General features: G+C 47.2%; 2 protein-coding genes and 3 long non-coding RNA genes across 7 annotated transcripts; 3 read left to right on the top strand and 2 right to left on the bottom strand.

Moving 5' to 3' along the window:
* The first annotated feature begins 84,100 nt into the window (after positions 1–84,100).
* On the top strand, positions 84,101–106,938 carry Slc34a2 (solute carrier family 34 member 2). Its single transcript, XM_046423852.2, has 13 exons — positions 84,101–84,254; positions 93,292–93,403; positions 93,494–93,628; positions 94,703–94,831; positions 96,075–96,218; positions 97,449–97,560; positions 99,748–99,943; positions 100,575–100,670; positions 101,254–101,374; positions 102,318–102,485; positions 103,479–103,595; positions 103,683–103,807; positions 104,548–106,938. The coding sequence occupies exons 2-13, from the start codon at positions 93,295–93,297 to the stop codon at positions 105,178–105,180; spliced, it is 2,085 nt and encodes a 694-aa protein (XP_046279808.1). The 5' UTR covers positions 84,101–84,254; positions 93,292–93,294; the 3' UTR covers positions 105,181–106,938.
* Positions 106,939–159,227: 52,289 nt separating this feature from the next.
* Positions 159,228–257,183, bottom strand: Sel1l3 (SEL1L family member 3). Of its 3 annotated transcripts, none has more exons than XM_046423662.2 (24): positions 256,998–257,183; positions 244,424–244,994; positions 232,950–233,076; positions 231,219–231,340; positions 230,460–230,575; positions 227,581–227,639; positions 220,766–220,898; positions 218,892–219,024; positions 217,247–217,387; positions 205,674–205,885; positions 203,752–203,931; positions 195,712–195,831; positions 193,855–193,995; positions 189,736–189,798; positions 186,475–186,651; positions 184,131–184,258; positions 181,394–181,477; positions 174,072–174,162; positions 173,855–173,939; positions 172,594–172,703; positions 168,683–168,810; positions 168,011–168,113; positions 167,860–167,932; positions 159,228–160,366 (listed from the first exon to the last, which is right to left on the bottom strand). In XM_046423662.2, exons 1-24 carry the CDS (start codon positions 257,166–257,168, stop codon positions 160,227–160,229), a joined length of 3,408 nt encoding a protein of 1,135 aa, XP_046279618.1. In that variant the 5' UTR covers positions 257,169–257,183; the 3' UTR covers positions 159,228–160,226. The 3 variants fall into 3 exon arrangements, with proteins under 3 accessions (XP_046279618.1, XP_046279620.1, XP_046279619.1); XM_046423664.2 differs by lacking the exon at positions 159,228–160,366 and adding an exon at positions 165,886–166,968; XM_046423663.2 differs by lacking the exon at positions 159,228–160,366 and adding an exon at positions 165,886–166,902.
* On the top strand, positions 217,737–230,802 carry LOC124078679 (uncharacterized). Its single transcript, XR_006847009.2, has 3 exons — positions 217,737–218,328; positions 229,663–229,801; positions 230,374–230,802. It is a non-coding gene; the product is annotated as an uncharacterized LOC124078679 (long non-coding RNA).
* LOC131423363 (uncharacterized) lies at positions 256,177–281,318 on the top strand. The gene is made up of 3 exons (XR_009224804.1): positions 256,177–256,492; positions 278,607–278,662; positions 279,814–281,318. It is a non-coding gene; the product is annotated as an uncharacterized LOC131423363 (long non-coding RNA).
* On the bottom strand, positions 273,414–280,222 carry LOC124078773 (uncharacterized). The gene is made up of 2 exons (XR_006847045.2): positions 279,928–280,222; positions 273,414–275,327 (listed from the first exon to the last, which is right to left on the bottom strand). It is a non-coding gene; the product is annotated as an uncharacterized LOC124078773 (long non-coding RNA).
* Positions 281,319–288,358: the final 7,040 nt, after the last annotated feature.

Below are 288,358 nucleotides of genomic sequence, written 5' to 3'. Positions count from 1 at the left end.
GACAGCCGGCGGGACATTCTGAGCCTTGCTGTCCTCCTGTGTGAAATGGGCGAGTTGGAATAGATCCTTCCTTCTTCCTTTCCTTTTTGCAATAGAATCCTTTCCTCAAACAAACTCGTGCACTTTGGCCCAGAATGGAAAACGGTGGAAGGGTTTCCTTCCTGGACGGGGAGGGGAATCCAGAGCGGCTCCTCCCACCTCTGTCACCCCGCCCCCTCCCCCCGACGCCTTTCCAGGAATCTCCAGGGATCCGCAGGGCACAGGTGAAAAACAGCTGCAATCTGATCGCCCCTTAGCCTCCTTCCAGCGGGAGGGAGCTGGCCTCCTCGGGCTTACCCACCTCCCACCAGCCCCAAAGTTTCCCCTGGTCCTTCTGTGCCACCTCTTCCTCTAGGCAAAGTCACTCGCGGGCAGCAGAACCTCTCACAGCCCTGTTTTGGCTTCCAGGGTTTCCGCACCTGGCGATGGGGTGCAATGCTGCAGGGTGGTCGCCCCTCGGGGGTACAGTCAGCGAAGGCACCACAAAGGAGAGACTGTCATGGGTCTGTGCCTGACGGCTTCCGAGTACCATGACATGACCCGAGGTGCTTGGAAGAAGGGGGAGGAGGCTGGATCAGAGATGGGCTGAGCTTCACCTGTTCTAGTGACTGGAAAGTGGAAGGGAAGGTGGTTCCAGGCTGCGGACCATCTTATGTGAAGACCTTGAACATTCCAAAGTCGCTCAGTGGGACCCAGAGGCAGAATTCCGGAGTTGGAAGCCGGATCTCTCTTGCTGGCTAGGGGAGGAGCAGATGGAGGAGGAGTTTTTATTATGGTTACCATTACTTTTCTTGATGAGCCCATCACACTCTAGTAGTCGGGTGTGTGTTTAGCTCTTTGCCTGCAGGCAGCCTCTCCCAGGCCTGGGTAGCACTGGACGCACCTGTTCTATCATCAGGTTCTCTAAGCAGACCAGGGAGGCCGCTGGCCAGGTCTCAGGCCGGTGCCTGTAAATCCAGGTCACTCCTTGGATCCCGCCTCGTTCTGTTCTCTGGGGAGGAGGGAAGGAAATGGGGGAAACCAGGAGAGAGGAGGCAGATCCAGGAGGATGGGTGGATGCCTGAGAGCTGGTGGAGGCTGAGTGGAGAGGGACCCACAGGGCGCCCCGCTCTGTCAAGCTCGGGACAAGCTCCCGCTGTGGGATCCATGGGGTCTCCCCAGAGGTGCCCAACTTGGCTCTGCTGGGCTTTCCCAGATGTTGCTGGCGCTGGACAAACGTCATCACTGAGAATGAGTGCGGGGCTCACTGGCCTTATCACGAAGGGCAGGCTCTCTGTCTTGGGGAGGCCCCTCTGGGCACCAAATGCTGCAAGGTGCAGTGGGCCCCAGGTGTGGCCGGGAGACCAAGACCTCTCGCCTATTCACAGGTCCCTTGAGAAAACCCCCCTCTGGACGTGAGTCTTCTCCCGAGTCAAAGCAGGGACAAGGTGCCTGCAGGTGTGGCTGGCTGTCTCCATGATGGCTTGGGGACTAATTCAGAGGAGAGTGAGTTTCCCAACACTGCTTGTGCTGCAGGTCTATTTGGGTTCGAGGAATGTCACATGCTCAGACAGGGTGGGTCAAGGTGATTATTTTCTGGGAACTGCACTTCAGGACTTCAATATCTCTCTTGCCAAGGCTGATCCAAAACTGGTGAGTTGGGGGATGCTGTGTTCACCTGGGACTCCCATGTCCCTGGTGGCACAGGTGACCAGGTTTCACTCCTGCAACCCCTGGAAAGCCTCCCATCTGGAATCCTCTGCAGTCAGTTATGTTTATTGCCCTTCAGGGTGACTTCACATTGGCCAGGTCCCATACAGGCCTGCCACGTCGGAAAGGGTGGACACGCAGGTCACCAAGGCCATACGTTTGGACTTTACCTATCTGTCCCTTTTCACAGGTACAGGTAATTGAGACACAGAAGAGGGGACACTTTGTGTTATCTGGTGCTAATTTTATGACCACTTAATAGCCCCTGTTGGTTATTTATTGTCAGGTGAGTGTAGCAATGAACACAGGCCCTGGAGTTGGGTCACTGGGTTCAGATCCTGATTCTGCCTCCTGCTCGCTGTGTGGTCTGTGGTCAGTCACGTGCTTTGCCTCAAGTTTGCCTCATCTGAAAAATGGGGATCATAAAATCCTGTTGGGTTTTGAGGGGTTTAAATGCATCAAGCCACGGGAAGCCCTTAGAACAGTGCTCAGTAAACATTAGCTATTATTCTGGCTGTCTGCACCGAGTGGGGACTATCGGCCAATAATAAAATTTAATTCAATGCCAGTCTTGTCCTCCAAGCTCATGTGCTAGTTATAGGAAATCGTTACCGACACGCGTCTTCCGGGATCTCTGCTAGCTAAGGTTGCCCTGCAAAGATGGGATAACTTTTGTGGTACGCCAGACCTCCCACCTTCCTGCAGAGAGAGCTCCCTTCAGAGTAACTGTTTTAGAAAAACTTTTGAAAATTTATTCTGAAAAGTGCGGTATCCGAGGTAGGCCTGGTGGCGCAGACCTGTAATCCTAGCTACTGGGAAACTGAGGCAGGAAGGTCACAAGGTCAAGGTCAGTCTCAGCGATTTAGGGAGACCCTGCCTCAAAATAAAAATGTAAAGGACTAGGAGTGTAGCTTAGTGCTTGGTACAGCACTTGCCTGTTACATGCAAGACCCCGGGTTCAATCCCTAGTACTGCAATAAATAAAGAAATTAAATCAAGGTGTTACCTGCATAAAGTCAAGCACATCCATCTGTTGACATCATGGAACTACAGTCACGGTCAGAATTTAAAACACTGCCCTCACCCAGTAAAGGTCCTGCATTCCTCCCCTCAGGCAGAAGCCCCTCAACACCCACCCAGGCAATCTCATTCCTGACTCCTGACCCCCACATGAGCTTTCCTTCATACAAATGGAACCACATCAGCGGGGAGCTAGTAAATGTTTGACAACTGGCTTTTTTTTCCTCCCAAAATGCCCTGATCTGAGTCACGTGCAGTAGCATATACCTGTGACCCCAGCTATTGGGGAGGCTGAGGCTGAGGCAGAAGGATTGCAAGTTCTAGGCCGGCCTGGGTAACTAACTTAGTGAGGCCCTGTCTTAAATAAACAAATAAAACAACAACAATTAAAAAAAAAAAAAGATAAAAAGCCCTGATTGCAATCAATATATGAAAAAATGTTCAACATCTCTAGAAATTAGAGAAATGCAAATCAAAACTACTCTAAGATATCATCTCACTCCAGTCAGAATGACAGCTATTATGAAGACAAACAACAATAAGTGTTGGCGAGGATGTGGGGGAAAAAGGTACACTCATACATTGCTGGTGGGACTGCAAATTGGTGTAACCAATATGGAAAGCAGTATGGAGATTCCTTGGAAAACTTGGAATGGAACCACCATTTGACCCAGCTATCCCACTCCTCGGTCTATACCCAATTATTCAATTGTGTTATCTGGTGCTAATTTTATAACTACTTAATAGCCCCTGTTGGTTATTTATTGTCAGGTGAGTGTAGCAGGAGTTAAAAATAGCATATTACACTGACACATTCACATCAATGTTTATGGCACCACAATTCACAATAGCTAAAGTGTGGAAGCAACTTAGATGCCTTTCAGAAAATGAATAGATAAAGAAAATGTGGCATATATACACAATGGAATATTACTCAGCATTAAAAGAGAATAAAATCATGGCATTTGCAGATAAATGGATGGAGTTGGAGAAGATAATGCTAAGTGAAGTTAGCCAATACCCAAAAACAAAATGCAGAATGTTTTCTCTGAAATAATGAGGCTGATTCATAGTGGGGTAGAGAAGGGGAGCATGGGAGGAATAGATGAACTCTAGATAGGGCAGAAGGGTAGGGGGGAAGGAGGGATATAGGGTTAAAAATGATGGTAGAATGAGATGGACATCATTACCCTAAGTACATGTATGAAGACATGAATTGGTGTGACTCTACTTTGTGTACAACCAGAGATATGAAGAATTGTGCTCTATATGAATAATATGAATTGTAATGCATTCTGCTGTCATCTATATCAAACTAGAATAAATTTTTAAAAATGTAAAAAAAAAAAAAAAAGCCCTGATTTGCACCTTGGTCAATTTCCCTGGCAATCGCCTCCGCTGACGTGAGCTTCAAGTGGAATTGTTGAACGTGGAGTTGGAAATGGATGTGCATTCCAACCCAGTCCTGTAGTTGTCCCACCAAACAGATTCAATAGGTGTAAATCACCTCAATTGCAAAGATAATATTCAAATGTCATAATAACTAAACAGAAGAGTTCCCAGTGCTGACTGCACTGCCTTTGTTTTATATGTACCTTATTTAGTTGTAAGTTTATCAGATTTTATTTTTAAGAAAGCCTATATTTAGCAATTGGTTTAGAAGATTCTTAAAAACATACTGGTTTGTTCTCAGGTGAATATGTGCTGTCTCCAGCACACTAGTGAGTCACATATACCATGTATTTCTCTTTTGTGTGGGCTTCTTTCACTCAACAAACTGTCTGGAGGATCTATGCTTGTTCTTCTACATAGTAGACATTTGTTCTTTTTTATTGCAGTGTAGTATTCCATGGTATGGGTACTACAATTCATTCATCTTCTTGTTGATAGCCATTAGATTATTCCTTATTTTGGACTGCTAATTAACTTTCATTTTAAAGCTGTTATAATCATTCATACACATATATTTGAGTGGCTATATGAACTCATTTCTCTTGATTTATACCTAGAAGTAGATTTTCCAGGTTTCAGATAGGCATATTTGTCTTAGTAAATAATGGCAACTAATTTCCTCAAGTGGTGAAACCAGTTTTCTCTTCCACCTGTAGTGTCTAAATGTTCTGTTGCCCCATATCCTTTATCAACACTTGGAACTGTCAGTTTTTAATGTAGCCATTCTGGTCATTATCTCAGAATGATTTTAATTTGCGTTTTCCTGACAAGTGATGGTGTTGAGTTGCTACCCGGTTAGGACTAGGCTGCCATTTTTCCCTGAGGCATAAACATTTTTAGAAATTATTACTGGGTTTCTTGGGCATCTTATTCCGTTCTGCCTGGTACTGGTTGCTCACTTGGGATTCAGGTTCCCTCCAGGAAGAGTGAGCATTGGACACTTGTTAGCACCTTGTCTGTCACCAAAGGAGTCATTTGTGACCATTGTGATGATCCTTAAGGCCAGCATAGGGTGACCCTTGATGGCCCATGAAGCCCTGGAGGAGGTGTCTCTGGCACTGTGGGTTCAGAGCCAGAAGACGTGAGGTTCAAGTTCCACTTCTCCCCTTTATGGCCATGGGACATTGAAAAGTCACAGGGCCTCTGGGTCCTCAGTGTGCTCACATCAGACAGGGTAAGAGCTGCTGGGGGCACCAAAGAGCGCTATGAAATGAAGGGCAGACCCCCAGGTCAGTTCTGTGGGGAGTGGGGAGGTGGCCGTGCTTTCCCTGGGGATGCTGGAGCTGGTCCCCAGGGTATTGGCACCTGCACCCTGGCTGTGAGCTCTGACTATGGAGAATACCAAGGCAGGAAGAAAGCTCTGTGGTCAGAGGGCTCCTCCCCTCCCAAACTCCTGCTGAAACTTCACCGCCTTCGAAACAGCATCAAGAGATGGACCGCTAAGAGGTGATCATCTGCGAGGCATCTGCCCTCGTGGGGGGTTCCTGCCATACCTGTGGGAGGGGGACCCTCAGGTAAGGTCAGGATGGCCCCCGCATCTCTGTCTCACCCTCTCTTTGCCTTTCCGCCATGGGACGTTGCAGCAAGAAGGCCCTGCCCGGGGCAGCCCCTTGATCCTGGGTTCCCGGGGAGTTTCTGTTCAGGATGAATCATTCCCACCACGCTGTGTTCCAGAGGCACCCAGACAACAGCGGCTTTCACTGGTGCTGCCTGGAGACAGGAACCTCTGGCTGGGAGCATGCAAGAGACAGGCCAAAGGGTGTGATGCTGAGTGACATGAGACCACAACCCAGAGAGCCAGCGAGTCCCTGGTAGAGGCACCCGGGCTTCTGAATGCCCTGCACCTACAGAGAGGAGAGCTCCTGGGGATGGCTTTGGTAAGTGCTCAAGGGCAACCGAAAATTCCACACATTTAAAAATTTTGTTCATCGAAGGGAATTTTGGAAACACAAGAAAGTATCAAAAAGGAATAAAAGATCCACAATCTCATTTTTCCTGAAGTCAATGACTGTTTTTTTTTAAATCTTTTATAGTTGTAGAAGGACAGCATGCCTTTATTTTATTTGTTTCTTTTTATGTGGTGCTGAGGATCAAAGGCAGCGCCTCTCGCAGGCTAGACAAGTGCCTACCGCTGAGCCCCAGCCCCAGCCCCAGGCCCAGCCCCAGCCCCAGCCCCAGCCCCAGGCCCAGCCCTCAACTATTGTTCCTAATGTCCACATGCAATTTTCCCCTCTTAGCACTCTAAAATGCCATTCACGGCTCTTCACATCACGTTCTTTAACAGGTGCATTTATCCCATTTGGTGGATATACAAAAATGTATTTAACCACAAAATGGTGTTCTTAACTTCTTCTCTGTTTTGTGGATATTTTACGATTTACAAAGCACGTGGATTATTGTGCCCTAGGAATGAGGGGCCTGACCTTGCTGCTCGTCACTTTTGGGGCCCTGGATCGCCAACCACTGGAGGGACGGTCTGGCTAACTGTTGTTCAGGGACCAAGAAGTGACTCCGTGAGCAGGGGAGGTGACCGTCCCCATGGGACTCACATTTCCCAAGACATGCAGCCTTGGTTGACTGCTCCTTCCTGTGCCTCGACCATCGAGTCCTTTTTCAGTACGGGGTGTTTTTTAGGTCCTCACTTGCTGGCTGGGAGACCTCATGTGAGTCACCTGTTTCCTCCTGGCCTCTGTTTTCCCCGCCTGTGGAATGGGTGAGGATGGCTCCCTGGGTGGCTATGGGGACCACACCTGGATAAGTGCACAGAGCGCCTCTCCTGCCCGCGAGCTCTCCTCTCGTCTGCTGCATGCAGCAGGCAGTGAAAGCTACCTGGCTGGGGAGCAGAGGGGGAGAGAATGGAAGCAGGGTGCTCTGGAGATGAGCCGGAGCCCGAAGGGCCCAGGTCCACGCGTCTAAGCGCCTCCAGGGTCTTGTCCCACAGAGTTCTTGGAATTGCTTTCCAATTCCTCCAGGGACTTTTCTCTGGGTCTCAGAAGGAAGGAAGAAGCTGTTTTGAGGCCTCTAGAACTAATGATGTCATCTCAGTGACTTCCCGGGTCATTGGGCAGCAGCACCCATGTCCTTGTCACCACCAGGATGTGGTATGTGGGAGAGGAGGAGTCGTTTCTCTCCTGCTGACCCCACAGTCACTAAAGCATCAGGGACAGAGAGGCCCTTGTTAGCCGCAGCTGCCGTCTGACACATGGTGATCCCGGGAAGATTCATGTTCGTTTCCATGTGGGAAAAACATGAGCACACCCAGATGCCCAGCCCGTCAGGGACGAAACCGAGGGCTGGCCACCGTGCTCCTCCACCTGTCTCTGCCTCTCTGTTTGCAGAAGGATTTCTCGGTTTCTGCCACAAATAATACTCAATTGTCTAGTGAGCTGCAGCAACTGGTCCTCCATTGTGCGCGACCCACAGTCTCTGGGGAAACGGCACGGCCAGTCCTCAACTGCCCGCTTCACCCTCAAGTTGGATAGTCTCATCCCCCTCCCTCCCTCCCTCTCTCTGCATTATTGGAGATTTAACCCAGGAGCACTCTGACACTAAGCTACATCCCATCCTTTATTTTATTTCTTATTTTGAGACAGGGTTTGGCTCCTCCTGCCTCCGCCTCCGGAGTTGCTGGGATTACAGGCATGTACCACCACATCCAGGCTCCCTGTCTTCTCTACTGACCCCTGCGTCCACTGCCACTTGGGGCTGGCCCTTGGTACTGCCTGGAGCCTGTTCCTGCCAACAGGATGATGTCCACAGAAGCAGGGGTCTCTCTTCTGCCTCCTGTCACCTGACCTCCTCTAGCGACTGCTGCCCCTAGCCACTCCTTCCCTCTTGAAAGCCCCCCTCCTTCGACTGCTGGCCCACAGATATTTCTGCTCCTCTTGTGTTTTTGGTACATCTTCATCACTCTCCCTTGTGAGCTGCTCTCTGCCCATTCTTTAGATCAGATGTTTTAGAATTTTTTTTTAAACAAATGAAATGTTGTATGCCCCCCAAACACAGCTCTATAAAATCCCACAGTTGAAATAGCAGGTGGCATTGTTGGGGACTACACTGCCCTTTCCCAGAATTCCCAAGATTACCTTTCCAGAGTCTCAGGACTCAGACGTGCAGCCTGCAAACCAATCTCAAGTGCCGGGTGCCACAGGTGCTCTGCGCCCTACTCGGCCCACTCCTCCTCCTCTCTCTCCAGATGTGCTGGGGGTGGGGGGAGTGAACAAGGCCCTTTTCTTCCCCTAACGCTCTGTCAAGCAGTGGAGAATGAGAGTGAGGAGACAGACCAACGGTGAGCTCAGAAATTCGGCTCTGTCATTGACAAGGGCGCACACGTGGCTTTCAATCTTGAGGCAAACGGGCTTGCCGTGCTTCCTAGAGTTGGCCCCCACCAGTTCTGGCCAGGACCAGAGGCTTGAAAGCATTTCTGCCCTGATGGGAGCAGTCAAGAGTGCAAGCACCTTCCAACACACCTCAGGAGAGAAGGGGCGGTGACCTCCCCAACATGCTAATGGAAAAGTCACTGCTCCTCCCATGGGAAGAGGCAGGAGAGGGTGGGCACAGGGACCAGGATCACCAACCTCCACCAACAGGGAGTTCTACTCCCTGGGGGTGCTTTGTAATTTGGGGTGTTCTGTGCTTGAGAGACAGTGACAGGAGGCATCCTCCATACCTGGAACAGTTCTGTACATTAAAGAATTGTCCCACCGGGCACGGTGGCACACACCTGTAATCCCAAAGACTCGGGAGGCTGAGGCAAGAGGAGTTCAAAGCCAGCCTTAGCAACTTAGAAAGACCCTATTCAAAATAAAACATAAAAAGGCTGGGGATGTGGCTCAGTGGCTAAGCACTCCTGGGTTCAATTCCTCGTACTAAAGGAAAAAGAAAAAAAAAAAAAGAATTGTCCCTATACCTGCATGACTTCTGAATGTCCCATTAGACATTCCATGTAGGTGAATAATGGTTGTAATCATCTGCATCTAGAACATACCCTGTTTTTATATAATGAGAGTACTTTTTGTACCGTTTTATTATACACAATAAACTGAACGTTCTGGAAAAGCCAAGGCTAAAGAAATTGAGTGCTGAGCACATTTTGTTGGATTGAAAACTCACCCAAGATTTTCAATGTTGCAGAAAAGTGGGACGTTTTTGATGACAGTGGCTCTTGTAGTAATGTCAACACCAACACAATCAGCATACCTGAGTGGCATCTGTGACTGTTGTTTTCACTGTTTCCATGGATACTAGACACCGACTGCTCCTTCTGGCCTCTAGCCAACTTGTGCCCACATGCTGCTTGGGAGGCCACAGCTCCTGAGGTGCCTGGCCACCTCTCTCCTGCACTCTGTGCTGTCTGCTCTTACTTTACCTCTCTGAGAAGTGCCCCTGACACCCCAGTGTGGAGTTGCCATCCCTTCTCCAGGTGACACTCCTCACCCTCCATCTGCTGATCCTAAGTTCTGCCAAGTAAGGACCATGCCCTACTGACCTCGGCCTCCCTGGCTCTGGGCCCAGGCGTGGGCACCTGCTGAGCCTCCCTTCCCTGTCGACCCTGGCTTGGGATTGAGATGTGTATCTCCACGTCCAAATAAATAGCATTTATCAGAAAAGCTATAGATCTCAGTTCCATCAGGAGCCAATGGGGACAAAAGGGTCTCCCCATGACACCAGTCATAGCCAACCTCAGGTGAAACAAAATCTCAGAGAGAAGGAAAATGGGTTCCTCCTGAGATTGCCTTGGGAGACCACGTCTTTCGTTCTTTAGTGTCCCCATCAGATAATCAATTGTTAAATTATTCATTGAGTTGGATCAGGTCATTTGGAAAGCAATCTTCATAGCAAGCAAGATTTATCAGAGGTGACATGATTGCTGATGTGTGCACAGACTAGCTTTACAATTTAATACCCAAAACACGAGGATGAAGAAGACCTCCCTGCCACCTGGGTACTGAGGAATCCGATGCCTTCCTGATTGTGAAGAAAGCTTGCAAGGAATGAAGAGAGGCGTATAAAATGATGAGTCCTTCACTCTGGTTTCCAGTTTCCATGTCTTAGTTACCAGCGGCTCAGCTGCCTTCTTGATGCCCCCTTGACCTCTCCGGGGGAGTTAGACAGAGATGCATGCATTGATTCAGAGAGGTTGGAAAATCCTTATCCTTCCCCCCAACTCAGACCACTGGACTCAAGGTCAGATCTCAGACTGGAAGGCTCTGATCTCAGCTCCTTAGTGCGTGGGCTTGGAGAGGTTCCCCTCTCTGGACCCCGTTCTCTTCAGTGGAAAAATGGGGGTGAGACTGGCCCCTGTGCAGGGTTGTTGGAGAATTGAAGGAGCCGTGGATGAATGGTCCCTGGAACCCAGGAGATGCTCAGTGACGATGGGCCCTCTCTCTAGGGAGACACACCCGCCACGCCCCCTTCTCTGCAGAATCACCTTCATCCTGACACCCTGGTGGGACATTTAGTTTCTTCTTCTATTTGGATTCCTTGGTTAGAATTTAGGTCTTTCTCAGAAAGTCTCTAAGATAGTAACTGTGTATCTATTCTAGCAGGATTAAAAGTTTTGGGGTGTTTAATGAAGACCTGGGTAGGACTCAAAGGTGGCAGAGCAGGGTGGATTTTCTTTATTGAGACTTCCAATGATTTTGGAATTTTGGAATAAATTCAACTTCACCTTTTACAAAGATCCCCAATTCCATTTAAAAAATACAAGATGACCTCACGATTTAGCAGTCTATTAGGAACTTGGGTGGCCTAAAACTCTCTCAAAAACTATGCTGCAGGACGGCTCTTCCCTGTGGACCATCAGCAACAGGGCTCACAGATCTGTGTCTCTATCTCCTACCCCAGGGCCTGACACCTCAAAATACAACCATGGAATGAGTGGGTGAATTCATCCCACCCATCCACAGAACTGGTACAGCACTGAACTTGACCAGCTGCTTAGGAGGACATGACCAGTGGTTTTGTATTCCCCCAAACCTTCTGTAGCCCTGTGTTAACCAGACCGTGGCTGGAGCACTGCTGCATGTTGGTCACCATCTATGTGTGGAGCCAGTTCACCTCTGCTCTGGTATGTTTTACAGCTCACCCTTGGTTAGACAGTTAGAGGAGAGGCAGGAAAATTTGTGCCAGGGAGAGAGGCAATTAAAGCCCAAATGGAAAGAATGTAATGACCTGCAGTAATTCTGTGGTCTGAGGGCAAAGGCCCAAGCCTCACCCCCCTTCCGGAAGCCAGATCTTGTTTTTCTAACCTTCTGGATGCTGGGGTAATGGGTTTTATTGTTGTTTTAGTGCTGAAATTCAGATAACTGTTTATAGCACTTACTTTAGTAAATGAGAAAATCTGAGAAATGTCTCTCTTTGTGTTAATTTTTACCAGATTTATGCCTTGGGAAGGTGCTGAGTGGAATTGGAATAGTCGGGGAATCAAATATCCAGTGGCTGGCTGGGCCTCTCCTTACTGCCCACCCTGACTTACTGTGGCTGCTGTCAGTTGAAATATTACAGGAAAATCTCAATTAACTGGACATCAATCTCCCAGAACTTCAAGTAATTCACAAAACGCCACTAAACCAAGTTCCCATGAGGCCTTCCAGCTGTGTTCTGGGGTCAGTCTGCATTGCCCACCCCCGCCGTGAGAACCTGGAGCTGGGGTGTGGTTCGGAGGCGGAGCTTGCGCTTAGAGTGCACGCAGCCTCAGTTCCATCCCAGCACCTCGCACAGAAGGTAGACTCAGCTGAAGTTTCTCTTTTCAGACGCACCCTTCTGCTCTGACCTCTTTCCAGAAGCACCTGTGTCCTTTCCGTCCAGGTTTCTATAGTTTAATTATTTATAAACTTTATGAAGCCTTTTTGTTTAAACAGTTTAAACAAATATCATTGTGCCATATACATCTTTCTACAACTTGTTTTGTCTATTTATTATCATATGAATATATGTATTATATAAAATGTATAATATGTATTGTATCGTATATCAGTTACATATGTATATCAGTATATTAATTAAACCATAATGTAATATATGCATTATGCTATATATGTAATATTATATAATGATATATAATATGTAATATGTCAATTATGTTATGCAACATAATACATTTATATATTATGTATAATACATATATAATATATATTATATGCAATACGTATATAATATATTGAATTATATTTCATATATGATACATATCATTGTATTATATTTTACATATTTTATATATGATATATATCATAAAATATAATTCAATGTATTATATATGTATTACATATAATATATTACATATATAATATGTATTACACATGGTATGTGTGTGTATGTGTATTGCATGTTACATAATATATATTATACACAATGTGATGCATATGTCATAGACGAAATGAAATACAATATATTATATATGGATGTATTATATAATGAATTTTTAAAAATCAATTTCATTTATTTTAACCCTCTATAAGGAGTTCCAAATTATAAATAAGCACAATATTATTTATCTAGACCCCCATGGATGATCAATTTGAATTTCGTCTAATTTTTTTCTATCAAAAATAATGCTGTGATGAGCGTGCTGGTTATTTTTTTCCCGCGTCTGAGAATTTCTGCATGGCCCTTCATATTTCTCACGGCTGCTGATACCCCTGGATTGTTTTACTTCTTGGCGTCTTTCATGTTCTGTTTTCTATTTACTGTGCTGCTTCTTTGCTTCTCCTCCCACCTCTCTCTCCTTCCCCTGCTTAGCAGTTAAACATTCAATTTCTATTCTTTTGGTGGTTAATGATCAGCATGCATGAATAAAGGTTTAGATCTAATCAATATCCCTATTATTTTCTTAAACAATACAGGAACTTGGGAGGTTTTAACTCCTAACACCCTCTTCCAGGTCTACATTATTGTTGGGTGAGATTGTATTTCACCTTTAAAAAATCAAAGCTCCCGGGGGATCATCAGGTATGGCCACAGTTTTGAGGTCAGAGTCGTGTGGAGCGTTTGGGCTCCTCATCAGGAGCTTGCTGGCTCCCTGAGCTCCTGCCTTCCTGGCGTTGTTTCTGGGTGTGCTTTGGCTCTGGCTGAGGTCACCTGTGGGATTTCTCTTAGTAAGGGAATGTCAGCAGCAAGATTTCTTAGACTTCTTTGTGTGAAGTATCTTCTTCTCACTCCCTATCACTGGGCCTGGCTGTGACTAGTGCCCCATCCTGTGGTCTCTGTCCCTCCCAAGGGACTCTCACGAGATACTTGCTGTTACTGTGTCTCTAAATTCCTTTTATACTTTCCACATGAGCCGAATTCTGGATGATTTCCTCAGATCTACAATTTATTAAATTGGTTCTCTCTTCTGGTCAGTGTTTTATGTAAGGCACCCCAAGAATTTTCCATTTTAATGACAATTATTTCTAGAAGTTCACTTGAATTCTTTTCCTGGTCTCCCTCTTAACATAGTCTCTCATTTTCTTTTCTTTCTTCCTTTCATGCCTTTTACTCCTGCATGGTATTGCGTGTTAGAATGGTAGGATCTTAAGGTGTCTGATTTTGCTTTCTTTTTTTTTTTCCTTTTGGGGTGGGTGGTGGGTACAGGGATTAAACTCAGGGGCACTCGACCACTGAGCCACATCCCAGCCCTATTTTGTATTTTATTTAGAGACAGGTTCTCACTGAGTTGCTGAGCACCTTGCTGTTGCTGAGGCAGGATTTGAACTCACGATCCTCCCGTCTCAGCCTTCCGAGCCACTGGGATTACAGGCGTGCTCCATCACGCCGGGCCTGATTTTGCTTTCTATTCACAGTTCTCGGTTCTGAGTTTTGCTACATTGTGTGTGTTTACTAATTCTCTTACAGCAGTTATTTACTTCCCAAGGTGAGCGATGCTTTTGTCCTGGACTTATCTTTGCTGGGGTGGTTTCTGTGAAGTGCAGGTGCTTGTTTGGGACCCTTCAGATTCCGGACCAGTTGTGTGCCAGCTTCTCACACTGGGTTCTTGAGCCTCTGGGGTGGTCTGAATTGAGACCATGCTGCTGGGCGGGGACATTCTGCTTTCCCTGGAGGGGACCTTTGACTTTCCACAGCCCTGGAAGATGCTCGACTTCTTGTTGCACCCCTGGCCAACAAAAGAACAGATACCTGTCCCCTGTTTCATGGCCCCCAGCCCTGTGACTGGGGAGAGGAAGAGCCGAGTACCGGCTGCTGCCTCTCGGGAGTCAGGACCCTGATATTTATCTACCTGCAGTCCCTGCTGCATCTCCCTGTTCCTGCCATCCTCACGCGCTGACTCCTTGTCCTTCTTGCTCTCTGCTCTGCAACCTGAGGAGGCGCTCTCCTTGTTTGCAAGCTTGGCTGTGTATTTACTAATGGGGGGATGGGGTCGAATCTTATCTGGCATGTCATGGAAGTGGGAGGGTCTCCCAGTCTGAAAACCGAATTAGAAATCAGTAATGAGGAGGCCATTTGTACTGAGGGTGTTATTGCCTTTTTGAGCCTTGCTATATTTGCCTTGTGAGGTTGGGAATGACGTTGGTGCCTCCCCAGCAGGAAGGAGGGGAGATGGAAGTGTTAAGTTCTCAGGCTCCCCCCTCCTGCGGCTTCTGAGTTATGCGATGTGATACACTTGTTCTGTTTAAGAATTACTTGTCTGGGGGTACAGTTGAGGGCAGAGCCCTTGCCTGGCATGTTGGTGCCATCCCTGACTTTGACAAAAAAAAAAGAAAGAACTGCCTCTGAGTCTTGAACCTGGGGCTCCTCCACATTGTGTTTTCCCACGTGCAAAATTGTTCCAAAAAAACCCAGACACACAAGCCGCCCTCTGAAGGTGCTGAGCCCTGTGCAACCGACACTGTTGGACTGAAATCAGAGACTCGCTGGGTCATGTCAGCAGCCTGGGAACTGGCCACCATCCTATTGACTGGCCGCTCTGTCCTCTCCAGATAAGAGACTCTCTCTCCTTACAGCGAGTTTTCCATGCGTTTGGCTACGCGAAGCACAGTGACCAGCGCACAGTGAAGAGCGAGACAGGGATAGTGGCTGCGGCTCTCAATCAGATCTGACGACTGACCAGGCAGGATTGACTTAAACAGGGACGTGTGACAAAAACAGCGATCATTCCTGAGTTGAACTGGGATTATCGACAGGCTTCCTCTTGGCTGATTCCTGTGGCTGCTGGCACCAGAGAAAGCTGCAAGGAGACTGTCCTCTCAGTCCAGTTAGAATGGCTGTCGTCGAAAACAAAACCACAAACACGATAGCTGGCCCAGCCGCACGAGCTGTGATCTCCAATACTCAGGAGGCTGAGGCGAGTAGATTCCAAGTTCAAGGTCAGACCCTGTCTCAAAATAAAAAGGACTGGGCATGTAGCTCAGAGGTACGGTGCCCCTGGGTTTAATCCCCTGTGCCATAAACATCATCAACAACAACAACAAAATAAAACAAACAGAATGCTGGTGAGGATGTGGAGGAAAAGGAGAGCTCATTCACTGTTAGTGGGAATATAAATTAAGACAGCCATTAGGAGAACAGTGTGGAGGGTCCTCAGAACACTAAAAGTAGATCTGCTATAAGATCATTGATCCCACTTCCGGATACACGTAAAGGAAATGAAATCAGTGTACCAAAGGAATACCTGCATGGCCACACTTACTGCAGCTCTGTTATGGAGCTAAGATCCGGAATGGCTGTGTGAGTGTGTCTATGTATATGCACACAGGTGTGTGGTGAAAGACTGTTCAGCCATGAAGAAGAATTTGCAGCTAAATGGATGGAACTAAAGGACATTATGTTAGGGGAAATAAGCCAGACACAGACAGAAAGGTTCTGCATGTTCTCTCCCAAGTGTGGAAGCCCAAATATGTCGCGACCAGGATAGAACACCATAAAAATTAGTGATTAGAGGCTGGGAAGGGGTGGGAGAGGGTGGATAAGGGAGCTGGGTTTTATCAATGCATGCTGTATGCAAGGGCTGGAATACCACTCTGAAGCAGGGTGCACTGGTGCATGCCTGTAATCTCACTGACTTGGGAGGCTGAGGGAGGAGGATCACAAGTTGAAGGAGAACCTCAACTACTTAGGGAGACCCTGTCTCAAGATAAAATAATAATAATAAAAAAAAAATTAGAAGGGCTGAGGATGAACTCAGTGGTAAAGTACCCCTGGTTTTTCAATCCCCAGGACCAAATCATCATCATCATCATACTAAAGCCCATTAATATGTACAACATATTCGTGTTCATCAAAAATAAAACAAAATATTTAAAAATATTTTAAAAAGAACATACAGATGGCTGAGTACAAGAAAGGCTTGGTCATGGAATAAATAAAAAAGAAGTCAAAAGCTACAAACGCATCTTAGAATGAGACTGCCAACCTTGTTCATAATCTGGGGATTTAAAAATAAAACCACAGGAAGATACCACCTTATTCTTACCAGAAGAGCAAAAAGAAAGAGTCTGATGACACCAAGTGTTGGGGAAGAGGAGGGTGTTACAGCGATTCCAACCTGGGCTGGTGGCCTTGTTAATTAGTTCAACCGTGTTGGGATCAGTTTGGCATTACAGGGCATCGTGGGAAAAGTGCCTATCTCTCTGGAGAAATTCTTAACACGCCTAGAACTTGAGACAGTGGAGACTCCAGTGTGGATCATAACAACCCCAGTAGGAATCAACCTAAACACCCACAAATATCAGAATGGATAAATAAATTTTATATTATTTCTGCAACAGCTTTTCACACTGCTATAGAAACGACATGATTTAACAGCTGCTCACACAAGATAGAGAAACCCTGCGATCAGAATTCGAATAAGTCCCATGGTATGAGTCCTAAGAGGACATCAAAAGAATGAATCACAGAAAGTGCAAGGGCATGGGGGGGGGAGGGGAGGGGAGGGGAAGGTGGGAAGGGAAGAGCAGCAGAATAAAATAGACACTATTACTGCTGTGGGTATCTACGTGACTGCATGACCAATGTGATTCTCAACCCGTACACGCAGAAAAATGAGAAATTAGACCCCATCTGATTCAAATGTATGATATGTCAAGATCATTGTGCTGTCATGTGTAACTATTTAAAACAAATAAAAAAATATAGTACAATAAAAAAAAAAGAAAGTGCAAAAGCAGATAGAACTAAACCATGTCTCTCCTGTCCCTCTTTTGTGACCTTGGGATGACCTTGGAATCCAGTTCTTAATTTGCTAGTAGCACTGTGTTCTAGTTTCATTTGTTCGCTCATTTATTCACTCAACAAGCACCGAGTACCAGGACTGGGGACGTAGCTCAGTGGTGAGTGCTTGCCTCCCGGGAGCAAGGCTCTGGGTTCAATCCTGTATCACCAAAATATAAAAAAGCCCCCAGTACCGCACTACAAGGCACTGTTCCTGCCGGACACCGAGGCACATGCCTATAAATGCAGAATTGAGGCCAGCTGGGCACCTTAGGGAGTTCCTGTGTCAAAAGATAAAAAGGGCTGGGGAGGTAGCTCAGTGGTAAAATGCCCCTGAGATCCATCCCCAGTACCCCCCAAATAAATAAATAAACCAAGGCCCTATTCTCAATGCTGATGACGAAACAGAAGAAATTCTGCTTCCATCCTGAAGCTTCCACTCTTGAGGGGCTAGAGTGGGAAATGGGGAGAAGACACTAAACATGTAAATGACACAGTCTAGTAGAGAGGGACAGTATCGGGGGTAACTAAAGGAGAGACTGCAAGTTGAAATGGAGTGATCAGGAAGGGAATTTTTTTTCGTTTTTTTAATGGCACTGGGGAATGGAACCCAGGGCCTCACACAGTAGGCAAGCACTCTATCACTGAGCAACATCTCAGGACCTTTTCATTTTATTTTGAGATAAGGTATCACTAAATTACCGAGGATGGCCTTAAACTTGATATCCTTGTGCCTTGGTCTCTCAAATTGCTGGGATTACAGGTATGTACCGCCATGTCTTGCTAAGAACTCTGTTTTGATGGTAATATCTAAACAAAGACTAGCAGGAGTGAGGAAGCTAGTTAGCTCAGTATATAGGGGAAGAGCTTTAGAGGCAGAGAGAAAAGCAGGCGCAAAGGCCCTGAGGTACATCTTCATCAGTTATTTATTTTAAAATCTGATGAATATTTACTCCAAAACTCCTTTCACTGTTAGATGGTTCTTGATACACATAAAAAATATATGCTTAGTTTTTATAACCAACTAGAAATTTACCATAATTGTGAGCCAGAACTTGCATGAAAGAGTAATCTTGGGGTATAGAAATATTCAAGGTCACTTTTTGCTGTTTCATTAATGTGTGTCAGCTCGTTTGACTCGAAGAATTGCCAGTCAGCACAAACACAGGAATCTAGTTGGAATTCAGCTGTGGATTTGGGCAATTTCTCTAATCCTTCTATTTTTCTTTTTATATTTTGTATTTTATTTTGAGACAGGTCTTGCTAAGTTGCTGAGGCTGGCCTTGAACTTGCCATCCTCCTGCCTCAGCCTCCTTAGTTGCTGGGATTACAGGAGTGCACCACTGTGCCAGGCTTAATCTCTGTAACATTAGTGGGTGTAAAAAATAAATTAATAAGTCCTGTGAAGTGTTGTCATGAGGACTGGGTGAAAATACAAGTTCAAGTCTTCCGTGACTTTTCATAAGATTTTCAAAAGTTCTTTACATACATCTTATATGTTTCTTAAGTTATTCACATCCTCAATATTAAATTATAAATGAATTATAAAAATTAAATATTTATATAAATAGGTGTGTTTGATTGTTCGTGTGTGTGTGTGTGTGTGTGCGCGTGATTTTGAGAAAAAGAAATTTCTAAGAGCTTCCGGGGAGAACAAGCGAATTGCTAAGCAGACTGGAGCTGGAGCCCGGGGGTACAAGGGATCCCCCAAGTTGCCGGCACTCCTGCTCCTCGCTCCTTCCTCCTGGCCTCCCTCAGCATGTGGCTTTGTCCCCACGATGTCCCACCTTCTGGTTGCAGGAGCCCTGCTTCACCTTCAGCCTCGGGTCCCTGTCCCACGAGGAGGGAGGAAGGCCCTCAGCGCACACCTCTGTGTCTTGGCATATTCTTCTAGCAACCTTTAAAATGCTGCCTTTGAATATGCAGGACTTACCTCCCTCGCTTGCAGTGTGAACACATGGATGTATGTAAATGGACAGGCATGCTGTCTGTATATAATATGTACCATATACACACATCTTATTATTAATCTTGTATAATCCCATTCAATGTTATATGTTATTACATATATTACCATACAGTTAGCCCTGCCTGTGGGTCCCAACAACCATGGGCCAAAAATAGTACAAAAGCCAGGGGCAGTGGCTCATGCCTGTAATCCCAGAAACTCAGGAGGCTGAGGAGTATTACAAGTTCAAGGCCAGCCTCAGCAACTCATTTGAGACCAGGTCTCAAAATATAAAAAGGACTGGGAATGTGGTTCAGTGGCAAAGTACCCCTGAGTGCAATCCCCAGTACCAAAAAGGAAAAGAAAGAAAGAAAAAAAAGAAAGAAAAAAACTACCCTAGGGAAAAAAAATTCCAAAAACTCCAAAAAGCAAAAATTGAATTTGCCCCTTACTTAGTACCATTCTGAATTCATGCAAATGAGGCATTATAATCAATAGTACCATTGATTATAGTACCATTCTGAATTCATGCATCAGGCATTATAATCAATCTAGAGATGATCTAAAGTATGTAAGAGGGGGCTGGGGCTGTAGTTCAGTGGTAGGGTGCTTACCTAGCTGCATGAAGTCCTGGGTTCAGTCCCTAGAGGTGAGGACGTATGTAGGTCACATAGAAATACGACACCATTTTATACAAGTGAATTGAGCATCTGAAGACCTGCGCACCTGCAGAGGTCCTGGAACCAGTCCCCAGCCCTGGTGGGAAGGGAGGGCTGCCTGGTGACCACATCTTTGGTGCCATCTTGGCGAATGCCAAGTATGTTCATAGGAGACACTCTTAGGAACAGTATCTGTGAGTCAAAGATATTCTGATGTATTTGCCAGACTGCTCCTGAGAAGGCGGAGCTTCCTTCTGGTGTGGAGAGTGAGCTCCACCCACCTCCACCCACCCAGCACCCACAGCTGGGCAGCTCCAGTTATTACACTGATTCAGTTTATTTATTCATTTTACAAATGAAAAGTAACATTTTACTCTTTTAATTTGTTAGGTTGAACACTTTTTACACCTTTCTGTTTCAGTTTTGATATTTATGAAAGACTCACAAGATGGCTTCAAGAGCTTACTTTTATCTTTCCAGTTCCAGTAAATTACAAAAGATAAAGAAAGAAGAGATACTACAGCCCACATTGATTCTTAGTGCTATGCTATACAATAATCTACCTGAGACATAGTTAACATCTCACACTCTATGTTTTGGTTAACACCCATATCATTTAGTCTATTAAGATTAGGTCAATCTCAACAATAAAAATAAAATAATAGCAGTCTATTAAAATCAATGTTTTATGCTTAGATAGTTTGTTCCTTAGGAAATCAACGAACCAGGATAACATAATTTTAGTGAATCATCTTTACTCACCTGTCAATTATGTCTTTGGAAGGAGATATATTTATGCTAGAAAGTGATTGCTTGTGTTTCTGAAATCCAAACATAACTGGGAGCCCTCACCTGGCTCCTGATCACTGGTCCAATTCTTCCCTAGATTTGGGCTCCCAGGAGGTACCTGGGAGGGTCTTGCTGGTGTCCCAGGGCTGAGCAGGCACATCCCTGTCTCTCCACTCCATGTACAGAGGTTCCAAGTAGCCTGGCAGGAAGGGTTTGGGGACATAGTCTCAGGTTCAGATACCAACCCTTTTAACCTGCTTTGTGATTGATGGTTAGTTGCTAAGCTGTGGGATTCTGTTCTCTCTTTTGTGACGCAGGATAAAATCCCACACCCAGGCTCAGGGTCCATGAGGCTACTGGAAAGGGTGGCTAAGTGAGGAGTCAGGATTCAAGACCTCACTGAGCTACTAAAGAGTGGGCTACTTGTAGAGGGGTGTGGTGGTGCACGCCCATAATCCCAGGGGCTTTGGAGGCTGAGGCAGGAGGATTGCAAATTCAAAGCCAGCCTCAGCCACAGAGAGGCCCTAAGCAACTCAGTGAGACCCTGTTTCTAAATAAAATACAAAGGAAGGGTGGGGATGTGGCTCAGTGGTTAATTGCCCATGGGGTCAATTCCCAGTAGGCCCCACTCTCCAAAAACAGTTAGCTGGTCATAAATATGTTGAGGGCTGGTGTATCCCCAGCTAACACCCTTCCCCTTCCAGAGAGCTCAAAGTCTTCCCCATCTCCTGGGGAAGGAGCTCGTGAATGTGAAGTGAGGAGGGCCATCAAAGGGCCCAAGCAGCAGCAAGAGGAGATCAGGGACAGTGGTGTCCCCTCCCTTGGTTCCTTGCCCAGGCAGTTATCACCAGTCTGGGAGGCGCTCCCTTCTCCCATCTCTAGATTAGGGTGTGGGAAAGGCACCCAGCGTCTTATCTGAAGAGCATGGCCTTGACCTATGAACCACGGGGGCTGAACAGGACAGGCTGGTTTCCGGGAGGGAAAGGGTCGTGTGTTGTCTAACCCCTTCCCACCCGCTGGACAGACAGAGGTGGGCGTCCCTAAGGGAGGAGAAGGGAGAAGATGCCCCTAAAATCAGGTACCACTGATGCCCAAAGTTGGGGCATTTGAGTTCAATCTTTGTGGGTTTTGCCAAAGCTTAATACCTGTGTCATTGTGAACTTGATCTCTCTCTCTCTCTCTTTTTTTTTTTTTTAAAGAAGGCTCTTTTTTTGAACTGAAATGTCACCCTTATCCTCAACTCAGGCAATACCATCCAGCAGTGGAATCATGGGTACACTATAGTCATGTGACACATAGCAACTTTCTATCAACAGCAGTCAGCATGTGACATGATCCCCAGGTTACAGTGGGATTGAAAGATTCCTCATGCCTGGTGGCATGGTGGCTGTGGTAGGTCCTGGCACAGCGTGGCTCAGGGGGAGGGCACGTACCATCTCAGGCGATGCACCGTACTCGGTAATGATTAACAAAGCACCTGCCACTGTGTCTACGTTAACTGCACTGTTTTGTGTGTGCTGCGGATGAACCTGGGGCTCCCGCTTGCTGAATGTGCCCTCTACCACCCTCCGTCCTTTTATCGTTATTTTAGAGTAAATTCCTACTTACATAAAAAAAAAATTATTCTAAAACAGTGCATCATGCTGCCTGCAGCGACCTTGTGTGTCTCGCATCTCTTGTGTTGATACCTCTCATGTTGTCGTGCTGATGGCCATGGGATGGCCTCGGTCACTCTGTGGTTGGTTTAATCCAGTGCTTTGTTCGTCAGGGCCCAGGAGCCAAAGGCTGCACCACATGCACACCTAGTCACGTGGTAGGCGAGGCCCACCAGGTGTGTGTGCGGATACCCTGTGATGTTCACACGGTGAAATCGCCTAGTGATCCTTCCCACAGAATGATGCAGCCAGCAGGTACCCCCACCCAGAAGACCTCAGCACAACCCAGCTTCTCCAGAGACACCGCCCCCTCCTCGCCCACCATAATGGTGACATAGCTTCTCTCCTGGTCACCAAAAACTTTACAGAGAATGTCAGCAGACTTCTGCAGGGAGCTCATTGTAGTGTGAGGCTTCCTCATTGTTGGGAAGACCAGGCTTCTCTTTCTGGTAAAGCTGGGTCTGCAATCAAGCCTGTTGCTGTGCAAAAGTTAACTATTCTGTCTTCTTAGTAAAAACCTATGACACCTCTGTCTGGCCCAAGAATAGGGGACAAAGAGTAACTGTTACGTACCCACCCACTGATGTGTGAACACCCCACTGAGTACAAATCGAAAAGAATTTCCAGACTGGGGGTCTAGAGATTTGTAGCCATTAGCCCCTTTGCACCACTGCATCTCAAATAAACCTGCTTCCAGAAAATTCCCTGGGTGTCCAGCCTACATGAAGAACATGGCCCCTTGTTAAATGGCACTGGACTACATGCTTTTCTTTTTTCATATGTATTCATGTCAATGAATGCACCTCGGGGACTTGAAACTGCTTATCTGTGTGACCCTTTAAATCCTCTCATGTGACACCAAGACTCACTGAGGGTTGTGGGCAAAGCATTAACCCAAGCCCTTCTTAGTTTCAAATTTATTGAATCTTCTCCTGGAAGCAGGGAGGAGACTCATCATGGTGGCGTCAGTCACGGTGTGAGGAGCAGTGGGTTGACGGGTGTGAAGTGTCCAGAAGCTGCCCACTGGGACAAGCGCGTGTTCCCCACTCCGCGCACGTTGTTTCCATCTTACAGATGTCAAAATGGAGGCAGGCGGGGCATGTCAACTTTCCTAAAGGTCTGTGATGGTGGAATCTAACTCAGACACCGAGTCCCTGCCCTGGCTCTGACCACGGTGCTGTTTGCCTCCCTGAGCGGGTCCCACCCAACCAGAAGAGACCCTGGCTATTTGCCACCTGGGTGCACAGGTGGGGCCAGGTGTGCACAGAGGCCTGGAGGACGGAGGAACCAGCTCTCCCCTGGAGTCTGTGAGGGACGGCAAGGACAAGGCTGCCATCTGTCCATTCTGGTCACACTCTCCAGAGGAAGGAGCGCCGTCTCCCTTCACATTCCTGCAGCATTGGGCAGGGACGGTTCTAGCTTTCAGCAAAGGCGCTGAGTTATTTGCTCAAGTGATGGGACAGGCCTGGCCCTGAGGGAAATCTGATGGGACTCAGTAATTTCAATTTCTCCCAAAAGTATGCAAGCAGAATAGTCCCAAAGAGGTTGCAAATGAAGTTTCTGATTTGCGAATGACCATCCAGAGGCCCTCATTGAAATGTAGCTTGGCATCCCTAATCTGAAAGTCTGAATTGGGCAGTGCTCTAAAATCGGGAAACCAAGACACTGAGTGCCAACGTGACACAAGTGGAAGATGAGGCACCTGGCCTTGTGTAACAGGTCACAGAACACAGGGGCACAGCTGGGCACGGTGGCACATGCCTATAAGTCCAGTGACTCGGGAGGCTGAAGCAGGAGGATTGCAAATTCAAAGCCAGCCTCAGCAACTTACTGAGGCCCTAAGCAACTCTGCGACCCTGTCACAAAATAAGAAATAAAAAAGAACACAGGTGCACTAAAAATATCTTATAAAGTCACACACAGTCTATGTGTATAAGGTAGATAGGAAACGTAAGTGGGTTTGCCAAAAATTTGAAAAAACAAATCCCAAATCTAAACTCCCTCTGGGCCCAAGCATTTCAGATAAGGGGATCTCAACCTGCACCACATGCTGGTTTGGAGATAAAATAGTCCCACCACTTCCTCACAGAGGTCCTTAAGGGATCTCAACCTGACAAGTGGAACCCAGTTGGAGTCACAATGGCTCAGGTGGTCAGGATTAGAGCTGTACCCTCATTTAGAGCTCCTGATAAAGTCAGCCTGGGCTGAGTGTATTTTTTAAAAATTTAGAAAATGCTTTTACTATGAAACACCTCTGTTTTCTTTTTCTTTTCCACTTTTTTTTTTTTAATTGCTGAGCTGGGGATCAAACCAGGGCCTTGTGCATATTAGGCAAACACTCTACCACTGAGCTAAAGCCCAGCCCCCTTCTTTCCTGTTGTTCAGAGAGAGCATTGGTTGTAAAACCTCATTTAGAATAGGTTTTATTCTACTTCAGTTGCTTATTTATTTATTTGGTGCTAGAGATGGAATTCAGGGCCTGCTGCCAGCTAGAGCCTACCACTGAGCCCTGGAACACCCACCCACCTACCTACCTACCTTCCTTTCTTCCTTCCTCTCTCTCTCTCTCTCTCTCTTTTAATTGGAGATTGAACCCAGGGGTGCTCTATCACTGAGCTACACCCCCAGTCCTTTTAAAGTTTTGAGACAAGGCCTGGCTAAGTTGCTGAGGCCGGCCTCAAACTTGCCATCCTCCTGCCTCAGCCTCCGGCGGAGTCTCTGGAACGACAGGTGTGCCGGTGTCGCTGTTTGAACGCATATCTAACAGAGGTTCGCTCATCTCCACCTATTGAAGGGATCCTCTCTTAGGTTTGTTCTAAGCAGAGTTGTGACTTGGTGGAGTTTGTCAGTGACCTCTGTTCCTCTTTGTCACACCACCTTCTTCCTGAGGACCGTTGCTCCTTGGTGGGTCCCTCTGTGACTAACTCTATGTGAGGAACTGGCCTCAAGTATTTCAGGTTCTTACTGGAGACACTGCAAGGGGAGCACTGTCACCCCTTTTCCACAGAGGGCGCTGAGCCTCCCCCCTCCAGGAAATAGGAGAGCGTCCAGCTCAAAACCCTCCCCTGGCCTTTCGCCCATGACCTTGAGCGAGTCCTTGCATCTCTCTAGACCTCGGTTTCCCCACGTACAACCCCAGGTCCCTTGGCACCCCACCGCTGTGATTCTGGGACTCTGTGGCTGGGATCTGGGATTCCTCTGCAGGGGCAGGTGCCGGGCCTGGCGCCCACTGGGTGGTGGAGATGGGGACGGGTCTGTGGGCAGCCGCTCTCTTCAGTGGGCACAGACACCCCTCGGCCCACGGGCAGCCCCACAGTGGGCCCTCTCTGGGTGTCTAGCTGAGGACAGATCCCCTGTTGGGACCTGGGCCCCTGAGCGAGGGCAGGATGGCCCCAAGGAAGGTTGGGCAAGAAGTGCGCAGCAAGCGGCCTTTGAGGCTCGGGTCTCACTGCCCGCAGGTGGGTGAGGCTGTGGGGGCCTGCTTTCTGGATGCCCAGAAGCCAGTGTCCCTGCCAGCGTCTCCACTTAGGGGGTGGCACAGACCTGGAGCCCTCTGCAGTCGCCAGCCTGGGGGAAGCGGCGCCCCCTCCAGCTCTGGAGCCCTCGACTCCTGCCTGCTGACCACCTCTGCCTTCCCCTTTTGCATCTGTATTTCTCACCTTCTTCCTGCTCGGGCAAGCGAACCTCGGGCGGCGGAAGGAGCCCCTCAAGCCAGTGGGAAGAAGTAAGTGTGGCGCTGGAAGCAGAGCTGGTTTAAGTCAGTTTTGCTGAGGGGAGATTCTCCTGTGTGAGGTTTACATTTACAAGTGCTCATTTCTCAGGCAAATGCAGACGGCGACCACTATCCCCACAACTCAGAGTTTATTCCCAGGGCGTGATGGTGAGGCCTGTATTCCCAGTGACTCAGAAGGCTGAGGCAGGAGGATTGCAAACTCGAGGTCAGCCTCAATAATTTAGCAAGGCCCTAAGCAACTTAGTGAGACCCTGTCTCAAAGTAAAAAGGACTGGGGATGTGGCTCAGTGCCTAAGCACCCTGGGTTCAATCCCTTGGTACCAAAAAAAAAAAATAGAGTATCTATCTTTTTTCTTTTCTTTCTTTCTTTTTCTTTTCTTCTTCTTCTTTTTTTTTTTCAACAAACATTAATTTCTCACAGTTCTAGAGGCTGAAGTCTGAGTTCAGGATACCAAGAGGCCTCTTCCAGGTTGCAGATCAGGACTCACTAAGTTGCTGAGGCTGGCTTTAAATTTGCAATCCTCCTCCTTCAGCCTCCAGAGTCACTGGGATTGTAGGCATGCACCACCGCGCCCAGCTGTGCACCTGTGTTCTAGCTGACCTGTTACACAAGGCCAGGTGCGTAATCTTCCACTTGTGTCATGTTGGCACTCAGTATTTCCGTTCTCCTGATTTTGGAGCACTGCCCATTTCATCACCCCCAACATTCCCCTGATCCTGATCCTCCTCTCTCTATCCTCAATCCCTGAGGATCCTGAGTTTGACCTCTACAGCTGTTGTTTGTTTTATATATTTATGTAATTTATTATTAATTTATTTGCTTTGTGGTACTGGGATTGAATCCTGAGCTACATCCCCCGATCCATCCTGCTTCCACCTCCCACGTCACTGGTTTCACTTTATTTAAACCTTATTTTATTTTGAAGGACAGGGGATTCAACCCAGGATCTGGTGCATGCTAGGAGAGTGCTGTACCCCTGAGCTACATCCCCAGTCCTTTTTTAATAGTTTACTTTGGGACAGGGTCTTGCTAAGTTGCTGAGGCTGGCCTCAAACTCATGATCCTCCTGCCTCAGCCTCCTGAGCAGCTGGGATCATAGGCTGTGGCACTATGCCCTACAGTGGCACCCTTTGTAGAGAAGGTATTTTTACTTTCAAATGACAAGGCAGCTATGATTTTTGTGTTTAGTTTATTTTTTAACTTGTGCTGCCTCTACTAAAAATGTCTGGAAAGAAGCTGCTATTTTAAAATTATTTACACTCCATGCTCCTTACTCCAAAAGGAGCCCACTACAAGGCATTAGGGGCAGAAGGGAGACTGTCCAGGTCTCCCTCGGCACCTTAACAAATGCTGATGTCTTCAAATCAATTATAAGACTAGACAGCGAACCCCGACCCGGATCCACCACCGGTCATCGTTCTCTCACATTCGCGCCCTCTGCACACGGACACGTGCTTGCTATTTATTTTGGTTTGCTATTGCTAAACCATTGCAGGGTCCTGGTGGATGCCCTGAGATCCTCAGGGTGGAGATGACGAGTTCCAGTGCCAGCCGCTGTTCAGAGCCCCTGCCCGGAAGGCCACCTGCCCCCGGGCTGGGAAACGGGTGGGAGGTCAGCGCCTCGGTGGCTAAGGGAAAGCCGCTCAGAGAGAGGGATTCTGATTTTGATTCAAAAATATAAGCCAAAGAAAACTTGCTGCATCGAAACTGGAAAAAATTCCAAGGATGGTGATTAAAGTCCATGTTGCATCAGCGCCATGGAGACCCCACCCACAACTGAGGCTCCAGAATCCTAGAAACCTCACCTCCCGGGGGGACCCTGAGTTCTGGTGCTTCCTGCAGCATCCCACCCCCCTAAAGGGCCATGTCACCTCCCCAGAGTGCCTCCAGGGTGGCCAGGTCACTGTCCCATGAGGTGGGTCCTTTTGCTTTGGTTTGTTCTGCTCTTTCTCAGTTGGGTCCACTCTCTTCCTGTGACCGCTTTCCCCAGGCTCTGGACAGAGCGCACTTCCCCATTGTCTCTGTGACTCGCTGGGGATGGGGCTGTAATGCTGATCGACAGAGCAGAGTTCTGTACCCTTCTGATAACAGGTGAGTCAACACAAGGAGCAGTTTAAATTTAAAAAATAAAAAAAAAAAGAAAGAAATCCACCAAACACCCACCTTCAGGTGTTGAATGGCACCTAAGGGTGTTTGTAATTCCAGCCACAGCCTGCGAGCAGGACGGTTGGGCCAGTGCTGACCGCCAGAATAGCCATGGTACATTCTCTAGTTAGAAGATGCTCCTCACGGGGCAGGTGTCCCCTGTAGTCCCACAACCCGGACGGAGGGTGGTAAGTTTGAGGCCAGCCTCGGCAACTTAGGGAGACTGTCTCAAAATAAAAAGGGCTGGGGTGTAGCTCAGTGGCAGAGATCATTCATGCTGTATGACACTCGGATCTCAGGACTGTGCTTCCTCACAGTGACAAGAGGAGTGGAGAGGGAGGGCAGCCTGCAGGCTGTGCTGGATTCTGGGCCTTTAAAAAAAATTTTTTTTTTTTTTGGTACTGGGGGGTTGAACCCAGGGGCAGTCTACCCACGTGGTACGTCCTCAGTCCTTGTTTGTGTCCCTAGGACTCAAAGTCTGAGAAGGTTCTCACTTTGGGGGGGCCTGTCATCCCAGTCCCTGCCCAGTCCCCACAGGTTCCTCTAGGACTTGTGTTTTGGTGCAAAAAAAGATGAGGTCTACGTGGTCTTTGAAGCTCGGAAAGTTTCCCTTTTACAAATGCTTCTACTGGTCACTATTTTGGGGGAGGAGGGTGGTTACTGGGGGGTTGAACCCAGAAACACTTAACCCCAGAGCCACATCACCAGCCCTTTTTATTTTTTTATTTAAGGACAGGGTCTCCATGAGTTGCTCAAAGCCTCACTAAGTTGCTGAGGCTGGCTTTGAACTTGCAATCCTCCTGTCTCAGCCTCCTGAGCTGCTGGGATTACAGGGGTGTGCCATGGTACCCAGCTCTACTGGTTACATTTTTTGCAATTATTCTTGAGAACTACCTACAGAGCCTGCAGTGCATTTTTTTTTTTTTGGTACATGTTTGGGAATGGCAAATTTGAATCTTTTGAAGGTAAGTTCCATTTTTAGAAATAGACAAACATAAGTTGGCTATGGTGGTGCCTGCCTGCGATTCTAGCAATTAAGGAGGCTGAGGCAGGAGGATCCCCAAGTTCCAGGATAGCTTCTGCAACTTAGAGAGACCTTTTCTCAAAATAAGCTGGGCATGGTAGCGCAACTTGGGAGGCTGAGACAGGAAGACTGCAAGTTCCAGGTCAGCCTGGGCAGTTTAGTGAGGCCCTCATCAACTTACGAGACCCTGTCTCAAAATTATCTCAGTGGTAGAGTATCCCTGGGTTCAATCCCCAGTATGGAAGGCCGGCAAAGGACACACACTACTACTTGTGGTCAAATCTGGGTACTGATGTGGAGTAGACAAGCCATGTAGCTCTGTTGGGGTGAAAGGTAGATTTTCACACGTGTTTTCTAAATTGGCCTTGAAGGCAATCTTCAAAGAGGAACTGCAGAACACTTTGAGCTGTATCAACACTTTCCACCTTGGGACGGATTCTCGGAAGGTGGGCCACTCTGAAGCCAACACGCATTCTATTGTGAAAGTTCTGGAGTGTTGATCCTAAAGTCTCCCTGATAATTTTCTAGTTAAACTTTGTATTATTGAGTTATAGTAAATAGAAACCATTTAACTTATCTCCACCTCTTTTTTTCTTAAAGATTGGGAGTCTGGGAAGGTTACACAAGAATAATGTATTACAAAGTACAAATATATTTGCTTTATGAGTCCAAGAGCTGACCCTTTGTGAGAGATCAAGTAGAACCAAGGCATCTTAAGGGTCCTCGTAACTGCTCAAGCAGTTCAATTTTTCTTCAGGTTTGATTCAAATATTGAATCTTGGAAATATCCAAAGGAAAGAGTCCTTCATGATAAATCATCCAACCAAAGCATTAGCTGAAGTAGCCTGAAGGATCCTAGGAACAGCCGGGAGAGGGTCCTTCCAGTATCCCCACTGCTGATCTAAAGAGTATTTATTTACTGGTACTAGGATTGAACTCAGGGATCCTCTACTATTTTTTTTAGTTGTTTTTCAGATGGGTGGGGGGCATCTCACTAAGTTGCTGAGGCTGGCCTTGAACTGCCATCCTCTTGCCCCAGCCTTTTGAGTGGCTGGTTCACAGGTGTGCACCACAGTGCCTGGCCTAAAAAGTCTCAGTTTATAGAGGAATAATAATAATAATAATAAAAAAAAGAACTGAAAGTCTTATAGTCCAACAGTAATGTCCTCAGACGGTTCCAGGAATTCAGACCTGCTGGCCTTTATTGTGGTCCTGCAGCTCAGGATAAAGGGTAAAGAGAGGAACTGCAAAGCTCTGGTCCTCAAGACCGTCCAGGTGCTGCCCAGGGCTCCTACTTCCCCCAGAGCCCACTGCCCCTTTGGCAAGCCCCTGCCCCTCCACCTTGCCAGGAGCTCTTATCCCTGGTGAGAAACCTGCCACCTCAGATGTCAGTGTCTGGTTCGGGCCCAAGTCCTGTTGGGACTTCCTGATGTCACTGCCTCCAGGTGGACCTGGCCTCCAGCTGGGCTCTCTGCCACTTGGGTTTCCAAGAACTGCAGGCCTCTACCCCCTCTTATTGTGTGTAAATTGCTTATTTACACTCCCTGCTGCTTGTTGATAGCAGGGTTATTGCTGATTGTTTTATGATTCTTGCAACTGTGTCAGGTGGTTCAGAATTGGTTCTCAACTCAGATCAAAGGATGGTGGGCCTTCAGGATCTGGAGACAAGCAATTAGCCTTGAAGTGGGGGAGGGTATAGGAAGGGTCCAAAGGTTTGTGCCAGACAGGGGAGGAGGAGGGCAGGATGCTTTGGCACCTTCTGTGGGCCACGAGGTCATTCTGTCCAGGGATTTTCTTGGTTATCCGATTTGATCCCCTGCTCTAAGGGGTTAGGAAGTGCAGGAGGTGAGGACAGTCACAGAATGAGCCAGGGGCACTAGCACAGCTACGCTGGGGGTTGAGGGCAGCAGGAGGGGCTGGACGGTGAGAGTGGACACAGAGTGGACATGAGGAATTTCCACTGGGTAACAACGGCCAGGAGAGATGATTCTCTAGACAGCAGCCACAGGGAGAAGGTAGAGAGTGAAGGGAGGCCCCCCCAAAACCCTCATCCTTACTGCATTCCACAGGGATTTGTAACCCAAGCCGGTTTTTATTTTTATTTTTATTTATTTTTTTTAGTTTCAGCTGCACAAAAGATAAAGTTGTGTGAGTAGAAGAGTTATTTAACATGCAGATCATTCTTAAAAGCCATTTACCAGGTGTGCATGAGCCCAGCTGTGCTGAGACACAGGCCTCACAGAGGGACTCACCGGACCTCTAATCCTTGACCTCTAGTAGCAGATTAACAGAATCCGTACCCTCACTTCCTAGCTGGGTGACTTGGGGCAAGTTACTTGACCTCTCTGGGTTTATTGTATCCTCATCTATAAAAGATGACATGATAGTCCTCATACATCCCTGGATCCTTGTGAGCACTTACTTATTGTGCATAATCGAATTCTGTGGCCTGTAGCCTGGGGCAGCTGTCTTCTCTCAATAACCCAAAATACAAATTTGTGACACTTATAACAGACTCAGCCACCTCGACAGGAAAGCACGGAGTCTGTGTGCCGGCCACCCGAGGCAATGCCAAGGGGACGCTGGACTCCCCTGCCCCATGTACCCCTTGACACACCAAGTCCATCTGGGCAACCCTGGACCCGGGGTCGTGCCTGGCCTTTATCTGCTGGGTCAGGAGGCCTGGCCTTCTGCCCTTGGTTGGCTCCTCCACTGGCCTCTGCGGCCCCATGCTCCTGCCTCCCCTGAGTAGCTGACTCCCTTCAGGCCTGTGTCCCCCTTCACTTTCTCCAGGAAGCCTCCCGGCCTCTCCAGGATGGGAAGTGGCTGCCTGCTCCCTGGCCCGGCTCACTTTCCTCCTTACGCCCCAGGGCACCCGGATGTGCTCCATTTTGTCGGTTTCTCCTGCCAGACGGTAGCCCTGGGGGGGAGGGGGGGAATGTCACTCTCCCCTGGACCCCTGCCTTGGGAGTCCCTTCCTCCTGCCAGTGAGCTTAATGAATAGATCAGCAATGATAAGCAGGGCCAGGTGGCCTTGGCCTCAGCAATGGCTTAGAAGAGCACAGAACTTCCGGTGGAGGGGAGAGGCAAACCACAGGCTGGCTGTCACCAGATAGCCTCTGTTGGGACACTCTCCTCTGCACTCCAATGGTGGTTGGTTGGTTTGTGTGTTTTTCTTTTTAGGACTGAGTATTGAACCCAGGGGCACTCCACCACTGAACTACATCCCCAGTCTTTTTGATTTTGAGATGGGGTCTCGCCAAATTGCTTAGGGTCTGCTAAATTGATGAGGCTGGCCTCCTCCTTGTGATCCTCCTGCCTCAGCCTCCCTGGTTGCTGGGATGATGGGCGTGTACCACCGTGTCTGGCTTGGTGGGTGATTGTTAGCAGACAATTTCAAGGGAAATGAGCTGCTGGAGTGGTTTGCTACTGGGGGCTCCCAAGCCTTGGCACCTTGGGTCAGCTTCCTCAGGGTTTGAGTTGGACATGTTTGGTTACTTTGGAACAAGAATCCCCTGGAGCTCCCCCAGAAAAGGAAGAGATTACGTTGTGTCCCACATAGTCCCCAGGACCTCTTGCTCCCCCCAAATTCATAGATCTTCACTCGATGTGCCACCATGGAGATGGGGGCTCTCCTGGTGTGTGTGACCTGCCCATCTCCTGGTGTCTGATGGGGACTCTTTCCCAAGGGAGGCATAGGCTTGGCCCTACTCCTCCCGTTGTGTCAGCCGTTGCCAACATGTCTCAGGGCAGCGACACACTGACTGTCCTGACGGCAGAGTCCACGCCCAGCCCAATTAGTTGGGGTTATTGAGGGAGGGTGAATAAGGCGAGAGTATGGGGTGCAAAATGGTCCCCCAAGCGGGCAGAGCTGAGGATGGGTAGGCCCAGGACACAGGTCCCCAGCCAGGGCTCTTTCCAGAGGCAAAGGCTGCACTATGAGGTTCCCCGGCATGATCCTCCTCCCCATCAGGAACACCAGAGCAGTGTTTACCACCTTGCTAGGCCCAGGGGTCAAGATGAAAAAGAAGTAATTCTCAGTCTCACACAGGGGCTTTGGGGATCAGGAGATCCACGGGGTGATTTCTATGAGACGGTTTGGGCTCCCCAGGAAACAAAGCGGGGCGTCAATGTAGGCCTGCTCTCTGGCTGGACCCTCACGCCAATAACTCACCGAGGTTAATGCAAAACTTTCTTGGCCGTGTAGACGGCAGGACTGTGCAGACTGCTGAGTTCAGAAAAGAAGATTCGACCCAGTGTGAGCCTGGCCCAGCCACCATGCGGACACCTGCCTCGGCCATCTGGTCACAAGGGGTGGGGGGTTGGGATTGCAGTAGCCAATTTACCCACCTAGTGAATGGGCAGCCCACTTGAGGGACACCTGGGGACCCTGCCATGGCATCTGGAGCTCAATTCCACGATGCTCTTTCTTATGAATCTGAAGGACGAGAGTTGCTTGAAACAGTGTGAAATCCAGCCACCCTCCCAAACCCTACTGTTCTCCATGTGGAGCAACTGCTGTGTCATCAGACTGTCCCGCTGTTCTGTGTCGGTGGCCCTGAGACCTGCTGTCTTTGTCCATCAACACAAAGGAATGACCCTTTCCCAAGGACCTTCTTGCAGCTAGCAACAGAATCACTTCCAGCCGGCGGCGCAGGCTCACGCTGTGGACCCCTCCCACCAGGCTGCGCCCCTCCCCACTCAGTGAACTGCCTGGTCCCGGCTGTCAGCGACCTCTGGGTTCCTCCCGCCAATGTCTGGTTGTCTTTCTTCATCCATCTCATCGTCAGCTGCGCTTGGTGCCACCTGTCACTGTCCCCTGGGGGGCTCTGCCAACTTGGCCTCCCCACCCCCACGCCTGTGTGGGAGATGCACCCCGCTGGGAGCCTTTTGCATGCACCAGGGTTTGTAGATAAAGCTTTATTGGAACTCAGCCATGTCCCTCTGCTGATGTGTCCTCTGTGGATGCTTTTGTGCTGGAGGGGCAGGGTCGAGTAGGGGACCAGGAGAAAAAACTGTTGATCCCTCCCAGACTCCATGGGGACCTGGTTTTCCCTCCCACCCCACCGGCCGCCCCGTCTGACCTCCTTTGCCTTTAACTCTTCCCTCCTCCTCTACACCTTGTCCCAGGGGGGCACGCCCACACTCACGGGTTTCAGAGCTTCTCCCCAAAACTCCAGGTACCTGAGGCCAGCTATTAACTCAGCATCTCCCCTAATCTCTAGCAGACTTCTCCAGCTTAACATGCCCCCCAATTCCTGATTTCCCCTCTGCAAACCTGTTCTTCCTGAAGTTTTTGTCATTTCAGTCACTGGACATGTCTTTTTCTTTTTTTTTTTTTTTTTTGGTGAGGGGCACTGGAAGTTGAACACAGGGGTGCTTTACCACTGAGCTACAACCCTATCCTTTTTTTTAATTTTTATTTTGAGACAGGGTCTCACTAAGTTGCTTAGGGCCTCTCAAAGTTGCTGAGGCTGGCCTTGAACTTTTTATCCTCTAGCCTCAGTCTCCCCCCCACCCCAGTCCCTGGAATTACAGGCATGCACCATTGCACCTGACGCCAACCATATCTTGTCCTTGCCTTTCCAGCTCACTCAGGGTGAAATCTGGATCCTTTCTGCCGCCTCCTATTTGAATACCTCTCTGATTTTATCTCCTCCAACCCACCTGGCTTGGTCAGTTCCAGCCAGATGGGTCTCCCTGGGTCTCTTGTTCCTTGCTAGCACAGCAGATTCCTGCCTAGGACCTTTGTTCTTGATCTTCCTTCTGCCAGAACCCCCTGCCCCCAGATATTTGCCTACCTCCTCCTCATGAGCTCTTCCCTGACCACCCTAAGTGAAGTGGCTGCCTCCCGCCCCCAGCACCGCCACCCTGTCCCCAGCCTGTGTCTGTGTCCGAGTTTATTGACCATCTTGCCTTCTCCTTATCAGCTGCACGAAAGCGGACCTTTGTGTTTTCCATTCATTCTCCCGTCACCTGTGACAGGGCTTGGCACAGAGTGGTGCTCAGTGAATACCTGCCTCTTCCTCCTTAGATTTCTATGAACCCCATCTCGCAGGCGAGGACCTAAGTGGGGTGGGAATGCCCAGATCTGGAATTGTGCCCGGGGCTGCGTGACTCCATGTGCAGTGCTCACTGCAGCTGTGTGCTGCTCTCCGTCCCTGAGAGTGGCTGTGAGGACGGTGGGACCGGCACCTGTCCCCAGGGTGTGGAAGATTCTCGATGCCCTGAGAAATCATCGTGGGTCTTTGTTTTCCTCTCATCCTGGGTTTTTGCCCAGCCACCCTCAGGGTTGAGAGTGGGGTGTCCTCTAGGTTGTCTTGAGTGGGTTAGGAGGACTTTCTTGGATTTGTCCTGTAACAGCATTCCCATTGGTCTCTAAGCCGCCTTTACCTGCTTCCCCCCCCCCACCGCCCCAGGGACCCGCGCCATCTTCATGCTGCCTCGGGATTCAGCATCTTTGGGGCCACATGCCTTGAGTGTAGGACTCTATGCCCTTTGACCCCTCTCGAGTGTGGGTCACTGAGCTCTAAACAGAGGCTTCAGAGTAGCCGGAGTTGGAGAGAAATCAGCGCCTCCTTGTAGAAAGTGACTGTGGATTGATTTTACTCTCCGCCTCCTGCCTTCTGGCCTCCGCTGGTTTCCGGAGCTGTGGCACTCCCCTCCCAGGTCCTGGTGAATTCTAGAAATCTTTTTCAGCGTAGCCTGAGTGTGGGACAGGGAGGACAGGAGGACAGCACGTGCCAGGCCTCAGCCATCAGGGGAGGCTCGGTCCTGGGCACCCCCTCCACCTGCGACTCCTGAGGTCCTCTGCGCAGAGTCCAGCCAGGCCTCCTCGAGTCTTGGGACTCCTCCTTCCTTCCAGGCTCTCCCTCTGGGGCTCACCCCAGATGGATGCTGTTGCCCTTTGGGGCCAGGGTCACTGTCAGCCTCTTCGTCCCTCACATCCTCCTACTCAGGAGGCCCCTGGCAGTAAGAGTAACTCCTGGGACAAGGGCCCACGAAGGTGCCCTGCCCTCCTGCCCTCGTCTCCCCAGGCCACATACCAGCTGCCCAGTGCAAACAGACTGTCACAGTCAAAGTTTGCCCAGGATCTGAGTTTAATCCCGGCCTCTCCAGCTCCGCCCTCTCCGGGACTGCAGGGCTGGGTTTAGTTTTCAGTGTGCTTGCAAAGTGCTAGGCTTTGTTTTGAGAGTCACAGGCATCTCAAAGGTCATGCGACAAAACAGGATGTCACCCACTACAGCTGCTCCGGCTCTCTCAAGGTGTCCCTGGGTCTGCACACTCCTCCTGCCTCTGCTTTCTCCCTTTCCCCAGGCTCCACCGTCCTTGGAGGCTCCTGGGCACATGGGTGTGTTTGCATGATGAGCGCTCTTGGGCCTGGCCTCCGGTCAGCTCGGGGTGCGGGTCCCCATGGTGCCACACGCCTGCTGTGACCTTGAGCATGGAGCTCTCCAAACGTCAGGTGTGGAGGTGGATATGGTGGTGACAACACCCACTTCAGAGGGTAGTGAGGGGGTTACATGAGTCCAGGGTCACCTGTCCCTTAGCTGGGGCCTGGTGTCACTGCTGCTGATGAGGCTGATGCTGTGGATGAGGTCACCATGGAGGTGTCCTGTGAGGGTGGGTTTGAACTACTGAGCAGAACGGAAGCTGCTGTTTTGTTTTGTTTGTCTGGTACTGGGGGTGGAACCCGGGGATGCTTTACCACTGAGCCACGTCCCCAGTCCTTTTAAGTTTTATTTTGAGGCAGAGTCTCCCTAAGTCTCTGCTGAGGTTCTTGCTAAGTTGTCGAGGCCAGCCTCGAACTTACTTACGATCCTCCTGCCTCAGACTCCTGAGTCACTGGGATGACATGTGCCACCACACCCGGCAAAGCTCCTGTTTATTAAGGAAATGCCTGGGCCCAGGCTGTTTTACAGGGTATTTAATGCATCATCACCGTTCAGTCACATATCTTTGTACTTGGAGGTCACAACTGTCTTTCAGTCAAGGACTAAAAGTCCTACCCCCCACTGCAGTTCATCAAGACAGGGACCTGGTGTCTGTGGGATTTGCAATGGGACACGCAGGCGTGTTAAGCGTGCACCATACAGGATCCCACGTGGTCTTCCCCACAAGCCCCAGGTGTGGCTGTGATCGGGACTATCTTACAGATGGAGCCTGGGGGCTCAGAGAGGTTGAGCAGCTTGCCCAACACCACACAGATGTGTGGGGCCTGCACTGATCCCAGGTGACAAAGGCCAGGCCCTCTAGGCTCCCTTGCACCAGAAGCCCCTTGGATCACCTTGGCATTGGGTTGGTTCTGGGATGTGTGCAATGAATGACTGGGTGGAGAACACCTTTGTAGCTTTTCTTTTTCTTTTTTTTCCCTTTGTTACTGGGGATTGAACTAAGCCACTAAGCCACATCCCTAGCCCTTTTTAATTTTTTAAAAATAGAAAGAATTATTTTATAATTTTTAAAAATTTCAGACAGGGTCTCACTAAGTTGCCAAGTGGGGTGGAGTCACTAAATTGCAGAAGCCGGCTTTGAATTTGTGATCCTCCTGTCTCAGCCTCCCCGGTCACTGGGATCACAGGCTGCACCAGGGTGCTGGACTTGTAGTTTTTATTTTTATACAACACCTCCCAACAGATTTCCCTCGGATGGTGTGTTCTTCACACTTTCTTTGGAGTGGCCTTGTCCTCTGGCTCCCCTCAACACTTCTCTCGGTGGGTGGAAGAGAGCCGCAATCTAGTTCCAGGGAATTCTCGCTGATTTTGCCCAGACATGGACTCCAATGTGGGTCCATGCCCACCCCCTCCAGTACCCACCCAAGTGGAGACTACCCCTAATCACTTCACGCAAGAGGAGGTGGGGTTTGTCCCACCTAGAAAGGGGCCGGCAGTATTGACCACCAGCCCGTTCAGGGTTTCACAGGAAAGGATCTTAAGCAAATATGAGAGCAACTCCGACATTTCACAGATGAGAAAAGGGCAGTTCTGTGATGCGGGGGGGGGGGGGGGGGGGGGGGGGGGGGAAGGAGGGGCCGGAGAGGAGGGTCTGGTAAAAGGGAGAAGGGAGGGGGAGTCACCTGCAAGAGGACCCGGAGGCAAAAGCCAGCCCAGCAGTTGGCTCAGTGATTGCTCCCTCAGGCCGTTTTGCAAAGTGAGTGGTTTTGAGCCAGGCCAGTGGCTCAGCCTGCAATCCCAGAGACTTGGGAGGCTGAGGCAGGAGGACTGTGAGCTCAAAGCCGGCCTCACCAACTTATTGAGGCCCTAAGCAACTCAGTGAGACCTGTCTCTAAATAAAATACAAAAAGGGCTGGAGATGGGGCTCAGTGGGTAAGGGCCCCTGGATTCAATCCCTGGTACCAAAGAGGGGGATAAAAGTGAGATGGTTTTGGGTGCCAGGAAGGGAAGTTTCCACTGCTCCGAGCCAGGGTTCTAGGGGCAGGAGGTGCACAAGCAGCTCAGGTGAGCAAGCACACCCTTGCCCAGGGCCTGCCCAGGGGCCTTACTCTTGGAACATCATTCCCTGGGCCAACCTGAACCCCTGGGCCTCTTCCCTAGACACTGGGATTCGATTCTGTGGGAGCCAAGAAATCTGCATTTTCCCCCGCCCCCCACTTTTCAGTGCTGGGGATCAGACCCAGGGCCTCTGCACAGGCCGGCAAGTTCTCTAGCAGCCAGCTCCACGCCCCGCCCAAGAAACCTACCCTGGAGTGACAGCCCTGGAAGCTCTGACCACCTGCCCTCTTCATCCAGGGACACACAGGGACCTGGAGCCAGCAGCCCAGCTCGAAGAAATGCTAAGCCCGTCTGGGCTACCAGGGCCCCTCTACACTGAGCCTGCCACCACCCGCTTCCCTGGGCCACACTGGGCCACCTGCTCCTGGTGTTTGGAAGACGGATGAGCTGGCCCTTGAGATGGCCACTGGTCCCGTGGGAGGAGAAGCGCGGTGCTGAAGTGGCCGAACCACCTGAGACCAGCCCTCTGCCTGGCCCCGGAGATCTGAGCTGGGGCTCCCAGCTCCCACCCTGCCTCCTCTTCCTCTGGGCCTCTGTCCACATCTGCACCATGAATCACTATGTGTCTTTAGCTTGAAGTATCCTCGAGAAGATTCCATAAGGAAACATCTGTGGGGTGTCAGGCGTTGTGCCCAACGAGGCTGGCCAGGGGGAAGCAGGGCTTCTCATAATAACGGGGGTCGGAGGGGCCCCTTCAGAGCTTATCTACCGCCTCAGCCCTGCGTAAACACAAACGCCCCCTGTGGCCCAGGCCTGACCTCTGCTTGCCCCCGCCCGCTCCCTTCCTCCTGATGGCCCTTTGTGGGGTCAGTACCCCTCTTCTTTCATCCCTAGCCCCACTTCCCCCTCTCCAGGCTCTCCCCTGCTCTGTCCAGCTCAGGCCCCTCCATCCTCCTCTTTGGCCACTCAGGGGCACAGGAGCCCAGGGAGCAGCCGAGGGAGGGCAGGGCGGAGGCCACCTGCACAGGGCTGGTTCCGGCCGGCCACATCCTGGCCCTTTCATCTCCGGAGCTCTGTGAACAAGCTGCTCATTACAGTCCATTTTACAGATGGAGAAACTCTGATCGTGGTGATGACATGGCATAGCAAGGCCTTTCATCTGTGGATCACAAAGAACTCTTTCTGCACACTAATTACAAGTCCCAGAGGAGGAGTCACCTGGCTGTTGCCAAGCTGAAGCCCTGGGAGGAGACTCGGGATTAGGACTTCAGATGGGTCTGGCTCAGCCGGGCGCAGGGGTGCACCAGGCACTCAGGAGGCTGCGGCAGGAGGGTCAGAAGTTCGAGGCTAGCCTCGGCAACTTAGGGAGACCCTGTCTCAAAATAAGAAGTGAAAAAGGCTGGGGGAGTGGCTCTGGTGAAGTGCCCCTGGTTCAGTCCCCAGTGTGGCCGATACCTCCAGATACCATCCACGTTAGGACTCGGCTGTAACCACGGGAAGGAAGGAGGCTGTGAGTCACTCCAAAGCAGCAACGGATGGGCTCCACAGTGACTGGACACAGGGGACATGGACCAGAAAGGGGTCTAGTCCATCTGTGAGGTTTCCAGGCAGGTCTCCAGGGGTCTGGAACTCAGGCCAGCTCCGTTTTGAGCCTGTTTTCTGTGTGCTATGTGGCCCTGGGGAATTTTTAAAAATGCTTGTGCCTCAGATTCTGCCTTGATTGCCCTGGAGTTCAGTCGCTGTGGCCTCTCCTGTGCTGGGCAGCAGAGCTGAGCATCACCATCCTACACCCTCAGCGTTCAAGGTGTGGCCTGCACCGCAGCCTGCGGCATCGGCAGCACCTGAAACCTTACGGGAAATGCAGATTCTCAGGCCCCTCTCAAGGTCCGCAGAAGCCACATTTGCCCCCAAGTGCTCTCAGACCTCAGTGTGCCAACACGCCGCCTGGGCATCTTGTCAAAATGCAGACTGTTTTAGGTCTGAGATCTGCCCCGGGGCCACTAGGCTGTCAGCAGGCTGGTGACTTTTTCTTTGGTACCAGGGATGGAACACAGGGTCACTTTACCACTGAGCCACATCCCAGACCTTTTTTATTTTTTATTCAGAGACAGAGTCCCACGGAGTTGTTTAGGGTCTCACTAACTTGCTGAGGCTGGCTTTGAACTCATGATCTCCTGCCTCAGCCTCCCGAGTCACTGGGATTACACGCAGTGTGCCACTGCGTGTGGCAGTAAGTGACATTTTTAAAGTAGGGATTGAACCCAGGGGTACTTTACCTTTGAGCCCCATCCCCAACCCTTCTTATTTTATTTTGAGACAGGGACTTGCTATGATGCTCAGGCTGACCTGTAACTTCAATCCTCCTGCCTCAGCCTCCCAAGTAGCTGGGGTCATAAGCGTGTGCCACCACGCCCTGCCTGTAGTTGGCCTTTCAACTCCGGATCTCATCCTGCCTGTCACTGCAGGCTGGCCAGGCCTCCTTACCCCGCTTGAGTAAGCCTTACAAACTAGAGACTAAGGTGGGGAATCCTGAAGCCCCCTCTCACCCAGAGCTGCAAGGCCAGCCAGCATGCAGCCCGGCTGGACTGGTGACCTCAGCCCTTTGGACTGGTGACCTCAGCCCTCTGGCATCAGATTCCAGGCTGTGGGGATTAGAAGCCCCCATACCCACTTGCTAGCTGAATGACAGTTCTCCAGGCTGCGGAGGGGGAGGCTGGGGAGCAGGTGCCTTGTGGGAGGAGAGGAGAGCCGTGGTTGACCAGTAGTCCCCTCCACTGGCTCCGAGGAACCTTCTAGGGAACTTTAAAAACATCAAGCCTGGGTCTAAGCCCTGGATTCTGTTCTAACTTATCTGTAGATGGCCTGGGCTCTGAACTTTCTAGAAGCTATCCAAGTGATTCCACGTATAGCTGAGGCTGTCCTCCTCTATCTCCCTCCTGGACCAAAGGACAGTCTTGTTCTGTATGAATAAAGGCCTAGTGACTGCTCAAGTCCCTCCTCCCAGGACCAGAAATCAGTCCAGTTTCCCTGGGCAGCTGGCAGCGGGGACGCTGGCTCAGAATCCCAACGCACATCGTTTATTTAGGATTGCCAGATGGGGGTGTGAGGTGGGGGGAGAAGATGCCCAGTTAAATTCCAATTCCAGATCCATAACAAGTAATTTTTAGTATCTCCATGTCCCAGTGCAATATATAGAGCATATCCATACTAAAAACAAATATTTGTTGTTTATCTGAAATTCAAGCTTAACTGGGTGTCCTACATTTTAATCTGGCAACCTAAATTCTTCCCAGGAATCAGGACATCCAGAATGAGGCCACCCCAGGTAAGGGCGTCTGGACCTGATGTGGGGCATTCAGCTTTGTTGAGGGAGGCAGCCAGGGGAGTCTGGGTTTCAGGTTCCTTGGTCAAGACGCCCCAGAGGGGCAGACACAGCGCCTTCCTTGTGTTCTTGGCCACCGAGTCGGTTTTCCATGAACACATCTCACGTGAACAGGCAAACCGGTCTCTCCTCTTGCTGGCACCAGGCGGTGTACACCAAGGACAGAGCCCAGCCAAGTGGGGAACCCAGATGGGAATGTGGAAAGGTTGTTTTTTCCTTTCTCCCTGAAACCAAGGAAGACGAACCAAATGGCTGTACATAAAATTCGGTAGAAATGAGTGGATTGCACATTCTGAGAAGGTTAGAGGTGGCGGTCTTCACTGAGAGTGGAGTGGTCCGCGCCCAGCTCAGGGGAACCGATGAACACTTGTTGCTGAGAGGAGGCAGGAGGAGGCGTTCTAAATTGCAGGGGTAGACAGCAGTGGGTTCGTTGCCTGTTCATTCATTCAGAATGATCTCTTTCCCACCTACTGTGTGCGGGCACTGGGTGGGCGAAGTCTCCCTCCTGCACAGGCTGCTCCCTTCCATGTGGGGACCAGGCCTGCAGGCACCCACAGCACACCATGCCCAGCGCTCCGGTGAGGGTGAGCGCCAGGGGCCCTGGGACCCTGCAGGGGTATTCCCAGAGGCAAGGGTCGGGAAGGGTGCCCCAGAAGACCTGAAGCCCAGCGTGGGAGGAACAGAGAGGTCTCCAGGCAGAAGACGCAGCTTGTGCCAAAGCTGGGAGGAGGCAGAGAACATGGACCCTCAGGAGTTGAAGCTGAGGGGTACAGCGCGGAGGGGGTGAGACAGGGGAGCTGAGCAGGGGCCAAGAAGACATTGGCGGAGTGGAGTCAGGGAGGCCCAAGTTGGGGCAGATGTCCAAAAACAGGGGGACAGTGGAACTGCCAAGGTGGCAAAGGGTGGAGAGGAGGAGACATGGACATGCTATCGAAGCAATGAGGATGTAGGACTTGGAGAGTCCATAGGATGTAATTAGGGAGGGTTGGGGTCCAGAGGGCTCCCGGGATAGGAGATGCCTCTCCAAACCGAGCTGACCCCTGAGCTCCAAGCTTGAGGACCCACGTTCCTTCCTGACCGTCCAACCAACAGGCTTTTCCAACTAGTGTGGCTGTAGGGGAGGAAACCTGGGTTCTCTGCCTGGGGCCCTGCAAATTAAGTGGACAAAAGACAGATTAACAGGAATTTAATTATTTTTTTCCTGGTACTAGGGATTGAACCCGGGATGCTCTACCACTGAGCTATATCCCTAGCCCTTTTTATTTTTTCATTTGGAGACAGGGTCTTACTAAGTTGTTGAAGCTGGCCTCCAATTTGGCAATCTTCATCTCAGCCTCCCATGTGACTAGGATTACAGGCCGACACCACCATATTGGCTATTTGATATTAATATATATATATATATATATATATATATATATATATTTTTTTTTTTTTTTTGCTTGGATTGGTTTTATTTTGTTAAGCCAGGGTCTCTCTATGATGCCCAGGCTTGTCTCAAACTCATGGGCTCAAGTGGTCCTCCCACCTCAGCCTCTGAAGTTGCTGCCATGCCCAGTGTATTTTAGTTTTTTAGGCATACATGAGAATCTCATAGAAAAGGAAGTGAAAGGCCCCAAAGCAGTTAGGTCAGAGAGATCAGGTACCATTTTAACAAAGAGTGATGAATCTGTAGAGAAATGAAAAGACAAAGGAAAAGGTTTTGAGATTCTCAGAGAGGCAGATTCTGGAGAGGAAAATAAGTGAGGGGACCAAACGGGAGAGGGGGACTTGAGCAGAGTTTATTCTGCAGACAGCCCTGCGTGGTCACTTGTCTCCTCTTCCTGGGGCTGGAGAGGGGTCGGGGACACCTTCCCAAAGGGAAGTCTATGCCCTGCACACTCCCGAAACCAGCTCCTCAGGAGGCTGAGGCAAGAGGACAGGCAAGTTCAAGGCCAGCCCCAGCAACTTGGTGAGATCCGGCCTCAAAGAATAAAAAGGGGCGGGGTGTAGTTAATAGTAGTAGAGCACCCCTGGAGTCAGGCTCAGTTCTTAGAAAAAAAAATTTTTTAAAGTTTTTATTGAAGAATCTGAAGCACAGCAGAGTTAAGTCACTTCACCAAGACTGTTAAGAAATGGCCCAGGGGCTGGGGTCGGCTCGGTGGTAGAGCGCTTGCATAGCATGCATGAGGGACTGGGTTCGATTCTCAGTAGCACATACAAATAATTAAAATAAAGGTCCATCAACAACTAAAATAAGAAAAAGAAATGGCACAGCCTTGCCTCAGAACCCAGGAAGTCGGGCTCTGCGGGCCACACATGTGGTGCATGAGGCTACCAGAATACACCCCTCGGCATCTCTCAATCCCTGAGCCTTGCCTACAACCCCTGAGGCCTCTGCTCCTCCAGAAAAAATGTTGACATCCATGCAGCTTAGAGTGATAGATTTTTTTTTTTTCCACCAACAGCTCCAAAACAGCGCACTCAAGCTGTGTTCTCTGGTCCACACTTCAGTAGCAGTAACATGTGGATAGAGGCTGTGCTCTCAAAAGGGACCCATAGCCCAGTGCGCTTGGGAAGTGCCCAACTGAGCAAAGCCCACTTGCTTAGTAAGCTGCAGGACTTGACAGGGACATCACACTGGGAATCTCTGTGTGGGAAAGAAAAGGCAGTGAGTATTTCTCAATCCCACTGAGCCATGGCGTCCTTCCTGACTGTTTTCAAGAGCATCTCACAGGACTTGTGTTCCTTGGAATACAGTTTGGGAAATCGACCTGAGTCCCAGCGTCGAAGCAGGATGACAGAGAGGCCGAGGAGACGGTAGGACACGGCAATCTGAAGCCATAGTTTGGAGTAAAAGCCAGAAGTTTGAAAAACAGTTCAGCAAGAACAGTTCATGCACCACACGTGTGGCCCGCAGAGCCCGACTTCCTGGGTTCTGAGGCAAGGCTGTGCCATTTCTTTTTCTTATTTTAGGGAACTTACCTAACCTTGAGGTCACAGAGGAGGGCAAACTGGAGCATGGATTTTGTTTGGCTCTCACTGGAAAAAAGAAAAAGGAGCTAAGAGGGAGAAATTTACATAAATGCTCCGAATCAACGCGTTGGCTAACCCTGGGCTCGCGTTATTCCATGACAGTAACTGGCTCTCCTGTTTGGGGCAGACAGATGTGCTCAATTTGTTGCAATCCTGGCTGCTCCCTATTGTAGTATAATTAGCCCATTTCTGTCATTATATTACATGGAAGTGTTTGAGTTTGTGACCCTGATGATCTTCTCCACCAAGCATGCCAAGTCACCTAAACCTAATGACATCTTGGAAACGTCTTAGAAGCTGCAACAGTGGCTTGTATTCAATAACTACCACTCAGGCCCTTTTAAAAATAACTTGTTCTTTTTTTACCCTGGTTGTAAAAAAATTACTCATGCTGATTGTAGAAAACTTGGAAACAGCCGAGCTTGGTGGCACACAATAGTAATTCCAGTGACTCAGGAGGCTAAGGCAGGAGGATTGCAAGTTTGAGGTCAGCCTCGGCAGTTTAGCAAGACTTTGTCCCAATAAAATTAAAATAAAAAGGGTTGGGGATGTGATTCAGTGGTAGAGCCCACCTGGGTTCCATCACCAGTACAGCAAAAAAAAAAAAAAAAAAAGATAAAGAAAAATAAAAAAAATCCTTGGAAATATAGGAAAGTATGAAATATGAATTAATAATATGTATAATAACTAATTCAGAGATAACAATAATAAATCTTCTGGTATATTCCTTTCATCTTTTTCTTTGCATCTGGACAACTAAGTTTTTAATCATATTTTGGATCCAAACCTATTTTTTTGCATCTTGCTTTATTCTTGGAACTCCCCCCACCGCCCCAATTTGGTACCAGAGATTGAACCCAGAGACACTGAGTCACATTCCTGGACCCTTTTTATTTCTTCTTATTATTATTTTTGTTTTTTATTTATTTTGTGTTGTTGTACCAAGGATTGAACCCTGGGTTGCTTAACCACCGAGCCACATCCTCAGCCCTTTTTTATATTTTTTATTTAGAGACAGGGTCTCACTGAGTTGCTTAGGGCCTCACTAAGTTGCTGAGGCTGCCTTTGAACTTGGAATCCTCCTGCCTCAGCCTCCCAAATTGCTGAGATTACAGGTGTGTTCCACTGTGCCAGGCTTTCATGGGACATTCTATCAGTCTCAGTGGTTTGCTCTGTGGCATTGCAGTAATTCCATTTCTAAGAAAAGTCATTTCATAAAAAATGAGTTTAGAGTCTAGAAATAGTCTTAGACTCTCAATAAGAAAGACTTTTTTTTTTTTACTGCTGAAATGTCTTAAAGTTGATGTTCTTTTTTTTTTTTTGGTGGTGGGGATTCTGGGGATTGAGCCCAGAGGTACTTTACCACTGAGCACCATCCCTAGCCCTTTTAAGTTTTAATTTTGAGAAACAGGCTCCTCTATTGCCCAGGCTGGCCTTGAACTTGTGATCCTCCTGCCTTAACCTCTGTAGCAGCTTGGACTTCAGGTGCCACCACACCTGGCTCATAGAGTTTTTATGGTCATAAAGGCAAACCTTTAAAGTCAAACAAATTCAATAAAGAAAATTATGCTGAAGTGTGTGTCAAGTGCTCGGATAATGCTAAGTCACGAAGTGTGACAATGGCTTGCTACATTCACATGTTCCCAGTGGATGTTCAGATTTGTGTGACATATGTAAATTAAATACATAACTGGACATTGACTATTTCATCTACAGTCCTAAAAGTTAATGTGTTCAAATCGTTCAAAACCTTTTTCATTAGAAAAATATTAGAGATTCCCCTTATGTTAGGTGCATAAATAGTAACTATACTTGGCATTTTACTGAGCATCCCAGCATCCTGTAAGTGAGAGCGCTTTTTGCAGACATCCTTGTAACCTGATCCTAGAAACAGGAATCCCCTCTACAGGTCATGGTAAAGCAAGTGTCCATTTTCAACATGAAGGTCACCTGAGATAGGAAACCTGCTACCGCCAGGCATGGTGGTGCACACCTGTAATCCCAGCAGTTTAGGCGGCTGAGGCAGGAAGATCACATATTCAAGGCCAGCCTGGGCAACTTAGGAGGCCCCGTCTCAAAATGAAAAGGTCTGGGGATGTGGCTCAGTGATAGAGCACCTCTGGGTTAGACCCCCAGTTAAAAAAAAAAAAAAAAAAAAAAAGCCAGTTGCAGCAGTGCACAGCTGTAATCCCAGCAGCCAGGGAGGCTGAGGCAGGAGGATCACAAGGCCTTAAGCAACTTAATGAGACCCTGTCTCTAAAAAAAAAAGGCAGAAGTGGGTTACTGTGAAGTTCTTCTTTACCCTGAAGCAAAGTGTCTGCTGCTGACCCCCCAGTTGCCCAGTTCTGCTACGTCTAGTTCTTTTCCATATGACAAACTTCAAAGTATTTCAAGAAAACTATTATGTTACCAAGCAATCTTTTCTTTTCCAAGATAAGCATTTCTAATTTTTTCGTGTTTCTGATATAGCATGGCTTCCAGATGTTTCTGGAAACTCAGAATGGTTTTAGGATTACATAATAAAAGCAGAGTTAAATAAAAATAGCTTTGGATCAGACAAGAACAAGGAAGAAAAAGGGGACTGAGATCATAGTAGGTCTCATTCATGTCCTCTGATTAATCCTTTCCTCTGACTAATGAACAGAGCATTCGTTCAGATTTATTGTCCTGCAAATGCCAAAAAGCTAACCTCAAACTGGCTTATGCAAAGCAAATAAGCAAATACTTTAAAGAGGAACTGAACAGCCCAGGAGTTATCTTGGCTTCAGTATAAACTTGATACAGGAACTCAAATAATGCCTCTGGGTCTTAGTTTCTTTTCACTTCTCAGCAGTGCTATCTCTGGATGCCCATCATTCTTCATTAAATTTTTGGTGACTCCAGTAACTCCAAGTTCACCTCTTCCCAAGTTCGAGTTCCTCAGGAAGGAGTGCCTGATATTCAAATAAAAGTCTCATTATATCTCATGGCCCTGATGCTCTCACCTGCCTATCTCCGAACCCAGGGTTGGGTCAGGGGGACAGGAGTGGTCTTGTTGGCCAAGCTGACGTCCCATATCGCCTCTGAAGCTAAGGGTGGCGACACTCCCACCCCAAATATGTGGGCCATAGTGGGGGAGAGGTGATTCCCAGAAGGAATGTGGACGCTGCTGCCCAAGGGGGCGGGCATGGGGCACCAAATCAGCCATGCCTGCTGATTTATTTATTTATTTTTAACTCCCCATTTAGAGACAATGGAACCAAAGCACAGCTGAAGGAAGCCCTTCGTCCAAGGTCATGCACTTAGAGGGTGGCCGAGCTGGGACGCCTGTGTGCTTGACCGAAAAGCCCTTCTTTTTGCTCCCCCAGAGTGGTGTCTGCAGAGTCCAGGAAAGTTCTGTTGACCGCCACTGAACCATAGCCGCAGCTTCTCCACTTGCAATGATTCAGTGACTTTGAGTGACAGAGTACCTAATGCTAAGCCCTAGTGATTGATCAACTCTCCCAGATTGTTTGAGCTCAGTTACCCGTTTCACCTGGAATTTCTGGTAAAGGTGTTGGACCGGATCCATGAAGGGTCACTGAGCTCATCAGCATCTTCCCAGAACTCAGGGTGCGCTGCCTGACCAGAAGCCAGTCACCCCCTTTGTCTTGATTTTCGTTTCCTGGTGGTGACCTGGCCCTGTCCATCATGGGTCTTTGTCTGCAGCAACCGCAGCAGTATGTGTCTAGTGAAGGGACAGCAGAGTACAGCCTGAGATGTACCAGGGGCAGGTGAGGCAGGTGCTGCCAGGCCTGTTTGAAAATGGAGACATGAATGCCCCTGTTGTCAAAGGCCTAGTCCTATGGATCATTCTGCAGAGCATTTCAAGCTTTTCTTATCTGTTTGTCCCAAACACATTTGAAATGCTATCCTCAATAGAGCTCAGAAGTTAAACTATGTCCCTCATAAGCAGCACATGTTCACATGTGGAATACTATATATTCAAGAGAATTAACTGAGGTGATCACCTGTCAGTGTGAGAAAATCCCCAAAAATGTAATGTTGAGCAAAAGAAGCAAGTTGTAGGAGGATGCAAGTAAAATCACAGCACATTTGGTGTAGGGTTATGTCACATGTATAGGCATTTCAAGATGGTAGGAGTAAGAAGAAAGGGTTCAAATGGTAAAGAGGAAATGAAGCCATCGATTTTATTTGTGATGTCTTCTTTCTTATTTGCAGTGCTGAGAATAGAACTCAAGACCTTGTGCATGCTAGGTAAAGTTTAATCAGACTTTTTTTTTTTTTAAGAGGGTCTTGCTAAATTGCTGAGTCTGGCCTTGAACTTGTGATCCTCCTGTCTCACCCTTCACCATTCATGGCTGTACTGTATTGTCTCTTAAGCTGAGCGGTAAAGAGATTATAACATTATTTTCTGTAGCTTTTTAAAGAGAAAATATTCGTGGCATATGTCTGTAATCTCATTGACTGGGGAGGCTGAGGCAGGAGGATCACAAGGTCAAGGCCAACCTCAGCAATTTGGCGAGGGCCTAAGTAACTTAGGAGACCCTGTCTCAAAATAAAATAAAATAAAAGACTGGGGAAGTAGCTCAGTGGCAAAGCACTTGCCTTGCATGTGTGGGGCCCTGGGTTTAATCCTCAGAAAACTGCCGCCCCCCAAAAAAAATGATAAAAAGAAAAAACTTGACAATGAAACTTGTCTCTCCTCCAGTCACAATCAGGCTTCCACTTCTCAGATGCTATAGAGGCCCAAAGTCATGGCAGCTTCTGACTCCTGAGCTAGTTCAGGCTGAAGGAGAGTGAACACTGTCTACAGAGACGATCAGGAGGCTGCAGGCGCCACTCTGAGCTCTCAGAATGTAAGGCCAGATTCGTGGGACCCCAGTAGACCTCCAGGAGCCAAATCCGATGCAATCACATAAGAGTCTTTAGTGCAAGCTCAAGCCTGGACTCACAACCGTTTCCGACACAGCGGTCCCAGGGAGTGAGTCCTGGCTCTTAATTCAGTGAGGATTTATAGGTTTTGGGGGATACTCTATGCATCACAACATCACACAGCAAATCATTTCACACCAAGGGAAAATCAAACAACAACTCTTAACATTGATTATTAGCACATTCACTGGCAGGAACAAGTTGGGTAGGGGTGATTGGTGAGTTCAAGAGGTGGATACATTTGAACTGATTGTTTTAGGCCACGGGAAATTGCAAGAGCGTATACGCTAAACTGCAGGGTTGCCCAATCATGTTATCAATCACTGAAACGACTGAGAGGGTCACCTGGCATTTCAGATATTTCCCTGTCTCATGCTGATTGGTGGTTGCTAGGGGGTTGCTATGGGTCCTCGCCTATTGTAACTGAGTCAGGGACACCTGGCACTGCAGATCCCTCCTGTTATTTACAAACAACTCAGCAGGGTGGCTATGTGCCTAGGAGCACTCTGTGGGTTTTTCCAAGGACAAGGATTACGCCCCCTCCCTCTGGACAGGCCTTGAGGTAGAAGCTGGTTTCTCAAAAATGGAGTCACATCAGTTTCTCAAGAAGAGCTTGAAGATCCTGGTAGATCGGGCACCACAGGACCCACTGACTTAGACAGTCAGGACGCCACCACTGACCTGGGAGCCATCATGGAAAAGAGGGGTGCCTGCCACGAGGACAGTGGCCGTAGCGGCCACAGCCTGCCTGGTGGGCTCCTGTGTCCTGGAAGCCTAGAGCCTGGCAACCGCGATCTTCCTTTCGCCTCTGCAGGGAGGAGGACATGAGGGAGAAGGGGGCCGTGTTGACCCTCCGTATTGCCCCCAGGAGCCATGTGGCTTCACCACCCAATCCCCTCCCGTCCCTAGACCACCTGGTTCTCCACCCTTGCCCCCAGACTTTGATTTCCACCCTTGGTCTCCGTAGTGGCCTGTGGTGGCAGTCAGAGGAGCTCTAGTGGAAAGCAAGGTGCAATTCAGCAGGCACGGGGATGTCACATCTGCGCATGCGGGACGCAGGTATAGGGCTGGGACAAATGCACCAGAAAGACCCTTGGCTCCGAACTCAGGCTGCCTCAGACCATGTTTCGATGGTCTCCTCACTTACTAAGTGACAACCTAGTAAGGTGCCTCGACCTCCCTGTCCCTTGGTTTTCTTATCTGCGTGGTGGGGTGGGAAGACGGTCATAGGCCCTCTAACTGGGCTGTTGCAAAGATGATCAGAGACAGTGGCAGAGGCAGAGCAGCCCCGCTGCGGCATGGCCCCTGGAGTAGTGGTAGGGACTCATTTACTGCCACCACAGTGCTGGGGACGGTCCTTTCATTGTTCCCGTCTTACAGATGAGGAAACTGATTCTCAACCCCGTGGAGCTGGCTGCAGACCCTGTGCTCATGATCAGTGCATGACGCTCCGCTGAGGACAGACAGAGGGAGGGCTCAGGATGGACCGAGCGCAGGTAACCTCAGTCATTTCTAGCTGTTAACTCCAGGAGAGAGCAAGAGAGAGAGGGTGAGGGAGAGGGGCCGGGCAACACCCATCCGCTGACCGGCAACCGTGAACTGCCGCGGCCAGGGCTGGGCCTGGCTGGAGCAGGGTTACCTGTGGGAGGGGCAGGTGAAAGGAAAAAGCCCTACAGCATATCAGGGCGCATCTGAGCTCTTGGAGGAGTAGGACTCCAGGTCTCCAGCTGCATCCACTCCACCCTGTCAGATAGAATCCACTCCCAACCCCTGGGCGCCCACAGGTGCAGGCTGGGAGGGAGCTGGGAGACAAAGGCAGGATCCCTTTCTTTGGTTGGAATCCACTGCCATGGCCTCCCAGAGAGCTCCTGGCCCTCCATCTCCTGAGCAGAAAAATTCATCTGACTGTGCTTAGGTGTGTCTGCTCTGCTGGGTTCCTGTGGGTAGGAAGTACCAGGGGTGTTCGACTCAAGCCAGAGGTTGAGCCTGGAGAAGGTTCTGAGACTGTGACCTCCTTTCTCCTGTTCACAAAGGGAATCAAGCAGGTATTAGAAGCCAGGTGCGGTGGCTCATGCCTGTAATCCCAGCAACTGTAGTAGGCCGAGGCAGGAGGATCACACGTTTGAGGCCAGCCTCAGCAATCTTGCAAGACCCTGCCTTAAAATAAAATTAAAAAAAAAAAAATAGAAAGAGCTAAGGGCAAAGCTCAGTGGTAATGTGTCCCTGGGATCAACTCCCCGTACAATAAATAAATAGATAGATAGATGAATATATAAATAAATAAATACAAACAAAAAGAAAGAAGAGAGTGTAATGCCAGATTCGTGGGACCCCAGTAGACCTCCAGGAGCCGAATCCGAATCCGAATCCAATGCAAGCACATAAGAGTCTTTATTGCAAGCTCAAGCGGTCCCAGGGAGTGAGTCCTGGCCCTTAATTCAGTGAGGATCTATAGGTTTTGGGGGATACTCTATGCATCACAACATCACACAGCAAATCATTTCACACTGCGGGGAAAATCAATCAACTCTTAACATTGATTAGCACATCCACTGGCGGGAACAAGTTGGGTAGGGGTGATTAGTGAGTTCAAGAGGTGGATACATTTGAACTGATTGGTTTAAGCCTCTAGGGATGTATGAGCTAAACTACACGGTTTCCTAACATGTTATCAATCACTGAAACTACTGGGAGGGTCACCTGGCATTTCAGATATGTTCCCTGTCTCACTCTGATTGGCTGTTGCTATGGTCCGAAATTAGGTCTCGAGCATTCATTGGTCTTGCATTGCTGAGTCGAGGCTATCTGGTGACTTCAGTTAGGGGTATCTGGCTCCGCAGGCCTTTCCTGTTATTTATGGACAAATGACTCTCAGTAGGGTGGCTATGTGCCTAGGAACGGTGGGTCATCCCCCTCCCCCTTTGGTAGGCCTTGGTCTGCGGTAGAGGCTGGTTTTTTAAAAAAAAATGGAGTCACATCAGTTTCTCAAGAGAAAACTGTTAGAGACATGCTTGTACCCAACTGAGACTTTCACACAAAGTATATGCAATGACTACAATTTCACTTAAAATCCAGAAACTCTTTCAAATAAATGTGTATCTTACTAAATCAAATGACTGAGGAAAGAAATCTACTGAGTTTTGCCATGACCATGTACAAATATACCACAATGAATCTCACTTATATACATAATTATAATGGACCAGTTAAGCCAGGCACAGTGCTGCAGGCCTGAAATCTCAGGGACTTGAGAGACTGAGACAGGAGGACCCCAAGTTCAAGGTCAGCCTGGGCAATTTAGTGAGACCCTGTCTCAAAATGAAAGATAAAACATAGGGCCAGAGATGTAACTCGGTGGTAAAGGATTTCTGGATTCAATCTCCAGTACTTAAAAACAAAAATGCACTAATTAAAACAATAACATCTGGGCAAGGTGGTGCACACCTGTAATCCCAGCAGCTCAGGAAGCTGAGGCAGGAGGTCCGCCAGCACAAAGCCAGCCTCAGCAACCTGGGGAGGCCCTGAGCAACTTGGTGTCACAAAATAATAAAAACTGGCTGGAGATGTGGCCCAGTGGAAAACTCTTGGGGTCAATCCGTGGAGTACCAAATAAATAAGTAGATAGTAATAGAACCATAAGAAGGGAGATCATTAGAGCAATCAGGGAAGTGGGAGGGAGGAGCGAAGGGAAAGGGAAGGTCCTGGGAAGTGAGATTGATTAAATTATGTTATGTGCATGTAAGAATATGGCATAATGAACTCCACCATTATGAATAATTACAATCTACCAACACAAAAAAATTCAGGTTGACTATATACCTTTGAAAAATAGCAGCCAGGGCTGGGGATGTGGCTCAAGTGGTAGTGCACTCGCCTGGCATGCGTGCGGCCTGGATTCGATCCTCAGCACCACATACAAACATACAAACAAAGATGTTGTGTCCACCGAAAACTTAAAAAAAAAAATTAAAAAATTCTGTCTCTCTCTCTCTCAAAAAAAAAAAAAAATAGCAGTAAGCAGAATGCAGAAAGTACTCAGCCTTCAAATAATGAGTGCTTGCACAGGAGGACAGGCCTGGGTCTTTGTCTTGTTCCCAGGGCAGGAGAAGGAAGAGCTGAGCTCCTAGCCCCCAAGACTGCCACACCTACCAGGCAGGACCTGCTACATAATATGCAGGGCTCTGGGCAAAAGGAAAATGTGGACCCCTCATAAAGGTTTTATCATGAATCTTGAAATAGGGACAGCAGAGCATTAAACAAAGGACGAGGGTTTTCTAAATGTGGGATCCTGGGTTACACATACCTGAAGCCAGCCCTGCCATGAGGGCACCCACCTGGACAGGAGAGAACTTTGGATGCTGGACTCCCCCTTCTTCATTCCGAGAAGTTAGCTGAGCAGGTGGTAGGTGGAGAATCACGGTCCAGGCCCCTCAGAGGGCGCCTGGTGCCTGTCTTCTGTTCTTCCTTCCTGTAAACATTTACTGAGCATTTTCTCAACGTGGGCCCCTGGGAAAGAGATGGTTCCAGGCTTCAAGGTGCTCATGATCAAGAGAGCCATCAGTTCCAATGCAATGAGATCTGGATGCAAAGAAGGTTTGCAGAGGGTGCATCTGGATAGTGGACCCGAGTTGGCCTGAGGGACAGGAAGGTTCCTCCAGTGGCCCAAGGCGCAGACCTTGTGTACAGTGGGGAGACAGGGTCCCATCGATATTTTAGAAAGTGCACAGGCTCAGGGAGGAGGGAGCCAGGCTGGGGCCAGGGAACCCGGTTGTGGGAGTGCGTCCTGCCCTGGCCACTCAGAGCTGGTCCCCCACTACAGCCGCCATACCTGGAAAGGAGTGGACACAGGTCGAGTTCAGAGCTGGAATCATGGACGGCTGCTCACTGGGGGGACTGGGTGGGGATAGGGGTGTATGTGAAGTAGATTCTAAGATGACTAATTGGCTCCGACTTTGGGGTTTTTTTGGAGCTGTATGGTTGCAGGTAGTGGGTGGTTCATCCCGACAAACTCATAGATGCATGGAAACCAATTTCAGTCTTCTCCCCTCCATCCCCCACTGCTGCTCTGAGTTTTGACAATTAATCAGCAGATCAATGGCAGAAGAAAGCCAGTTTGGAGGGAAGGTTATGCTTGTTATTAATAATGTATTTCATCTTTCCCGGCCACCTTTCTCTCTCCCCACCTGCCCCACCCCAATCAGCACACACAAAGAAGACACAAAAGAATCACCCACTCTCGGTGGAAATAAGGCAGCAAAGTTAGAAAACTCAGAGGAGACTGTATCAGTTACTCCAGCTCTGAAGCAATCAGGTGCTGCAACTGAGGAAAAGGAAATGAAGGGCTTAAAGTTCCTTCAAGGTCTCATCAAGGGTAATCAGCCAAATACAATTATGATTTTAAAATAACAATAATGCCTGGTGGACATCTGTCAAGTCTCAGCTACTCAGGAGGTTGAGGCAGGAGATTCACAAGTTTAAAGTCAGTCTCAGCAACTTAGTAAGAGCCTGTCTCAAAATAAAAAAATAAAGAAGGAGATGTATCTCGGTCACAGAGGGCCCCTATGTTCAATCTCTAGTACCAAAATAAAAATATGATAATTAAAAAAAAATAATGTCCCTAACTCTTCCTACCAGACATTTGTTTGTCCCTTTTAGGACTGTGATAGATAGATAAATGCAGGCATGTCAATTAAAATGGGCAGGAGATGGTGGGGAAGGGGGATCCCTCTACAGTTTAGCTAAATGATTTTTTGTTTTTGGTACTGAGGATTGAACCCAGGGGCACTCAACCACTGAGCAACATCCCCAGCCCTATTTTATATTTTATTTAGAGACAGGGTCTCACTGAGTTGCTAAGTGCCTTGATAAGTTGCTGAGGCTGGCTTTGAATTCGTGATCCTCCTGCCTCAGCCTCCCGAGCTGCTGGGACTACCAGGAGTGTGCCACCACACCTGACTTCGGCTAAATTTTTAAATAAATAATTAAAAAATACCCTTACTAGTTTAATTGCTTAAAAATCCCCCTGTGCACACCACACAAGTCCTTGCCATGATCAGCAGGAGGAAAAGATCAGTGGGGCCCATGACGCTCTCCTTATTGAGAAAGCCTTTGGACAGACTTCATAACGCGGTCTTAAAGGAGTCGCTCATCAGATTCCCACCTGGGAGCTGTCAGGGCTTGAAGCCGAGGCCACTCACCTGGGCAGTCATTGGCATCAGCAGCACCAAGGCCGTCTCCCCTGCCACACTTTTGGACCCTGAGTTCCACTTCGGCAGCAATGCAGGAACGATTTAGGTATTCACATGTGCCAGAGCGCACTGGTGCTCTGGGGAGGCGGGGATGGCCTCCAAGGACCTCAGCAAGTGAATTCCTGTCTGTTGAAGCTCCCACTGGGCTTCAAGCTACCCAGCACTGGTTTCCTTCCACTCAGAGAGCCCCGACTTCCTGTGAGAGGGTGCTGCTGCAGGCCTTGGTGAGAGACGACAAGATAAATTCCACCCCCTTCCCTACCTGCACCCTAGAGATGGGACCCCCGAGCATGCTGGGCAAGCCTCTGCCACTGAGCCACACCCCAGCCCCCTAAAAGAGACTTTCCTGCTAATGACGTGGTAGCACAGAATTTATATAGATAACTGCTCAGTAAATTTGGGTTTTGAGTCCGGCTACCCACAAGGGAGGGCCTAGACGGTGAGTTACACAAGGAGTCCTGAGGCATCCTTCTTCTCTCTGGCTTGGGGGCATGGGCTTTTGTCAGAGGCCAGCTGTCTCCTGGAGTGTGTGTTCCCAGAAGGCTGAGGGGGCTGAGCTGCCCTGAGGGACCCCATGCCTGGGAGCTGCTGTTGTGACTCCAGGTGGGAACCCCCCTCTGTGTTTCAGCTTCTCTCCGGGATCGTAGCTGGTGTAGAAATGCTTCCACCTCAGGATGCCTGGCTCTAGGGATTGAAGAATGACCAGATGGATTTGGGTTCTAAAAAGTTAATCAAGCATCTTTGTAAAAGGGATTATCCACATTCCTGCGGCATGTGAGGCGAAACGAGAGTCTGTTCCGGGATTTTGGCTGGAAGCAGGTGGAAGTTTTATAACCAACATTTGGGGGTAGATGCCAAATGTTCAGATGCACAAAATGACATCTTGCAGAGAAGGAGTTCAGGGGGCCTGGGTGGGGCTACGGGTTGACTTTGGAGCTAGGGTGGGTTAGTTGCTGTCCCTGGAGGGGTCATTTGAGAGGCTTCTTGTCACATGGCTTTGTGTCAGTGTCAGCCCGTGAAGTCTCCATTGTAGTGACTGCAGGTGGCTGCGTATGGGTGCAGAGAACATCAGGGCTAAAACATCTCCACACTTTCTGCCCACTGAGTGGCGATCCTTGTCGGGTTGTCCACTCTTGAATGCAGGGAAGAGCCCTTGATAGCTAACCCAGGGGAAAGAAGCGCTGCTCCATGGGACCCCTACCCCTACCCCTACCCCTACCCCTACCCCAGTGTGACTGGGAAAAAAGAACTTCATGGACTCAGGAGGACTGGGCAGCCCAGGAAGGTGCTGACGTCGTCTCCGGGTCCTGCTTGGACAGGCTGCAGATTGGCTTTCTTGAGAACTTTCTTCTAGGAACCAGGACTCTGAGTTCACTCAAGCATCTCTCTTTGGCAAAGGAATGTGTTTGTTTTGTGTTTTTATCTCCAGCTCAGGGAAGCTCTCTGAGGTAAGGAGTCTTCCGGAGGAAGAGGCACCTGTGGAATCCAGGAGGGAGGAAGGAAAACACAGGTCATGGGATAAGGAATGATCTCTATTATCTCCTCCTCAGTCCATTTATTCCCCCACCAAGTACCGCCTGCCACGCATTCTGATGCACTCCCCGTTGGCTCTGACTTATTGTCATCTAAAATTATCTCCTTTATTTATGTCTTTCCTTGCTGAGGGTCTCTTCCCCATCTAGAATGTGACCTCCAGAGGTCTCCTCGGCCTTGTCCCTCCTTTCTCACACCCTGCACAGGGCCTGTCTGTAGTAGGCACTCAATAAACATGTGTTGAATAAAAAATGAAAGCAGGTGTGGAAGGCCTGGGTGTGAGTACATTCTAGAGTCCCGCACTTTTTATGAAAGTTAGACATTTGAGTTCGAAATTTACTAAAATGAATTATTTAGTTGTGTGCCATCTGTAGCTGGAGGATACCAGAAAATCGAACCTCGTTTGAATGACTCGGGCATCGCCATGAACATCAGTTATCATCCTGGGCTGTCGTCCAGTCTGAGTGAGTGCGTGAAGTTCTTTTTTCCCAGTACACAAACCCCTGTGAGTATTGAATTTGGGGCTCTCTCTGCCTTTCATATTTTCTCTCTCTTTATGTTGGCCAGGCTCTCAGCTCAGTTCTTTCATCAAATCACACACAGCACCTGTCCTCCTACTATTTGTGCATAACTTTGATGGGAACTGCACATTTGAACTTATGAAAAACCTGACCTTCTCTGTGTCCTAGTTCATAGGGTAGAGAAGTCCTGTCCACAGGTCTCAGGATTTCTCTTTTTCCTTTTCTAGCACTGGAAATTGAACCCAGGATTCTCTACCACTGCTACATCCCAGCCCTTTTATTCTTTTATTTTGAGATAGGGTCTTATAAATTGCTCTAATCGGCCTCCAACTTGTGATCCTCCTGCCTAAGCCTCCCAAGTCACTGGAATTACCAGTGTGAGTCCTCGTGCATGGCTTCTCAGCACATGTTCAAAGTTCCAGGCAAGGGAGTCTGGTCCCCTGAGATCTGATGTCCCCTTCCCATCCTATCAGCTGAGGTCAGGAGGACAGAGACCATCTGATCACTCTGTGGTGTGGATTGGGGGAGGCAAGCACTTTGCACCACAGAGTTAAGAACTTCCTGGGGGACTGGAGCCCCAGGCTGCAGGGTGGGCACATCCGGATCTCTGTGCTAAACTGCCTGTCCACAGTGGCTCAAGGCTCTGAGATCTCCAGGCCAATCTCAAGGGAGAGCACAAACCCAGGGTCCCCCCTACTATGGAGGGTCTCAGAGACTCAGCAGCTCAGCTGAGCAGAGATGGCCATAAGAAGCTTGTCACTGTGAGGTGAGAGGCAGGAGCTAACACTACTGTCCAGGTGACAACCCCAGAGGCACTGACTGAAGAAGGAGGCTGGGGTGGGAGGGGACACAGCACATGCAGAGCTGGGCACATTGTGTCCTGAGGGAAGACCTACAAAGGGAATGAAAGCCAGCCCTCTGCCATCAGGGAGAGTGACATCACCCTGGAACCACGGCTTTTGGGGTCTGAGGTGTGCGTCCTGGGAAGGGAGAAAGAGTGGGAAGACAAGCCTGGAACCGGGATGCTGGCGCGCAGGAACCTCAGTTCTGCTGCCCCATGTCTCAGATTCCGAAGCTCAGAAATGAGAAGCCCTATTCCATGCACCCCCCTGGTGACAGACCTGGAGTCGCTCTTAGGCTCTGGACTCATGTCTGGGGCACTCTCCACCCCATGCACTGTCCGCCCCCACCCCCATACATCATATTTAGGAAAATGCTTTATTCTGAGTTTTGTGACCCAAATAGGAGGGAAGCAGCGAGTTCCTTTCTGAATAACTGTGAGTTTGGTGTCTCCTTGGATTCCACAGTTAATCTCAAATATGAACTGCTGGCTGTGACAGCCGTTTTATCCCCTCCAGTGGACCGAGAGAGGATTAAGGGCCGATTGGTGGGGCCAGTTAGACCTCTCAGCACATTCTCCAGAGCTGCTTGTGAAGCTTGTTCCCAAGAACAACCATTAGAGGCCCCGAGGAAACCCTTCAGGCCCAGTGATATTCTGTTCCTCTCGGGATTGTGGAAAGCTACCTGTGGGGGGCCCCTGCGGTGAGCGCCCACAGGAATCAGCCTGGCCAGGAAGGGTATTCTGTGGGCCCCAGACACTGCGGGAACTAAATGCACCAGGTCACTCCAGGGGGCCCTTGATGAGGATCTATAAGTCTGTCTTCTTTCAATTTTGAACTTTGATGCTAGCAGATTTTTTTTTTTTTTTTTGGAACCGGGGTCTGGCTATGTTGTCCAGGTTGGTCTCCAACCCCTGAGTTCAAGCAATCCTCCTGCCTCAGCTGCCCGAGTAGCTGGGACCACAGGTGTGCACCACCATACCCATCTATTTAGCATTTGCTTTCAAATAGGTAATAAAGACATTCAGAGGCCTCTAAGTTTAAAAGTGCAAGAGTTTATGCAGTAGAGTCTCCCTCCTGGCTTACTCCACCTGGGCAGCCAGTGGCAATGGGTGGTGTTGGCCCGGCTTCCTCTTGGGAAGGACCTGCCCAAAGGACACACGTTGGTGGTGGTGGGAGACATGAGATGAGATCAACCGCCAGCTGGAGTTTAGTCCTCCTCAACCCTCCTCATGCTGGGCACCTTCCAGAGCCGCCAGGAGGCCAAGGGCAGAGGGCCAGCAATGAGGGTAGGGCTTGGATCCCAAATTAGTGTGTTCCTACTGGGACTCTGGGCCGGTCCCAGCCTCTCTCTGATCTCATCTACAGAACAGAAGGGAGGGGCGGGAGAACTTCCTCACCAGTTTTCTTGAGTGGATCCCATAAGCCACACATGTTCCTGGCCTGTGATGAGACTCATGTTGCTCACATAATTCTTGCTATTACCTATTCACACTCTTCCTTTTCTACAAGAATATGAGCTACTAAAGGTCAAGGTTGTGTCCATCACAAGCACCTGTGTGCCCACTCCCTAGAACACAGCAGAGACTCATCTCAACATGAGGACTCGGGTTTGGAAGCACTTGCTGAGCCGGGACATGGCAAACACTCGATTAACTCAGCCCTTGGGGAAGCTGCTGGCCCCATCCCCACTGTGTGGACAGGGAACAAGCACAGAGGTTGTCCCCTGGCTTGAAAGCAGCAGGGACAGGATTTGATTCCGGGTTACCTGGCTTTAATCCCTGTTTCTCCCACTGTGACCAGCCCTTTCCGGCCTTCCCCAAGCTGGGCACGGGAGCACATGCTTGTCACGCCAGGCTGAGGCGGGAGGATTGCAGGTTCAAGGCCAGCTTCAGCAAAGTAAAAAAAAAAATTAAAAGGCCTGGGGATGTAGCTCAGTGGTCAAGTGCTTCTGTATTCGATCCCCAGCACCTCAGTCAATCAATCAATCCACATGAAAGCCCCACCTCCCAGGGAGGGAAACCAAAGGTCCCAGCCAAGGGTAAAATGAGTTTGTCACAAAATTTAATGTGGTGCCAAAAAACTCAGTAATCCAGAGAAATAATATTTTAACACAATATTTTTAAACATAATTAAAATTAATGCAAAAAAGTCTATAACGAGCAATATAACAAAATGTCGCCACTTCCCCAACACATTTGGATGGAGGAAGTGGGAGAAGGAGACATAAAGAAGGAAAGGCCTGTGTGGCCTCAGGAAGCTCAGGAAGACAGGGAGGCCTGGGGCCCACCCCCCTCAGCTGGGCCCCAATGAAATTTCTGGTCTTCTTTACTTTGGGTGGGGGCAGAGGGTCCCTAGAGCAGCAGGGGTGGTCCCTGCAAGGAGAAGAAGGGGAGTCCCGGGGCGTTGGTCGCAGTGCAGGAGGACAGATGGCCTCCAAGGGAAGGTGCGGCTCACAGTGGAGACGGTGGGAGAGCGGGGCGGGAGGGACGGAGGCTTCTCTCTTAGCATCTGTGGGAGCCAGGACCATGCCCTGGGGAAATGCCTCCAGGAGCCCCATTTGCTGCAGGGGCTGCAGATCCAGAACTTTGTTGGTCAGGGGAAGGAGAAAAGAGAACTGGTGGGAGCTGGGGTGAAGAATCTTGGAGGGAAGGGGAAAGGTGCCCCTGTGATAACTTCTGCGACTTCATCTCTGCCCTCATCCTAAATTACATCCGGGACCATCACCAATTGCTAGGGTATGTCTGTAAGGAGCCTGCAGAGCCAGGGCCCACTTCTGAATTTCAGTAACACCAGACGTGCAGGAAATGGATGTACCCTGTAGTTCTGGGAAGGGCGGCTCATTTGTGACTGTCAGGCAGCAATTGCAGATCCCAGGATGATTTTGCTATTGATCAGAAGCCTATTTTTGTAACCACTTTTGATCTCCGTTGATCTGAGAGAGCTGGCCTTCTCTCCTAGAGTTACAACAGTGGCTTTGCCGTTTGGAAGAGGTTCATGGAGCTCACCGTGGGATCTGAGAAAGCTGAACTCTTGCTTTTCTCCCTGAGCCTGTTTCCAATCCCGCATCCCTGCAGAGGGGCACCTCCACCCAGTCAGGTGCTCAAGCTGTGGTCCTGTTGGTCCCCGTCCATTTCTTTCTTTACCTTCTATCTCGTCCATCAGTGAGTAAGGCGGACTTGACTTCACCCTTGGTGGCCTGGGAGGGCCAGCTGTCATGTGCCAGGGGCTTTCTTGTTTAAGCACTGAAGGTCCCATGTCCAGGGAAAAGCCTCCATCCCAGGCAAACTGGGGTCATTGGACATTGTAATATGTGGCCATGCAGGTCCAATGTCCACTACCCCACACACTCTTGGCTGACCTCTCTGCTCCTTTCGGGACCTCCACACATTCTGCACACAGCAGCAGCTTTCAGACAGCTGCATCCAGAGGACCCCCTCTGCATGAGACCCTTCAGAGCACTTGAGTCCACAGGGCGTCCTCCCTGGCCCTGTGCTCTGCTCCGACCTGGCTCTTGTCTCTTCACAAGGCTTCCTCCGTCCCCACAGTGTGGCCACTCCTTAGGACGAGCCAAGGTCTCTCACCCCACTCCTGCCCTTGCTGTCCCCTGGCACACTGTCTTTGGGTCTCCATATGGGCCCCACTTCTCATCATTCAGATCTTAGTAAATGACTCCATCTCAGAAAGGACCACTCAGATCTCAAAAACAAAAACAAAAACAAAACATTTTTTTTTATTGGTTGTTCAAAACATTACAAAGCTCTTGACATATCATATTTCATACATTAGATTCAAGTTGGTTATGAACTCCCAATCATTTTTTTTTTTTAAACTGAGGATTGAACCCAGGGGTGCATTATCTCTGAGCTACACTTTCCTATGTATTTTGAGACAATCTTACCAAGTTTCTGAGGCTGGGACTTGAACTTTCAATCCTCCTACCTCATCTCCGTGTAGTTGGAGTTATAGGTGCGCACCCCTGCACCCAGTGACTGCCGGGACCTTAACGAGCCTCCCTCACCCTGACTTGGTGGCTGAAGTTGATCAGCAGCTTATCAGTTATTAGATGGAAATCGGCTTCTTTATCCCATAGCTCTGCTTTGTCTCTGAGGCTAAATGTACTCAGATTGTGCATTTTGTTTACTTGTCCTTCCCTTCCAGATTTGTGGAAGAAGACAAATAGAATCCAATTGGCCTCTTGCTGAATCCTACACCCCACCAATCACCTCTAGGGGCAGATCAAGCCCATAAACCCCCCTGGACAACAGACACCCATTGGCAGCCCCCTGGGGGTCCCTCCCTCTTCGGAGCTCGGCTTTCTTTCTTTGTACCATGATAATAAATCCTGTTACCTTGTTCTCACCCTTGGATCTGTGGATTTCATTCTTCAAATCACCAAAGAACCCATATTACAGAGCCACACATTTTGGGGAGAGTCACGCAGGGTGCAGGGGACAGCAGAGAAACCACAGGAACCCTGATATGCTGATGCTGGAGGGTCCTAGGATTGGGAGAAAGGAAACAGGGAATAGGAAGGGAGGAGACGCTAGGGCTTCGTGGCAGTTAGGACCTGTGATGGGTGGGAATGAAATCTCCAGCCAAATACCTGAGGCAATTGATTTCCAGTGGAATCAACAGAATTGATCAATAGAATTAGACAATTTCAAAAATCAACAGAACTCAGGTGTCAATAGAGAGACCAATAGAAGAGGTATTTTTGGCAACGGGGAGAGAACATGGAAGATGGTAGAATCCGGGTTGCTGGGTACTGCCCTCTCCGTGGGAGCAACTTGTTTAGGATGATTATTCTGATAAAATGTTTTTTCAGGCTTCTGCCTTGGGGGTGCCCGTGGAACATCCAGGTGACATTCCACAGCAGCAGTTGGGTCCCTCAGGGGTAAAGAGAGAGATGCACAAAAGAACAGAAATAAAACAAAACAAAAATATGGAAAATTTCAAAACAACAAACATCACTCCACCACCACCCACAACAGAACAAACAAAAGACTTAAAAAAAAAAAAAAGAAGAAGAAGAAGAAGAAGAAGAAGAAGAAGAAGAAGAAGAAGAAGAAGAAGAAAAGACACAAGTCATTTTTTGGGGGAAGTGGATACTGGGGATTGAATTGGTGGCACTCAACCACTGAGCCACATCCCCAGCCCTTTTTTGTATTTTATGTAGAGATAGGGTTTCGAGTTGCTCAGGGCCTCACTAAGTTGCTGAGGCTTGTTCTGAACTCAAGATCCTCCTACCTCAGCCTCCCAAGCCACTAGGTTGATGCAGTCTCAGAAAAACATGCACTTAGAATTCAACCCAGTTTTCAAATAAGCTTCTGTTTGTTTTCTTTCTTGCAGTGCTAGGGGCTGAACCTCCTGCATGCTGCCATTGAACTACATCTTGAACTCTTTTTACTTTTGAGACTGGGTTTCACTGAATTGCCCAGGTGATACTTAAACTTGTTTTTCTCCGGAGTAGCTGGGATTGTAGGCATGTGCCATTGCACTGTGCTTAATTTCTTCTTCTTTTTTCTTTCTTCTTCCCCACCGCAATTGTTTTAATTTCTTATTTTGAGACAGCGTCTCACAATGTTGCTGAAGGTCTTTCTAAAATACTGAGGCTGGTCTTGAACCTGCAATCCTCCTGCCTCAGGCTCCAGAATTGCTGGGATTAGATATATGGGCCACCTTGTCCTGCTTGGTTTCTTTTAAGTTACTACAATTGCCTAAAATAACAAACCTTTCAAGATGTCTAAATAATTTTCATAAATCTAAAAAATTAAACTGAAATATTGCTAGCTTTTAAGTTCCTCTAAGTGTTTATCAAGGTTTATAAATAAGACCTTTATTTATTTATTTATTTTTGGTGCACTGGGAATTGAACCCAGGCCACTCTACCACCGGGCTGTACTTCCAGCCCTTTCCATTTTTTATTTTGAGACAGGGTCTCACTGAATCACCATGGCTGGTTTTGAACTTGCAACCCTCCTTCCTCAGTCTCTGAAGTTGCTGGGATTACAGGTATGCGCTATGGTTCCTGGCTCCCTTGAGGTGAATTTTGTTTCTCTATCAAAAGATAAAATCATATTACCCTAAAGCTGAGCCCTTTCTCATGGTCATGTCAAGGGTATCAGAACTCTGAAGAAGATAATACCTAATTTACTCACAAAAACTCTCTGCATCTCCACCCTGGAGATATAATCACACTTTCTCTCTCTTTTTTTTTTTTTATATATTGGATTTGATTTTGTGGGCTTTTTGTTTGTTTTTTATTTTATATTTTTTGTTCTTAGGGTATTTTTAAATGTCTTTTCTGCCTAACCCCAAAGACCTTGAACTTGATGGAACTTCCTTCTTCCATGGTGTTCCTATCTAGGGGGACCCCACAGCTCAGGCAATACCACCATGTCTGATGGGATTGCTCCAGGCTTGGCTTTCATCCCTGGTCACATAAATCTCAGCCATGAAAGGGACAGAAGCCAGGTTGTACGGGGTCCACCAACCCCAAGGCATGACCTGAGTTGCCCTGACAGTTGAATTTAGAGGAAGCAGAGAAAAGAGCTTGTTCTGAGGGGCCGGGAAGTCACGGGGGCATCAAGTAGTTGGTGGAAACACAAATTGAGCCAAGAGCTGGGGAGGAGAATCAGAATGGCACAGTGCCACCGAGCCGAGGGTGGAAGGGTTTCAAGAAGGGATATTTATCACAGATGTCAAAATTCAGGGAGGCCGAGATGCACGAGAGCTTTGAAAGAGCAGAAGCCACTTGGACAGCAGAGGCTTGCTTTCTGAAGCAGAACAGTAGCTGAAGCTTCTCTGACAGCAGGCGCAGAGGCCAGCGTCCCTGAGCTGAGATTTCCCTTCTCATAGAAGATACCGGACTTTCTTTGTCCCCAGTATTATCTTGTCACACAGCCTCCATATTGTCACATGAGGTATTTCAAACTTCTTCCACTGCCAGGCGTGGTGGCACATGCCTGTGATCCCAGTGACGAGGGAGGATGAGGCAGGAGGATAGCAAGTTCGAGGCCAGCCCAGGCAATTTAGCCAGGCCCTCTGCCACTTAGTGAGACCCTGTCTCAAAACGAAAAAGAAAGACCCTGTCTCAGAATTTAATCCTGTCTGGAGGATTAAATTTCACAAGTGTTGCTCAGTGGCAAAGCACCCCTGCAGTCAATCCCCAGTGCCCCAAACAAAAACCAAACACCAAACTTCTGCCAAACTCGTTTCAGCTGCTGTTGTGAAGACTAGAAGAGGAGATCCATCATTTGACCTTTTCTGAGGTCACCTCCATGTCTCCTTGGAGAGAGGAATTACTATTCTTTTTCTAGTGGGCTTCCCTAGCAGGAGTACGGAGCAGTAACGCATGGGAACCCAGACTTTGTAGAGAAATTGCAAAGGGGCAGCCTCTGTCCATTTTCAAGCAAACAAATAAGAGTTCTGGATTTCTAAACCACGGCCCTAGTGACGCTGGGTGGGACCATTCTTGGCTGTGGGTCTGTCCTGTCACAGCATCCCTGGCTCCTACCTGCCAGGTGCCAGCAACACCCAGCCCACTGTTGTGACGACCCAAGATGCCTCCAAACTTTGCCCAATTTCCCGGAGGGCAGAAAGGTCTGGAAGAGACCCCTTGCTGTAACTACTTTCACTGAGAGGGGTTTTATCCAAGAATGAGCTGCTTTGCAACCACACTGGCAGAGTAGGGCCTTGTGGACTTCAGAACATACTAGAACGGGCTCTTCCCTGGTCCTGCCACCTGGGCCACGTCACTGGGCATCTTTATTGCTTCCCTGTCCTGAAAGGGCTCACTCACTCATTCCCTGTCCCCCCTCCCACACCTCCCAAGGGCTTTGATTTTGTCTGATCCAGTTGTAAATTCTTGCTTAAGCCCCTTCCAGCTCAGGGCTGTTGGGCGTCTTCTAATTTCTTTGAGCTCTGTTTTCCCTGTCTCTGAAATGGCAAGGGATACCTGCTTGGACCAGTCCTTATCTCTCCCAATAGAGACACTAACAGTGGACTTGGTAGGGCTGTCGGGAGGATTGAATTTCAAACTCACTTCCAGTGCTTGCAGTGGTGCTAACTCGACAGGGATCAACCCGTGCTGACTACTTGTTCATAATCATCATTATTTTTTAAAAATAAAAATATACATTGTCCAGAAATATATATTTTTAAAACCCCTCATGAAAGGTGCTGTTCCTTCATTGCCCATCTTTTTCCTTTTCTTCAACACCTCTGATATAAAGGACATTTTTACACCTTATTGAAATGTCACCGGATGTCCAGACGACGTTTCTCTCCCCTGCACTCCTTCCCCTACTGGAGCTCCACCTCACTGGCTTTCCTGTAAATCCACTGAGGAAGGGTTTGGGCTGGAGAAGCAAACTCAGGCTGAAAGCTACTTACTGCCCACCCAGCTGCAGCCCGTCCCTCGGGACTAGAGCAGCTACCAAAGGGTGACTGTTTTTATTAATTTCAAGATTAAATGAGAGCATGTGCAAAGAACAAGTACCACGAGGGACACTGTAGAGGAACAATGAATGAAGCTTGGTGCCTTGTCATGGTGTGTCTAATCTCCAAGAGCAAGGGCCATTTATTTATTTATTCTTTCATTTATGATCTTTATCACTGAGCTACATGTCCGGTCCTTTTTATTTTTTTAATTTTGAAGAGGGATTGAAGTCAGGGGCACTCCACCACTGAGCCATATCCCCAGCCCTATTTTGTATTTTATTTAGAGACAGGGTCTCACTGAGTGGCTTAGTGCTTCACTTTTGCTGTGGCTGGCTTTGAACTCAGAATCCATCTCGAATTTGTTGCCGAAAGCTTGGTTCTTATCTCTGAGGCCGATCCAATAAAGAGGACAGGTTTTGAGGAAAAGGAAAACCAAGGTTGATTGCTTTACAATAAACACAGGGGACTCCTGCAGGATCAGGAGGCTCTTATAGAGGTGATTCAGAGAAAATGAGATTAGGGAGAAGAGATCAGGAAGAAGATCAGGATGGAGAAGTTTGGGGAAAAGAATATCAGAAGAGATCAGGGAAAAGAAGATCAGGAAGGAGAAGATTAGGGAAAAGAAGATTGGGGGGGGGGGGAAGAAAAAAACATGTAAGTTTCAAAGCCACAAGGGATACAGTCAGAGCATAGAGGGAACCCCATGCATTCCCTTTGGCGATTACCACACTGTTTGGCATCTGCATTCTTTTAGTGCGCTTCAGTGTCTTATAGAGCTCGTCCCGCACATCTTTTTTTCTTCCATTTTCCTATTCTGGATGAGTTTGAGAATTATCTTGGCCATGCCATGCCTTCTTCCCTAGTTGGGGTTGTCGGGATGCACTAGCCCAAGTGTTCTGATCTCTAAAGCCCCTCTAGGAGTCTGGTCAGACAGGTCATTGGAACAAGAGGCCTCAGGTGAGTGCTCTGCAGAACCAGAGAAGAGGGGATTAAACCAGCCCAGGAGGATCAGGGATGAGCAGGTTTAGGAGGCTTCTGGCCTGGGTAGGGCTGTTCAGGCCTAAGGTGGAAGTTAAATTGAACAGATTAGGGAGGCTGGAGACCTGGGTGGGGCCTAAGTAGATCTTGGCTTCCTGTATAAAGCCTCACCTCTCCTCTCCCTCTGGCAACAGTCTTCTCCAGCTGTTCAGATGGTGTCTTGCTCCTGAGACATCTTGCTCTTGAGAAGTCTTGCTCCTGACGACTGCGTCTTGCTCCACAACTGCGTCTTGCTCCTGACGATTCCTTCTTCCCAGGTATGAAGACTCCTGAGGGACCTAGGGACCAAGAACCTCCATGCACAGTGTACTTTGGTTTCCCCAAGTCCTGAGCACACAGAGGCGGTCCCTGCAGAGGGGGAGGTGGCAAGGTGAGGTGGCAAGGTGAGGTGACGAGGGTGATCCTGATGTGAAATGATGAAGGAAGCTGGTGAAACGGTGAAGGGGTAGGTTTTCCAACCCAAAGGTTCTGAATATGTTGAGGAAGAACAGAGGGTGAGTTCCTGGGCCCAGGGCAATGGGGTGCTCTCCTGTCACTGAACCGCCCCTGAGGGGACGCCTGCTGGAGAGCTTGCACTCTGTGAAGAGATGGCTCTGTGGTTTCCTGCGTAGGCCCGAGAGGTTGGTTGATTTGTGACAGTCCTGATTGAGCTGGAAACTAATGTGTCAGTTGGGTAAGATGCGGAGCTGCAAAATGGAATGGAATGGAGCTAAGTGACCGGATACTTGAGTAGTTGTGGGCATGAAAGAGTCTGGCTTGCAAAGAGGAAGAGAGGCTTTGGCCTCTGGGGCCTATTGTCTGATAAAGACAATCTGCACCCTGCAGGTGATGGTACCAATCTTAGGAGTGATTGTGAGGATTAACAGGGGACTCTGGCTTTTCCTCCAGGTTCTGATGTGTCACTGTGTTCTTGGCAAATACAGATTTTCAGAACCAAGGGGTTTTTCCTTTGTGTGGCAGGGGCGCCCATTCCACTGCTCCCAGACAGAGTCGGGGGGGTGGGTATAGTGAGTGGGTAACAGGCCTGCGGATGCCTAGGACATGGCCCATGGCTGAAGCAGATGGTGCTGCTTTTTCTTTTTGCTTCTGGGGATTTTAGATAAACAGTCCCCTCAGGGTAGGACAGTTCTCCCTCATCTCAGGGAGGCCTCTACAAGGCCCTGTTAATGCAGGAGGAAGTCACCTAATTGAGGTCTTCCTAACGTACTCTCTTTGAAGATGCAGGACAGTGTGGGAGAGGGGTGAGGGTGTCTGCCCATTTCTCTGGCAGGAACTCAGGATTGGGAAGCATTTTAAATTGGACTGCAACTTCAAAGAATATTTAGTGACAAAGAAAAAGCTCTGGGTAATATGGGAACTGGAGAAGTCCATTTATGTAAGGAATGCCAGCAATTCTGTTAACATCTCCAAGGAAATCTCATGGCCACCCTGGGGGTAGTCCAAGGTCCCCAGTCCCATGCTAATACTAGATTATTTCAGTTCAGGTCTCCCATCCTGGAGGGGCAACATGAGAGCAGGAGTTCCACTGAATCTGGAGTTAAAATGTTGACTGCACACCTGTAATCCCAGCAGCTTAGGAGGCTGAGGCAGGAGGAGCACAAGTTTAAGGCCAGCCTCACCAATTTAGGGAAGTCCTAAGCTATTTAGTGAGATCCTATCTCAAAATAAAAAATAAAAATGGCTGGGGATGTAACTCGTGGTGAAGTGCCCCTAGGTTCAATCCCCAGTACCACATGCTTCTTGCTTTAATGTACATACATTTTAGCAAAAGCCAGCCTTGGTTCCAAGTTGGAAACTCATGCTAATGTACCACCTGGTTGGAGGTGGGGTGAGCATCTAACAGTGACTCCTGAGGGAAGTTTTTTCCAGATCTGCCCATATATATCCACAGGTACCCCCAGCTAGGCCAGTGCACAGAGTAGATCGCCAAATGCTTTTCTATAGTTAAACAATTCAAGTAATCCACACGGCTTCTATAAGGCGTCATAAAAGCTCCTGCCTCAATAAGATTAGGGTCAGAAGACCAATTACCTTTCTGGCCCACATTCCAGAGTTGACTCAGATAAGCCGCCTAGGTGCCCAACCTCAGGTTTCCGAAGTGTCTTAGATGAAGAAAGTCTCAGACTTCAGCCCCTCCGACTCTGACATCTGGGCTTAAGTCAGCACCCCGCCCCCCCCCACACACACACACTACCTAGGAGACTTGGGGGATTCTGGTTATGTGAGTGCAGCGGTGTATGGGGGGGCAGATGAGGTTTGTTTTGCAGGTGAACTTGAATGCTTTCTGCAGGGCACGCCCTCTACTGTCTCAAGGTCCATGTTGGCCTGTCATTGTCCTCTGGTCATTCAAAGTTTAACCTGCTTGGAATGGAAGGCATGTGAAGTCCATTTTTTAAGTCAAAAGTAATTTTAGAGTCCCTATTGTGAATAAGGCACTCCAGCTAACAAGAAAAGCCCGAAAGAGCTATGGTCCGTAGACAGTTGGAGAAGGTAAAGGCTAGGTGTTATGGTGATTAACTTTGAAGAAAGGAGTATAAGGTGAAGTAAAGGCTGAGGAGCTTCCAGGTGGTCAGGGAAGTCCTTCCCCAGAGGCCACATCAGAGCAGAGACCTGAGTCAGGGAAGCAACTTGTGAAGACCTATGCCATCTGGGCAAGGGGATCAAGGGAAGGGACGCTCTTGTCCCTCTAAGGAGCAGCAGGAAGGCTATGGCCAGAGAGCAAGGACATGCACTTGGGTCGAACTTGGTTGGTCTCCTAGAGACTTGCAGTTGTGTTGGAAGGGGCTGGGTCACTTGAAGTTTGGAGGAGGAAAGTACGCGATGCGATTTATGTCGCCAGGAGCATTATCTTCCACAGGACATAGGAAAGATGCTCAGACGTGCCCTGGAACACAGCTCCAGGGAAATACAATAGAACTTGTATGTGTGGAGAGATTTAAAAAAACAGGACAGGGCATAGTTGTGATTGACTGCCTATAATCTCAGACTCTAGAGGTTGAGGCAGGAGGATCACAAGTTCAAGGTCAGCCTTTGCAATTTAGCAAGACCTAGTCTCAAACAAATAAGTAAATAGGGCTGAGGCTGTAATTTAGTGTGTGGGTTTAGAGTGCTCCTGGGTTTAATCCCCAGTACCAAAAACAAAGACAAAAAAGGAAATGCACCTAATACAATAGTGGCTATTTGTCAATAGCTTACCCTCCTTTTATGGAATTTTTCACAATTTCCACAGTGACTAAGTTGCAGGTAGAAATCTTATGCAAATGCTTTCCCTCCAAATATAGGGATTGGATCAGATTTTCATCTGCATCTCTGGAATTTGCAAATTTACAGCTCCACCTTCTTCACATGCCCCATCCCCCAAGGCTCTCTCTGAAAGGGAGATTGGGAGGAGGTCAGGCCAAAAGACTCTGGCTTTTATTCGTTTTTTTTTTTTATTTTTTATTTTTTTTATTTGTTTGCACGGGGAGAAAAAACAACAGGAAAACCGTTGGGCCAGATTCCTAAGGCTTGTTCCAAGTTAAACATTCTGTGCTTTTGTGTTCCCCATAAATCCTGGAGATGACTGCAGCACCGAGATTGCACCTGGCCGAAGGTTTCCCCAGAATGATACTCAGGACAGTACCTTAAAAGCCAGGGAGAGGGGGAAGTTTTGCCAGCTTCCACAAGAGAAGCGGGAAGGGGTCTGTGGGTGCTGATGTGCCTGGGTAAGAGGGGCCACACTGAGATTTTCTGGAACAAAGTAAAATTTCATCCGAATTTACAATTGAAGAGGAGACACTGAGACTTGTCCAGTGGCCCTAAATTGGGAGGTCCACTTCCTGAAACAAGGTGAGGTAGGCTGCCTGTTGGCAGGAGTCACTTTCAGGAATCCTAGGCCTGCAGCTCAGAATGAAGTCAGCAGGAGCCCTGCCACTTTCTCAGGCCAAGCCTCCAGCAAGGTGGGGAAAAGACGTCAATTTTATTGAGTTTCTTTGTTCTGTTCCTTGGCAGCTGGTCTGGCTGCCCTGCCCTCTGGACACTTCCCACCCAGTACCTCCTGGGATGGGGTAGATGATGGAGGGCGGGAGGGGGGTGGGGGTAATCTGAATGGTTGGGGTAGAAATTGTGCTGCTGCGACCTGGCAGGGCTGGGGGCTGTTCTGCTGAGAAGTGTTCTGATGAAGGGGGACTTGCCAAGAAGACAGGCTGAGCAGTCGAGGGCCACCGGAGTCATTCATTTCTCAGTTGTTAACTGAGCCCTGCTGAGTTCCACATCCTTCTGGATTTGGGGAATCTCTGCTCTGGAGATGTGGTGATCCCCGACTTGTAATGTTTGGACTTAACGATCTTTCAACTTTACAGTGGTTGAGAAATCAATACGCACTCAGTAGAAGCTGCACTTTGAGATTTTGAATTTTGATCTTTTCCTGGGTCAATGATACATGGATGATAGTCTCTGAGGCTGCAGGGCAGCTGAGGAGAGCTGCAGGTCTGGGTCTCACATGTGATCAGGAGGGAATGCAGCTGCTGTCACCAGGCTGTGATGCTCAGTAGATTAGGGACATGAGATGTGTTTTTCACTTCAAGTATCTTTTTTTTCCTTTGAGGGGCTGGGGATGGGACCCAGGACATCATGCAGGCTAAAGGCAAGGCTCTGCCACTGAGCAATTTGTTCCCCACCCCCAGCTTATCATTTCCAATACTTTTAAATTGTGATAGGATTATTCAGATAGCCCTCCTGCAGGTTGAGGGCCCTCTGTATTCTCATCAAGAAGTTGAACTCTAGCTGGGTTTGGTGCACTAAGGATTACTTTTCTGTAATCCCACTAGGAAACCTGAGGTAGGAAGATGGCAAGGTCAAGGCTAGCCTGGGCAACTTACTAAGACTCTGTCTCAAACTAAAAAATCTTTAAAAAAAAAAGGGCTGGGTGTGGCTTAGCCACAGAGTGGCTGAGTATTGGGGGTGGGGATTTAACCCCACCTTTCTAAAATTTTACCTAAATGTCTTAATTTCTGGCACTTGAAATGTGAGACAAATAGTGACACTGGCCTCATCCCCAGCAGCAATCAGCTGAAGTTTGCAGGGGCTGCCCCTTAAAGGAAATCAGAGGGTAGTTTCCCTCCTCAGAGTCTTTAGTCTTACACCGTCTCCATGGAAACAAAGACTCTGGCCCCGCCTCCCCACTTCCTCTTTGCTTCCATTATTATTCCTTAGATATTTTCTTAGCAGCTGTGGTTGGAGGCACAGGGCAGGAAGACCCAAAGGCAGAGGGGGGCTTCCTGGGGCAGGTGATGCAGAGGGAGGCGAGGGCAAGGTGTGTGTGGGGGTGGGGAGGGGACTAGCTAGGTTCTGCTAGGGCAGAGTTTGGGTTCCACCTCAGATTAGGAGTGCTCCACTTAGGCACACACCCGGAAGGCCTGAGACAGCTGCTGGGCCACTTGCAGGCCTTCCTGATCAAAGAAGTGGTGCCTGGAAAAGCGAGGCCAACGTCGTTGGCCATAGGCACTGTGTCCACTACCCCAGTGATTGACACTCAAGTTAGCCAGTCATCAAGCCAGCACACAGAGCTTGCTCTCCTTGGAGACCACACACAGGCCCAGTGCAACTTGCCCTGTCAGAACTCCAGGGATGATGAGCCATTGAGTGACAGCCTTGGAGCTGGCTAGAGGCCAGCACTGAGCTGGGGCAAGGCAGGAAAAAATGTGGAGAAAGCAGTCTACCGTAGAGAAAGAAGGTATTTCCATAGAAAACCTTCAGATTTCACACCAGGTGGGAGATGATCACATCAGTAGACTTCCAGGTGATGCTGGGCATGGAAACAGGGGCACTTGCATGGACCTCGATCACCATGATTTGTGGTTAGGTGCTTCTCTTGCTTCACTCCGCACATGGCCTTGGGCAGAGGCAGAAGCAGAAGCTCTGGAGTGAGGCAGGCTTGAGTGTGAATCCAGCTGTTTGGGAAAGTAGCTGGCATATGATCTGGATTTCCCACTGCTGGAATGGAAGCAGATAATCAGTCACTGAAGACAAATGGGATGATACAAGGAGCCAGAGTTATGGCAGGATGGAGGCTCCCCACACAGGACCGTGTGCAGCACTGAACAGTCTTCAGCTCATGGTCACCCTAGAGGGGTTGGAAGACGATATACTAGTTGCAGTGGAAGTAGGGAGGTCAGCAGAGGATGTCAAAGGAATATTTGAAACTTCTAGAAAGATCCACTCATGACTGAAGCTCTGATTCATTCAATGGGTAATTGTATCCATTTCACTTACTATGTGTTGAGGACATGCAGATGGTGTTGCAGGAAGGGTTTGAGACCCAGAGGCCAGGGTCTGAGATCTTGGCTCTGCCTACAGTTTTAACAGACCCATAACAAGGAAAATGGAATGATGGTCTTTACTGAGCCCCTCCTGTGTGCCAGGTATTATGGCAATGCTTGACTTCTTTGTTAAGAATGCAGGACTTCTCTGTTAAGATGCAGGCAAAGCAATTTATATTCTCTTACTGGTACTAATAACCATCACAGTGATTGATCTGTTAGACTCCTGCAAGGCACTTTATCATCAGCATTACCACCTGCCAATTTCATAATGTGATTGTGTTCTATCTGTGGCTGTAACTCTCTAGGGTGTATTTATTACTTGGCACCAGTTCAGTACCTGGCTATTACACCATTGAAGAATGGCACCATAACTATTTCTATGGTTTCTTTACTTTTATTTTTGGGCCAGGGTATTAATATATTGCCTCAGCTTGCTTTGAATTTGTAGGCTTGAATGATTCTCTCAGCCTCCACAAGTAGCTGGGACCACAGGCTTGCACCACTGCCTGGCTCTAAAGTTCTTGATTAAATTAATGTAATTTAATCTTACTTGAGTGCTCAAAACCACCACTGGAGGTGGATTGACAGGATATCCTCTTGTTGTGAAGTAACTCGGGGTGGAAACCTGGATCAGTACCACTTTAAAAAATATTTACTTATCCTGTAATTCCAGCGACTTAGGATGCTGAGGCAGGAGGACTGCAGGTTTGAAACCAGCCTCAGAAACTTAGCAAGGCCCTAAGCAACATAGTGAGATCTTGTTGCAAAGAATAAAAAGGACAGGGGTTATAGCTCAGTGGTAAGGTGCCCCTGTACCCCAAAACAAACATTTACTTAAAAAAAACTGATAGAAGTATAGAAGTAAAGTTTTAAGTATTTAATTTGTGAGCATTTAAATTGGTCTTTCCCTGATGGAAACCATTAGCATTTAGCTGATGGTTTCTCTAGTTGACTTAAACTAAGAGTCAACGTTGCATTGTATTAAGTTGAAGCATAAAATTTACAATGGCAGTTACCTAAGGTTCCAATTACTATAGACCCTGACTCTTTTCTGCCTCCATGTTTTCTGAACTTTTAGCATTTCTTCTTACATTTATTTGCCTTTTCTATTTTTTCTATCAACTCTATTTGTAAGCTCCTGTAAATCCTTGTTGGAGCAGCATACAGTAGGAAATAGACACCAACTTCCCGCTGTCAGAGACTACCACGAGGAGCCCTTTTATGTATTTCTGTTGACTCTATACACATCTAAGCAAGACTGAAAACAGCCCATAATTATGTCAGTTCCATGTTCTGTCCCTTTTGAATTTCTTCATTTAAATCTGATCCCTTGAAGTCGCACGTTCATGACTGTGCCATGCATTAATTGACATAGCTTGAGTTCTGGCTGGATCTAGGGGGACAGATTCAGTGGCAGGAGGCCTGATGGAGCGATTCTAAGATTATCATCCCTGGGGTCCTGAGGAGAGGTCCCCACAGAGTGGTTTTGTCTAGGTGTTTGAGCTGCAGTCTCGGTAGGTCAGTTAGGACCTGACCACTCTGCCCCTTTGTGACAGTGGTTGAGGGCAGGAAAGGAAGCAGTGGGAGGCCATGTGCCCAGTGGCCTCAGGGCTGGGAACCTGAGCACACAGGCCTGGAATGCAGCTGCCCCCTCCAGCCCAGCCCAGACGGCCAGGTGGCAAGCTGGCTGCAGTCCTCATGGAGGGGGTTTGAAAGAAACTCCCAGGGAGGCTGGGGCTTTTCCTATTCCTCTGAACTCTGGGTTTTCCCGGGCATGGTGACTCAGAGGGTGTGGCACAGAGGCCAGAAGAGAAATGAGACCCAGGGCTGCTGGGTGTCTCTCTCACTGCACAACCATCTCCCAGGAAGAGAACTGTCCCTCGTTCCCTGGGGGAAGCACCGAGCACCCCAGAACAAAGCACACGTGCCAGGCGCCCCAGGGTCTGTGCACTGAGAGTCCAAAGATCTGGTGGCATCACACGTGTGTGTCAGGCAGCGTCTGCAGCTGGGCAGCAGCACCCTGCATGGTGGGCCTCCTTGCCGGTCCTCCCCCTCTAGCCTTCCTCCCCTGCGGGTTGGGGGGGGTGCTTGCTGCCCTTGGCTCAGGCTGCTCATGTTTCCCCATCTGCTAAGCAGGACTTAGCTGAGGCTCAGAAGCCAGAAGCACCATTGACCAATCTCCCTCTCCTGTCCTCTGCTGGGTCCCACTGAAGGCAGGGACAGTGGAGGAGAGGGCAAGTGGGAAGGCAGGGATGTTTGGGAAGGCCAGCTCCAGGATTGCTGGACTTTCAGGAAGTAGTAGATCCTAAGAAAGAAGCACAAGAAGGGCAGGGCCTGGTTTGAGCCCAGGATTGCAAAAGACAAACAATCAAACCAAACAAATACTGCAAGAGGGTTCTGTTTTCATAAGATGTTTGAAAAGTTGCAGCAGGATGTGGTGGCTCACACCTGTAACCCCAATGGCTCAAGAGGCTGAGGCAGGAGGATCACAAGTTCAAGGCCAGCCTCAGCAACTTATGAGGCCCCAAGGAACTCAGTGAGACCCTGTCTCTAAAAAATAAGAGGTTGGGGATGTGGCTCCGTTGTTAGGTGAAAGTGTTAGGCAAAAAGCCTGAAGAAGCTCCTGTTAGCTGTGAAGGTGGCTAAGGGGGGGTCGGGTTGAGAGGGGAGCAGGGAGGCACTCCAGAAGGACCAGTGTCGTTGCCACAGGCCACACTCTCCATGACCAGGTGCCTCACCCCCAATCGTGTGGGCTTCCGTGCACTCAGGCATATTCCTCCTAGAAGCTTTGAGGATGTGGACTCCCCGGTGTTCTACAAATAGACAATGGTTTATGGATAGTGTATCTTTGGTTCTTGGAACTCTAGTCACCAAGCCTTTTCCATACGATATCTTCCCAAATTTTCATTGCCTATGAGTTAAGCAAGGTGGATTTGAGTACTGCACCCATTTAACTGAGAAAACTGAGGCTCAAAGTAGCTGGTTTTTCTGTGCTAATAAGGACTAAATGAATGAATACATTACTGTTTTTTTTTTTTTTTTGGAACTGGGGATTGATCCAGGACTGCTTTACCACTGAGCTACATCCCCAGACCTTTTTTAATTTTTATTTTGAGACAAGTTCTTGCTAGTTTGCTTAAAGCCTTGCTAAGTTGCCCAGGCTGGCCTCTCACTTGCAATCCTCCTGCCTCAGCCTCCCAAGTTGCTGGGATTGCAGGTGTGCACCACCATGCTTGGCTTACATAATTTAAAATCTCCATTTCTGATTTCAACGTTGCCATGTGTGGATAAAATAGTGAGTCTTCACCCTCCATTATCCTTATTCAGGTTGGCATGTATCTTCTAATCTATTCCACTAGCTCATGGTTGGCTTGATATAGACATCATTTCTGAAATGGGAAATGTATTGTCAGTCTTCTGTCTTTGTCTGTTTTCTATTGCTAATATAATGCCACAGATGGGGCCAGTTATGAAGAAGGGGTTTGTTTTGATTCAGGGTTCTGCTTATTGCTGGCAAGATTTCAGGGGTGACACAGGCATCATGTAACACTGAATGATGAGAGACAGGAAGTTCAAGAGATCTGGCAAGCTGGCTTTTATTGAGACCTGGAGATAAGCCATTAACCATTAATCCGTCAACTGCATGAATGGATTAATTCATCCGTGAGGTCAGCCCTGGGTACCTCTTAAAGGTCCCCCCTTTTTAAACTAGGGATTTAACCCAGGGGTATTTAACCACTAAACCATGTCTTCAGCCCTTTGTTTTTTATTTTGAGACAGGATCTAAGTTGCTTAGGGCCTTGCTATGGTGCAGAATCTGGCCTTGAACTTGTGATCCTCCTCCTCAGCCTCCAGGATAGCTGGGATTAAAAGGAGTGAGCCATGGTGCTTGTGGTCCTATCTATTAATATCTAATGATGGGGATTAAATTTCAACTTAAATGAGTTTTGAAGGGGACAAGCCGTATTCCAACTAAACATTCACATTATAGCATTATAGCTCAGTATGAATAAGGTTGTGAAATTTGAAAATTATTGTGCCTTCAGATTGTTTTCTAATTGCCACCAAAAGCATTACCTTTGGCAACATCTAAATACAAAATAGTCTTGGAAAGTAAGTAAGTAAGGCAGAGGTAAGATCATTTGAACCACTGGTAAATGGTCCAACAGGTCCAGCATTCTGTGCTTGGATATTATACACACAAACAACTTTTACAATTTTTTCATAGCTTCAGTCCCACTGAGTTAACTTTTTGTTATTTTCACTTAGTAGATAACAGGAGTCTGTGGTAGGAAAATGTTCAGTGAAGCTCTGGCAGCAAGAGAAGTATTCAAGTGAAGTCTAGGAGGAAATGTTCCAGGAAGACAGGATGGCTGGGGCAAAGGCCCTGGGGTGGCCCTGAGTGTTGGAAGCAGAAAGTCGGCTGGACTGGCAGGTGAAGCCCCCTCTTTCTCTGCACCAGATCCTGGCCACCAGGCTGTGGGGCTTGGAGTAAGACTGGTCCATGCCCACTATCCAGGGCCTCTGCTGGGGCACTAGCTTTTCTGTCTTGTGCCTAACATGTCTGTCCTGCTAACCTGGGAGTTCAGCCATTGGTCTCACCTATTTAGAGCCTGTCGCAGTGCTATATAGTAAAGAGGTTCTGGTTATTTAAAGCAGAGGCTATTGAGTAACGGCAGTAAAAGATCCACATAATTTGATCCGCCACACCTCTCAGACTTATTTTTCCATTACACACAATTTTAATGACTTAGTTGAATAGATAAAGGAGATGAGCTATTTTATTAATTTACAACAGATGAGAAAGAGCAAAGTACAAATGATGGGGTATGTGGTGGCAGCTACTGTCCCTAAATGGCTTGCTCACCTGGGTCTATTGAATAGAAAAACAGATCTATGACACTTAAGGAATTATGTGGCTTTAATGGGATTTGTTAAATGATTATAAATCATTATGAGTCAGCAAAACAGTCTGCTTCTAGCAGAAAGTGTGCATCTTTTATTTAGAGACAGAGTCTTGCTATGTTGTCCGGGGCAGGGTCGGGTGGGCAGGGAGATCTCAAATTCCTGAGCTGAAGGAATTGGTCCCAGCCTCCCTAGTGGCTGGAACCACAGGTGTGCGACCAAGCCTGGCTTTTTAAAAATTTCTTCAGGCCTGGTAGAGTACATGCTTAGCATGTACAAGGCCCTGGGCTCCATCTCTGGGATTGCAAAATAAATAAATAATTATTTATTTATCACAAAATATTTAGCCAATTAAGAATCTCAGTCTAAAGTGTTAGATTTACCCAGAGGAAACTAAGTTGTAAAAGATGGTAACAGAAAAATGGAATGGGTTTTAGGTGAGGTACAGATGCTGGGTTTAAATTCTGGCTGTGTCACTCACTCACTGTGACCTTGGGTAGGATACTTAATCTTTCTGTATCAGTTTGTTCATCAATAAAGTGGAGATGATAAACTTATCTCAGGAATATGAGTCAATCTGTGAGAGGCAGCCAGAATCGTATCTGGCACAGTGAGCAACGTGTGTTAACTTGTTGGTGGTCATGGTGATCATTTATGGATTAGCCAGTGAGTTCAAATCTGGCTATAGATTTCAAATCCAGAGCCCACTTTCACTATTCCTCCCTCCCACCAAACCATTCAGTTTCAAAAAAAACCTTCGCATAGTGAAATATTCACTTAAAAAGGACATAGAACTTGTGGATTTACCATCAAGCAAAGGATCATACCAAGAAGCTGGGTCAGGGGTCAGGTCTCAGGCTCCCATGATTGCCTCCCTCCTCCCCCAAGAGTCTTGGGTAGTGAGCCCTCCTTTCCCTCAGGATATTACCACTTAGATTTCGATTCCTGGTTGTGAAAATTTAGTTTGAGCTGATTTTGGAATTTTATCTAAATGGAATCAGTGTGAACTCTTGTGGTTTCTTTGACTTTGGAGATATCCATTTAGTTCTGTGTAGTAAATATTCTTTCATTTTCATATATATTATCTAGCCACTTTTCAACTACAAAAAATGGTTCCATAACAGTACTTCATGCACTGAGAGTTTTCAGTTAGTGACACCCGAGCTCTTGAAGGCCGTGTTCTCCCAGGTGTTCTCTTGGTGAACCTAAATACATATGGCCAGGAGTGGATGCTTGTCTCTCACTCTGGTTTCTCCTTACTCTCTTTAAAGTGTCATTCTTTTATGGTCAATACACGGTTTATCTTGTATACGAAGCCTTTTCCTACCCTAGTTCATGAATATTTGCCTATACTGTGCTGTCTTTTAGAAGTTCAATTGTTTTGCCTTTTACCTTTAGATACATTTGTGTTTGTGGTGTGAGATTAGAGGTTCAAGTTTCATTCATTACCTCGTGCGTGGATTACTTCAATACTTCTGCAGGGTTACTGTTGTAAATCAAGTGCCCATATATGTTCTGGGTTCTCTATTTTGAACCCAGGAGATCAGAAAGGGATCTTGACACAGTATGAGCATTACAGGGTTATGTGGCTATCCTTATAGTTAGGTAGTCTTGGACAAGGCTCTCAGTTTTCATTTTAGTGATATCACTTCATCTATTAAGTTATACTTTGTAACACAGCAATAGGTACCGAAAAAAGTACGCTGAGCTGGGGGTGGTGGTGGTGCATGCCTGTAATTCCAGTGACTCAGGTGGCTGAGGCAGAAGGATCACAAGTTTGGGGCCATCCTCAGCAATTTAGCAAGCCTCTAAGCAGCTTAATGAGACCCCCATCTCAAAAACAAAAAAGCAACAAAAACCTGAAACGAATTGAAAAAATGGTCTACATTTTTGATTTTAGAAGGTTGCATAGAAACAGACTTCTTAAAGCAATAAATATGCTGGGCCCAGTGGCACTGCCTGTAATCCCAGCAACCTGGACATTGAGATGGGAAGATCTCAACATTTGAGAACAGTCTGGGCAATATAGTGAGACCATCTCAAATAAAAGCATTGGAGCTACAGAATAGCTCAGATACAGTGCCCATGACTTCAACCTTGTACAAGGGAGAGAGAGCAACCTTGTACAAGGGGGGGGGGTGTGGAGAAACAGTATTCTGTAGCTGAGAAGAAGATGAAAATATTCTTTGCACACTATATTCTACTAAAGGGAGAGATTTTATTTTTTTGGTAATGGGGATTTAACCTAGGGGTGCTATGCCTCAGAGTCAGATCCACAGCTCTTTTATGTTTTATTTTGAGACAAGATATCACTAAGTTGCTTAGGGCTTTACTAAGTTGTTGAGGCTGGCTTTGAACCTGTGATCCTCTTTCAGCCTTCAAGTCTCTGGGATTACAGGCATGAGCCACTAGGCCATGCTCTAAAGGGACAGATTTCAGATGTGCACAGTAACACATGTGCATACTATTTCCTTTCCTCCACACTGTTCCAGAAGTAAATACAAAGATTACATCTAAAACTAGAATCATATACTATCCCTGATTTTATAACTTGAGATCCACATGAATTTAGAAAAAATCCTGGATCAAACTTGTGTTTTGCCTTTTTGATTGAAATGTAGAAGGAAGACCTCTTTGCAAATGTTTTGAAAATGTTTTCTGCACATTAACTAGTTCCTTGTTTAGTGATGGAGAAGTAATGGTCCCACAAAGACCATAGTCACCAGGGGAGGTTCATGGAATGAAGGTCTAGTCAACACCTGCTCCCTTGAACCTGGGTTGGTGTGTCTGCAGTCTGTCTTGCCCATGGTTAGAAGTAAAGCTGAACTCAAGAAACACACCTGGGCACATTGAATGCTGCTTTAGAAGGGGCTAGTTGACCCGAGTCCACCTACTGCCATCCCTTTCAGAGTCACCCAGGCTGATTAGCTTCCTCCAATGCCCACTCCCCATGCAACATCAGTACTCATGGACAGTACCTCAGGCTGTGTGACCTGTCCCAAACTTCCAGATGAGTGAGGCTTCCCACCTATCTTGTCCCAACACCAGAGATTCCTATGGAAACCAGCATGGCTGTCACACAGAGTCCTAACAGCCAAGCACGGTTCTGTATGTAGAAATACTCTTAACTGGGACCAACATTCTCATTTAACTCAAGCAAATGGAAGCAGCAGAAGGGGGAATTTATTTCAGGGAGTTTGGCCCAGAAGTCATGCTTAACCCCTGGCTTCTCAGCCCCAGGGAGCCCAGCACTGCAGGTTCCTGGAAGGGGCACTTCTAAGAGCTCTTGGTTTTGGAATGAAACCAGCTTGTTCCAAATGGGGTGCTTTGACTACTAGTTATGGACAACTAGCAAACTGGCTGGTTAAGTCTCACTTCCCCATCTATAAAACCAGGATAGCAAGGCAGATGAAGGGGCAGGAATTTCGGAATAAGACCCAGGTCTCGCACCCCACCCCCCACCCCTGGGTCATGCCCCTAACTGCTATCCTTAGCTAGGAAGGGAGCTTCTCATAGCCCCAGGAACAGTCAGTGTGTGTACATTGGAGACTTGTCTGCCCAAGTAACTGGGAAGCTGTTATGATAAGGACCAGAATGGGTTTCCCGGGACAGGTCTTTCTCAGCTGAGTGTGGAGATATGTAAGCACACGGGACACCACACCGGGCAGAGCAGGACAAAGCCAGGCAAACCCAGGGCAAGCTCCCAGAAGGGGCGTTGGGAGCAGCCTCTTGCCCTCCCGCGGGCTGGCCAGCCCACCTGGGTGCAGACCCAGGGCCGCGTGGGCAGGCGCTAGGCTATGTTGAGGCTGCCCAGGGCCACCTCCAACAATCCGGGCTTTGTTGTCGAATTTGCCCCTGAGTTTCCAGTTGGCTTTTATCTGTGTCTCCGAGTCTCTGACCCCTCCAGCCTCAGGAGCGAGACTGGGAGAGTCAGGCTGCTGGGGAGGGAAGGCGGGCTGCAGGGAGCGGAGCTGGCGGCTCTCAGGACCTCGTGCGGCCAGCGCCCCAGCGCCGGGCGGGGCTCGGCACGCGGGGCGCAGACGGGGCGCAGACGGGGCGCGGGCCGTTCGGGCCGTTCACGGGCCGGACCGTCTGAGGTTTCTCCGCAGTCCGCAGCCCGCAGCCTGGCCGGCCGCCTGTCCTCCCTCTGCGCAGCGGGCGAGGTCACGATGGGCTCATTAAGCCGGCGGCAGGTAGGCAGTGCCCCGGCGGCTGCAGGCGGTCCTGGAATGTGCGAGGGGCGTGATGACAGCGACTGCCGCCGGCCTCTTTGCGTAACACCTTCGCTATATATACCCGGCGCGCCGCTGCGCTCCACCTGGCTGCCTCCTTCTGTGCCTTACCTGCAAAGGGAGCGCTGGTGAGTACCGCTGCCGGGCCAGGGCGCTGCCTCCCCACCTCTCTGGCTTGCAAAGCCATTCTCAATTCCTTTAGAGCCCTGGATGCTGACTTCAAGGAACTTGGTTGGCTTTGGGCTACGGAAGAGAAAATAACCTTTTAGACATTTTAAAGATTTTTCTTAAGTGTATGGCTCTTACCACAACTCTGATTGCTACACCAGGGAATTCAAAAAGGTGTCCCAACTCTCGGGGGAAGCACCAGGTAACCCCTTAGGAGTCCAGATGGCTGTGCTCACTTTTTGGCTGGTCTGTAACTAGCTGTGTGACTCAACAGATTCCTGTGAGCCCTTGGGGTGAAGTTTCCTTCTCTTCACAAGAAAATGGGACCATCTCAGATTGCAGTGTTTACAGATTGAGCCCTCTTATCTCCCCATCTCAGGGTCTTTCCTGCCCTGAAAATGCTAGGTTTGTGGTGGCTCCGGTGATGGGGTGTCTCCCCCGCGTGACTGCCTCACACTTGTTTGCAGAGTTAACTTATCTAAGGTGACTGAAGTCAGACCTAGTTTGCTGTCTCCCGTAGGACAGGTGTCCATTATCATAGGGCCTGTCCTTCAATTGTCTTGGGAGAACAGGGTCCACAATTTGTTTTAAAGGCAAGAGGATGGTGGCCGAGGGGTGGTTGATGACTAACTGATGTGTACAGAGGTGTTTGGGTTGGAGGAAATGAGCATCTTCAAATCAGAAAGAAGGCACCAGTTATGGAGTTAACCCAGGTTGCCTGGCACAGATGCCTGTACAGGTAGCTGGCACTGACTGAGGAGAGTTGGAATCCTCCTTTCCCTTTGTGAGGTGTAAATGTCCCAAACATGTTTTTCTTGGCAGTTTGTGGTTGGTTGGTTGGTTGGCCCCGACTGCTTTCCCCTCCCATTCTGGCCATTCTTTAACTTGTTCTGTGTTGGGTTTTTTAAAAGATGTGCCTCATAGCGATAGTCATTGTTTCAGATGGTTAAGTGACTGTTGGAATCTTTTGTCTCATGTCAGCTGATTTTTTTTCAGCTTTTTTTTTCCTCTAGTTTTTTTAGTCTTGTAAAATGGGTAGCAAGAAGGGTACCTTTGTAAAAGATTTGGATGATAAACAATTTGGCTTCCCCTAAGCCCTTCCTAAATCATTCAGCCATCTCGCTGAAACTGGGGTTTCCGGATTACTAGATACAAAATGGACGGAGGAGACTGAGTTCAGTTAGTGAAGAAAACAGTCTTTCAGAAACAGTGACTTGGAATAAACTGGATTTTAATATTGCTTTCAGCCATCTTCCACTCTCACCCCTATCCCCATATTCATTCTGGGGACAGGATATGAACAGCAACAGAAATAGGCAGGACATCCCAAGGAATATTTCATCTCAGTGAATTAAATTTTCAAAAGTGCAAAATTTTTGTTATGTTTACAATTTCAGCCCTTTTAATCCTCCTAATACAATGCAAAGTAATTGTTACAGTAATGGGTTAATTATGATTTTATGATTTATGATTTTATTAAACTGTAAATATAAGCAGGAAGTGAACTATGATGGGATGGTGTGGCAATTGGGCCCCAGTTTAAAGTAAGAGGATAAATGTCTTAAAGAATCTTAGTGCTTTTCAACACATCTAAAACCATTCATGACCTGAGGCCCTGAACCCACATTGCTTCTTGTTGCTGTGTCAAACATAACCCTCCATTGCGTGATCAGCATGTCCTTGAGGGTGTATTTTACCTTGTGATAGCTGAAGGAAAGTAACCATCACCCTCTTAGGAATTTTTAAAGTCTTGGGTCATTCTTTCAAAGTAAGAATTTCTGGGGGGTGCTGAGAACATGAACTGCATGAATTTGAATTGTCTCTTGAGTGTAGTGTGTGTTACTTTAAGCAACGAATTTCCCTGTGCCTCAGTTTCCCCCTCTATAGGTAGTGAGGAAGACTAAAGAGTAAATATTTATGTCAAGTGCTTGCGAGGGTGAATGAGACCCTTCACGCACAGAACCTCCAGAGCTACTCTAACCCTTTGGCAACGTCCTACAGGTCATCTTCCCTGTGCTGTGGAGACCATTGCCTAGAGGGAGATGTGACTCTGTCCTGGTCTCTGCAGGACCACTGTCCTTGGCTCTGCTCCCCCCATTCAGGTTGCCTTGGCTGCTGCTACTCTGAAAACAGGTGGCCCCAGAACAGGTCCTGGTTGGAAGGCCACAGACAATGCAAACTTGTAGGGGTTGGATGACTGCCAGGTGCCCTACATATCTCTGCTTCCCAAGTCCCAGAAGAGCCCAGAAGCTGACTCTCTTTGGTCAGTGTTGTTGGCATTGGTTGCATGTGTGCACCCCGGAAGTGGAGCCAAGAGGGTTAGACAGTGTGGGTGGCGTGGGGCAGGGAAGCACATGTGTGATCACGAGGCCTCATCTGCCGGCTCTTTCCTGGGCATTACTAGCACCACGCTGCCTAAATGGAGGGTTTTCCCTACCTGTTCCACCGCTCTGGCTGGTGGCAGGAATGTTCTGGAGTATGGCCTTGGGCACGCAGGAAGGTGGCAGCTGCATGGGGGATGGGGATAGGAGAAAGACTTTGGAGGGGGCCAAGGGCTACAGGAACCCCTGGTGGTTCTAAAGTCTTCTCACTCGGCCAACAGGGTCAGTGTGTGCCATGTCCCTGGGAAGAGTGACTTCAGCTTCCTGCTGCAGCCTGTCTGCCCCATCCACTACCACCTCCTGGTTGTCCAAGTCTCCCAAAGGACTTGGGAGTTGCTGAGTCCAGGTCTCCGGTGTGCCTGAGGCCTTGTGGGACTTGGCAGCCTGTCATTAGAGCATTCTTGGCCCGCATGTCTGGTGTCTGCATGACTGTGCAGGAGTGACCCCTGCAGACTCAGCCAGCTCTCCCAGAAATACCAAGTCCTGGCCGAGCTGCCCTGGCACTTGGTTGGGGTCCCTGGTTATAGGGTCTATGGATAGGCTGGCTTTGAATCAAACAGTCCTTGGTTCATATCCTGACATACCCCCAGGTGGCTTTGAGACACATTGCTTAATTCTTCTCTGTCCCCCAATTTCATGTCCTACCCCCCCTTTCCTTGTTATAAGATTTCATGAGGTCACAAACCACATAGGGACTCCCCAATCACAAGACCCCTTTCTCACAAGCTTTGGTTCATTCTTAGCAAATATTTACTGTGAGTCCGGTGCTGAGCTGGGAGATGGTGTAGGGCTCAGCAGAACTGAGATGATTCTGTGCATTTCATGATTCTGTGCATTTCATTCATGATTCTGTGCATTTCAAGAGTTCCAGGTGGTCACTGCCAGGATCTGCTTGGGCCTCACACTTTTTATCAATTGGTTGTTGCCATATCTCTGAGGGAGATAACCATCCCATCATTGAGATGAAGAAACTGGTGCCTAGAAAGACTCAGGGTCCCAGTGAGGGGCAGCCTCTGCAGAGCCAGTCCTCTCTCCTCCAGGTGCTTGTCTTTGATCACTGCATGCCAAACACAAGGGTCTCTACAGAGGTGGCAAGTCCAGGGACCCAGAGGATCCCTGGAATGATTGCCTGGTCCAGGGGCTGATTGCTCCAGGCCCTCCCTCTACTCCAGAGCCCTAGCTGTAGTCTGCACTGGCTGACCTGCTGCAGACAGACTGGGGCTCTGCAGACTGGGAGGGCCAGGTGATTGGGGCCTGTGTGGCTGAGCTGCAGCCTGGGTTGTCTGATGGGGTTTTAGGAACCCTTTATTTCCCCACTTCCCTGGGTGCAGCTTGAGCTGTGGGGGTGGAGAGGACTGGGAGGGAGGGGTCAGCAGTCTTGAGAACTGGGCTGGGGTCAGATGGCTTCCTGAACATCTGTCCGAGGGGTCAGTATAAGGTGCGTGGACCTGCAGTTGCTCGGGGAGTATCAGCATCCAGCACCGTGAGCACCCAGGAAGTGATGGTGGGGGAGGATGAGGGTTCAGAAGCTGAAGTACTGAGGGAGGGCGCCTCTGCTCATGAAACCTGTAACACAGTTGGGCTCAAAATAGGGAAGATGGCTTCCAAGAAGGAATGGAGACTTTCAGTAGAAATAGTCTTTGCTTTTTGGCAGCACAAACAGTAAATGAAGCTTTGGAGGTGAATGGAGCCATCATGAGCCTCATGCAGGGACACTGAAGCCGCCTGGGTCACAGGCCACCCTATCTTGTTGCTTTCTGCAGTCAGATTCCTATGGGTGGCTGTCCAATTCCTTGTAGTATGAATAGAGTAAGTTACCTGGATGTTGAACCCTGGGCATGTCTTTCTGTATTCACTAGAAACCTTTCTGTTCAGTCCTTCAAAGAGCAATATTCTGACCAGTCATAGAAATCCAGCAAATAGATAGCCTTCCCATGCTGGCGTGACTGCTGGGAAGAACTGCCCAGCAGGGTAGCTGTGACATCCGGGTTGCAGTCCTTGATAGAGTTGCTGGATGAGCAACTCTTGGCCAATGCAACTTGCACATGGTGATGAGGGACAACCATCTGTCAGTAGGATCCAGGCTCCAGTTGACTTTGTAGGCCTGGTCACCATGGGTCAAGTGCAATTTTTCAGTGACCCTTGTAGGCTGACTCTTCCATGCAAAATCAAGTGTCTGCCATGTCTCTCGACTTTGGCCTGGATCATAAAGCATAAAAGATGGTTCCTGTCCTCTGAGGACTTTAATTCTTTCTGGGAAGTCAGAAAAGTGAATAAGATGAGAAAAACAATTCTAGATTGTTAGAGAGGTGGAAGCCAGATGCGGTGGTGCACACCTAGAATCCCAGCAGGAGCATGGTGGTTTGAGCCTAGCATGGGCAATTTTATTATTTTCCTGCATTTTTAAATTGGCATAGGGATGGGATTAGTTTGCATATCACAGATGCACACAATATAACAATATACTTCTATTTCTTGGTCCCTTTTCTTTACTTATCTCCCTTTGATTTTCATGAGATCCCTCACCTCTTTTTCCTCTCTATCTTCCACACTTGAGAGAAAACATAAGGCTCTGGACCTTTGACTTTTTTGCTTAGCATAATAGTCTCTAGTTCCATACATTTTCCTGAAAATGACATAATTTTCTTTGACTGAATAAAACCCATTGTGTGTATATACCACATTTTCTTTATCCATTCATCTGTTGATGGACACCTACAGGGTTCCATAGTTTGGCTATTGTGAATTGTGCTGCTATAAACACAGGATGCACAGCCTGTGCCATTTAGCAAGACTCTTCACAACTTAGCAGAGACCCTGTCTTAAATTAACAAAATGAAAATGAAATAAAAATGACCAGGAATGTAGCTCTGTGGTGAAGCACCCCTGAGCTCAGTCCCCAATATTAGAGAGAGAAGGTTACAATAATGTTCAAATTTTGTTCTTCAAAGTGCCTTCAGGAGCAAGAGCTAGACTTGTGGTAGCCCTGAATAGCTTATTACAACTTCAAGCATTAATTTTTGTGTCCTGTTAAGATTTTAATTTATGTAAATCTTTCTATACCATATTTACAATATATCCATATTTAAGATTGCTGATAACCACACGAGGTTTACAAAGTCCCCTGTTCTGGGGACTTTAAAATGTACTTTATCATCACAGCAATCCTCTACTTATCTTCCTCAGTTAACAGGCAGAAGCAGAGGAAGGTGCTGACAGTCAATCCAGAGAATTGATCTAAAAGCCCAGTTTCTGAACCTCTGCAGCAGTAGTTCTCAGCCCCTCAGGAATATTTGGCAATGTCTGGGGACATTTTGCATTGTTAAAGTTGGGGGTGGGAGGTCCTCCTGGCATCTTGTTAGTGAACGGCCCAGATAAATACCCCTCAGTTCCCTGGACAATACCCTCATAACAAGAACTCTCTGGCCCCAAACGTCAGCCGTGTCAAGGTTATGCAATAGCTTGCACCATACAGACATCTCGTGCAAATCACCTACCAGTCCAACCACTTACCATTCCCTTTCCCCAATTCCATGAGTAGAATTAGTGCTGCAGGAAGACGAGTCATGCCAATGTCATGGCCCAGGGTGTTGTGGACAGGGCCTAGCCTTGCTGACAGAGCTGTGTTAAAGAACTGGCTCTCTCTCACCTGCTGGACAACTTTGTGAGTTGCTTCTCCTGGGCTCCTTTTGCAATGTGTGATCTAGATCTCTGTTTCTCATCAAGGCATTAGTACGGCACCTGGCAACTTTTGGAGCTCATTAAATGTTGTTAAAAATCAATTAAAAGATGTCACATTGGTATATGATCGAGTACAGGTGAGTCACTTGGTAGCACGTGCCAGGAGCATGGAGCAGGTCAGAGCTGGCTGGAGACTAAAGCAGAGAGGAGGGAGGAGCTGGCCTGAGCCCCAAAAGGTTGGGGGGCTTGAATGGTCCATCATGGGCACCAGGGCAGGGATGGGACTCTTGGAATGTTCAGATCCCACTTTTAGGGGGAAATATGACTGGAGAAGAGGGATTATTTGGAAAGTGGTAAGCAACAGAAGATGGGAAGCCAGATTGGCCCACATCACAGCTGTGTTAGGGAAGCTCACCTGTGGAGAGATCTGGGGCCCAAACCAGGACAGCATGTGGGACTCCTTAGGCCCTGACCAGGGATATAGTAACAAACAATATGGTACCGAATCTGAGTGCTGTGAGGCGCTCCAGTTAGACTCTGTAGGTCCTGGTGCTGGTGGGAATCAGGGTGGTCAGAGGTGACTTTGAAAATGTGGGAGGATGAAGGCAGGAATCACAGGAAAGTTCTGCATGGGGCATGTGTGTGGATTGCCTGGGGCCAGCTAGATTCAAAGTGAATTTGAAGTGACTGGGGCTGTAAATGACCCTTGAAGACTGGAGGCCTGGGGTAGAATGCAGGCAGAGTGCATCTGCACAAGCATCCAGGGTGGAGGTGTTGCCTGGAGACCTTGATCATGGATTCCTTCTCCTGCCTTCCAGCTTCAGTCACAGGAAGTGGGACATGGACTCCTGCAGCAGAAGCATCTCCCCACCTGCCTAGTGCTGGGCCTTTGATCAGAACCTCTCACTCTGTGTATCAGGAGGCCCCCTTGCCTGTCATTCATCCATTTGGGTGTTTCCACATGATACGTGTCAGGCTGGGTCTTTGAGGGCTCAAGTCACATAGTAATTAGAGGTAAACATAGACCTTGGAGTCAGAAAAACTCTAAATCACGGCCATGACCTTGAGCCAAGTGGCTTCACCCTTGATTCTCAGTTTTCTCATCTATACAAAGGAAATAATCCTAACCCCTTACAAGGTTGCTAAGGGGAGTGGCAAACCAATTCATTAATCAGATAACAAATACTTCTCTAAACCCCGAATAGAATTACTAGCAGCTTCCTAATGGCCCAGTGTGGTAGGCCTCTTTCCAAACCTCATTTGCTTGTGGGAAACTGAGTCACAGAATGGTCAAGTGACTTGCCCCAGGTGATGGTGTCAAGGGAAGAACTGGAATTTGGTTCTAAAACCCTGTGGCATATCAAGTGCCCAGCTTAGCACCTGTCTGAAATAGGGAGTTTCAAAATTGCTAGTTTCTTTCCCTAAGCATCCAATTTTTTTTTAATGGTGCTGGGGATTGAACCCAGGGCCTCAGAGTCAGCTCTTTCTGAAAAACAAGTGATAGGTGATGTAGAGCCATCTTAACCCTTGTACATTGAGCTGTGCCTTTTAAAAGACTTTGGAAAATTAAAATCACCCACAATTCTACCCACTCTGAACCCTATGGAACATTTTTAGGATCCTGTTTACCTTGTGGAGATCATGCTGAAAATTGGACAAAAAGTGCCTTTTTCCCACAATTTGAAGTCTTTTTCATTGTAACATTTTTTAATGTCATGCTGTCACACTCTTGGATATACCATAATTAGTGCAATAATCTCCCTGTTTTATTTACAAATCCATAAAGCAACTGTCTTTTGGTCTATGTTGCATTCATTCTTTAATAAATATTTTGGGCATTGTCAACATGCCAGGTGGACTTCAGGCCCTTAGGACATAGTGATGAACAAGACAAAGCCCCTTTTGGGTAGTGCTTGGCATTCTGGTAGGCAGGAAATGGCCTGATTTAAGAAGAGGAAAGAGACAGACCCAGGTTCTTGGAAGCCCTCTTGCAAGAAGTGATCAGAACAAGGCAGTTAGTTCTGATTTTCCTGAGAGCAACTATTCCTAGGTTCCCAATTCCTAGAAGTAAAATGACTGAGTCAAAGATGCACAATGAATGTAAAGCACTATAGACACTTTACCAACTCATAGAAAATGAGTTTCCAGCAGTGCATATCTCACAACACCTTCTCCAGCATAGTGTATCATGCCTTTCAAAGATCCTTTTGCCACTTTGATAGTTGTTGTTAATTTTGATTTGTTTATCTTGAGATAACTAGTGAGGCTGCACTCCCTGTTTTTTAACAAGAATTTTTGCCATTTGTACTTCCTTTTCTTTGAATTTCCCATTTTAGTTCTTGGAATTGCTTTGTCTAATGTATTTCAAAGGACAAGGACTCTGGTCTGGGGCACAAGTGGTCTTACCTAAAAGCACACTCACTAGTGAGTGGCATTGCTGGAGTTTAAGCCAGGTCCATGTGTCACTCGTGACAGAAGACCCAGGTGGTAGGAGAGCAGGTGGTGTGAGGAGTGTGCCCAGTACACACATGTGTTTGCTAAGTCCACCGAAGAGGTCATGTGCAGATTTGTGGTCCCGCTTGCCATGATGCACGTGGCAGAAGGGAGCCCATCAGAGGGTCACAAGAATTTGGCCTTCCTCGATGGTGGATGGGTTGGTATTCCAGTTCAGATCAGTGCAAGAAGCTGTACAGGTGGAGACAAAGGAATTCAAAGCACAACTAAGGGTCTAAATGTGAGGCTAGAATGGACAAAATCTAAGAGGCTTGATGCAGTGGCAGCCTGGAGCATGGTGGAGGGAGGACTCGGGGTAGAACAAGCAGACCCCTTTCCCTTCCCAGTAGACGCTTCACCATGGATGGTTGCCCTTTCTCTGCCAGCCACATGCAGCCTCTGTTCAATGGCTGCTCTTAACGCTCTGTCTTCTGATCCACAGACCATGGCTCCTTGGCCTGAGTTGGAAAATGCCCAGCCCAACCCCAATAAATACATCGAAGGGGCCATGAGTCATCAGTCCACACCAGCCAAAGGCAAGGAGACTGGCAAAAGTAAGTGACGTCATCTGCCATGGGTGGGTCCCCTGCCAGGACCTGAGGAGTTATGGGTCTGATTCTCATGGCTGCTGCTTCTCTGGGCAGATGACAGCAGTGGTCCTGCAGCCAAAATTGAACTTTTGCCCTCGTACTCCACTGCGACTCTGATAGAGGAGCCCACTGATGTGGAAGACCCCTGGGACCTGCCCGCACTCCAGGATACTGGGATCAAGTGGTCAGGTAAACAGGAAGCAGCAGAGGCTGTTGTTCAATGTTACCTCCTTCTAGTCCCTCTTCCTCCTTCATTGGTCTGATGCTCTTAGAACCAGGGTCCTAAAGGTTGGGGACGTAGCTCAGGGGTAGAGCACTTGCCCAACACGTGCAAGTCCCTGGGTTTCCTTCCCAGTACTGGAAAATAAGAAAGAAAATTTCCCTTGGCTGGGAAAGCCACCCTCATTCTTGAGGATTAATATCAAAGCATAATAGGTGATGATCTCGTCTTTCTTTCACCCAGTGTAACTGGCACTGGGGTTATAACTGAGACAGACTGTTTGTGCTCCTTATAGTCAATGGTGTGCTCCCCCAGTTCTGGGTGTTATTGGAGGTGCTATGGACACAGGTGCTGTGGGTGGAGCTCCTCAGGGGTCCCTCAGCTAAGCATGGGCATCAGGGAAAGCTTCCAGAAGACGGGGAAGGCTCAGCTAGGACAGCTGGGGTGCAAGCAAACACCTCACTTCCAAGGGTAGGGTGTGAGGTCATACAGCCAGGTGGGGTGGAGAGGGAGGAATGGGGTTGGAGGGAAGAGGCAAGAACCACTCTAAAGTGAATCAAGGAAATAGCAGTCATGGGTGCAGCATCCCTGGATATAGAGGGGCCCAAGCCCTCCAAATTTAGGCTGTGATTGCTCCTGAGCAGCCTCATTCTAGAAAATCTTCTGGTGTTCTGAAGGTACTTTGGAGAGCCATTATCTCTGACCCTGCACTTAGCAGGTGACAGGTGCTCTTCACCGGTGACCTGCCCTGGGACCCTGTGGTTCAGCTGAGTGTGGAGCCTGCTCTGCCTGGTTGTGCTCTAGGCCACAATGAACCCCTCCACCCAGATGCAAATCCTCTATGACATAGCAATGTGGGGAGGGTGTCAAGGACATGGACCCAAGTGGTAACTGTTCAGGAAATCAGCAGCGTGTGTACCTCGTATCCCCAGGCCTCACAGAAGAGCTTCCTGCGGCCTGGCCAGGAAGGAGGTGGGGGCTGTGGGCTTCCCAGTGCTGTGGACACTGAAAGCTTTGTGCCTTCTTCCCCCCTCGCCCCACAGAGAGAGACACCAAAGGGAAGATCTTATGTGTCTTCCAAGGGATTGGAAAATTCATTCTGCTCCTGGGGTTCCTCTACTTGTTCGTGTGCTCCTTGGATGTCCTCAGCAGCGCCTTCCAGCTGGTTGGAGGTATGGGTGAAAGGCGTGGGGGTGGGGAGGCACTGCAGCGGAATTGGGTTCAGACAGTCCCCATTGAAGCCTTCTCTAGCTGTAGCCTTCCAGATGGCAAGGACTTGAACTGTCTCAGATCATCTTGGGAAGTCCACGTTCCCCTTTGTATAGAGGAGAAAACTGAGGCCCACACAGCTGTGACCCGGCCCAGGTGGCATGCCAGGAGCCAGGGCTGGAGCCACCGCAAGCTATCGCCCTCACCTTTGTTCACTAACCTCAGGCAGGAAGCTGTTTGACCCGAGGACTTATCTGAGGGATCCCTGCTGTCTCTCAGCCTCTCTGCCCAGAGATTACAGCATAAGAAAGAATGCTCTTAGCCCAGAGCAAGTCAAAAAAAAAAAAAAAAATCAAAGCTAGGGAAGGTCAGAGGTCCCAGGCTGGGGGAATCTGTATCCACAGCACATGGCCACACATCTCAGGCCTGAGTGGAACCCGGAAATAGGTCACCTGGAGCTTGGTTACCTTTGTAAAGAAGGCCTGGTCTCCACATTCCTTCTCAAAGCCCCTCCCATCTCCAGAGGGGAGGATTGAGGCTCAGATCATTCACCAGCCCCAAGAGTCAGCCTGTAGTTAGCAAGATTCAGTCTCAGGTTATCATGAGACACTATGGGATCCTGCACCTCTCAGTGTCTCTCTTGAGAGTCCATTTGTGCTTGGGAGACCATAGGGGGTAGGCTCTCATGGGGAAGCTTGAGGTGCAAAGTGCCTACTTGTCACTTCCAGTCCTCCCAATCCGTGGCAGCATCAGTGAGGGGCTCTGCTTCATCGCTTTCTGATAATCTCCAAGTAACATCCACTCTCTGACCTGGGTCTTCATTATAAAATGGATCAGGGAAGGGATGGAGGGGGTCAGAGGCATGCCCTCAAAATGACTCCGCCCGCATTCAATCATCCCCTGGGGCTGAGGATGGGGCTGGGGCTGGGTAGAGAAGAATGGGGAGGCCCTTGGGCTGCCACACAGTGAGGCCAGGTTCCTGATCAGAAGGTGAGCAAGAGGCCTGCTCATGGAGCCGTAAGGGTAAGAGGCTGCAGGGCAGGGGACCCGGAACACGGAGCTGAGGCTGACGGGGAACTAGGTCAGAGAGGTGGGCTGGGAGGCACTGGCAGCCAGATTTCCCCACTGACCAGGGGGGTGCAGGGAAGAAGCAAGAAGTGTTGGAGACTGTTTCCACTTCACGTGACCATTGAATCTGTCTTTCAGGAAAAATGGCCGGGCAGTTCTTCAGCAACAACTCCATCATGTCCAACCCCGTGGCGGGACTGGTGATCGGGGTGCTGGTGACCGTCATGGTGCAGAGCTCCAGCACCTCCTCATCCATCATCGTCAGCATGGTGGCCTCCTCATGTGAGTCCCTGGCGCCCTGTCCATCTGGGGAACCTGGAATTTACTCTGGGCCCTGTCACCATTATCTTCACATCTTGTCTTTAACTGTGATATGTCTCACCTTTGATCCCAGCAGTTTCCTGTTTGCATTGGATGGCTAGGTCCAAAAATAGACAGATGCTTGAGGTCTCTGAATTTTCTAGAAATATGGTATCTACTCCAACTGCCATTATGTGGCTGATTCCATTTAACCTTAATGGATTTAAAATATGAAATTCAATTCTTTTGTTCTGGCTGCAGCTTGAGTGCTCGGTGCCCCACGTGCCCAGCACCTGCCATATCAAACATTTCCATCAATTAAAGTTCCCTAGTGAGGCCCTAAGCAACTCAGCAAGGCCCCTGTCTCTAAATAAAAAGGGGATGTGGCTCAGGGTTTAAATGCCAATGAGTTCAATCCCTGGGTGCAGTGGCACATGACTGTAATCCCAGTAGCTTGGGAGGCTGAGGCAGGAGGATCGTGAGTTCAAAGTCAGTTCCTTGGGCTGGACAACTCAGTGCTAACCATAAAGGCACTTAATCATACCATACATTGGCTTTGGAACAACTGAGTTTGCAGACATTGTTCCAGACCTGCCCTGCTTGATATGTGCTCTGAGGTTGGGATGGACTTTGTGATGGCGATCACTTGTAACTGATTTTCAGCTCAAACCAGCATTTTAACCAATATGAACCAGAATTTTTTTGTGGGATAATTAAGAGAAAGATGATTAGTTTCCCATGTCAGAGAATGGTCATATGCTGATTTTGTTAGCAAAGGAAATGATCCTTTCAGGATTTGCCTGGGAAATACAGAGGACTTTGATGTCCACTGTGGGTCTGACTCCTCCTTAAGTGGAAGCCTTACTGCTCTGGGAAATGGAGTCCATCCCCTTGAGCCCTGGACTTATCCACTGTTCCTCAAACAGTAGCTGTCTGTATGCTTCTGGCCTCATTGGTAATATTGAGGAGAAAAAATTTAGAAGGCCATTTTTAAACTTGGATCCACAGGAGGGTTTCACCAGCTCTGTGGATGCCCCACAATTATGTACAGGAATTTTGGACAGTGGTTTAGCACAGCCACATGCATTCCTGTCCTAGAGGCTGAACAGGTGCTTTAAGGGACACCAGCCTTAGGGAGTCCAGCCCGCCCTGGGTCATGCAAGAGCAGCCCGGCTGTTTCTGAAATGTGCTAACCACTCTTCCAACCCCCAGTGCTGACCGTGCGGGCAGCCATCCCCATCATCATGGGGGCCAACATCGGGACCTCCATCACCAACACCATCGTGGCGCTCATGCAGGCCGGAGACCGCAGCGAGTTCAGGAGGTAAGAACCTCAACCAGCCTTTGCTGCCATCAGGCCTGTTGCACATTACGCTGAAGGACCCACCTGGTGCCACCAGCGCATGCTTGTCAGGCTCTTGAAGGCAGTAGGCAGGGAGTCCAGCTGGGGCTGGGGTCACACACTGCCCAGACTCTGCTCCCTAGTCTGCAAACTGGGACAATCATAGCATCTCTCCCCAACGGCTTATCCCAAGGATCCAACAGTCATGCCGGCGAGTGTTGGGCAGGGTGCCTGGAGCAAGGTCAGGGCTCAGTGCAGGCTTTCGCTGGAAGCTTGCTGCTAGTGGGGGAGTTAACACAGCCAGTCAGGGTAGGAGTTTCTGTCGCACTTAGTCATAAGTAATTACAACTTCCTAAAACTTCCATATTTGGCCAGCTCAGCTGGTGCCACTTTTTCTCCATTGTTCACAAGCATGCCAATAAAAGGCAAAAGGTCATTTTTGTGGATGTGTCAGGTCTGAAAATAGAGCAGGTTGAATATATAGGCAGAGGAAACCTTTTCTTTCAAAAAATGAATGTAAAAATTAAACCCATTTCCCGGCTTCTCTTCCCAGCGATGGGCTTTACCAGAGCTTATTAAAACAGAGACATGGTTGCCTGCATGCCTCTGTGATTACCTTGTGGTCAACCAGCTGACATTACTGCAGGATAATGGGGGAGAAAGCAAACGTCATCCCTTGTCTGTTGGTGAACTGGCAGCCAGTGGACGTCATTGGGGTCCTTCATTTTCCCTGAGCCACCTCATCTGGTCCATGATGAAATGTCCTGATGGTCACAGTAATAATACACACCAAGCTGGACGTATTCTAATTTGATCTTCTCATGGAGAAGCAGGGTTTTCTACAGCCCGTTTTATTCATGTTGAAGCTCAAGGAGGTGAAATGACTTCATTGCGGGGCACAGCTCGGAGTCCATCTGGGTTTCCCCATTTGAGATTTTGGATTCTTTTCATTGTTACAAGTGGAAGAATATCGATGTGGCTACATATAGGATACCATTGACTTAGCTTGCCTCCTGGATATTTCAATATATTTTCAACATCTTTCTTCCTTGTGGTTTGGGTTCCTTTATTAGATTCCTTGAATAATGATTTCTGCATTGAACATAAGGCTTGTAAAACATTTTGGCAAAACTACTAGAAAATATGTGAATCACTTCATTCTATCTTAACAGTGTATAATCCGTTTTTTTTTCTAGCGATGGGGATTGAACCCAGGGTCTCATGCATGCTAGGCAAATGTTCTACCGCTGAGCCACACTTCAGCCCCTGAAACTGTCTTGACTCACTGAGAAGAGTAAGACTTCATTAGAAAATAATAGCTAATAGGACAGATGAAAAATTACACTTGCCAATTTTATATTTACTAGTAAAGTGACCTCCCCATTTTATTAGCCACTTCTAAATATTCATGTTCCACATTCCATTTGGCTTAATGATTTCTTTTCCAGATGATTTTTAAAGGAATCATTTTTGCTTGAGGGAAAGCATAGTTTCTCAATCTGGAGGTGGGATGGAGTTCAGGGGGAACCAAGGACCTCCTTGGGTAGAGGCAAAGGGTGGCATATATAAGCTGGGCTTCCAATGGAGACTGTTCATGTTTCATCAGCCTCTCAAGATTCTTAAATGGTTAAGAAGGGATGTGATTCAAGCGGTAGCCTGGAATGTGTGTGGCCCGGGTTCAATCCTCAGCACTACATACAAAAACAAAGATGTTGTGTCCGCCGAAAAACTAAAAAATATTAAAATTCTCTCTCTTAAAATTCACGTGGGTAGAGAACTTTGTTACCTGCTGCTGGACTGATCAGGGAGGTTGCATTTGTGTGTGATTCAAAGAGGTCTTGGGCTGGGATGGTGGCTCAGTGGTTCAGCATTTTCTTAGCACGTGTGAGGCACTGGGTTTAATCCCCAGCACCACATAAAAAACTAAAAAAAAATGGTCTTGATGCTACTCCTCCAAATGGTATTTGCTGAGAGAATTATTCCAGACATACCTACTAGCTGGCCCTCCAGTGCAAGGGGAATGGTAATACCACCCACTTTGGGAATTGCAATAAGAACAGAACTGAGATTCTACATCCGTGCACACACTGGACAGCAGCTAGCAAGAGCCCGCTGGATGGGTGTCCTTGCCTCCTTGACTAACCTGAGGGCTGGGTTCCCTTCCCACAGGGCTTTTGCAGGGGCCACCGTCCATGACTTCTTCAACTGGCTGTCTGTACTGGTGCTCTTGCCCCTGGAGGCTGCCACCCACTACCTGGAGATTCTGACCAACCTGGTGGTGGACACCTTCCACTTCCAGAATGGAGAAGATGCCCCAGCACTTCTGAAAGTCATCACAGATCCCTTCACGAAGCTCATCATTCAGGTACCACTATACAGGAAAAAGGGCATCCCATTCCCACCCCACCCACCACACTGAGCCTGTAAGGAGATGAGGGTTTATACACACGGCTCAGTGGTACCTCTGAAAAAGGCTCAGGGAGGCATATTTCAGGACTCTAGGAGCATCAGGTCTTGGACTTCAACAAAAATTCCTTGACTCCAACAGTGTGTGTGTCTTTGGGGGTGGGGGGACGGGCAGTGAGCACTTTTCAGGGATTGTTCACCAGACACTTGAACAACTTTGTCCTCATTGCCATCTCTGGACCCACTGTTATCCTACTCCTTGGCTACTGCCCTTTCGACCAGGGGCCATCTCCCCGCAGTGGTCTCTGGTGTCTGCCGTCTGGTTTTCTCTGGCAGTCAGTTGGTCAGGAAATAGCTGCAGCCTGCTTCCTAAATAACAGTGCTCTTGCTCATTGGCCAAAAGCACTCATTCTTCTAGTGATCACTTGGTAATACCTGGATACTCGGCCGCACCCTGGGGGGTGCAGACAGGATGCAAGGGCTCACAGTCAAGCTCACCTCCCCAGAAACCCTCTCACAGCAACACCTGCATCTATCTCCTCAGTTCTGAGGATGGGCTGACGGTCTTGTCTATTTATTGCATTCCTCAGCTGGATAAAAAAGTCATCCACCAAATTGCAATGAATGATGAATCGGCCCAAAACAAGAGTCTGATCAAGATTTGGTGCAAAACTTTTACAAATACGGTATGTTTCCAGGAATAATATTATTGGGTGGGTGAATCCTGGCAGTCTTTCAAGGAGGCAAAGAAAAAGGGGAACCAAAAATGGAAATGCCTAGAAAATCAAAATATTGGCCAGTTGAGTGTCAAGTTTGTGAAATGATGGCTGGACTCAAGCCTCCCACTGAGCCACGGATATGCTATGCCAGTTTTGTTAGGTGTCCTGGATAAGGCAAGCCTTGTGCCTCCTATTTTGGAGGGAGGCCCATGGAACCTGTGTGACCCACTGTATGGACCGGGCAGCAGGTGGCATCTCCCACTTTCCCTACTCTTCCAGAACATTCCTCCCCAGGTGGTCGATAGGTTCTTGCCTGTGTCAGGGAATCTGCCCCCCTGTGCAGTAGGGGTGCCGCTCACCCTTGTTTCCAGGGTACATATGTGTTTGGTCTTTGTGGGGTAAAGGCCAAAAACTAAAAATGAGATTAAAAAAAAAAGTCTATTGGTCTTAGTTTTTCCAAGAACTTTTAAAATCAAGATGGAAAAATTCTACTGATCACGTTTCCAAGCATTTCCCACCAAAATTTTGTTGTGGCATGTTCATCTCTTAGACTCAGATGAATGTCACCGTCCCCTCGCCTGAGAACTGCACTTCCCCTTCCCTCTGTTGGACGGACGGCATCTACACGTGGACCATCAAGAACGTGACCTACAAGGAGAACATTGCCAAGTGTGAGTGGACTCAGCAAACCAGCCAGGGACAGGCTGTCTGGGGGGGGAGGGGTAAGGAGGCTTCTGGGCCCAGGAAGTAGGGCAAAGAAGGCAGCAGAGGCCTAGCACAGGACCTACCTGAGACACGAGGAGTGGGCTTTTAAAACAGAAGAAGCCACAGCTTAGGGACTAAGGGACAGGCCCAGGGTCCCAAGGGAAGGGGCAGAATGAGGACCTGAAGCCCAATGTGGGACCCACACAGGACAAATGATATCCAGTGAGTCCCTTCTGCACAGCTGGCCCCATGAAAAACAGCCTGCCTGAGGCTGTGATTCTTTTAATAAGCTGTAATGTTGCCCTTGGGATCTTTTCCAAATCAGGTATCCTCAGTTCTTCTAATTGTTCCTTAGGGACCCTCTTATAGTAGATCTTCTCTCCCTGTACAGCTGACATTAATTCTGAACAGTATACCTTTGCTCTAGATGTGACTTATATCACAGAATTTAGTGACCCTGTCACCTCCAATGCTACACATCCATGTGATATAACTGTGCTTTGCTGGACTTAATATGGGGACACATTGTGACTTTGCAAAACAAGGAGTTTTACCAGTAGCAATACCTCAATGCTTTGCTGTATCTCAAGTTACAAAAACAAACAAACAACAAAAACCCCAATGGGATTTAGAGGCAGAAGGAATGGACTGTGGACACAGATCTGCCCTTAACTAGCTGGGAATTTTTTTTAAACCCCCTCATTTCATTTTCCAGCCTCAGGATGTCTGACTGTCTGAACACTGTCTTAGGGCTACAGTTAGCTGCAGAGGAGTCTGGGAAGGGCTGTCTTTATTCTGAGCTGCCATGTGTGTACCCAGGATTCTGTTACTGTGAGGGAGGATACCAGAAAAAAGGAATCTGAGCCTCATGGCTCCTGCCCCTTCTGACAAGGCTTTCTGTGTCTCCAGGCCAGCACATATTTGTGAATTTCAACCTCCCGGATCTGGCTGTGGGCATCATCCTGCTGATTGTCTCCCTGATGGTCCTCTGCGGCTGCCTGATCATGATTGTCAAGCTCCTGGGCTCTGTGCTCAAGGGACAGGTTGCGGTTGTCATCAAGAAAACCATCAACACTGGTATGTGTACCACCTCTCCTACACCTCCGGCCTACCTGGGGAATAGGATCATGCAGCCAACCCGGGGGCTCCTTTGATTCCCATCTTGTAATGGCGTGTGTGTGGAATCTCTCTCCGATCTAATGAGCTGCAGAGGTTAAGATGGGAGTTCTCCTTCATGTCCTGGTGGTCCTGGGGCAGGCACATGCTTCCATCACGGGTCAGCAAGGGCCTGAGAAAGCCAGTTTACATCCAGAGCCACGAGGTGGGCCTTCCCTTCTGGCTGGTTTTCTAGATACTGAGTCCTCCCTGGGTCTCTGAGGAGCCCGTGGAAAGGGTAACAGGCATCCACCTTTGTCTTTACTTCTCTTCATTCTTGAAAGGAAATGTGATTCTCCATAAATAGCTTAGCATCCTCAGGTAGCCAGTGAAACTCACTGGCCAAGAAGAGCTCCCAGTAGAGGGTCCCAGCCAATGAGAGCTCACCAAGCAATGACGTCACCACCCCTGCACTCTTGAGGGAGGGACTGTTGCACTGAGCATGAACTGAAGGCTGGCAAGGCCGGCAGGGCCTGACCCGGTGCAGGTGGGGCAGAAGGCTGGGTTCTTCGGGTTGTGCTCAGCAGCTGCGTGTTCTTCACACTCCATTAGGTGGAAACAAAGGTGGAAGGTATGAGTGATCTACACCAGGGAGAAAGTGCTAAGCTCTACGCTGGCCAGGGCCTTTGGGAGGATGTTCTTTTCCGGGCACTCAAGTTTTTCTAACCAGGCCTCCGTGCATGTTGTCTGTATCTTCGTAACACCTATGTCCCTGGCTCACCTGGATATGCAGGGTCAAAGTCAGCTGGGAGAGAAGCAGGGGCCTGAACCTCCACCTGGCCCCCAAGATGATGTGGGGGGCGTGGCCTCAGCCTCCAGCCTGCTCTGTTCCTGGGGTCCTAAGGAGGTGCCGGCAGTGCATCTTGCCAAGCTTTGCCCGGGGGTTCTTAAGTCTTCTTCCCCTCTGTCTTCCAGATTTCCCCTTTCCCTTTGCCTGGGTGACCGGCTACCTAGCCATCCTCGTCGGAGCGGGCATGACCTTCATCGTGCAGAGCAGCTCAGTGTTCACATCTGCCATGACCCCTCTGATCGGTAAGTTTCTCCTTGACTTCTCTCTTGGGCCTCCCTTGCCATTTGCAGTCACCCGGAGGGCTGATGTCATGTGCTCTCTTTCTCCAGGTATCGGTGTGATAACCATTGAGAGGGCTTATCCGCTCACTCTGGGCTCCAACATCGGCACCACCACCACCGCCATCCTGGCCGCCTTAGCCAGCCCGGGCAACACTCTCAAGAGTTCTCTCCAGGTGGGGACATGCTGCAGGAGTGGGTCCCTGGTTTTTTTTTTTTTTTTTTTTTTGAGACAGGACTCAAGTTGCGGAGGCTGGCCTCAAACTTGATCCTCCTGTGTCAGTCTCCCAAGTCCCTGGGATTATAGGCACACACCACCAAACCCAACTGGTAGCCATATTTTTAAAGAGTAAAATACAGGGAGGTTCATTTTAATTTGATTTAATTCATTATCACACCAACATATGATATTTCACATTCTTTTACACTTGGGGCGTATCTCAGTGTAGACTAGCCCTGCTTCAAGTGCTCAGGATTTCCTGTGGGCTTGAATCCCACCTTGGACATCTCCCATTTGTGGGACTTTAGGAAACGCTGAACCTCATGATTCAGTTTTCTCATGTAGGGTGCCTTGGACTGAAGGAACCCACATAAAGTCCTTGGAATGGTGAGAACACCATTCCAAGGTGAGAGCAAACGCAGCATGGGTTCCAAGCCAGCTGGAACTTCTGCAGGCCTTCTGCCCACCTGCTCCTACCTGCTTGGCTGGAGCAGTGGAACCACGGCCCGGGGAAGAACTGGGCAAACCCATTGTTAGCTGGCGCCTTAGGAACCCCAGGTCCTGAAAACTGAGCTGAGAGACAGCCTGGCCACCTCCCTGGTCCCCCTTCAGGTTTCCCAGAAGCATCTGTAGCTTTTCAGGAAGGACTCTGCTAGGTGGCCGCCCTCCTCACCTGTCCCACCTCCTGTGTTTCAGATCGCCCTGTGCCACTTTTTCTTCAACATTTCTGGCATTTTGCTGTGGTACCCAATTCCGTTCACCCGCCTGCCGATCCGCCTGGCCAAGGGGCTGGGCAACATCTCCGCCAAGTACCGCTGGTTTGCCGTGTTCTACCTGATCTTCTTCTTCTTCCTGACCCCGCTGACGGTGTTCGGCCTCTCGCTGGCCGGCTGGCCCGTGTTGGTGGGCGTGGGGGTGCCCATCATCCTCCTGCTGCTGCTGGTGGTCTGCCTCCGGCTCCTGCAGTCCCGCTGCCCACGTGTCCTGCCCATCAAGCTCCGCAATTGGAACTTCCTGCCCCTGTGGATGCACTCCCTGAAGCCCTGGGACAACCTCATCACCTTGGCCACCAGCTGCTGCCAGCAGCGCTGCTGTTGCTGCTGCCGCGTGTGCTGCCGGGTGTGCTGCCTGATGTGCGGCTGCGGCAAGTGCTGCCGCTGCAGCAAGTGCTGTGAGGACCTGGAGGAGGTGCAGGAGGTGCAAGGTGTCCCCATGAAGGCCCCCGAGGCCTTCGAAAATGCTGTCATGAACATAGAAGCCCAGGATGAGGTCAAGGCCCACGCTGATGTCCTGGGCACCAAGGCCATCTGCAATAGCACGGCCTTCTAGGACCACCCGGAGGTTGGGGGGACCTCAGGTGCTGAGTGCCCCGCCCTCCCTGCCTTCGCATGCTTTCCGCTGCCTCACAGGGATTTGTCCCTTGTGGGGAGCTTGACGTCAGGCCTAGCTCTTCTTCCCTTACTCAGACTGTCAGCTTCTGTGCCCTAGGGCCCCCCTCCCAGAAGGCACAGGGCATCACGGAGGGAGATGAGGACAACCAAGGTGGCCAGGAGGTGGCCACAGCCACTCCTACACACAGGTGAAATAGGATGTTCTCAGACTGAACCTGCTTTTCAGAAAGAACCGCCCCCTCCTCCAGGAGGGATTTATGGAAGGTTCTGGAAGGTACCCATGTAAGGGTGTGTATATATACATGTACAAAGCTGTTCTCCATTGTGATAAAGCCCAAGGGCCTCTTTCTTAGCAAAAACTGACTTCCCCCAAGAGTTCTTGCTCACAGCCCTCCTCCCTGCCCCAGAGCTGCCCTGTTGAGGGCAAATAGCAATTGTTTGGAGACTTGGACAAGAGCATGGGAGGTGGGCTTCCCACTTCTCAATGCTCTCCACTCTGTCATGACTTCCCCTCCTGGGCAGGTGTGGGTGGCCCAAAATTTACCTGCAGTGTCTTTGTCCTCAAATTTTCAGGATGGGTGCCAGGCCTGAGCTACAGAGAGGGTTAGGATACATTTTGGTTGATCCTGTGCTGGGCTGATGGCGGATGAGAACAGGGAATGGTTAGCATTTGGGGAGATGTTGATTGGCCAGAGGACCTCAGGCTAATTAGAAGTCAAATTGATTGACAACCATTGAGGCTACATTGATGCCACTTCCTTGGCCAGATAGTTCCCATTGGAGCCCTTGAAACAGAACAGGCAAGTCTCACTCCCTCCACTGCTGTCATCTCTAAGGCCAGGAATCACCTGCTCCTGGGACAGGTCTGTTTGCCTCCAGTTCCTCTTTTGTGTAAGATGACTTCTGGGCCAGTGGTCAGCTTCCATCCATGTTCACACCCACACATACATGCACTGAAGTCTCCATTCAAACATTTCCACCCTCTGTGCCTGTGAGTCTCCGGACTTTTCTAGGAAGATAACCAGGTGCACCTAGATTGCCCTGGGAACCATGATTACATGTGACTGAGGTCTAAGGGGTGGCTCCATGTCCCAGGTGGCCTCCTCTCTTCCTTCATTTACACCATTGCTGCTCACCTCATCTGTTGTAATTCTTCCTTGGAAGGTGAGCTTCAGGCTTATCTGAGACCAAAGTATCAGTGCAGCTCTGCCGTCCTCCCCCATCCAGGCATCTCCATCTTGTCAGGTTGGGATACCAAGCTGAGCCCTCTCTGACCTTCCCCCCTGTAGATACTAATTCCCCAAAAAGAGCCATTTATACTCTGTTATTTATAGTCACGCATCTGTACAGCATTTTTCATAAGTTATATAGTAAATAGTCTGTGATTTGTGTTTTATAGTGTCTCATTTGGAAATGAGACAGGGTTCTTGTGTTTTATAGTGTCTCATTTGGAAATGAGACAGGGTTCTAAGATGTAAAGCACAAAAGACCACCTTTGTATATTTTGTAATACCGCCTTCCAACCTGCCTCTGGCCATGCCACCCTGCACGCTGTAAATATGTAAGTTAACCTGGGCAGTGGCCGTGGCTACCCTTGCACTCTGATTTTTAAAAATGGAATCCTTGTACCTGAGTTGATTGTATTTTTTTTAAACTGGTTATGGGAAGGAAAAAATAAAAATGATCACACCCAGAAGGAGTGTGTTGTATTTATCTCCTAAAGATGGGAGGTAACCCTTGTCTAACCCTCAGCACCCACCACTGGGGCAGTTGCACATTTTGTGGGGCCTTCTGTGAAAATTTAGGGGGAGGACCATTATAGCTACTTGAACACACAAAGCTTTCCTTTGTGTCTCCTTGATGTGCAAGGGAGACTGGCTATTGAGTGACAGACATTCAAATTTAAGGTGTCAGTATGAGTGTCACAAGTGTGCAATGGCAGAGCTTTTGTGTGATCATTGTATCACTGGACAGCCGAGGTAGTACATGTCTTCCCAGTGACTATGGAGGCTGAGGCTCAGCAACTTCGTGAGACCCTGTTTCGAAATTTTGAAAGGCCTGAAGATGTGGCTCTGGTACAGTGTTCCAGGGTTTGATCCCCAATTTAAAAATCCAAAAGAAACTTCATGACTTGTTTAAAGCTTGGCTGTGCTTTGTCCCCATCAGAATGGAGGGGATGCTGTCAAAGCTGGATCTTGTTGGCTTCACTTCTCTCTGCACACATCTGCCAACACTCTGCCTTTCTTCCCCCTTTTTTTTTTTGGTACCAGGGACCACCGAGCCACATCCCCAGACCTCATATTTTGTTCAGAGACAGTGTCTCAGTAAGTTGCTGAGGCTGCCTTTGAATTCACCGTCCTCCTGCCTCAGCCTCCTGAGCCGCTGGGATTGCAGGCATGCACCACTGTGCTCTGGAAAACACTTGTCTTTCTGATGAGTAAGGAAGAGCTGAAAGAAAAAGAACCAGGGCCGCCTTTCTGTCATCTTTTCTAGCCCAAGTGGTTGGCTAATGAAGGCTCTGGTAGGTTCCTTGGTTGTGTTTCCTGCAAAGCCAGTGTCTTTGGGGCTACATTTTAAGAGCTCTGGTTTGGATTAAAAGTGTGGCCTTTCCATGCTGTCAGTCCCCTCTCCCCCACAGGTCCCTGCCCACCACCCCATGTGAGTTAATACTATTAAGAATATTTTGGGTGCTAGGGCTCAGGCTTTCACAGTGCTCTGCATTGAGCTACACCCCCAGCCCAGGAAAGGATTTTAAATTAAAAAAATGTGTGGGAGAAATATAAACTGGGAGCACTCATTTTAGGCCAGCTGAGGCATTTGCTTAGGGCTGGGTCAGTATTGTAGGGCAATGCTGAATTTGCGCTTGGACCACCTGGAGACCTGGGTCTCCTGTTAGTAACTTTCTCAGTGTTGATTTCCTCAACCGGAATATGGGACTATAAACTGAAATTAATGAATATTAAAATAAGGATAATCAACCCCTCCCTATCCTGAAGGCGGGGGGGGGGGGGGGGGGGGGGGGGGGGGGGGGGGACTGTTTCTAGGACTATCACCTCCTGCTTGCAGACACCAAACTCAGAGATGCTCAAGTTCTTATGTACAAGCCTAGCTTGTGCATGAGCAAATGTGTAAAAACAAATCCCACCATTATATGTCACAATACACCAATAAAAATGTGGAAAAAAGGCAGCAAAAAAGTACTTTTTTTCTTACCAAATTATCACACTGTACTCCATAAACATGAATATTTTAAGTAATAAAGTTTAAAAATAAAAGAGGTTAGTATTCTTTCATATATCTTAAGTCATCTCTGGGCTACTTGTCATACCTAATGCAATTAAATGCCATGCAAATAGTTATCAGACTATTGTTTAGGTAAATGATGACAAAACAATTCTGTACATATTCAATCAAGTATTTTCGATCTGAATTTTGTTGAATCTGTGATGCAGAAGGTGTCTGCATGACCGTAGCCCACGGACACGGAGGCTGACTGTGGTGTATGTGAACCATCCTGGCTGGGTTGGTTGCTGAAAGTGCTTGGCCTTGCCTTGGGTCTCACAGTGCAGAGACCCCCTGTGCCTGGCAATGACAACATAGGACACTTTCTACCCTTGTTTTCTTTTTTTCCTCTGAGTATTTCCAAAGCGAAATGCCAAGAAACCTGCTATCAATACAAAGAACAGACTGGAAGTGGTTTCAGATTTGGGGTTAGGAGGGCAGAAGTGTCATGTAACCTGGGGTGATTGTGAGGACTGGGCTAAGACGCCACAAGAGGACAGGATGCAAAGAACACTCATCATCAGTCCCAGCCAAGGGCAGTGGTGGTTGGATTTAGATTTGCTTTGTGGGTGGACTGATAGTCCTCCCAGCTTTTTGAGCAACTGTTATTCGAGCTCTGTGACACTCTTCCAGACTTGAACCTGTGTGCTTGATTTCATATTTGATTTTATTTCTTAATTTTCTCATTTATGTTGAGTACCTAAGAAAGGATAACAGGAAATAAAGCTTTTTGAGTGTGTGTGTGTGTGTGTGTGTGTGGAAATATTTGATCTGCTCAACTGAGAGGTTATATGAAAGCCACTGCCTTGGTCTATGGTCTATGGAAAGAATTGCTCATCTTAATGATAAGATGAATATAAATAAGATGATAAGGATCTTAGCAATAAGAGTGAGGAAGGCCACCTAACACCATCGTCACTTGTGCATAAGCCACTGTGGGTCGCCCAGCACCTTCCTGCCAGGTGAGGACCCCAGGAAACCCAACATGCCAACTTGCTGACCCGAGGAAAAAAATGGTAATTACATTAGGCCCCATGTTTGGGGGACACTGTTACACGGAGTAAGATAACTGATACAGCACTCTACTCTTTGGAGCGGAGACTTGGGCTAAAGTTGGCTCCATTTCCTACACCTTATTTCCCATCCCCTGTCTTTTCCGTGGCTCCTTTGATTTAGTTCCCTCACAGAAAAGGCCTCTCTCCTGTGTGGAATGGCAGAGCAGATCTATAGTTCCTCCAGGGTCTATTATTTAATTATTAGCTTTGGCATAATGTCACTGGTGTGTCACATTTGCAGAATAAATCCTCCTCCTCGGGCACTGGGTGATGTTCAGCCTGTGAGCGCTGTGTAAATCACGCTGCCATGAGGTAGGATCACGCCTTCTCATTGGCCCACATACTACACAGCATCCGAAGAGGTTTTGGGCCTGCCTGTTAGGGAGAGGTTGTGCTTTGGCAATCTTTACTGCCTTAGAGTCTCAAGAAGTCAATAAATCACATCCTTTTCTTTCCATACAGAATTTGGAATCCATCAAAAAATAAGACATAGCAGACAGACTGATGGAGATGAAAATATCTATTTTATGACCAAGAGGCTGATTGTAAGACGTGGCTGTGTGTGTGTGTGTGTGTGTGTGTGTGTGTGTGTGTGTGTAGGGAATGGGGACGGAGGGGCGGAGTAACACTTTGCCCTTAACTTAAACCACAGCTGACCAGCACAATGGGCCATTTCTCAAGCTGAGCACACCTGCTTCGTATCAGAGTGGAGGTCCAGTTGTGAGGGCTGTGGAAGCTCCAGTGCCCTCACCCTCCTGGAGACCGCAGGGGAGTGCTCTGGATAGCCTCATTGGTTCATGATGCCTGAAGAGATAGGAGTTAGTTTGTTTTGAGATTGGGTCTTGCTATTTTGCCCAGGCTGGTCTCCAGCTCCTGGGCCCACATGATCCTGCTTCAGCCTCCCATGTAGCTGGGACTTTAGGGACCCAGCAACCATACCCAGTGAGACAGAAGTTATTCATCTCCGCCTAATAGATAAAGAAGCAGCAGTTCTTAGAATCCGGTCAACAGTCCAAGACAAGGGGATTACACCTGAGAGCCCATTGTGCTGACCACTGAACCATGCTGCCTGTGACTCACTGACAGCCAGGTACGGAGGTCATGAGCAGACGGGCAAGCAGGCACTGTCATGTGAAGTTCTGGCAGGAAGAAGTTTGGGAGTCGGTGTGGAACAGTCCAGGGGGAAGGACAGTGAGCCTGGGACTCAAGTCTTAACCAACAGCACCAACATGTGCCCACGCACCCACTGTTTGTAACAACTCTGAGACCAGGCCCCTCGTCCTCCTTACCTGTCCCGGCTCCTCACCACTGAATGCAGTGTGTGTGAAGGGCACACCATGCTCAAAACAATAGGAAAAAAGCACATAAAATGGCTCCTTAATGTCTTATGGTTACATGATGAAATGTAATACTTTGGATATATGGGGATAAATAAAATATATTAATTAGAATTATTTTTACCCATTTCCTTTTACCTTTCTAGTATGCTTACTAGAAAATTTAAACCACATATATCAAATATTAGGGATCCAACAGAGATATACCCTGGAGACTGGAGTGCATGGCTCATAGTATATTTCTCTTGGACAGCCCTGATAAGGAAGAGCTGAATGATGTAATCAATAAGATCAAACATGAAATAAAGCTTTGCTAGTTCTCAAAGTTCACTATAAAATGTCATTCAAGAAAGCAACTTTGCTCTCTAACCAATATTAAAACCACAACTAGAGCTGGGCACAGTGGAATGTACCTGTAATCCCAGCAACTCCAAAGGCTGAGGCAAGAGGATCCTAAGTTCAAAGGCATTCTCAGCAATTTAGTGAGGCCCTAAGCAACTTGGAGAGACCATCTCAAAACAAAAAGTTAAAAAAAAGGGTTGGGGATATGGCTCAGTGGTTAAGCACCCCTAGGTTCAATTCCTGATATCAAGGAAAAAACAAAAACAACTAAAATCAACAAAATCTTAATCCTATGAAAATACAGGAAGTCTCTCCTAAATAACTTGTTAAAGATGAGAACAATATAGCAACCCTGAGAGACCCTGATAAAGCTGTAATTAACGGCAAATTCAAAGTAGCAAAATCTTTCATTAAGAAATGAATGGAAGGGAAAGTGACTGAATTAAGCATCAGGCTCAAGAAGTTCTAACAAAGCATCTCAAAGGAAACCCTGAAAAAGAATATGCAAAGACAGAAAAGAAAATAGGAGAGATAGTCAGATTAAAAACAAAACCACAATAAAATATATAACATTTCACTTGTATGATAAAGAAATTGCATACATAAAAGTAGCACACATTTGTGGGACACTTCCTGTGTACCAGGATTAAGCTATGCACTTCACCTGCTCAGGTTCACCTCCCGTCTCATTATGTGGTACAAAAGTATCGTTGTGGCTATTATTGTTCACTTTCTACATTTCAGGAAGACAGGCACAGATAAGTTGAACTCACATATTGAACTAATCTCTTCACAGAAGTAGGTGCTAAAGAAGAACTGGAACCCAGATTCTTGGGAGTTCAGATCTTGCTATTTAAAATCTCTGCACCTTATGGAGGAGTAGGTAAAACAACAAAGAAATTAAAAAATCCCATGTGCAACTCTGTGCTCATACTCAAACATTTGGAAATCTTTATGAAGGATATAATTCTTGACTAAAATATAAATAATCAAAATGAACCAAGACATGGATAATCTAAACAAAGTAATGATCATGAAAGAGAAGTTGATAATTGCATCTGGAAAGAAAAAGGGGGTGGTTAGTGATTCCAAGAGGAAATTATTTTAAAAATGACCTTCAAGGAATAGAAAAGTCCTATGATAAAGGACAGGTTCCACAACAAGGGAAATAGAAAGCTGTGGGTGTCCTCACTATTTAGTTAATAGAATGAACTCAAACATATATTTTGAAGAGAAATATAGATAATGTTCACTTACAAATATAGAAAAAAGAAGCTTTCAACAAAACTTCCATGAATAAGCCCACCTGAATATAAAATGTCAAATGATGTCATATCAGAAAAGTTAGGACAGATTTACTCTGACAAACATGAAATTCACAGAAGTTTCTGTCCTCTTGATATTAAAAAAAATCGGATGCACTCTAATATCCATTTATAATTTATTTCTAAAAAACATTTAATAAACTATCTTTAGAGCAGTTTTAGGTCCACAGCAAAACTGAGGGAGGGTTGGCATGTGCACAGCCTGGTTGTGCAGGGGCAGTGGGGTAGGTTGCCCAAAGGCCAAAGAAAGTGCCCAGAAACATCTTGGGAGACATCAGGGAAGGCTTACAAAGGATCAGTTGCTGTTCCTAGAGGTGTTCAGAGGTGACAGCAGACAGATGGCTCCTCCATCCCCCACAGGGCTTCACTGAGCATGGCTTCTCTTCCTCATGGTGTCTTGTCCACCCGTGGCCAGCAGGACAAGTGACACGTGTCCCCTCCACAGTGTCCTCTGTTCTGTGCCCGTCTCCACTCAGAGAGGGTTTTTATGTCAGGCTGCAGAAGCAGTGACATCATCAGCATTGCATGGTTTGCTTGTCTGACCAGCATCCCAACCGTCCTGGTGAACAAGTAAGAAAGTAGCTTTCTACAGATAATGCTGACTCGCTCCATTCACAGAGTGTGGGAGAGAAGGCCAGCATCTTCAAGGGGATGTGTAATCTGGACTTTCTGACTCAGGGTTGCTCTCATTTTTCCCCTGACCAAGCTAGATTTGGGGAACAGAAAGGGACATTCAGGAACATGGGGTTTTACTGCCCCCTTTTTCTTTAGGGGTGAGACAAGGGTACAGCTTTCCCATATACTCCCTGCTCCCCTCCAGATAACCTCCACCCATTACCAACATTCCTGTCAGAGTGCTAGTTTCATACAGTAGAGGAGCCTAAGCTGACACACCACTCATTATAGACCAAACACCATGGTTTACACTAGGGTTCCCTGTTTGTTCATGTACCAAGCTATAGATTTGGATCAATTTATTTATTTGTTTATTTTAAAACTCTTAAACTCAGGTATTGGATCAATTTATAATGACATGAATCCACCAATATAATATCGGACAGAGTATTTTCACACCCCACCACCCCAAATCCTCTGTGTTCCACCTAATCACATTTCCCTCCCAACACCTGGTAGTAAATTTATATGGAATGTTATTCTACCTCTGATGGTATTATTAGAAATATTTAAAAAGCTCTATTTAGTTGGCATAGAGAAAAATAAGTGCTTATTATAAATGGTTTTCTTAGGAAAGAAAGGAACTCACCCAAATACTTCATGTGACTTGAACAGTCTCACCTAAATAAGAATATAGGTTGTTAAGTAAAAATGGATATTCCACCTAACTTGATTACCCAAGTAAACTCATTTCTGTTACCAAATCTGTCAACAAGAAAAGTAACTTGAAATGATAGTTTTAATATTATGTCAGTTTACGCTTTCCATAATTTTGACAACATAAAACCTTAAAACTTAAACTAGGTTAAATTAAATGGTAGATAGTTATTAAATATCTAGATCATTTTCAAATAAAATGACCTACTGAACTGTTCAATGCAGGGATTTTTGGCCTCCTATTAAAGAGGGACTAGAGACAATTATTTTGCTGGTAAGAGGGCCATGCTATTCAAAAACTATGAGATCATGCTATTTCACCAGCTATTAAGGTTGTCAAGAATTAAGAATTTTAATTAACATATATATAATTAAACTACTAGAAATAATAAGAATGAACTGCACACAAATATGGAAAATGTATAAAGCAAGCCGTATTTTAATATGAAAAAGTATATGTGTGGTATTTGTTTTCATTGGGGAAAAAAGACAATGATTTTTAATTTCAAAGTTATGACCTATTGTTCCAGAATAAAAAAGAAGAAAAACACTGAGATTAAAAACTGAACATATATAGAAAGTTGTAAATCTGTGAAAGAGGAATTCTATATGTGGCTGAATTACCAAGATATTGGCGCATTATAGTTGTACCGACTGATAGGATTTGTTGTTGTATATGTGTACATGCACAGTTTAACAATATAATTTGGACAATATCTCCCCCCAGCATCTCCTTCTTCCCACCCCAAGGTCCCTTTCCTCTACGCCTCTCCCTTTGATTTTTAGGAGATCTGTCCCCATCTTTGTTTTCCTCTCTAGCTTCCACATATGAGAGAAAACACAGGATCCTTAACCTTCTGAGTATGACTTATTTTGCTTGACATGATGGTCTCTAGTTCCCTCCATTTTCCTGTAATAATAAGCTGTTTGCCAGGTGTGGTGGTACATGCTTGTAATCCCAGCAGCTGGGGAGGCTGAGGCCCTAAGCAACTTAGAGAGACCCTATCTCAAAATAAAGGGCTGGGACGTGACTTTGTGGTTAAGTACCCCTGGGTTTGATTGTGGTACCAAAAATAAATAAGCTCTTTAATATATTGATGAAAATTAGAATTGGATATTCTCTCTGTTAAAAGGACAAAGTTTTCTTAAAGTATTGGTCTGCTTTTGTTTAATAAAGTTTTTTTTAAGCTTACCTTTTAAGTAATTCACCAGGTAAAAATATCTTGTATTTTATTAACAATTCCTTATGCTAGAGGTTTTCTCTTATTAGATCTTTTTTAATTTCAGAAACATGATTATTTTCAATATTAAAAGAACTGAGTTTTCTTTTCATGACTATGTCACTTCCTGTGGTTCTTTTTCAAACCTTTAGTCACTTTGGTGTTCACTGGTCCTATTTAATCTAGTGTTATAAACCTTTTAACATAATTTGATAGTTTTGTAAACCCAAATTCCAAATTAAGTCTTTTTGACATTAGAAGTTCTAGAAAAGTCCCTGAAATCTCCCCAAAAATTTATTTTTTTCTCCTTATAATAAGCGGAGAAATGTTAAGTTCATTGGGCTTACTCGATCTGGTAAATTGCATGGAAGGCATTGTCAAATAATAAATGATGCCAAACCACCTTTAAGCTCTATTTGTTATTGACATGAATGTTCCAGAAACTGCATGAAATTCCTGAAAGTCTGAGGCAGCCCGGTATGATGTCAGGAGCCATACTTTCCGTTGTTGGGGTCAGATTGCTCTGCCACAAAAACAACCATGTTTCCTTGTTGACTACATTATGATAAGCTCATCAGATGTTTAACCGCACTCTTTGATTTAAGTCTTCTGTCATCCACAAATAGCTGTTATTGTATTCTGAGGCTTCTCTGAAGGCTTTTGAAAACAGCTATGATACAAAATTGCAAAATATTCATAAAAAAAGACTCTGACAACTTTATTTTTGTAGTGCTGGGGATGGAATCCAGGGCCCCGAATATGCTGGGCAAACAGTCTCCCACCGAGCTTCGGCCCCAGCCCTCTAACACCTTAAGGTCATATTGTTGGATTGCATAAGAATTTCTAGAATTTTAATGGAAAACTGATGAATTCATAAAACTGCTGACCAAATATCAAGCAACCAAAAATGAATCATGTCAGACTGAATTAACTGATTAGAATAATTATACTTTTGATAGCACTCATATTCTTATTTGTCATCTGAGTATCTGGAGAGGTTTAATAAGAATCTGTTTTCCTTATAACAGGATGTTATTGGGCAAGTCCTGAGTTTGACTCCTTAAAGAAGTTTTTAAAAGTTTAATCTGATATTTTTCATCATCTGGTAGTCTTAAAAAGCTGAAGTTGGCTGATAATAATATCAATAAAGCTCTCTGGATATTATCAAAGCACTCACTGAAATATCATATATTAAAATATAGAGAGAATTATTTCTTTTGTTTTGCTTATGTAATCAGGTCAAGTTTAACAAGGTTGGACTGATTTTGTTTGGTAAAATGGGGGTGGCCACAAAAGAGATCCTGAATTTAATAGAGATAGTGTGTCCATTATCAAATGCTAGTACTATTAATTTTCTTTAACAATTTATTATCTTTCTGTAAACTGGAAGGAATCCTAATATTTTCTGAAACTTCCCTGTGGAGAGCAGACGTGCCTTCTCTCAGCTACTCTATGCTGTGAGGAACAGAAGCTCTCAGGCTGCACCTGCCCTGAGCTAGTCCATTTTGAGTCCAGGTGCTAAGGAAGACAGACTCAGTGACTTGTCAGGACAGAGAGATAACCACCAGAGGCTGCGCATACGGACTTATTGAAAAGAGTCTGCACAGCACAATCATAAGGCACAAACTGGTAAGTCAATTAATAGTACAATAAAAAAAAATGACCACCCGTGAACTTATCAAATTAAATCAGAAGCACATGGATGCATGGGTGTATCAAGCACAAATCAGAGACATCAGACTCAGGAACTTATCAAACACCCCAGACCCCTCTCCTGAGATGCATAACAGAAAGGTCACCTAAGACAGTGGCATAGTGGCACACACATAGCCACCATCTTATCAGACCACCTGTGACCACGTCATGAAGTAGACAGGTGATGCGTTTCAAGCTGTTCCCCCAGGGCTTCAGCTCAGCTTGATCTCCCTGCTTGATATGCTCACTTTGAAAGCACCTGTCTCCTGGACCTCTGCCTTGAACAGCTGCACCTTCAAATAGCTCTGTGCCCTGAGCAAGTGACTCTGCTGGTTCTTAACCTTATCTGACCACTCGCAGCAACTCTTTTATGTTTGCATCTGTTCTCTGCCTTGGCTCTCAGTGCTTCCTCTGGAAACCCTGTGGCTGCCTTAACCTTTACAGAGCTTTCTGTTATGATATAGAGTAGTGAAGCTCCAGTGTGACTGGAGGGTTATAGATATAAGTAATTAAGGGTTATCGAGTAAGTAATGAAGATTAAAATGGAATAAAAGAACCTGTGATCGACATGCTCCCAATACCGAGTGAACCATGAGTGTTCGGTAAATTAAAGCAAAGGAATGTGATGTGCCCTGTGAATTTACCGTCATTCAACAAATTCTGGCCTTGTGGAAAGGCAAACATGTCCCGTCTACGTTAATGGAAAAGCCCACTCACCACAAGCCCTTTCCCTAAGCCATGCAAGCGGGAACGTGATGGCTTTGCGCTTTACAAAGAAAGATGACTACAGCAGATCACGGGTAGACAACCTTCAAGACAGCTGCTCCCATGTCATGCAGGGTGTTCACCAGAGTGCCAGTGACAGGACCAGAGCCACCCAAACGGGAAAGCAAGAGCCCATCTGGTCACACCTGTCCTCATTCCACCAGCCAGAGATTCTTCAAACTCAAATCCTCAGATCTAGAAATCTTCTCAACTTGCTGCAGTAGACTCAAAACTTTCCCACTTTGCTCAAATATTAACCGTAATATTCATTTTATTGTCACAGTGTACCTTGAATTCCAGAAATACAATCTGAAATGAAAACTTTAGTTCAATAGTACCCAGATGGAAATTCTTGTCACTTAACAGCTTAACAAGGAGTAGCTTATGGTTTTATTTGTAGAAGATGCTGTTTCTATGTTAGTAAATTAAAAATCACTGCCCACAATTTGAAGGACACTAAGAAGCAAGTCCAAATCTTTCACTGACAGGTGCTGCTGCCTCCATTGATTTTTTTCAGTTGACTAAATCTGTTTCCTAGGATTCTCGGCTTTGGGAATTTTCCAGGCTTTGGCCTTTATTCTCCTTATAGTGGTTATATTTACCCACATAGTGAGATGCATCCTTTCAGGGGTTTTAAGGTGTCCCCACTGCCACTCACTTGTCCAATGATTGCCATCAGGACCAGACATTTAGAGAACTAAGCAATCTTACTACCCAAGCTAATAGTGATCATGCAAGTTCCGATAATAAGGACTGTGTGTGTGACTTCCTGTGGATGACAGCATTATCAACCATTGATGAGAAGGTATACTGAGTCTATTTCAGTGACCATGTCAATAGTGAAACAATGTCTCACTTCTCTTAGGAACCATTGTTTGAGTGCATTCTCAGTAAGCCGAGAAAGTCGTCAGTAAAATGAAGAGCAGCAGATCTGAAGAAACTCTGAGCCGACTGAGCTGGTTAGGCTTCATAGTGACCTGACCTGCTCGATTTGCAGACAAGTGAAACTTAACCTGAGTTATTTCTTCTATTTGTTTACTTGTTTTGGTGCTAGGGATGGAATCCAGGGCCTTAGGCATGCTAAGCACCCACTCCACTACTGAGCTACACCCTCAGTCCCTAAGCTATTTCTTACAAATGCCTACAGTCAACAAACACAGAACTTAAGCCAACCAGTCAGAAGTAGCCAACAAACATGTAATTATATAACTAGAGACGTTCCGAAGGGACAGACCAAATAGGGCAACTGTATAACTGGAACCAATCAGATGCATCCTTCATGTCCACATCCGTCCCACGAAGCCTCCCTCTGTGTCCTTTTATGAAGCCCCTGAACCACTTGTGGCTTGGAGCTGCTGACCATGGAATGTGCTGCATTTGACCATGCCTCAGTTTACCTTCTGAGCAGTCCAGAGCTGACTATGACCCTCACCTTTTCAGAACACTGCAGTTCAAATTCCTCCATGAGTCAAGCGGAAAGTTGGTGTTGATTAGATGGCTGTAAAGGGCAACCACGAGCAAGGTGCCCTGTGATAAAGTCTTTCCGACTGGTCAAAGTCCCCTGTCCCAGATAGCTTCTGGGGCACTGGGCCTTCTCAGGGAGGGACCAACCCTCCTCACACCCCAGCTCCAGACAAGAATGAATCTTTTCTGGCAAACTTTATCTTTTATTTCTGCTTTTCTAGGCATGAATTTTGGCCTAAAAATTCATAGGGAGAGGAAGAGGTAGGGTGCGTGTGTGGCTGTGTGGGTATACCCAGCTGTTGCTATATTATCCAGAAGTTTCCTTTAAATTTCACCCTCTATTTAAACAACAGGAATCTCTTCCCCTCCTCTCAGATTCTGAGGCTTTCTGAAAGTGTGCCCACACTGGTTGTGACTGGTCCGTCACCTCTCACTCACACTGCAGCTGTCTCCTGCCCACCACCGCTGGCCTTCAGATCACTACTTACTCACTGGGCTCCACTCCACCCATTCCTTTAGGCCCTCAAAGCATCAAGATGGAGCTGTTTAAAGTCACGGGCTTTCCTAAAACCTTGACAATGCCACAGGACAGGCAAAGCGGGAAAGAAAACTTGAATCTCAACTCTGCCTGCTGGCCCCATGCAGTCACCTGAGTCCCTTCCTGCCTGACTTCTTTCTCTGCCGACCTCCATGGTGCCGTGCCAGCTCCTTCCTTTCTGTGCTCAGCCCCCTTCTGCCTGGTCCTGGGACCTGGAAACTCACAGTGTCCACAGAGAAGCTCCAAACCAGTTAAGGCCGTGGCAGGCCTTGGTGGGCACAGTTACTCTTTACCATCCAGCACGGCTGAACTCTCTTAGAACCGTGGGTGTCCTGGCCAGCCCTGGCATGAGCACTGGAGTGATGTTTTTCCCACAAACCACTGCTCCCCATCCCCCCCCCCAAGGATGACTTCGGAGGCCACCTGCGCAAGCACTGTTCCCAAGGTGGCAGGGCCTGAGGAAAGGCAGGACCCGGTCCCATCTCAGGGACTGTGATGCAGTGGTGGGAGCCTAGAATCCGCACTGGTGGAGAGTGCCTGCTGCAGGTGATGCTCAGCCCTACTGTGGGGACTCTGTCCCCAGCAAGGGACAAACAGCAAGACCTTTCTAATGAGGCGTGCCAGCCTTCTCGTTCTCCTTATCCTCCTCTCTCCCTCCTCCTCATCCCTTTCCTTTTCTCTTTTGCCATCCTTTCCTCCCCTCCCCTTTCCTCTCCTCCTTCTCCTTCTCTGCCTTCTCCTCCTCTTTGTTATAATGGAACCGACATATTAACAGTCATTTGTGAGAGGTGAAGTTACACGTCATTTTAATTTTCTTATGTATATTTTTGCCCTTCTCCCAATTTTTCCACCATGATCTTATTTTTCATTAGTAGGAAAATATAATCAAGAATATAAATCCTCAAATGACTGAACTACACTCCAAGGCCCTTAAAAAAATTATTTTGAGACAGGGTCTCAGTAAGTTGCCCAGACTGGCCTCGAACTTGAGATCCTCCTGCCTCTGCCTCCCAAGTAAATGAGATTACTGGTGTGAATCCCCGCACCTGGCCAGTCCCTCCGTCTCTTGCTCAAATGGAAGTTTGAGATGTAACCGTTTGCATGATGCACTTTCATCGTGTGTGTCACCTTCATCACAGGCCAACCCAATAGGCTCACCTGATTTGAGGCTTGAACCTTCACAATTGTGAGATACATCAATCTTTTCTCTTTTTAAGGTTAGTTGCCTCCAGTATTTCATTGTAGGAATGCAATACACTCCACGCCACAGTTCTATTAACTTAAGCAATTTTCACCTTCATGACCCTTAGATTTCTATCTAAAAAATGGGAACAAAATTTCTATTTCACAGAGTTGCTATAAAAATTAAATGAGATTTCCCCCAAACCTCAGATATTAAAATCTCTCTTTTTAAATGTTTGCTCTATCTCCCTGCAACCTCTACAATTCGTTTATAAACCTCGCAGCCTGCATTTGCTTCATCTTAAGCAACAATATTTGTGAAGCCATGAGGCTGTGTGCAAGTCCTTTTTTCCCCTAAGAAACATTAGATCAAATGCATAACTATTAGAAATTTAAAAGGTCATTTGGGTCCCACTGCAAACATCCCATATGCCTCTAAGTGTATAAATAAAGGCCTGGGATCCGTGATGAAAGCATCCAGCACAGCGCCTGGTGCTGGTAAGGATTCAGAACACAGAATTTTGTTGATCCTGAGTAGTGGGTACAGGGCGGTGCAGGAAGAGGGGTAAGAGGAGGAACAAAGGCTTCCCAGAGGCAGCAACAGTAAGGACGGTACTAGAGCCTGAGTTGTCACCAGGCAAATAAAAGGGGCAATTCTAAGATTGCCTGGAGGGCAGGGTGAGAGGCGCCCTTGGAGACAAAGGAGCTGAGATAAAGAAGGGCATGCATGCTCCCTGGGGAGTGTGGACTTGATCCTCTGGATGGCTGCGTGCAACACAGGAATTTTAGACTCTGGAGTCAACACATTCCAGTTTGCAGTCTAAGAATATCTCAGGAGAATTACCTGACCTGACTCAGGACACTGCTTAAGCTGTTCCAAGGTAGATATTGAGCTATTTGTAAAAAGATGACATTTTTTTTTCTTTTTTGGTACTGGGGATTAAAACTGGGTGTGCTCTATCACTAAGCTACACACCCAGCTCTTTTTGAGACAGGGTCTAAATTGCTGAGGCTGGCCTCAAACTTGAGATCCTCCTGCCTCAGCCTCCCAAATCCCTAAGATTACAGGCATGCGCCATTGTACCCAGCCTAAAAATATCTCTTGTGCTTTTCATTCTTGTTCCTTTATGTTTTTCCCCTTATTCTGTGACTGGGGCTTTCTAATAAGTCAGCTAGTGGAGCTTTTAATTTATCTATGCAGAAGTGAGTGCCTTGTTTCTGGGGTCAGCCTCTGCTGTCCCCAGGAACTGTGGGTATTCCATCGTCAGTCCCCCACCTGGTGGTGAAAACCAGAAATTGGAAGTCGTCTGAGCGTCTTCCTCAGTAGCACCCCAGCAGCCACAGTTAGCAGGTCGGACAATCTCCCCTTTTCAGTACTGAGCAAATCTTGTCCCTTCTTGGCCGCCTGCTACTCCTGCAGCTCACACCCTCATCGTCTCTCAGTGTCCGTCCGGGGGTACCTCGGTCCCCAGACTTAGCAACTATGAGATCCTAAGGAAACCCGTAAATCATAAATCTCAGTTTTATCATCTATCAAATGGGGCTAAGGCAATACTATGTCTTTTTTCATAGGATTGTTGTGGGTTATGTCAGATAGGGCTATGATTTGGATCTAGGATATCTCCCAAAGGCTCATGTTGAAGGCTTGGTCCCCAATGAAGCAGGGTTCAAAGGTGGGACTCTTGGGAAATGACTGATTCATAAGGTCTGTGACGTCATCAGTGGGTTCAGCTATGGATGGATTAATAATCTGATGATCCTATTGGGAGGCGGTGGAAACTGTGGAGGTGAGGCCTGGTTGGAGAAGTAGGTCACTGGGGCCATGTCATAGTAGGTATGTCTTCTCCCTGGGCCTCACCCTGCTCCTCCCTTCCTACCACCACGAGGTGGGGCACTCTGCCTTGCCATGTGCTCCCCACCATGAGGTTCTGCCTCATCTCCAGCCCAAAGCAATGGAGCTCGGACTGAAACCATGGAAACTGTGAGGCAGTATAAAGTTTTCCCCTTTTAAGTTGTTTTTCTCAGGTATTTTGCTAACAGGGAAGAAAAGCTGACCAGCACAGATGGTGTAAAACACTTCTGCTGCATGGTGCATGAGAGATGTGCAGGGACGACTTGGTATTAACATTAGAACCCCACCTCAGCCCGTTCTGTTCATTAGGACTGCCTAAAAACCCTGCGCTTGGGGGATGGAAGCAACAGTGATCACTTCTTATCACTTTCTCCGAGTTCTGGGAGTTGGTTGGAGGCCCAGTGTTCCCCTCAGAGTTTCTGGAGCAGTTGCAGTCAGATGGTGGCAGGGATCCAAGCAGAGTCACTTCAAGGCTAGTTGCCTTGTAGCAGATGCTGGTAGCTGCAGGCTGAGCCTTGGTGGAGGCTATCACCCAGAACACCCACACAGGGCCTCTTCTGATGGCCTGGACTTATTCATCAAAGGGCACCGGGTTTCAATATAAAACGTCCCCAAAAGGAGTCAGATGGCAGCTGTAACACCTTTGTTTGACCTGGCCTCAAAAGTCACAAAGCCACTCTTGCTACTTTCTAGTGATTAGTAGTCAATCACTAAGGCCAGACCTTTTTCCAGGGGAGGGAAATAGACCCCATCTCTTAAAGTGAGAAGTCAAACAGTTTGCAAGCATGTTTTAAAACCACCAAAGTGCACTCTCTGGTTATAAATTATTTACATTCTCCCCACATGCAAAGTACACCCCTGTCCTTTCCAGGACCCCATAAACCTCTTGTGCTACAGCATCAGGCTTAGTTTCCTAGTCCAAGATCTTGTCAACCACATCAAGTCCAAGTGCAGATAAATCTCACTGTGTGTGGTTTCTCACTTACATGTCCTTGGATACCATTCCTCTTGGTCTCAAATCCTATGTGCTAAAGAAACTAGAAATTGGCCCTATACACACCCGACATTCCGTGGTCAGACTGGCATACATTACAGACTCTCACATTCATGAAGGAGGAAAATCTGTGGCACGGTCAAGTATGGCCAGTGTGTTGATCAGGAATCAATCCTTCCACTTGGGAAGCACTCTCCAGATCTTGGCTCCACTTTCAGAGCTCAGGTTTTTATATTCTGAATTTGTTTTTCTTTTCTATAAAATATAGCCCAGTTTTGCAGCTGAGTATCCATTCTCCCTAAAGAAACTGGAAGGCCCATAGTTCTCTTTTCATTTTGCAATGCCTCTGTCCTTTTGACTTGTCAGTGTTTCTGCCAATACAACTCTCTTAAAAACTTTGTGGCTTTCTTATTAATCTTATTATGGCCTACTAAATTAGGCAAAACCATAACAATGAATCTCACAGTGCTTAGCCTTTCTCTATCCTGAGTTCCCTGTAAGTCTGCTAAGGGAAAATTTCCTTAAGATCCTATTGATTGTTTGATGGAACAGGTCTAAGAAGAATATTCTTAAAGTCCTTACAGACAGTTGTATCTGTTTGAAAGGATCTATAAGGTATAGCCTTAGCTTTCTCTGAGATATAACTTGAAGGTTTTATATTCACATCCTTGACTTTGTCATTAGATCATCTTTTTTTTTTTTTTTTCTGACATGGCTCTGATTTGACCTTTGCTCAGAGTTATTTCTTAATTTGGGAATTGGTTGCTATATGTTGAGGATGGGAATAACAAATAGTTTCATTTTCAATCCCAGAAAATTCTGGCTCCTTTATATTTAACAATTCATTGTTGATCTTTTACTCTTCTCTCTTTTTTATTCTAGAAGAGACAAAAATAGTACCTTCAACATTCTGTCTGGAAATGTCCTTAGCTAAATCATCTTTTCATACCTGTTATCCATTTTCCATGTTGCCACATGTAACTGTGTTGATAAACTTTCCATAGCATAACAAGGGTCTCCTTTTTTCCAGCTTCTAGCAGCATTTCTCTTACTTGCATTAGGGACTCCCTGACAATAACCCTTTAGGCTTCTCACTGCCTGCTGTCCCATCCCAATGCCAATGCCACATATTTAGGTTTCATTCAGGCACACTTCCTTACTATATCAAAATATGTTTCCATTTACTATAGCTGTGTAACAAACTGCCTCAAACTTAATGATACACAGAGCAGTAATCTTTTATTATTTCTCCCAGTTCTAGAGGGTGACTAATGTATTAGTTTGCTAATGCTGCTATAACAAAGTACTTCAAATTGGGTGACTTAGAAACCACAGAAATGAGCTAGGAGCAGTGGTACGGCCCTGTAATCCCAGTGGCTTGGGAGGCTGAGGCAGAAGGATGGTGAGTTCAAAGCCAGCCTCAGCAATGGCAAGGAGCTAAGCAACTCAGTGAGACTCTGTCTCTAAATAAAATACAAAATAGGGCTGGGGATGTGGCTCAGTGGTCAAGTGCCCTGAGTTCAATTCCTGGTACCAAAAAAGAAACCACAGAAATGTATTGTTTCACGGTTCTGGAGACTGAAATCAAGATACTGGCAGACCCACACTCCTCCTGAAACATTCAGGGCACCTCTCCCTTGCCTCCTTCTAGCTGCTGGCGTTATGACAACAATCTTTAGTGTTCCTTGGCTTGCAGATGCACTGGGCTAATGTCCCTTCACAAGGCAGCCCCCATGTGTCTTCGAATTGTCCAAACTTCTGTGTCTGTGTCTACGTCCAAATTTCTCCTTTTTTTTTTTTTTTTTTTAAAGGACAGCACTCTTCATTGGCTTAAGACTCAGGCAACTACTCCAACCTCCCACAAAGAATCAACACCTGGCTCTACTTTCTTCCAGTAGTATTACATTTGTAAACTATCTTATAAGCAGCAAGTCAACTCCATGTTGTAAAGCACCATAGGGTATTTCATTCCATACAAAGGAAATAAATTAGAAGATTTTACAACAGGATTCCTGGGAAGGCACTTTAGTTAAAAAAAAAAAAAAAAGACTCCCTAAAGGACATTTTTTTAACGTAATCGCCTCTGTAAAGACAATTTCTACATAAAGTCATTGGGGCTTAGACTTCCACGTGTCTTTTTGGAGGAACACAATCAATTCCACCCTTGACAACTGGGCTCTGCTAGGTGGTTCTCTCTCTGTCCCCAGCAGCTGCTGCCACATGCTGGTTTGGGCTGGCGTCATCTCGAAGGATTCTTTTTTGTGTAAGTCTGATTTTTGATGGGGGTGTTGGCTGGGGCTCAGCGGGGCTGTCAGCCAGAATACTTATATATGGTCGCTTCATGTGGCAGGGGTTCTCAGAGCAAGGCCACCAGAGGGAATAATTGGAGACTCCACCTCTTGAGGGGACCAGTGCCAATACATTTGCAGACATAGGTTTAAATTGCACTCTCCACCCCAGTCTTTTGACTGTGCTGCCAATAGTGCCAATGTCACAAATCCAATTGTGACATTCTCTTGCTTGAAACTCTTTAATAGTGTCCCATTTCCAGTGAGACAGAGGCCACACCCTTGAACATGACCTTGGAGGCTTCTGCTTTCCTCTCTACCAAGGACCACAGAGACGCCAGGGAGCCTGTCAGTGCGGGGCATCCTTAGGTGCTGGAAGCAATGAATCCTAATTGCCATTTGAGAAAGGCAAGTTTCCAGATCAATACCAATGAAATTGAAGCCAGTATATGCAGTCACCCACAAGAGACAGAGTGGCTACTAGGCCAAAGGACTTGGCTGTAAAACCAAGTGAAAGAGTCTCCACATCCAAAGTGAGGCTGTGTTTATCAGAAATGGGGCTGGTCAGCCCCAGAAGCCAGCAGGCAGCCCCACTCCAGTGTGGTCAGGAGATGGGGAGCCCTGGCCTAAGGGCCTGGCCTGTTGATTCTGGAATTCCTGCTGCAGAGATTAACTCTTGGAATCCCTAACACACTGGGACTACTTCCTACTCTCAAGATGCATATGACTGCACCGTGATTACCACCGGGCTCCCAGGTAGCTTGTGCTGAGAGAGCACGTACCGGCAACACATCCATGTCTCTCCACACGAAAATGAACTGGGCTCGGGTGTCTTCTCCAGCCTTCTGCATTGGGCTCCTGGCAGTTGTTCAGATCTGCTCTCCGGAGTCTTACTGTTGGTCAGATCTGCTCTCCGGGGTCAGCAGCAGATCTCTGAGCTCATGTGACTAAGGAGCCACAAGGGTGGAGCTAGGATGAGGCCAGAGGGGTACAGACCCCGAGGAGGGCCTCACTTGTCTCCTTTGTGTTGGTGATGCTGCTCTTGGGCACCCCAATCTCAGCCGTGGTGCACACAGCAAAGCTAATGCATATTTGGGGGTCAACTTCATCCAACTGAGACTAACTTCCTAGTGATGGAGGTGAGTCTAAAATCTCTTGGGTCGCCTCTAGTCTGAGTGGTCCAGCTGGGACTAAACAGCAAGCTCTCATGCAGCCTGTTGGGTGCCTTGCTCTTGGCCCAAGAGGATAGGCGGGATTGGGAGAGCCCAGGGAAGATTAGGTTTACAGGGTCACCAATGGAGGGGGCTCAGGCGTTTACTGATTGTGGAGTACCAGTGTCGCGAGTTCCCAAGCACCCAGAGGGATCTGCAGCAATCCCAGCAGACAGAGGCTGGCTAACGGGGGCTGGTACTAAGATGTGCATCTAACTTCCTGCCCCTCAACCTCTTGTAAAGGAGAAAGCCCTCCCTCTCAGCTGCTCTCCCATTGGTCAGGCATCTGGTCCTGAGCTACTAAGGCACTTGCTGATTGGAGGAGATAAACTGATTTCTGATTATACAGGAAGAGCCCTGGCCCTGAGGGTGGCAGAGGGCAGGGACCAGGCATCATCCTATCAGAGGGGGGTCAGGCAGACCTATGTCTCTGTCTTAGACTTGTCATTGTGAGTGGGGTGATGGGAAAGGGGATCCACTTCACAACGATGGGAATATTTTGGTGTTTGCGCAGCACTGATCTTACTATATGCTACTTAACTTCTCACTTTAAAATAGTAGTAGCTCTTGCTAGGGTTGAGTGATGCAGGGGACATAGGAGAGGAGCGATGGAAGTAGAGGACACAGGGAGGTCTCAGCTATCTTGTGCATCTGTCCTGGCCCATATTTTAGAACTCCTTTCAAATCAACGGGTTAATGTAGTGAAACGAGACCACATCAGGTCGGTCCCAATCTGGTACTTGGGATTAATGTATCATGAAAGCAATGAAGTGTGCAGATGAGGCCAATTAGGAAGTCAGCGGTGTTAGGAACGCCAGTCAGCAGGGTTTGCACCCCGTGGGGCTTTCCGGTTTGTCCTGCTATTGTCCCTCCTGCTTCCCCTTTAGTCCCTGCTCTACTCCAGCCCAGAGGGAGTGCAAGCCATGGGGGAGTCTTAGGAGGAAGCCAAATGTGACTTTGAATTCTAGATCTGCCACTGACCATTGGTGAGAAACAGGTTGAGTTGTTTAACATCTGTGAGCCTCAGTTTGCCCACTGCAAAATGGGGACTATAAACCCACCCAGAAGTGGAATGTTAAGGGGGGGGTAGTGGTTACAGAGCATCAAGCAGGTTGTAGAGCCACTGATGCTAGTCACACCAGTGAGTTTAGCAAGTCTTTTTTCTTCTTTTCAAACGAAGGGCTGATGATTTTTATAAACTTAATAGGAATGAAGGAGGAGGTAACTGCATTGGAACTTTTTGAAAAGATTTCTAGTGGGTTCTCTGGGCAAGAATTCATAATAACGATGACAGATGACTTAGGGAGCATTTGCTGTGTGTGCAAACCTGGTCTAAATACTTACTCAGGGTCCCCACCAGCTCTGTGAGGCGAATCCACACAGATTTAAAAATGAGCAGAAATACCAAGGTCACTTAGAGCACATGTTCACCTTTTTAGCTCTCTTGGAATGTTCCTTTGTTAAAGAGTGGTTTTATGCCTCTCCCGATTTCTTAATAATGTACTGAAGTGAAATTCCCATAACACGGAATTAGATATCTTAAAGCAGACAGTTCAGCAGCATTTATATATTCACACTTCCACCCAACCACCACCTCTAGTCCCCAGACATACCCATTATTCCAAGTGGATCCCTACCTAGTAGGCAGTTTCTCCCTATCACACTTTCCCCTCCCCAGACCCTGGTGACCACCCATCTGTGTTCTGTTTCTATGGGTTTATCTACTCAGGGTATTGCATACAAACAAAATCATATGATATGTGACTTTTCTCCTTTTTTTAGATTCATCCAAGTCCTAAGCTGCATCAGAGCTCTACTGTGCATGTAAAGCATGACTTCTCCATTCATGGGCTGATGACGATAGGACTCTTTCCCCTCTTGGCTATGAATGCTGCTGTGAACAACTGTGCACATGTACTTTTTTTTACCTGTTCTCAATTTTTTTCTTTTCTTGGTACTGGTATTGAATCTGGGGGTGCCCTACCCCTGAGCTACATTCCCTGTCCTTTTTATTTTGATACGTCTTGCTAAGTTGCTGAGGCTGGCCTTGAATTTGCAATCCTCCTGTCTCAGCCTCCTGAGTTTCTGGGATCACAGGTATGTCTCACCCTGCCTGGTCCCCATGTGATTTTGATCTCTCTGGAACAGGTATAAAGACACATGAAGAAAAGCCAGTCATTCCAAGCCTTGGACTAGGAATGAAGGGAGATGTTAGGATGGGTGACTCAGCATGCCAAAGGGAGGGAAGAAAACTTCTACAACTATATCTCTTCCTGTTAAGTGGGAGGACTGCTCTCTGTTTATGATTTTATCAAAGGTAAGTTGAGTGGCCCTTTGAAATAATTTATTTGTAAAGCCCAGTGGGAAGAGCAAATGGTACAAACCATGTGGCAACATCTAGAGCCCGTCGGAGCTTAGTGCAGGTTACGTATCTATGCACAAAACTCATCTTTGTATAGGGAAGCAAAATGATTTCCCATCATTTGAACAATTTACCTCCTCTGTTGATTTTTCTGATATCCTGAATGTGAAAACCTTGTCCAGGTTGGTAATTTTAATGTATAATTTTCCGGTTTTCGAGACATGTTCACAGTCTGCTGTAATAAAAAAGACTTGACCTGAAATAAGACTCCACTCTAATTCAAGGTGGTCAGTGACCTTGAAATAGTGAATAATGCACTTGAGAGGAACTCCACGTTTATAATACGTCAACCACACCAGACTTGCTGCTGGATGAAGAGAAGAGGATTACTGTTTTCTAAGCATTTACCACTGGATGCAAAACCTTTGTTTTCTCATTTAATCCTTGCAAATGCCTGTGAAGTAGGTTTTTTTTTTTTTTCTTTCTTTAAGATATTCTTATTTCTATGTTACAGATATGGAAACTGAGATACATCGAAGTTAAGGCTCTTGCTCTAGACAGAGTTCTAAGAAGTGTAAGAGCCAGGACTACATGATTTTCAAGTCTACATGTCATCTTTTAGAGTCAAAATATCAGCAGAAACACAGGTTAGTTCAATTGTAACAAACAAAAATGAAAACAGGCCCCCAAATGACCCAACTAATTCACATGGAACGTTCTCTTGCCTACATATATTTAAACTAATTAAACTGAACAGTGTATGAGTCTCTGGTGGACTTGAACAGAACTAATATCATTTCACAGCTTTATGTATTTATTTATTTGTTATTTAGTTAACTAGTTAGGTAGGTTAAATTGTATGAGATGATTTTTTTTTTTTTTTTAAGTACTAGGGATTATACCCAGGGGTGCTTAACCACTGGGCCACCTTCCCCGCCCTTTTTATTTTGAGACAGGGTCTTGCTAAATTTGTTAGGGCCTCGTCAAGTTGCAGAGGCTAGCTTTGAACTTCTGATCCTCCTGCCTCAGTATCCTGAGCTGCTGGGATTCTAAGCGTGTCCCATTGTGCCCAGCCCAAGATGATATTTTGATACTCATATACATAGTGAAATTATTATAGAAAAGCAAATAACATAGCCCGCCCCCCCCCCCACCCCATGATTGCCTGCTTTGGTATGTGGTAAGAGCACCTAAAATCTACACTCTGAGCCAGTTTTCATATACAATATTGCCAGCTCCTTGAGTCGCCTACTCAAATTGCTGATTGTAGAGGGAGTTTCATTTTCTCCTTCCCCCCGGAGGTTTCCAGAGCAGGTTCCAGGGTGAAGTGACAGTTCTAGGGTGCAGAGGGCTCCCAGGATTGCCGTTCCCTTGAGGCAGCTTCTGGAGTTAGAGCAAGAGAAGAGAGTGTTTCTGTTCCCTGAGAATCCAAGGCCAGCCACCTGCGGTGTCCTAGACTATCACTTCACCCCTGGAGGCCAGAGAGACTGAGAATCTGGCTGGAAATCCAAGCATCTTAAGGGAGAGGTCTGGCCAGGTCCAGCCTGAGGCCCCCTGCAAGCCAGCCACCATATTCCATTCCCAGGCACCTACCACCCAAGCCTGAGAATTTATCCCAAAGGAATTAATATGGACACAGTAAAGATTTGATTACAAGAGTTTACCCCCTTGAGATTGATTATAAGAACCAAAGGTCAGAGAGAGCATAAAGATCTGTAGTGATGCAAATAAATAAGCAAAATGGGGGAAAATCCATATAATTAAATAAAATTCATCCATTAAAAATATAAAGGAAAGGTAATTTTTTTAGCATAGAAAGTCATTCTGTTTAAGTGCAAAGAAAGAACAAAGTCCAAAATATTACAAAGCAGTATCATTTGTCTGTTAAACCCATCCCCAGTCCTCTCCCAGTACCCATCTCCAAAGGCTGAAAGTACAAACCCTGTTAACCACGGAAAACCCCTGCTATAGGTGATTATGGAGATTTTTGTTCTTTCCTGTTCTCTCCAGATTCTTGGTAAACTACATGTTAATTTTGTAAATGGTGTGAAATTTTTTTAAAAAAACAAAATTTAAAATAGAGCTAGAGTTTCATGTTTGAAGAACATAAAATGAGAAGGCTTCAGTTGAATTTGCTTCCAGGGATGAGATTTTAAATGTATGTTGAGGCCACAGCCCTGATCCACCTGCACAGCTGAGTGCAGATTAGGCCATGGTGCTGAGTTTCTGGGGAGCCCCCCTCCCGGTTCCTCAGGAACACCACCACTCATGGCATCAGGCTCCTATGATTGGCATGTTGGGGAAGATTCTAATGCTGTGCACGGGACTCCTGTGTTTGGAGTCCTGCATGTTAGCTACGGCTAGGCTTCTTGACTGTCCTCAAGGCCCCTCCGTAGCCAGGAGGGAGTTCTACCTGCACTCCACAGTTACCTCTTCAGACAGAGGAGCTCTGACAGTGTCTAAAAGGCATTTATCAAGATGAGACACTTTTTTATGTTTCATTTGTATTCATACTTGGCATTACAGGGCTGGCCTTGGTTTGGGGGCATTAAACCACCTATTCCTGGAAATGCAGGGAGGAGACTCTGCTAGGTCTTGAGGACATGGGGACCACAACCAGTCAGCTTGGGTTTGGAGGCAGGCAGGGAGCTTGCTGTGAGCTTTCAATAGGATGTAAAAACATGTGGGCCTCTTTGTGTCACAGATTCCATGGTCTTTCAGTGTCTACCCACCTCCTGACTTCTCTCCAGAGGACCCCTTGTGAGTGTGTGTATGGTGTTTTAGGATCTTTTAAAAACCATTCTGCAAAGGCAGAGCAGTGAGCTTCCATCCCAGCTCTGCCACTACCAACTGGATGACCCTGGGCAAGATGAATAACTTCTCAGTGCCTCAGTTTCTTCATCTCCAAAATGGGAGTGGTAATAGGACCACTTAGTAGGACTGTTTTGAGTTAGAACAGGTATAGTTCTCAGTATAGTGCCAGGCTCTGTAAGTGGTAGCTACTTGTACCAGTCTCCCCCTCCATGAAAATGGAACTTGATATCTAAAGAGTCCCAAAATTAATCTATAAATTCATTGATTTTAAAATTATTTTGGAAGAAGAAAGGCAAGCAGAGTAATTAGGACAAATTTGGAGAACAAAGAGGAGCGATTTGCCTTGCCAGACAAATATCAAGATGACATCAGACCAGGGAAGACCTAGAAAAGCAGATAGCTCAAACCACAAAATAAAATATAAATATGACCATTTGCATGAGAAAAATGTCAGTATAGATGAAAGACCGGTGAACCATCTGGGAAAAAATGAACACTTCACACCACGGACAGAGCTCTAATTTCATTAATAAATAACTTAATGAAGTGCCAATAATTTGATGGGAACAGGCAGACCACAGAGAAGTATGAAAGAGGACTCTTAAATCCAAGTTAAATTTTTGTGGCTTAAGTTCACTAATAGTAACAAAAATGTAAAGTAAAGCCACGTTGAGATCCCATTTTCCATCTATGAGATTATAAAAATCCAGATGTCTGACTGATGTCAGTGTCCATGGAAAAGGAAATAGACCTGTGGTCAAAAATCAAAGTTACTCAGTTTGTAACAGCAAAAGGTAGGAAACTGCTAATTATTCACCAGCAAGGAACTGGTTAAATATGAATTACAGTACCTTTATATTATGGAGTTTATGGAGCTGTTAAAAAATTTGAAAACTCTGATGTCTGAGTGGAATAACCTCCAGGATACACAGTAAAGGAGAAAACCCCTCAAGATATGTATAGTGTCTACAGTATGCTAATATTTGGGTTAAAAAAGTAAAAATGTTTATTTATATTTTCCTTCTGTGTGCATAAGATAATTCTGGAAGGGTACCAAGGTATGTACAGTGTTTACAGTATGATAACATTTGGGTTTAAAAAAAATTTATATTTTGTGTCTATAAGCAAGTGCATAAGATAATTCTGGAAGGATATTAGGGGCAACTGGGTGACTTAGAGGAGTCAGGAGAGACTCTGATGTGTGCTTTTGGTACCTCCTGAATTTTGAGCTATATGCGTGTATTATCTTTTGAAAGAAGGAGTAATATATTTAAACTTAGCAAATTACATTGAAATTAAAAATTTCAATACCATAAGAGAAATTATTAGAAAGGTAAACAAGTAAATAACATAATGGGAGAATATATTTCCAACACACATAACTGAGAAAATATCAGCGCCCAGAGTTCTCAGTCAAAAAGCAAACCAATCCCATAGGAAAATGGGCAGAAAGTACCATGAAAGCAGCCACAGGACACTCTGCTGCTTCTAACAACCAGGAAGCCATGGGCTGAAATGAGCTGCCATTTACCCCATCAGATTGTAAAGTAGATAAAATTCTGACAATACCGGCTGGCTGCTGAGGAGATGAGGAGATGGGAGAACAGCCAGACCTCCTAGGGGAGTGGGCGTGGCTTTCACCACCCTGGAGAGCTCTAGGGCCACGTGGTGGAAAACAAGCATGCTCTCTGACAGCCCCTGCACTTTTTAGTGTATTCTAGGAAACTTCTAGAACATACGCATAAAGAGGACACATACAGAAAATACTCACCGACACATAACCAAATCCAACAGAGAATGGATAAATAATGTTATTTAATCACACTGAATTAGAAATACTGAACAGAAATAAAGGTGGCCTCTGGGTAGAGAGGGAGGAATTATGGAATATTTTTGGTTTGTAATTCTTAAAAAATTGATCATTAAAAAAATTAAAAAAGCCCCTTTTTATTTCAAAACTGGTTGATGGGTACCCTAGTATCTTCCACACTTTTTAATGTTTGAAATAGTTTATGAAAATTAAATGATCACAGTAGGAACTTAACATAGAAAGCTCAAGAGCAAAGATTATTTTTCCAGGATTTCTTTCACAACTTCACCATCTTGTAAGTACTGGGACACAGGGAAGGTCACAAATCTCTTTAAGATGGATTTTCCTCAGATGCAAAAGGATAATAATTATACAGTAGAATCTAGAAGATGAAGTAAGATGAAGAACAAAGTTGATGGATGAATGACCCTGTGCACAGTGAGGGAAAAGTAAGCATCGCCAGCATTAGCCTCATCAGTCTGAGAGGGAAGCCTTTCCTGAGTTAGCTTCCAGATCTTGACTGTTCAGGTGAGATTTGGGTCTCAGGTTTGCATGAAGAGTAACTCAGAATAAGGTTATAAGTTTAGAATTCTTCCTTTCTTCCCTCCTACCTTCCTTCCTACCTTGTCTGCTTTTAATAAGCCGAGTTCTGGCAAGGAGCTGCTAATTAAGTCTTCCAGGATGCAGTGCTGATTAATCTAGCCATACCTGCTGATAGAAGATGCTCCGACATAATGAAGAGCTGTCAAATTCTCCCAGCACTGTGGGGCCACAGTAATGTGCTCAGCTCTTCGGGGCTTGTTTCTGTGGAATCTGCCAGGATACCCACAGTGGTGCATACCACAGGTTTCTTGGTAGGAAGGTAGGAGAAAATGCACCTGACCAGTCCTTCTACAAATTATGGGCTGGGGGTACAGCTCGGTGGTAGGACACACACATTTTCCATGCATGAGGTTCTTGTTTTGATTGATCTTCAGGATTGCAAGAAAGAAAAAAACAATACCATTGCCATTACAATTACTCACTGTGTACCTTCTCTCAGCCAGCACGATCAGTGCTAGGGTGACCCAGAAGTGCCCTTGATGAAATAACTCAAAAATTCTACTGGGGACACAAAGCAAACACCAAAGAACTAAGACCTGAATAATGTGGCAAAAGTATGTAACTAATTGCTTTGTTGGGCAGTAAAGACAACAAGCCAGAGGAATTCCTAAGGGGGGGCCGCAATGGAAGCAGCTCCAGCTTTGGTATCAGACAATGGAAGCCTTAAACCAGCCCCTCTCCTCTCCGTGTGGCCCATGACTTGACTTGGCTGCATTCTTGTGCTTTGGCCAAGGGACCTTTAGTGGAAGTGACAGGAACAAAGCCTTCAAATGTGTGGCTGAGTTGTGCCTTTGATCCTTCTGGCCATGAGATTGTTGAGAAAGAAAAACTTTTCCTCCATCTTTTTAGATTCATTCCTGGAGGTCTGTAAATTTAAAGGTAACAAAAGAGATGTACAGAAGAAAAGGCATATAATTTTTATCAGTATGTTACATGCATGGAAGTTTATAGAAAAAAAAGTGAAATTTAAGTGGTCAGCCTTGGGGCCTTACGTACCACCTAAACAAAGGAAAGGGGGCTTGGGCTTGCAGGAGGGCTGAATCATGGGGAAGTGACTGGGAAATAAACAGGATAAGGTTGTTTCTGCAGAGTGACCAGGAGCTGGCTTTCCACCTCTGGTCCTAGAGTCTCTCCTCTTTCTGGTATGGGAGAGGTAGACCCTTTCTCAAGGGAAATTTATGCCCTGATTTTAGGCAGAAAATGGAAGGAAGAATCCTCTTCTGCACCCACGACTCTCAGAAATTCTTACACCCAAGTGGCACATTTTTTTGGGGCGGTGGGGGGGGGTACCCAGGATAGAGACACTCAGCCACTGAGCCACATCCCCAGCTCTATTTTTATTTTATTTAGAGGCAGGATCTCACCGAGTGGCCTAGCGCACCGCTTTTGCTGAGGCTACAGGCATGCACCCAGGTGGCACATTTTTACCTGACATATTTAGGATGAACGTGCCCTAGTTGCCTGCTGATCTCAGAATAAAGGACACACAGAGCATGGCTGGACACAGCCCAGCCTGGACCAGAGCCTTGCTGAGTGTAGCCAGATCCACTGAACCACAGCCAACCTGCAGGTGTCTGGTGAGAAAGACATGTTCTAGCTATGTGCCTCTGAGATTTGGTGGCGCTTGGCACTTGCATTGTTGTGCTGAAACTTTATTCATCTATAAAATGGGGATGTGTCTCTCTTTTAACTTATGGGAATTAAATGAAATGTAAACCTAATATCGCTCAACACTCTGAGAACATAACTGTGGGCACATTAATATTGTCACATGATTTGTAGCAGTCCTTAGGTAGGATAGAAAAAATTAAAAATAGGTAGAAAGGAGACATAAAGAAAGGACAAGAAAATAAAACTTAGTCAGAAGTCCCACCTGCTTTTCCAGGTCTGTCACTTCCTAAGCCAGTCTCTCTCCTAGGCCTGTTAACTCCCAAATTCCTGGGAAATCTGTAAATCTACTTGTGCACTGTCAATTATCCTCACCTACCAATAAATTTATGAAGTCAAGAGAGATATGATATTTTGAGATAATTCAGGGGATCCAGTACTATCTACTGATCAGATAATGAAGACAAGGTCAGCCTGAGGATCTGGAGATTGACCAGCTTACCAGAAACCATCTTGAGATCACCAGACTAGTGTAGTTCCTACTCACCTTCCCATACCCACCCCTCACCGAGTTTCCCTTAAAGGAAGAACTGGGAACCCGAAAACTGTCTCTCTCACTCTCCAGATGGCCCCACCCTCCCTTGAATGAGAACCTACCTTCCTAAGTAACCAAATGTCTACACTTCTGACTGTTTTGTGCCGAGATCCTTATGCCAAGAACCCCCCTCTCTGGGAACTCCTCGGACCCTTCTTTGGAGGAACCTCTTCTCCCATGACAATTCCCCTAGGCATGAGGAACTTGCCTTCTGGGAAGCCAGAAGAGAGTCCCAATGTTGCTCAGCCTTATGGGGTGCTCCCCAGTGCCGTCGCCAGCTGCTGGGCCTCACATGTCCTGGAGTGTCACTCAAAATTTGGGTCAGCACCTTTTGATGGACTTGGGCTGGTCATCTGGGGGAACTACCATGGAGAGTCATCAACCGACAGCGGATGACTTGAGCTTCAGGATGCAGGAGAGCCCCATTCACTTGGTTACTTAATACCTACCATGTACCTATTATGGCCAAGCAGGGCACAGGGTCCACCGAGCCAGGTTCTGGACTTAGGAGAAATTCCTCTACTAAGGAGAAAGAGGAGTACAGATATTAGGTTCCTCATTCGCACTCAGTAGTGAACTCCACAGCTGGTCAGGCCCCTGGAGTCAGAATCAAGGGAACACCTCCTTCAGTCTTGAAGAGTTTCCAGAATGGCAGGCTTGAGGAAAGATCCTGGGAGAGTGACAAGAGCTCACCAGACCGGTTCTCTGGAAGCCCTCGGGGCTGGAGCTGGCCTGGGCCCAGGGCCCTGGGATCCTCTCCTCTGCACCTCTGCGGGTCCTTCCCAGAAGTGGTCCTCAGCTCTCTCAGGCCTGTCTGGGAATGCTGGGTCCCAGCCATGAACAGGGGCGCAGATATTTTCCCAGAGGGTTTTCTAGTCTCCAGGTAAATCCATTTACAAATAGCTTCTGGGGTACCCTGGGTGCTCCCAGGGCACAGATGGGGTCTTGCTAGGACTCTCACTTACAGAAATTAGTGTAGACAGCCCTCAGAGGGTGGGCCACAGCAGCCCTCTCTTCCACGCCCCGAGGGAGAGAAAACTTGAGGTGCGTATTGGAACATTTGGATTGAAAAGGGGAAGGGCCAGAAGTCTCTGTGCCCGTCTTGAGGGGGCAAAACCCAACTGTTGTACTTCAGGACCTGGGGTGGCGAGCAAGACCAGGAAGTGAGCCTGGGTGCCGCCTCGGAGCTGCATGATCCCGTCCCTGGATCCCTGCGTGGGGTGATTTCCACAAATGTTAATTAATGTTTTCATTTAAACCAGTTATTGATGTCTTGGTTGCTGCATTTCTACTTGGGGGTAAAGCAGGACCCTCATGTATAACTGATCATGTTGGGAGACACTCCTGTCTTCCAGGCTTGTCCCCAATGAGCTCGCCCGTGGTCCTGCCCAGTCGGCTCTGTTCCTCGTCAGAGCTTTGAGCCTCCAAGTCCACGGGCTGCTAGTGCCAGCCTCACCAGCAAGTCACACTGGCCACAGGTGCAGACCGGAGCCTGGGGTGCATCCCACAGTAGGCAGTTGGGGTCAGAGGGAGAGAAAGGGACAATTCAAAACAGCCCCAATGGGCAGGGCCTCCCTGGCCCACACCCACCTTATCCTGTGGCATCTCGCAGGATGGTCTTCCTGCTTGACTGAGCAGCTCAGCCATGGAGGGGGTGCAAAGTGTGGGCCAGGCCAGTCGCTGAAGATGAAGATGAAGAGAAACTGGAGGATGGAGCTCCCCTGACGGCCAGCTGGCTCTGGTCTGTCCCTGGTTCACTCATGTCACTGCCATACGAAGAGGGGAATGAACTTTGTGTTCCCAGCGTCTCAGACTCACCCCCCAGGAATGACCTCGGCCTCTCTAGGTGACTCGCTGAGGCTGTTTGAGATACCAGAGGGCCACTTCCGGCCTCTTCACACCCAGAGGACGATCCAGCACTCGGCTGGCTACAGCCTCGAGCTTTTTCTTTGCAGTGTTTCCAGAAGGCAGGGCCAGGCCTGTGGGGAGGCTGCCTTTTGTGAGCTCACGCACGGCTGGTTTTGGTGTGTTCTAATCACTGGGCCACAACCGGCTCCCCTGCTGATAAGAGCCCTCTACCCCACTGGTCCCTAAAATACCATGTACCCCTCTCACCTCCATGTCTTGCTCAGGCAGCCCTCCCCATCTGACATGTCCCTGGCCCAAATCCTGCCACCTGTCAAGATAGCCCTTACCCGACACTGTCCTGCACTCAGGGCCGCCTCTCATGGCCACTCACCTGCTGCCGTGGAACATGTGCCCTGCTGTCTGATGGTGTGCTACCTTGAGGGTGGGCCTGCAGATTGATTAGCACAGCACTCAGCCGTGCATCTGGAATGCATTTTCCTTTTTTCGAGGTACTGGGGATTGAACCCAGGGGTGACCTACCACTGAAGTACACCCCCAGCCCTTTTTAAAAAAATTGGTCTAATCAGTCATACAAAACAGTAGAATGCATTTTGACACATCATACATAGTGGAGTACAACTTCTCAGCCTTCTAGTTGTACATGATGCAGAATCACACCACTCCATACAGTCATATATGCACACAGGGTACTAATGCTTGATTCATACTACTATCTTTCCTACCCCTGACCCCCTCCCCTCCTTTCACTCCCCTCTGCGTAATCCAAACTGACTCTATTCTTCCCTAGCCCCACTCCCCACTGTGAATTAGTATCCTCATATAGAGAAAACATTCAGCATTTGGATTTGGTTTTGGCTTATTTCACTTAGCAATGATATTCTCCAGTTCCATCCATTTACCAGCAAATGCCAAGATTTCATTCTTCTTTAAGGCTGAGTAATATTCCATTGAGTATCTATACTACATTTTCTTTATCCATTCACCTGTTTAAGGGCACCTAGGTTGGTTCCATAGTTTAGCTATTGTGAACTGATGTGGCTGTCACTGTAGTAAGTGATTTTAAGTCCTTTGGGTATAAACTAAGTAGCGGAATAACTGAGTCAAATGGGTCCATTCCAACTTTTCTGAGGAATCTCCATCCTGCTTTCCAGAGTGACTGCACCAACTTTCAGTGCCATCAGCAGTGTATGAGTGTGCCTTTCCCCACATCCTCACTGGCATTATTGCTTGTACTCTTGATTATTGCCATTCTGACAGCGACCAACATACACATAGGGAGCATATCACCTGGAGAGGAAGGGGCCTTGGAGTGGTGCATCCATACACCCAGGAAGCCAAGGACTGCTGACCACGCCCAGAGTCAGGGGAGTGCAGGAGACAGAGGCCCCCACAGCCTGCAGGAGGAACCCACCCTGCGACGTGTTGATTTCAGACATAGAGACTCCAGAACGTTGGAAAAATAAATGTGTATTGCTTCAAGCTTCCAGTTTGGGATGCTTTCATGACTGTCCCAAGAAAGGAGTCTATCCTTCACCACCATGGATACTGCCTTTCTCCTCACCCCTCGCCCCTTCCCTCTCCGCGGTGCTCTTTCCAGGATTCCACACAGGTCCCTGCCTTAAGGTCCCTACGCCCACCGCACCCTTTTACTGGAATGACCTTCCGCCGCCTGTTCACATGAGCCGTCCTTACCGTGACACTCCTGTGATGGGAAGTATTGAAGAACATGTTGACTCCTGGGATACTCTGTCTTTTGGGAAATCAGCAAATGCCATCCAATATAAAAGCAACACCTGAAATCTCAATAAATACTCCAACACATCACCCAGGAGTGTCTGTCCCCCATAGCTATCTGGCCTGGTCCCAGTCACCCTCACTCCTTCAGGTGATCTGTTGCTCTGCTAACGCCAGAAGTTGTCCGAAACTGAAAACTGCAATATGTCCATCAGAAACATCCTTGGCCTCAGAATTTGTAAAGAGAAGCCAAAAACGAACATCCAGAAAATACAAAGCTCTTAAGAAACCCACAGACTTATTGGGGGCTGTGGCAGGAGTGAGAGCAGGAAGAAGACAATGGAGCAAGTCAAGAAGAACGCGATGACAGGGAAATGAGATCAAAACCTCCATACCATAGGGTGACTACTCCATACCACAGGGTGACTACTACCCCAACAAAACACAAAAACAAACAAAATACCCAGGAAATAACATGCTGGTGAGGAGGTGGAGAAATGAGAACCCTTAGGCAGTTGGTAGGGATATAAAATGGTCCGACTGCTCTGGAAAACTGTGGTGATTCCTCAAAATATCAAACACAGAATCACTGTATGACCCAGGCATTCCACTCTTGGGTATATACCAAAAATAACTGGAAGCAGGGTCTGATGTTTGTACACCACATTTAAAGTAGCATTATCCTTAACAGTGAAAAGTAATCCAAGTGTTCATGGACGCATGAACAGATACCAAAATGTGGTCTATATTGTGCATAAATAGAATAATATACAACCATTTCTAAGGCAAGCAACCTGACATCCTGGATAAACCTTGAAGACATTAAGTGAAATAAGCTAATCAAAAAAGACGAATTCTGGATGATTCCACTTACATGAGGCCCCTAGAGTAGCTTAATCCATAGGGGCAGAAGACTCAGGTTTCATTGGTATAATGTTTTAGATTTGCAAGATGAAGAGAGTTCTGGAGATTGGTTGTACCATAATAGGAGTGTACTTCACCATGGAATTATACACTTAAAAGTGCTTGCGATGGTAAATTTCATGTTATACATATTTTGCCACAGTTATGTTTTTAATTTAAAAAGAAACAGAAGAAACACAAGGTCTAATATAAATCTGGGAATCCCTTGGCCACCACAGAGCTGGTGTGGTCAGTGACCATAGCAGCAGTGTCACACGGGACCACTTGGGCCTGTCCCTTATGCACACTCTAGAGGAGGTGGGTCCAGAAGAAGGGAGGTTTAAATGAGGTGACCCCTCCAAGCTGATGCCCCTTCATAGCTCAAGAGCTGCTCTAGGCTAGAGATGCCCTGTTTTCAATTGAGGGATAAACCATGGCCTTTGTCAGTTGTTTTTTTTTTTTCCTTTTTCCTTTAGCACTGCACTGAATAGGTCCTACACAAATATTGTCCCAAATTCAAAAGGTACAAGACACGTATGCAGGGTAAGTTTCTGTCTTTCTCCAGCCTAGCCGCCAGTTTCTCTCCTCTCTGGTTTCTTTCCTATTCTAGAGGAAGGTGATTCACACACATGTCCCTTTTATATGCTCCAAATGGTCTATGGCCATTGTCCTGGCTCTTGCTTTACTTCTAAAGATATGATCCTGGAGATCAGTATACACCAGTGGGGAGACGGCCTCACCCCCTCACCTCTCCTCGCCCTCCTCGCCCTCTCACCCCTCCTCCTGCTCCGTCTCTCTCCTCCACCTCCTCTTCCTCTGCCTCTCTTCCCCTTGTAGAGAAATTTACTTATTAACTCAAGGAAGGGGCACATACAGAGGCTTGGCCCGAGACTTTCTGAATGGCCAGCTTTTTACACGGCTACCACATCCCCTCTGCTAGGGTGTGAATGTGCCTCAAAGTTCATGTACAGGACACTTAATCCCCTAATCTCTGTCCTGATGATATTTGGAAATGAGACTTTTAGGAGGTGGCTATGACTAGGTGATCAGGAATTGATGAGGTCATGAGAGAGGGGCCCCAGATGGCTTAGTGGCTTTGTAAGAAGAGGCAGAGATCTGAGCTGGCAGGCCCCTGTCCCTCATCATCTGAAGCCATTTGCACCAAGAGGTCCTCACCAGGTGCCAGCCACTGCCTCTTGGTCTCTCCACTCCCAAAACTGTGAGCTAAAGAAATTTGTGTTCTTTATAGATCATCAGGTCTGTGGCATCAAGGCACAGCAGCAGACGGCAGGGTAAGACACACTTGCATTGTTTATTTAAAACATTTAAACAAACATTAGGCCCTGAGTACAATGGGCACTATCAATCCACAGCTCAGGCAGATTTGTTTTCCTACTTAAAAACTTCTGGATTCTGTTCTTGACTGATACTTTTTATATCCTCTAGAAAATCAATTTTATTATACAATTTGTGAGAAACAAACTTGTTAAGAACAGTTTCTGCTCTCACAAAAGTCATGGTGAGGAAGGCCAAGGGAGAGCGGGTGGGGGGGGGTGTGAATGTCCAGGGAAGAGCCCCTGCAGTCCCCAGGGCCTTCCCAGACGCATCTTCTCCAGCACCTGCCACCCACTGCTCACGGAGCTCAAGAAGGGGCCTCAGGACAGGAAAGAGATTCTGCCTGGCCACATCAACCAGCTAACACGGGATCAAGTCCAGAGTGGCTCAAGGAGAATCTGTCTAAACTGGGCAAGACAAGGGAGTCCCACCTACACTGGCTCAAGGCCAATGTCCACAAGGAAGCCCACCAGTCTTCACCTCCAGGGAGCAGCCGAGGGGGCCCAGTGGTCCAGGCCTGGGCGGGACGGCTGCTGGGCTCCTGCTTCTGCCCTGAGGCCTCTTAGTTTTGGCTTTTTCTTTTCAAATTTTCTCTTCTGTTTTAAAACCTGTCTTCTTACAACAAAGCAAAACAAAAGAGCCTTTGGGACATCAGTTTTATTATACAGTGGGGGAGGAACAGACATATGAAGAACCCTCGCTGCTGTCCCAGAAGCCCGGGAGGAAGACTGGGCAGAGCAGGGCAGGGGGAAGTGTCCCAGGGAAGAGTCTCTGGTGTCTGTGGTAGGAGGGGGCAGAGGAGAGTGGTGGTGAAGGCCGACTGGCTCTTGGCTGGAGTCCGAGGGGAGGCCCAGGCCAGTGGGCGTCCCTCACTGCTGCAGCGACGGGTGCCGACTCTGTGAGGTCAGTTTGCCAGAGATCGGGGTCTTCTGGTTGTCCCTTGGTCTGTGTGCCTCCTCAGGGTGCGTCCACTGGGGCCACTCTGTTTTGGAACCTAGGGCGCCTGTGGCCTCCCTGTCCGCGGAACCAGGGCACACAGCAGCACAGTTGCTGGAGGCAGGTGGCGATCCTCCTGGTGACCCCCTCCAGCCCCTGCTGCTGTCAGAGGATTGGCCTGAGGAGGGCGCCTGGGAGAAGGAGCTGGGGCCTTCTGCAAGGTACCTGAAGAGGACCCTCCATGGGCTGGGCCTGGGGTCCTGGGGCCTGTGGGGCACAGGGTGACACCGGGAGGTTGGGCTGGGAGGGGCTGTGCCCACGTGGAAGAAGTGCAGAGGGATGGCGGGCACGCTGGCACTGGCAGGCTGGCTGGCGCACCTCCTGGGGCGCAGGCCGGGACTTGAGCGAGGCCCCACTAGCCTTCTGCGCACAGGCCTCGCCTGGAGCGACCACCCTGCCGCCACTGGGTTCTCTGGTGCCGGAGGATAAAGTAGGTGGTCACGGCCTGGTCATATTTCCACTGGTCCAGGGACACCCAGGCATGGTAGGGGTCGTAACCCATGTCGAACATGATGGTCATGGTGGGGCAGGGTGTCTGGGGAGTGGGTTGCTGCGAGGACTGGGCGAGGGCTCCCTGCCCTGGCTCAGTAACGGGTGCCCCATTACCTGCTCCAGGGTGGCCCCCTGCCAGCGGTCCAGCCTCAGCATCTGCCGGAGGAGGCTGCAGGCGTCCTGGGAAAGGTATCTGGGAAGGTAGTAGCTGGCCTGCATGAGGACGTCCTGCAGGCGCTTGGCAACCCTCACCTTAAATGGGCGTCTCCCTGTGAGCATGAGAAACAGGGTGACCCCCAGGCTCCAGGCGTCCGCCGGGGGACCCTCGTATTCTTGGTGCTGTATGATTTCAGGGGCATGGTATGGGACAGTGCCCCAGAAGCCATTGAGCTTCTGCCCAGGCGTGAAGGAGGCGCCCAGGCCGAAGTCGATGAGTTTGACGCTGCCAGCCCTGATGTCCACCACCATGTTGTCGGGCTTCAGGTCCAGGTGCATGATGCCCCTGTCGTGGCAGTGGCGCACGGCGCGCAGGATCTGCCTGAACACCGGGTGGGCCTGATCCTCCTGCAGGCCACCGACCTCTGGGATGCAGTGCCACAGGTCTCCCCCATCTGCATGCTCCATGACCATGTAGACGGTGCGCGCGGTCTCAGTCACCTGGAAGAGCTGGATCACGTTGCGGTGATCCAGGGCCATCAACCTCTCTGGTTCGCAGAGGACGGGCATGTTCCCCTCTGTCTTGGGCACCACTTTCACCACCACCTCTGCCCCGGTGAGGAGATGGCGGGCCAGTAACACCTGGCTGAAGCCCCCCTGCCCAAGCTCCCTCACCACCTGGTAATGGTCGGTGAGGGCCACCTCGTAGCAGAAGCTGGGCCCCCGTGGTCCTACACTATTCTCACTACTCTGACTCTGCATCCTAAAGCCGGAACACCAACTCAAATAAAAATAACAGACCCAAACAAAAGAATAAACCAACAACCAAAAGACAAAACAAACAGAATCCCCCCCAAAAACAACAACAAAAACTAGCAAAACACCACAACCACCAACCACCAGCCACCAACCCCCAAACACGCTAACCATCTGGGAGTCCGACAGGTCACCACCAAGAGCTTCCTGTACTTATGGACAAAAAACCCAGCCACAGCCCCCCTCTTATATGGCCCGTGTTTGAAAGCCCATCACGGTGGCTCCTTGTGAGATCTAAGCAAGAGATGATTTTTCTTCTTGCTTTTTAGAAAAATGTTTCTAATTAGTTTTACATTACAGTGGACACACTGCCCACAAACGGAGCACAACTTCTCATCCTCGGCTGTACGCGGTGCAGAGTCGCAGTGGTAGCGCAATCGTAAGTATGTAGGGTAAAAGTGTCTGTCTCCATCCACCGTCCTTCCCATCCGCACACCTCCCCCCTCTCTCAGTCCTCTCTGCCCAATCCAAAGTTCCTTCTTCTTCCCTACCTCACTTCCTCATTAGGGATCAGCAACCGCTGGCTGGTCAGAGAGAACATTCAGTCTTTTCTTTTTCTGGGATTGGCTTATTTCGCTTAGCATGATTTCCTCCAGTTCCATTTACATGAAAATGCATGATTTCATTCTTTACAGCTGAGTAATATCCTGTTGTGTACATTATCCATTCATCTGTTTAAGGGCAGCTAGGTTGGCTCCATAGTCTAGCTAATTGTGAATTGAGCTGCTTTGAACGTTGATGTGGCTGTGTCACTGTAGTATGCTGCTGATTTTAAGTCCTTTGGGTATAAACCGAGGAGTGGCATAGCTGGTTAAATGGTGGTTCATTCCAAGTGTTCTGAGGAATCTCCAGGCTGCTTTTCACAGTGGTTGCACCAATTTGAAGTCCCACCAGCAATGTATGAGTGTATTTTTTCCCTACATACTCTCCAACATTTATTATTGCTTGTGTTCTTGATAACTGCCATTCTGTCTAGAGTGAGATGAAATCATAAGAGTAGTTTTGATTTGTATTTCTCTAATTGCTAGAGATGACGAACATTTTTAAAATACCTTTTTTGATGGATTATATTTCTTATTCTGTGAAGTATCTATTCAGTGCCTCAGCCCATTTATTGATTGGGGTATTTGTTTTTTTGGTGCTAAGTTTTTTGAGTTCTTTATATATACTGGAGGTTAGTGCTATATTTGAGGTTCATATGGTAAAGATTTTCTCCCATTCTGTGGGCTCTCTCTTCAGTTTATTGTTTGCTAAGAAGCTTTTTAATTTGAATCCATCCCATTTGTTGATTCTTGATTTTCCTTCCAGTGCTTCAGGAGTCTTGTTAAGGAAGTGAGGTGAAGATTTGGGCCTACTTTTTCTTCTATTAGGCACAAGGTCTCTGTTCTAGAGCCTAAGTCTTTGATCCACTTTGAGTTGAGTTTCATGCAGGGTGAGAGAGGTTCAATTTCACTTTGCTACATATGGATTTCCAGTTTTCCCAGCACCATTTGTTGAAGAGGCTCTTTTCTCCAATGAATGTTTTTGGCACCTTTTTCTAGTAAGATAACTGTATTGATGTGGGCTTGTCTCTGTGTCTTTTAATCTATTTCTGTGACTATGGCTCTGTAGTATAGTTTAAGATCTGGTATTGTGATGCCTCCTGCTTCTCTCTTCTTGCTAAGGATTGCTTTTGCTATTTTGGGTCTCTTCTTTTTACAAATGAATTTCATGACTGCTTTTTCTAGTTTTATGAAGAATGTCATTAGGATTTTAATAGGATTTGCATTAAATCTGTATAGCATTTTTGGTAGTATGACCATTTTGAAAATATTAATTCTGCTTATCCAAGAACATGGGGACCCTTTCCATCTTCTAAGGTCCTCTTTCATTTCTTTCTTTAGTGTTCTGCAGTTTTCATTGTAGAGATCCTTTACCTCTTCTGATTGATTGATTCCCAAGCATTTTATTTTGTTTGAGGCTATTGTAAAGGGTGTAGTTTTCCTAATTTCTCTTTTAGTGGATTTATCACTAATGTATAGGAAATCCTTTGATTTATCCCAGTCTTTTTTGATGTTTAACTTTGAGACCGTCTTGCTGCATTGCTAAGGTTGGCCTGGAACCTGCCATTTCTCCTGCCTCAGGTTCCCTAGTGGGGTTACAGGCCTGCACCGCCCAGCCCAGCTAGGACTCAACTTTTTTGGAAAAAATAAGAATGCAACCATAAAAGGCAAAATACTAAGCCAACTGCAGCAAAGTAACTGGCCAGCCTGCCCCCCACCCAGCATCCCTTCCATTAGTTCTTCCCAGAGTTGCAGCTGGGATTCAGGTGTGTGCCACTGTGCCCAGCTTGCCACGTATTCTCTTTATTTTCCTATTTTCCTTGCAATCCAGCCTTTCTTTTAAGCCTGGGTTCTCCGGGTATCCATGGGCTGGGTTGGGGGGAGTGGGCTGGGGAATCGACTTGGTCCATGGCATAAACCAATTCCCTGCCTGTGGATGCTCCTTCCCTATGACAATGCCTGCTCTCAGAATCCTTCACCACGCCCAGGATTCCCCACCTCCAGGTACAGCTAATGTATGAATACAGAGATTGAATTTCCAATACACGAACATGTTTAGCCCGGGCCTGGGCAGGAAAATCAGCCAGTCTGGCACATTCCAGTGGCGAGGACAAATGTCTTTATGCCCAGGGCTCCTCTGTGTTTAAGCATCAGTCTTCCTGGGGGCTGAGAGTGGGGAGAAGGTGTTGAGAGGAATTAAAACAAAAAACAACCGTTGGGCTCAGTGGCCCACGCCTGTAATCCCAGAGACTATGGAGGCTGAGGCAGGAGGATCACAAGTTCAAGGCCAGCCTCAGTAACTTAGTAAGAACAGGATGTAGCTCGATGCAGTACTGCAAAAACAAAAAACAAACAAGCCCTGGCATCTGCTTTTGTCCTCTAAATTCTTTTTCTGTTCTCTCCCCAGCCCCTCCTTCAGACCAGAATCAGTGGGTTCTCCTCCTGCTTTCCCTAGTCTAGTCTCTCAGCCCAGTTCAAGCTGTCGTAAGTGGAAGGGACCAGCTCTACCGAATGTAGAAGAGCTTGTGCTGCCATCCTCCACTCTGTTCCTTGTAGGAGAGCCACTCCCTCCAGCCAACTGGCGCTAAGCTCAGTGTGCTGCTAATGAATACTGATGTCTGCTCTCCTGGGCTCTCTGTTACAGCCTTCGGGGCTTTCCCTGACGAAGAAGGTTGCACGGGGATGTGAATTGTAAGGAAAATTAAAATACATGGCTTTACTGTTTGCCAATCTCATGCCCCGTTTTATCTTGTTTAACATTGTGCTTTTATGTAACCTTTTGTATTTGTTGGTCTTTTCAAGTGAATAAAATGCTCATCTTATCTGCCCTGGATTTCTAGAAACGACTATATTCAGAGTAAACGTACACAAGATGATTAAAAATCAAATTACTGGATATCTTCACTGAGGTGTAACTGATCTGTAGGAACTGCCTGGCTTAAAGAACACCATCTGATGGGTTTGACGTATGCACACACCAGCGAAGCCATCATCACAGTCTGATAATGACCGTGTCCATCGCTACTGAAGGTTAAAGGCCTCCCCCACCCCACCCCCGCCATCTGATGGGCTCAGCTCCCCCCCCCCCCCAGCTTTCTGATGCTGTAGATGGGTTTGCATTTTGTATTACTTAAACGGACTCTTTCGACATGTACTCTTCTCTGGTGTGGCATCTCGTCGCCCACCGTGATGACTCGTCCACGTTATGTGTTGTCTTGGTCCATTTTCTTTCCTTTCCCCTCCCTCCCTCCCTGGTTCCTGGGAATAAATCCCGGAGCCCGGCACATGATACACAAGGGCTCTGCCGTTGAGCCGTATCCCCAGCCTGCTCATATAACAAAACACCCGAGGCTGGATACTTCATAGAAAAGAGACTGATTTAACTCACAGTTCTGAAGCTCAAGAGTATGGCACCGGCATCGGCCCAGCTCCGGGGAGGGCCTCATCACAGTGGCAAGAGCTCTGGGGAGACTAGCAAGCAGGATGAAGGGAGATCCAGGAGCACCGGCCACGCGCCCTCAGAACAGCTTCTTCTCGCGAAAAGCTAAGCCAGTCTCGCGAGACCTGCATGACTCCCTTCTGAGGGCGGAGCTTCCATGACCTAATCACCTTCCGGTTCCGCCAACTCTACGCTAGCACAGTGGAGACCATGCCTGCGGCCGGTGAACCTCTGGGACAGACCATATGCGAACCACAGCACCTGTGTATTGACGGTTGATTCTTTTTCACTGCCGAGTAGCATTCCATTGCATCAATATGCAATTGATTTATGCTGCTCTTTGTTGATGGACATTTGAGCTTTTTACAAAGGACGCTGCTATGAACTTTGGTGTACAAGTGGACGTATATTTTCATTTTTCTTGGCAAAATATCCAGCAGTGGAACGTCTAGATTATATGGGAAGTAAACTCACCAGATTTAGCAAGTAAAAATACAGGTTACTAAATTAAATTTTAATTTTACACAAACAACCAGTAGCTTATAAGAATACATATCTCTTGTGGGGCTGGGGTTGTAACTCAGTGGTAGAGCACTTGCCTGGCACGTGTGAGGCACTGGGTTTAATCCTCAGCACCACATAAAAATTAAAAAAATAAAGGCATTGTGTCCATCTGCAACTAAAAAGTATTTTTTTAAAAATGTGTCTTGTGCAATATTTAAGACTGATTGAAAAATGAGACACTGTCTGAAATTTCAATTTAACTGGGAGTCTTTTTTTTTAAATTTGGCATATAAATAAAAATAAATTAGAAAGCATATGCCTGAGTTTTAAAGAATCTGCCAAATTGTGTTTTCCATAGTGTTGGTACCACTCACATTTCCACCAGCAGCTATGGTGAGATCAGTAGCCTCACAGCACTGCTTGGGATGGTCTGTCCTCTTGGCTTTGTGTAATGGTCTCTCAATGTGGCTTTAATCTGCGTCTCCACAGTGACTAATGATGTTAAGCACAGTTTTGATCTGCTTATTTACTATCCCTAAGCTTGGTGAAGAGACTGGTCAGTTCCTTTTCCATTTAAAAATGTTTTTGGAATGGGCTTTTGATCTTTGATTATTGGATTGTAAGTGTTCTTCGTGTTTTCTATTTATAAGTTCTCTGACCTGTGTATGTTTTACAGATATAGTCTCGGGGCTTGGGTCTTCATTTTTGTAGCACTGTTTTTTTTGAAAAGCAAGAGTTTTCCATTTTGATCAAGTCCAATGTATTGATATTTCTCTTTTCTAGTTCATGGTGTTTTGTGTCCCATTCAAAAAGTCCTTGCCAAGTTCAAAGGAATAGTTTCTCCTAGAAGTTGTATGATTTTAGCCTGAACATTTAAGTCCATGATCCTCATGTGTGTGATTCTATGTTGTGTATCTGTATGTTTATATTTATGCCAACACCACACTGTCTTAATAATTCTAACTCTCTAGTTAAAGTCCTGAAATCAAATAGTGTCAGTTTTCCAACTTTAAAATTCCCCCATCCCAACATTGCTTTAGCTGTTCCAGGTTCTTTGCATTTCCTTATAAATTGTCGACTCCGGCTGGCAATTTCTACAGAAAGCAAAAATCCTGCTGGGATTTCGACTGGAGTTACATTAAATCTATGAAATCAATTTGGAGATTACTTACATCTTGAAAATATTAAGTCTTTTGATCCATGAAAACGGAACATCTCTCCATTTTATTTATGGTTTTACCGTTTGTCCTCAGTACTGAATATAGGTCTTACAAACCTTTTGGGAAATTTTCTCCCTAGCTCTTATTTCCTGATGTCTTGTAAATATTTTTTTTTTAAATTTTACATGTTAGTGATTTATTGCTAGTTTATCGAAACATGTTAACTTTGGGAACGGCAACCTTTTAAGATCATTTGATTTTTTATGTTTTTTTAAAAAAAATATTCCTTAGGATTTAAATTTTTAAAAAATTTGACACAGGATTTCTAGTACAATACTGACTAAAAGTGGTGAGAAGAGGACATCCTTGCTTTGTTCCTGCTATGTTTGGATCCTAATGACCCCCAAAGGCCGTGTGCTGTAGGTTTGGTCACCAGCCTCTGGGTCTTTTGGGAAATGGAGGAACCATTAAGAGGTGGAGCCTAGTGGAAGGAAACTAGGGCACTGGGAGCATGCACTTGAAGGGGATGTGGGACCCCAGCCACCATGAGGTAAACAGGCCTTCTCCACCATGGGCACCCTCCATGATGAGTGTGCCACCACACGCCCAAAAGCAACAGGGCCACCTGACCATGGACTGAAACCTTTGAAACTGTGAGCCCAAATGAACTTTTGCTCCATGTAAATTGATTTTTCTCAGGTATTTTGTCACAGTAATGTAAAGCTGACTAACACAGTTCCAAATCCTAGGGGAAAAGCATTCAGTCTTTTGCCATCAAATATAATGTAGCCATAGGTTTTCTTGTAGATACGCTTTATCAGACTGAGAAAGTTCTCTTCCCTTCCTTATTTCTTGTATATTTTTATCATAAAGGAATATTGGATTTTGTCAAAGGCTTTTTCTGCATTTATTGAGATGATCACATTTTATCCTTTATTTGACTGTTATCATGATGAAATATATTGACTGACTTCAAATGTTAAGTAATTTTGTATTCCTGTGATAAGCTATTCTTGATTAGAATGTTTTATCCTTTTAGTTAATTGCTTGTCTCAATTTGCTAATATTTAGTTAAAGATTTTGTGTCGATGAAGGCTATCAATCTAAGTTTAGGATTCTTTTCTTGTAATACTTAGTCTGATTTTGATAATAAGGTAATGTTGGCCTTATAATTTCAGAAGTATTTTCTTCTATTTTTCTGAAAGTTAGCAGTACATTTTCCTGAAATGTCTGATAGAATTCAGCACTGAAGCTATCTGGGCTCAAAATTTTCTTTTTATGATTTTTAAATTATGAATTCAATTTCCTTAAACCTGTAGACTTTTCAAGTTACCTATTCTTAAGTTAACTTTAGCAGTTTTATGTCTTTCAAGAAATTTTCCATTTTATTTAATTTGTCAAAATTATTGGCATCAAGTTTCCATAATGTTCTCTTATTACCCTTTTAATGCCTGTATGATTTGTAACAATGTCTTCCTTTTATTCCTGCTACTGGTAATTTTGTGTCTTTTCTACTAAGAGTTTTATCAAATTTGATTTTTTCTCCCCAAAGAACTAATATTTGGTTTGATTGATTTTCTGGTTTTAATTTTACAGATTTCTTCTTTTTATTATTTCTTTCCTTCTGCTTACTTCAAGTGTAGTTCCATTTTTTTCCTCATGGCCTGGAAGACCACTGGTTAGAGCTCTACCTAACTTTGTTATAAACGTTCACGTTATGAAGTCCCACAAATATTGATATGTTATTTTTATTATCATTTAGTTTAAAATATATTTTTCTTTCCCTTTGGGATTTCTTCTTTGTTCAGTGGATTGTTTATCAGTGAGTTCTTTATTATAGTGGTTTTGGTTTTGTTATTTCTAATGTATTTTCACTGTTGTCAGATAACATATTCTGTAAGATCTCTATATTTTGAAACATCATGAGGCTTGCTTTACAGGTCTGGATAGGGTCTACCTTGGTGAACATTCTTGTGCTTCTACAAAGAATGTTTATTTTATAGTTTTGGGGCATAGTATTTCATAAATGTTAATTTGATTAAGGGGGTTGATAGTGTCACTGAGATCTTCTGTATACTTACTGCTTTTAGTTCGTTCTATTGCTGAGAGAAATGTATTAAAGCCTCCAACTATAACCACAGATTTGTCTCTCTGTTCTAATTTATATCAGGTTTTGCTTCAGACATTTTTCATTATGTATATGCGTATGTATGTATATATATGAAATTTTCTTCATATACTGATCTTCATGCCTCTTGTTGATAAAGGATCTAACTTTCTTATTCACTGTGCCTTTTAATAATATGTTACTCTTGGACAACTATATTATATGCTCAGCCTCTAAGAGCAACATACCACAGACTGGGGTTTTAAAACAGCAGGAATGTCTTTCTCACAGTTGCAGAGGCTGGACAGTCCCAGGTCAAAGTGGGTGTTATTCTAAAGTTCTGTTGGTGGGACCTTAGGTAGCTGCCATCTTGTGAGCTTGCGTGGCCTCTTGTGTCTCCTCTTCCAAGGGCGCTGATCTCATTGTGAGGCACCACCCTTATGACCTCATCTAACCCTAATTACCTCCCAGAGGCCCTGATTCTAAGTCCCATCACGTTGGAGGTTAGGCTTCAACATATGAACAGGGTGGGGAGACATAAACATCTCGTCCATAACAAAAATACTACACATTTTCAAAGGCTTGCTTTTTGGATTTTTCTAATTACCAAATCCAGTTAAGCTCATCAGATCTGATCTTTTCTCACCAGATTGTTCTCTGCCTGTCTGTTGGCTCATCAAGCACCATCTTCCTGACATGAGAGCTTTTGCATCCTGTAAAGAACGCTTCAGCATAACTCATTTAGGAGAAACGAAGGCTTCTTCATTCTGCTAAAGTCACAGTGAAAGTCCAAAAGCCAGAGAGTCTTTGGCGCACCAAAAGTCCTTGCTTCCCGGAATAGTCAGGCTGCCTGATGTGACTGACACAGCATGGGAGACTGGGCTTCACGTGTGTCTTGTCTTCTTGGCTGCCTTGACCGGCTCAGCACTGCATGCAGACATGTTGATCATTTGAGATAGTTTGTCCAAAATGGTAACGTAGGGTAAACTTGGCTTACACCTGCAGAGTCTCTCTCCCTGCTTTACGGTTAAAACACCTGCCAGTCATCATGCCCAGAATCGCCGTCCATGACAGGAAGGACAAGAGCTGGCGCTTGAGTTCCTGGAGGAACTTGAATATTCCTCCCTTTATCACCCTCTCCCTTTCTCTCATCATCCCTCTCCTGTATCTGTGACCCTTCAATCTTCTGGTACCGAAAAGCTGATTTGTGAGCAAAGCTCCCTCTTCTCCACTCTTGGGCCATTAAATAAAGCCTTTTTTTCCTCCCCAATATTCATCTCTCAGATACTGATTTATTTGTGGGATGAGCCTCCAAACCTGGGATCAGTAACAGCTGATTACCTCACTAACACTCTCAGTTTGACACGCGATTTAGGTCTGTGGTTCTGAACCAGGATAATTTTGCTTCCCCCAGTCCCACTCCAGGGGACATTTGGCAATGCCTGGAGATTTTTTTCGTTGTCACAATTTAGGGGGTGCTACTAGTACTCAGCAGAGAGGGGCTAGGGATGTTGCTAAGCATTCTGTGCTGCTCAGGATAGCTTCCCACAACCAAGAATGGTCCAGCCCAATAGCTCTGAGGTTAAGGAACCCAGGTTTACAGCTTGTGTGTGTGCTGAAGAGAAAAGCATGTGCGTGCGTGTGTGTGCATATGTGGGTGTGCATATGTGTGTATGTGTGTTGTATAGACATACTGTGTTAGCTTTTTCACTGCCATGACTAAAAAACCCGACCAGCACAAATGTAGAGGAGGAAAAGTTTATTTGAGGACTCACAGTTTCAGAGGTTTAGTTCATAGAAGGCTGGCTCCATTCCTTAGGGCTTGAGGTGAGGCAGGACATCATGTTGGAAGAGTGTGGTGGAGGGAAGCAGTTCACATGATGATCAGAAGGCAGAGAGAGAAGTCTTCACCTTGCAGATACAAATATATACCCTAAAGCCAAGCCCAATGCCCACTTCCTCCAGCCACACCCCACCTGCCTTTGGTTACCACTCAGTTAATCCCATCAGGGGATTAATGTACTGATTGGGTCAAGGCTTTCACAACCCAAGCATTTCTCCTCTGAACCTTCTTACATTATCTCACATGAGCTTTTGGGGGACACCTCACATCTAAACCATAACATATACATACAAATGAATCTCTGTGTGTGTGTGTGTGTGTGTGTGTGTGTATTTGCTCACACGTACGAGTATGTGTGTGTACACATATGCATTTGGTATTCTTTCAGGGTTTGGTCTTTAAACAGATCGTACTGACATATATATTTGATTCAGTTTCTCATTTTTTTTCACTGCCAGCATATTTTCAATATCTCAGTTTTTATAAATATGGTCTCTCACTTTCTGCCTGGTGCATCACTTACCCCTGGGCCTCAGGGGCCCAGGTGACTCCATCTCCTTGCCCTCTCAAACACTGCTGGGATGTCATCCTCCCTACACGGATCTCTTAGTGGGTCTGTGCAGACTGGGAGGACTGTTTGGGGCTGGGCTTCCCAGGTCATGACACCCTCCCTAGGTAGATTCTGCCACATTGTTCACGAGTCTTCTGCACAACCCGTGAGGCATGAGAGGTTCTGTGTCCACTTATTCTTAAGGTGTTCTCTGTATTTCTGTGATACGGTGGGTGTGAACTGCTCTTTCGATTTTAATACTTCCTTGACTTCAAGTTAGGTGAAGCAGGCCTTCATGCTCTTTAAGTCATGGTGTCTTTCTGTGAATTGCTCAACCATGTGCTTGGAATCGTCTTTTCTCCTGGGTTTTCCACTTGCTGCACAGCTGATTGATGAGCAGTCTTTGTTCTTTGTTGGATGTTTTGTAGAGATGCCTCAGTCACCTACCCAACGACGCTGTTGGGTTCTTTCTTGAATAGAAATCCCTCATTTACAAAGAAGGGAGCTCCACTTATATTTGCATATTGTTTAAGAAATTCTTTTCTCACTTAAAATGCGTAAAACATTCTCTTAAATTCTCTACAACTAGCCTTGTAGTTCTACCATCACAGCTACGTTTTTATCCACTAGCCCTTTCTATCTATAACAAGAGAGAGAATTTCAATCTTAATTTTCAAAATGTAATTGGCCAATTTGCTAACTATATGCTAAATATTCTTCTTACCCCCAATTAATTTGTGATTCCATTTATTGTACAAAATTCCCATCTGCTCCTAGGTTCTGTATCCTTTTCCCTTAATCTAGTCTTGCACTACTGCCCTGCTATTTCTGTTACTGTGACTTTGTACTATAACAATGTGTGGCAGGACAATTCCTTTCCCTCATTTTCCTTTAAACTTTACATTGCTGTCTATGGACTTCTATTCTTTCATATAAATTCAAAAATCACTTTGTCAATTCCTCACATATTCACAAAATCAGGACTTTGGTTGGGAGACCTATAAATTTATGAGTGAATTCTGAGGAAATTGTATACAGACTTGTATGTTGTTATTCTATCTATGAACATGGTATATTATTTTATTTATATCTTCTATGTTCTGTAGTAGAATTTCAAGATTTTCTTGGTAAAGCTCTGAGTTCATTGTTTAATTACTAGACCCTTTATAGTTGTAGATGAAACCTTATTTACATTTAAATTGCTTAATATTTCATTTTCTAATCAAGTTATTGCTGGTGTAGGAAAAGACTATTGTTTGTTTATTTATCTTTATTTTGTGGGTGCTTTACCACTGAGTACATCCCCAGTCCTTTTGTACTGTGAGACTGGGTCTTGCTAAATCCCTCAGGTGGGCCTCAAACTTGTGCTCCTCCTGCCTCAGCCTCCAAGTCCCTGGGATTTCAGTGCACCACTCACCTTGCTATTGATCGTTTTAAACAGATGTTTTGTCCTGAAACTTTGTTGAAAACTTTATCAAGATTCTGAATGACCCACAGCTTGGCATCTTCCTCTCCCAAAGAGTGGAAGGGAAGACCACCACTTCTCCAGCTCTCCGAGGATTGGCAGCCATCAAACAATCCATGAATCTGGAGGTCTCTCTGAGACTTGCTGAAACGAAGTCATTGGTTTGAAGAGAAGGAAGTCCATGGGCTGTAACTTGAAATGCTTGCATGAAGGGCATAAGTGGCCTAGGTGTAAGGCAACAGGAAGTGGTGGGGCCTGGGGCAAGCCAGAAAGCACCAGCTCTATCCAAAAGGGAAGGATCTCTTCAGCCTCACCTACTTCTTGCCACCCAGTAGCAAAAGCCCAGGTTTTTCACACCTTTACATTTTTAAGGAGAACCTCATATGATGGATTATAACATGTTGGCAACTAATTAAAACTTTAAAAGTTACCAGGTGGGCCCCCCAAAAAAATCATATCTATGGGTTACATTTGTTTCCCGATCGACTGGCCCACAGCCTCTGGTTCAAGGATGCACGGAGTGGAGGGACAATAGGGCAGTAACCTAATGTCACCTTTGAACCTGGCCTTTCCGTTCCCTCTTTCCTTTCCACCCACTCTGCGCTGTGTTTTCTGGGCGGGTTTCTACTCCAGCCACTGGGACACCAGCTTTGGGGAACTGAGCCTAGAACTTAGGAGAGAAGCGGACGGTCAAGGCAGGAGAAGGTGTGGGTTAGACCCAGAAATTCAATCTTGAGGGGTCCCCAGAGAACAGAAGTGTAAGAGGGGTCTGAATTGACAATTAGTCCTCCAGCTTCACGGAGGTGGCTGGCCCTGGAGCTCTGCCGGCATTTCCAGCCTCCAGTGGACAACTGGAGCAGGCTGGGCTGGCTCCATGTGTCCACGGTCTGCACTTGAACCATCCTCTCCTCTTGTTCTAGGTGGGACAATAGGCTGATTGTCCCCAGTCCCTTAGAATGTGACGGTATTTGGAGATGGAGTCTTTAGAGAAGTGATGAAGGTAAAATGAGGTCCAGTGTCTGGACCCTAATCCAACGGGACTGGGGAAGGATCTATTCATTATTAGAAGAGATTCGGGCCCACGCAGGAAAGACCATATGAAGTCACTGAAGAAGACCATCTGCAAGCCAGGGAGAGGACGAAGGAAGAACCACTCCTGCCAACACCTTGATCTTGGACTTCTGTCGCCCAGAAGTGTGATAAAATGAATTTCTGTTGTTTGAGCCCCTCTGTAAGTAGGGCTTGGTTACGGAAGCCCTCCTGAATGAATGCACTTGGGTTTCTTGGAAACTGGAGTACAGAGTTGGGTGTGAGGACTGTGGGGAAATCCTGTAAGTGAGGAGGGTACAACTGGGCACAGTGAGAAGTTGGGTTCAGTGAGATAGAGTTCTGGAGTTGTTCTGAATTGAGGCATAGGGACAGTTTTCCCATAGGAATCATTCTCATGAAGGGAGAGGGTATGATCTTACTCCCAGTGTCTGGAGACACTCTTGGCTGTCACAACTGGGGGAGGGGGAAGGAGCGAGGGAAGAGGGGAGTATGTGCTACTGGCCTACAGTGGGTTGAGGGCAGGATGCTGCTTAACATCCTGTCCTACAACACAGAGCCACTCGTCTCAAGTGTCAAGAGTGCTGAGACTGAAAAACTCCCGTATCAGCAGCCATGGGCTGCTCTTGCAAGGACGTACCCCTGGCAGATCCCACAGCTAAGGGAGATGCCCAGCGAGCAACCTAGGTTCCCAGTAGCTGGGGAGTGGTGTGTTTGCCTTGAAGAGTGGTTCTGAGCAGGGCAAAGAGCCCACTGTCTGGCCCCTGAGATTTCTTTTTCTAACAAATGTAACAACCAACCATGTTCAGGGTACACACATGATCTCTGTTAAGCCTCATGTGAAGCCCAAGAGGTGATAAGATACTCCTACTCCCATTTTATAGTACAAGAATCCGTGACCCAGAGAGTAATCATTCCCCGAGGTTACTGAGCCAGAAGGTTTCAGAACCGGAATTTGCACTCCGGACAGCTAGACTCCAAAGTCTGGCTCTTTTGCAAATCTCAAAGGCAACCTTTGTAAAACAGAGCAATTAACACAGCAGAAACAGGGCCAACTGCAGGCTTAACCTAGATTAACATAAAGCCCAGCCTCAGAGCAGCCAGAGGTCCCTGAACAATATGTGACACTGCAAACATCACGGGGCCAGACCTTGAGCTCAGGGTTCCTGGAAAGAAGTTTCCTGCCACCTTTATATCCACAAATGATAATGGGTTACCAGAAATGATCTCTCATAAGGAGGACTTTTTCTTTCTTCTCTCTCTTTTTTTTTAATCCCACTCAGGGAGAAAGCATGAACTTAGCACTTTGTATGATAACCACAGAAACTATAAAAAAAGGGCACTTTCCAGTAGTCGATTGTATAAAAATAATTTTATTTACTACTGTAAATAAAGTAGTGCAAAGAGTAGTTTAACCCCACAATATTGCATTACTGATTTATTTTTACTACCTTAGCAGCATACAGTATAACGACACTCTGCTCTTCCTTGCCCTCTTACACACACACACACACACACACACACACACCCACGCATACCCCTATACAGACTCAGGCAGGCATCAGGGGTGGGGATGAGACTATGAGCTACAGGCTTGGTTTCTGCATATTCCGTTGCGCCTGGTCTATTCTAATGGGTAATTCGTGGAGAAGACTACACTTAAATACTAAGAATTTTCTGGATGATATTTTATGGATTGCAATTGAAACATAAAAGATATCCAACAATGTCATCAAGTGGTTTGGAAGCACTATGACCCTAGAAAAATTCAAGGAGAAAAATGTAAACCAATTTACAAAGCCATTATCTTCCCTGCACTTCCATCCATAAACTAGTTCTTTCAAGGTGCCTTATAACCTCTGGGTTTTGGAAGTCAAAGATTAAATTGGACTTTAAGGAGCAGGCTCCGGCAAACATGGGCACTGAAACATTATCTACCTTGTGCAAAAGTCAGTTTTCTGTTCTCTGATAAAAGAGAATGAACAAAGGACGAAGACTCTTCAAAATGCCTCTCTGTGTCAAAGAATCCAGATGAGCCACAAGCAAAACTGTGACTCCCCAAACACATGATCACGAGAACAGAAGTTTATGGGGTCCAGTGAACCTCCCCAGATGTCCCTCTGACCAAGATGTTCCTTGGATTTCTTTGAGAACTTTTGGTATGACCACTGTCTGCTCTGGGTACTTCCTTGTAATTTAAGTTTTTTTTTAAAAAAACACACCAAGTGCAAAATTTGCATACAGTGGACAAGATTTTTAAGGTGTTTATCAGGGTAATGCTCTGGCCCTAGCCTCCCAATACCGGCTGTCGAAGGGATCATTGCTCTAGTGGAGAGACCTGGAGTGCACAGTTCACCCACGTGGCTCTGGGTTATTAGTGACTGTGGACTGGTCCTGGTCAGAGGCGTCAGCAGCGGAAGACACAGCTGGAGTTGCAGTGGAAGAGGTGGGGCCTGGGGGGGCCCGGGCTGGTGCTGGAGGAGAACCACTGGCTGCAGAGACACATGCACAACAGGGCTGAATATTCAGAACAGAACCTTTAGGACACCCAACCACACCCAGACTCTAGCAAGCCCAGGAGATGCTTCTAGCCCAGTGCCGCTGACACTAAGCTGAAGGCAACCTTGGAGTCATTCCCTAGGTTCTTGGGACTTTGGTGTCCCCTGCTGTAAAATGGTAGACTGGAATGGATGCACAAAGATCTCTGATGGTTCTGACGGCCTGGGAGTCTAAGTTACTGCATTTATGCCAGAACTAACAGGGCACAGGGCTTCTGGCCCATGTTCCATCCCCACCATGATGCAGACGCAGTGCCAGTCATACATCATAGCAAGCAATGAGAAAGGGGGGTCGTTTGACTCACACTCTTATTCCGTTTGGATGATGTGCCAAACTCAAAGCTCGTTATTTAAATCCATGTGCATAAGGCTTGGGTCTAATGACTTAGCAGTCTGCAATCCTGAGGAGGCTGGGCCTCTACCAGTCCTAGTGAAGCTTATGGTTTTATACTTGATGTCTGCAGTTTCTGAATGACAGTGATTCTGCCCCGAGAGGACAGCTGACAGTGCCTGGAGACATTTTTGGTTGTCATTCGCCTGGGGTGGGGTGGTACGGCTAGCAGATAGTGGACAGAGGCCATCCAACCCAAATGTCAACGGTGTTGGGCCTGATAAACCCTGCCTTAGGTGCTGAACCCGAGAAGAGCCCCCTGTTAAGACTGTGGGCCCTGGAACCTGTCTGCTTTGCTCTTTAACAGCTGTATGACCTTGGACAAGTTACCCACCCCCCACTGCCAACCCCACCTGACAGTACCCCTACCTTCTGGAGCTTTTTCAGGGCTGAATGAGTTAATGCTTACAGAGTGCTTGGAACAGTGCCTGGCACATGCTACGACTAGACCTGGTCACCGGGCCAGTGTATTAACCTGTCTTGATTTCAGGTGTGTGGCTTCCAGGACTGATAAGAGCTGGTGCATTTCTTTCTGGGATGCCTACCCCCCCCCCTTTTTTTGAGACCTCAATAGCCTGAGACAATGCATACAACAGTTTGCCTTTAAGCAGTGATATTAATTAAGCTCAGCAATATTTTTTTAGTCTTGTGCAGGTTTTAGTAAGTAGGAACACATGTCCACCCTGAAATGTATAGATTTTAAAAAGATGTCACCACATACTGACAATCTGACTTCTAGATAAAACCCTTCAAGAGTCCATGCCCAAGTAGCTAGGGTCATCTCCCAAGGAGGAGGGTGAGGAAGGGGCCCCTGAGCCCCTGGCTCTGTACAGGACTTCTGTAAGGGCTTCTCCCTGGCTCCCCTCCCAATAGCTGCAGACTCTGTGGATGCAGAGATGTCCTGAAAGAATACGACAGTGGCAGGGGGACCCCAGGGTGTTGAAGAATGCCGTGACATTTCTAGGGTCATTAAAACCATCACTCTGGCTGGTGATGTGGTGACTGCAATCTGGTGATGAGATGTAAAGACCAGTTCGCTGCAATCAGGAGACCTGGTCTGGGCAAGTCTCATTTATCTGCCACTAGCTAATAATAGGTGACCTTAGCATAGGTACAGAATGGCAAATGTTTCTCTCTTAAGTGCTTGAATTTTGTGGGCCTGGCTTTCCCCACCTGTGAATCAGGGGCTTTGAGCAGATGGTGCCCAGACCCCCTATGACCCTAGGACCAACCTGCCTGATGATCTCTGAGGAAGTTAACACGGCACTAAAGCAAGTATTTTTAACTCAGGGACTGTGTAAATCACCATGGTAACAAGATAAATCAGCAATCAGTTTTCCAATTAAAACAAAAAATGCCAACGTGTAAACGTAGAAGGAACGCCTAATCAACTCGGCCACCACTTACACCTTCTGGTAAGAGCACAGAAGAAATGCTGGTGCTTCCACAGTCAGTTTATTACCATGGAGTTAGGGACCTCGATCCCCTCAGTGGGGGTAGCTGCACAAGCCCCCCCCCATAGCCCATCCTATTTGTAAAGTGGCCCCTTTGTCTCTGCCCACCTGGAATGTGTGCTAATTTCATTACTGGACTTGGAGTCAAGGCAACCAGGAAAATAAGCGTGCTGTTTAAAAAATTACAGAGTATATTCCAGAGCCAAATAGAAGTGATTTGTGGATGACTGGCTGCCTGGGGGACCATTTCCTGCACATTAGTGAGAATAATCAGGAGCTGGCCCCACTGCAGCCGTGGCCACAGGCAGCTGTTGCCTGCTTTTGTATGGCTCTGGGTCTAAAAATGGTTTTTACATTTTTAAACGGATGAGCGAAAATTCAAAGCAGAGGAATATTTTGTGACATGGGAAAAAATATATGAAATGCAAATGTGTCCACGGGAAAGTTTTATCAGAAACCTGGCTGGAATGGCTTCTTCTGAGCGCTAGTGGCAGGATTGAGCTGTGACAGGGACACCCCTGAAAGCTGAAAATGTTTCTTACCTGACCCTTTATGGAAAAAAGATTGCTAACCCCTGTTCTAGAACATTGTCAGAAAAACATCTGCAGGCCAGCTGACCAGATGTGGACATAAAAGAACACAGGGAAACACAGTGGGTTAACTCTGAAATGTCAGAGGAGGTGCAAGGGAGAGGAGCTTGAAATCTTACGCTAAGATTTGGCTACTTCACTTGGCCGTGGGCTCAGCAGGGCCCTGTGCAGGTGTAAGATCACTGGTCACCTAAAATATAAGATTCTTTTTTTAAAGCACTGAAACAAAGGCACTGGCTCATCCATCGAGAGCACTGAAACCTTTCTTCCTAGTGGAGGTGCTTTGGAGTACCAAGGTGGGTACTTTGCGGAACCTCACCACGAAGTCTCCCCAGCTCAGGCTTCTGTTTTTCTCATGGGCACCAGGTTGTGGCATTTTACTTTAAGTAGCAATATCATTAACTGGAAGTTTAGAGAACAGGAAAAGGGTAGGGAAAGGCTTAGTTAATCTTGCTTATATTAGCTTATTCTTTTTTATTTTTTTTGGTACTGAGGATTGAACTCAGGGGCGCTCAACCACTGACTGAGCCACATCCCCAGCTGTTTACATTTTTTAAATTTTGAGATACAGTTTTGCTAAGTTCCTTAGGGTCTTGCTAAGTTGCTGAGGCTGGTTTTGAACTTGTGATCCTCCTGCCTCAGCCTCCCAAGCCACTGGAATTATAGGCGTGCACCACTGTACCTGGCTCATCTGAACTCTTTTTAAGAAAACAGCAGGCTAACCACTTGGCTGGATAGGAAGTGTTGGCTTACATGAGAAAGACACCAACCGGGCTGGCCTGGCCTTAGGTTCCTGGTGGTACCTCAGAGCTGGTGGATCCATAAAGTTTATGCTGCTATTACAGGCTGGGTATCCCTAATCAGAAATGCTCAAAACCGGAAGTGTTTCAGGCTGCAGATCTTTCTGGATCTTGGAATACTTGCACATACATGACATATCTTGGGGTGTGACTCAAGTCTAAGGATGAAATTCATGCATGTTCATAAAACCCTATTCACAGCCTGAAGGTCATCGAGGAGGATATTTTCAGGGCACCTGTGTTTTGACTGCGACCCATCACAGAAGGCACATGTGGAACTTTCCCTTTGGGGCGTTATGTCAGTGCTCAAGAAGTTTCCGATTCTGGAGGCTTTCAGATTCTGGATGTCTTGGATGGGGACTCTCAATGGCCTTTAAGGAGGCAGGAGTCTGTCTTTGAAAGGTGGTTCCTGTTTTATCCCTCTGCCATCCCTTTGCCTTCCTTTGAGCAGCCCGTGGGCTCCAGGTCTTTTGCTTGGGGGGAGGTTTGGGGCAGGCAGAGGTGAACCAGGCTCTAGACATACTTCACTTTGGGATTTTTTTGTTTTGATTTTTAAAGGCTGCTCCATTAGGGCAATTATGCTTGGCGTCCTTGACAGGGAGGGAGAGGGAGAGTGCTTTTGAGAGGAAGCGAGGCAGGGTAAAGAGCTTTCTGGAGTCTGGAAAGGGGCTGGGCCTGTCTGTGGCTGGACCACAGCAGGCCCTCTCCTGGCCCCTGCAGCAGGACTCAGAGCAAAGGCTGATGGGGCCAGACTTCAGCAAGGACTGGAGCTGCCAGGTGACCCATCCAAGGGACATCCAAAGGACCTAGAGGGACAGAGTAGGCCTGGGGCCATATGTGTTCTGCGCTTAGGCCAAGGGCAATCAAGTGCCCCTTGGGCTGTCCAAAACCAGGGACCTTTGCACTACTCCGTGAGGCCTTAGCCTCTGGAAAGAGAGAGCTCAGGGGAATGGAAGCCGGCCGTCAGCGAGGTCCCTTGAAGGGGCCTTGAAGTACAGTATTTGTGGAGTGCCTCTTGCTGCTCTTGATGGATGAGCCAGTGCCTTTGTTTCAGTGCCTTAAAAAAGGAACCTTATATTTTAGAAAGAGTCACACAGCACAGAAAAAAGCATGCAGCTCTGGCAATGCTCTGCTACTGAGGCCAACCAAACTCCTGAAGTGCAGGCGCTACCTGGTTCAGCATGCTTCAATCTCAGGTGAAACACCTGGGGGACATTCCCAGGGGCTCCCAGCTAATGTCGGTGGAATCCTCAGAACCATGTACCGTGTGTCGCCAGACTTGGTCCTCTCAGCTACGACAGGCGGCAGGTGCACTGCTCTGCGTGCTGTTTGACAGAAGAGGAACCTGAGGTGCAAGAGGCTCCCTCCCTTGGCCAGAACCGCAGCCTGATCCTCACAGCACAGGCGCTGCTCACTGCTGTCCTGCACCGCCAGCCTTCTGAACGCAGGACAGTTCCATATGACAAAGGCTGTGGCGTGGTGCTGGCTGTATATTCCAGAGCTGGCAACCCCAGCAGGAGAGTGAAGGGGGTTGGAGCTGGACACAGAATGGACGGCGAAAGCCTCCATGATGAATTGTTAATTTTTAAAAACAATTAACTGAAAAAAAGGCAAATCATGACAAAGATGACTGTCTTCTGGCAGCAGTCCTCAGCAGTCCTGAGCCTTCTGCTGTCACAGGTTCAGCACTGTGCTTACCCTCCGTCCCCACCCTACGGCTTTGGCCAGCACCCGCTGCTGTCCTCCCCTCCCGTGGGGCAGGTCCTGGGCCCTTGGGTGCCATCAGCTCCCTGGAGAGACACTAGCAGCAGAAGCTTTGGCCCCTATCAGCCCAGCAGCTGCCCCTCCTCCCTCCTGTGTCTCTGTTACCTGCCACATCGCTCCCAAGGTCACCTGCTCTGCTGTGCTGATGAAGAACCTCCCTATTTCACAACGACTGACACTTAGCATAAGTGCAAGTCACAGCAGGAAGGTACCCAGGCCCTCACTCCCGTGGTGACTTCTGTCGGGGTGGCAGGTGCCCCTGTGGGGCCCCCTTCTGTAAATGAGAGATTTTTTCCTTTGACTTCTGCCCTTACTGGCCAAAGTCCAGGCTGTGGAACAGCCATGTGGGCATCGCCCTGGAGCAGGTTAGAAACGCCCCCAGACCCCGAATCAGAACCTGCCTTTAATACAATCCTTGTGAGATTCCTGTGCACATAAAACTAAGGAGCTAGAATTTACATACGGAAAAGGTTATTTTATTAGAATTGATTTCTTTATATTCCTGTTGTGGCATTCTATTGGTGTAGGTTAATTATCAGGATTTCACTTCAAGTGGAAAAGTATTCCAGAATATCCTTATGTGAGGGACCAGTGGGTTCAAGACAGTCGATAATCATTGTTTTAAAGTATTGTGATTCTGAAAAATTGTCGGCCAGTCTGTGGCCCTACATTTCTCTCGCCTTTATTTGGTCTTTGGGAAACTATTTCACCTCTTGGGCCTCAGTTTCCTCATCTGTCTAATGAAGGGCAAAGAGTGAAATGGTTTTCAAGATCTTCTCTCGGTTGGTCAAGAGGAAAGGAAGCAAGCGCCAGAAGAGGCAAACGAAAGAGTTGAAAAAAGCCAGGAAAATGTGTGAAAGAAGCGAGAAGACGCTGGCAGGGCCTGGAGGGACTGGGTGACCTGAGTTTGGAGACGGGAGGGGGGCCGCCTCTGACGGCAGCAGTCCCCTCCGCCCATGAATTTTCATGGCCACCAGCTGGCACAGAATCATAAAGACGATTTCAGCGCCTCTGATGGAGCCCCATTCGTAATCATCAGCACAACATTTCCACGGAGTCAAAATGACAAAGATAATTTGAAATGGAAAACAGACAAGATGCAAAATAAATGTCTTCTACCTGGTGACAAATGTCGGGGGGGGGGGGGGGGGGATGTGCGTCGGGGTGACTTATCGCCCAGCAGTGGAGGAGGCAGCCAGCTTGGGAGGACCTGGAAGGGCTTCCTGTGACTCCTCAGTCAAAGCAGGGAGGTGATCAGGGACAGCAGCCCCCTTCTCACCAGGGACAGCAGGGGCCTTGTTCCTTTTGCTGTTCATCGTTTGCTACACAAATAACGGCTAGGCCGAGGCTCCCGGGCCTTTCTCATCCTAGTTGACCCATTCGTGAATGCCGCTGTTGACCTTTGTGAGTCACCATGTCCTTCTGGAACCATCCAAGATGGCGGGAAGCTGGAGTCCTCACCAAGAGGTGTCTGTAGGTTTGAGTACCTGGGAGGTGGGAGCTGCTTGGCAGGACAGGGTGGGTCCCCCAACTCAGCCTATAGTGCGACAGGGGAAAATGAGTAGCTCACCCTTATCCAGAGGGCCATGGAGTGTGGTGCATTCAGCCCCTCCCCACACCCACGGCAGAATCTGCATTTAGTATTATTCCTGCAGGATTCTTGCACCCATTAAAATTCAGAAGCACTAGGCTAAAATTTTACATATGGAAATGGATACTATTTTATTATAATTTTAAACATTTCCCTTTATATTGCTATCAGGGCATCTTCTCATTTCACTTTTCTTTTTCACGTTTTATCTCTCTGGAAGTAGCAAGTATTAGATGAATGAGGAATTGGGAGATGAGTTAGGTTAAGTAACTCACCAGAAGTCACACAGCTAATGAGTAGCCAAGTCTGGACTTTAAGCCCAAATAGAAGTGACTGGGGACACCGCTCCCCTAACTACCAACTCAACTCGTATTGGCTCAGAAAAGTAACAGTGATTCAGTGGCAACACAGCTAGGTGACGTCCTCCTCGGCCCCTCCCTCCGTGTCCCCGTGGCTGGGGAGGTTTGTGCGCTGTGTATTTGCTTGTCTCCTCACGCCTTTGCTTATTGGACTAGAACAAAAGGGAAGGCCTAATGCAGGAGGGGCTTTTGAGCTGGGTTTGCAGAGGTACAATTTTGCTAGACGATGTATTTTCAACAGGAGAGGATATTTTGGTTCCATTTCTTTAGCTTTTTTAAAAATCCTTACTTTGAAAAATGTATTAGTTTTGTGACCTCCTGGCAGCCAGGGACTATGACATGCTCCTGGGGGTCCCTGTGCTGTGCATGCCCAAGCTGAAGACGGGCCATGGCACTGTGAGGGTGTGGGAGGGAGTGCCCCCCCTCTGGGACGGAGTCCCCCCCTTTCCACCCCTCGGTGGCTTTGAGAAGGCTTTACCTGAGACATCCCGGAAGTGCTGCACTGTCCCAGCGATCACCACGGACAGCAGGAAGGTTCCCAAAAAGTAGATCTGCAGACACCAGAAGCACACCTCAGATGACTGACCCAGGCAGGGGCCACAGGGCAGGGCTGCGGGGACGGTACCTACCAGGGCAGAGTGCAGGACAGCGCCCCAGAGAAGCCGCAGGTGGAGGTACCCCCAGGCCAGGGAGCAGGGGCTGAAGGACTCCTCGCTGCTGTGGCTCCAGCACCTGCCGACAAAGCCAGGCCTCCCGTCAGGTGGGCGACTTGGGGGCCCTTGCCACGACTGCCTCTCCAGAGCTCACACCCGCACGCCTCTGCTCTTGCACACGCGAGCACACTTGCAGTGAGGGGCGTGGAAGCAAAGGCACTTCAGTACTCTGCGCCTCACCTGGATTTCTGAGATCCTCGCAGAAATCTGAGGAAAAGGTCACCTGCACCTTCGTTATGAAGGATCACATGGAGCATGGGGCCTGTTAGAACAGCATTTCTGTCCGAGTGTCTGTCCAAAGTCCAGAGACAGGAATGCCTCCCTATCTTTCAGAAAAGCGCGGGCTAATCAGATGTGTGGCTTTTTTTTTTTTTTTTCATGGAAAACCTTGGTCAGCACTTGAACTTCAGATCAAGCACATTGTATATCATGAGCCTCAGAGACTTTGGCTAACTGTTCACTACTAGAAGCAAATCCTGGGCCCTTTCTCTAACAATTGACATCACAAAATAAGAACTGAGTCAAGAAACAACTCCCACCTCCTTGGGTCCCCCAGATGCCATGGCATAAGGGCACCTCTGAACTCACCGTTCGTATAGTTCCCGGAGAATGGAGATGTTACTAGAATGGAGTGATGGGTCAATTTCCAAGAAATCCAAAATATGGTGTGGGATGATAGCACCTTCCTCAATTAGCAGGGCCAGGTTAAAAAATCCCTAAAGGTAAGGCACAAACCAGACCCATCAGCTCCTCGTAATAAAACCCAGACACACACCCTTCATCAGCGTGTAAACTTTTAAAACCTCTACATATTTTTTCCCAGCCCCTATAGCCAGATGGTTTAGTCATCTTCATTGATGAATTGTTTCCCTAAATATATGCATCTCAGAAATTTATTTGCAGGAGAACCGGGAGACTTTCAAAGGATGCTGCGTCCCATCTGCTCAGCAGCCAGTCAAGCGGGAGGTCTGTCCTTTCCTGTTCACACTCTCAAAACAGAACGCACTGCAAAACCAGAGCACCGCGTCGGAGGCGATGTCCATCACGGACGGTGGCCTCGGTCACCATCAAATCTGACAAAATATTTCTGTGGCTGCACACTACCTGTGACTGACATTCTAAGGTCAAGCGTGTCAGAGTCACAGATGGCACTTGCCTCAGCTCTCCTGGGTCAGCGTGGAAAACCTCATGATTTCTGTTGGCACAGACCTCCGCATGTACATTTCCTGGCCTCTTCCTTGGTACCTTACTCTTGACCCTCAGGGTGGGCCCGCCTTAATGGACTGTGCAGATCCTGGTTCAGGATTCCGACAGTGGAAATGTGTCACACAAGATGGGTGCGAGATGCCAGCTGGAGGTCACTGGCCATCATGAGCTGAGCATGCGGCCAGACCACAAAGCCAGCAAAACATGAATGGGGCCCACCACGAGGAGCCTTTCAAATGGAGCTGGACTGTGGCCCTTCGAGGAATCCATGGTCATGTTTGAATTTGCTCCCATCCTCCCTCTGTCTTGCCCTTCAGCTGCCAAGACCACAATCTAAATGAAAATCACGAACTGCCAAGTCGTACAACCAGGACTCCGGAGAGCATCCTGCATGGCCACCATGAAAACATAAAATAGTCACATTTTCTGAGTGCTTGCTGTATGCGAGGCCTCACTCCCTTTTGTGTATGTTCACTTAATCCTCACAACAAGGAGTGGAGATGGACACTACTATCCTCTGTTTTACAGATTGAGAAGCTGAGGCACAGAGAGGTTAAAGAACTTGCCCTTGATCACACAGCTGGAAAGTGGCAGAGCTGAGATTCAAATATAAGCAGATGGTGGGGTCCAGGTTCTCTGACCTCCACCATGTTGTCAAATAACCTCTAAATGGATTTAAATGTTAAGTTCTTCAAGACGTAGACACACACACACACACACACACACAGCAGCAGCAGCAGCAGCAGCAGAGCACAGGATATTCTCTTCTCTTTGAAAAGAAGATACTCTTAAAACTTGAGGTATTAGCAGAAAAATGACTTTGTAACATTTTAAAGGTTCTTCTAATCAGTGGAAACATATTATGAGAATAAGTGGTAAAATAGTCTGGGGAATATTTATATGCAATGTAATAGCTTTAAGGTTCATTATCTACTAAGCAAATAAATAAAGAACTAATTATGGCTTGAAGAAGAAAAAAGAATGAAGACTCCAGTAGATAAAGACTAAGAATAGAGAATTCACCTAAGATGTGAAGACCAAACAACCATCAGCAAGTACAGGTAAAGGTGTCTGTCCTCTCTAGTCATTAAATAAATGCCATCCAAAACAACAAGGAAGCATTAATTTGCAGTTGTCCCATTTGCAAAACTCAATCGTCCAGGGCCGACAGGATTTCAGGCAAGGCATCCATCAGAAAACGGCTTCAGAAAGCAGCTCGGCGGGTGCCATCGCGGAGCCGTAGAGGCATTGGGACCGTGTGCCTTGGTAATGCCGTCTCAGAATATAACTAAATTATTTCAAGTGAAAAGTCACGAAAGTGCTCAGGGCAGCATTAGCGTGGCCGCTGCCCCCTGGCAAGCAGCCTCCACGTCTCCCTGGGTCGACTCTTGAGCCCCACGAAGGCAGGAGGTTGATTTTCACCTCGTGCCCTGCCACTAAGCATTGCCTCAGACGTGGCGGGACGGGACACAGATGGGCTGAATCAGTGGACAAGCTAGAGACGGCAGGCAGCAGCGCCCGGCAGCAGGGAAAGCCCTGCAGCTCAGCAGAATGTGGGGCCCCTGAGAGCAGCGAGCAGAGAGACGAAGAAAACCACAGGGCGGTCCGAGTGGTGCGCACACTAGAGGTCACCTTGCAGGTGCATGTGCCAGTGAGCAGGGACCAGAAGTGACACAAGGACATGAAGAAGGAAAAGCCTCTGCCACGTAATGAAGGATCTTTTGATTTTTTTTCTTTATACGTTATCCCTTATTGTTTTTGTATCATTGTCTTCCTAAAAAAATGATCATCAAAAATGAAAAACAAATTATCCAGGCTTCATTTAAAATGATGGCCGACATCATCTAAGGGAGTTTGTTTCTGTACAAATCCCTGTAGCAGAAACTTCTACTTCATTCCAGAAGAAATAGCAGATCACGCTCCAGTTAGCATCCTGGGTGTTGGGGCTCAGCACCTCACTTATTCCTCACCTCCAAGGAGGGGATGCTGTTATCTTCCCAGTCCACAGACGAGAAATGGAGTCTCAGAGATTTAGTGACTCCCCATACACAAGCAGCTGTGAGTGGAGAGATGTAGGATCTTAACCTGGGGACCAACCCCTCCGATGTAATATCCCCACTAAGAAAAAAGAAGGGAGGGGGAAGCCAAGGTGAGGATGAGTCTCTTACTTCCGCTCTGTGATCTGACTCCAGAGCATAGTCGGAAACTATTCCAGTTTCCACTGCAAAAAAACCTGCCCTGGGATCCTCAGGGAGATCCCAATTAGCAAACGGAGAGAGAACGAGGCAAGTCCTAATAGTGGTTGCCGGCACCATCTGTTAAAATTCATAGGCAAAAATTTTGAGGACAAGCAGGATATCTGCATAGTCTCAAACTATCTCCCCAAGATATTTATAAATTAAAAATGAAACAACGTTAACTTTACAGTGGAGAAACCTAACAGAAACCAGAGACGCTTAACCTCACCAGGGACGAGAGTCACTGACACCACACAGCCCTGACGTGACACGCCAAGGACAAGTGACATCTCTACCGTTCCTGCCCCAAACACTCAACCTCAGCGGGTTCATGAAAAAACAGAAATGTCCAACCACTTGATGAGAATGAAAGATGAGAAAGCAACTAGGTGTAATGTGGGACCTTGCACTGAATCCCAGAACAGAAAATGGGTATCAGTGGACAAACGTGAAATCCAAATAGTCTGAAGGGTGGGTACGGATATTGACAGTGGCATGGTGGCCATGCAGAATGTTAACGTTAAAAGAAGCTGGGCGGAGGTGTATGGGGATGCTCTGAATCTCTTTTGTAACTTTTCTATAAGCCTAAAGTGATTTTAAAATAAGAAGTTTCAAAAAAAAGTCATTGAGAAAAAGTCCTGTCACTTAAATATTGAGCTCAATCGCACATGGAAAGCACATCCTGTAACAGCCACTCTTTTAGATCCTTGAGTTTCTGTCTGTGAGTTATTTTGACAGAATTCAGTAGAAAACACCTCAGGATTGGAGCTAGAGACCCAGGTTTAGGCTCTGGCTGTTCTATTTTCTACCTGATTATCTGGCCTGGAACAATTCATTACCTTGCTGTGGCTCTAACTATGACATAGGTATAAAATCTCCAGCTCCATAGGATTGCTTGGGGACACAGTAGGCGCTCAATCAAGGTCCCCCAGGTCCTCATGGAGTTGTCTGAAGGACGTGTGAACGTGCATGGACAAAGACCAAATCATGCTGTGGAAGTACACAGAGAAGACTGCTAGGTCTCTGGGCCTTCAGAGCAGGCTTCGCTGTTTTTACCTGGGAGTCTCCCTCCAGCGCGGCCTGGGCGTACATCTGCACAGACAATTCAAGGTCTTGTGACTGGTTTTGGTGGCCATAGTAGTACAGGTCTCCCATTTTCAAATATGCTGCAGAACGCAAAACATATCCACTTGTCAAGCAGTTTTATTTTAGGCTAACGTTGTCAATTACTGGGCCATTCACTCAACAGAGTGTATCCTATTAAAATTTGAATGCAGAATATTTTTAGGTTTCCTTACTGTGTCAGGAGAAAACAAAAAAGGTTTTCTTTTCTTTCTTTCTTTTTTTTTTTTTTCCTGGAGCACCCTATCTAGACACTTTCCATACTCTAGGTAGCTCCCTTGAGCAGGTCTGTTTGAGACTTTCTGACAGCGAACTCAGCCCAGCGGCCAAGGTTGTCCCTGGCCCTCTATTCCACATCTGAAATGCTGCTGCTGTGTTTGATGTGTCTCATATCTCTTTGCTTTGCGTTAGCCGCATGTTTCATGTTTACTTTGAGGAAACACATTTGAGAGCATAGGTGTCAGTCAATATCCAATCAGAAAATCCAGAATCCACCTTGGGTAGCCCAAAGAGGGATTTTTATCATGGGAAAGTAGATGCCTGGGTACCGGAAGAGACAGAAGGCAAGTGGGAGATGGAAGGAAGCTACTGTCACCCCCCAGGATGGGGAAGTGGGGGTGGCTGTGAGGTTCCCAGAGCTTCCCAGTCCCCTGGGAGCTGGACCAGAGAGGGCGGAGTTACTAGGCAGGGGCTGGAACCATGGGACATGTGGCCACTGCCAGACAACTGGTGCAAAACAGAGAGATGGGAAGAGAGAGCTGGGCTTCCCCCCTCTTCCCACTCTGCAGCCTTCCCTGGTGCCCACCACTGGCGATGCCCATCAGAAGCTCCTGGGACAGGAGCCTGGCACTGCATTCCTGGTGGCCACCCCCTCCCACAGACAGCAGAGCAGAGCACAGGGCTGGGAACACATCTGAGGGCAAAAAGCAAATGACAGGCCAGGGCGTCCCTTTATAGTAGGATGGCTTTTGCGTTCTCTTGGTTTGGAGGTGGGTCTGGTGAGTGGGACAAGGTGCTTGAGTGCCCTGCAGGGGCTAAGAGCAGGTTAGCCAGGGCCTTAATAGCAGAGATTTTTCACTTTCATTCCTAATTGTTTAGAAATATCACACTTCACACCAAGCTGTTAGATGTTCCCTGTTACTAAAGATTAAAAGCCTCTAACGCTTAGGTTAGCACCGTTTTTTTCTATACATACCAAATGAAGGAGCATCGATTTGAAAAACAGAGAAATTATAGTATCTCCAAACACAATTAACACCCAAGTATCTCCTGGCCAGGTCCTAAGAGGTAAAGGAGAGAGAAAAAGTTAATTCATTAATATTTTGGCCAAGTGACTAATTTTGCCTTGGTAAAGCTTAATTCATTATCTTTAACCTTACAGCTTCTGCTTGCAGAAGAATCCATTTACTTACCGGCCTTTCCTCACAGATGTGTGCTAAATTTGTCTGTGACACTTCAATTCCAGTTTCTGCTGCTAAAACATAATACAGCAAAGCTTCATGCCTAAAAATAGATGATTAATAATAAATTTCATATAGTGGCTCTTACTAATATTCAGAGAGCTTTATATTCAAACATAAGAGGGCACAAAATAAGCAGTTTTTTAAAACCACAAAATCATGAGTTTTTTTTCTTTTTAAATAAATACTGTTGTTAAAAATACTGCATGCACTGATTTATTTCCTATCTTAAAGGCTGAGCTCCCAGATAAGGCTGGGGACCTAGTTGGTACAACAGCTACCTCTACTGGCCGAGAGGCGTGCGGAACGCTGGCTGGGGACTTGTCCATTAGTCTTTGGTCCTTGAATCTTTCCTTCCTCGCTTAGAGGAGATGAGTGGTATTAAGAAAAAACCCTGGGCTTTACAGTCCCCTGTTTTGTGAAAGGCTTTACAGGACTTAGGATTCGGAACAAGCTTAATTAAAGCTGAGCTTGTGTTGTGCATTAGAAGTTTGGCAAAGAAGAAGCAGTTTACAAGGGATTGATGACAGTGGCCAAAACACATGAAAAATAAATGCCCGACAGCCGTAGCGACTGAGCAAGTGTAAAACAACGAGAGACCACTTTTCATCGGTTGAAAGTCGGGCACAGGATTCACTGATGGCACAATGACAAGGACCCGGGGAAATGCACGCACTCCCGTGCCCACGCTGGAGGGCCAGTGGTTGCAGTGAGTCTGGGGTCAAGGAAGGAAATCTGAGAATTCACACACCATTTGTGCCTACTGCTCTCCCTTGGGGGTTTATTCCAAAGAAACCAGATATGTGCAAGGATCCCGTTGCCAAGGGGTTTGTGATAGGGCTGATGGCAAAAGCTGCTACATCAAAGCAAACTCGAAACAAATACCTGAAAGTCACAACCTCGTGCAGCCACATTCAGATGTGGCCAATAAAGACAATGTCATGGAAGAGTATTGAAAATACTTGTGCAAAACCTTGTAATTAGCATCCCAAAAAGGCAGAATATAAAATTGCATCCCACTTTTGCAAAACACAAATGGAATTAAATATGCACATGTGCATACACCTGTAAATACATATATGTAGAAGAATAAATTCTAAAAACCATCTAACAAATGTTAACAATACTTATCTCTTCATGGTTAGAATGCAGTAATTTCTATTTCTTCCTTTTATCTATCTGATTTCCTCAATTTTCTATGTTACCCAGTTTGTGCATAAAATTTGATTTTCACAATAAGTAGTTATTTCTAAAGCTTGTTTTTCATTTTAAGTAGTTGACACAAATGATGCTTTCTTAATTTGAGCCCCACCCAGAATCTGGTTTAGGGAAGGATGGGCGAGAGAAAATGAGGTAACAGATTCTGAAATCACCTTTCTACAGTGCTCAAAGCACCTACTGGGAGACCATTTCATGGAGACATACAGAGGTGGCTGGGAATCAAATTAGGACAGGCAGACCTTCCGTGAGACAGGCTGCAGGTCATGGGACACATGGCTTCTGAATGAGTCAGTTCCCAGTCTCTGAGATACCTAAGGTGGCTGACCAATTAGCTGTGACTCGTGCTAACAGAGACAAGGTCACCTAAGCAGTGTCCCCTGCTCAGGCAGTCAGATCACAAGGCCACACTGCAGGTGCAAACACCACTGAAAAGATGCCTAGGGACTTTGTTACACAGGCTGCAAAAATCATTTTGGGGCATCAGAATCCTCAGAGCTCACCTGACACCAAAGAGGTACCACCTGGAGGTCCTGCAGAAGGTCCCTATCCTTTTATAACAGAACCCTGTTCCCAAGATCTCAAAACCTCAAGTTTCTTCACATACACATGAATGCCCACTAGTGTCTCAGTCTCTACCAGGGATGCTTGAGGAAAGGAGATGGGGCAGACCTGTCCCCCAAAGTCCAGTACTGGGCCAATGCCCTGAGCTGCCATGACTAGCTAGTATGTGGCTCAGATTACTGAAGCGTCACACAATGAGTTCTTGGACAGCAGAAAAACAGCCAAACTGGCTGCTAGAACTGAGGGGTGGGGTGGGAGCTGGTGGTTGACACTGTCAGAAGGCTCACTTGAGAAGCTTCGTAAGACAATCTCTTGCCTCTCAAGTAACCTTGGCAGTAGAGGAGGGAGAGGTTTCGTAGGAAGACTTCTATTGTTCAATTATTACATAGACTGGGAGGAAATACTGTAGAATTCTCAAGCTTTTCCATCAAAGGAGAAACTAAAATCCATCCAAATGTGATGTCTAAAAACATTGCTGTCAACTCCTCCTGGCTGCATCAATCACCCAGACCTGTGCATGCTGATGTCACCACCACCCACTTTTATATAGTGAAAGAGTAGGCTCTAAAAGGGGGATTGACGCTTCCCAGGCCAGACTCCCCAGCTTGTTAAAACTTTGAGACATGACACTGATGCGGAGGCCCGACCCACATGCAGCCTCCCGACACTACTTAACTGTGTTTCAACAGAAACCACCTGAAAGTATTAATTACAGATATTTCTACACTTATATTCTGGAACAAACATTTACTCAGCACTTGATAACTGCAGGAAGCCCAAAGACAGACCTCAAAACACTCCTGTCCTTCCATTAATTTCTTCAAGCTTTAGGAAGAAGACCCAAGCTTCAAGTTTTATTTCCAATGCACTCAAGTGAATTGTCTTCCAGACAGACAATTTTGTGGAAGATGGGGACTAAATGCAAGAAAGGAGGGGATTTATAGGAATGAATTGAGAGGCACATTTGCTTCCCTCTCATTTTCAGACCTTGGACAGACATTCCTAGCACTTTTATAATGATAGGTCTTAATAATCAATTCTTCGACCCCTTGCTGTGAATTGTGAATTTGAATGCCTCTGAGCAGTTGCTGGAACAATTATGTTATTTCCTCTGTGCTCTTTTCTTCTAATGCCTCAGGCAGTTCAGATGGGAAAGAGAAAAAAAGAAAAGTCCTGGGGTCTCGGTGGAATTCACTGCAAAAAGGTGAATCTCTTTCAACCGGAACTTTGCATGTCTACTTCTCTCGCCTCAAGTCCACTAGAAGCTGCTAACCTCTGGGGTTAAGTATTTTGGGTACATTTAAGACAAAGCACAATAAAACAGTAGCTCGCAGATAAAACACACATAAGGCGGAGAGAAATGAAACAGGACAGCCGGCCTTTCCCTGCTAACGGCGGCGGCTGGTGTCCGAGGACAGCCTCAGGCATGACAACATCATCTTCTGTCTTACGCTGATCCAGCAAAAAGCCCCTTTTTCCATCACGCTCCTCTTTACGCTCCCCCACATAAATCTTGGAACAACACAGGAAGGCAGAAGCTCATCAAACTGACACATGTAATTTGAAAATAACGTCCAGAATAAATTCACTCACACAAAAATGAAGAAGGGGGATGGGCCGGAGACATTGATGGATGATTTTGTTCTATTAAGGGAAAATAGATGGTACCCCAAAAGCCACACTGTGGTGTGAGAAGGCCAGCAAACGCCTATTTCCTATTTAACCCCTGGGCAGGGGCTGGAGACTGGAGGTGCAGGAAGCAATCAGGATGCGCTTTGCCCCAAACATATTTTGACAAAGATCTTCTCATTGTAATGGATACTAGATGTTTTTTCTTGTTGATACTAAGAAGTCTTGAAGTCTTGAAGCCAGGCTGAGATTTACCTTTAACCATTCTTAGCATCAGCACCAGGATTGGCAAGGATATGGAGAAACAGAAATCTATAGATGGTGAGCAGGACAGTGACTTGGTAAAACCACTTTGGAAAACAGTTGTCTCATAATGCTGTCCAGGTGCCATTCATTGCCACTCAGAGGCCCCACTCCTGAGTTGATAGGTAAGAGCAACTCTTCCCTGCATGTCAGAGAAGAAATTAAGAAATGTTTGTGGCTGTGTGGCACAACAAGCACACAAGAAGGGGGTAGGGAGGGAAGAACAGAAGTTCACTGGATTAGAAAAGTCCTGGGGTCTCAGTGGAATTCACTGCAAAATGGTGAATGAAGGGAAGGGAGTGGGGATGGAAATGGGAGAGACAGTAGAATAAACCGGACACAATTTTTCTATGTTCATGGATGACTACATGTCAGAGGCAACTCCACATCATGTTCAACCATAAGAATGGGGAGTTACACTCCATGAATGTGTGATATGTCGAACAAACTCTACTGTCACGTATAACTAAAAAGAAAAAAAAAATTAAAAAGTGAGAAAAAAAAAAACAGTAACAGCAGCAAAAGGGAAATAACACAAATATGCATTAACATAAAATTAATAAATAGCAGCATATTATAGCAGTGAATATGAATGACCCACAGGTACAGGCATCAAAATGTATGAATCTTAGAAGTGTAATGTTAAGTCTAAAAAAAGTTGAAGATTATATATGATATGATTTTAATAATATAAAGGTCAGAAATAAGCCAAACTAAATCCATTGCACAGGAATATATCCATATATAGCAAAACTATACAGAAACCAAGAGGTGGATGAGTAAGACTCAGGCAATGGTGACTTCTGGGGGTTAATCTGGGAGGGGCACGCAAGGGCCTCAACAGTGCTGGCAATGTTCGATGTTCGCCCCGCTAGGTAGGGTGAAAAGTTAACAGGGGTCCCTTTTATTGTTGTGCTCTTGTGTGTCACATTATTACATACCACATATTATTTCATATGTGTCAACTATTACCTAAGAAAAAACCCTCAAGTGGCAATGCCACATCTTTGGCTCCAATGTTCAGCGCCTTTTACCTGGGTCTGAGCCAGCCCCTTTCAGGGTCTCCCTTCCTGTCGCCATCACACTCAGCTGTTTGGTTTAAACATCTTCGAGATGGGCTTTGTCAGTGACTACCCTCCACAACACTACCAATGGCTCCCTGCTGCTTCCTAGACCAAGTAAAAAGTGTATCACCTGCCATTCAAAATCCCACCCAGTAGCATTTCTTTGGTTTTGCCCTGTAGGTTCTCAGTCTCACCGCAGTGGCAAACTGGATGGCTTGAATTTTTCTACACTTCCTCAGGCTGTTCCTACCTCTTTGCTTTTGCTTCTGCAATGCGCTTGCCATTAGTGCTGTTCCCTGTGTGGCTAAGAGGAAACTCTATTCATCCCTCAAGGCCCTGTTATCCCTACTGCATTGTCAAGCTGACCTAGGGCTCCCCAGTGAGAGAGCAGCCTTCCTCCTTCCATCCCCAGGGCCCCCACCTCCTGCTCCTGGCCCCTGAGTTGGCTTGTTCTGTCTATTTGCTTCCATTCCTCCACTCGTTCAGTAGTTTCTGAGCACTCCCCGGCGTTGCCATGTGCGAGGCCCTGGGACACAAGTCACGGACAACGGACAATAAAATGACTGTGATCCCAGGACTGGGCAGGATTCCTAGGCAGAGGAAGTAGCAGGTGCAAAGGGTCCGAGGCTAGACCTAATGCGGGCCATGTGACAAAAGGTGCATGGAGGAGAAGGACAGCAAGCGTCCCCAACCCCGACTGGTGACATCCCCTGCATGTGAGTGTGCACAGCAGAACCTACTGAACTGAATCAAAAACACACACAGTGCAAAACACACGTAGTAAGTTTTCCTTCCCCGATACCAAGGGACGGGGTGGGACGCCCACATTGAAGCTGAGAAGTCTAAGGCAGAAGTCAAGCCACAGGCATTTTCATTCAACTAACCCTTCATGGCAAAATTTCAGCTGTCTAGTGAAGGGCTTTCTGTTAAATGCCAAAGTAGGCAAGAAAGCCAAGCTACTCACCAGGTTTTTTTACTCATTCTTTTTCTGGGGGGAAAAAAAGTGTCAGATACCTTTGTGTGGCAAGGGGGCATGTAGGTGTGAATGTGTGTGTGTGTGTGTGTGTACAGACCTCCTCTCCTTTTTGGAAAACCCCACATAAAAACCGAGGGGTATCTTGAAGCATTTGGTTCCCCCTCGGAAGCTTATGGGGAGCGGAGAGCATGAGCCTCCTGCGGAGGCTGGAGAGAATGAGTTACAGTCAAGTATCTGGAGTTTTATGAACTGAAATTCCCCCGGGAAGCAAGACACCACAGAAACTCCAGGAAAACAGGAAGGTACAGTTACAGTCGGGAAGAGGTAATTTCCTTCAAAGAAATTCCTTTCTGTTTGTGCAAAGTGAGGCCACAGATAATAAACTTTCACAGGATGATAACAACAAACATTTGTATTTGGTGATTTTTTTCCCCTCTGGGCTCATTTCCCTGCACTCTCTAATTTAAGACGCTTGCTTACGGAGATGCCATCTGATGGGTGCGTGACCAGCTATGGACCCAAGGAGGAAATGGCACCTTTGGGGGAATATTTTAATTTTTAATTACAGCTTGGATCCGCGTGTAATCAATGGTAGGTCTCACCTAATGTCTTGGAGGCAGTGGACCGAGGGGTATCTGCTGATTTGCATGTCCTTTTTAGTTATTACAGAAATACCCGGATCATTTAGGCAATAAAACAGCCTAGCAAATGTGGCCCAAAGGAAAATGAGGACAGTGTGAGAACCGACAGTGTGGAAACGGGTAAGTCTGTAAGTCCTTGTCCTCAGTGTCTCATCACTCACAGGGCAGGTGAGACATGCCAGCTCCTTGAGAAGCCTAGGAGGGGACATCTGTTTGGTTGACACTGGATACCGGTGAGCGGCTTTGGCATCCCCAGCTCCTGGTCATGGCTGAAGATAGTCAACTATCTATGAAAGGAGGTGGCCTGAGCCGGTTTTTTTTGTTTGGGTACTGGGCATTGAATCCAGGATCACTCTACCACTGGATGACACCCCAGCCCTTTTGATTTTTTATTTTGAGATAGAGCCTTGCCTGGTTGCTCAGTCTGGCTTTAAACTTGCTATTCTCCTACCTCAGCCTCTCAGTTGCTGGGACTATAGGTGTGTCCCATGAATCAGGTAGAAATCCTGAACTTTCTGTGGCCTGACAGAGAGAAGAAGATCTCACCTAAGGTCCCTCATGTGTTGTCCCTAGACGCTAAAGCCAAGAGGAACAAACTCGAAGGAAAGAGAAGTCAATGCATTTGTGTGTCTTTCAACTTGATGAACGTGGCCACCCCTCCAGAGAACTAATTTTTGTGTATAATTGAACATGGAAATGCTATGTTTTCCAATCAACAGCCAATCAGTCCGTGATACTCAGAATACCATTACTGGAAGCTGTGATTTCCCTGCAAATTGCTCTTTCAGTTACATTTTAAGATTCCATCTCCTAAGACTCTAATGACAGACTGAAAGTTCAGGGCTGAGGAAGTTCACTTTCAGGTGGGTCCGAGCTTACCATGAGCCCTCCAGGTAGGCGTTGAGGCCTTTGCGAATGACATGGCCCAGGTAGCCATTTTTCTCAGCTACGTGCTTCGCCCATCTGAAAAGGAACGGGAAGAAAAAAATATGCAAACTGTGGCAAATTAAATAATCACTTTTTTCTTCATATGATCTCAATAAATCCCACTTGGGGAATATTTTGCTTGTTAGAATTTTTATAAAGCAACAAACCAGAACTGAATGTTAAGAAGGTGAAGAAAATGTGTTTTGAGAGCTTTTCACTCAGTGCCCCTTGTTATGAACGCTCAGTAGCTTGTCTTTTATGGAAAGAAAGACATGCAATATACATAATGAAAAATGCCTACCGAGATGAAAAAATAATCTCCACCAAGACTTCTAGTAGTCTTTCCATGAATATATGTTTTTCTTACTCTGTTCCTGTCCCCTAATGTATCCTAGAGGGGTATATTAATAATGAACCAATCTGGACTAAAATCACTAAAAGAATAGCAGAAGAATGCAGAACTAACAAGCTCATAGGAGGGGGAAGAGAATAATATTTAAACAGACTTGATTAATACATAGGAAAGAGAAAAAAAAGACACAAAGAAAGAAAACTAGGTGGGACAAATAGGAAGTAATAACAAAATGGTAGATTTTAAAAACGAATATATCCAGAACTACATTACATGTAAATGAACTAAATACACCAATTAAAAGCTAAAATTGTGAAATAATGTTCAAAACCCCAATTATGTGCTACTTACAAAAGATATACTTTTAAAGTAAAGGACAAAATAGAAAGCAATAGTGGGAAAAAGGTACATAACACTCTTAACAATAAAACCTGGTGTAACTTCATGAAAAACAGAAAAGAAAGAGAAGGAGAGAGAGAGATGAAGGAAGAACCATCAACCGAGACAAAGAAATTATAAATGAGGAAGCGGTCAACCAGAAAGGCAAAACAATCAGCATCTGTGTGGCCCAGGAAAGTAAAGTGTCTCCATGTGAGGCCAAACCAACAGAACTAGACACAGACACAGCTATCCACACCTGGGGAATTTTAATGCAACCCTTTTCAATAACTGATATGGCAAAACATAAAACGTCAGAAAGGACATGGAAGAGCTGAACAATAGAATTAATGAACTTGCGGTACTGATACATAGGTAGACATTGCACCAACTCATTTAGAAATCACAGCTCTTTTTTTCAAGAGACGGGAAAGCATCTACCAAAATTGACCATATCCTGGTCAGCAAGCAAGCCTCAGCAAATGTCAAAGGATTGAAGACATCCAGCTATGTTCTCAGACCACAACGGGAATTAAACTGAAAATCAATAACAAAAGGATAATGAGAAAGTTCATGAAACATGAGTGTTCCACACCAGATAGCCTTCATGACAATGATAAAGAGCTCCGAGACCATTCAAGGTAAGTTCTATGCTGCGCTGAGGTCAGGATGGGTTTGACTCTATGCTGTGCAAACAGCCTTCTGGAGAGCCAGGCTGTGGGTGTCAAGTGGCCTGAGGAGAGGTGAACAATTTTTTTTTCTATAAAAGGCAAGATCACAGGTAATCACTGCTGCATATTCATTTTTCTTTGCTTTACAACTCTCTTCAACTGTAAAAAACATTCTTTGCTCTAGGAGCCAAACAATGGGTACAGAGCCACACTGCAGCTGCTGGCCCTCGTTTGCCAATCTCTAGACAATATTTTAGATATGCAAGACCTCAAAAATGCCTCCTGCTCACCATCGTGCAGGAAGCTACCATAGGATGTATCCTTCCAAAATGTAGGTGCAGAGCAAGAAGAAAGGGGCTCAGCAGAGGGAACATAAACCCCCCCAACAGAGATGGAAGGGAAGGAAACCCCCACAACAGTGATGAAGGTGCTCTGGGGTGATGGCCGTGTCCTGAACAAAGACTCCAGGAGAGACGTGGGCAAGAAGAGTAACTGAATAGAATACAGGGCGACATAGAGAGAGGAGACTGACATCTGGAAGAGATCGAGGTGGAGATCAAATACCTACAAAGTGATGAGAATATACAGCTAAGCAAATAAACAGCAATAAGAAACAATTACTGTTGTATAGAACAGAAAAGTTTTGCAAGAAAAAAAAAAGCAACTGTAATATTCTGCATGGTTCAGCCACTGACGGCATTTACATGGATGTAATGATGTGAACTCTGATGCTGAGCTGACCACCAACATATGCTCATTGGGAAGATGAGAGCTGGCAGGACGTGTGAGCGTGTGGGACAGTGGGAGGTGGAAGAGGCACAGAGGGCTGCAGCCTTGTCTCTCCCCGGGGCATCACTAGACAAAGCCCCTGTACCAAGGCACAGTGGAATCTGCCTGCTGTTTAGAGAGAAGCAAGTAGAGAAGGAATGAAAGATTGAAAGTGATTTACTCCAGGGAGCAGGAAACAGAGGTTGGGGTGGGGTGGGGTGGGGTGGGGTGTGGGTAGCGAGCAGGATTCCCTGCCTTTCCTTGTCAAATTTTTTTCTTATTTCTAATTTAGAAATTTTTAAATTTTGGTCTTATTGATTAATTTGGCGCTTTAACCTACATGCATGTATAATTAATAAAAATAAATTTAAAAATGCAAAAAAGGGAGGGAGGGAGAGGGGAAGGGAAAAGAAAAGAAAAGAAAGAAAGAAAAAGAAGAGAAAAGGAAGTCCATCTTCTCAGGGTTGGTGAGTGGAGGACATGGATTTTCCGTCACGGGTGACACTTGACAGACTCTTACACAACCGCTTTCTCCGGGTCCCTCGGGAAGGTGTCCAGGTTGCCTGTGATATAGTAGAGAGAACACCACAAGGTCCCTTCGATGTGTCCCCCTTGTGCAGCCTTATGGAAATATTCACCAGCTAAAGTCTGCAGAGAGAGACAAACAGACGTCACTGCCATTAGCGAAAGGTCCCCTGGCAGCGCTGGTCTCACCAAAGCCAAGGTGGTGCAGTGCTTGAAGTCCGATATTATCACTGGCTTGAAACTTCTGATACTTGAGAAAACCAGGTCAAGCAATAGTTCCAGGAAGACAGCTCATCACCGAAGCCAGCCTCCGGGATGTATGACCTCGCCAAAAGCTATTCTGTTGATTAAGTTTAGCCAGGAGGGACAACGACAGGTGAAGGAGGGTACCATTGCCTTCTCATTTGATCCTCACATAACCCCTGCGTGCTCCACCAAGACTGTATCAGGAGTCACACCAGGTGAAAATTCAAACATTTGCTTTCCTAACCTTGCTCAATACCTTTCTTCAAACTCCTGTTCGAAAACTGCACTTCCAGTAGGAAGGTGAGAATTAGAAAATGACAATAAAAAATCGTCACTCACAGATGTGTGGGAGGCTCACCAGACATTTGCAATGCATAAAAATATCAGCCTCGTGGGCAATCAGACGGAGGCGGAGGGAAAAAAGAAAACAAACACTTAGATGGGGGTTCGAGCTTCCCCTGATTAACATGATTTTTTGGAGGCAGTTTGCTATTATTTTTAAAAGCATGGGCTCGCGAGGCGGGCCGACTGGGGTTCAAATCCCAGCTCTGCTCTTGATGAGCTCTGTGGCCTTGGGCTTCTCAGTTAATCTCTCCAAACATCATTTTCTGCAATTGTAAAATGTGGCTGCTGATTGTCCCTAGCGGGAAAGTTTGGAGTGAGAATTAAATAGAACACCATAGTCGCAAGGCTTAGCCCCCGATGCTTCACGAAGAATAAGCTTCCAATCCGCTCTCCTGACCCGGCCAGCTCTGGTAGCCCCAGTCTCGCCCATTCCCACCAATGCCACCTCCCTTCTCCCATCTCAATAAATGCCAAACACCTCCCTACCTCTCATGCCCCACACCCCGCCCACCAGCAAACCCTGTCCCCTGGCCCTTCAGAATATCTGTAGACGCCTTCCCTGACGCGACCCTGTGCTGGCCGCTGCCCCCTCTCGCTGGGACTCAACTGCTCCCACCCTGCTCTGTCTTCAGTATCTGCTGGGACCCAGGAGGAGGCTCTTCAGTCGCAGCCTGGCATGTCCCTCCAAGACTGTCAGCAGTTCCAGCAAAAGCTGAGTCAGGTGGCCTGGTCAGCGCACGCTTGGCCTTTCTCCATCTGTCCTGCTTTCTGCTCCTGCTGTCCTGGCTTCCCTGCGGTTCCTCTCGCACACCAAGCCTACTTCTCTCTCGGGGCCTTTGTCCTGTGACCTCCTTCTGGAATGTTCTCCCTGATAGCCCCAGGTCTCCTTTGGGAGGCTGTCACTTCACCAGAGAGGCCTTCCCTGGTCTCCCTTAAAACACAGTTTCCCTCAGGGTCCTCCCTCTGGCTCTCCTTCTCTGTTTTATTCTTTCCCATAATACTTTCTCCACTTGCCCTTTGGTCAGGTATTTTATTTTCTTTCCCTCCTACTGAAAGCGAAACTTCATGTGAGCAGGGACTGTTTTGCCTGCTCTGTGTCCTTACTACCCAGAAACGTGCCTGGTGTAGGTGGGTGGCCAATAAACGCAGTGGGATATGATGGAGCTGGGGGGATTGTCACCATACGGATATGATTTTAACACAGGGGCTCCGTTTCCCACAGAGTCCAGGCCCCGGCTCGACTACACACACGACTCCAAGTTACTCAACCCTCAGTTGCCTCCTCCATAAAATGGACACGATCAGAGAAGACATTTCAGGGGCCTGGACGGTGCCACGAGGGGCACAGAGGAAGGGCTGAGAGGCACCGAGGGCGCCAGGGCTTTCGTTATCATGAGGTCTGGCCTCACACGGGCACCCCATCTGGACTTGGGCTTCTAGTAGGATCAGTCCCAGCTTTCACCCTCAGCCTGGGTCACTTCCTCCTCTCGCCCTGCTCCAGCCGCCTTCCTCCGTGGACCCTGCGCTGGCCTTCCCTGTGTTTCCTCTCCACGTGCCACATGTGGCACCTGGCTAAACGCCTGCCTTTGCTCTTCACTCTCTTCCTAAGGGCACTCTGAGCTCCTGGAGAACAGGGCCTGCCTTCCCCTCCCGGTGCCTAGTCCAAGTTTGGCCCAGAGGACGCCTTCCATCCACACATCAGGGCAGGGGGACTGTCCAGCTGTGGTGCTGGTCTCCAGTCTGCTCACCAGATTCCTCCCAGGAACTCCTGGGAAAATGCCATCCAAATACAGGACTCCAAGATTATACGACGCGTCTGGGTTCCCCATTTCTTCTGCTTTTAACCAGTACTTTGCTGCTTTGGCGTAATTTTTCTTGAATTTGTGGTAATACCATCCCAGGCCATTGACGGCCTGATGCAATCCCTAAATTTTTAGAACAGGAAAGAAATTACTTTTTTTTAAAAAAATGAAATCTAAAGAGATGCAGAAGCAACTGCTGTGAAACATTCTGCCCAACTTTGAGCAAAACCTTCTCTTTCTCTTTTTTGGGGGCAGATGGCATTAAAGAAAAGCTAAGCGCAAGAAAACATGAGTCCGCCTGAGAGACTTCCCAGGTGGGTTCTGCCGGGCTGCTGCCGGGATTTTAGCCTTCCAGCTCAGCAGTGAGGCTGGCCCCCAAATCACCGCTCAGCGCCTGGGACCCTGAGGCCACGCCCTTGTCTACACTAGCCTCCACTGCCCGGCAGGGTCAGCAGTGCCCTTGAAATTCCTGAGCACCCGACTGTGGCGGGAGACCTGGAACCTGCAGCTGGGAAGGTTTCTAGGTGATCCGCCTGCCCATTCCTCGGCCCTGACACCAACAGCCCCTTGGAGGGACGCAGCTGCCACAGCCCACGTGCAGAGCACTGGTGTTTTGTGACTGCTGGGCTTCCCCATTTCTGGTTGGGCTGAAGCAGAAGGGGTGGGTAGAGAAGGAGGAGGGCTTCAGACCCTGCTGAACTCAGGAGCTGGCGCTGGGGAGGGGCCACTCTAGCCTGGAGCCCTCGTACCTACTGAATGCATCCCATCAAGCACGGGCTGTGCTACACTGCCATGGAAGCCCAGGGGCCCTGGTAGGGCCTCCAGCCCACCCAGGAGACCCCTGTGTGCACACCTGGCCAGAGAGTGCACACCTGGCCAGAGAGTGCTCTCGTTCCTCTTTCCCACCTGACCCACGAAACCATGAAAACCAACAGCAAAAAACGATGTGAGGGTCAGACAGTGGCCTCACAGCAGTGGACTTGTGAAGTCAGAGTCTAAGTTGGAACCACATCTCTTTTGACTCCCCTTTCCCCAGTGAAGACCAGGTGTCTCTAAAGAGCAGGTGATAGGGTTCTTGCCTGCAGCCTGGTCAGTCAGCAGGGGCCTAGAAGGCCATGCCTTCCAGTGTTTATGTTGTAATCTGGGGGTCAGGAAGTTCTGGAGAACAAACTAGCAGAGCCCAATGGAGTGGAAGCTCCCTGAGGGCTGGACTTCAGTTTTTATCCCAGGCACAGAGCAGGCACTCAGTACATACCTGCTGAATGAATGGGAGCGCTTTGAATGCCAATGAGAATCAAAAGGGATTCCAAACTCTATGCCCTTAGGATGGAGAGTGGGGTTTGGACCCATAGGCTACCAAGTACCCACCCTGAGAGTGCAACTTGGGAATTTCAGGGCCATTGACCCAATCATGGAAGCATTCTTCTTGAGCCTGTGATGAGGTAAGCTCCCAGTAAATACTGCAGAATGTGTTTATGAAGTAGTAGACCAGGTCACAAGTGACAAGAATCTGCTTTGGGATATACCTACAGAAGGGACCCATGGAAATGACTTTTGCAGTTCTTAACTCAAGTGGCCTTAGCTGTATTCAGAGATACCTGCCACTGACCAAAAACTTTTCCAAACTGCTCCTCTAGGAATTGGTTTTGGGTTTAGGGGTCCAGAAGAAATTCTGTCTTATTGCTTAGTACTTAGACTTTGCCTAAGTGCATTTACTCGGTTGGATCAACAAGATCTGCCTCTGTGTGACTTCTAATTCCAAAAATCAACTATATGCAACCTTTACCACAGTCCCTGACAAATAGTAGGGCCTTAAGAAATCCTTGCTGAATGAATGAATGAGAATCACAAAGCACTTTGAAGAATATGACTATGCCAGACCTCAAAACTATATTTCCCCAATAAGTTCTGCAAAAAAAAAATCTATTCAAAATAAAGCAGATTAGACTTTAATTCACCACTGGAGACCTGAAGAGATGCAAATTTCACACCTGTGAAACCCATCACTATCCCACTTTAGAATATTCTGGAACCAGTACTCTAAATGACCACCATTACACTCCTGTTCTATTTCTGCCCTATCCTTTCTGTCAGGTCAGGAGCAGGTGTGCACAAAGGCAAGTCCCTCTTCTTGGGCCATGTGCCCTCTGAACAACTCCCATTCTGAGGAGAGTCTCTGCAGTGTCTTATTTTGGGCTCCACTTTCCTGCTCTGGGGAACAGGACATTCTGGCCCCGCCCAGGGAAAAGTAAACAGGGATAGAAAGTCAATAAGGTTGCTTCAGGAGTCTTCATAGATAAGGCCATCATTTGCAGCCTTGGGAACAGAGGCACATCCAAGACTCACAAGGGTATAAAGTGTCCTGTCAATGCCAGGTGCAATGGCTCATGCCTATAATCCCAGTAATTTGGGAGGCTGAGGCAGGAAGGTCATAAGTTTAACTCCAGCTTTAGCAACTTAGCAAGAGACCCTAACTCAAAAGAAGAAACAGAAAAAGGGCTGGGGATGCAGCTCGGTAGTAGAGCAACCCGGGGATCAATTCCCAGCACTGAAAAAAAAATCCAATTAAGATGTAGAATTAGAGCGGTTTCTACAAATCTATTAGTTTGCAAATCTGTATGCAGGCTCATGTGAGTGTATGCGTGTGAGTATGCATGCATTGTGTGTGTGTGTGTGTATGTGTGTGTGTGCGCGCGCGCGCCTCCTCTCAAGAGCTTTCATAACCTCCTTTCTGTAGTGCTACATAGAATCTGTGAAAAATAGGGACAAAAGCAAAATAATTCCTAAACCTGCTAATAACCTTGGTAAACAGTCCCCTTATCAAAGCCCAAGAAGCCAATGGGAATTGGACAGGACGGGGTTAACCTCCTGAAGAATTAGACTTTTGGTTTTCCTAATTCATTGGCGTTTACACCATTCAATTTCAAGGAGCCCCCCGCTGCTTGTTATCAGGGCAGCTCATGATTATAATTTTAGCCTTCAAACAAAATCAGCCTGAATTCTATTGACTGGAAGGTGAATTCAGCTTTTGAATCCGACTGTCCCCATTGTGGCTGGATTCTGTTAAGTGCAGCAACTCAAAAATGATGAACTGCTGCAGCCCGGACCCTGCCCGCCCCACCTCCAGTAGGAAGAGCTGCCTTTTCCCTCAGCCTCTGAATGCAGGGGGGCAGGGTGCACTGCTCCTCCCACAGCTGCCCGAGGTACCTTGAAAGCTGCTTTCTTCATCAGCTCCAAGGCGAGCCGTCTGTTCTTTTTCACTCCTTGACCCTAAACATTGATAAACAGCAATAATCATCAGGAAAATCAACTATGTGCACTGACAAGCATCACATAAAATACTTACAAATAAACCCCCATCCTAATTAAGAACTCCACCTTAAACATTTCTATGCTCAGCACCAATACGTCTCCATCGCCACCAATGTCGCCATCGTCATCATTAGGATTTTGCTCATATTTGTGGAACAGAGGCAGCAAACCTCAACCTTAGCATCGGTACAAAAATCCCCCTTGATCCCCGTGTGAATCATTTTCTCGACACGCCCGGGGTCCTGTCGGGAGAAGCCAGGAATCGGGTTAACTGTGTTTGGTTTCCTGGATGCTTTCCCCCGGGATTATCTAGTATGCCAGCCAGACAAAGCACGTTATCTGGGTTGGACAGTCAAGAGTTGTTGGGCAGTTGCTGGTAGCCTCCTTGGTCCTGGCTCCAGACCCCAGGGTGTGACGCTGTGGCTTCAGAAGCAGCTTGAGAACCTGCTGCGAAGGAGATAGGACCCTGTGAAATTGGTTGCCTCAGAGGCAAACGACAGACACTAACAAGGTTCTTCCAGCAAAATCATGATTTTCCAGAAGAGTTGGTTTATCCTTCTGCAGAGACATGGTCTCTGAGGCTCTTGTTACAAGAAAGGAACTCCGTGGCCCAGGCTGAGGTGTCTGCAAGACCACGTGCAAAGTGGTGGGTCTGAGAGGTCTCTGGGGACACAGGTCTGACAGTGAAGACGCCGGGCACGGGGAGCCAGGTGGCAACGCTGCTGCTCCAAACTCACGGAGAAGTCCAACACCCTCAATCCTCCAGGGGCCACATGGGGTCTATTACTGTTTGGACCTGGAATGATCTCTCAAAGCTCAAGTGTTGAAAGTCTGAGCCCTAATGCAAACGGTTCAGAGGTGGGGGCTTTCAGGCAATGACTGGATCCTGAAGATTCAATTAATAGGATGATGGATTAATCCACAGATAGCAGAAAGGACGACTGGGAGATGGCATCTAGTTGAAGAAGTAGGTCACCCGAGGCGCGCCATCCTTCTTCCCTCCCTCCGTCTCTCTCTCATCTTTCTGCTTCCCACCTGCCCTGTGCTGAGCGGCATTCCCCCACCATGCCCTTCTGCCATGTTTCTGAGATGGTGTCAGCTGACCATGGATTGAGACCTAGGGAACTGTAAGCCAAAATAAAGCTCTCCTCCTCTAAGTTGTTTTAGTCAGGTCACAGCCATGCAAAACTGACGAACACAGGGTCCTTCTGGACTCAGACAAAGTCAACAGGGTCACATGTGAGGTGAACGTGAGAGGCTTTTGCAGGAATGCAGCTATTAGCTCTGTTGAAATGCTTAAGTTCTCGAGCAAATGGAGGCGGCACTAAAAAGTGCTCCTGGGTTGACTAACATGGGCCACCAGAGTCCTGTCATCATGGCAGCCCACCAGAGATGACACTGTCATTCCCACCCAAGAAGCCTCTAAGAGTCACACACTGTGTGAGGCCCAGAGCCAGGGTTTGGACCCGGACAAGTGAACTTCTGAGTCCAAGCTTGTAACGGTTACTCTTATTTTCTCCTGTACATTTCAGCTCTGTGGTGAGAAAGTACAGTGATTCATAATCTCCTGCAGGACACAGGAAACACATAAGGTAGGCTGGACTCTGTATTTTCCAGGACCCCAAATAACATTATGAATGGAACTAAAGGTGAAATTATATGTACCAAGTTTCGACTAGACTTTAACTTACCTACTTAATAAAACTGATGGACTGAAGCAAAGGAGATGATGGAAATATTTTTCAGAAGTGCACCATTACTTCACTTAATTACAGAAGAGGAGGAAAGAGAAGGACACAGAAGGACGTTTGGAATAACTGGATAGGGAATGGGATAACCTTTTTTTGGACTGCTGGAAGAGTATCAGAAAGGCCAGAATCACAGAATGGCACAACCTGGTTGAGCTCAAAGCTTATCTTCTTCAATTTTCTGTTTCGAAGGAATAAAAATGGGGCCCAGAGATGCTGGCTTGTGCAAATCTATAAAGTCACAGCCACAATCACAACCCAGATATTTCAGTTTCTCAGGCAGGATGTTTCCCGTGTACTTGCTATTTAATCAGAAGTGGGATGGCTTCTTGTACAAAGCACTGTGCACAAATATGAGTAGTATTGGAAATTGTTAAATGTGGGAAATGTCAAGTCCTGGCACAGAGTGAGTCTCAGTAATTATCTACTGGAGGCATCGAAGTAGGATTGTTGCTACAGTCAAAGTCAAGGCTTCATCCTCCTGTGGATACAAATGGGATGCACCTGACTGCCTTGGACTCTCCACAGCTACCATCCTGGTGCCATCTTTGCACACAATGACTTAGGTGCCCCCACACTGCCAAATGTGTCAAGGACACAGCTGTCCTTTACATTTGGAAAACCCATTTTCCACTGGGTTCTTTCACATGGAATACACTGGGAAAAGCCTCTTAGCGAGGTGAAAATCTTCCCTGAGTTGCTGATAAAGGGCTTCCTGCCTCCCACCCAGAGATAACTTAGCTAGGATGCAAGAAAACAAAACAATGAAAAAGCTTTCAGGTTTGGGAAATCGGAACCGAGAAAACATGTCACTAGCAGAATCATTTATTTATGTACGTGCCTTTCCTGCTCAATAGCTCCTAGAACAGAAAAAATGTCTGATGCATGCCTTTATCATTTCACAATTTGCACAGTGACCAGTCCCAACCCTGTGGGCAGGTATCTCTCCTCTGTCCTCTGCCCTCCCCTCCAGTGTATGCACCCCCTGGGGCCAGGGATGTGACTCATGCACCCATATGTCCCTCCACCTCGTGCAGAGTCTGGCACTTTGTCAGCCCTGAGTAGATGCCTGCTGAATAAACACATGGATGCATTGGCATATGGCGAAGATTCAAACAATTTCTATGTTGATTTGATGCCTGGAAAGAGAAGGTCCAGGCTCTCAATTTGGAAACCATAACAACCAATAGCATTTCAGGCTTTGATGGGGTTTAGAGGGTAGAAATGTAGCAAAAGTCATGGTTGTTAATCAGTAAGTGTCCACAGCTGTGGTTCTGGAGATGTGCCTCGCCATGTGAATACACGTCCTTGTTCGAAGACACTGACTTTTAGGGGCAGCTGCATTCTTTGGGCATGGAAATAAGGACCAGGGGTTTCCTTACCACAGCCAAAGTGTTCTGTTTTTCCAAGGTAGGTGAATTTATGACTCTCTGTTTGGGGGTGAAGAGCACAGATTGGGAAGCCAGTCTGCCTGGATCCTTATCCCAGTCCAAAATGTTCATCTGGGCAACCTTGGGTAAGTGACAAAATCTTCCCGTGCCTCTGTTTCCACAAACATAAACTATGATCATAATACACTAAGGCTCCCTTATACACTGTCTGTGAAGATTAAAGGCATTAATTCACCTAAGCGCAATCAATGAGTGTGAACGATTATTCTTTTGTATAAGGTACACACATTTCACAGTTCTCCAAGCTCATTGATCATGTTATCACATTCAATCCATGACCGTGACCTCGTCTCATGAGATGAGATGGTTCCAAGGACATCCATGCTTGCCGAGGTGGGACTGCAACATCTCTGTCGGTCTCCTGGATTCTTCCCAGGCCCTTCTCCTTATTCTTCCACGGGTTCAAAACCAAGATCTTTGTTTTCTTTGGTGGGACTGGTGAGATGGGGCCCCAACCCACACTTTGTTGAAGCAGCAGTTCACTGAGAACGCTGGTGGCCAAGTGCAGCACCCGCTGTCTGGCAGCCCTGCACCAACCCATAAAACGGGGGGTCTCCCTGGGAAGGCCACAGCTTTTGAAAAGTACAGAGAATCCAGGTGACACATGTAAGATTAACAGTAAAAAATGCAGCCAGCGAAATGCTGTGCCCCTGCCTCTTTCGCCAGTATCCCCCTCCATCAGGAGTGACAGAGGCCGGGGCCGGGGCTAACTGCTTCCACCACAGACTCCAGGTTTGCCTGCTCGACCCTGGAAACTGCTCAGGAAGACGGGCAGTACGACCGCACAATTCCAGGACAGACTAAGTGGTTCTTACCTTGAACAACACAATGGCGTAGTCGTAGATTAACGCGGGATCCTCAGTCTCCAGGGCTCCCTTGGCGTACCACTCGATGGCGGCTTCGGGATTCTTGGTCACACCTTGCTGCCCCCAGAACAGCATCTGGGCCAATCGTTGCTTAAAGACAATAGCAATTTACAGCAGTTTAAATTTCCTGTTTAAATCCTAATGTAAGACTTAAAAGTGGGGGCAAACCTGGTTTAAAATGTTTTATGTGAAGAACGAGGAATCAGAGAGACACACTCTGTCTTCCAGTGATGGGGGGAGGGCTGGGGGAGAGCCTGAAGGTGGATTTGTATTAATTCAGCCCCCAACAGTGGTGCCTGTGTGTGTGTGTGTTTTTACTGCTGTGTGTGTGTTTGCTGGCACCCAGGGCCAGAGCTGGACAGAACTCGGCTCACATTTCACAACTCTCTTTTTCTTGTCTAATACCCACTCCTTTGGGAGGTTCTGCTATCTTTCTGGACCAGTGATCACCATGGAGATGTCTACAAATCTCCATTGCTCCGCGATCCCTCTAGAGCACTGAGCACAGCTCCCGTCCTGTCATCTGCGGATGGATCTACCATCAGAGTCAAGGCTGGGAGCTGTGGAGCAGCGAGACCCTCAAGATCTTTTTAATCTTTCTCCCTGCACCCCCGCCCCTCGCAAAAGTTCACAGAAACTTCTCTGCCAAGAGTTTCTGAAGCAAAGAAGAAAGAAGTATCCCTTGTGAGGGAGGCGATGTCAGTGGAATTTCCAAAATCACACACTGGACTTCTCAGAACTGGGAAGATGCAGCTCAAGGCCAGATGCCAAAGACAGGGGCTGGGTCTGCGGGCAGCCTGGCCCCATGGCTCCCTTCCTGCCTTGGCTCCCTCCTGCTCCGCCTGTCATCTCCTTCTCTTCCCTTTCCCCCCAGATACTTTCATCTTTCAGCGAAGTATCTGCCGACCTGCTGGGGGATCTGTAGGAGGGCAGGAGGCCCATTCCACAGGAGGCCCTGAGCAGGTGGCTTTGTTAATATCTTTCATTCTCTTTTTTCTTTCCTTTCCCCCTTGCTGCTCCTCTGTCTGCTTAGCAGCCAGGGAGGCTGCTGGGCTCTGGGTGCACTCAGCAAAGGCTGGATCCCTTGGGTAGGAAGGAGGCTCCCTCCCCGTGCAGTCACCTGGCCAGGCTTCTGGGGGGGTGGGGACAGCACTCTTCACAGTGAAATCTAAGCAAGGAATGAGACAGAGGACCCTGCCCCAGTGTGCTGCCCTTCCTCGCACATCTCAAAAGTCCATTTAAAGAACATGAGATGTTTGAGAGACAAGGTCGATCCGTTTGTCTTGACACACCGTAATGATTTTCTATTGTTCTTCCAGCTGAATACATGGCCTTCTTTTCAAAGCCCATCTAATTTCTCCTGAACCCAAGATGCGTCCTTGTTTTCTATCTGATGCATCCAAAATATCTGAAAGGAACCTGCAGGGCTGCTCACAAAGACTGTGGTGCTCTCCTTCTGGGTGGCCACTAGGACCGTACTCTGTCCCACCTGACGTCAGGAGCAGCCATGTGACTTGCTTTGCCAGTGAAACATCAGTCGTGACCTGTGCCACTTCTAAGCAGAGGCCTTAGGAGCCAGCCTGGGACACACCATGGCGTGGCCCTGCTGCAACGGCTTTGGAAGCATATGTAGAAAAGCCTCGGTCAGCCTGGGCTCCAAGGGACTGTGAGAGCAGAGCCCCGGTCAGGCCCCGCTGGACAAGAAATCCTGTGTTGTGAGCCAGAGATACACTGGGTTGTTTGAGAGGTTTTGATGGCCTGATCCACCTCGGCCAGTGGGATGTCTGAGACGGGGGAGCGTTTTACCTGGGCTGCTGCATTGCCTCGCGAGGCTTCGTGCTTCAGCCACATGAAGACGTCCCCATCTTCTTTGGTTTGCACCTTGAGTATTTCATCATCTTTTAGTCTAATGGTTTCAACATATGCCTAAAAGGAAGGAAGGAAAGAATAAGGGAAGGAAGGAAGGGAGGGAGGGAGGGAGGAAGGAAGGAAAGACGGACAGGCAGACAAACCCATATGCTATGGGCATGCAAAAGACCTGAGGGTAGTTTTAAGGCAGCAGTCAGTTGCTCCAGCACAAACTACGTGAATAACCGAAACAGGAGGCGGCCCACCATGCCCCAAGACCACATTCTTTTTAAACAAACGTATTCTGTCTCACTTCGCCACATGCGTGTGTGTTCCTATCAAAGTGTTTGCTTTGAGAGGCCGGATTTTTTTCCGCTTCCACTTCTAATATTCAAGCTTGTTTGGCAGTCCATCTGGTAGCACAGATTTCAGATCCAGAAATCTCACACACACACACACACACACACACAGCCTCAAAAAAGGTAGATCAATATTTTCTGAATATGACCTTAGTTTTTAATCCCAAAGTATTACTCTCCTGCATGACGAACCCTTTTTATTTTCAGGCTCAGCTTCAAGTATCTTTGGGCTATTTCCCAAAATCTGAAAATCTACTCTGAAAAGAAGAAGGCATGTTAATTCTCAGAATTGGAGAAAGAATGTTCTGGAGGCTCTACAGATGGACCCAAAGGGAGAGTTCACGAAGTGTTTTGAATTTGCACACAGCCTTTGAAGAAAATAAGATTCATCTTGATGCATGAATTTTGGCTGTTCATTAGAAGTCTGGTCCCATTGTTCCAGGCTCCCCCCCCCGCCCCCCGCCCCCCTCAGGATGACCCTGGGCCAGTGCCAGGGGGGGATCCTGAAGAGCACTTCCATGCCCAGCACTTGCCACAGGCAGGTGCCCAGGGGCCCAGGCCTGGTTTCCCTTCTGACTTCGTTGGTAGTTTAGGAAATACGCAGAGTCCCTGACTCTGGGCCACAGCCCCAGTCCTTCTGTGTCTCCCAGCGGCTCCTGCACTGTGCCTGTGGAGGCAGGTCTCCTTCAGGGCATCAGAGCTCTATCTGGCTTACTCTTTGCCAAGTGACCAGTGTGTGCAGAGGGTGCAGCCTGAGTGCCCTTCAGCTAAAGCTCCAAGGGACACTCTGTTCTCTGCGATGAGCCTGAAATCAGGCAAAAGCTCGAGGAATTCCCTAATAAGGGATTCTCAATGGGAGGGTTTTCGTTCATCTGGAGAACTTGGGTGTTCTGATTTTTCGATTTCTTTTTCTTCTTGTTTTATTTCCTCCTCCTCCTCCTCCTCCTTGCCATAGGACTTGAATGAAAGAAATAACATGGGAAGACACTGGTTCTGCCCTACAGGGAGGCTCATACCCTCAGGTCTTCCTGCCCATCTCTGGCATTGCTGACGTATATCAGAACCTGCCTTGCGGCCTGCTTGGCGCTGTGCTGACTACTTGCCCAGGTGGATGCATCGAATCTTTGTAACCTGGTAAGACAGTCACTCTGGATGTCCCCATCTCACACATGTGGACACTGAAGCCCAGGGAGGTTAACTAACTTGCCTGAGATCATATATTCAGTTCTTAGATTTAGGAGTTTGGATCCACGTTGCCCCACACTCTGCACCTGGCCTTGGTATTCTGTAAGGAAGAAGCAAGTGGCGGCTTTCACTGTCTCCCAGGTACCTAAGGAACTCCACTGAACTGGGCTGTGGGAGTCTGGGAAGAGACCGTGTCTCCAGGGGGCCCCAGAAGCCATGCGTCACTGTGAAGAAGGAACACGTTTGTCTTTTGTATCCCTGACCCAGCCCTTGCACTCTGCTGGGTGGTGCCATTGGGCTTTGCAGCAAGGTAGGGCCATTAGGAGCACTCTTAAACATGTGACATAGGGGACTTGAATTCTAACTCACCACCAACTACTGAAGACCTGGGCCAGTTGCTTTATTTATCTGATACTCATGTTCTGCACCCATAAAATGTAGCTTAGCATGGTACCTGCTATGTCAAAAGCACTCAGCCTACTAACCATTAAGTTTTACACTGCAAACAGAAAGACTTGGCTTCAAATCAAGGCTCCACAAATTATTTGTGGTGTAACATTGGGAAAGTTTTTTAGTATCTCTGTATCTCAGTTGCCTCTTCCATAAAATGGAAATAATATATTGAGCTTCTAGGTTAGCATGAAGATTGAGTGAGAAAGTTCATGTGTGAGCTCAGCCGCTCCCGGGTGCAGGGCCTGCTCTTACTAACCAGAAACATCATTTTTAGGGCCTTGTTCACTCTAAAGTGAGAAGCGCTGACAGCAGTTAAGAATGTCGGCCTTCCTATTGGTATTTGCAGTTTTGTACAGCTCAAAGCCTTATTTTGTGGGGATGAAGATCTACATAGGGAATTTTGTGCTTAGAAAATGGAAGGAATAGAACTTGGGGAGAGAGTGGGGGGCTGGAGACATGGGAGAGCGTTCACGCTATGTGCTGGCCTCCGTTCAGCGTGTGGCGTATGGACTAACTTATTTGTGCTGCAAAACCTGCGGGAGCTGCAGAGCGTGGTGGCTCCTGTTTTACAGGTGAGAAGCTGAGGCGGAGAGGTGAGAGGTGAGGGGAATTGTCCAAGATTTCCCACTGTGAACAGCAGGCCCGGGGTGTGAACCCAGGCAAACCCGGCCCTGGGGCCACACATGCTGCCTGCCACCCCCAGGCAGGGGGCTGCTTCTCCTTAGCAACTAGTACCACGTCAGAGCCACGTGTCTGGGCCCTGGCGTGAAAACAGATCATGTGCAAGAGCATCTGAAGACAGAGTGACCCTTAAAGGGGGCAGCATGAGGTTGTCCTCTCATCCAATTAGCATTTGGTGGCCCAGAAAGGAGCTGTGACATGAAGAAGCAACAGTGGTAGGGGACACACAGGGTATGCAGAGCCAAGGGATGCTGACAGAGATCAAATGTCCCAGACTAGCCAGTTCTGGAATCTTCCACAGTTTCCAGAAGGTACTTTTGTGGCCATTTATAAAATCAATGTCTCCAGAATGAGCACGGAGGTTCACATCTTATATTGCAGGGTTGAAACCTGTTGCCAGGTCCCCGGAGGCCCAAAGTCTGGAAACTCTGCAATCCTCAGACCACCCTGGGCCACACGCAGGAGCAGGCGCCAGGCTGTCCTGGAGATGCTGGTGCTCAGGGCTTTACCGTCTTGCCCTCTCTCAGCCTGCAGGCTGCCATCACCGATTTCAGGAAAATCCAGACGGGGGAGAGTAAAGGAAGGGAGCAGAGAGGGAGGGAGAAAGAAGAGAGAGACGGGGGAGAGAGAGAGGGAGGAGGAAGAGGGAAGACAGGAAGACAGAAGAGGCCAGGAAGATGAAAACCCTCCAGACGTGGAGCTGGAGAGGCTCTCAGCAGCCTCATGTTTTCCAGAAGCATCTGCCTTCTGCAGACTTGTGAAATATAATGGCTCTGCCAGCACTCCCGGGAGCACGGAGCAGCTGGCAAGAGGAACGGGCAGTTTCATAGCCTCCACTTAACCTGCCTGCCTCTGCTACCTCCCTTCAGAGCCCATCAGAACTGCCACAAAGAACCTGCCTTTTGAAGAGCTGAAAATCAGCTGCATGTTGGACTCCCAGTAGGACCGTGTGTTTTCTTTGTTGAAATTTAACATTTTAGGACTTTTAAAGTAAAGATGGGGAAGTATCAACTGTAACTGAAAAGAGACAGAGAAACAAGATTCCCCAAATGTGGGATGTCAAGAGACGCAGGGTTTAAAGCCACGTGCTCTGGGCACCCACCGTCTGTGATGAAGCCCTTGTCACATCTGAAGGCGTTGGCATCAACAAGACACAGTTGTCACTAGCTATTCATCCCTGGATGAGCTCTGCCCTCACACCCCTTCCATCATTCCATCAAGGTAAACACTGAGAGCCAACTGCACGTCCATCAGCGTGTGGCTCTAGGGTCACCAAGGAGAACAGACAAGGTCCCTACCTTGAGAGCTTATGGTCTGAGAGGGAGCCATCTCTGTAACCCTGGGCACAGGAGCCATGACAGACATGGGCTGGGCTCTGTGGTGACATTGCAAAAGGAAGATCCAGGGAGGAAGAGGTGACAGGTGTGCCACTATAAAGGGGGAGGTCCCCAGGGGAAACAGGGCGTGGAGAAAGCAGGAGAGAGGAGGAGCCGGGCAAGGCCAGGGGGCAGGAGCACCACAGTGTGGCCAAGATTTGCTATTGCCAGAGCTGGGGCCAAGCCAGGGTGGTTAAGAGCTGAGGATATGGAAGAAGAGGGTGGAGGCATGTCGATGTGCTCTGTGACCAGCTAGCTGGACTTGGTTCTCTGGGGTCAGCGCTTCTGAACCCTGGCTACACGCTGCACCCACCTGAGGAGCTTTAAATAGAAATACTTGCAATCATCCCTCAGGAGCCAAAGGAGATTTGTTTTGCATATAACCTAGGCACATCCCCCACATAGTTTCAATCATCTCTCCATTACTTTTCGTACTTCATACATTGAAAATGCTATGAAAATGGCCATTAGACTGGCTCATTTACGGAATAATGACAAGGGGAAAAGTCTGCACATGGTCAGTACAGACACAGTTTGTTTTTTTCTTTTTTTCTTTCCAAATATTTTCAGTCTGTGGTTGGTTGAAGCCGAGGGTATGGAACCTATAGCTATGGAGGGTCGGGGGGGTCACCAGCACTCCTGGGCCCCGCCCCTGTTGCTGCATTGAGACCCTGGGGTGGAGCCTATGCACAGGTGTTCTTTGAACCCCTGCTGATTCTGACACTCAGCCAGGTAGAGAACATCCTCAGTCCCTTGTGAGAACAGTGGGAAGGGTCAAGATGACCGGAAGACCAGAGAGGAGGCGTGTTCTCTCCTGTGGTTGCCACACACTGGGTGATTTACCAACAAAAACTTATTTTCCCACAGCTCTAGAGCCTGGAAGCCCAAGATCAAGGTGTTGGCAGGTCTGATTTCTTCCAAGGAGGCTCTCTGTGGTTTGCATATGGCTGTCTTTTCTCAGTGACCCAGCACAGCTGTCCCTCTGCACTGTCTGTGTCCTAATATCGTCCTAAAAGGACATCATTCCTATGCAATTAGGGCTCATCCTAATGGTCTCATCTAAAAGCATCACCTCTTTAAATATCTTATCTTTAAGCATAATTCCATTTGCAGATGTTGGGGATTGGAACCTCAGCATACGGATTTTTTTTTTTTTTTTTTGTGGTTCTGGGGATAGAACCCAGGGCCTAGCAAATGCTAGACAAGTGCTCTACCACTGAGCTACATCCCCAGCCATCATATGGGTTTTGAGGGGACACAATTCAACACATAGGAGATGGTGGCTGTTGTAGCAGCTCAGTGGAGAGAGGATGAAGGACAAAATCAGGCTGTGGCAGCAGGGATGGAGACAGGGAGGAGAGAGAAACTGGCATGTAGAGCTGTTGGGGGTTGTTGACGGACAGGATGATGGGGCATCAGAGACGATGCCCCAGTTTCAAGTATAGACCATGGTGCCACCAGAGGAGGTGCTGCAGGGGGTGGGAAGGAGGAGGAGGAGGAGGCTTCCTTTGTGACACCTCTGACTGCAGACAGGGACATGTAAGAAAAGCCTCAGCTGGAGACGAAGGGTGGAGTGTCATCAGCACTCAGACAGTCGGTATAGAGAACCCCTGTCCCCCCACCACCCAGAAAATGCAGAGGGAACAGGAAGCCACCATCAAGCCTGGAGGGAGAGCAACTTCTAAGGAGTGGGCAGAATAGGAGGAACTCATTCATGTCGTGAGCCACAAAAGCAAACAAACAGAAACACTAGCCATGTTCTTTCTGTTTAATCTGAAGCCGAGTCCCACTAAATCATAAAGAAGTGACATGGAGCGAGAGCCCTAATAAAGAAGATGAAATGATGTGAACCACACGTTACATAAAAGAGAAAATGAAACAAGAATCAAGGAGGGAGTTATTGACAGATCCTTGGTTTGTTAATTAGAGGTCTGGCTTTCTATAGCTCCTCATTTGCTACATTATGCTGGTGAATTAATAGATGTCTCAACAAAAGGACATTTAAATCAATGTATGACACCTGCTTAAATTCTCAAGAAGCCATTAATTACACATTCTTAAGAAAATGAGCTATGACACAACTCTTCTAAGTGTATAATTCCTATCTGAGATCCTTAATCATACGACTTTTCAGCTGCAAGATGGATCTTTTCTCTGGTTCTAACCAATTAAACATTTTCTTTCATAATCATAACATTTCATATGCCAAATCTTCAAAAGAAAAGGAGCTTGTTAGCAACATACCATTTCCCGTTGCTAATTTATGCTGAATTAGAATTCTTTAAAGTATAATATAAAAAAAAGTATAACATGAGACATATAGGGCACTATTAACACATCCTGGCTCTATGGAAAGACAAAGGAAATGTTATTTTTGGAGCCTGGTTTTGTAAAAATGTCTTTTTTTTCAGGGTGATTCTTTTAAGATACTTTATTAATAAGTTAATTCTTATTGAATGGAGGTCAAATTTTGCACATGGTTTGTGTACACTGAAAGAATATTCAGTACAAATAATAAGGGGGTGTGAGTTTATTCAGAAGGAATCATTTTCTAAAGGAATTAAAATGTCTCCATAGACGGGCTTTGGTGGTTACAGCTTCACTCATGTTTAATGTTCACTGACAGCACATATCTTTGAGTTGTTTATTTCATAACCGTACAGTGGCCTCTATGGATTTCTTTTACGAAAACCATCCATTCCCAAATATCAAAGCATGCATTTTTTGCACTTTGGGTTTCTGGTACAACCCAGCAGCGCAGCTGGGGACCCAGTGTTCTGATTCTCAATTACCCACTAGCCCAAGATTCGCCATCCTGACCCTCAGGCCTGCTCACCAAGCAGGGGAAAAGCAAGTTATGACACAGATCACAGCCAAATCCTGCCACACGGTTATGTACCGTCCCTGCCTGCACAAACCCAGGCACCCCGCTCTGTTTCATATTCCTGTGGCAGAGTAGAGTAATTGCAAGGACTGTCTAGGCAAAGTCAAAAATATTTACTATCTGGCTCTTTAGAGGAAAAAAAAAAAAAAAAAAAAAAATATATATATATATATATATATATATATATATATATATATATCACACTTCCCAACTCGAGCAGCTCATGTGCTGTGACCCTGAAGCCAACCTCCTGTCTGCTGTCCCATGACGCAGGCTGGTGTCATCAGGCCCGAGCTCTCCTTTTGTCCCTTACTACTTTGAGCCTGTTAGGTCTGGAGACGATCCCTCTGTCAGTCTAATCTAACACGTGGCTTTGTTTGGTTTTGGCAGATGTGAGCCACTGATTTCTTTGCCCAATGAGTCAATAAGATTTGGAAGCCTGCAAAATGAGGGGCTGGAGTTGGTGCCCCCTCATCTAGTCCTTAGTCCAGGATAGGACAAAGTCATCAAACACCACCTGCTGTTGACGGTCACCCAGGAGCACGGGGCCAACGAGGTTCATGTGATGGAGACAGACATTTCTCAAGTGTGTAGCACTGGGATCCTGGCCGGGTGTGGCACTGATGTCTGTGTATCGTAGTCCCTGCTTGCTCACTGCATTATTGATAAGCACCCCAGGAGATTAGTGCCTCTCACAGTTGGACTCAGTCCTCCCTAACATCTCCAGACCTTGCCATTGCACACAGTTTTGGGAGAAAGACAAGAGGTCTATTCTCCTAATGCACTTTTTTTGTTTTTGTTTTTGCAAAATCCAAATCTGTCCAGGGCCAAATCTCCCCTGCACATACCAATCTACCCACTCATGGAAACTTTCCTGTGTACGGACATGGACTGTACAACCCGAGAACAGAGTCAGAAAATGTAAACTAGAGAGGGCAAGAAAGCTTCACTCTTCATTTGATCATGCTCGCTCACCCTCTGAGAGACAGAAAAAACCCTTTATAGATAGTTCAGAAACACTGGTAAACAGCTCCCTTACATTTCCACCCATCCCAGGTACCTGGTCTCCTTGCAGCGTGTGCTGGTCAAGGGGTGTCTTCGTGGCAATATTGCTGTAGTAGGCATACGACAGTTCCCAGTCCAGGGGGTAGCTGTCAATACCCTGGTAGTGCTTGTACCCAAGATTCATTGCAGACAGTCTCTCGCTGCCCTGGCCTCCAACCAAGCTATACAGCATGCCCTGTTAGGGAAATTGGCAAAGTGTTCACAAGATTGAGGACAGGCTTGTAAAATCCTAATGCTGAAAGGTCATCCAGCTCAATCCCTATATATGATCCTGCCACTTCAGAAATTGTGAACTTGCCTTTGAAAAAAGTCCATCTCTAGTAAATCAACTAACCCAGACCTCTTATGGCTTACAAATCCACAGCTGTCATCCTTCCTAACATCTAGTATCTTAAAATGAGAAATGGGGACCTTCCTGAATTCCCTCAGGACTTTCTTGCCTCTCAGCCAACTGGTCTAAAGACCCCTGTGCTGCTTCAGCTGCATTCCCTGTGAACACGTGCTCTGAATGTGGGCACACACCCCAGCCCCCACTCTCAGAGTGTCTTTATAGGCTGGCTGGTCCAACAAGGTCATTTCCTATTTGAGGAGATAGAGACCTAGCAAGGTAGAGCACCCAGCCACTGAGTGGCACAGAGAAAGCTAGAATTTTCTACATTCGTCCACCTTTGTGGGGACGGCTTCAGGGACTCAGGGAAACATCCTATTGATCAGGAGCATCTATAAACCAGAGGCATTGCAAACGAGTCATTTAAAAGGAACAAGGAGCCGTCTGGGTGTGTGTAAGAGGATGGGTTTCCCCAAATCAGGGACAATCACGTGTGCCAATATGAAGATTAAAGGTGACCAGGGAGCATTTAGCGCTCTTTCTTAATTTCTCTCTCTCTCTCTCTCTCTCTCTCTCTCTCTTTCCTTTTTTGAGATCTCTCTGTATTGCTGAGACTGGCCTCAAACTCTATCCTCCCGTTTCAGCCTCCTGAGTAGCTGGGACTATTGGTGTGTCCTGGACTCAGTCACATATTTTTGCGATGATGGATTTTATCTGTCAATTTGTCCAAGCAATGGGGTCCCAGTTTATAGGTTATTTCTGGGTGTGTCTGAGGGTGTTTCCAGAGATTAGCACTGCGGTGGACTGAGCACAGCAGATGGCCTCCCAGTGTGGGTGGTCCTCATCCAATCCCTTGAGATCCTAAATAAAACCAAAAGGCAGAGGAAGAGGAATTGTCTCTTTTTGCTTCCTGCCTGTCTGTGTGAGCTGGGACATTGGGCTTTTCCTGTCCTTGAACTGGAATTTACACCATCAGCATCCCTAGTCCGCTCTGGCCTTCAGGCTTGGGCTGGAAATATACCACCAGCCAATATGAGCCAATTCTTCATAATAAATCCTTCCTATATATATAATCCCATTGGTTCTGTTTCTCTGGAGAACCCTGACTAATACACTTATGAAAATGTGACTTTAAATGTTAGGCAAGTTGCATAATCAATTTGGATTCCAAAACCCCAAACAAAACTGTCTGGGATGGCATTTATTTTGATGGTAGAAAGCTGGATGTGACAATGCTTTGCTTAGAGACCCAAATGACTTCTCTTAGCAGAGAAGGAATATGGGATAATGGTCTCACCCTCAGAGTAGTCACGCTCATGGGGAAGAGGACACTGTTTTTTGAAGGAATGGGATTCTGGAAAGCACGGATCAGTGTGCTCCCAGTGCTGTGTGCAGAATGACACAGAGGGCTCTTTTCCACTCCCTGAAAGCAGGGCATCCTGTGTTTACGCAGCCCCACGACCCTTCTCCTGGGCATAAAGGTCTTTAAAGGACTCCAAGGAGGTGCGACACGTCCGGTTCTGGCCAGGGTGCTGTTCTGCAGACACAACACAGGTGGCCGATGCTCCTGGAACCCACGAGATGCTCACCTGCAGCTGGTCCCGAGGCACACTTAATCCAGTTTCATAGAAGACTGCGAGGTAGTAGGATGCTTTATGGTATCCGCAGCAGCTGGAATCCATCAGAAAGGGGGCGACCGAGCTAATTTGGTGAAGACCATCAGAGCTGGAGAGTCTCTTTACAGCCTTCTCGAATATCCTCCTACCGATTTCTAACACAGACTCGCTCTGGCTCCTTGGCCCTGTAAATAACACAATTCACAGCACACGGAATTAATTACCATGGGATCAACAGGGCTTTAGAAAGAAGAGAGAAAAGCCAATTAAATCACCTGAGTTATCGATACGGCGAGTTCCACAGTATCTTGAAATATACCACCTTCCAGGGAGGTAGATGAAACCCTTTAGGGATGCCCGGGCGTCATTCTGTAAATAGCTTTTTCTTTGGCACTAAATGACAGCCTAGTCTCCTGGGGAAAGGATGGGCCTCACAGAGCTCAGCGAGTGCCTCAAGAGGGTAATTTACCCGGTGTAATTCACCACCCAATCAGGACTACTGCAACTTCCACAGAGACACTTTCGTTCTAAGACTCTCTGAAGAAGAATGTGTTTTATCCCAGAAATAGTTCTTAGGTATTGCTCTAAAAATCTGAGCCAATGAACCTGATTTTGACACCTCCTGCCTGTCTTTGGCCTCCTGTTCCTCTTGTGGGTCTCTGAACACAAAACAACGGACAACTTTCATGGGGGACTTCTAGCCTGCCAGCAGAGAGGTGTGTCCTGTGTCCTGTGCAGATTGTCACTGGATCCCTACAACCTTAGGAGGTCTGTGCTATTATTAGCCTCCTGGGTTTTCTCTGGAACAAGGCTCCCAAGAACACTGAGGCCTAGAGAAGTGAACGTGACCATTTGTATATGGGACTTGGGAATATAAGACACTTGTTACTTGGTCTAGTAACTTGTCTAAAGTTACCAAGGGATTGAGGTTGAGCCCACCCTTGAACCCAGCTTTGCAGGTCACTAAGGCCTGAATTCTCAGTCAATCTGCTGCATTCACCCCCTGACAGACAGGCAGCAACTTGTCACTGTGAATAGACACATGTCACTCAACTGCCCTGAGCCATGATGCTTCATTTTATAGAATTCTCCCCTAAATCTACAAGCAGACCAGCATCTAAGCCCAAATGAGCAAGTCTGAAGGTCCTATAATGTAACTGTTAGAGTCTTCTAAAATCAATCCACATTAATCAGCCAACAAATATGCCCTTTCTAGGACAGGTAAGGCGCTGTTCCAGATGCCATGTTACAAAGGTAACACAGGATTGCACAGATGTTATGTACGTATAACTTAGGACTCAATTATATGTAAATAATGTCAACCTGAATGTGAAGCTAAATGTCAAGACTAAAATTTCACCTTCCTAAGAACTGTTACATTCAACGTTCTTATTTTCTTCATCCTATCCAAAATAAAAGTTATTAAAAAGCAAGTTTCAGAAGGCAGCAAGAGACCCCCCTCTTCTCAGCCCTCCATCAGGGAACGGGCAGAGGTGCCCACATGGGAAGGCTTGGCATGGGGTTTATTTCTGGGCAACTCACTTGCAGAGGTCTATGCTCAAAGCAGAGGTCAGAATCAGCAAGGTCCAGGGTGACACTGTGAAAGCTGATACATTGTTTACGAGCTGGTGCTGGTCCCTGTGGGCAGGGTGGGCTGGCTTTCCCTGAGAGGGGACAATGTACCTGCACTGGCAGTCCCTCGAGCTGTGGTGTCTCCCCTCCACTGCTGTGCTTTGTTTCCCTTGATCCCAAGCACCCAGAACATAAAAGGCTGAAAAAAATTATCTTACTGAACAAACAGTCGACCCATTTCCTACATCTTTTTTTTAATAGCTGCTTTTTGCGAGAAAAATCAAACCATGCAGATTTGTATAAAATAAAAACAGAAGTGCCCTCTTCCCCAATCTTTCTTTAACAGTGAAGATAAAAGCTTGGTATGTATGCTTTGAGACATTTCCTTTTAGCATATACAATAATTCATACGTACATTCATTTACATACATTCATATACATTCTCTTTCCCAAAATGGCATATTATGCTATTATGAATTCCAACTCGCAACTTTTTTTAAAAAAACGAACTCTACATTATTATTATACAGTTGTCAGAAGCTCATTTTTTCTAATGTCTCAATAGAACAGTCATCCCGTGCTCGCCACATACAAAGTCCCACATATAAAGTGGTCTAGTGTCTGCCTTTAACCTACAACCTCTTCCTGTATGTTTTTAATCATTTTGGGATTACTTATAATACCTAATACAATGTAATTGCTATGTAAATAGTGGTTACTCTGTATTGTTTAAGGACTAATGACAAGGAAGAAATGTCCGTGTTTATTATTATTCTTTCCTGAGGCCCTTTTTTCCACCCACTCAATGCTGGAGGATAGAACCCAGGGCCTTATGCATGCATGTTAAGCAAGTGCTTTGCCACCAAGCTACTTCCCCAGCCTTCTATTCTTATTTTTGTGGGTGCATGGATCAAGCTGCAGATGCCAAACCCATAGGCACAGAGGGGCAACTGTCTTGCATTTGGAGCTGTACCATTTCCCAAGCAGTTGTCTATTTTTAGACTCTTGGGCTGCTTCCAGTGGTCTTGCTCTGAGCAACAGCATGGCGGTGGACATCCTCGTTCGCCTGCGTTCGCCTGTTGGGATATATCTGAATGATAACAGCCTTTCCCATCAGGAGTCTGGGGATTGTTTTGGATTTTCTTTGTGTAGTTGAGGTAGGAATCCCACCCTCCTCGACCATTAGCCGCCTTCTCCTCTGGATTCAATATGCACCGTAGCGTTCAGACAGGGTTGCAGCATAAATTCTACTGCTACTTATTCATATATTTACTTTTAAATATGTTCTCATTTCAGGTGCCCCTCTGTGCACAATCTCAGCAAAGCAGCATTAACATTTTGTTAACGATTCATTCCTGCCTCACCTGCTTTGCCAAATGCCTACCTAAGAAGATGGGTTTTGCCTGAGTACACACAGATCTGAGCTTTGTGGGCTCAGAGGAGGGAAGAGACTCTAAACAAATGAAGCTCCACATAAAACACTTGCCCTGCTGACCCCTGGCTTGGAACTCCAGAAATCATTAACAGGGCTGCCCAGGAACCTGGGATCCCTGGAAAATAAGGAGCCAAATCATATCCTTCACAGCGCTCAGTGAAAAACCTCAGCACAGAAAAACTTTGCGGACTGAAACATGGGCAGATTGTAAGGGCTCCATTATTTCTTTTGTATATTATAATTCTTAACTCCCCCCAAAATATTGCAATCACTTTTTGTCTGCATAAGAATCTAAACAACTTTCTGCACCAGTGACTATAATAGAAACTAATAATTCTAAGGTAAAATTGCTCATTTCACACATTTGTTAAAGTTTAAGTTCCAACTGTTGCCGAAAATCAAAGCTGTGATGTCTTTGGTGATATTGTGAAACTGGCGATTTTAAAGTCAGTTTAATGAAACTGTTAATTTCACCCATCTGGTTTAGCATATGCATTTTTTTTTAGTGGATCTGCAACTAAAACATGCCTTGTTTATAGAGATTAATGGGGGTAACGAAGAAACAAACAAACCACATAGGAGCCATTTCCCCATGCTCTGTCTCCCTGTACTAGAAGCTAAGGGACAAAAGTCACAGCCACCTTGAATTCACCTCTAGTATTTTCCCAGGGGCATAGCATCATTTATTTTGCCTTTTTTTTTTCTTTTTGACAATAATGGCATAAGGTCCCCATTTGTGTGCTCATCATTAGAAGAGGCAAGAAGCAAACTATGAGAAGGTGGCCACTTGCCGAGGGCCCCGGTGCTGGAGCCAGCATCTGATTGAGAATTCAGAAGGAGAAAGGCACCCTCGTTTCCTGTGAGAGGGGACAGGGACATCAATAGGAAAGTCATTTTTAGTTTCAAGCTTCCGAAAGGCACACTGCATCCAAAGCAGAAGTTCGAAAGACAGAAAAAAAGGAAAAGGAGAGAATGTCACTAAGCCATTAGAAGGAGTGTTCATCAAGTTTACTGATTGAAACACACAGCGCTTCCCTGGTTTGCATTCTGAGTCAGTGAGCCCCAGGGGCTCCCCAAGCTTTAGGGGCTGGTTTCTCTCTCTCTCTCTGGTACCTTTCAGCACTGTGTAAACTTCCTGATCTCCCTCTGTCCCTCTCTCCTTGTCCTCCTTCCTTCCTCCATCTCTCTCTCTCTCCTTCAGGTTATTCTCTGGGTTGGAAAATCAGAGCTCATTCTTTGTGTTGCCCCTCCCCCACCCCCCGTGTATTTTTTAAAAACTAAAAAATTTATGCTTTAAAAAAATAATAAAGATGCTGGTTCTTCAACAAACACAAGTGAAACCGCTCTTAAAAGAAAACAGTGTCCTGGTGTTATTCCACAACATCATTGCATTTTGACCACATCCATGCTTGCATTATAGGGTCTCCAAATAAACGCTGCGGTCCTTGGCAAAAAAATGAAATGGAAAACAAAGTAGTGTTTTGCTAGTGAAGCCGGTAACTACTGGGCACCTCACGTGGGGACACCTCTTCCCTACATCAGCACTCCAAAGCCTGGGGCAGGAGGCAGCAGTGGCCCCAAAAGAACCAGGCAGATGGTGTCCTCCCTGGGAAAAGAGCCCAGCCTCAGGCCTGGCCTCCTCCCAGAGAACCATTTATTGGCAGATCTTGGACTTCCTGTAGCCACAGGCACCAGCTCCAAGGTACCCAGGAACGAGGGCAGATGTCCCCAGAGACATGCTGTCCATCTCGCCTGTCTTCCTCCCCCATCTCTCCCTGCTTCATGTCATCTGCTTAGAACCCTGGACCCCGCCTGCCTGCCTGCACCTGAGCCTGAGTCCTTCCAGCCTGCTCCCTGTGCTCAGGTCTCCAGCTCCCTCACCACTGCCTTTCCTGCAACCTCCCTCCAGCCTCGCTTTCCGGGATGTGAGCTGAAAGGGGTTTTGAATTCAAACAGTTCAGTTTTGACAAGAAAGGTGTGACAGGAGAGGGAAAGAAGTAGCCAGCACAACTCTTAAATAATGAAGAAGCGTGCATACTAAACACGCCTGTACCAGCACTAGAAAAACCCAAAGGCTCGTAGGGCGATTCCTATTCCCTGGCAGGAGCCATTTTACTAGAGAATCAGAAGCTCCCCAGGAAACATCGCACAGGTTGACTGATCCAAACGCCCCTGGAAGTCCTGATCAGGGGTCTCTTGTTGGATGACACCCCAGAGCCTGGACAGATGAACGTGAGGACAGAGCCGCACAGGAGAATTCCCCGTTCCAAGCTAAGATATCAGGATGCAAAGCACCGGCTCTGGAACCTCAGGGGCCCGAAGGTCTCAGGACCCATCTATATGCACTGCTGCTGGGAGCCCAAGGAGCACAGCCATCTTTAATTCAGAGGCTTGCCAACGCTGGGAGGTGAGGAGCACGTCCTGTTACACCTCGGAGTGGGAGCACCATGGGAACAGCTGTGTTCTCTACCAGGTTGGTACATCAGCTGTCAACCTGTAACGTCTTCCCCTCTGCACCCCGGGCACTTGGCAGAGAGAGCTGTGTGGGGGCTGGCTCTGCTGTTCACTGCAGCTGCCGTGGGGCCTACCTCGGTGCTGGGAGAACCCAAAACATGGCTCCCAGATCGAGTTCGTATGTACCACGGGCTCTTCTACCCCGGACACCTGTCTATCTCAGACACAGATTATAGACAACAGGAAAGCCAAAACCATGAGGGCCACATTTCTGGAATTCTTTTAAAAATGGGTGTGCAAAGATCGGAGAAGGAGTCTGCTACTTTGGTTGACAATGGAAAGCTGGCAGAGCTGGGAAACAGACAGGACAGCAGCTCCCCAAAGGGAACGGGCTCAGGAAAGGTGGAAGAAATGGGGGAAAGGCAGGAAGGAGAGTAGCCCAGTGTGCTCTATCAGTCTGGACTGGAGTTGATTTAGACCTTGAATCTGTGTCTCCTGGAAGGCACATTCTTCATCCTTCAGTGACTCACTGGCCCAGGGAAGACTTTTGGAGCACAGCACACACACTGAGGTTCCCTGTTCCTTGGGGAGTGCACTGCAGCTCCACAAAGGTTTACCGAGGTGAGAGTCTTCGAAAAACCCTAGAAAACCTAGAAACGGTTCCAGATTTGAGGACTCTAAGTTCTAGTGTGGAATCAGACACATCAACCATCATGTGGGAAGATGGTTACTTTAAAGGGATACATACAAAACATCAAGGGGGGCAAGGGCAGAGCAGCTGGGGGCCTGGGAGACAGAGAGAAAACGTGGGGGGGTACCCGAGTTGGGACAGGAAGGCAGCATACCAGGTGAGCAAGCAGAGCCATGGGAGGGTGCGGTGGCTCTCTGAAGAGGATGTGGGCCCAGAGTGCTGTGCAGGGTCACACGGAAGAAGGATGGATTCCATGAGCTGCTAATGTACGCCCAGCACCTTTGCAGGTGGAGAATTAAAAGGACAACCTGGACACCTCCACCTGCCGTGCTGCCCTCAACGGGTCTGCAGCTGAGTAGGTGACAGCGACACGCAGACTCCAACAGTTCTAGTCGAGGCAGAGTCTCCTCAGGCCCACAGGGGACTTTCCCTCCAGGAAGCTCTTTCATAGACATGAATCACCTCTAAAAGCCTTCCATTCATAATTCCCATGAACCTACTATGAAACTGTTGCACAAAAATGGAAGACACATCACACCTATGAGGATGGAAGACAACAAGTGCTGGTGAGGATGTGGAGAAACCAGAAGCCTGGAGAACTGCTGGAGGGAACAGAAAATGCTGGAACGACTACAGAACAGTACGGAGGTTTCTCAAACAGATTTGCCACACGATGCAGCCCCTCTGCTTCTAGATGCATTCCCCCCAAAAACTGAGAGCAAAACGTCTTTGAAGAGAGACATTTGTACTCCCCTGTTCAGGGCAGCATTAGTCCCAATAGCCAAGAGGTGGATGCAACCCAAGCGTCCACCCTAGAAGAATGAGTGAACGAAACGTGCTGCATGCCCAGAATGGAACATCGCTGGGTGTGAAAAGCGAAGGGAATTCTGATATGCGATACCATGGGCGAGGACGTTGTGCTAAGTGAAACAAGCCTGCCACTGAAACATAAAAACGGTGCCACTCTACTTACGGGAGCTACGGAACGTTGTTAGACTTATGGGAACAGAGAGTGGGATGGTGGTTTTCAGGGCATGGGGGGAGGAATGGTAGAATTCCAGTTTTCAAAGAATCAAAGAATTAGAGACGCATGGCAAGGCAGTGTGGACACACTTAATGCTACTGCACTGGATTTAAAAAGGTAACTTAAGTGTATTTACCACCATTAAAACTTCAACACACAACTACCACCCTCAGGAGCAGAGGTGTAAATACCTGGCGATTCTCCCAGTTTTGGGGGGATCCAGGTATTCTGGGAGCACCTGGGAGGCGCTATCCCTACTGCTCTCGCTGGCTGGGGGGTGGAGGCCATTCTCCATGCTTGTTAATGAAGCTGAAGCCGGGCCACTCCACCCCTGCGGTCCTTTGAAGTATGCTGTTGGCTTACACAGAGAGCAGATGATCCAACTAAAATCACACAGTGTGGGGGGAAATCGCTCTAAGTCTGCCGCGTGCGTGTGTGTAGCAGCCTGGAACTGGAGTGTCGGCCATGTATATGGGGAGATGCTGCCAAGAAAGAGATGATTCCCTCCTAAAGAATCAGAAATAACAGACCATCATCTCCTACCATCCTATCTGTTAAAAAATCCGGGAAGAATAATCTCACAAATTAATTCCCCTGGGGGAATCAAGGGAGCTGATGTTTTCTTTATATTTGGCCTAACTCACTCTAGCTCAAAGCATGGATTTTGTTGCATCTTGGCTCATAGGGGGCACTCAGTCAATACTTCTTTGGTGAATGAATGAATGAAATATTGGGAGTGACTTAAGAGCCCACTTAGATGTTTGTCTTTCTATTCTGCTCCTACAGCAAAAATTCTAGGCACTGCACACCGATGCTCCTGTCTGTTCTCAGAACTTGTCTCAGGTATGAAAATGCAATGTGAATGCATTAGTCTGTTTGGTGTTACTATAACCAAATACCTAAGGAAAGCTAACTTCATAAGGAAAGAGGTTTGGTTTAGTTCAGAGTTCTGGTGGTTCAAGGCATGGTACTGGCATCAGATGGGTTGGAATGTGAGAGAGAGGGATAGCACATCACCAACAGGAAGCCAGAGAATGGGTCAGGAGTTAGACTTACTCGTAACTTACTTTCTCAAGAGCTCAGGGGTCCCATGGCAATGACCTTAATACCTTCCAAGGTCAGTCCCTGCAATGACCTTAGGACCTCTGACTGGGCCCCACCTCTTAAAGCTTTCCTCATCTCCCACAAGGCCATGCTAGAAACCAGGCTTCTGACACATGCACCTTAGAGGACAAACCACATTCCAACTATGGCAAAAGGATGTTCTAGTAAAGTCTATTAATCAGCAGGACAGGACAGGTCAGGACAGCAGCAGAGAACAGGACCTAAACTAGAGTGGTCTGAGGCAGGCCAGGGCCAGCCCGACACTATGCCCTTGGAAGGAAGGATCTTTGAGAGACCAGGAGCAGACGGTCATGCCTGTCTTACTATTATTCTTTTATAAAATGTATGTTAAAAATGTAAACCCATTTTTACCCTCAACTTGTAAAATCAGATTTTCTACCTATTTTTCAGTCTTGTTAGGAAGCTGGGTACAATGTATGACACCAATCTCTCCTGGGTTAGCTGGAAGATGCTCTTATAGCCCCAAGCAGTGTCACTGTGCTAGTGAGAGAGATGAATGAGAAGGAGCGTGGGCCTGGCCTCTGCAGGAGGCACCCCAGTCCTTCCAACGTGACCCAGAAAGGCAGGCACTGAGGGAAGAATGGGGCCTCCTCCGCTCCCCTGCCCCCTGCTCCCAGGCCACCAGGGCAAGGCTGAGACAAGCCGGTGGCTGCACGGCCCAGGGAGGCGGAGGCCTTGGCAGGGGAGGGAGACACAGCAGGGCCAGGGGGTATGGACACTCCTTGATGCTGTTCTAATTTGGCCCCAGAAGCACCTAACTGACGGGTCTGGCACACACGGTGGATCCTACAGTGGTCACCCAGCATCGGGGCTCCAAAGCCAAACCCAGCCTGACTGGATGCAGCACCTACATCAGGAAGTCTTGTGGCTAGAGAGCTCCGGATTTGAGTTTTTACCCAGATTCCATATCCAGGCCTCCATGGAGAATAAAATAGCCCTCACTTCTCATAAACAAAACTTTGAGCTGTAAAAAAATTAATGTGAAAACATTTTTATCGAGAGTATTTTCTTTAAAAAGAGTGTATTGTGAAAATGATTCACTCCCATTCCCAACAAGCAACACTATATTTAAAAATGATCAGAAATCTCATAAAAACAATTTGGAGGTGGATGTGGTCATAGCTCATTTAGCTTCAATTAGTCAACGTTCAACAAGCACCTCGACTCCCGTGGGTCTGTCTTGGGGAAAGAGCAGGGGCAGCCCATCCAGGCGACCAGGAAAACCTGGACTCGCCTCTGCCCAGTGACCATAGCAATGACACTGACACTGCGGTTCTCAGCCAGAGGTGCTTTGGCCTCCTTGGGGGCATCTGGATTTGGCAATGTCTGGAGACACTTTTGGAGATGAGGGGATGATGGGGGAAACCCTGTGGAAGCCAGAAACACAGCTGCATACCCTACAATGCACACGAGAGGCCCCCAAACAAAGAATCCTCTGGTGCAAAATGTCTAGTCGGTAGCACTGAGTTTGAGAAGCGCTGCCTCTGAGGGGCCTCCTGTGTGCTGGGACTGTCCCCAGCATTTTAGTCAGATATCAACTCACTGAACCCAACACCAGGAGACACAGGCTACTACCACCCATTTTGCAGATGATGACACTGAGATTCAGAGAAATTAAGTCCCTTGCCAAGAGCACACGATTAGCGAGTATTGGAACCATGGCTGTCTCAGCTCCCTGTCCTCCCTGCCCACATCCCTGCAGCCAGAGATCCTTCGGGGCCACTCTCTTCAGGTCCTTTAGCTCTGTCTCCGTCACTCTGTCCCACCCAAGCCTGCGTCCTCTCTTCCTGGACCACGGCCATCCTCTCCCCACTTCTGGCCCACACTCCTCTAGCTCACCTCTCTCTCCCCCACTGCCACCAGAGTGACCTCTAAAAGCCCCATCTGATACATCTGCCCACTGCTTGAACACCTCTGGTCACCTACCAGGAAAAGCCAAAACCCTTCAGGCTGGTGTCCCTCTCCAGGGCTCCTTGGGCCTCCCCAGCCCTTCCTGCTGCGTTCAACTTGCTGTGCTGCCCTCCCCTCTCTGCTGCCTTTGGTCTCCAACACCCACTCCGGAAGACACCTATGACCTTTCAAGAATCAGTCCCAAGGTCGCCTTCTCCAGGAAGCCTTCCTGGGATACCTGGGCCCTCCTGGGTAGAAATGACCACTCCCTTCTTTGTGCCTTTATTAACATGTGTTACACTTTCCCTTTGCTTTCAAGTCTGTCCCTCGAGGGCGGGGACCTTGTGTCATTTCACTTATCTCTGAAGGTGGCCAAGTAACCAGGGAGTCGCTCAGTAAGTCTTGAAAGAATGAAATAAAAATCCCTTACAGCTCAAAATTTTCCAGGACAGCAGAGTTGATATCTGCAAAGAAAAACTATGCCACTGGACACGGTCATTCTTAGGAGGCTGGTTTCTAGATCACCTTCATGCAGGAACACCTTGGTGACCCCTTACCACCAGGACAGTTACCCTTCACCCTTGGTCTCCCCTTCCCCTGGCTGAGCCTCTCAAGCTTCATCTCCTCTTCCTAACAGCCACGGTTTTAAGTTCCCTTGTGACCCTACAGTGTGTGTTTAATTAACTGAGCAAACCAAAATAGCTATGGGCCTAAAGAGAACCTTTGCAGCATTTAGAAAGGATTTGTAAATTCCTAAGATGATGCTTAAAGTGGAGTTCAAATCAGAAGTCCCAAATCTAAATGCCTAAGGGCCCAGGCAGTCAGACTCCTGAATGTAGGAGCCAGGAGGGGAGAAATAGAGAAAAGGGGCCCAGGATGGCCCCACCAGGCCCTGGCCACGCCCCACCTCCAGGATCATGGCCTATAGGAGTGAAGGGTGAGGATTACCAGATCTTTGAATGTTTCCATAAAAAGCTAGAAATGTGCATTTTTTTCCTACAAGTTTTTAGATACTGATAATCAATTTTTTTTTTTCTAATCCGCAAAAAGGTACTTTGCAAACTAACTCCATGTGGGAGCCGGCTCCAGCCGCTGGCTGTGTGCATTTGTGGCCTTGGCTTTAAAGAATTGCTCAGGCAATTCCTAAATTTAAGTTTTTGTGTGTGGAGTTGGAAATATGCACAGATATATTGAGAGTTGTGGACATACAAGGGCAGAATTTAAATTTGAAATTAAACTAGAACACTAGGGTTAAAAATAACATTGAGGCATAAATCACCAAAGAGGTTGAGAGAAACAGAAAAACAGGGAGCCTCTCTAGCCAGCAGCCCAAGCTCAGGCAAAAGCTCCATTACCGGCCAACAAATTCATCTCCAGCAAGGCCTGGAACAAGCTGGGGTGCTTGTCTTTCAGCTCCTTCTCCCAGGGGAAGGCTCTGCACGTGGAGGGTCTCCCGTACCGGCGCCTGAGGTCCAGGTAGGAGTTGTGGAGGTCACCTGCAACAGAAGCACAAGAGACCACACCCGTCAGAGAGGCCAAGCCTTCGCCCTCTAAGACCTGGGAGCCAGGAAGAAGAGGTCAGACCTAACATTCCCGGATGTTGGCTGGGTCCTTTAGGGATTTGAAATTGGACACGCTTCCTTTGCTTAGGGTCAATATTCAGAGCTGAGTCCAAGGGAAACGTGCCAGAGCCGCTGATGGCTGTTGAATAATTCTACGGAATGAGCAGCTGGCCTCTGGCTGGGCCCCCGGAGGCCAATATCTAGGCCATTTTTGTTGGCGTATGAGTTGGAGAGCAAAGCCCAAGGACCCCCCCCACCCCGCCCCGCCCGGGAGGTGAGGCAGTTGAAGATGTTAAGAAAACCTCCCTAATGCCACCCAACAGACAGGCACGACAGTCTGGCTGTCCGACTCACAGTATCTCTCCTGATATCACGGAAGTTGCCCAGATCAGTTTCTCTCCTGTTGGCCACATGACCAGGCCCCTGGATCTCGCCTCTCTGCTGACGCGTCACATTTTCTAGACAGCTGAGCGGTGAGCCCAGCTGTGGGGCCAGAAGAGCCTCTTCCTGAACGGAGCTGCAGTTCTACCCTTGCACACTTACCTGTGGGTGTCCCTAAGCCTGTGTAAACTCAAGGAGACTAGGGGACTGGGCTGTGATGGACACATGTGACCCTCCACCCCCAGGGCCTGGAATGGGATATTCTGCTCTAGGGATGGTGAGACACGTAGGCAGGACTGAAATACTCAATTCCTGTTTGCTGATGGCAGAGACCCACAGGAATTTCTCTTCCAGAAGGAACATATGTGACTAACTCTAGTGCCACCATATCAAACAGGAAGATCTACAGCACAGAGAAACGTGTCAGTGCCAGATCCAAGCTGGAACACTAGAGACAGGACTGGACCACGTTTTGTGACTGATCAGCATCCCGGGTGAGTGGAGGGGGTCTGTGCACATATGACCACGCACGAAAGCTGTCTATTTCAAATTCATTCCTTCTGTCGAAAATTTCCCATATTACCCGGAGTTAGTTGTAAGGATTTAAAAAAAATAATAATAAAACAGAGCCCCAAACAACAAAGTCAATGTTCAAATATATGAAAGCTATTATTCAGATATTAATAGCCTAAGACAAAAGTGCACTGATGAGAAAACATTTCTAATGGTTAATTTATTTTCCAATTCGTTCTTATTTTTTTCAGCCTGGTATCATGGATAGGGATAATGCCACACAAGGCTCAAAACACTCTCATTTGTATTCTTAAATAAGATTAGGTGTGGAGGCAGCTGTGAGCCATGCTTTGGTCTTTCTGGAATCCAGGTCGAATGCAGACTCTCACCCTCCTCCCTCTATGGAGGCTCAAATGTGCACTTGTCCCCACTGGTATTGGAGCCAAGTCATACGTGCTGTATTTTAGCCCCATCCGGGAGAAGCTCCCTGTGTTAATCCAAATGCACAAAGCTTAAGGCAGCCCTCCTGACCCTCAGTACTCACATGCCTCTTCTCTGTCACCCCCAGACTGTGCGGCAGATGTATACACAGATACGATTTCTTGAACCTCGGCACACCGTTCATAATATAACTTGATTTGTTCAGCAAGTTGCTTCTCGAGGAGGGGATTAAAGATCTAAGAGAAGGCAAGAAAACCAAATGAACAGCCATTGTCATCAAATACTCATTGACCAAGGTCCGTGAGGATGTGTTCAGGCTGACTTCATCTCCCATTGACGCCACCGGCCGGCTTGCTTGTGCAGTATCCTCAACTCTGGATTTGTAAACCAAGGTTCTTAGTATTAGTTCAAGGCCATACCAGTTCTGGCTTCTTTGGGGCTCATGTTTCCCTCTGCAGAGCTTTTTAAATGTAGGGTTTCCTAGAGACCAGGCTCCGCCCCCTTCCCCCCAACCCGTAGCCTAGAACATCCCATTTCTCCCCACCTGCAATTCTCACCTAGGGCTGTGGGTTCTACCCATGCCATGCCAGCTGCCTGGGACCCCCTCTCTCATCTCCTGCATGGCTCAGCCTCCAAGAGCTGGATGCAAGTCTGTGTCATGGGGACAGGCTTCCCTGCCAGCCCTCCCCACCACGGTCACTGGTGGGCAGAGGCACAGCCCCTGCCTCAGGGCGCCCAGAGCTGTGCTCACAATGAATGAAACCAGTCTTGAGTTCTTTTAGGACTTACCAATCGAAGCTCCAGAAAGGGAGCTTGTCAGGATCGGGCGACTTACCTGAACTCAGTGTGTTTCAAAAACGCAGGTTTGGACCCAGTCGAGGGCCATAAAATGATGTTAGTGCTTTGTAACCAGTCGTTGGATAGTGTTTTGTTTTTATAAAGTAAAATACAAAATATCAGAGTACATTGAACAGAGCAAGGGTAAGAACCCTTAGTCGAATTTTTGTCTCAGTTTTGTGTGTGAATATATATACTCTCTTATGTATGTGGTATTAATGATACTAAATCAACTACCTTCAAAAACAATTGAAAGCTGCTCTCTGAATCCCCCTTGCTTGCCGTAGTACTCAGCCCAGAGCCTGTTACATCACAGGTAGGAAGTATTTATTGTACAGTGAATAAACAAATTTCCCTTCTTCATTTTCATAGAGATCCCTCAATAGCAGCTCTGTGACATACCCATGGGCGGTACGGCTTTCCATTTTCCTAATTAGGATCTTGTCTAGTGAGTCCTGCTTTCTCCAGAACAAACTCTCTGCAGGCAAGGGACGGAGAGAATGTTCCTCTCTCAGGTATCACGTGGGGCTCCTGATCTCTTCCACACTGCCAAGACGCTAACTGTTATGAGGGCTCTGCATAAGAAGCCCTTGATCCTCAGCCCAGCTGGGAGTCTCCTTTGTGGTGGGTTTGGATGTGAGAGCCTGATGCAGGAGACTCCACTGGGAACGCAAAGCCCTCTTCCCTCTGTACAGCCAGAGCCAACAGCCCCTGGACCCCCCACAAGCCCACGCCTGTGCTTCTGCAGAGAGCAACTCGTGGTACCAGGATTTTAATTTGCTGGAGCCTCTCGTCTTCTGATACTTTAAATAATAGCGTGTAAGAGAAGCTTTACCAAATAACTAAGAATCTCTCCTTTCATTAGCTTAATCACTGGATAGGCAACAGCCTGATAAAAATCTACTCTATAATTAAGCTAGTAGTTATTAAAACAGAGGAAGTAAATGGTTTCCATTTTATGAGTGCTAAATGAACCAAACATTAACAGAAATCTATTATCGCATTGGCTGGGGGGGGGGACCCAATATTAATTATGCTTGATGTCCAGCTGGGGTAAATCTTTTGTTTACATTGGGTCCTGTGTTCCTGAAGGCACACCTACTACCCAGCCCACTGCAAACTTCTAGGTGCGGGGCTCACCTGTGCTGGCTGCAGACTGTGGAGGCGATAGTACTTCAGGGGTCCAAAGAATCCTTCGATGCCAGCCACGTACCTGCTCCCTCCAATAATGAAGTACCCAGCTGTGTCATTGTAATGGAAATCCTCTCGGAAGCTGGAGAAGAACAGAAAGGACTGAGAGAGCCCTGGATAGGAACCAGGTTATTTAAAGAGACTTTCATTGACCCTCCTTAACTTAACCCAAATTGCCACAAGCCTGTCACTTCGGGTTTCAGCAGACAAGACCACCTGGGGTCAGGAAGGCTTGGGCTACATCCCAATTCTGCTACTTACCAGGTATGTGACTGGTCCAGTCACCTAACCTCTCTGAGACTGTTTTCTTTTATAAAATGATAGTGCCTGATCTATTGGATTGTCGGATTAGGTAAAGATGTCAGTGTCTACCAGAGTGCCCCACCTGCGGTACAGTACATGACTGTTGGTATTGGCGATATGGTTTGCAATCAATGGAATTATTTGAAATTGTTGCTCTTAATTGGAAATATTTTGCTCTGCCAGGGGGGAGAAACTTATGGAATAAATAGAAGCTGGTTGTGTGGGAAAGGTAAAGTGCAGACATTGATGAGCATAGAAGCAAAACTGGGTTAGGAGGAGGAGGAGGCCACGGCAAGGTCAAAGGCTTGGCCAAGGACAAGAATTCAGCCCAGGTGATGTGTTACAGGTCCGCCTTGCCCTGAAGGGTCTGAAGCATCAGAGACACAATGAAGGAAGACATGGGTGGCAGCATTGCTTATATTGCTCATACTGGGAAACCCCAGGTGTCCATCACTGGCCCTTCCAACCAGGGAGCTTTATTTACAATGCAGCTTACAAAAGGTACAAGAGGACCTGAGAGATCTCCAAAATACACTGAGGGGGAAAAAAGTGTAGAACACAGTGTGGTATGTACCTACAAAAGAGAGTAGATTTTTTTTTTAAATTTGTATTAAATCTGTACTTGTAGACAAGAAACCATTAAAAGTCTATGAGGAGAGGGGGTGGGGTGTATGGGAGCAAGACATTTAACTGTATTTTCATATAAATGTTAGGTTTTTTGTTTTGTTTTGTTTTAATGTCCTTAACCATTTGACATTTAACTGTATTTTCATATAAATATTAGGGTTTTTTGTTTGTTTTAATGTCCTTAACCATTTGCATTTATTACCTATTTGACGATTAAAGCAGGAATGATAGGCCGAGGTGTGACCGGAGCATATGTGAACCATGGGGGTGGGATGAGAGTCAAGAGAGGACAGGGCCAAGGAGCACAGAGGGCAGGTGTGGGCACCAGGGAGACAGCAGAATGCCAGGCAGACTGCCAGGAGCCAGGGAGCAGAGGACTGGGCCACAGCGCCAGCTACCCACAGAGGGATCAAGAAGCCGGCCACCCAGGGTCATTCCAGGACAGGAGATGGACTGCCTGCCTCTCAGCAAAGAAGCAACTCCTAGCAGGTGCATCTGGCTGGAGAGGAAGCAGGATGGGGTGAAGCAACCGGCGAGCTCCCCAGACATCCACTGACAACAGCAGGAGCCAGCTCTCGGAAATTAATTAGCTTTATGCAAACACAACCCAAATGGAAAAGAAGGGCTTTATCTCCTGGTATTTGTCCTTTTGGAATCTCGGCCTTGAAGGACTGTGAGGAGATGAAGGTCTCTTCCCCCCTTTTTCAGGAGAGAACACGAAGTTATCAACTCTGAGACTGGGAATTGACCCTGTTTTCCAAGACCTTGGTAAGACTTGAATATTTCAACAGTTCCCGTGAGACTACACCCGGCACTTGACAGCTGGAAGCAATGTTTCTTGAAGTTTTCTAAGTGACCTCTATTTCACCAACTCACAAGCCTACCTGAGGTCCCCACTCCTGTCAAACCTACCGACTAATGCCCACGACAGCTGGATGCTCCCTTACTAGACACCGTTCTCCAGAGCCTTCATGTTTTAAAAATGGGAATAGTAGTAATACCTACCTATGTGGTTGTTGTGAGGGATAAATGAACTACAGGTTGCATGTCCCTTACCCAGAATTCTTGGGAATGAAAATGTTTCAGATTTTGGAGTTTTTTGGGTTTTGGAATAATTACATAGACTATACCAGTTAAGCATCCTTCACCTGAAAATCTAAAATGCAAAATGGTCTCACAGAGGAAATTTTTTTGAGCATCTAAAATGTTAAAAAATCTGGTGTGATGCTTTTTGATGCATTTTGGGTTTCTGATGTTCAGATTAGGAGGAATTTGCTCAACCTTGAATACAGGAACAAAACATTTAGAACAGTGAACATAGCAGGCACCCACACTACCAGCCGCAGTTATTACAGTTGACCTTGTCCTCTGCTAGACTTCTGCTCCTTTTGAGCTGCATTTTTAGTACGAAATGTGGACTCTCAAGCCAGTCAATGGCAAATCTGTGGTCCTAATCATTTACTATTGACTTCAATCTGGTATCCAATAAAACAGGAGCGAAGAAGAAAGGGTGGTTCCTTTTATTAAAACTAAGTTGAATGTTTTGGTAGAGTCTGTAGATAGGGGTTACACAAAGCTTGGTGAAAGAAGCGGAAGAACTGAGAAGGGTTTGGGTCTCATTATTTCACAAGTATCTGTTTCTTTTCATTTGGAAGAAATAGATATTAGGCATTGTCTATGCCAAAAAGACTCACAATTTTCCGGTCAAAGGAAAGGCCCTATTTAGAAAAATAAGCAAAAGAACACACACTTATTTAGTACTCCCCCAGTATCTATGGGGGACACATTCAACAATTTCTAGTAAATGACTGAAACCTCGGATAGTACGGAAATGTATATATGCTGTGTTATTGCCCTCACATGCTATATACCTAGGATGAAGTTCCATTTATAAGTTAGACACTACAAAAGATTAATAATAAATGATAAAATAAGTACAGTAACATATAGTTTTGTAATAGAAGTCATGTGAATGTGGTCACTCCCTCTCAAAATACCTTACTTCTGTATTTATGTTACCTACCTTTCTTGTGATGATGTAAAATGATATTTAAAGGAAGCACTTTATGCCTTCTCTTTGGCATTTCTGAATTGCAAATATCACTACTGTTGTGTTCTGGGGCCCTTATTAAGTAAAATAGGTGTTAACTTGAACACAAGCACTTCAATACCTTGACAGTTTATCTGAAAACCAAATACTAGGTGGGTAGCATATACCCATGGAAACATGGACAAAGGGGTAATTTATGTCCTAGGGGACAAAGCAGGAATTCATCATGCAACTCAGAATGGCATGCAACTTATAACTTATAAAATGTTTATTTCTGCATTTTCCACTTAATATTTTAACTGACTACAGTTGATTATGGGTAAATGAAACATGGGAAGCAAAATCTTGGATAAGGGAGGCTACCGCATTTTTTTTTTTTAGACTAACATGTTTATGGTAACAATCCTTTTATGGATCTTTGCTTTAACTGAGTTTTTCAACTAATAAAGAATTACTTGGTCATTGTGGCACTGGAATGTAATTCTTAAATTGTCATTATTATCAACCATCAGGAGATCTGTCTGGCTTGGTCTCCATCTACATCCCTATATTGATGTTTCCACATCTTTCTCCTCTGAAATTCTCAGTGTCTGCACAAAGATTGCAAGAGATTTCTTGTACTGTGCATTGTTTGATGGTCATCAATTTCACTGACATAATAGCTGAGCTAGACTGTTCCAAAGCCCAAACCAGTCTCTTTCGAAAACCTCAGACATGCTGGCAAACTATCTTTACTCTTATCTGGACACTGAGTGCCCTGGTTTATTACTGCGGAGGACCAGTGGCCTGAAAGAATTGCTGATATTGTTAGATGGGCCTCACTCAGAGGCAGGAAAGAGATGGGCTAGAGGGTTCTTGGGTAGGGGAACTTGGAGCATTGAAGTAGCTGTCCTCTCACCCCTGAGAGTAATTCTCATCTGAAGTATCACTTCCCAAGTACCCTGTCTAAATTCTGACCCCCTCGTTATCCTCTCAGCTAGCCCTATTTGTTTCCTTCCAAGCATCCACTACAACTTGTACTTTTAAATTAATTTGTAAACTTATTTATTTAATCTCACTCTCCCCTGCTAGATTTCCTTTAGCTCCCTGAAGGCAGGGACTCTGTTCTTTTTGTTTATTGTTGCATTTCCAGAACTGAGCACTGTGTCTGGCACATAGTATATGCTCAGTAAATCTGTGTTGAATGAAGGAAACACTCCAGAGGCCTGAGGCCGTTGCCTGTCACCCAGTGTCATGATGGCCCTCATCCAAATTGTACTCCTGAGCGCTTCATCCATAGTCTTCCTACACCACCTTCATGTGACAATAGCCAGCATTGTTTATGTCACAAGGACGAACGGGAGGGCTAAAGGTCTTCCTCAGAACACCTGTGGGCAGGAAGCTGAGCTATCTCATCTTCTGTCCAGGCCCTGGCCAACACTGAAAGCAAGTTTTCCCGCAAGGACAAGATCCCCAAAGTATAACCAGAGGAACCCCAGGAGAGACATGCATGTCCTGGGGGCCTGCTCCCCTCCAGCTGCTCTGGACACCCGGGGGCACAATCAGGGCTGAGGAGGTAGAGGTGTAGCCTGCTCAGGTCTGGACACTGCTAGTATTACAATGTCAGGGTTAGTTTGATGCTTTAACTGGGATGTTGCCCTGTCGTGCACTGAAAACCAGTCCTGATCCCTGTAATCCTTCATGATCAGATTGGCCCTTTACTTAAAATTTTGATATTTGGTTCATTATGGCTTCTTGGCTTTCATTCTGATTTTTTAAAAAATATTGTATTAAAGGGTTGTTTTGCCATGATAACTGTCGAGTTACGTTGTGATCCTCCTCAAAGTCTGAAGTCCTGTACCTTACTTGGCAATAGGGTCATTGCAGATGCAACTAGTTCAAATGAGGTCATGCTGGACGCTGGTGGCCCCTGATCCTTGCGACTGGTATCTATCAAAGGGGAACATTTGGACATAGACATGCGCATGGGGAGAGCACCATGTGAAGGCTGGCGTTACACTGCTGCAAGCCGAGGAGCTACCAGAAGCTGGGAGAACGGTCTAGAGCAGATTGCTCCCTCGCACCTTTGGGGGGGGACGTGGCCTCACTGCACCTGTGATTGGACCTCCAGCCTCTGCAGCTGAGAAGTCAAAGCTCTGCTGTTAAACCTGCTCCCTCTGGGCACCTGGCTCTGAAGGCCTTGGTGCTGAGCGCTTAGGGACTCCCTACCACTCTATGCTCCAGGCTCATCCCTCACCAGCCTCACCCTGGCCCAGCCCAGATCACACCTTGATCTGTCTATGTTTCACCCACGTCCACCTCCACATTTCTGGGATTTGGGAGGAAAGAAAGTCTTCCATGGAAAATGAAAAGGAACCTGTGAAATTCAAGCGGTTTCCTACAGCTGGAGTGGGTGATGGGGGGAAAGAGGCTGGTATTTTAGATTTCACACCCTGAAACAGAACCCCTGAACTTCTAGGATCTTCTTCACAGAACGTTGCACTAGGAGAGATTCCCAAAGGAGCTACAGAACCTCAGTTCCTCCAGAGAGAACCCTCCTGTCCTGTCTATTCTTACACTCACCATAGAAGCCCCACCGCCATCTACAGTAACAAGAAACCTGCCATCTGTGGACTGCCTCCCGTGACACAAGCCCACCGTGATGTGCCTAAGACTTCTGTCCTTCTTCACCTCGTTGTCTATGCTTCCCTGCAACTATCAAAACCCTCTCAGACCCTCTGTTTGCAGGCAAAGGTATAACTCTCCTTTAGCCTTTCTATAAATCCCTAATCCTTTAATCCAGCATGAAAATAAGAATTGTCCTAGGAGCCCAGAGTCTAAAGGAACATGTTTGACTTAAATCTAAACAGGAATGGTTTGAAAAAGAGTGTACCCTCTCTACCTCTCTCTGCTTTCACTTCTTTAATCATCAGTTTCCAAAAGAATTGGGGCTGTATGGGGCTGGGGACCAGGAACCTGTCTGGAGAGGTATCCTCCGTAGGCTACAGAGAGACAACCAAGCACTAGAGTCGTACAGCATTTCCCCACCCCACAAGTACCCGGCTGTCCTGACACATATTTCAAAATTATATATTAAAAAACTGGTAATTTTTATCTCTGATCTTTACGCTTATTCTTAAACACTGAATTATACATATATTCTGTAGCTTTGATGGGGTATCCCAAATTCCTACTGAGGTTCGCCTTGCTCTGACACTATAAAACCTACTATTATATGCAGATCTAGAGGCAAATTAAAAAATCATGAAACACAAAGCAAAGTACTGAACTCTCAGTTTCTGTAACTCTTGCAGAGAATGGTTACATAAGGATAAAAAGTTACACCAATATCAATTGTTGCATACATTTCAAATCTAGATTATGAACATAAATATAAAGACTGCCTGCTTTTATGTTTTGCAGTAAGCCAACGTCACCAGCCATGCTCAATAAGTAACAATAATACTTTGATTTATCATTTTTTTTCAGAATCCTTCGTAGGAGATAATTTTCAAAGAAAATGAATTATGAAGTGCCGTGAAAGGAAGAATTTACAATGAGATCTGGAAGAAGGACTAGTTTCTCTTGCTTAGAAAAAATAAAATGTTGCAGGAAAATGAGGAGAGTTTGTGCCTGAGAAAAGAATAAAGAAGTACAAAGGCTAGCTACAAGGCAGAGGGGTCCATGCTTGGAAAGCTGAATGGGGAGGGGACATGGGAACAGCACTAGGGTTGAGGCCTGAGGTATAAAGATTCCTTAACCCTTATGCAGCCAGAGTTTGAATAAAGGGAAAAATTGCACTTACCTAATTGTCTGATTATGGTAACCAGTCAACTCTGGTCCAATGCTTGTGGTTACTACTATCTAAGTTAGGAGAGAGAGAGAGAGAGAAGAGTCAGTCATACCTTAACACCCCACAGTACAAACACACTCCCTGGCAAAATTCCTCATAGAATGTGCTGGACAGTCTTTGACCTGATCGATTTCTGCAAAAATAAACAGTTTACTAGTCCTGTGCATGTTTTACGACTTGGTAAATTCAGCTTCCCCAAATGACTTGATGTGGTTAAATATATCTACAATGCAGTTTCTTCCACTGGATCATTCAGATGCTTCCAGACTCCAAGACAAAGTTTCATTTAATGTGTTTGCATATACAAGCTTGTCGCATAAAAAGACAAATGTGTTTGGCAAAAGAAGGAGTTTTTGGAATTTCACTCTGACTCTGTGAGAGCCTTAGGGGAAAAGCAAGGTGGGTGCCATGTTCTTCATACCCAGCTCTTCCTCCTCCCTTTCCCTGGGCACCAGGGATCGGTGGGGACAGGGCTTTGTTTCACATGGTTCTTCTTGTGTGCTGGACTACACAGGGAGCCCCTGGACCTAGGGACCACTTTGACTCCCTTAATGTCCCACAGAAAGCGTTTAGCAGATTCATGGTGGCCTCTCTGGGTCCTCAAGACGTGGACACCACACCATGTCTACTGAAGACAAACTCAATGAAAACCAACTCGGCCCAACGTGGGTTCAGAAAAGAAAATGACTCAAACCAGTCATTTCCCTGAACCAACCATTTCCTGGAGATGATCATGACAGTCCCAACCCAGAGGGGGACTCTGTGTGGGAATCATTAAGCATCGCTAGGTCCTATGTGTATCAGGAAGGCAGATGGGAAAGGAAGACAGAAAAATGGGCAAAAGTCTACAAATGCGGAAAACAACTGTTTTTTTTTTCTTTTTCTTTTCACCTTTCTGGCCCTCCTAAGTCTTCTCTCCTGCTTTAGCTCATCATGCCTTGTGCCATTAAATTTGTGTCTTTAAATAAAGGACGGCTTTTATTCTTATCTGTTTGAAAATCTTCCACAGCGGCCCCCTGCCCCATTGCCAGTTAAAGTCCAAATCCTCTGATATTCAAGATTCTGCACGTTTTAACCCCAAAGACTTTCCCTCTCCTTCTATTAGTTTTCTATAATGTGCAAATTTCTACTCCAGTTGCAATGGTTTGAATGTGTTCCTCAAATGTTCACGTGTCCTAAACTTAATCCCCAAATTCCTATGTCGATGGTATTTGGAGGTGGGGACTTAGGGAGGTGATTAGCATGAGGAGTTGTGAGGGTGGGTCCCGCATGATGGAATTAGTGGCCCTAAAAGAAGGGGACCAGAAACCCAAGCTTGCTTGCTCTAGCTCTCTGGCTGTGAGATATCCTCGCTGTGTGATTCCACAGCAAAAAGCCCTCACCAGATGCCAACAACTTGATATTGGACTTGGCAACCTCCAGAACCGTGAGAAATAAGCCTCTTTTCTTTAGAGATGACCCCAGCTTAGGTAATCTGTTGTAGCAACACAAAACAGACTAAGACCCCAAACAGGTTTATCTCTTAGCTCCAACGATATGCTCCAATGTCCCCTCCTCTCTTTTCTGTCTACATTCTGCCCATACAGAGAAACTTTTTTCAGGAAGCCTGCCTTGAGCATCCCAGTATGAAACACTGTCTCCCTTCTGGAAATCAATCTGAGTCATTTGGCAATTAAGCTTGCCTTCTGACTTCTCCTCACGTGCTTCATGTTACTTCCATAAATAGTCTATAAGCAACTGGAGCCTGGTGCCTTACATACAGCAGGTGCAAAATAAGATCTATGTATTTGCTCTGACATGTGATGCCTGTCTCAGTGACACATGGCACGGAGCTGACCTTCTCCTCGGCAGAAAGCAGCAGCCACGCCACAATACCATCATAAGACTCCAGTGCAGGGAGTGAAGACGCGGGCCACAGCTATGTCACCTCACATTTCTAAGGAAACAAACAAATAGACAAAAGCTGCCCGCTAATGTTTTACAGAGTCTTCTCAGGGAGGCAGCAAGAACTGACCTGATTTATTTTCTTTTCAGAAAAAGGAAATGTGATAAACCTAAACACCAAGGGAAGACGGTGTATTGTCTAATGCAGGAGACAACAGAATGCCTTTGTTACAGGAAAATCACAAATCAATAAGAAAAGCTGATGAGAAAATCAAGTAACCAGAAAAAGGTAACACCCTGGCATCTTGTGTATGGAGCAGTGGAATTGTCTTCAATTATAACAGATTTGCCATAATCCAAAAAAGCTGTATTATGAGAGGGTGGAATGGTTATGTGCAATGTTTTATGTGCAAAGTAGATAAAGACCCTCCATCCCACCAGAATTATCACTTATGTTTGTTGGTTATTATGAGTGTGTTTAATGCCAAACATAAGCAATTGTTTCAACTGCCAAGAACAGTCAAACCAGATCTTAGCTGAACCAGCCAATAAATTTCCTTTTTTGAAAAAAAAAAAAAAGTTGTAGATCTGATAACACAGCCTGAACATGGCCGATGCTGTTTTAACATTTATCTCCACAAAGCCCATCTCCCTGGGGGAAAAGGACGGAATTGCTCAGATAATTGTGGCTGTAGAGCTGACTATATTATTTACTCATTCACAATATAGTCGAAAGAAAGCACTTTAAAAGTTAATTAAATGGGATGAGATTCTTATGATTTAAACTTGCATCTATAAAAGTTTGATTTAGCAAGTGCATAGTTGCAAAGAGTCTATCATTTCGTACAAATTTGCTTACAGATTTTGTTGCTGTCTGGCATTATACTAACGCTTGACTTGGAGTGAAAATGCTGATGGGATTCATGGCGGAGCCTCTACCCTCATACCTGGCCTCCATTAAAAGAGATATCCAGCCGAAACCACTCCCTCAGAGGTAGGGTGAATTTAGTTTTTACAGCAAGGTCTTCTCCTTTGACAAGATGCATTTGAATATGCAAATGACCTAAGAGGAAAATCAAAACTCATGAAAATGACCCAAAGAAACATCTAGGAGTGAATGACAAAGATGTACCTTTTTCAACAACATTCCTAAGAAGCTAAAACTAAATCCCCTTCCTTTTTTTTTTCTTTAAACAAAAATGAAGCAAAACCAAAACGCATTTTTTTTTAAATAAATGAGACATTTGCTTTAAGCTTCTAGGAAAAAGAAGTTTAAAGTTCGCATTTGGTTTCCTGTGGCCTTTCTTGTATAAACAGTGCCCGGTATCTGTTTCTTCCAAATGAAAATAAAATAAGACATTTGTAAAAACTATCTGAGCCCAACACCCATCCAGATTTCAATCTATTTTCTCAACTGTTTCTAGCTATCTTACTTCCCCCACCCATTTTTAGTAACTCCTCTTTACCGAGTCTACCCCCAAATAATCAACTCGTTTTTGTAGAAAGAACAGAATTACATATTTAAGTAAATGGCATCCCGACAAGGCCCATACGATTGCCATCGCCTGGTCGGAGGACAAGCACATCTCACACTTGTTGAGCAACCACTTGGACAATATCATCCTCATTCTAGACAGATATATCTGCCAGTAGACAGAACGTCAGAAAAAGACGATATCACTTTAAAGGTTCTGCTTTATACTTACCGTCTTCAGTAAGAAACACAGAAGGTGTGCCGTACATCTCATTAGAATCAACAAAATACAGAATCCCACAGAGATTGGCCTTGCAGTAATGGAGTAAATAAAGCCACATTGAAACAGTAAACCTAAAGGAGTGAGGAGAGAAAAAAAAATTGTGCAGATTGATATCATCCAAGAACAGGTAATTATAGTTAACAATGACCAAGAAAATTGCTTTCTTTCCAACGAAGGGATGGATTTGCTTTAGTGTTCATCATGGGAGATCAGTTCGCAAAGCCTGAGTTTTGAGACAAAGGAGGTAGTTATAGTAACTGCGGAGACGGGAGTTAAGCCTCATTGTACAAAACCACAGACAGTCTTCCTTGCACCAAAACCAGCTTCGCTGCCTCTTAGATGAGAATCTGACCTGCCTGCCACTAGAATTCTTGATTACGGCTTATAAAGTCAGATGTGGGACAAAAATATGGATTTTAATAAGAGGTGATTTGATAAGAAGCTATTCTAATACCTATGATTAAAAGAAAAAAAACATAATTAGGGCTTTTTGAGCAATTTTGCTTCTTTCAAAGATAAAAGCCCCAAGGTAGAAAAACATACTAATCTGTAAATGGCATCACCACGGGGTAACTGGGACACATACAGACTACCTTAATGATCACATTAGGCTGCTCCGAGACCCGGTTCTGGCTGACCAATGTGAAACAACTAATCTAATTATTCTATTTCTGGACTGAGGCTACTTAGGTGAGAAAATATTGTACAAATTTTGTGCATCTGTGATTTGTGGAGTGAGGATGATATAACAGTATCCAACTTAACTAGGGCACATTCAGCTAAATGTGTGATCCATCAATCATTCAGAAAAAAATTTGCTGGACACCTGTCTATGCCATGCATTGCACTGGAGGCCAGTAGTTCCAAGAGAAGGAGCTGGGAGTAACCACATTTCACCCGGGAAACCGACTCAAGGTCACACAAATACATCAGGTTCTCTCCACTTACCCCCCTAACCAATTCACAGTGTGGGTTAAAGTGGCAGCAGCCCCAGGTGTTTTATCCATATCCAAACAAGTCCTTTAGAATATTCTGGGCTTTATAATCTGGCCTCAAAACCAGTGGCATGATATGCAAACAGATGGTGTCACGAAGCTCCCTCCTGACCCACCCAGCTAGCAAGCTCATGAAGACAAGTTATTACAAGGAAGCTTAGCAAGAGCACATGCTTGGTAAAGCGACTCAAGATCTTTCTACAGCCAGCAGCACGGGAAGAATTAAATCACTCTGCTAAATCCATCTGATCTGGGGAGAACCAGGAACCGTTTTCAGCATCTTCAATTCAGCAAAAGGAAAAAATACATATGTGTAGATTTTGCTGAAATCGATGGAGGATACGGAAACTGGGAGACTGCAAGCAGCTCTCTCAACCCTCCAAGAAAGAAAAGGCAAAGCCCGGCTGCATCTGCGTGGCCTTGGATGGCTGCAGCTGAAACCTCCCAAGGCCGTGGGTCCAACACCTTCAGCTTACTCCCGCCATTCCTGGATCTGTATATAAAGACCAAGGCAAATGGGTGGCTCCTAGTGCAAGAGTAATGCGAGCTTGTTTCCAGGTCCACAAATCTGTCTAAACCCTGTAGATCCCAACATCTGTGGATCTAAGGAGCCCTTCCCAGAGCCTGCCCTGCTCTGCAGATAAAAACCCATCAAGAGGCCAGCCCCTGGGCTGCCCTCCCTTACACGGGGTAGTCCATGCGCTGGCGTCGGGCGGCCTCCAGCTCTCGGTTCCGGAACCTCAGGAGCTTCTTCACAATGCCCGTGTTTTCTCCACTGGAGGCATAGAGATAGCCAAGGAGGGCCACCACATCTGCAAACAGCAAAACAGTCGCTTCCGATTATCTCCGGCAAAGCTATCCCACCCAAGCCACCCTCCTCCTGGCGCCCTCTGCCAGGCTCCAGCCAACACTTAAATGTGATTCCTACAACTATCAGCAAATGCATATGATCACTGGATACCTGCCGGGCACCGCGCTGGGCACCTGACCAAGACTGTCTCCCCCAGTCTTCAATCACAACCCTGCGGAGCTGGTTCCATCCTAACGTCCACTCTACAGATGGGACACCCAAGGCTAAGTTTGCAAAGTTCAGAAGTGGTAGAGCCAAATGGCAGGTTTCAAACTCAGGTTTCTATGTTCTTAACCCTTTTACACACTGCCCTCTTCATGCCAGGGAAAGCATTTTGAAATCGTTTTTGTGTTACAATGAGAAAGATTCCATAGTGCTCACGATGGTGCAGACACTGAAGCATGCTTTCATGCACTAAATCCTCATTCTTATGCCCAGTCTACAGATAGGCAAATGGAGGCACAGTCAGTTGCCATATGGCAACTGTTAGAGAATGTCATGCAACGCACTGAGCATGGTGTGGGATGATCTCACTGAGTCTCACAACTAACTATGAGGTGGGTCCTTTTACTGTCCCCATTCAACATACCACCAACTGAGCCCTAGAGAAGGTTAAAGAATAAGAGGTGGAGTTGGGATTCCACTCAAGCAATTTGGTTTCAGAATTCTTGTTCTTTAAACTGCACTTTTTTGTTGTTGCTTTGTTTATTTTGTCTTTGGCTTTCCACATACATGCAACATATTACCCTACACAAAAATCACCAACCACTCCCCGTAAAACTGGGTGTGAAAAAAAAATTTATTTCACAAACGTGGGAGACTTCTTCTCTGTAGTTCTAGAAAATAGGGATGTCCATAACACATCTTGAAGGGGAAAATGAGTTTCAGTTCTATATTTAATATCCACTGCTTTAAAGAGGCTAAGTATAAATTTCCTGTTTTCCATACATCCCCCACCAAAGAAAAGAGAATTCCCTTAACTCAACCTAGGAAGAAGGATGCTTTTCTCTTTCTAAAATGCTCCTTAGTTGAAATACCCCTGATTAGATGGTGGACACAATCTATGCTCCTGAGTTTCATGGGGAGAGAAGAACTGGCTTCTTTGAGAATCATCAAATATCAACATTGGCACAAATTTTGGGGGCCTCAGTCTGGAGTGCTGGACCTTCAAGCACTCCTCATTGCCCAAAAGGAAACACAGAATTCCACTAAGTAGAGAGGTACTTTGGGTTTAATATAATTTGGAAATCTTAAGAGCAGCATGTGGACTCTCAGGCCCTTGTACAAATGTAATACGATGAAATGAGCCAATTTCCCCCAAATGTCCATAAATCTACCTAGAGACACATTTGGAAACCCAAAATGATGGACATAGTTCCAACAGAAACAGTGGAGCCTTTTAATTTTCTTGTTTTAAACTTGAGCTCAATTCGGTAACATTGAACTGGCTGGTCTGTTGTGAGGGATTAGAAATGGAAATATTGCAAAGATGTCTTTGAAATCTGAGGGGAAAAAATTCACCAAAGAGGTCGACAGGAGCTCAGCCTTGGTTTGTTCTCCATTCTTTCAAGTGGAGCAGAAGAGATCAGATGGCCATCCCAGACCCCAGGAAGGCTTCTGCCGGTGACTGCTGTTCTCTAGTACATAGTAGGAATATTTATCCAAGCAAGTGAGGCTCAGTTCTTCCCAGCCTCACACTAGTAAAAATAAACTCGGTGAAGCAGGATTCCAAAGTGTAAGGAGTTAGAAGCAAATACTAGCGAGCCCTTCTCTCATCCACGGATCCCAGCCTGAGGGGTCCTTTAAAGCACTCAAGACAAAAGACAAAATTATAGAAGGGAAAATCTCAGAGACCTGAAATAATTTTATAAAAACACATGCTGCTTGTACCCAGCAAAACCAAAGTAATGGTCATTTTCTTGTAAAGTCTGTAACTTTGATGGTTCTGCGATGGGAGTTCTGCTATAGTTCTCCCTCAGTTTAATGCTGTCTTCCATTACGATCAGAAGCAAGGAACAAGGATGAATTAGGGAGCAGGAAGGACTTCAGAATTCCTTTAGCCCAGGAAAACATATATTCTTATTGTCTAATCACTGACTGCAGCTGCTGGGAGGGCCCAACAGATGCTCTTTAACTTAGGATGTCAATAAATATCAACGGCAAAAAATGCATTTCCTACACCTAACCTACCCTAAGTAGGTTAGCCTGGACTAAGTAAGGCTCAGAACACTTGTATTAGCCTACAGTAGGGCAAAATTATCTAACACAAAGCCCATTTTGTAATAAAGTGTTGAATATCTCATGTGACTTATTGAATACTGTGTAGAAAGTGAGAGACGGAATGGTTGGGAGGGTATGCTTTTCCATTGTTGTACAGTCAAAAGCTCCTAAATGGAACGATCATAAATCAGAGACTATCTGTGACTGATTATTGATGTCTGCACGGAAGCAGAACAGGGAGTATCAGCACCAGTGCCATCACCATTAAAGAATGCATAGGTTGGAAAACTTAAAGAAAAAGATTTAATAGCTTGCTTTTTTTTTTTTTCCTTTCATGTATTCCATGAGAGCAGGGACCTTACTTTGTTCACTGTTTCATTCCCATAGTCCAGAACAGTGCTCAGCATTTGATAGGGACTCCATAAATATTTGGTGGATGGATGAATGAACCTAACCATGACCTGGTCAGGATTAAGCCGGTTTCCCTTTTCCTCAACACTTCCCATAATTCCATCGTGTTCACCACGCTGCCTAAGCCACACAACAGTCCCTCTCCTTTCAATCCTTCTCCCAAATCCAGGTCTTTGACTTTTCTTGCATGAGGAGGTTGGTTGGGGGTAGGGAGAGTTGTTAAGACATAAACGTAAAAGTAAAATGCCAGGAAAACAACGCGTTTTGAACTCTTCCCCATGACTGTTTTTGTCTTAGTTCCTCAGATTTTGGAGCGGGTGAAGACCCTGGGTGTTCTATGGTACAAAGCCCTTCGTTTGGAGATGAGAACAGTGTCCGAGTCTTATTCTGCTTAGGTAACAAGAGGCCTGGCTGGGGCTCACACCTGGTCTCCCCAAGAACAGACCAGTGGTCTTTTTATTAACCACACTGCCCCTCGTTGCACCCCAGAGAGGTGTGGCTGAAGTCCAGCTCACCTGGCCCTCCCCGCGTGCTGCCTGGCTGCACTGAGACATTTCCCCACTGCTTCAGGAAGCACTGCTGTCCTCAGCTCCCAAGGACCCACCTTCAGGTGACAGCCAGCTCAGTGGGCCCTCCAATGCCCCTGCAGCAGCACTGGGGCCAGCGCCCAGGAGGCAGACTGGGCCCCTCTCCTTACTGGCTGGTAAATGCTTTGAATCCCACCGCTGGAGAGGGTGTGTCTGGGGGATCCTGTAGCCTACTCCCTGGTGCAGTGGGGGGAAGGTCCTGTCTCCATGGAGCGAAGCCCATCCCAGAACGTCTACACCACAAGGGCCCCGCTGACTCCTCAGCCCGCAAGCCGAGAAGTGAGACGAGCCCCTCTGCCAGCAATCACCGAGACTCAAAATGACTGCGAGGGGCCTGGGGAAAAAGAAAGTATGATTTTCAGTCTAAGAAGTAAAGCCCGAGCACAGTAACTCAATAACACTTTCCAAACACAGGACACACAGAGGCTGGGCCGGGCAGGTGTTTTGTTTTCCTTAAGGCCAAAGACTAAGGATAAAAAAGCTATATATTTTTTTAAACAGAAATGATTTAAGTCAGAACTTCACCCAAAGAGAACACTGGGCCGTGAAGTGGTTACTTTGGAAGTCTGTGGAATATTCATTAGCAGGAGTCTTTGAAAATGAAATAAATTCTGCTTCTAGTCATTTATCTCCAAACCTGCTTAGATGCATGCACAAAGATACAGGCACAAAGATGTGCAGTAGAAGCTTGGCTGTTGAAAGCAGAGGATTCAAAATGACCTGCAGGACCATCAACAGAAGGTGGGTAAGTAAGTTGTGCATGCTTAGCATCTGCTGAAAAGCACGGGGCCGAGCAACACGTGCAGAAAACCCTCCAAGTGCCCGGCACAGGTTCCGGATCCTCTCTTGTGCATGAAGACAGGGGCTAAACTTACTGCTTCTATGTGCAGAGAATATTTCTGGAAGGAGACAAGAAGCTGTTGTACTGAGTTTGCTTCTGGGCAAAGCACCAGGAGACTGGGGGATGGGGGTGGAACATCTTCTTCCCTCTAAACCTTTTACACGATTTAAATTTTTTTTACCTGGTACATGTATTACTTTTGTGGCTCAGAAAGAACAGGACAAAAGCCCTGAACATTCCCGCCCGGGCAGGCAGAAGGCACCGACCAATTCTGTGGCCTCCCTACCCTGGGCTCAGCCCCATCAGCTGCAGAGACAACGTCCAGTGGGTGAAGGAAGAGGATGATTCACATCGATAAAAATTCAACTTTAAAAAAAGTATTCCTTCTAATTTAGAACCTGGGTTAGGACGGTATTAGCATATTTCAGAGAGGCGGCATAGCAAAGTCGAAAGCATCAAGAAGTTTAGGCCCTAGTTAAATAAACTCCTTGAGTCCCGTTTTCCCCTTCATAGACGAGAGGATGGCAATAATACCGTCTTTCCCAGGGGACTAGCCTGAGAAGTTAGCGCAACAATGTGCACGGGAAGAGTGTTTTGAAAACTGTAAAGGGCAATGCAGATCCTAGGCAGTAATTAGTGTTATTACTGAAAAACTCAGAATACTGTGATTAACTGGAAAAAAAAAAAGAACTAGGTCTGTGATGGTTTTATTATTTTTTTTTTGAAAGTACCAAATATATAGCTTATAATTAGAAAAAGTATCATCACATCATTGGGTTGAACAGTCCTGCTGCACAAACTGTTTTTTTTTTCTTTTTTTAATTTTCTCCCCACATATGCAAGTCAAACCTGGCTCCAACATTTGATAGGACTTTCAATCATTTCATTGTAATGGGGTTTTGTTATAAGAAATCATGCTTCCAGTCTCTTGAAACTGAAGACGGGAATAATTTTTAGTGGAAGGAAAAGAGGATAGAAAAGAAGGAAAGCGACATGTTCTCCAAGAGATTCTTAACGAAGAGGGAAGGTCAGGGAAATATTCATAAAGGTGGACACTAGGGCAGAGTATTTAATAGCCATTGGCATGGTGCTTAAGAACATTCGAAATGTGCTCCTAACCCCAATTGTCTGTCTGATTTCCCCGAATTACACCTCCAAGTACACATACATACCAAGCCCGTTACTGCTCCCCATTTCCACCCTGTGATGACGCTAGTAATCAACTGACCTGGCCCTCTAGCTCACAAACGCACATTCAGCCCCAGAATCCCTCTCAACACTACACTCCAGGAAGCTACCCCGCATCAATCCAAGTCGGCCCGCAAGATGAAACCTATCTGCCTTCACTCACGTCAAGGGATGCATGTGATAAGACCTCCCGGGCTGCGACCCCTCCGTGTCCTCATGCTGTCACCTCTGCCTGGGAGTCCCCCACGTTCCTTTCTGACTGAAAATTCTGTTCATCATATTGGTGAGGGTGAGGGTGAAAGTTCACTCATCCATTGCTGGTGGGACTGCGAATTGGTGCAACCACTCTGGGAAGCAGGATGGAGATTCCTGGGAAAACTTGGGATGGAACCACCATCTGACCCAGCTATCCCACTCCTGGGCATAGACCCAAAGGACTCTAAATCAGCATACTACAGTGACGTGGCCACATCAATGTTTACAGCAGCTCAATTCACAATAACTAAGCTATGGAACCAACCCAAGTGCCCCACAACAGATGAATGGATAAACAAAATGGGATTTGTATATACACAGTGGAATATTGCTCAGCCAAAAAGAAGAATGAAATTGTGGCATTTGCCAGTCAATGGACGAACTGGAGACTATCCTGCTAAGTGAAATAAGTCAATCCCCCAAAACCAAAGGCCGAATGTTCTCTCTGACACGTGGATGCTAACACACAATAACGGCAGCAGGGGGTGGGGGTAGGGGAATAGAAGTTCCCTGGGTTAGACAAAAGGGAATGAAGGCAAGAGAGTAGTGTGGGAATAGAAGACCATAGAATGAACTGGACATAACTTTCCTGTGTCCTGTGTTCATATATGAATACACGGTCAGTGAAACTCCACATCGGGTACAACCACAAGAATGGAAGTTATATCCCATGTATGTATGATATATCAAAATGCACTCTATTGCCATGTAATATTAAAAAGAACAAATAAAATTTTTAAAAAAGAAAATTCTGGGGGGCTGGGCTGTGGCTCAGTGGCAGAGCGCTTGCCTAGCAACTGTGAGGCCCTGGGTTCAATTCTCAGCACCACATTAAAATAAATAAGTAAAATAAAGGTTCATCAACATCTAAAAAAGAAAATTCTGCTTATCCTTCAAGTCTCTCTTCAGCTATCACCTTTTCCACGAGGAAGCTTAGCAAAGGGCTATCTCATTAACTTTTTTCTGTGCTTAGTACCTTAAAACATTACAAATAAATAGCTCCCTGCCCTCATGCAGCAGCAAAGCTTAATGGTTACATGTGGGGTTTGGGAATCAAATTCTCCAGGTTTAAATATCATCTCTCTCATTAATAGCTGTGTGGCCTTAGACAAGTTATTCTACCTCTCTGAGTCAGTTTCCTCCTCTGTACATATGACAGTACAGTATTGGGAAGATGCAGTTAGATACACAGAGGCACACCAAGGCTGGCACCTAATGAGTTCTCATCTCAGACGGAGGCCATGACTGTGGGAGCTGCTCACCTCCCACACCAGACCTTAAAGAGAGGGACTGCGTCTCGTCTCCATCCTTGAGCCTCCAGATTTCAGAGAAGAAACGGGAACATAGTAGCTGCTCAATCTTTTTCTCACTGAATTGAATGATGTGATATTATGTGAGAGCCACCAACAGAGGGAGTCCAAAGGTTAATTTCTGAGGGTGGAAATTTATATATATATAAAATTCTATTTTCAGGGCGGGGGGGGGAAAGGTGGAAATGTGAGTTGGATTGCAATAGGAGCATGATTTTGCCCATTAGACATGGAAGGGGCAGTGGCGGGAGGTTGGCTCTGGGGTCTGGGGTGGCCGGGAGATTTCAGGAACACTTTGGCAAAGGCACAGCGGGGGAGCCGCGGACTCCCTGACCTGGGGCTCGCTGGAGCTTACCTGGGTTGCAGGTGGGTCGTGACCCAGGTAGGAGTGAGTGAACAGGGCCCGCAGCCTTAACCTGCATCACCCACCAGGGTTCCACCTGGGCAGCCGTGGTGCCCCTGCAGGGGCCCGCGGGGAGGGCACACAGCCACCTCCCACCTCCTCGCTCTTCCAGGGGCCACACAGCCATGTGAGGGTCTCAGCCTGCCATCGCCATGTGAGGTTCACAGATAAGCACGAGGGAGACACACGTCCTAGCGGCACCGCTCATTCGGTGGATGGCTGTGGGATGCCCACTGTGTACAGGCGCCGCGCGTGGCACCAAGCAAGCAAAGACCCTGACCTGGTGGAGCTTTTGCTCTAGAGTGGGAGACCGTCAGCAGCAAATCAGCAATTAAGTCTATTAAATCCCCAGGTGCAGGAGTGAAGGGCTGTGAGGGGAACTAACGGCGGGTCATGAGGGAGCGGCCACCAGGCGGTCAGGGAAGATGGCTTTGGGGCAGAGGTCTGAGTGAGGTAGGGCAGCAAGCCACACAGCCACCTGGGAGAAGAGCGTTTTCAACGGAGGAAACGGTAACCCTAAAGTCCCAAGGTGGGGCTGGACTTGGTCTAAGAAGTGAGCGGGCGGGTGTGGCTGGAACAGGTGTGCAGGGGAGCCCGCAGGAGAGGGAGCTGGCAGCGGGCAGGGACAGGCCAGAGGGAGGGATGCTGTCCACCATGCGGCCAGTGCATTGGTTTCATTAATGAGGTTCTTGGCATAAAAGTTAGCTAGCAGAGATCGAAATAAAACACAGAGACTCAGTTACCTTTTTCTATGACCAGGTCCGAGACGGCTCCCCTCTCTGGCTCCAACCTCGAACCACCGGTAGGGCAGCAAGAATTACTCAGGGCTAGCAGGAGAGAGAGAGCGAGCACGCCAGGGAGTAGCCTTTTATTGGGGAACAAGAAATTCAGGGGAGAATTCCATCCAATGAAGGTTGAGGGGGGCCACACTCCAAGCTCAGGGTCAGTGATTGGCCCCCGGGGTCAGTGGTCAGTCACACCCCCACACGGACGGGTTCTCTCATCAGGAGAGGGCCGGGAAAGCTCCGACACAGATTAGTCAGAGCGCCTCAGACCCAAACCGGGAGTCGCCCAGTCACGTGTGAGAATGTCTCTCCACAATGCTGGATAATGCTAACTGTGAGCAGGCTGCACTGCCAGGCCAGGGGCAGAGCCAAGAGGCCCCTCACAGGCAGGCAGTGGCCAGAGTCCAGCAGGGTGATGACAAACCAGGGCCACAGCAGTATAGATGGTGACGAGTGACTGGACATGTTGGAACTGTGACATACATAGGCTGAGGCTGGAGCCAATGACACTGATGGATTCTCACCTTAGGGTGTGGCAGAAAGAGAAGTCCGGGTCTGAGTCACCAGCCTGCGTGGCTGGTTTTTTGTCTGTGTGTTTAGGCATGAGTCAGGAGCTCATGTGGCTCATTGGACAGCAGATAATGTCCATCCCTCCCTCAAGGAAACACATAACCATAGTGGAGCCCCAGGTGTGGCCTGCTAACCACCTATGGCCCACATGCCTGCAGGCAGGGACAAGGACACAGGAGGGCACCTGGCTGGGCCTTTGCACCCACATCTAAAAAGCTGCTGGCTCCTGATCAGGGTCAGACTTACTGGGCAGGCCGGATAAAACTCTGCTCCATCAAAACCCAGACCAACAGCCTGGCCAGATCCTGGCCTAGGAGATGACTGGCCCAGGGGTGGGTCTGACCACACACAGCCCTCGCCTCAGGACAACACGCCAGGCCGGTGGCAGAGGGCACAGCAGATTTTTTTCCCAGAAACTGAAAGTCAAGGAAGTGATTCAATTCAGAGACAGGACCATCCTGGGACACAAGGCACTGGACACAGAGCCCACTCCCCAGGCTCCTTGGCGGTGGGCCCTGCAGTGGGTACCAGACACGACAGGTGCCCCGAGGCTCAATTCTGCTGTCTCACATTGTCCCTTGACTCTACTCACGGAGAGTGGCATAAAGAAGCCCCTGCTAAGAACAAGCCAGAGGCCAGGCCCCTGCTGTCCCACAGCCCGTGTCCAGAACAAATGTAGCTCACACTTTCCAAGAGATGGCCCAGGCTTTTAAAGAGAGCAGGAGGAAATACTTTTCTTGGAAAACAAATCACAGCTTAGCGACAGAGCTGGTTTGGGGGTGCATGGAGCCCCCCATCCCATTTCCAATGCTTTTTAGCTCTTATGAAAGGTTTTCCATTGCATTATGATTTTATTCAATGGGTTTTCACTCCAAAAATAAAGCTCTGCTGAGTTGGGGAGAGAAACCCCGCTGTGCCCTTCTGGAGCCTTGAGAATGCGGGAAGGAGCAACAAAGGAAAGACATTGCACATTTTAAGGGCTTGTTCAGGTGCCCTGAGAACTTAGTAAATGATTTCATTTGAAAAATTCCAACTCGCAATTCAATCATTCTTCAATGAGAAATATATGATTTGCCAAACATGAAATGGAATCATTAAGCCCCGACGAAACGCAAAACGGTGGCTGTGCGTGTCCTGTGACTCCCTCTGCTCAACAAATTAGGGGTCCCTGTGGAAGGCACGCGGTGCTGCCCGGAGCAGGGATGCACACTGGTCATGCAATCACATGCAGCTCAACATATCGCAGACATTTAATCACCCACCCCACCCTATCTGCCGCACGTGCACACACACACAGAAGGGGAATCTGCCTCCTTCTGGGTGTCTCAGTACCCAAAGCACCACACAAAGACAGAATAAACCATAATGTAACATAAAATTGTGTAGAAACACACACACAAGCACGAGCACTGGCAGAATTGAATTCAAGTTGGTAGTCTGGTGGACACTATTAGATCACATTGGCTCCCTGGTTTTGACATTGTGTTATAGTTATTGAAGACGGTACCGAAGGGCAAGGCTGGATGAAGATGCACAGGGCTCTCTACCATTTTTGCAAACTCCTGTGACTATAGTTAATATAAAGTGTTTTTAAAATGTCCAGTGGGCTGATGTGATGGCAAATGGACCAGGACCAATGGAAATACACGCTCACACATGTCCTTTACATTTCCGCTAGATGCCCACTTTGGCATAGCGCCCAGAAATCACCATAGCCGTTGTTTCATGAAATTATGCCCCAGAGGTGACAAGAAGTTGATCATTAGAGGAAGAATGTAGAGCACGTGTCCTTAAGTCACCTTGTCCCAAACCAGGCCTGGTGAAGACCGATATCCTGGGCAGGGGCCTCCTGCTCATGACATAGGCTTCCTCTAATGCCAAGCCTACCTGGGACCCAGCCAGGGTAAGAGAGGGTTCAAAATCCCACTGGCCCAGCCCCTGAATGATGAAGGATGGAGCCCGGGAATTTGCATTTATAATGAGAGTCCTGGGCAGTACCACCATGGGGGTCCTGGGGCGCCACTTTAGGAAATGGTACAAGCCTGGGCAGGGGTCTGGGAGCATGGCTTTCTTGGCTTCCTGATCCAGGGCAGGGAGAAGAGCTGGGGTGCTCAGCATCCCAGAGCCAGGAAGAACTTTAGACCCCAGAGATGTCCAGCTCCTGTGCAATGCCATCTCAGTCAATCCTCACCCCTCTGCTCCTGGGGAATGGTTTTCCCACTGAGCAGATGAGAACACTGAGGCTCAGAGAGGTCCCCAGTCACAGAGTCAGAGGGAAGCCAGGCAGGGGTTTCCCTTCTGGGACGCGGCCTCCCTGTCTGACACAAAGCCTCCTTTAGGGCTCGTATCCTCCCGGGCAAAAGTCCTGCTCAAAAATAACAGAAACTTCAGGGCTTGTAAGGGTCGACAGGGAAGGGGAAAGGTCACCCCAGTCCTTGGTTCACGGCATCAGTGCTCCTTCCCAAGGCAGAGCTACACCTCTCAAAGACTCCCTTCCACGGCCCCTTTATCCCTCCCTGCCTTCCACCTTGGGTCCTAGTCTCTCCTCATTTTCCTCCTCTCTTCCCCTTGACCCTGACTTTTTTGTTACTTTTCTCCTTTTGTCCCTGAAGTTCAAAACCACAGACTCGACATGCCCCTCCATTTTTCGCATCTCCCTGATGGCTGATGTGAGACTCTCCGGGGCCACCCCATGGCACGAAGACACAAGAACAGGTTCCTAGCCAGGCGATGACCTACCGTCTTCCAGGGGACACTGTGGGATCTTGTTTGCCCAGAGGTTCCAGATGTAGTCCATGTTCCACTCGAGGCACACCCGATGGTCCTTGAAGGGGCGCTCAAAGGGCGGGACCGTCTTCAGCAGAGTGTAGTTCTTGGCCACGGCGTGGAGCAGGTTTTCCTCCCACTTCACATTCGCGTCTCCGCCACCGCGTTGGTGAGAAATCCAGGCTCTCAGTACCACCGTGGAGACGGAGATGGAGTGCCTGATGAAATAGTCATCTCGGTAAACCATGATGCTCGGAAATCTCACCTGGACCCTCTGCGTCCTGCTGGTGTGCAGATGCTTCTCATTCTTCCACCGTTTCTTGTACACAGGGATGCTACTTCTGAACTCGGAGGAGACCACGGCCTCCAGGCTGACCACACAAGGCTGAGAGCACAAGTACTCGATGGAGACCTCGGAAACGTTACGCACGTTTCCTTCCAAGACGGTGAAATAAATAAAGTCTTTGTAAGTTGCGCCCTGCTCGGCTTTGGGGACCACAGACGTCGTCAGGGAGGTCTGCCTACCCAGAGACGGCACGAAATTCTGTAAAGGAGAAAAATAAAAAAACGTGAGAGATACAGAAGGTCAGACATGATCATGTTAACACAAGCGCACACATCATTATTTTCCTGGGATGCAAAACACCAATCTACATAAGAGATGTCGAAAGCACCATTAAGGATTGGAGAAAATACAACACACACATGCACACACACACATTAAACCCTCTCCCGGGCTCAGCAGCATCTGCTGGTCAGAATGTGACTTTCAAAGCTACGTGGCAACCATTCCAAAGCCCGATTCCCAATGGAAGAGTGAATCCACGGCAAACCCATTAGCAACTAAAGCTGCCTTAGAGCGACAGAGACAACCTGGCTTCAGACATTTCCAAACTATTGTCCTGACTTCAAATGGCAGTCAAAGGTTGCCAGATCAAAGGTGGCACAAGAGTTCAAAGTGCACCTGCCAGGCAAGAGGGCAGGGATGCCAGCCTGTCCCCAGTTCTCCTGGAGGTGCAGACAGGACACATCTGCATGAGGGACCGACCCACAGATTCCCACAGCTCCAAGTCACACTCAGGAAGCCAGGGCCACGAACTGTGGTGTCTGAGTCTCCCGCCATGACTGATGCCACATGGACCAGGAAACGTCTTAGCTGTGTGTTTGCTGAGCTTGTCTTTAAATGATCAAGCCTCTCACTGTGGACATTCCTTCCAGAAGACATCCGGGAAGCTTGGTTATGAAGTCAAGGCAATGTTTGAAGCATGTGGTACTGAAATAGGGGTGCCAGGATCTCTTCTAAGTCTGGCTTTGTGATTCACTGTCCAAACCACAGTAGCCCAAAGGTCACTTTGGATCACTTCAGACCCATGAGAAGAGCTACTACAGGAGCAGAAGGAGGAGGAGGAGGAGGAAGAGGAAAGAAAAATAGAAGATAATGCATGTTGGTGGGGAGATGAAGAAATCAGAAGCCCTGTGCACTACTGGTAGGTGCACCTGCTATGGGAAAAAAGCACAGCAGTTTCTTTTTTTGAAATGACATGTCTAGTCGGGCAAGGAGGTGCACGTCTGTAATCTCAGCTACTCAGAAGCCTGAGGCAGGAGAATCACAAGTTCAAGGCCAGCACCAGCAACGAAGCAACCCCTTGTTTCAAAATAAGAAGTTTTAGAAAGGGATGAGGATAGAGCTGAGCAGTAAAATTCCCCCGGGTGCAATCCCTAGTGATGAAAAAAGAAGAAAATTAGACACACAAGTAGCACCCGAGCTGATTCGGCGATTGTACTTCTGGGTATATACCCGAAAGACATGAAAGCAGGGCTGGGAGGGGAGCGCTGTGTGCTCAGCATTCTTCACAGTAACTAAAAGCAACTCAAGATAAACAAAGGCGGAGAACACGCACTGGGATGGAATGAAATTCTGATACATCTATGACACCGAGGAAGCCGGAGGACTAGCTAAGAGAAGTGAGCAGCCGGACCAACAGAACAGTGTGGTGCGATCCGCTTACATGAGCGGATCACAGAGACACGGGACAACGGGGTTGCCAGGGCCTGGCGGGGCCAGGGCAGCGGGTGTAGGAGGGGTCAGAGTTTCGGTGTGGGATGACATAAGTGTGCCGGAGATGGGACGTGCTGGCCGTCACACAGCAACGTGAATTCACTGAAGACTACCGAACTAGACGCTTCAACATGACTAAAATGGCAAGTTTTATGTTATGAAAAAGGTCACTCTGGTCTCCTCCAAAAAAAAGAAGAAGAAGAAATAGAGTCTCGGTTCTTCAATTCTGGCTCGGAGCCATGCAGAGGCGTGAAGTGTGACATTAGGGATGTCAAGAAATCACGGTGGTGAAGGGGGAGCACCGTCAGGGCTCAGATGCCAAAGCCCGGGGGAGACAGCACAGGACCCAGGGACCTGCCTGGGGCTAGAGAGCAGGCTTCATGGGAGAGGTGGCATCTCGGTGGGGCTTTGAGGGACGAAGAGAAGTTCTTCAGGTGAGGATCGTGTGGCCAGTGAACACCAGGGGGGAGATACAAATACACACGGGGAGACAGGACAGAAAGAAAGGCGGTCCTGGCCTTGGAGTGTGGAGTCCCCGCCCCAGGAAGGCGACTTTCACTCTACAGACAGCGAAGACCAAGGAAGGTGCTGTAAAAGAGGGTGGTGTGTCCCTTTTAAAGCAACTGACAGCCAATCAGAAACATAGCCAATGATCCACAGGAAAGGGAGCAACTGCTGTAGCTCATTGATAAGTAAATTCTCACTCAAGTAAGAGGAAGGCAAGTGGAAACCACACCGGGGTACCGTTTTTAACCTAGCAGACTCACTGATCAAAACTTCAGGTTGCATGTTACTGGCTGGAGTTAGGAAGCATGCTCTCTTAGGTATGGCTGGTGGCAGTAATCACCGAGGACAGACGCTAATTCCATTCTAGGAGCTTATCTTACAAATGTATTCAAACCTGTGTGAAATGATGTACACACAGCTGTCTCACACCAGCACTGTTTCCACAGCAGAGGATGGGAAATTTCATCGAGAGGGGCTGATTAAATTATATTACATCTGCCGGGCACAGTGGCACATGCCTGTAATCCCAGCAGTTGGAGAAGCTGAGGCAGGAGGATCACAAGTTCAAAGCCAACCTCCGAAACTGAGGGAGGTCCTAAGCAATTCAGGGAAACCCTGTCTCTAAATAAGATATGAAGGGGGAAGGACAGGGAATGTAGGTTGGTGGTTCCGCACCCCTGGGTTCAATCCCTGGTACAAAAAAAAAAATTTATAGTACATCCATTCCTGGAGTACTATACAACTGTGAAAAGAGGAACATCTTCATGTGCAGACCATGGGATAACCTCTAAAGGGTTTTTGGTTTGAAGTTTTTTCTTTTGTTTTGAAGCAGATTCAAAAATACCATATTGAGTTTTACACACACACACACACACACATACACGGTAAAAAAAAAATTCCTTGAATACACACAGCACTGATTGTTCACATGGAACGAGGACAAGGATAAGGTGACCAGAGACAAGGCAAGAGGGTGCTAGGCCTTGTGCTCTCTTCTTTATCCTTCGAATTCTGCACCACATGAATATTCAAAGAGCAGGGAGAGCTACAGTCCTGAAAGGTGACAGTGGAAAATGCAGTTTCTACAAATGGCAGAGAAGAATGGAAGGGCGGGCCGTTTCCTCTGATTAGTCATGGGAAACCTGTAGGAAGAAATATGTAGAGTAGGTACAGTCCAAACTGTGGTCCCCCACAGGGAGCGATTGCATTGTTTTATGTTCTCATTTATGCTGCCAAATTACAGGGAGAAAACAAATATGAAAACGATCTGATAATTGGAAGAGGAGAACCTAGGAGAGGGGAGCCCTGGGGGGCGCCTGCCCACGCCCTCAGACTGCGAACCAGGAAGCCACAACTAAGAGCGGAGTCTCGCGCGTGGCCCAGCTGCTGGGTCAGCAGACGTGAGCCTGGCTGCCACCGGATGCCACCGGATGCCAGGCCCCTGTCCTTCACTGGCAGCCCCCCCCCCCCAATGCGTGGTGCAACTCGGAAGACCCACTGCTTCTCGGTGGCCAGGACCACGCAGCTCTGCGTCAAGCACTTAAGCGCGCCCCAGAGCTGCGCCCAAAGCCAGAGCTCGCCGTGCCCCTGACGCTGAGGGCGGCTGGCCCAGAAGAGCAGCCGAGGGGCGGCCAGCGCGTCTTGATCCCACAGCAACGGGCCAGATGCTTCCCTGCCAAATTCAGCGCAAGGAGACGTTTGCTTATTTAGTGAGACAACAGGAAGTGCTGAGCCCAGGACATGCTATGGTATATTAAATATAAAAAATCGTGTTCTTTTCCAAAGAACGATTTCAACCCCTTCCTCCTTCGTTTTATTTGTACTTTAAAAACTCACCCAGGCCCAATTCTCCTGCTTTGCCCTTTTTTTTTTCCTTCCTCCCTCGTAATGGCTTTAATGCGGATGCAGCTAACTCCAATGAAAACCTCTTTTAAACAGAATGCTGGCGAAAGGCCATTTGATTTCATGAGATTTCATCGCAAAGTGCAGTTAATAATAATCCACTTCATTATTTTACATCTGATTGCTAAACATGCACCCGTCACACTTTTCCACATTAATAAGCACAGCAGCCCTCTGGCCTGGTTTCAGTTGGCTTGGTGTGTCACACATACCACTGTGCATGAGGAGGTAGAGACACACCTGACCCGGGTCCTCTCTGGGTCCTTCTCTGCAAATTCTGTTCCCAAGAAAATCTTCATACACTCCAATATGAAGATTATTTTATTTTCACCTGCTTCAAAGTCTCAAGCACCGTAAAAGCACACCCCAGGGACAGGAGTTCTAGACACAGGCTACCCAACATGGCAGTCCCCTGGCAGATTAGACACTTGCAAGGTGGCTGGTCCTCACTGAGATATGCCCTAAGTACATCAGACACACTGATTTCAAAGCCTCGGGATTTAAAGAAAGACTTTGAAACATCTCATTAATAATTTTATATTGATTGCATGTTGAAGTGATAATATTTGGATACCTCAAGTTAAATAAAATATTAAAATCAATTACACCTGTTCTTGTTGATGTTTTTGATATGGAAACTACTGAATACAAAATCATATTATGTGGCTTGAACTCTTCTACCGGACGGTGATATTCTACATTAGAGGCTAGCAGATTTTTGCTGCAAAAAGTGGCCAGATGGTAAATGCAGTCATCCCTCCGTAACCATGGGGGACTGGTTCCAGGACCCCCAAGGACATCAAAATCTGTGGATGCTCAAGTCCCTTATATAATGTGCTCATTTGCATATAACCCAGGCACAGCCTCGAGTACAGTTTAAGTCATCTCTAGGTTGCTGGCAGTAGCTAATACAACTCAGGTGGTACATACACAGTTATTTTTCTGTATTGTTTAAGGGATAATGACAGGAGACATGGTTTTAGGGTTCAGGGGATATTTTTTAGCCTCCATTGAAGCTGAGGCTTATTTGAAGTATTTGGGCCAGTCAGTGTTCTCTGCTCTGCTGCAGTGTGAATGCAGCCACAGACACAATCGTCCCACACAACTTTGTTTACAAAAACAGGCAGCTGGGTGGCCTGGCTTATGAGCCCGAGTTTGCCAACCACCGTTCTAGATTATCAACTTTTATACTAGATGGGGTTTTGAAGCACATAGAGTGACAGAAGTCATGCTTTGTATGGAGCCATCACCTAAGAAAGGGGAGGAATAACCCCACAAGGAACATTTCATGCCCAGCTAGGCAACGGGGCTTGACGCCAGGTGTTTCTAAGGTGTCCAGGTAGCGGCTGCTGACATCTCGCTCTGGTTTATTTCAGAAAAGCTCTAAGTCAGACGAGAACTCAAAGCCAGGCTGGGGACAGAGATATAATTTCGCAGACTGAGAGGCATATTTGAGAAGCAGGAGAAGCGGGGTGACAAGTGAAACACAAAAGAAAAGTGACATCAGGACCGGGCAGTGTCTGAAACAGGATAGGTGCTTCAGTATCTCCTGGTGTGGTGGGAGCGGAGCGTGGTCTCCGACCCTCCAGAAGGCCTCAGTCTTCAGCTTTTGGGGTCCCTCTGGAATGCAGGAAGCTGGCAGCTTGTGAGTTGAATCCGCCTCGTGGGTGGCTGCTACATCATGAGTTGTGGCTACTTCTACTATGTACCAAACCAACACCGATTAGCAACACCTCATACTCCAAATATTGATTAAGCTGAAACTGATTTCCTGGCTCAGGTCCTCTATGTGGCTCTCAGCTGCTTCCTGCCAGGAAAATAAAGCAATGAACTTGAAGAGTTCCGGCTACAGGCACGACAAGTGTCCAACCTTCATAGGTATTTTCACATGCCAGGTTGCATTAACATAACCTAAAAGATAATCCCACATGTTCCTTCGTCTGGAAACTGGGAATTCAGATCGGCACCATTGCTCTGTCTCCAGCTGTTAGACTAGAGCTTGGCACACAGGAGGAGCCTAGTGTTTCTTGCTGCAATAAGGGATTGGGCATGCGTATTCCCACCAGGTGACTCAGTGACCCCTCCTGCACCAATGCTGCTCAGCCCTGGCGGGACCTGCATGTAAGTCAAAAGACTGGATCCAATCTTGAGTACCCACTGTCCTTCTCTAGCAGTGGGGGTGGGGTGGGTGTTTTATGCATCCAGTCTCATCAACTTACCTTTTGGCACCCCACCAGGCCCCTGGAGTCAGAGTGGACCTAGCGACTCTGAGAATGGGGAAGGTGGCACTCTTGACACCACACACCCCGCCACACCTATTTGGGATGTGCTATTTTGTTCCTGCAGACCTTTCAGACGACCACACTACCCTCGAGAACATTTCCATTTCTCCACACCAAAAATACAAATTAAATTCTAAACATTTCCCATCCTGCTAACCCTCGGCTGGATTCCTGTTCATCTGGCAAGTTCACCCATGTTAATGTGATAATGAAAAAACACCGAGGTAATGTCACCTGCTGCATTTCTGTGCCAGCTTTGCGAGAGGATGCTTTAAAAGCACAGTCCAAATGCACTGCAGCTCCAAGCAAGAGAGGTGCAGTGAAGGGGGGACCCCTGCACCCCTCTGATGATGACATTTAGGCAGCCACGTGGAGGTCCCACCTCAGCACTGCTAATCTGCTCTGCACACACAGAGCTGGAGCTAAAGGACGCCTGGGCCCTCCAACATCCGCTCAGCAGAAGTGAGGCCTAACCAAGTCAAATTTGACGTCCCACTGTCACAAAACAGACTTCTTTTGTCTTTATGTATGTATTGTGATTTAAAAAAAGGGGGGGGGGAAGAAATGGGTCAGTTAATTTGTGTTCATAATAGAAGACCCAAATTTGGAGACCTAAATGCATGAATTCATCTTGAGAATAAAAAAAAAAAAAAACAGATGAATTTATGTATCTGGTGAATGGAAAAAAACAAAATTCTCAGCACAGCCTAAACAACTTCTAGGATGACTGCATTTGGTTCCTTTAAACAAAATCAATAAGGAGAGACTCCATTCAAATAACCCTGTTTCAGAGAGCTGGGAAACTTGGCTCTTTCTCTGTATGGCCCATGAGCTATTTAAAGAAGAAACAGAGATTGGAAAATCTTAAATCGTTCACATCTCACTGTGGCAAGTTCATTTAGACTTACATGTGTAGGTGCGTAGGTTTGATATGCAAACAATAATTGAGTGTCTCATTTCTACCCATTTCTCCCCATCAGCCACCTAAGAAAACCTTGGCTCGTGAGCACTCTCCAAACTGGCCCGATCAAACTTCCACGGATCAAAAAAGTAATTGTATCGGTCTAAAAGGGCCTGGTTTTTTTTTATTTCTGCTGACTAGACATAAGCAGAAATTCTGTTTATGTCAACAAAGCATGCAATTAAGGAGAATGGACGATGATGTCAATATGGACTTTAAAACCACCATGTACCTTGGGAAACATTTCCCAGTCAAGCACCACTCCTTCCCAAACCTGAGGGCTAGCCAGAGAAATGCCATCACAAAAATGATCCATATTCCCGGTTGTGTGAGATCCATCCCCCCACTCATGCTATTGAATGTGTTGTTTCTTTGCAACTCAAATCGCCAGAAAGGAACTGAGGTTGGTTGGGTTCACTGAGGCCCTACCGCGTGCTGGACCTTGGGACAGGTGTGTTGAATCTTTCTTCTCATCCACATCTAGCCTCATCCTCTCAGATACACCTTTGTGGAGATTCTCGCTTCTAACCTAATCCCCGCCACAGGCCCGTGAGGGAGACGGCATTCCAGTTTCACAGCTGAGGGCATGGAATGGACTCAGAGTGGGTAAGCAACTTGCCCAGCATCAATCAGCTACCAAAAAGCAGATCCAAGATTCAAATCCTTGTTGGTTGTCTCTAAAGTCAGAGGCGATGTGCATCTTTCTGTCCAGAAACACCCAAATGATGCTCCCACTCATCCACTTGCCCCTGGCTTCAAATGAGGGACTTTCATTCCCATCTTGATCCATCTTAGTGAATTGCCTGGGTTCTTCATCTCTTCCCTTATGCCTTTCCCCTGGATCTTTCCTCTGCTCCCACACTTCTGCCAACAGGCAGCCAGAAGACACAGAAGGCACATGGGAGCGCCGTGATGGAGTTTAGGAGCACCAGGCAGGATGAACGTGGATGCTCTTGGAGTTTTGAGGTCATCCCTGTATTTCAAACGCCCACATCATTCTTCCTGCAGCTGACTGACTGAGGGTCTTCCTATGCTGTGCATTGCCCACGGGGGCTAATGAACACCCCTGGATGGCTACCTGACAGGATGTGGCCACTTGGAGAGGTTCCTGAACAAGACGAATGCAGTGACCGTGTGGCAATGATCCTTACATATACCTGTGCTGCTGATGTCCTCATTTCTTTGTCCCCTGCTTGTCTAACAAGCGCGAATGTCCATTCTGAATATTTCATCTCTACCGCTGACATCAATATTGGCCATTAAGAGATTTATTCTCTCACTCAAGAAAAAAAAATCAGACACTGGAGACTAGAGCTCAGGGTGGACAGAAGGGGCTGCTAAGTGTTAGTGGGGTCGGTGGGGCAGGGTGGGCGAGTCCTGCATCCAGCAGGCCTCTCAGCGCCGGGAACCTCAAGGGAAGCCACTCCAGTCCTTTGCTTTCCAGGCCCTCACCCTCTGGGGGGAAGCTCCCTGCATCTTGACCTTTGGTGACCTCAGAATTTTCTGGCAGTCGCTGGAACCAGGGACCATCTTTTCAGAAATCTGCTTGGTGTCGTTCCGTGACTGATCTTTCAGGCCTCATCACAATTATCCATGCTTTGGCAGTATCCTAGCTACAGTCACAGTCCTCACGGGCTGATGTGGAAGGTTGCTCTGTCCCAGCTGGTGGAAAAGGCAGGATTCCCTGTCCTCGGTACCCTGACTCTGGGGGCATGCTCCCCAAGGGGACAGGGGCTCAAGGCTTTCTGTGGAGAAAGCCACTTTCAATCTTTAGCTCTTGTGAACAGACTGACACAGAACAGGGCCTGGTCCCCAAGTCATTGACAATTTGGCTCTGAATGCATCCCAGTGAACACTTGCTAGACACCGGGACACACAGCCACACAAACTAAAATGCTAGCCGTCCAGTTGCCTGGGGACTATATAAAGACCCACTCCTTTACCTCTCCATTATTGATGGCAAACATTTTCTGGTTTGTCTGTCTGTCTGTCTATTTTTTTTTCCCTCTCCCTAACATCCTGCTTCGATTCTGTGGCCTGTGCTTCCTGCTTTGTGTATTTCAGTTTACTTTAGAAATGACCTCACATCCTGGCCAACCACACAGTAGCTAATTGCTAGAGCTTTGCTAATGGACCATACATTATGCACGAGGGGAATGGGTTTCATGCAGCAAAATCCAGAAGGCAAAAAACTAGCATGGGTTAAAGCCAGGGCTCTAGAGTTTAGATAGATTTGGGGTTAATTTCAGACTGTGTGGCTTGGGGCAAATGACTTAACCTCTCTGTGCCTCCCTTATCTTATCTGAATAGAGATCATAAAAGCTCCTACTTCACCAGGTTGTTGCTAAGAATCATATTAGATAATGCCTATAAATGACTCAGTACAATACAGGCTATTGTTACTTTGTTTAGGCTTCCAAATTTCAGAAGTGCTTTCTCACTCCACTGTCTACATATACTTGAGATCCTGACTGGCTTTTCTGCTCCACTTCTACCCTCCGCCTGCCCACTTCTATCCCCCTGAACAATTTCCTCCTCCAGGGAGCCTTCCTTGGTTCAACAGACTGTTCACAATGATGCATCTGCATTGCTTCTCAATCTTTTCACAGTGCTCATCACATAGCAATACTAATATTTTCTCCAATTCACACACCAAGCCTGTCTGGGATCAGGAGGCCTTGCCTTTTGGAAGTGCCTCAGTTAGGACACACCTGGAGAACAAAAATCCCGAGCATGTGGCCAGACACTGGAACAAACTAGAGACAGCCTTCTGAGTCAGGCCTTGGCTTCCCAGGGTGCACAAAACCTTCTCATTCCGTTGCACAATGGCCCTTCTTGCTTATCAACGTCTCTCTTTGGTATCGTGAGCCCCTGGGAAGGAAACAAGCACAAGCAGAAAGCACTGACAGGTCCCCCTCCATGATGATCCAAAACTCATTCCTTCGCCGGCTGCGAGACATTTGTCCATGCTCTAGTTATTTTCCACATTACAGTATTTCTATAATCTCTTTCCGGAGCTCTACCTCACCGCGTCCCTATCTCATTCCAGTCTACCATGTCTCCAGTCTATCATTTTCCTTCGCTGTGACCCCTTCTCTCCAGTCCCCTCCGCCCGTGCAGAACTTCTGAGCTGTTCCATCCTCTGCCTCGGATCAGAATCACTCAGGCCATTAGGGTTTGCACTCGTATCTCTTGATTTCTAGAACTCTCGAGAAGTGGTCCCTCCTTACCAGCTCTAGAGATTTCCACGTGGAACTTTCCAGACCACCTGTACGTGCATGTCTCGTGCTCAGCTCTACCACATCATTGCTGCTTCTGTTTGGATAACCAGCAGGGCCTTGTGGACAGGGATCATCTGTTTAAACTGAAACCCTGCCATTTGTTGTGGCAGTTTTATTTATGAGCTTGTGTGCTGTAACCCTGTGGCATAAATATTAAATAATAATATCCTCTGGGCGAAAAAAAAAAATCACTCATGTTAACTGACAACTTCTTGTGAAAACATGAACTAAATCCAATCACGGAATTTGGTATTGGCTAATTTTGAAATACGAGCGAAAGCATGGGTTGCTCAACAGGTAGATACAAAGGCAGAAATACGATTTGCATTTTTACACTCTTGCTTCAAGAAATGAAGCATCCAATAAGTAGAGTGTTTAAAAAAAAATCTTCAGCTGAGTGGCAAATTTCTTCAGAATCAAATTCTAATCCCTGCCAGTATCTCCTGGGGAGTTTTGAGCTGCTAAAAAGAAAGACTCCAGATAATGACAATGATACATAAGTGAAAAGAATTCTGGACAATGACACTGCTCAATTTTTTAAAAAACATTCTGTGAATTTCCTATTACATCAGTTTCATGATTCAGCAGTTTCCATTTCATTTATTTACAGTAATATATGGCGAGATAACCCGGGGTTTCTGCAGGGTCCTGGAACATAAAGTAGGCTGGGCAGCAAGGGTGTCGCCTTCTGTAAATCTACTATTGTTTGGGAGAATTCAAAAACAGGAGAAAGCAAGCCATCATAAAGGAACTGAGGAATATTTCCCCACTGTGTTCTGAGGGTCTCAATAACTCTGATATTTAAAATGAGTTGGTTCTGAAAAATAGACTACTGCCATTTAGTTGATGAGTAAAACAGGAGCCAAGAAGTGGGCAAATTGCAAACTGACGTACACAAGCCAAGCACATTCTCTGAAATGACAACGTTCAAGACGCAGCTAAAGTCACCACTCTGGCGGTAAGCGTGTTACAAAGAACTAGATTTCTTTCTGGCATCCGCAACTTGGCTGGAGTGACCACGGACGAGTTAAGGAGCGCTGGAAACGCGAGGTGCGTTGGCACAAAACCGTCCGGGCCATGAGGACCCGGTGGAAACTAAAAAGGGTCGAAGCGGTTGGTAGGTGCTGAAAGCCAGAGCCGAACTTGAGCACCGGAGGGAAAGGAGCCTGGAGAAAATAAGAGGGAAGCCCAGGAAGGCTGGGAGGGGGCTGGAGAGCAGTGCGCGGTGGGGCGGGGAGCGATCTCCGGGTAGCGAGGTTTTCAGACTGAGTGGGGGACAACAGGGGATCCCGAAGGGGACCTGACCCCGGTCTACGACGAGTCTGAGAGGGAGAGCAACAGACACAAGCCGACAGAAGCAAGTCCGATGCACGCGCCCGGGTCCGCGCCCCGGTACCCATCCCAGGTGCCCGGAGCGCCCGCGGCGCAGCGGCAAGGAAGAGAGAAAACTAGCAGCGCCGTCCCCACCCCGTACGGCTGGGGTCCCAGGCCAACCCCACCCGCGTCCCGGGAGCCCGGCGCAGAAGGGAGGACCCGAGCGGGGTCCGGCGCTCACCAGGTAGCAGAGCAAGAGCAGCGCGCAGGCAGGGCGGCCGCCGAAGCCCGGGGGGACACCGCCGCTCGGGGGAGCCATGGCTGCGGCCCGGGGGCCGACCGCGGGCGGCGGGGGTTGCTGCTGCTGCTGCTGCTGCCGCGGCCACCAGAGCCCCGTGCCGCGCCGCTGCATGGCGAGGCCGCCCGGATCCGGGCCGGAACAGGTCACCTGGTGCAGGGACCGGCCCCCGCCCGAGGCGCCACCTTCCCGCCCGCCCCCGGCCGGGCCGGCCGCCGAGCGCGGGGCCACCTGCCGCCACAGCCGGACCCGCCGCCGCCGCCACTGCCGCTCCCGCCGTCGCCGCCCCCGCAGCCCCAGCCGAGCGCCGGCTCCTCCCCGCCTCCTAGTCCCCGTCCCCTCCCTCCCCTCTGCCTTCCAGCCCAGCCCGCCTCCCGGCCGCTCCCTCCGGCCCCGGGGCTCCCACCGCTCACGGCAGCGGGCGCCCACGCAGGTGGGGACAGACCGGGTCCCGCCCCCGGCCGCCGCCGCCCCCGGCACGGTGCGCTCCGCCGCCAGCCGGCCCCTTTCTCTTTCTTTTCTTTCCGCCTTCGCCCCCCTTCCGCGCCCTGGCTCTCTGCGACCCCCGCCTCTCCCTGCGTGCCCTGCTTCCTCTCCCTGGCTTCTCCTGCCGACCCCCTCTTTCCCCACTTTCTCCCATGTCCTCTCTCCCTAACTCCCCTCCCTTCTCCTCTTCCTCCTTCTCGCCGTCGCCCTCTCCCACCCACCCCTTCTGGCGGCCGCGCAGCCCAGTTCCCGCCCGTGCAATGGGTTTTGTTGGTTGGCTTTTGGGCAGGGGCGCCATTCCCGCAGGGCGAGCGTGCCCCCTGGAGTTGTGCCACGCAGCGGCTCAGCTTCAAGTCCTCAAGGATGGATTTTGACCCCTGCCAACCTCCACCTGTCCACCTGCAGGGCTGTGGCCGCCCTCCGGCTCTCGCGCTTTCACCCGGGCTGAGCCCCACCCTGCAGGCTGATTGGTGACACGTTCTGGATGTTTCCCGAGGGTTTTGTGCGGTGCAGCCGCCGCTGCCGCCGCGCTCTTTGTTTTAATTGTCCAGAGTATTGGCGCCCGGAGCGGGTTTGTATTTGATTTGCATCCCTGGGCTCCGGCTCCCACTTTAGACTGAAAAGAAAATGAATTAATTAGGCCAGTCCAATCGTACCCATACCACAAATGAAAGGGGTGAGGCCCTTGAAGTGCACCAACAGCTTTTAGAAAACCAGGACACATCCTTGGCCTCAGGGACGCAGGTTGGGACTGGCTGCTCGCCGGCCCGGGTTCTGTGGCCAAGTGGAGAGGGACTTGGGCGCCCTGGAGTCCGGGAAGCGCTTGGCCGCTGGGACAACTGGTTGGAGGCCCAGAGCTGCTGCTCTGAGACAGTTAAGCTACCTTCGAAAGTTCGCAGAAGCTTGCCTTTGGCACTGGCGGATTTGTGCCGTTTGGAACTAATAATAGACTGGGAGTCCGTAGAGTTGCCACTACTGTGGGTCAAGTCACCACAGGAATAGGGCCTAGACTGGTGGTGAAGATGCCATGCCCAGGGTTGAATAGAAGGTCCCCTGAGCCTGGGCGTGCCCCCAGCCATCTCATCCCAGGCCTGGCAACACTGGCGATGTCCTGGCAGCTGAGTCATCCCTTACATCTTTTTTGTTTTTTTAAGTAACCTAAGAGCTGTTGCCCTGTGTGAAGCCCCTGGCCCCCAGGTACAGACTCCAAGGTATTTACACCAGTGTTTCTCAAACTTCCACCCTGACCAAACAGCCGGAAGGATCCTTAGAATGGGTGACTGGAGTCCGCCCACAGAATTTCAGGTTCAGTGGTTCCTGGGTGGGGCTTGAGAAGCTGGCTCTCTGCAAAGCCCTCAGGTAGCACCCATGAGTCCAGAGACCCAACTTCCAGAACCAGTGGCTTGTAGGAAAGGGGACTCCTGCCCTTTCTTAGCTAGCTGCCACTGGGAAAATACTTGGGGGGGGGGGTTTGACAGATGTTCCCAGTATGCCTGTCCCACTTCTGCAGAAACAAAGCATTTAAAATTCTCCCATGTATGTAATGTAGAAAACTATTTATGCTGCTGAGTGTCCAAGGGAACAAAAGAGTAAGTGGCTTTGTCCCAGATCCTATCTATATTTTTTTTTCCCAACAGGCCAAAATACAGACCATACTTAATGCAAGTGTGATGAAGCTCATCAGCGGGTTCAGGAGAAGGGGGCTTCTTCGCACTGCAGTGTTCCTGGGGTTTCCACCTGTCTTCCTGGGTATTTCTCCTGAATTTTTCTGCTCCCTCCTTGCACCCAGACTCCCTTGGTCTGAATGTGAATGGTTCCCTGCGGTTGTTTGTAATCAGGATTCATGGAATTGCAGTTTTCAAAGCTTTTGTGGGCTTTAAGCCTTTGCATTCACTCAAGTGCTGTCCATGCAGAGGAGCCCTGCAGGGGGCTGGCTATATTTAACCTGGTTCTCTACTCCCAGTTGCTCACTTACTTATCTTCTATTGCTTCCCTGCTGCACATGGGGCACCACCCAGGGCCCTGGGAATCCAGGACCATCCTCTCTGCCAAGAGCAACAGGCGTGCAGAAAATTGGCCTCCAAAGTACTGGAGTCGTCTAAAAGGGACTTTGGGGTGGCTGTGCTTCCCAGGGAGCCGAGGCTGACAAATCCTGTATGGGAGAGGGCAGAGAGAAGGAAGGCCAGGACCTCTTTTCACAGTGGAGCATGACATTTAGCTCTGTGAGACAGTTGCTTTTTCTTATGGTTTGTTAGTCATTTGAAGTGTGTGGTTTGATTCCAGAAGATCCTGTATTTAAAAATAAATATGTTTCTCCCATCACCCCGTGGCAGGACTGATATTCCACCATTACAATTCATTGGTTTGAATTAAGTTTTAATACTGCACTAAAACCCAAAGGCCCCAGGGGGAGAGTGAATGAATCTGGCCTCCTTCATGCCTGTGAGCCATTTTATCACGTCCCCCCTAAGGAGACAGGAGAAAACAGTCCCACACCCCAACACAGAAAGGGACCATGGCAATGAATCTGGAGGAAGGGTGGGACCTCAGTCTAGGCAGCTCAGGAGGAGGACGAGTCAGAAGCCTAAAGTAGAAGAGGGAAAGAGGCCCACAGCTTGCCTCGCTGGACCCAGCATGGCACCCTGGGCCAGTTGCTCTTAGACTCTGAAATGGCCTAAGATGAGTCAAATTTCGGGAGCTGATGCAGTCGGCCGACTATTAGCTTGTCAAGTACAAATATATTTTTTAAACATCTAAAATATATTATCTTCTACCAACATAATTTTATTAGAAGGGGAAGGGATTTTTATCATCAAAAAATAGAAAGAAACCAACATCATAAAAGCTAGTCTTGCCAGGTGTGGTGATGCACACCTATGATCCCAGTGGCCCAGGAGGCTGAGGCAAGAGGACCGCAAGTTCAAAGCCAGCTTCAGCAATGGCAAGGTGCTAAGCAACTCAGTGAGACCCTGTCTCCAAATAAAATACAAAATAGGGCTAGGGATGTGGCTCAGTGGTCAAATGCTCCTGAGTTCAATCCCCAGCACCCCCCCCCAAAATAAAAATAAAAGATAGGCTTTAACCAGAATATAATTGTACTGTGAAAACTCCTGAATTCTTCTTATCCTTCTGGGTTAGCAGAAATGTGCCTTCGGACTGGCAATGTCCACATGGGCACTTAGAAACCATGTTAATTGGTGCTATGGATGTTTAAGGTAAAGGGATTTGTCCTCACAGAGACAGCTGACCTCTGCGCTGGAAGAGGTGTCGGGGAGGCACTCTGTGGGAGTGAAAAGTGTCCCTTTTACCCACTTCTCTCCTACATAAATGGCTAGGACCCAGGCACATGCCACCAGCCCTAGGGAGTAGTCCCTTCTGACCTCAGGTCAGGGCACAGTTGGTCAGTTCTCTCTGTGGCCATTGGCCAACTCTGCCAGGTATTGTGGTTTGCTCTCAAGTCTCGAAGTGTCGTGAAAGCAGGGCTTGTTTCTCAGTCACCTCTGTGTACCCACGCCATGGCTTATAAACACAAGGTTCTCAGAGGTACTCCTGGCTAAATGGAACCCATCCTCTTCATTCCTGTTACTGTTTCCCTCCCCGCCCCCACCCTTTTTAAACCCACTGTTACCTCCTGGTCTATTTCTACACTAAGGTTCTCTGGGATTCTGGAGTCCTTTTTGCCTCCCCCCTCCCCCTCCTCCTCTCTGTGATTTCAGTTATTCAAAATGAAGATGAATGAATGGCGACATTTGCCTTTCATATCAAAATAGAAGAGCAGAAAGCAAAAATAGAAGAGAAGCTTGCTTTCAGGCTATATACTCACTAACCCAATAAGGAAACGGTGGCCTTTTCCCCTCCCTCTGCTTAGGTGACCTCTGGAATCTGGCTAAGCCCTGTGTGCCATTTCTTCCTGTCCAGCGTTTTCATTTTTGTTCAGGACCCTCGGCTCCACCTTCCCTAGATCCATTTCCTGGCTCTGTTCTTTGTTTCACATTTACCAGTCCCCTCTTGTTCCTTCTTCAGAACATTCCACCAGATTCCGTCCTCTTCTCCTCAGCCTCAGCCCCATCATCTGAGCCCCTAACCTGCTTGGGGCTCTGCGTGGGGGCCACAGAGAGAGCCTGGCTCTGAGCAGCTGCAGGGAGGAGTTGGGAAGCGCCTGTCTCTTTGCCCCAGAGCTCTCCCCGGGTTTTTATGGGAATGTCGAAGGTCTCTGGATTCACTGGGTCGGCAGCCCTGGCATGCTCCAAAATGAGCTCTATTTCTGGGCCTGTCAGATGAAATGCTGTTGCTCCTCGTTATTTTTGGCTCTTTGCCCTTCTGAATAGGTGCATATTCAGCTCAATTCTGGCCCCACCCTGAGCCGGGAAAGGCAGGCAGCTTCCCCGAGCCCAGCTTTCCGGGTTAGTCACGAGCACTAACCAGGAGCTCTCCAGGCTGGGCATGGGTTCTCAGTGCAGTGTCCAGGTGGGCAGCAAAGGAATCCACTCTCTGGCCCTCTTGGGCCACTGATGAAGAGCTTTGTGGGCTGAGCATCCCTGGGAGGGTGCAGCCAAGTGTCCAGAGCCTTCTTGCTCATCCACAGTCACAGTCTGCTTCTTGCCCTTCTGGGCATAGTTGCAGAAACTCTGAACATCTTTGGGGGATTTGGGATGTGATGAAGGCAATTTCAGGCTCAGCCAGCATAGAAATACCTGAGAATCTGAGAAAGGAAGGTACTTGGGATGCAGAAGATCAAGGGCGCATGTCTGCAGATGTAAGGGTGTCTTGGGGAGAGTGTATTCAGATCACATGTGTAAAAGGAGTGGGAAGAAACCCACAGATCCTTTTGGGACAGAGAGTGAGGGGAGAGAGTGACTGGACACATGGGAGTTGGGGGGGAATGTCACTGAAAAGAGAGCAAGCGCGTGTGAGGCATTAATATCAATTTAGGACTTTCAGTCTATCTGGTAATATTCTATATCAAGCAAAACAAAACATCAGGAGCAGCTGGGATACTTAGCAAGAGCCACATAAAATCAAGAAAAACATAGAGAAGGGACAGCTAGACAGGGTCCTATTAACAGCTACAACTCTTGACTGAGAGGTTTTTTAAAAGTTCTTATCAAGTATTGCTTTGATTATTAAATCATTAATCTCAAGGACAATTCTGAGGGGCAGGCACGATCACTATCACCAACCTCATTTTATAGACAAAGAAACCGAATCATATGGAAAGTCTCAGGTCCACGGTCAGGAAACAACAGCCAGTTTTGATTCTGGCAAATGTGCTTATTTATCCATTTATTTATGTATGATTGAACCCGGGGTCATACGCATGCTAGGTAAGGGCACTACCACTGAGCTATACTCCAGCCTGAGCTCTGGCAATTTTGTTCAAGGGCTTCACACCAAACCACCATTGCAAAGGGTGGATGGAGAGGCAACCTGTGCACAGAGATATCACACGTGGGTTTTGGACTTAGATCTTTGCCAGCACTTCCCCAGGTGCTTGAGAGTGCAGGTAACACCTGTCCAGGGACCAGCCCACCTCTTCCTTGAATGAGTCACTAGTTACTTTTAAATCTGAATTTCTATGTCTCTAAAAATAGGAATCAAGTTGCTGATCTTGTCCATTTGCTGAAGCCAGGTAGTGTAGCGTAGTGAGAGGCATGGTGTCTGTAAGTGGCAAGCTCTACACAAGAGCAGAGCATTGTTTGTATATTACTCAGGCTTGTCAATTTCTAAAAAAGGCTCACAAAGAAAGATACATCTCCTACACATATTGGAAAATAGAAAAAGACTTATAAATACCAGTGGTAGCATGTCTCCAAAGATGACGCACCCATGAACCACATCCCCCACTGTAATCTTGACACAAGTATCCCCCTATATTTCCCCTGGGAGAAGCCAGCCGCTGTCTGTGAGCTGTGACTACCATCATGATGCAAGAAAGACGGAGTACCCCGTGGAAAGAGAGAGAGAGCTGCTTAGCCAGCCTCCAACTTCCAGCCTCTAGCCTCCAGCAACATGGCACACCATCATGAATGCTAGAGAGTCCCCAAGCCAGAACTGCTCAGCTGAATCCTGTTAACTCAATGAATCATGAAGGATAAAAATGTCATTTTGAACCACTAAGTTTGGGGGTAGTTTGTTCACAGCAATAGGTAATATTAATATTTTAACTGAACTGTATGGTTAGCTCTGAGCTTCCAAGCATTCAAAGCAAAAAGGGGAACAGGATGGATTGTATGCACCTATTATCTTGAGGTCCTGTGATTGACTTGAATGGAGAGTTCATCTGTCTTCTTGCAGTCAAATCAGAATGAAAAGTAAACTACCTTCATTACCAGGAAAATCTCCTCTATCTTTACCAAACTTACAGTGATACAAATTCTATAATTTGCCCTACTAGAGAAAACCAAAGAATTGCAGTTATCACAAAGAAAATGCCCCTTGTTTCTGGTCCAAATCTTTCACGTTGTAATTCAAGCCCATTTGCTCCTGTTGGGTTCTCGGTACGGCCTCTGCCTATTTTCATCCCAAATTAAGTCGCAAACAGGCTCGTTGACTTCGGGGTCCTAAGTAGACAAAATTAATGATGAAAATAGAAATGATGAAAATAGTTGAAACTGAAGTAGATTGGATGATTTATTCAAACCTTCAGGAAAATTACTCTTCAGCCCAGAATTGAAATTTAGACCTGAGGTTCCTAATCAGCTAGAATGCGACTCTTCCCTGGTGCTAACCCCCAAAAGGAAAAGGGAAAATTACAAAACACATGCATGGCTGTCCTTGGGTCCTCCGCATCTGTGCTCTGGGAGGTTGGCCCATGTCCCGTGGGCCTCTGGGCAGCTCAATGGTTGCACATCACTGGCGCTTATTAAGGCTTTTCTTCATTAAGTGACCTTCAAAGTCACAATAAATGACTTTGAAATCATCTATGCAACAAAAGGTATAAAGATAAAAGAGAACTTGTGAGTCCCATTGTCCGCAGTAGGACTTGGGTGAGTGCATTTCTTGCCTGCTGGTCCCATTCTTAGAAGTCCAGGTTGCCACATGAAGCATTTGGTGTCACCTCCTCCCCTTGGGACCCAAACTAGGCCCAGGATACCCTTCGACATTTCCTGTTGTGCCTTGACCTCATTTTCTGAATTCTACCCCCTTATTAGTCTTCACACCCCTAAATGGACTGGATCTCTTCGTGGGTGGCTGATGGGTTGGGAGAAAGGGCCAGGCTCAAATCCCAGCTGAATTCCTCATCCTGCATTCCCATCGTCCAGCTCCTTCACATCCCTGTTTATATTTCATTCTCTCAAAAAGTCTATGAAGTAGGTTGTTGTGGGTTAAGCTTTCACTCCAAAAACATGGCTGGAGTCCTGACCCCGAACCTGTGCACGTGACTTTATTTGGAAATAGGGGCTGTGCAGATGCTGTGCAAGTTGAGATGAGGTCACAGGTGGGCCCTAATCCAGGATGACTGGTGCCCTCATAGGAAAAGGGACATCTGGGACACTGACATGCACGGGACGTGACAGTGTGCAGACACAGGAGGATGGCGGTGGAAAGACGGAGGCAAAATTGGAGTTTTGAGCCTGGAGGCCAAGAAATGCCTGGAGCCACAGGCCCTGGGAGAGGCAAGGAAGGGTCTTGCTCTGGAGTTTCACAGGGAGCCTGGCTTGGCCAGTACTCAGTTTTGGGTTTCCACCTTCTAGAACTGTAAGAATATGAATTTCTGTGGTTTCAAGTCACCCCATATGGGTACTTTGCTCCGGCAGACATAGAAAAGTAATATTTAGCTGAGTGTTAATTTCCCATTTTTATCCACTGTGATTGGGCACCTACTGTGCACCTGCTCTATGCCCAAGTTCCTGAGCCTTCTGATGAGTGTCCACACTTGCTGTGCTGTGTCTCAAGCTCCAGGCAGTGTTCTCATGCCCAGGTGCCCCCACCCATCCCCACCTTTTGGTTTGTGTGCACACCCACGGCTGCCTTGGAGATGCCTAATGCTGGGACTGAGAGCGACTCTGGAGATCTGGTCAACCCCCAGTTTTCCAGGTGGGCCAGCTGGTCCCGAGGGGTAGGGTTGCCAGCAGAAAGGCAGCGCTGGACATCTCCCCCCTCCCTGACTCTGCTCATTCATGTTGTAAATAAACTCAACAAACAGCAAATGTTTGTTGAATACATACTAAATTATTAATGACAGACAAGGACAACATGTACCACCCCCCAGAGGTCTTTGCGTGGAGAACGACCCCTTGATTCAGAGAAGTGAATTTCTAACAGCAGAATGTGGTCCTGGGAGTGGAAAGCAGCCGGGGAGACCTGGGACTGAGGGCAGGGTCTGTAACCTGCCCTGTATCCACAGCCTCACAAGCAGCTTCTGTTGTGTGCTCGTCTAGGGCTGGGTACCTTGGAGAATTCTGAAAGGGGGCCGAGGAGGAGCTGCTGTCCTATGCACTTTGAGAGGCCAGTGTGGGCTGTGACCAATGCCCTCCTGGATGCAGGAGTGGCGCCGGCCTCATTATATGCCTGTACCATGACTGCTGTTCTAAACTCCAATACTGCTGAACAATTCAGAAATAGATCCATTATAGGTCTGCTTTAGCCCCAGGGCTTTAACACAGGTCACTAGAAAATCCAAGATTTCACAGTAATTCAAACTCTTAAGAAAGAAAGAAAGAAAGAAAAAAAAAATCTCAGCACTTCCGCCCCTCTCTCTTCCCCCACCCCCGCCTCCCAGGGAGCGCCTCTTCATTTCTGTAGTGCTTTGGAATAAATAGCTCTTATGTTGAACTTGAAGTCTAAATTTTGCTCCAGCTATTAATTGATAAGAGCAGCTCATTTTACCTCTCATGCTCTGAAGTAAGACTATAGTGTAAATAAACTGGGTCAGGTTGAGCAGGCCGGACGTGAACTGTTCTCTAATTCTTCTTAATCTTCAGTAAAGGAATAACTAGGATTTGGACGTCAACATTCAATAAGCAATTATGTCGCTCCTTGAAACTCCATCTAAATGAGTCCACTGTTTCCTCAAAGAAAATCCAGCGAAGCCCCAAGCCTCACTCTTAAATTGCAATCTCCTCGTATTGTTCTGACTGATGAGAGAAGAGTCTAGGTTAGTGGGGGGGACGGGGTTTGATTGGATTTATATCAATTTTTAGACGATCAGGCTTCTCATGTTTGATTTGAAACACATCAGGGAAAAGGGGTCACTAAACAAGAGTTTCCTGATAAGACTGCTGATAACCATGCTGTGCTCAGCATTTCCTGAGTCAGGCTTCTCATTTTCAAGGCACATTAGAATCATTATCTAATTATTAATCTCACCCCAGAGTTCTTAGGAGCCTGTGAGGCTGGCTGAAGTTAATGGAGGGCTTTTACCTATGGATCTGGTGCTAAGTCTCTGTGATGGGCCAAGTGCCCACCACCAGGGAGGCACAGATAGAACTGACAGAAGAGAAGAAGAATTCAACAGAAGGAAACTAAGGTCAGGAAGGAGAGGAACGTGCCGGAAAGGAGGAGGGAAGAAAGCAGAAGACTCTGTGACTTCCAAACACCTCATTAGGAAAACGGGGTAGTTAAGGCAGGACTCGCCAAGTAATCTGTTTAAACTTTAATTAATTATTCATTTATATGTATTTATGTGGCACACTTTCTCTGGGGAACCCAATGTGCTTGGCAAACATATTAAATAATTAACTTGCTCAAGTGTGAGTGAAGTGGAGAAACATGGCAGAAACACTCCCTAACTGGCCAAGTGCCGGCCGGAGAGAGTGGCCGCCGACATCTCCTGTGCCACTCATGAGGGGCCACGCAGCACAGTACCCCTCCAAATGCTGCCGGGGCCTGACCTGGCACCATCTATACAGATGGTTGATGTAGACAGACAGATACCCGGTTAGATCGCTGTAGAAACCACGTATATTTCGAGGAGGACGTTATTAAAACAGGTTCCAATGGAGTACTATTTTTTTTCCCCAAAACTGCCTTCAAGACAAAAACAAAAGTTAGAAAGTATTTCAAATCAAGAATGTCAATTACAACATTATATAAAATGAAATTGCAAAGGCAAAATTTATTCAGTTGTGGTTAAACATATTTTGAGTTCTTAAAATTGTATCTTCTATGTATCACCAACAGGAGACATGTAAAAAAAAAATTACTTTTAAGACAAATGGCTTAAACATCTTTCTGGGAAGTACAAATGTATCTAAACTTAGTAAAGGGCAAAACCACAACACCAGGAAACAAAAATCTGAACAATTCAGAAATAGATCCATTATAGGTCTGCTTTAGCCCCAGGCTTTAACACAGGTCACTAGAAAATCCAAGATTTCACAGTAATTCAAACTCTTAAGAAAGAAAGGGAAAAAAAGAATATTCTCAGCACTTCCGCCCCTCTCTCTTCCCCTACCCCTGCCTCCCAGGGAGCGCCTCTTCATTTCTGTGAATTAAAAGAACAACAACAAATAAAAAATGAGCGCACACACCTATACCCCTAGACCTCGGGAGGCTGAGGCAAGAGGATCGCAAGTTCAAAGCCAGCCTCAGCAACTTAGCGAGGCCCTAATCAATGTAGCGAGACCCTGTCTTAAAACCAAAAAAAAAATAAAAAGCCTGGGGATAGAACTCAGTGGTAGAGCATCAGTGGGTTAAATTCTCCAATGGCCCAAAATTCGTAAATAAATGGATAAAAAGCAAACCCCTCTGTTGATTCCTAATTCCACCTAGAATCCTGTTTTCAACTTTTGTTTTATTCTACCTTTTTTTTTAAATGGAAGTTTTCTTCTCTTCCCTCTCTCCTTCCCTCCTTCTTTCTTTCTTAAAGTAACTTGGTATGTAGGATGGATTGGGTCTAGTGTAGACCACACCAATTATTAAGCAAAGGTCTTTGAGCAAGCCCCTTGACCTTCTGAGCCGGCCCTGTCCATTGTGAAGGACAACAACTGTCAAGATTGTCTGGAGGGGAGTTAAATGGTGGAGGAAATGTGTTGAATTATTAGTATGGTTTCCGGAAACGGATGAGAGTCTTCCTGGTCAGGGCAGGCAACACTCCTCCACCACCAGCCATGAGACAGACATCCAATGAGGCTACCACTGAATGTTCTGGAACCCTGCTCCCATCTAAAAAGATGTTAGGCTTATTTTATTACTTGATTTACCCTTTGGACTAATGCAAGTTTAGTGGGCTAATTTCAACATTAGTCAGGGGTCAGTCTTTAGCCTGAGCATAAACCGACCAATATTTTCTTGCCTAATCCTCTTTATTTCCAGCCGCACAGAACCACAAAATGCAACAAGAGAAGTTCTCCCTCTCTCCATATGCCTTCAGGGGCTGAAGATAAATTCTCCTTCCCTAAGATATGCATGCAGGATGGCAGGGGTGACTTCTCTAGAACTTGGTCATATTCAGATCAACAAAGGTTTTCTAACTCCATTTCAGAATTTAGTAGATGTGTAGGTCAGAATGTGTATTCTCTTCCCCTCCCCATTACCAAATTCTTCTGTTGAATCCGAGTCCCCATGGTCTTAATATTAGGAGATGAGGACTTCGGGAGGTATTCAGATTGGATTAGTGCCATTATAAGAGGGATCCCAGGGAACTCCTTTGCTCCTTCCACTCTGCAAGGACACAGCATGAAGGCACCATCTATGAACCAGAAAGTGGACCCACTGAACACCAAATCTGCGGGCACCTTGATCTTGCGCTTCCCAGCCTGCGGAACTGAGAAATTAATTCTGCTGTTTATAAGCCTCCCAGTCGATGGTATTTTGTTGTAGAAGCTTGAGCTGATCAAGACTGGCAAATACAGCTAATCCGAATTACCAAAAGCCTTTTGATAATTTCAGGAAGTACTTTATTATTCACATTACTAACCTATTCAAGGATATTTATTCTAACAATTATATATGTGTACACATATGTGATTTTATATTATATAAAATCTGTCTGTATCTATCAAGTGTCTATCATTTATCCATCCTGTTCACGTAACCCCACCTCAACTCACCAGATTTAATTTATGGTGGTTAATAGTGCTTCTGTGGCACCTCTAAATCCTGCAACCAAATATATAAAAGAACCCTCTGCCTGCCCAACCAATTTAGCAGAAAGAAGGAGGAAGAAGAAGTACAGACTGGGCGACCTCCAGGTGGAAAGCCATATTCCCTGAATGACAGCGCCGGGTCCCTGCTGCAAAATCTCATCAGTCCTCACGTGCACTGAGAGGCGCTCAGTCCCTGCTCTCCCTCTTATTTTCAGGAAAAGGACTGTGGAGATCCAAAAAAGACTTAGCCATCGTTCAAGGTCACACACAGACAGCATGGTAAAGAGGCAGAGAGCTGATCATCCCCAGCCCGCGTGGTCACGAAGCCGCTGGGCAGTGATTTCCTCCCTCACTGAGGACTCTGGGCAGCCGACCCCTGTCAGAGAGCTTGGGTCTCTTGGGAAATGTGACAGTCCTTCCCCAATCCCTCCAGACTCCCGTTAGGCATCCAAATGATTCTATTACGGCTTTTAATACCCTCCCATCTCCTGCCAAAGTGGAAGTGGAAGAAATATTCAAAGTCTCAAGAGCACCAAGAGCAAACAACCATTTCCTTTCTTATTTCTCTGAGATGGAAGAAATATCAAAGCCACTTTTGCATCTTGAAATTTAAATTAAAAAGCTGACCTGCTGGATCCGAAGGTCAACTTTCCTCGGTGGCTAGAGCAGAGCTGCCCTGGGTGGGGGTTTAGAGTAAGGCTCCCGTGGGGTCACTTGCAACCGTGGCTGTGCGACTAAACTGGTTTGAAAACTAAAGACGACGTTAGTTTGAAAAACCTCTAACCACTTTCTGTCGGAATTTTCTTATTTAAAAATAATCCTCAAATTATTGGCAATATTTGTTTTCCTTTCACGAAACCTTACGCACCATCTGTGTTAACAATGAATCTTCTATTACAGTGATTCAGAAAGGGAGGGAGCTAGTCCCCCAAGAGACACTTGGTGATATCTGGAGAAAACTTTGGTTGTTACAACTGAGGAGGGGTGGTGTGGTCTAGTGGGTGGGGACCAGAGATGTTGGTAAACATCATAGGATGCAGAGCGCTGACCCCGCAAGGAAGAATGGCCCAACCCAAATCCTCACTGGTGGTGGTGGGGGGGAGCCCTGCCCCGGGGCGGTGTCAGTGAACCTGTGAGCTCACACTCAGTCCTTTCCCCCTCTTCTGCCCTGTCCCCCACTCCCGCCCTTCCAAGGCTTGTGGCTGTTAGCAGGCTACATATCATAATAGCTTCAACCAAAGGATATTTTCCAGATCTTTCAAATCTCCAAATGTTGAATACCTGGAGTATGAAAAGGCTATTGCGGTTCATTTTATTATTAGCATTATAAACGGAGTCCGGAGTGCTTCTATTGTGAATCTGTCTGTATTCACTCTCGGCTGTGAATGGAAGCCCAGCACACGAAGGCCACCCGTTACCCTTCCTGGGAGAGGTTATGCCAGCTGGTTGGGCGCTCTCTGTTCTATTAAGGTTGAAGCCAGGCTTCCCCGTCAGAACATTACTGTGAAACGCATTTGGATCCGTGAGCAGTGAGCCCAGGCTTCCGTCCCAAATGGCTCACTGTGAGCAGAGCAGAGAGCGGATCTGGACCACTGGAGCATGTCCCTCTGCCACCCCTGAGCATCCTCCCTATTATCCACTCAGACCTGGGAGAGCTGCCTACCTGACAGCTAACAGCTGCTGGGGGACACCTGTAACTGTGTCAGGATGCTGTCTAGGGACGGTGCAGAGGCAAGAAGAAAAAGTCCTAAAACCCTCTTCTTTGTATGCTTCCAATTCCCACAGCCCGTGCTGTGACATTGGAGCTCTCTGTCCTTCACCTGTCTTCCGTGTGTTGCCAACTTTGCTGTTGGGATGAGGACAAAGCTCCTTCAGTGTTAGCAGTCCTGCCCATGCCCTTTGCTCTCTTCACTCCTGACATGTTGACCTTGGTGTCCTCATGTAAATCACATTCTGTCACCACAGGGCCTTTGCACAAACTGTTCTTATATCCTCTTCTGCTTTGCCCTTTACCTAGTTAACTCACTTGCTCACTTAACAGCTTTCAGCCCAGTTATCACATCCTCAAAGACACTTCCTTAGCTTCCCTAAGTCAAATCCTTCTAATACACATTTTTTTGTGGCACTACGTTCTCCTTTCAGAGCACTCACACTGGTACAGGTTTACGATTATGTGCATATTCATTGAAATAACATCTGGGGTTCAGACATATCTTTGCATCCTAAACTCCAACCCCAACGCTCTGCATAGAGTTGTTACTAGGTAACTACTTCTTGCCTAACTACTTAATTTAAAAAATGAGCAAATTAATGAGAAAACACACACATAAATGAAAGAAAAATCATCCTAAGATCTAAAATCAGGAGCCGAGTTGTAGCTCTGAAGCTGTGTGCACGCTGAGTGGACTGTCAGTATTTGGTAGACTGTTGCATAGAGAAGAGGAACCTTGCCTACAAAACATGGAACTCAGAAGACATTGTAGACCTCTCTTAGAGCACCATTAGGTCAGAGAACAACTCCCACACTGTGCTCTGTGATGAAGCCAACATCCAAATTCTCATTGCAAACTTGGCTCCCCTGGAATTTACCATTCTTCCTTCTCCTGTCCTTGTTGCTTCCTCTAATTGAAGAATCCCCAGCTGCACCATGGCTTTATTTTTTTTCCACTGAGGTGAACCTTCCATCTTCAGTGGTACGTTGTGCAATACCCACAGGCCAGAGCTACTGCGTGAGATACTTAAATATGGCTCTGAGAAATGAGTCTGTCTTAGATATAAAAGCCTACAGTCCCATGATGAACATGACTGCAATGTTTAAAATTCCTAAATAAAGAGATGAAGCACTTTCTGCATATTCATTGCTGAAATGAGCATTATATACGATGCTTGATTTTGTAAGCATTCAAATACAGCAGAAGGAGAGAATGTAGATTTACTTATTTTTATCAATGAAAACAACTCTTCTTGACCAAAGGAAGAATTGTTTCCTCGAGTACAAAGAGCAATATGTACACAGAAGGCAGTTCTGGGTGTTAGTCTCCAAGCAAAGCTTTATTTTCATATTATTGTGTCATTTTATGCACAGTCCCCAAGTGCCTTGTCAGTGGCAGCCACTCATTAAATCATTTGAACTATCATATAAAAATAAAGATGGATTTTAAGCTACACTGAGCCAGTCAGTCAGTTAGCAAATACCGATTGCTCCCCGTGGGATCCCAAGTGTTCTTTCAGGTGAAGGAAGTACATATGAAAGAAGTACTTGGTCCGTTACCTTGAGAGGGCTCAGGGACTAATCGAAGTGAAAAAAATAGATGAACCTACAATCAAAATAAAATTACTCAGATAAATGCCGTCTTTGCAAAAGGGATTGAAGGTCAACAGTGGATCAGTATTCAGACCCAACCAAAATGGCTGCAGTTCCTCTGCCAAACAGGTGGAAGTTGTTCCATGAGTTTGCAACAGATTTGGTGGAAGATTTGGAAGCTGAATGAAGAACCTCCAAGGGTCAACTTGCTTAGTAAAGGGTTGAGCTTCTCCAAACTGGGACCGGTGATGCCCCAGGATAAACTTGGTATAACTTCCACAAGTATCATCTCCTCATCTGATCAAAACTTGATAAATTTTCAACATGGAAACAAGTGTGACTCTCAAAGGGAAGAATAAAACTTCTAGAAAAAAAAAGACCCCTAAAAATGTGGAGCAAGAGAAGAAGAGAGAAGTCAAGTTGGTTTAATCCCTCTGGAAAACTGGAAAACTTGACTAAGTTGAAGTATGCCAAATTTATCACTTTGCAATCCACCTCTAGGCATATACAGTCCAATTCATATTCATGTGTACCAACCAATATTTACAAGAATGTTTATTGCCGTGTTGTTGATAAACAACCAACCATCGGGTACAACGTCATCATCAATGAGATGCATACATAAACTTAGATGCACTCCTATAATAGGAATACTACCTAGCATTAAAAATTGGTGACCAAGAACAACACACAGTGTCGCAGATGAATCTCATATACATATTGAATGAAAGAAGCCATGCATAAATGAATTTATAGTCTTTGGTTCTATTTACATTAAATTTAAAAACCAGCAAAACCAAACAATAGTATCTGTGGCCAGAAGAGTGGTTTGTTCCCTTTGGAGAGAAGATAGCGAGGCACAAGGCAGGGGTCAGGGGCATTTGTTTATCTTATATTCTTATGTTTTAACAATTCACAAAGCTGAATGTTTATTTTTTAAATGCATTTTGAAGTTCGTGTTCTACATAAATCATATTTCAATGATCAGACCTTTTCTTTTAAAGCATGTAAAACTCTAAAAATAAAAACACTGGAATTCAAAGAAATGCATTGCTAGTGGGTGAGACTCCCTCCTACTCCAGCTGCCCCAAATCTGCAGAAGTAGGCTTTGGCTGGTTATGATCGAGGTCAAGAGCCTCGGATTGGTGAGGGTAGTCGGGGTGAGGTGGTGATCACCACAGAAGACCCGGGAGCTGGAAAGCAGGGAGCCACTGACCAGGTTCTCTTCGCATCCCAGGGGGCGGTGCCAGAAGTAGGCACCAGACCAGTGTTTGCCTGAAGAAACTGAGGAACTGGAGAGAAGCTGGAGGGCAGAGCCAGGTAAATGGACTGATGGCAGACATAACTGGTGAGGCAGGAAAGAGGAAGCAACTGCAGATATGTCGCCCAAAAGTCCAGGAATAGGTTACAAAATGGAAAGATGTGTTGACCTCTGGGGGAAGGGGGCTACTGGCTGGCTCGCCCTGTTGGATCAGGTTGTTGCACTGAGACTCAAGCAGTCTTAAGAGTTCTGAATTTGACCCTGGGCTTGACAATAAGGTATACTTCTCAAGGCAGGAGGATAGGACACAATTTATGAAGCTGTTTGGTAGCTTGATTTATGACTTGTACATATTTGGGCCTGTGCCTGGCTGGCCTGCATTTGTACTTTCACCCCAGGGCCTGGGACTGTGGAGGGAAATTCTGCCAGAGCCCTGTGTTCTGCTTTCAGGAGAGACTGCCTCTCAGGCAGATGCCTATTTTGGCCATGGCTCTAGCTCACCCAGAGTCCTTAGGAACACAGAATTTGACATATCAATGCTAGTTGTCTGCTGTCCCTGGGCCTCACTGTGAACAAGGTCCACAATGATAAGCATGGCTTCTGATTTGCGATGGTTAGAATGTTCCTTCCCAATCCACCTGCTGGAGAGTTCCCAAATTGATATGGTGATGATATTAGAGGTGGAGCCTTTGGAAGGTAATTAGGATTAGATGAGGCCACGAGTGTGGGGACACCATGATGGTATTCGTGGCTCTTTAGAAAGGGGAAGAAAGGTCCCATCTAGTACACATGCTTTCTCGCTGTAGGATGCAGCAGGAAGGCCCTCGCCAGGTGCTGAACAGACACTAGCTCCAGGTTTTGGAGCTTCCCAGCTTCCAGAACTGTGAGCCAAATGAACCTCAGATCTCTATAAACTACCCAGTCTGTGCTACTAGGTTATATCAACAGCAAGAAGACTGTAAAATGTTGAACAGGGCATGAGAAAGTCCATGGTCTCAAGGCAGCATGTTAGAGATCCCCCTAAGATTGACATCCGCTCCTTCACCCACATACATTGGAGGTGGTAGTGTGACCAGCAGAACCCCCAATCAGTTCTGTCCTATCCAAGAGGATGTGGTGAAAAGTTTTTGAACTCTGCTGAAATCAATGCACGTGGTGTCTCTGACAGGCTGCTGTCCTCATCCTCAGGGCTCCTGCAGAGAAGAGAGAGTGGCTTCATCAGAATGCCCTGGTTTCTGGTGCTCTCTGTCTCTGTCCATTCCATAGTGGATCCTCTTGACACAGGGATTCAGGATAAAGAGCGAGAAATACTGAATCTTAAAGAAAACTCCCACAAGCCATTGAGATGCAGAAAGCACACTTGTAAATCTCGAGTAACATGCTCTTGGCCATGCCCTTGTTTAATGAGGGAAATACACAAGCACAGGAAAAACTGGCATGAATTGTGCTTCACCCTGGTCCTACCTCCAGTCCAGCCCTTAACTAGAGCCAGTTTATAAATATCAGACCCCAGCCCGAGGTGGGGCTCTCACTCTTGAGATAGCCCACATTGCCTCTTTAGTGTGTATCTACCTTCCTAATAAACCTCTGTTTGTGTCTTTTTCTGGCTTATGCTGCAATTCTTTTCTGTGACATATGCCAAGAACCTCTCTCTTCTGGGAACCCCTTGAACCCTTCTCTAGAGACATCTTTTCTCCTGACACTCCTACCATGTGCTCCACTGAGTTGATGATAGCAGTTGAATTTGACCAACTAATAAAGGTGGAGTCACTCCAGGTAATGAGGGAATCTTCAGGGTGGTCTCTGAAGTTCCTGGTGCAATGGAAAAGATGGTGATGATGCTGAATAGGCCAAGGACAGAGGTCAGTAAGCTTTTTCTGTAAGATGCCAAATCACAGGTATTTCAGGTTTTGACCGTCAGTCTCTGTTGCAACTCAGCTTGGCTGCAAAATCGGTCATAGTACTATCACCAGCCATCAACAGCATTGAATCGAATGGGCAAGGTTGTGTTCCAATAAAACTTTATTTACAAAAATAAGTGACAAGCCAAATTTGGCATGCCAACAAGTTTGCCCACCCCTGTTCTAAGTACAAACACTCCTTGAAAATAAGCAAAGAACATTAGGGAACGGATAAATTTTCTGAGTCAGAGAGAGAAACAACCATGATAATACCATGTACAGCATCTCAAGGGGAGCTCAGTGAGCCCTGCAACCTGGAGGTTATCTGAAGAATCTATGGAAAGCACCAACCTCCCTTCTGGGCTCCCATTCGCAAAGTTCCTCCAATCACCGCCTTCTTTCCCAGCCCCTCCCCTTGCCGATGTCCAGGCACTGTGCTGTCTAGCCACACAGCTCTCCCCTGTTCCCCGCTAGCTGTGTTAGATCCAGACTCCAAACCTTCCCCTGCTCTGCTCCCCTCCTCGTGGCTTACCAACCCCTACCCATGGTCCTTCAAAAGATCCGTGAGTGCCTTTGCTTTGGATTCTCCCAGGCACCTCAAGCTGGGCTCACTTCCCACTTCCGTGTGGGCAGAGTGCTTTGTCCAGAGCTGGAATTCATCAGTGCAACGTCAGAGCGACCTCTTCTAATCCCTCTCTCATGGCTCAACCTTATCTTGTGCAGTGTTCTTTTTAATCTGCTCATCCCTCACGGGGTTAAGAGCTCCTTTCAAACTTGGGATATGCCTTATTAGTCTTTGTTTACTCCAGGGTCAGCTCGGAATCGTGCACAGAAAGGATGCTGAGCGCACGTGTGCACACTGGTTTAACTCGTTAGTAGAATCTGATGGAGCAAAGGCCAGGGGATCCCATGGAATGAGTCACGGTTTAGGTTGTCTGCTACATTCATAAGACACTTTCAGTGACTTAATAAGCAACTCTTGGGAACTGTTCACAAATGATGGAATATTATCAGAATCTAATCAGGTTCAGGGGTGAAAATACAAATCTCTCCTCCACCTATGTCCTATGTTTCCTTCAAGTCACACACACACAAATAATTGTTTTAGGTAATGTGTATTGTTTTACACAGGCATTTTCTCTTTCAAAGGTATCTTGTGGAAATCTCATTCTCATATTGGATATGGGACTATGTTACATCTTTTAAAAAGATTTCCGAGAGCTAGCGATTTGATCTCCAGTTCCGCATAGAACACTGGAGGGGTAATTTATTCTGTGGAACCCCGGTGGCCTCGAAGTGTGCCTGCAAGCTTTCCAAAGCACTTCCTAGATGATCTCTCAGAGAGTTAAATCCGGGCAAAAATCGGGCCCCTGACATGACAGATCCTCAGACCTGCTCCTACATTGATTATCCAGGGAAAAGGACAAACTGGTGTTTGAGATTTGCACACATGAGGTTGGTAACTGAACCCTACCACATCACCAGGTTCTCGGCAGTGTTTGCTTTCCAGGTACTGTTCTTTCTGAACAAGTAAATGGGACAAATGGCCCAAGCAGGGCAGGGGTGGGTCAGATGCGTAGTCCTGCACCGCCCAAGCCTCACCCCACGGGTGATAGGGCCACTTCCCCTTACTGTACCGTTAATCCTGGCTTTGGATTTGGGGTAGGGGCTGCGGCAGTGGGGTCACTTTTTTGTACCTTGTAGGCACCTCAGAGACCAAGAGCAGGCCAAGGAAGTCCAAGGCGAACACCTCAAAGGCTTGGCATGCCCATACCTTGGTGGATCCTCACTTCCTCTAGAACTGCAGAGGGCTCTTTTTACTCCTTATTTATTTACTCCAAGAATTATTAGGCAGACTTCAGGCCTGTAGGAATCTTCTCCAGCAGCCGGTGTTGGCTGTCCTGCCCCAGTTGGGCAGCAGCATTGTCCCCTCCCCTGTAGCCCAGTTTGTCCCTCACTGGCCCCACCTGCTCCTCTGGAACCCGCCTAAGAGATCTCCCAGGCAGCTGCCATTCACAGGGGCCACCTCCTCCAGGTCAGGGAGGCCACAAAAACGAGTGAGGGAAAGCGAAAGGGTGGAAATTAGTTTCTTTTAGCTTGTCTGATCTCCTCTGGGCCTGGGATCGGCAGGGCATAAATAGGTAATCAAAGATTTTTACTTGCCAGGTAGGAATTGTATAATCAGAGGCCGTGTCTTCCTTTGTGTTTCTGAAACTTGGCTGGAAGAAAATTCTCCTGAGTTCTCAATTCACCGAGCATTCTGCCTCTGCTTTTACTTGGAGATTTTTCAGCTCTTTAAGCTAACAGGGTCCAAAGCTAATCAGAGAGTCTTGTGCAAGCTAATAAACACGCTGGGGCTTTAAAAATACATCCTTTAGGATCTCTGTGTGTGTGTGCATTGTGTGTGCGCTTGTGAAGAGCCATCACACAATGACACAGATAACCCATTTCAAAAATAGCCTTGGCTGGGTTATAACCTAGCTCCGTGGTCCTGGGTTCGCTCCCCAGCACCAAAACGATGATAGAAGCAACAACAACAAAAAACAAAAATAATCTTGTTTCCTTCTCTAGGATCCACTGAACCCAAGAACGTGGACCCTTCCCCTCTCCACTCCAGAGTTTCAAAGGTAAAGAATTGCTCTGCTTCCAGTCCATTCTGGGGAAGGGGGACTTTTCAGTTCGGGGTCACTGAGGAAATGATGTCTTCTCTTGGTGTATTAATTGCATTCCCCATTGCCATGACTCCCAGCTCCACACTCCACCCTGGACCCTCTTATCCACCCTCCTCTGGACACATCTGCCCATCCATCCTCAGGCATCCCCAGCTCACCTTGTCCAGGGGGAATGTCCCCTCTGTCCCACCCTCTCTGGGCCCAGCTTTTCCTTTAGCATTTCCCATGACACTGCAAGTATTTCCAGTCATCTGAATGAGAAACCTGCTGCCCTTAGTCAGAATTATTTTCTGCACAGGAAACGAGTCTTATTCTCTGTGACTAGTCTGGCCCACAGAGCATTGGGCACCCAGGGAAGCCTCCTGATTCTTGCTTGTATTCACATCTGGGCAGTTTTCTCAGTTCCATTCCCTCTCCTCTGGCCCTGGTTTGGCACTTTGAGTCTTTCCTGGATCTTAGCAGATGCTGGGTGGAAGTGCAGTTCAGAGCATCAGCCCCCAGGACCAGGATACCTGTGTTCAAACTACCTCGACCCTGTCTGCTCGGTGACCTGAGTCACATCACTGAACAATGCCTCCTGGGTGCTTGGAAAGAACAGGGAAACTTCTTATAAAGGATCAAGCAGTAAATATTTCTGGTTTCGTGGTTGCAAAGCAAAATTGAGGCTGTTATTTAGGTACTTATAAAACTAGAGAAAAAAAATAAATATTTGCAACATAAAAATCACTGACAGAATTAATGCTGTCGTCACTGGAGTGGGTTCCTGATGAGAGGGTCAGCCTTCTCTGCTCTTTCTCTTTTGTGCTTTTCTTGCTCCCGTGGTATCTCCTGCCACGTTATAGTGGAGCAAGAAGCCCTCACAGATGTGGCCCCCTTGATCTGGGACTTCCCAGTCTCCAGAACTGTGAGCCAAATAAAGTTCTGTTGTTTATCAATCACCCTGTCTCGGGTGCTCTGTTATAGCACCACAAGATGAACTAAAACAAGTTCCTTGAGAGACTTGCCCACTCCCTCCTCAAGGCACTGCTCAGCATGGCCCTTTGCAGAGCTGACCCCTGCCTCTCTAATATTCAGTTGTTGATTTTTCTTTCTCTTTTTTAAAAAAGGGAAGTAAAAACTGCAAGCAAAGACTCCGCATTGCTCACAACATCTCCAGCTCTGTGCCTGATTATATTATGTGCTCCTTAAATACTGGCTGAATAAACAAATGAACCTCCTACCCTCAAATGGATGACTCGACAGAGAACCTCTTTGACGGCTCCAGTTCCCCGGGAAGTCTTGCTCTTTGAGTAATGGATGCATTTGGTCCTCATTGATTTTCTTAGAGGAGACACCTTATGGGATAATGACGAAGAGCCTTGGCTCTGGGCACAAACTCCAGCTCCACCACTTCCTAATTTTGAAGTTTGCACAAGTTCCTTAACTTCTCTGAACTTCCGTTTCTTTGCTGCTAAAACGGGGATGTCATGATCTATTTTCTGCTGCTATCACAGAATGCCACCGAGAGAGAAAAGGACAAACAATGGAAGTTGATTTGGCTCAAAGTCCTGCAGGATGGTGAATACGAGATCAAGGGGCCACATCTGGGGAGGGCCTCTTGCTGTGTCTAAGCATGGCGAAGGCATCACAAGGTGAGAGAGAATGAAAGAGAGAGAGAAAGGGAGAAAGAAAGGCCAAACTCCCTCTCTTTAGAACTTCTGTGACAACATTGATCCATTTAAGAGGACTGAGATCTCATGACCTCGTCACCTCTTAAAGGTCCCACCTCTTAATACTCCTACAATAGCAAGTCATCGCGACATTAGTTTTTGTGAGACATTTAGACCACAGTCGGGGATAATGGTCATCCCCATCTCCTTTGTTATCAGCAAATTGGGCGAGATAAAGCCGAGAAGAGCTTCGTGTAGCAAGTGTTCTATGAACGTCTGTTGCTTTGCTCATATGCATTGAACCATGACCACATTTTAAAGCCCTTTCATTAATTTGTTTATTCCTCCCAAACACACTATGAAGTCATTACTATTGCTAGTCCCATGTTACAGATGAGAAAACGGAGGCACAGACAGGTTGGATGACTTGCCCAAATCACACAGAGTGGCAGAGCCAGGGTTCAAATCCAATCCACCTGAATCCCAAAGGGTTGCTTGCCCTTGTTCTAAGTGTCTTTCCCTGCATAGAGATGCAGTTTTTAAGTCCTTTGAGAGTCAGGAATGAGGTCCACCCTTCCCAGCCTCCAGCACAGCACCTGCACTTGGAGTAGCTCACATCCATCTGTTAATTCATTCTCTCGTTCTTCCTCTGTCCTGATCCAGGATAGAATGTTCTAGAGAGATTTCCTCCTGGCCAGGGGTAATCACCTATGAACACCTTTGTGTCTTAGAGAAAGGGACAGGAAGGAAAAAAGAAAAGGAGAGAAGCATAAGGAGGAGGTGCATGCTCAAAAGGCAGCGGTGGAATCAGAGCTGACCTCCTTCTGGTCCCTGCCTCCCGGGGAGCACCAACCCCACCACCAGTGAGCGGCTCTGAGCGCCCGACCAAATGCAGGCTAACTCCACTGATTGTCTGTAACACGATTGTCCCTCTTAATCAAAGTGATGTCATTCTCTGATTTCAAAAAGTGAAGGATGGCAAAATTAACGATGGTTGGAGTGGGCTAATGGTCGCGGGCGGCCGAGGGGCTGCGGGCTGCAGAGCTGCTGCATTTCAATGATGTGCACCGGGATTTCTTCGCTAACAAGGGTGCCGTAAGTCTTAATTACCCAGAACTAAGGCCTCACCTTGCTGCGTGTCCCCTGGGAGCTCCCTGTGAAGTCAGTGGGAGCTTTGCCTGCAGTTCAGCCCCGTGAAAAGTTGCCTGCAAATGTTTGCAAATTGCCTTGAGTGCCTCTGAAGGAAACAGGAGGGAATTATTTATTTTTAGACTGTTGGCATAGCCCTGTCCCTGGCTTGCCTGTCACAGACTCCAGTGTGACTCAAATCCTACTCCCTTTGCCTCTGATTAATTCTGAACTGCGGGCCTCTTCTTCATGGTTGATGGAGACACCTTGGAGGTCCTGCCCCCAGCCAAGCCATGGAAATGTCCTGTTGCTCCTGCCTCTGACTTAGCAGACACCTCTAAAAAGCCTAATGCGTTTTCCATTAGAGAGACTGATTAGGCCTTCCCTTCTCAGCAATGGAAAGCAATCTCCCCCATGCAGAGGACATCAGGAGCCCCCAAAACAAAGCAAACCTGTTTCCCTCCAAACGTAGATCGTGGTAATGTCTCTGGGCTCCTGCACCCATCCCCCCTGCTGTGATTGTCACCCCTAACAGAACACAGCTGTTCCCTTCTCTGGAGACTTGCCCTGGGAGAAAGGCGTCACTCACCTGAAAATGCCTGGGAATGGGGGTTGCCTTCCCTCCAGAGACAGCTCACAGTCACATCTGCCTGATCAGAGGGCACAGAGGGGCAAATCTGCAGCACCGTGCACTCTCCAGAGCTCCCCTGGGAACTGGCTGAAGCCAGACAGCATGGTAGCCTGCCCTGTTTCCCTGGTGCTTTTATAGGCTGGCCTGAGAGTGCTCCCTCAGGAACCCGCCTGCCAAAGAGCCCTGCTCAGACTCAGGCTCTGGGCCACTCACCCAAAGGGGCCTCCCTAACCACCCCCTTGCAAGCAAAATAATCCTTCAAAACCTAAAGGCTTCAGTGCTTTCCACTGCCCAGACTCTAGAGCCAGGTTCTGTTTCTTCTTCCAGCCTCACCTCCACTGGACCTGGGGCCTCACTTTCTCCAGACATTCCCCCACCCCTGCCACCCTTGGACCTCCCTGCTGACCCATGCCACAGATTCCACCGTGCTAGAGCTGTGGCTTCCTTGTCTTTTCTCCCCTCCAGACTGCAAACTCCCCCGGTGTTCCTACAACCTACTGTGCATCCGGTGCACGTGAGCTCTTCAATAATTATCTCTTGATTGATGCAATTGAACCCATGAATGACGGAACCAGATACTTCATAAATGTTTCATAGTAACAGCTAAATTCCAACTTCAAGTTAATATAATATCAATATTTGCTTCCTTGTGGGTTAAAGCTCTCCTAAATAGAAAAATTCACTGGGAATATATTAAAATAATTAAATGCTTTCCATACAGGCATGTATGTGGCTTGGTTAAGATGTCCAGTACAATTATGTCCAAATGGATGCTGACGCTCCCAGTTTTTGTTTCTTCTGGACCCTGAGCTGACAATCAAAGCCTTCCCAGCCACCACTGACTAGAATCAATCCTCTGTTGAATTTTAAGCCCCAACGTTGTTGCATGCTCCCAATGACAATAACCAAACAATCAGAAAACACGGTGCAATTCCAAGTGCCAGAACAGCTCTGCTCATCTGAGGAAGAAACCCTTGAACGTCAATGAACCGTGCTTCAAATCTGCCATCTCACTGCTCACTTTTCAGAAAAAGCATCACCCTGCGATTAAGTTGCTCTTGAATGTAAACTTGGTGATGGCCAGAACCCTCTGAGGTTCCGACTTGCCCGGTGGTGCTCACTTTGGCATTGGGTGCCCGGCCGGTGGAGGTGCATTAATTCTCCGCATGGTGACAGGCTGAAACACAAGCGGCATGAACAAATTACCAGTGATAGATATGCAAATGAAACGAGGACAAATATTAAAACAGCCCTATCTCGCTGTGCCGCTACAGCATCTTGTCCAACATTCATGGAAATATTAATCCTTCTGGAATGCTTAGTAATGCATATAGGGGACCGTTCTTTAGGAAGCTAATAATTATCCCTTGTTAGCGAGATCAACTAACTGCAGTCTTTCACTGCGGGGACAGAAAAATATTGTGACTTGCTATGCTGAGTGAAACACGGCGGCAGAATAAATTAGATCATTTAAGCTAACAATAATAAAGACACACAGCTCTACCCCCCTTCTACATATAATTGACAAAATTAACAGAATATAGATGCAGCATTAATAGAAGAATGTATTATGGATGATTGGTGAGACACAAAGGGACAGATCATCGTCCACAGCTATGTCGGTAGAGCTAATATTTATTAGACAACCACTGTGTACAGTACGACTCTTATCAGGAACAAGGATAATAATAAACTACCAGCTGTCAGCCACATGTACAATAACTTCATTAGGTGACTAAGCAGCACCCTTATTAAGTCTTTGCAATCTATTAAATGTCTCATTTTGAAAGAATGAACCAAGAGGAATTTATGAATTGTAGATCCCCAGTATTAACCCAAAGCCTCAGCCTTAGAGAGGAAAAAAAAAAAAATCTTAGGGAAAAAAATTTCATTTCTGCCAAGGAAAATCTAAGAACATAAGTTAGCAGGCTCTACCAGATGCCTCCGGCTGTGCCGTAACAGAGATGAGACAAATATCTAATTTTGCAGGAAAAAATTTATAGACTAGACTTTGAATCAGGCAGAGTCCAAACACCTTTCCTGCCAGGTTCCCAATCAAATGTGAAAGAAATAGCCATGTCCTCACACATCCCAGATCCACCTCTGCTCTCTGGGTCTGATCAGTATCGTGTTCATCACTTCCAAGGGAGTATCCAGACATAACTCACCGACCCCATCACTGGCTTCATTTGCATAGTGGATGCGGTCGATTGTTTGCAGAACTGGCCGTCCTCAGGTCAGTGTATGAACAACTCTCCGCCATGTGGCTTCGCACTGATTCCCGTTAAGAGGTGGGATCTCTTCCTCCTTGCCAGGAATCTGGGAAGGTTCTTTAAGCGCTTTGACCAAAAGAATGCCACTAAAGTGGTGTTTTGGCAACTTCTGAGCCTAGGCCTTGAGAAGTCTTGCAGCATCCATTCCTATGTTCTCAGAACACAGGAAGCCCAGGCTTGCCATCTTGAAGATGAGAAGTCTCACTGAGAGAGAAACCCAGCCAACAGCCACTGTACCAACTGCCAGCCGGGCAAGGCCATCTTGGACCATCTAGTTCCTGTTATGCTGCCAGGTGAGTAATTGACTCCAGAAAAGACCATCCAGTTTATCCCAGAGCAAGCTGCTGACCCTCAGAACCATGAACAAACAATCGTATCCTGAACCACTCCAGTCTGGAGCAGATTGTTAGGCAGCGACGAGGATCAGGTAATGAAGAGCGTGGTGGACGCTACGGCGTTCTGTGCGATGCTTAAAACAGTGAGTCCACTCTAAGCCCTTCTGCGGAATGCCAGCCTCCAGGACTGCTGAATTGTGAAGCAAAGGAATTTCTTCTCATTTCTTCCCCATCACCTCTCAAAGCAATTCACACCGAGACTGAACAGTTCAACCTTCCCTCGCCGAGGGGATAAATAAAAACTAAGGGCTCAGAAATGCCCGTTTGGGGGTTGATGGATAGTTTGTTGACAGTGAGATGTGTTCCAAGGCAGCCTCGGGTCTGCGTGAGATCTACATGGAGTAGTGTCAGCTTTGACATTGCCATAGCACCAGAGCCAGGGCCCTGGGTCTACAGGAGCGTCCCTGGGACCACTGGATGCTATCTTAGTAGGAATCATCAGAGAAATGAGATCAACAGAATGTATACAGATACCCACAAGGGATGGGTTCCAGGACCCTCCCCCCACACCTCAGAGATATGGAAATCTACAGAGGCTCAAGTCTCTTATGTAAAATGACACAATATCTTTATATAACCTACACACTCTCCCTTATACTTCAGGTCATGTCTAGGTATTGCTTGTAATACCCAGTACAATGTAAACACTATGTAAATAGTTGTTAGACTATATTATGTAGGGAATGGTAACAAGGAAAGTCTTTACACTACTGACGCCATTCCTTCCCTAAACATTGTTGATCTGTGGTTGGTTGTGGAACCTTCAGGTGTAGACCTTCAAGTCTATGAAACCCGTGGAGTGGGCTGGCGGGGCGGAGAGGCTGCCCAGGGTTTCAGTTCAAGTTCAGAGGCAGTCTGTGGGTAGAACTTCCTCTTCTCCAAGGGAGCCTCATCTTTGTCTCTTGAGGATCATTGGCTTCACTCAAGGTCTCCTGGTTTATGTGTTCACATCACCTAACACACGGAGAGTCTTCACAGAACTACCTAGAATCATGTCTGACCCCATTTCCCGGTACTGTGGCTCAGCCAGGTTGATACATTAAATCAACCATCACAGGTGGTCTTGGGTCGTACCCCCACAAAAGATGCACTGAAGTCCAGCCCCTGGGGCTTCAGGAGGTGCCTGGTTTGGAGATAGACTCTTTACTGAGGAAATCAGGTTAAAACGAGGCCACAGTCAGATCCAATGTAATTGGTAACCTGATGAAGAGGGGAATGTGGACAAGAGCAGACCTGGCAGAGGGCAGACAGTGTGAAGACACCCAGGGAGAGATGCTCGAGACCTGGAGAGATGCATCCGATGGCGGGGAAGCACCCAAAGCCACCAGAGGCAGGGAAGGATCCTCCCTCCAGTTGCCTTGAGAGCCTGGCCCGGCTGACTCCTTAGATCCCAGCCTCCAGAGCCAGGGCAACAGACTCCTGTTTTAAGCCTGGAGCATCGGGAACTCTGTTAGGAGCTGGGAACCTGTGTCCAGGTGGGGTAGGAGAGCACAGTCACCTGTATGTACCTCGCCCGGGCATGCAGCTAGGGAGAGACCTTCTCCTCTGGAGCCCACGCCACGGGCCTTTGATGAGCCCCAGGAGACAAGCCCAAAGGGAGTTTGGAGAGCTCCTATTTCCTCCCAAGAAGCAAGGATGTTCCCTAGATCTCTGGGCCAACTGGGTGGGAGTTTGGGGTAGAGACCTCTGCCTGGGCAGCTATGGAAAGATTGAGCCACGTCCAGCACATGGCCACTGGCCCTATATCCCAGCTCCTTGTGGGGAGAAGCCCCCCTTAGGAGCAACCTAGCAGAAGTCACCCTGAGCTCTCCAAAAGAGCCACTGCCTGGGCTCCAGAGGCAAATGAACCTGTGCCCCTGCTGGCCCAGTCAGCCATCTGTTGATGATAATGGTTGTCTTTTTATTGAATGCTAAGTGCTTCAGTTACACCATCCCCTTGACTCATTCTAACAGCTCATTTTACAGTTCAAAGGACTGAAGCTCAGAGAGGTTAACTGAATCCCCAAAGCTACACAGCCAGCTATGATTCTAATCCAGGCAGTCTAATCACCAAGCACTCACGCCCAAATTCTTAATCACCATACCTGATAAAAGCATGCCAGGGACATCATGACCCAGTTTCAACTCTTGTACTTAGTTAAGCCAACCAGCAGGCCAGAAAGTACCCACACTGGTAGAAGTTATTTAAAAGTACTCAAAACAGCAAGATTAGGGCTTTGCCCTGGGAGTATTGACAGTCTAATTGGCAGGAGGACACCCACTTGGGGATAATATCGAGTGGCATTGCCCCCTTCTTAGGCAGTATGGAAAGTTTAAGTTCACCCACGGGGAAGGCTTTAGCTACTGGGGATTTCACCATTTTTAATGAGTTGGCATTTTACCCTCCAAATACATCTGCAGGTGAACGCATTTTATTAAGAGAGTTCTCCCAGCCCCGAAAGAGAGTAGAAAACTAAAGGAAGTTGGGCCATTGCTTAAAATGCTAGGCGGCAGGTCTGAGTCGTAGCTAATCACTACCCTAGGCAAATCACTGATTAATTCAGATTCTCTCTCCCCTCACTCGCTGCCTCTGCTACCTACCGGACTCGCAGGAATCGGGGTGAGGGCTGGTCAGATAAAAGTGCTGTCACCGTCAGCAACCAAAGCCCGTGCGTCTGCCTTCACCATGTTATTAAGACAGTACATCAAGAAATGGCTTCCACATTAATCACAGAGGAGAAGTCAGGAGACCTGCATCCTGGAAACAGGACAGCCTCGGAATGGAGAGGGCCGCGCCCTGGTGCTGGCTGCCCTCGGCCTCCACACACCTGCTGTCCAAACATCCAGAGCAAACAGTGGGGCCCGGGAGCCACTGGCACCAGGCTGTGATCTAAGGAGACAGCTGTCAGACGGGGCAGGCCCGGGGTCAGGTGCACTGGGACCTGGCAGCCTCACGTGGCTCAGGGGACTGTGGCCCAGAGGATGCCACCTGCGAGGGATGGGCAGGAGGGTGGGACCGTGGCTGCAGAGGTTGTCTGGGGACTGCTGAATCTGGCTCACACTGGGCTCCAGGAGGCCTCACGGTGGAGGCTGAGGAGTTTCCTAGGGCTGCCGTGAAACAGCGCCACAGACTGGTTGCTCAGTGTGGAGACTGGAAGTCTGAGAGCCGCCCTTGGTGGGGTGGATCCTCTGAGGGCTCTTAGGAGAACCTCTCCAGGCCTCTCTCCTAGCTTCTGGAGAAGACTTGGTTCTCTTGCCTGGGGGATGCCTCCTTCCAAACCTGCCTGTTTTCACATGGCCTCTGGAGCAGCCTAGCAAAAGGCTGCCCGGGTCTCAATTCCCCTCGTCTTAAAGGACACTAGTCACACTGGAGTAGGGTCTGCTAGAGTTTGGGACTGAAATGCGCCCCCCAAAGGCCCCTGTGTGTTGCAGGCTTCGTCCGCAGGAAGGCACTCCTGGGAGGCTGTGGAAGTTTGAAGAGGTGCAGCCTACTAGAGTGTCATTAGGTCACTGGAGATGTGCCCTCCAAGGGGACACTGGGACCTTGGTCCCTTCTTCTTCTTCTCTTTCAACTCCACCCTTGGCTCCTGCCACCA

This window comes from Marmota monax, unplaced genomic scaffold (assembly GCF_021218885.2).
Source record: "Marmota monax isolate L192 unplaced genomic scaffold, Marmota_monax_Labrador192_F-V1.1 WCK01_AAM20220418_F8-fsc00009, whole genome shotgun sequence".
NCBI classification, from domain to species: Eukaryota; Metazoa; Chordata; class Mammalia; order Rodentia; family Sciuridae; genus Marmota; species Marmota monax.
This window is presented reverse-complemented; position numbering and strand designations above follow the sequence as displayed.

Bases quoted from the DNA above. Each gene is read 5' to 3' on its own strand.
- Slc34a2 (XM_046423852.2), top strand. From the start codon at position 93,295: ATGGCTCCTTGGCCTGAGTTGGAAAATGCCCAGCCCAACCCCAATAAA. The intron at 94,832-96,074 runs GTATGGGTGAAA...TCTGTCTTTCAG, and splicing joins CGCCTTCCAGCTGGTTGGAG to GAAAAATGGCCGGGCAGTTC. The intron at 97,561-99,747 runs GTAAGAACCTCA...CCCTTCCCACAG, and splicing joins GACCGCAGCGAGTTCAGGAG to GGCTTTTGCAGGGGCCACCG.
- Sel1l3 (XM_046423662.2), bottom strand. From the start codon at position 257,168: ATGCAGCGGCGCGGCACGGGGCTCTGGTGGCCGCGGCAGCAGCAGCAG. The intron at 220,899-227,580 runs GTAAGTGCAATT...GTTCTTCTCCAG, and splicing joins TACCATAATCAGACAATTAG to CTTCCGAGAGGATTTCCATT. The intron at 173,940-174,071 runs GTAAGTAAATGG...TTTACCTCTTAG, and splicing joins ACATCTGTGAGGAAAGGCCG to GACCTGGCCAGGAGATACTT.